Consider the following 288,358-nt stretch of genomic DNA (forward strand, 5'->3'; position numbering starts at 1 on the left):
CAGAGTCACATCAGGACCTGGCAGCTTCCAAGGTAGCTATGTGGATGGAGATGAGTTGGAGAGGAATGTGCCCAAAAGAAGGGAAGACAGAGGTCAGATGATGTCAATATTGATGTCCCATGTCAATATCTGAAATGGGAACCAGGAGTCTGGGCTGGAGTCACCCACCTGCTCGTCACCAGGGTCCCTTGCCCAGGACACAGTCAGCCCCGGGTGAATGGCACAACTCAACTGCCAGCACCCTCTGGTTCTAAAGAGAGAAGAGAAGCAGAAAACACATCTCAAGGGATCCCTGTTTTCTAGAAACATTTCTTTATTTAAAATTTAAAACCATATTACTTCATACAGCAAACTGTGCACTTTGATATATCACAGTGTCTTAAAAAGGAAAATAATCGGATTTGTTTGGAAATTTATTTACATCAGCCTAGAATGATTGGCAAGTAACACAGTTACTATGAAACCCAAATTATTACAAAATGTTTACAAAAAACTATATTCATAGAAATTCTGCGTGTCCACAAAGGGCATCCCCTGAATGGCCCAGAGACCAGTGTGTGGGAACCATGTTGAGTGGTATTGGGGGGGCGTCCAGGCACTCTGGTCTGGGTGGTGGGACAGTGGTCTCACACGGTGCTGTCTGGGGGCTCAGCTGAGGGGCTGGGAACCCAAGTCCCCATCGTGGGAGGCCCAGCCAGGAAGCTGGCCCAGGCAGAGGTGGGCTGGGGGCTTGGAGCACAGTGGCATGGGGGCCCCTGGAGCCTCTGATTCCTGTCCTGGAGTCAGGACAGATCCTTGCTCAAGGCGCTGGGTTCAGATGTGCTCTGGCCAGGGCCCCAGAGGCAGACCCAGAGTTAAGTGCAGACCAGTCTGATGCATGGGGCCGAAGCAGAGGGCAGGCTGCTGACCACACGCAAGCCCACTCCAGACCTTTTCTCTCCTGCATGCTCCAGAGATGCTCTGACCTGTGATGCAACAGGACCACTAGTTAAAGGATTGGAATGGGAAGAACAGACAGATCCGAGTGGGGCAGGGGTGGAGGTCTGCGGGTACTGCGGGGGTGGGAGGGGGGCGCAAGCTCCCTGCCAACTGCCCTGCAGGGGGAGGTGCAGCAGGGGAGAGAAGGCAGGCAGACGGCACTGGGCTGTGCTCGGACAGGAGTGCCTTCTTGGCTTCGCCTCTTTCACCCCATGTCACTGTTCTGCTCACATCTCTGGCTCCCCGGTAACTCCCTGACAGCTGACCTTGCGGTCAAATGGGGCTGGGGAGGTTGTCTGAGGTGGGACAAACTCTTGGCTGGAATTGCTGGGTCTATAGCTGCTGGAGGCCTCAGAGTTTTGATCTGTAAAACAGAGACACACTGTGGGGTGACTTGAGGTCTGTTCTAGAAGACAGGGGAGGGGGATAAGGTCAATACCTAAGGGCACAGGGACATCAGACTGGCACGCTGGCAATGCCCAGGGGGCCATTCTCTTTAAAAAGTGTTTTCCTTAGTTGTGAGCTGTGCCTTTGCATGTGGTTGAGAACGTGAGGCAGAGGCCTTTGCCACCTAGAATACTCCAGCCTTCTAGGGTATACCAGGCAGAGCCTGACACCTCCCTGGCAGCTGGGCAGGCAGGTATTGAGAGCTGGTCTAGGCAGTGGGCCCCTCTTTCCCAGCCCTTCAGCTCCCTGCTAACTGCCCTGGGACCAGAGCTGTCATATAGACTCAGGGGCCAAGTACTGGTGTGACGTTGCTCCCCAGACCCAGGTCCAGCTGTTCTGCCTCAGACCCTCTCAGATGCAGCCAAGGCCCCTGGGCCACTCCTGCCCATCCCCAGGAGGCACTAGCTGTACATGGGCCATCCGCCAGCCCCTCTTCCTCAGGGTCTGCAGCTCTGATGTACGCAGGCCCTTCCCTTCCCCCACGGGGCTCTCCGCAGCCCCTGCCCCAGGTGGCGTCCATCCCAGACTCTGCAGCTGCAGCCCCCATCTCTCACCTGGTCCCCACCCATACTGGCTGGGTTATGTACACTGTGTGCAGACGTGCGGGGAAGGGTGCGTATACACATGGGCTACGGGTCATATATACACTGTGCATATATATATACATACAGCATATATATATATATATATATATCTTTTTACATTCATATATATAATGTACAGAACATTAACCTTCTATCAAAAACAGTTTTGTGACTTTCATGTATGGCCTCAGCGCTGAACTTCTAACTCCAGGGTAAAGCCAGGACTGAAATGAAGGCTCGACTCAAACTGGCCTGGGGACAGAGGGCAGGGCCCTTCTACCGTGGCAAGCAGCTGGGCCCGCTCCAGATGTGTCCACCCAGGCTGGGGCTGTTCCAGATGTGTCTATTCCAGAGGCCCGTCTACAGAGCTGGGCTCACTTCCTGCGTCTGTCCATGGGGCCGGGCCCATCTCAGATGTTAAGTCCATATAGCTGTTTGTCCAGACCGCAAGGCCCTTCCCAGCTGGCTATCCACACAGGACCACGGACGTGGGCCAGAGTGGGTCCTATTTCCAGGTGTTTGCACAGAGAGCTGGGAAGGGCTCGGGGAGGGGTGGGCTTCACACTGAGTGATGAGGCAGCGGCGTCCAGCCCACACGCAGCAGGCCAGCAAGAAGATGGGGGGAGGGGGCTTCCCACCGTTCTGGGTGGGCGTGTGCCTGCGTCTGACTTCTGACTTCCTGGAGTTTAAGGAGGGGAGTGACTTCCAACCATTTGGAGCCTTCACCCCCCCCCCCCCCACCCCCGCCACCCTCCTCCATCCTGGCCCAGACCTGCCCTCCGCCGGTGCCCGGGGCCTTGCGGGGAGCCCGTGTGCTCAGCTCGCAGAGGCGCAGTCCTGGCTGCGGGGCGGTGGCTCCCACACTTCAGAGACTGAGTCAGCTCCTCAGCCAAGGGGGCCTTACCCCTCTTGAGAGACACTCGAAGCCACCTGAATGGTGACAAAGCTCCCAGGGTTTTCTTAACTGTCCATAGAAGAGAGACCAATACAGGTCAAGGGGAGAGAGATAAGGAGCCCTCATGGCCCCAGACCCTATGGTCTTAGCGGGGTGTGTGTGTCTTCACTGCTGCCCCTCAATGTGGCCAGTTTTTGATCAGGCTGAGGGGAGGCACTGGCATTTGGGGGTAGGGGATGGGGGTAGAAGGTAGGGGAGTCTTTTCTTCGGGGCCGGCATGCGGGGCCAGACAGGGACGGTCCAGCACCTGCTCGGGCCGGTCTCATCTCTGCTCCATCCAAACCAGTGTTGATGCCTCCGTCACTCCCAGCCACTGACCTCAGTGCCTCCGTGTGCTCCCCCGGCCCACGTGCACCTGCTGCGGCTCAGATCCTCGTCCGCGGGCAGGTGGGCCTGAACTTTAACTCCACATGACCCGCCTTGCTGGGAATAGCTCCCTGGCCCCCATCCCCAAGATGCAGTGGCACCTTCAGTACCCCGGGGAGAGAGAGAGCTCACATGTGGGCAGAAACAGCCTCCGCTGCACTCTGAACGCTGGGCTGGTCTCAGAGACAAACAGGTCATCAGGCAGAGCCTGGACATTATCCACACACACGGACATAAGGCTTGAATGCGAGGCGAGATCAGGCCGCGTGTCCTCCCGTCTCTGTGTAGGACTCGAGAAATCATGTCAGTCCCTTTAGGGGGATTTCCCAATTGAATTGTGCCTCTGATTTCCAGCATTCTCTCCTCCTTTGATGAAGCTCTTCCTACCCGCTCCACCTCCTTGTCGCCCTTCCCATCGCAGTCTATATATGTGCATAGCCTCAGAAGAAATGACACATCCATGGCATGTCACACACAAAAGCACACACACGTGTGTGTGATACGAACATGGATGTGGGCACGTGCTATGAAATTAGACCGGATAAAGAGAGTGGTTCATGTCTGTGGTTGGTGAGAAAAAATCGGCAAATACCTTCAACAGAATCTGGTTATCTGGCAATTGCCAAAAAAATGTCATTTTCCCTTCAAACGGGCCACTCTACCGAGAGCAAAGGAGTCACTGGCCGTGAGCCCCAGCAGTGTTTCGCCTCCGCTTGGCCAGTCTCCCCGTGCCCATGCCTATGCAATCTCGGCAAATCTTTGTGACAATGATCTCTCCACGAGAGAAGTGTTTGCAGACTCTGGTTCCCTGCCTTCCTGATTGTCCGTCTCTGCTCCTGCTGTGAGCTGGAACATATGCGTGCATTTGAAAACACATATGTGAGCCCACTCACACACACACAAACGCCAGTCCCATGTGGCTTCTCACATACAACATGCATTGCCCTGTGCTACGTGTCTGTCTGGTTCCACCCTCCACTGCACACACACATGCGCACGCACGCTCACACATGGACCCCTTGATGACATGGCTTCTCTGTTTAAACATATTTGGCAATGTTTGCAGGTGTTATTCTGTTCTCCACCCTCTGCCATTTGGTGCACAAACGCACACACACACAAGCGTACACAGTCGTTCACGCATGCACACATATGTATACTCACCAGAACCCCATTATGACATGGCTTCTCCTGTTTTTACATGTATGGGGTCCTGCTGCTGGTCCAGATATTTGTCTCCCTCACCCCCAGTTCACACACATGCACTCACACACTTCAGAACCCAAAGGACTCTCCTATTATTGCATGCCTGGACTCTGTTACCTGCCCTAGTTTGCCCTTCATGTCCAGCCCCCAAAGATGAGACAGACAAAGATACACATATATGCGCACGCACACACACAGACACACACACACTCCTACACCCAGGAGCTCACACACCATGGCTTTTCCTATCACGACGTGCGTTGGCTATGTGGTGTGTCCAGCCCTCTTCTCCCACCAGTGCACACAGCCTGTTGGAGCCACTGTGATTCTGGGAACCAGTCGGTTTGGCCCTGCAGCTCAGTTTGGAGGAGGGACGGTATTTATCACAGGAGTCCACTGTGCTCTCCTGCTTGGGGAGTCCTGAGGGGAGTCAGAGATTACCCTTCACCCCAGCTGAGAAGGTTCTTGAGACCTAAATGTAGCTCTTCCCTAACCAGGGTCCCCAAGCAGAAACAGAAGAGTGGTGGAGGGGTGTGGCTGGTATCTCCTGGGTCCCTGTCCAGAGTCTCCAGGCCCCTTTCCCTTGCTCAAAGCCTGCCCTCTGCCCTTGGCCATGGGCAGCCCTGCTGGCCCCATCGTGTTCTCTTTAAGGACACTTTGCTCCTAATCCCTCCATGTCTCATTCTTCTCCCAGAATCTTAGAGTCACAGACCTCTGGGGTATCGGTCACAGCTAGCTGGAACCCACAGATCACCTGGTCAACCCCTCACTGTACCTCATCTGCTACTACTTCTCTGCTGAATCTGCAAACCCCACAAGGTCCCAACTGCTCTGGACAACAGACCAGGGGCCATAACGGCCTTGTGTCTCTGTGTGGGGTCTTTGGTTCATTCTCCAGGAGGCAGCTTCTCCCTCCCCACCGTGGGGGCCTCTATCAGGGAGGCTATTTTGCTCCTGAACACTTTCTTTTCCTGGGGACCATCTTTAGGTTTGGCAAGTCCAGGAGGCCAGGTGCTCTTAAGGGCCCTTCTGGCTTTCCCCATCTACCCCAAAGTTAGCCTGTGCCATAGGACATGATCCTCTTTAGAGGAGGGGTGATGACGTTCACTTCAATCTAGGCTACTTTCCTCCTTCCACGATGACAGAGAAGGTCAAGGTCAACTGGCCAGGAATGGGGAGCTGCTGAAGAATAGATGGCAAACAGCTCAAGCTCCCTAATGCCACCAGGGTTTAGAAAACAGCTTGGTCACCAGCAAAGTAAAATCTGCAGGCTCGAGGGCCTGAGGGATTTCCACATGGAATCCACTGTTCCTCTGGGCTTCAAATACTGACTGAGTCTCTGGGCATCCTTTGCGAGAGATTCAGGGGGTCTTCTTTCCTCTGGCCGGAATGTGGGGAAGAATTTGCTCTGAGCACTCCTCCATTCCTAGAGACCTCCTAGAGGAGTAGGACCCATTGGGACATTGTCCAGAAGAATTCAAAATGGCGGTCTCTGTGTATCCTCCTCTCCCCCAGACTCCAAACTCCTCTTTTCCCCAATGGGGCTCTCTGCCTTCAACTTTGCCAAAACAGGGGCTGCCATGGGCGGTGTCAAGTCCAGGAGATCAGGACCACATAAGCAGCCCCTGGGGGATGAAGTCTTCCTTCTGCCCAGGCATGTGGGGTGGCCATCTCCATCTTCAGCTCCCATTGGCAGCCAAACTATAAGATCCTTAAGGTACCCAAGGTTTGTGTCTCTGGTCTCACAGTCAAGTTCCAGGAGGCCTGGGCTCATGGGGAAGGAATGGCAATATAAGAGCTGTTTCCCATTTTCTTTGGCCCCTGCAGGGCCATGGTAGAAACTTCTGACTGTAGAAGAGAGTCGAGGGGCAGGTGAGTTTGGCCTGAGAGAGGCATGTGCTTCCTTTGGCCTTGGCTGTCTTGGCTGGCAGCTTTAGAAACCCATAGAAGAAACAAGATGAGGGTGAAGCCCAAGCAGCTGGCCTGCGGGCCTGCTGGTTTCCTGGTAGGTAAGGGCAGAGGACTCCTGGCCCAATAGGCAGGCAGCAGCTCTGGTCCCCAAGCCCAGTATGGGGACTGGGGATGTTCCTTCCAGTCTCCTTTGCTTTCCTCCGCCCTGCCTGCAGGCCTGCGGTCCCCGCCCCACCTGTGCCTAGGGGAACACGGGGGCCAACGATGTGCTGCAGGTCATGCTGTCCTTGCCCGGAAGCCGGCGATCATTGAACGTGTGCATGTTGATGACGGCGTCAGTCTTGACCATCATGGGAGGCTGTGGCTTGTGCTTGACCCGACGCTGGCAGGTAAGGGAGAAGCGGATCTCGTCGGCCATGGTACTGCAGAAGGAACGCTGGGGTGGGGGTACAGGGTGGGAGGGCAAGGGGCACATGGGTGAGGCCCGACCCTGCAACTCCAGCCACCTCCTCCCCTTCCTCCCAGAGCCTGTGCTAAGCTACCGGCCCTCCCTCACACGTTTACCCCACCTGCCTCCTGCCCCCTGTAAGGTGATTATTTTGAGTAGCAGCCTACAAAACATCACGTCCTTGTTTGAGGTCTAAGGTGGTATCATCTTAGCCCCATTTTACTGATGAGCCAACTGTGGCTCTGATTGGCATGCACATTCATGTCTGAGGAATTTACCCGCCTGACTTTTCTCCACTAGCTTCTGAAGGCAGGAACCAGCCAGTTTCATCCCTATGAGCCCAGCCCCCAGCTTTAGGCCTGGCTCAGAGTCAGTGCTTAAGAAACATTTGAAGAATATATGGATAACCTTGCTGGAAGGGCTTCCAACTGAGGGGAGGGGTCACCGCGCTTCCACTCAGGGAAGTTCAGTACATATTTCTCAACTGGGAGGCAGGTCCCTGTAGGGCTGTTGGTGGCAGTGGCCTCTTCTGGCCTGGGTCCCTGTGGATATCCAAGAGGGACAGCTCAAGTGCAGCACTGCCCACAGGTATCTGATGACAGTGGCTCCTATGAGACCAGCTGCCAGAGGTTGTCCTGCAGCTTGTCGAGAAGGCAGTGGGGCTATCAATGCCTCAACTTGCCCAGGGAGGCCCGGGCGTCAGCACTCAGACAGTTTGTAGGTAGGCTGTGTGGTGAAGGGGAAGGGGGACATGGCTTTGAATTCTGTCCCTGCCTCTTACCAGCTGTGTGACCTTGCCAAGTGTCCCCTTGCTTCCCCACTAAATGCAGACATCATCCCTCCTCGCCTCCCTTTCTTCATTCTGTGACTATTTACTGAGACCCACTCTGTGCCAAGCACTGTTCCATGTGTTAGGCACACAGCAGTGAAAAAGACAGATAAGGTCCTAGCCCATGGTCTAGGAGCCCATGGTCTAATGATGGGACAGAAATACATAATAAACATGTGAACAAATAATTTCAGAGAGGGATAACTATTATTACGAGAATAAAGCAGTGAAATGGGATAGAGTGGGGTGGGGAGGGGGAATAGGTGGGGAAGACTACTTGAGCTTCAGCTGAATGACCAAAAGACGCTAAGAATATGGAGCTCTGGGGGAAGAGCATTTCAGGTAGATGGAACAGCATGTGCAAAGGCCCTGAGGCAGAAATGTGCTTGGTTAAGGACTAAAAATGTGGCCAGTGTGTATGGAGCAGAGTAAGTGAGGGGGGAGGGTGGGAAAGAGGACGTTGGAGACGTGGGCAAGGACCAGATCTCATAGGCTTTTCGGTGGAATTTGGAGCTCATTCCAATTGTAATGTAATTCTAATGTAACCCAAAGAATTTGATTGTTATTTTTAGATGTATCATAATTTTTTAAACCATTCCCTATTATTGGACATTTAGGTTTTTTCACATTATAGTTAACACTTCAACAAACAACCTTGTCAATAAAATTGCACATGTCCTTGGCCACTTCCATTGGGTGCATTTCTAAAAGGAGAAATTGGTCAAAATGCGTGGCCACTTTTAAAGACTCTGGCCATACTGCAAAGTTACCTTCCAGAAACTTACCCTCTTGGACTCCCCCCAGCAATATGGGAACATGTCCCTTTTCTTATACCCATGTGAACTTGAACACCCAGAATTATCTTTGCCCCCTCCTCTTTGCTAACTCAAGCTTCCTGATTATAAAGGACTCCATTTAATTTTGGATGGATGTGTAAGTGCACCGTATACATATGACTTAACTGCAATCTCCTTCCACAGTTGCCCTGAATCCCTTTGAACTTCGCTGTGAGAGGAGCTTCCCCGCAGCCCAGTAGCCCTCAACTCAAGCTGCACATTTGAATCACCCTGTACACTTTCTTAAGAAGCCAATTCCAGGCTCTACCACAGGCCAATTAAAACACAGTCTCTGGGATTGAGGCCAGGGTATTAGCACTTAAAACACTTTCTCCCTGTGATTCCAATTTGCTACTGGGACCCAGAACCACTACCTAACCACACTTGATGAATTAATCAGACAGGTTGAACCTAGCAAGCTTGGGCCGGCCCTCCTAACTCTTTTTTTTTTTTTGGTTAAACTTTTGATTATGGAAATTTCCAAATATATGCAGAAGTGGAGAGAAGAGTATAATGAACCCCTACGTAAGCATCACGAAGCTTCCGCAACTACCCTGGAGGGGTTTATGGGAGGGAATGACATGGTTTGAATTAAGTTTTAAGCAGGGCACTGGGTGCTGTATGGAGAGCTGCTGGTCGAGAGGAAAAGTGGAGGCAGGAAGGCCAGACTGGAGGCTGGTGCATGGTCCAGCTGGAGAGGATGGGTGTGGCCTAGTGTGGAGCTACAGTGAGGGGAAAACATGCTCGGAGTCAGTGCAGAGGTGGGGCTGGCAGGGCTTCCTGGTGGACCGGATTCAGAGTGGGCTACGGTGGGGATGGGGTCAGACACCACCTTGCAGCTGGCACGTAGGGGGTTTGAAACCAGTGCAGACCCCATTCCGTCTCCTTCCCCTCCCCGCGCAGGCCCCAGCTCCTGGGGGCTTACCTGCTCTCGCTCTGCTGTCTTGCGGAGTTTGTATACAAACTCGCCCACAGCCACCAGCACAGACAGGACCAGCCCGGCGGCCAGGACGATGAAGATGCCCCCAATCTTCTGGATGCCCAGGGCGCTGGCCTCTTTGTTTTCCTCTTCGGGACACCCGCTGCCCCGCCACCACTTCTCCTTCATGATGTGCAGCTTGTCCTCCTCCTGCAGCTGCAGGATGGCAATGGTGATCTTGTCCCGGTATGGGGAGCCTGAGTGGGGGAGAGAGGAACCTGGCTGTCAGCAGCCTTTAGTCCACCTGTGCGCCCCTGTCAGTACCCTGGTGTGTGCCAGACACCATCGCTGGGCCTCTCAGTATGCTCATCCAAAGGGGGACCCTAGTGCCAGGAGGCCCCTCTTGAAATCCACCTATGGTGTCTGGGTGGAAGGGTCCCGATTTGGGGTGGAGAGTCTTGCCTATGAATCCCTGTCTCCATAGGCCTGCAGCGCATCTGGGCGGCATCAGCAGGGGTGAGGTCAGGGAGAGGAGGCATGACCTCTGAATTGACCCCCCACCTTTTTGCCTGCCCAGGTCTCCTCTGCTCAGGCCAAGGCTGACCTCGCAAGGCTTGTGGCTCTACCTTTTTGTTTCTGGGCTGAGGATATGCTGCCTTTTAAGGCTCAGTGGGGTGACGTGGGAGAAGGAGCAGGAGGCCATGTGTGCGCATGAGCGGATGTGGTGGTTTCGCTCAGCCTTTGTCACCCGCCACCCTCCCGCCTGCAGCCCCGTGCTCACCCATGGGCGTGCCAATGCCGTAGCCCTTGGAGTCGATGAGGCCCCCGATCTGGGTGAGGTTGCAGTTCCTCTGGGTGACGTACTCGATGGTGGTGGACTCCATGAGCAGCGCATAGTCGGCCGTCAGCGTCCGCTGGATGCCCTCCTCATTGTTCTTCACCAGTGCCGAGGGCTTGCTGCTCATGAAGGCCCACATCTTCTCGAAAGTGGAGATCTTGGATTTCTGGGCCGCGGGGAGGGATGAGGGGCGGTGATGCACACACAGTTACTGAGCCCACAGGGATCAAGCCCAGCTCACCCCTTAGCAGGGCCCGGGCCACTGAACTCTGTGCACAGTCCTCAGAGCGAGGGGGGGCCACCCATTGCTCAGATGTGGAAACTGAGGGCCTGGGAGGATAGGTCCCCAAACACACAGCTGCTGAGTCATAAAGCTGAGAGTCAAGCCAACCTACCCGAAAACCCTTGGCTCTTTGCCATGGCACAAGTGTTTTTCAGGCTGTTCTTTTCAAAATTAATTTTCTCTCTCTAAGATTTATTAAACAATTAAACATGTGCAGGTCCTGTTCTAAGTGCTTTGCCTGTAGTAACTCACTGATTCTTCCCAGCAATCATAGGGAGCAGGTACTGTCATTAGCCCCATTTTACAGATGAGAAAATTGAGTTTAGCTGTGCCTCAATTTGCCTAATTTACTCAGACACAAAGTGGCAAAACCAGGCTTCTAACCCAGGCCATCTGGCTCCAGAGTCCATGCTCCTAACCATAGAGCTGCACTGCCTCGCAGAAACCACTGTGAGGGTGGGGGGAGGGGCAGGGGCTGATGAGGGCAAAGCTCGGTGGATTCTGGGCCCCCCACTCCCACTGCAAGCAGGTCGCTCTATGTACCATGCTCCAGGGGAAGATTTGTCTGAGGCAAGTGTTCCTGTCTGTTCTCCTTCAAAACAGTAAAAGAGAAGCAGGGTGAGAATTGCAGAGAGGGGAGGAGAGTGGGGGCAGTCAGAGCAGGTGGTCCACAGGCCCCCTCAGCCTCTTGTTCCAGAGCGCCCTGGGCAGGATGCTGCTCCAAGAATACGGAACCAGCATCCCTAAGATCAGGCCTGGTGGGTGGGCTGCTGTGCTTGCCCCACCTGGCTGGGGAGACTCAGAGAGGGCCTGGGGCCGGGAGAGGGGGCCAAAGTTCCATGTTTCTTGCTGCCTGAGGAGACTGGGCAGACCGGGGTGCATGCACTCATGAGATTTCTTGGGAACTTAGTGCCTGCTGGCAGCAGGGATCAGCCTTGCCTCCGCTGATCCCAGGGGAGCAGGCGCCTCTGCAGGCCTCCTTGTCCCTGGCTGTTTCCAAGTCTGGCTGTGCCTGTTTGTGATGTCAGCCTGTCTGACTGGCACCCGGCCCAGCTCCAGTGTGCGTGATGGCATGGGTGTGCTCACGCAGGCTGGCGCGGGGCTGCGGGCGGGGGGAGAAGCTGTGACTGCCAGGAGTGGCGGCGGGGAGGGGGCTGGGAGGAACGTGCACCTTCTACTCTCCAGGTGTTTCCTAGCTCTAAGGGCTGTCCCCTCCAAGACTGGCTCCTGGAGACCCAAGCACGCCTGGGGGAGGAGGGAGCCCCGGAGCAGCAGGCAGCACCCCACTCGAGATTCCACCTGAGCCCCGAATCTCTTGAGTGCCAGGGATGCCTCCTTTGGGCACGGGGCCTGAGGGCGCCTTCATAGACGAGCAGCCACTCCCCTCCTGCAAATTCATCTGCCCTGAAGCTGAAGGCCTGGAAGGGCTCAGATGCCCAGAGCCCTCAGTGGGTTCCATCGGAGCAGCAAGCTGGCTGCCGCCCGCTCCTGCCGTCCTCAGCCTGTCCCACTATCAGCTATTCCTGCTCCCCAGCTACTCCATCCTCCCATGGCTCCCAGATGCTCCCCCCCCCCCCCACTTAGCTACTCTTGCCCTTAAGAACATTCCTGATGTCCAGCTCTTCTGACTCTCCAGACATTTCTTATTTTTCTAGATAATTTCTGATATCCAGACTGCCTTCTCCAGCTTCTCCCTTGGGTCCATTCTCACTCTGCTACTTTTCCCGCCCTGATTCTCTACAGTCGGAAGCTTTGAACTGGCTCCAATGATCCCCATCCCTGGGATTCATGCCCTGGTGTGATCCCTTACCCTTGAGTGTGGGCTGGGCTCAGTGACCTGCTTTTAACCCCTGCCCCCAGGAGTGATGGGATGTCATGCCTGAGATTAGGTTACAAGAGACCGTGACTTCTGTCTTGCTTCTGTTCTCTCTGGCTCCTCTGGCTTGCTGCTCTGATGGAAGCTGGCTGCCATGCTGTGAGCTGCCCCATAGAGAGGCCCACATAGCAAGGAACAGAGGGCAGCCTCCAGCCGACAGTCAGTGGAGGCGGACACCTTCTGCCCAATAGCCCAGGGGGAACTGAATACTGCCAACCACCATGTGAGTGAGCTTAGAAGCGGAGCCTGTAGATGACCACAGTGTTAGCCAGCACCCTGATCCCAGCCTGTGAGAGGCCCTGCACAGAGGACCCAGCTATGCCAAGCTGATTCCTGACCCACAGACTGTGAGGTCATAATGTTGTTGTTTTAAGACACTAAGTTTGGGGTAATTTGTTATGCAGCTATAGGTAACTGATACACTCTCTTACACACATATTGACGCAAGCTACTTTTATTCCCAAGATCGTTGCTTTTTCAGATAATCAGTTCCAACTCTTCTTCTAACCAGGTTATCCAAGTCCAATCATCACTGCTTGGCAGGGACACATGGCCTCTGCTGTCTTGGTTATTGTAACTAAATACTATTCTCCAATCAGTGATTTCAGCACCTCAGCTCCTTTTCCATCCCAGTCTCTCCTGCTTTCCAAATTCTCCTTTTTCTACTGGAGGTGGGAATTAGGAGTGTATGAGGCCATCAGGGCTCCTTTTACATCTCCTAATGCATGCATGCATGCATCCGTCCATCTATCCAGTCATCTATCTACCTATCCATCCACCCACCCATCCTCTCATTCATCATGTTCATGTTCTCACCCATTCACTCACACACTATCTACACACTAATTCATTCAACTAACTATCCAACTATCCATCCAGCCTTTTACTTATCCATCCATCCATCCATCCATCCTTACACCTCACCCATCTCACCCACTCATTCTCCGACACAACCAGCCAACAGTAACTTGAAAATGAACCACACAGGGAGCCCTGGCCCGCTCCTTCTGTCTCAGAAGAGGATGAGAACTTCTCCTCTTTCTGCAAACGCCTCCCTGCATCCTCTCCCCAACACCCCGTTCCTCCTATACATAGGCCTGCCTGACATCAAAATAATACGCTCTTCCCAGTAACACCCCATCATAAATGGAGATAGAAATTTCCATTGGAGGCTGGCGAGGGAGAGGCTGGTATTGAAGCCGATGGGCTTTGAGGAGAGACACGTGAAAGCTTGAAGCAGGTGAAGGAATGGAATGGGGAAGATGGGTAAAGAAGACACCAGAGAGCTTGGGTCAGTTAAGATGAGAAGTGAAGATAAGGCAGGAAGCTGGCTGTGATGCTGATTTCAAGAGGTTCTGCTCTCCCAGCTCTAGTGTCAACTAATTCATTACCTTCATCACCTTTAGACAGATGGGTCTGAAATCTTCTTCCCTAGAAAGGCCACCCCCTGTGTTTGTCTCATATCTTGGGATCCCCATTTTCAACAAAACCCACTGATGGTTTCTGATTCCCCTTAGGTCCTGTCCTTGAGTGATTCTGTGATTCTGAGAACATCCCTGAAAAGCTTCCCTGTGGCACCTCTGAGGCAGGGAGGGATACAGCCAGGGACCCTCCTGGAATCTCAGTCCCCTCTCCTATCTTCCTGGGCCTGGTCACAAGATGCCTGAGTTCCGTCACTGGCCTGAGTTAGTTACCACCCCAGGGAATGGAGTCTCACATACCTACGGTTCCAATGCCATCCTCCCTGTCCCAGCTCCAGTGGGAACCTTAATAAGCGTTGCTTCAGGGCCAGTCACTCAAATCAATTAATGGAATTGTTTGGAGCAGCCGATACAGGGCGACATGCCAGGACGGAGAGGATTTTTTTATCAGTGAATTTGGCAAGAAAGTAAGTTTCAGACTCACGACTTTCAATTCTAGCCTCCTCAAAGAAGTAAATTGATTTTCTCCAACTGAAGATATTTAATCTTGAGAATTTAACATTTCTGTACAAGAAAATGTATATAGGTATATATATATATGTATAAAAATATATATCAATTCCAAAGAGAGCTGAATCTCAGGGAATGTGTGTGGGGAGGCAATGTGATTCCATGTGAGACCTTGGGTATTTTCCATACTGGAAAAGAGACCTTTTTCCAGATTAACTGGCTTTCTTATCCCTGGATGTGGAGTCTTTGGCCTTATCGGATCCACGTACCAGAGCAGTTAATCATGTCTCTTGGGTTATTTTCATGGGGACCAGGAGGCTCCCTGAATCCCCTGCCTCTGCCCACCTCGCCAGGGCAGACTTGCTGATCCTCTGGCCCAGCAGCTGCCTCTGCTGTCTGCACGTGCCCCTGAGGCTTGCCTGTGCGGGGGCTGCAGGCTGGCCCCTGAAGGGAGAGTTAGGAGGTGAGGGCTGCAGGCTGACCCTGGCAGGGGGGAGTCAGGAGGCGAGGGCTACAGGCTGGCCCTGCAGGGGAGAGTGAGGAGGTGAGAGCTGCAGGCTGGGGATGGAGGTGGTGGGAGGGGTTGGCCCCACTGCATGGACTCTGGTGTCACACCTAGCTGGGTTCAAATGCCAGCTCCTCCTGTGACCACAGGCAAGTGATGTCACGTCTCTGAGCCTCACTTTCCACATGTGTAAAATGGGAATCAGCTTAGCACAGAGCCAGGGTCCTAGGAAGTGCTTGCTAAGTGGCTAGCGTCATTCTCTGTCTTTAAGCCTCCTTTATTCTCTTTAAGGTTCAGTTTTCTCATCTAGAAATTGGGGATAATAATTTCTAGAGTGCAGAGTTTCTATAGAAACTAAATGACATAATACTCAGTGGCAGAAAATTCCAGTGCTGAGACGGGCCAGGCAGAGAACGGTAAATAAGTAAAGACCGCTGAGTGGAGTTCTGATAAGCTGGAGAGGGCCGTCGCCTCTTGGCACCTGACAGTCTCTCTTCAGGAGAGCCAGCTCAGCGATGCTCCTCCATCTTTCACATTCTCGAGAAGCTGGATATGTGAATTTTTTAAATGCAAAAATCTCCCCATTTTAAAATGCTGGCCACTAATTACAAATATATAAGAAATGTGCGTCCCCTAAAATCCTATCTGTGGGCTGAACAGGGCTGTGTATCACCAAGAATAAACAATAAAAATAGTTAACATTTATTGTATGCATACTCTGTGTCAGGTATGGTTCTAAGTTTTTTATATAAATTATCCCATTTAATCATCTCAATAATCACCTCTACAAGGGGGGGTTGTACTATTATTATACCCATTTCATAGGTGAAAAAACTGAGGCACAGAGAGGTCATCAGTAACTGACTCGTTTTCAATAACTTCCCATCATCCCCGGGCCTCCCCTGCCCCTTCTGCTGCCTTTCTGCCTGCCTGTTCTGGGTCTCTTCTATTCTGAGGACCTCTGGGCTCCCCCTGAAGTGTTTAGCTCTGTGCAGAGGTAGACAGCCATCCTGTGATAGAGGCACCAATGTCCTCCACAAAGCCCCCAGGCCCAATCTGGAGGGACCTGGAAGAAGAGAGGTTCTCCAGGTGTCCACTGGCTGGAGCTTCTCCATGGGACTCCAGTTAAACCCTTGCCTCAGGAGGGGACTACACGGCAAAAGGAGAAAAGGGGCCAGCCGGCTTGCCCATCTTCTGGGTCAGCCAAAGAGAGGGGCATCCAGAGGAGAAAGCGTTTGCCTTAAATGTACTGTGTGCCTAGCACTGGCCTAATCACTGTATATACAGTAGCTCATTGAATCTCCTTGCTAATTGCTGCATGGTGGGAATCAGTATCCATGTCACCCAGGTGAGCAAATTGAGGCTCAGAGAAGTGAAGTGACTTATCCAAGGTCACCCAGCACAGACAACAGCCAAGACCCAAGTCCTGGTCTGTCTGACTCTGAGACTGATGTGACTTGACTGCGCCAGGCTGCACCACAATGAATTCTGCCTGGTCACTGCATTTCTGTCCTCCTATCCTGCTTCTGCTTGAAAGCAGGGCTAAGGCTGTATCAGAGAGGCCAGCAGACATGTCAGGAGAAACTGGGAGCTGAGCTTGAGAGCACCTCCTGAGCCTTCCAGCCCAGGGAAGAGTCTGCTGAGCAGCTGGAAGGTAGGGAGATGGACTGAATGGCCCCTCCAGGCACCTTCCAGGCTCAGTTGCTAGGATGGGGCAAAGCTGTGCAAGGGGTGGGGCTTGCCGGTGCCAGGGACCTGGGGAGCCTGGAACTCTTGGTCCCCAGCTCTATCTCTTTCCTAAGCGGCTGTCGCTCACACACAGTCCCTCCCACATGTGATGTGTCTCTCCCACCGCAACACCAAAGAGGGCTAAATCCTTGGAGAAGCTGTCTTCTGACATCCTCTGCCTTCAAAGCTGCCCAGCCCTCCCCACCAAGAACACGCTTTGCCAACGTCCTCCTTTACATTTTGCCTACATATTTTTACAGCCAAACAACACTTTCAGAGGCCTCCTTTTTCTTCTCCTAATTAATTTTTATCTTCCAAGACGGAGGGAGGACAACACAGGAGACGTTGTTTGTGATGTTTGCTGCTCCCTGACAACTCTTCAAATGAAATTTCCTTTGGAATGATGGGCTGCCACTAGCCACGCGTCTCCCCGGATACAGGGTGCGGGGGGGGGGGGGCGAGGGATCTGGAGCCCCCCTGAGAGACCAGCGTCTCGCTTCCTGCTGTTGTCATCTTTGGATGGGAATGGGCTCTCTCCCTCGAGTGCCACTCTCAGCCAGGGGGGCTTTTTAAGACAGTTTGCAGCTTAACCAGGAAACATGCTAACTGCAGAAATGAAGTTCATTTGCCCTGTGCTCTGGAACCTTCAGGGGTGCTATCTGCTGGGTTCCTGTCCTCAGCATGGTCTCCTGTATTTGCTTTACTTGGCCTCTGCTATCTTTTAATTCCATCCTTTAATTCAACAACGGCATCCACTCAACGTGAATTATTTAAGCAACTACGATGTGCCAGGATGGTTCTAGGCTGGGGATACGGCTTCACTCTTCCCCAAGGAACTCCTGGGCTGTGGCTGGCTCCTTAGAGAAACAATATGGACACGGGGACAAAGAGCACAGGCATTAGAGCCAGACTACTTGGATTCGAATCCCAGCGCTGCATTTCACCAGCTGTGTGACGTTAGGCAAGAAGTATGAACTCAGGTGACTTTCTGAGCCTTCCTTTCATCATATGTTAAATGGAGGTGATAATAATAGTCTCAACCTTCTAGGGACGTTATGAGGATGATAGGAGTGAATACAGGTAAAGTACTTGGAACGTTGCCTGGCACACAGTAAGTGCTCAATAAATGTTACTATTATTTTGACTTTGCCAATGTCTCCTAGACATCCAATGGCAACCTCTGGAGCTGATTCCTGTTCAACCCTAGTGCCAGTCTTGCCATATACACTCACGGGCGGGAGAGAGGACCACCCCTCCAGGAGAAGACCCTGGAGCGGCTGCGGGAGAGGGCAGCGTGTGTGCAGACAAAGTATCTGACCGTACATCCGGCTCCATTGATCCTTGAGCTGCTGTTTGATCACCTGCAACTCACCCAGCCCCTCGGGACCTCTGTTTCTCTAGGTTAAACTCAGGTTTCCTTCCAGCTCTAACTTGAAAGTGACCATAAGGAGGCTACCCCCAGGCCCAGTGCAGGGGTGGGGGAGGGGACGGGCTTGGGGAGGGAGGTATGACTGAGGAGGGCGGGCTGGGGGTGGGGCAGGGAGGAAGTAAGTTTGTCTAGCAACCTTCTGGGAGGGTCTCTTCTTCTAGCTCATCATCCGAGGTGGGGTTAATGCATCCACACTCAGGTTCCTCTCTGCCTACATTACAGTCCCACCGCTGCTGCTGATGGGAGGGAGCCTAGGCAACAGGGCTTTCGTTTGAATTAAAGCAGGAGACAAGGTGGCCAGAGAGCAAGCGGAATTCATCGGTGATCAGGAGGGCAAGGAAGGGGAGTTGGTTCTGCAGGGGGATGTGGAGTTGCTGTTTCTGGCCAAAGGCCCTTGTGAGCCTGGGCCCTTAAGCCCCAGCATCCCAGCTGGGTGGCAGCATCTGTGTCCCTCCCCTGCCCTCCTCACTGCACCATTCGCAGGGAAGGTGGGTGAGGGTGGAACGGGCTGCGGGAGGTGCTGCTTGATGCCGAGGACAGCAGCTCGGTGGGGAGCAGGGACCGGGCTCTTGGAAGCCAATCTGAGCATCTTAGCATGGAGGGAGGCAAGGGCATCCAATCAGTGGCAATGAGCCTGCACTGGGCTTATTTATGCTGCTTCCCTTTGATCGGGAGCCCTGCTTAGAGACGGGCTCATCTGTAATGCATGAGGGATGCTCTGGCACAGTCAAAGGGCTGGGCCGTAGCCTGCGGATAGGCGGGAGCAGGCGCACGCGCGCACACACACACACGCGCGCACACACACACGCGCGCACACACACACACGCCCATCCCCCCACTCACACTTATCTAAGCACACCTGTTGGGACATTTAAGCAGACAGACACGCGTGCACTCTCCACCTACATATCCATGTAGACACTGGCACACACCTGTAAACAATCATAGGCACATATCCGCATGCCCAGATCACAGAGACACATGCACACATATGCTGGTCAGTACATATATGCAGACACTCATGTCCAAGCATAAAGACACACAAGCACCCAGACAGGCTGACTCTTGTGCATGGGCACACGTGTGCACACATGCATACGCGAATGTGCATTCACACGTTATATACCGCTACACGCGCACGTGAAGGCATTCACATACTCACATACTTGCTCACCCTCATGAATACATACACTGGGTCCCAGAGAGCCCCTAGTGTGCTTATGACAATGCTTTACCTTCCCCACACTCTAAATACCCGGTGGTGACCTTGTAGGAAGACTGAGTTTGCCAGAAGCAATATCCCAGAGGGGAGTCTGTTTCCTCTCCCTGTGCTCTTCACTAAGCAGCTGCTTCTACCGGTACGAAGAGGCACAGGGGAGGCCAGGGCCTGGGGGAGTGCTACTGGGGCTCCATGCCCAGGAGGCAGAAGGCTTTCCCACCCAACCCCTTCTTTCTGTCCTTACTCAGGCCCCACTAGAGGCTCAATCTATCACTCAGAGACTTAGCCTGGAAGGAGGCAAGGGCTGGGCGATGGGGAACCAGGGCCCGGAGGAAAGCAAAACACCCCGGGCTTTCAGACTGATTGACGGCAATTGACTACTAAACAAATACATGAATGAATGGACCCATAGCCACAGAATTCCCAGATCCTGACCATTTCTGAGAAATCATGAGAGTAGTGGTCCCCAAAGGGTGGTCCCTGGTCCAGCAGTCTCAGCCTCACCCGGGAACTCATTAGAAATGCACATTCTCAGGCCCCCCAGGACCTACTGAATCAGTAACTTCAGGGGTGGGGCCCAGCAATCTGGGGGCTCCCCAAGCCCTCCAGGTGATTTGGACACACACTCAAGTCTGAGAACCATGGCTCAGAACATGCGCTTTGGAGAAAGGCAGACCTGGGCCAGCCTTGGACTCCTTTAGCTGTGAGTCCTTGGACAACCCGCTTAATGCACCAAGCCTTAGTTTCCACACATGTAAAGTGGAAATAATTGCAGTCTCTACTTCACGGGATTTGTCACGAAGATTAAATGAGACCAAGCATGGAGCACCTGGCCCACTGTGAGCTCTCAGTGGTGGTCGCTATAGTTATTATTACTTTAATTTCCAGAAGAACATTTACAGCTATCGGTGATCAGGGTCACTCAGTTTCCTAAACCCTCAGCTACTCTAGTAGAAGGTGAAAAAACATTAAGGAACTAAGCTAACGCTTTACAAAACAGGAGGGTGCAGCAAAGTCATGGCCAGATCCCCATGAGAGCAGTAACCCGAGCAGCTGACAGGGGCTTTACATGGACACCAGCATTCCACGAGTGTAATAGGCTAAGGAATGCTTGTAAATGCTGGTTCAAGTTTTAAGCCTCCTTCCTTCCCTGGAGAATGTTCTCCCTGCTGCTCTCTCACTGGTGGAGAGCTCACCCCAAGCCCAGGCCAGCCTCTTGGGAGTGGAGGCTGCTGAAACGCAAAGCCAAGGGCAGGGAGCCCACTGGCCCCAGGGCCTGTTTGTGTGCCTGGGCCATGCTTCTCCTTTGCCCTTTTCCAGCCTCTTCTCTCCACCTGTCCTCCTCTGATGATTTAAGGAAACACAGCATATTCATGCTGCTTGTCCCAGGTATGGAAACTTCTAGGATTTGTGCTGGGACCAATCCAGATGGCCACATCACTACAGCTCCCCAAAGTCAACTGGTCCCACACAGGCATGGGCGGAGCCCTGGGGATTTCTGGTCCTTTGGCTCTGTGTGGTTAGGGAAGGAGAGTGAAGGGAGGGAGAAGGTCTCACCTTGAAGAAGGTCATGGTGGCCCCGTCCTTGACAGCCCCATACTCGATTTTGGTTTGCTTGGCCAGGTCATCGGCAGAGTCGATGGGCGATTCCATGCGCTCCACGGTCAGAAAGGCAGCCAGGTTGGCCGTATAGGAGGAGATGATGATCAGTGTGAAGAACCACCAGATGCCACCAATGATGCGCGTGGACAGGGCTTTGGGCATCAGTTCAGACCCTGGGAGGAGGGAGGAGGAGACCGGTGGTCCCTGACAATGCTCAGACCAGGGTTGCTCTGGTCCTCTGGGGCATGAACTCCACTGACAATCTAGGAACAGCTGAGATCGCTTCCCTAGACCAGTGGTTCTCAAAGTGTAGTTCCTGGACCATCAGCATCACCTGGGAACTTGTTAGAAATGCACATTCTCAGGCCCCACCCCAGGACCTAATGAATCAGTAACTTAGTGGTGGGGCCCAGGAATCTGGGCTTTGATAAGCCCTCCAGGTGATCCTGATGCAGGCTAAAATTTAAGAACCACTGCTCGAGAAAAACACACACATGCACAACATTTCACAGGCTTGTCAGACCCTCTGATGCCTATCTGTGAACCACCTGTGTGGTCCCAGGGTCTGAACACCTGGAAGTCTTGAGTGACTCCTGCCCTTAGCCCTTAGTTCTCTGCGTGATCATGTGCCAGACAATTTCCCTCTCTGGGACTCTGTAAAACACCGTCCTTCCTCTGTCCCAGCCTCACGCAAATACCACAATGCTGCTGTAATGATATAATTTGAGGAGGAACTGTGTTGGAAATACAAGTGGTATACAAATATAAGATTGCTATAGGATGCTTTGCAGGAGAAGAATCAACATTTTTTGAAGCTCTTTGCCGAAATAGATCACTCCTCCTCCCCGACCTTGGGTGTGAAGCACAATTTAGCTGAAACCTTCTAACTGAAGTAATTAACTAGGTGGCTTTCAAGAGATTTAAATAGCAAGTGACTCCTGAACTTTCCAGAATATTTGGACCTGCCGTCTGAAAAGCGTCTGCTTTGATATGGATGAATTTTTTTCTCAAAGAAATCACTCAAGGGAGAGTTTTTCAAATACATAACTATTTTTCTCCCTCCTAATCAAAACCTTGTGGGGAATACATCAGGGGCCAGTGCTTTGAATAGCAGCAGGAGGTGAAAGGGAAGCTATTACCGCATTGAGGGGCCTCCAGGTCCTTCCCAACTGTCACTGAGCAAAGATGATGAATGAAGAAGCAAGGTGAGGCTTTAGGACACTCATTAATGGTGGGGATAGAAAGAGGCACTTCCCTCTAAAGCTGCCTGTCACTTCCCAGCTGCTGGAGACCACGCCCCCGCCTCCACCCCCCAGCTTCATCTGCCTGGCCCTCCCTCAAGAAAGGGGGCTAGAGTTGCCCCCAAAGGGAGAATGACTTATTTTAGTTGTTTGCTTGGTGAGCTCTGCCAGGCTCTGTTGGGCCCCTGACCTGGCCTCTGTTGTGGCTGGGAGTTCGCTCAGGTCAGGGTCCTTCATTCAAGTGCCCAGCACAGGGCTTCGCATGTAGTGGGGACTCAGGAGACACTGAGATAACATCAGTCATTCATTCCTCTGGCATTTGCTGGTATATATCTACTGAGGACCAGGGTTTGTGCTGGGCCTTGAGGATACACACAGATGAGTGAGGGACAGAGACATGCTTTGCCCCTTGGATCTCCTTCCCTCCCTGGCGTGTTTGTTGCCCACTGTCCCTCCGTGGGACCCTAACTCAGGCAGAGGTAATGAGCAGAGGCAATGAGCACTTGGCTCCTGGCCATCAGGGCTTGGGGATGGGGTTCTTCTGGGGGTCTTTCCTGGCTGGGTTTCCCTCCCCCTGTGCTTGCCCTCCAGCCCCTGGTGTTTCTGCACTATGCTCCTTGCAGGTGCTCTGCTTTCTGAGATAATTGAGCAAGTGCAAATCTTTCCAAAAGGTGGGCTACCAGCCGGGAGTAGGTGCAGTATCCCAACCCTCAGTCAAGAGGATGTAAGAAAAAATGGCGTCCTTCTGTGTTTACCAGCTCTGATGCACTGAGGCTAATGTCCCCACCTCAGACACGCCCTTTTCAACTACTAGGCTCCCCAGAGTCCAGTTCCCGCTACATTCTGAAGTTTTCATAGTCCATCTCTGTCCTCCACCCCCATGGCCACTACCCTGGCTCAGGTATCATCATCTCATTCTTGCAATGGCCTCCCACCCAGCCTCCCTGCCTCCAGTCTCCCCTCGTCCTCAGCCCAACTTTGCTCAGCCAGATTCTGCGGTGGTGAGGCCATCGGTGGGGTTGGCCCCAGCAGACAAGATGCTGTATGTCCATCGCAGCTGGAGCAGGAGGGGCTGGGGATGAACCCTGCATGCCATGGGTGGGCGTGGCTTATATGCTTCAGCCTCAGACCGTGAGCCGGTCCGGCCGCAGTAGTGGTGGAGCTTGGGGGCCTGGGAAAGGGCACACACCTGAGCATCCAGGTGTCGCCAACCTTCTGAGGGCCTGGCAGGTCTGAGGCTGCCCTGGAGGGTGGGGCTGGCTCTGCTGACTCTGGAGAGGAGGCTGCCTGGGGAGGGCACACATACCTTGCTGCATCAAGGACCCCATTCCAAACCAGAAGCTGTTGAGCAGAGTGAAGTTATTTTCTACCACCTCGGAGCCAGGGTTGCAGGGGTGAGCATCATACCACTCATAAGGGCTGAACCTGCAGCAGAAAGAGGGGGGCAATGAGGCGAGGCTACGGGGAGACGGGAGGGAAGGAGTGTCGAAGCCACACAAGCCGGCGGTTTAGCAATCAGTGATATGCCGACAACTTTAGCATCAATTCCCTCATTGTTCTCCTGGGAAGGCAGGGAATGGGAAACCAGGGCCATTTTGCTTCTCTTTCTTTATTGTTAGTGCCCTTTTCTGGTGATAAAAGTAATTCAGCAGTATCTCTTAAAATTAAAAGTGCACATGCCCTTCAACCTAGCAATTCTGCAACTCATTATCCATCCTAGAAAAAACACTCCCTCAGGAGCACAAAGAGAAGTGTGCGAGGGTGTTTATCAAACCATTGTTTGTAATAGCGAAAAACTGGAAACAACCTAAATGTCCTTCAATAGAGGAATGATTAAATAAACTACGCCACAATCATACTTTGAAATATCACGCAGCTGTTAGAAGAGATGTACCAACAGAGAAAGATCTTCAACACATATTGTTTGGTTTTTTAAAAAAAGTGATAAAAATAAGAACAATATGATCACATTTATATAAATAGATTCCTGAAGACATAGTTGCATACCTATTTATGTACATTTGTATATAAATGCATATAGAGTCTGGAAGGATCCATATCTAAAAAAATATCACTGTTTACCTCAGGGGGGGTTGTTAGAATGGCAGAAGAAATTTCATGGAAGCCTGTTGCTTTGTATGTATTACATGAATTTTGAAAAATGAGAACAGGCTTTTGAATTACTTGTATACTTTAAAAAACCTTAAAATGGAAAAATAGTAAACTACACTCTTCATAAAATAGTCAAACAGTACAGAATACAATGAGAAAGCGAAAGTACACCATGATCCCACCCCCTGGGAAAAACAATGTGTTATATATTTTTTTCAGATTTTTCTCTCTGAATATGCAAATACATGCATGACAGGAAAAAATGTTATTGAAAACTCCCCACTGCCTTCTAAGGAAGAGAAGTCCCGACAACTGGAGGGATCTTTGTTTACTGTGTGAATTCCAGTTGAGGAAATGTAAGCTGGAGGAAGCTGGAACACTCTGGAGAGATTGAGAGCAAGTCCCCACCAGGCTGGAGTGGCCGCAGTGACTGGGGTGACTGGAGTGGCTGGTGTGGGGTCAGATGCTGAGATGAGGGACCCGGAAGGAGAGACGTGTCTGATAGAATTTTGTTTTGTTTTTTAAAGTGTGATGAGCTTTAAGTGTGATGTTGTGACTTTCCATCCCCTTTCTAAAAGCTTTAGTAAATTAAACATTGATCACCAATGCTCACACGAGAAGAATTTCGTTTTCGCAAAGCAGGAAGATTCTCCAGATAGGAAATTGCAAAGTGAGGCTTCAAACCAAGATGGGGATTTTCAAAGTGAATGACCATGAACTGGTTAGAGGCTCTAAAAATCCACAAGGAAGAGACAGAGGATGAAGAGAGTAGAGAGTAGAGAGACTGTTGTGAGAAGGGTGTTAGAGAAAGCCTTTGGAGAGCTGTGTTCAGGGGCCCCTGCATTGAAGTCTAGGGAGAGCAGCTTCCACAGGGCTGCTGCGGGAGCTCGGGGGTGGCTCTGGAAGGAGCGGATGTGGTGGACACCACCTGGGAAGTCTGGAGGGCAGGGGTCGGGCTGATGCGTGCTTCTTAGGTGAGGCAGGAGGGTGAGTCCTTGCTGCACGGCACTGGCCTGCAGGCCCAGACATGGCCAGGGCTAAGGACGTTTCCCTGGACCAGATGGGCCCATGGAGAAGAGAGATCCAGCCCAGATCCACCTTGACTCCTATCCGAGAAGGGTGATGGGACTCCAACAGGGAGAAGCCATGCGGCAGGGGCTGCTAGAGGACCAGGAGATGAGCGGGGGAGTGGGCCGACCAAGGAGGCACTGCCAAAGGGGGCCTACATGGGGGCGAGGGGAGAAGTCTGATCTGTGAATGAGGGTAGAAATGTTGAGGACTATACTGGACTCAGCCTTCTAACTTTTGAGTTGAAACAGTGTGTTTGTGCTTTAGAGAGAGACCTAGGGTTTCTGAGCTCTGGAAGCAAGCCAAAAGTGACAGGTCCTGGCAGAGCTTTCACTGGGGCAAAGAAATTCACCTCTGAACGCACAGAAATGTGGGTGAGAGACAAAGTAAAGATGATTTCTGATGAGCTCTCATGAGCCCTGCTTTTTTAATGTACACACACGTATACAAAGTATATATATGTTATATGTGATAATCTTTTAACACAAAAAAAAATCATATCATATATCATAATACTGTCTTAGATCTTGGCTTTTCACTTAATAAGTCACCAGCCTCTTTCCAGATCAGTCCTTCCTGATCCCCTTTATTCTCTATAACTAATTAGTAGGTTTTTTTTTTAATACATTTTTTAAATTGAAGTATAGTTAATTTACAATGTTGTGTTAGTTTCAGGTGTATAGCATAGTGATTCAATTCCATATATATTCTTTTTCAGATTCTTTTCTATTATAAGTTATGACAAGCTACTGAGTACAGTTCCCTGTACTATGCAGTAGGTCCTTGTTGTTCACCTATTTTATATACAGTCATGTGTGTGTGTTAACCCAAAACTCCTAATTTATCTCTCCCCCCCACCTCCCCACCATCCCCTTTGGTAACCCTAAGTTTGTTTTCTATGTCTGTGAGTCTATTTATGTTTTGTAAATAAGGTCATTTGTATCATTTTTTTAGTCAATAGGTGTTTTTAACCATTCCTCTTTGATGGCACATAGGTTGGCCCATTTTCCACTGTGGTACACTCTGCTGAAACAAACATCCTTGGTCACACATCCGTGGGTACCTAGGCCAAAGGGCAGCCTTGTCTAGGGCTTTGCTGAGAAGGCTTTCTAGATTTGGGGGAACTGTAAAGTGGGGCTCAGTGGTGACTTTCAACAGGATAAATTCCCAGAGGTGGAATTGCTTACCATGATAAAAATAACTGGTCTCGAATGGGCCTCTTGGTTAGCAAGTACTGTTATAGACCTGGATCCTCACTACCCCTCGAGAGGCCGACAATGCAGCAGGCGCCCACTCTACAGGTGGGGAGGTGGCTTGGAGCAGTCTAGGTGACTGCAATCTTGTGGTCAGTGGGTGGAAAGGCCCAGATTCGAACTCCAAGGCCACAGGAGGGAAGAGGAGTGGGATGGGCACTGGAAGGTGCCACCAAAGTGAATGATGGATCTCGGATTTATGGCTTGTGGCTACAACGGGTTCTCTCAGTCTTGGAAGTAAGTTGGAGCTGGTAGAGGCTGACCTGGAGATACTCTGTGTCCCCTCAGGGGAGAAGGCTAAACTCCGACCCCTGGGTAGAAGGGTAGACAGAGCACTGACTGGCCGGGACCATCTCTTCCCTGGGACTCTCATCTGTGCTGGATTTGGCCGGAATGTGACTCCTGGGGGCTGGACTGGCGGCTCGCCCTCGGTCCTGCCTCTGGGGTCAGAGAAAGGCCTTGGTCAATGCCTGGACCCCTGATGCTAGACAGGCACAGGCCAGGCCAGTTTTTAGGATGGACAGCCCTGTGCCCTGCTGGAGCTGCCCGGAGGGGGCCTGGACACCTGCCCACCCTTCGCAGACCCCATCTCTTGGGCAGCTGTGTCCAGCTCTCCGGCAGCCAGCATGGAGTGGTCCAAAGGACACAGGCCACATGGAGGGGAGGGGACAGAGGGCCACATCCACACTACAGACATGCTGTGCTCGACCTCAACAGTATTGTAAAAAATCAAATTAGTGGCTACTTATAAAAGCCATGAGGCTTCACATGAAAATCTGAACCTCTCTCTAAAATCATGAACCCCGCAGCACTGGTCTGTATTCCTGTTTAGCACAGTCTGCTGGAGCTGAGTGGTAGTCACCCTTTTCTCCACGTGTGTGCTCAGGTTTGCCTCAGTCCCCACTACTCCCTGCCACCTACCACCCAGCCTGCTTCACTCCCTCATGCTTCCTGTGTGTGCCACCCCTGATTTAAAGTCGAGCAAGTCTTGGTTTGAAGCCTAACACTGCGAGGAAAGGCTTCCTGACTTTGGGCAAAGACTTAACCCTTGTGAGCCTCAGTTTCTGCTTCTATAGAGTGGAGATAATTGTACCGACCTCACAGGACTGCTGTAAGGATTTGACAGGATGGGTGTGAATTGTGTTGTCATAGTGTTGCACTCTGTGACAATTGTCCCACAGTGCTATTCATGGCTCTGTGGCCAAGACCCTTGTCCCTCTCCTCTCTCTCCGACATCCTGTGCCATTCCAGCAGCTCCAGAAATCCCATCTCTTCCAGAAAGTCTTCCCAGCCTAACCTTGGGAGGGGGGCTCCTACCTGCCTGGCCAGGAGGTAGGGGGTGGGAAGGAGGTTTGGCTGCCAGCAGCTGATGAAAGGCCAGGAATTAGAGGGGGATGGGAGGCACATCAAATGAGCAAAGCTGATGCTGGAAAAGCTCCAGCTGTTTTCAAGGGGGTGGGGAGCCAAGAGGCCGACTGGAGCTGCTAAAATTACGGTGAGAGCTCTGGAGAATGGCTCCTGGCTTTCAAAGGCTTGTTAGACCATTAGAGACAAGAGGCATAATGAAGGTCTCTCTGTGGCAGGCTGGGCTGCCGGCTGGGTGAGCAGGCAGGCAGCACCAGGCCTGCCGGCAGCAAAGAGCTTCGGAGGCAGGACAATTTCCTCTCTCACATCCTTCCCTTTGGTCTGTCTCTGTGTGGGAGGAGGGAATGAAAAGAAGCAGGGTTGGGGGAAGGCTTTCAAAGAAGACTCAGGAGAGAAAAAGGCCGAAACAGCAAGTCCTTGGATCTCAAACTGCTTCTCCGGAGAAGTCTTGCTTCACACCTTGTTAGAATTTAGAGAAAAAAGAACCAGGGCAGGGGCAGGGGCTGGGGCTGGAGCCTGGAGGCAGGAGGCAGAGGGCCCAGGGCCCAGGAGCCACCAACTTGGGGCGGGAACAGAACACGGATGTCCAGGTGGCCAGAGATGTGGGTTGCGGATAAAACACTTGGTGACCTGAGTTCACTTGCCGGATGTGTCCCTTATTGCTAGGATGGACTTGGCGAGTTCTGAGCCTTTCTGAGTCCAGATGTCTCCCCTTCATGGGAGGCTGTGAGAATTAAATAAGATAATTGGCTGTAAAGGACAGAGCATGGTGCTTGGCACACAGACGGCGCTCAGTAAACACTGAGCTAAACCTGTTTCCTAGTGTCCTCTCCCTACCACCCACCAGTAAGGATGTGCTGTGTCTACTTCATGTGAACAACTAAATATGCAAGCGTATTGCTAGTACATATTAGAGGCAGGTATGTGCGTGTGCCAAGTTTCTGCACGTGTGCATGCGTGTGAGTTTATGTGGCATTGTTCCCCCTGCTGCTGTGGACCGGATGGACACAGTCTGTTTGCCAAGTTTCAAGCTACCTGCTGGGCCGCCCAATGCGCCTGGGTCTGCTGTACTGGGTGCCTGGCCCAGGTGGTGCAGCCTCGGGCAGTGACTTAACCTCTCCTGCTCATAGGACCTGGGATACAACTGCTGTCTCTCAGAGTCATGGAATGATCCCTGAGGAATATGAAAGGATCTGAGCCTCACGGAGGGAGGTAGGAGCAGGTACGGCAGTGGCCTGAACCTGGGCCTTCTGTGCCAATTGCTGAGGATGGGGGGGACCTGCCAGGCTCCCTGAGCCTCTTACCCTGGGCCAGACCTCTGGTCAAGGCATTGCCCTTACCTGGCGATGACAAAGAGGACACAGCTGACACCCAGGTAGGCGAGGAGCACGTACATCCAGATGTCTGGGGACAGGGGGTTGAGGAAGGAGAAGACACTGGGGTTGGTGCCATTGGGCTTGCGATACAGGATGCTCACACCGAGGGTCATGAAGGGCTTGGAGAAGTCGATGGCCTTCTCACGCACGTGGGTGATGGTCAGGGGGGCCACAGCCAGATCTGCCTTCTGCAATGAGAGACAGACAGACTATGAGCAAAGCCTAAGACTAGCAGGGGACAGAACACCCCTTCTGGAAGGGAGGAGAGATGAGGGAGTGAAGTGGACTCTGTTGCCTGAGCCCTGGATCACTTCATCGCTCTTTAGTGTCAATATTTACTAACCCTCCTTCTGGGCCAGGCCATGCCCAGGGTGCTGGGAGACAGTAATGAATTAGACCTCAACCCTGTCCTCCAGGAGCTCACGGCCTTGAGGAAGAGGACAGTGGTATCACCATGCAGAGAATGGAACCCTATTGCAGCTGTAACCCATGTGGTCCATTCTCAAAATGGTGCCTTTCAAATATAGTTCAGCAATCTTCAAACATTTAAAAATAGCTGGTGTTCTTTCTTTGTGACTATCAAAGGTCGTGAAGAGGACACAGAATCCACAGCAACCCTTATTTATATCTGTTTTCCTCTCCTATCTACTTCTTGCACGCTTCACCCCATTTTGGATACTCTATATATCCTCAAAGCCCCAAAAACCAGTTGGGCAAAAATAATACTCTCTTTGGAGGGAAAGGGAGGGGAAGAAACTAAACAGGCAAATTCAGAGCCCTCTTTAATAGGAGAGGGGAGGGAAGAGAACAGAGCAGAGGAGGAAGGGAAGGGACCGGGGAAGGCTAGGGATGTCCATAAGTTGATCAATCGTAGCCCATCACAATTTTAACAAGGGGAATAATTAAAGGTCTGTATCTCTGGTGTGAGCTTTTTCTGACTAAAAATCTACAATCTCTCATTCCCATCTTTGCAGGCTTTCCTCACTGCTCTCCTCTGGCACAAGGCCCCACTAAACTGCTTCCTGTTTACCACATTCCCTTCCTGACCTCCATGTTTTGCACACACTGTGCCCTGTTGAGAATGTCTCTTCCTGTTATCTAACTCTCACCACCTTCCATATTCCTTTGCATATGCTATGTCTTCCAAGAAGCCCTCCCTGATATCCTCCAATTCTAAACTCCCATGAAGCTTGCGCTGTCCCACGGTAAGGTCCTAACCTGCTCAGTTGAAATGGCAGTACGTGCAGCCATGTGTCTTTTGGTCATATCTGCCTATTTACCTGTGAGTTGCTAAGCGCAGCTGGGACTGTGGCTGATTCACTGCTTTGTTTCTCTACTCCCAAGCCCCATCTCAGCCTTTGCAATATTTGTTAACTAATAATGTGTTCCTCTGAGAGGCTGTGCCTTGGGCTCTTGTGGATATTTACATACCAGAATGTGAACCAAGTTATCACTTCCCTTCCTTGGGTGGGGCAGGACAGAAAGGGAGGCTGAGTCCTAAAGACCAGCACTAAGGACCCTTTTGCTAAGGGCGGCAGCTGCTTCTGAGAACCCCCTTCCAAACAATAGTCTCTAGGCAATCATCCACTGACTTGGTCCAGCTTAATTAATTAATTGAGTATTTAAACAATTAATTGTTTTGTGAGCTTCACTAGGCACTAGGGATACGCAGCTGAGCCAAACAGACATGGTTTCTGCCCTCCTGGGGCTTATAGTCTAGTAGGGCAGACAGACGTTAATCAAATTATTTTCTAAGTGGTAGCTGTTAACAGGTCTCTGACTTCACCAATCCTAGAACAGGAACCAGCAACCAAGTTGAAATGAAACTTCAAGATGGGGAGGACTGGTATGGGTAGAACCCCAGCTCCTAAATGACTCTGCAGGTGCTCCAGGCTGGGGGGCACTGGCACTGGCTGGGGGGCACTGCTCCAGGCTGGGGGGGGCACTGGCACATAACCCTGATGTTACTCACCCCAATGTTTCTCCTTCTAATGTCAGCCCCCCACGGCTGATTATTGACACTAGGAGCCCAAGGATTCAGTGAATCTTAGAACCAGGGGAAGTCAGGGAGGAGGGGCCTATTACAAGGGATGCTTCATACTGGGACTTTCCTTTTGTAAGCTTCTGAATGTGTGAGTTGGAACTTGCCTAGCTTTGAAGGCAGAGGAAGAAGAAATAGGCAGCTGCTGCCACCCTAGCTCCCTGGAGCCCTCTCATTTCAGGGTGTGCACAAAGGAAAGCAACAAAAGGAGAGAGAACTGTCAGGGAAGGTGCAGAGGGACTAATGTGTATTTGCTTAAGACCTACTGTGCACCGGTTGGGGGTATACGGGTGAGCAAGAGACCCAGTTCTGCTCTCATGGAGCTTCTGGTGAAGGGAGCCCCTGTTGGAGGCTGTGGATAGGACTCCAATTGGAGTGGGAGCTGGGGTGGGACATTCTGGAAGGTCCCTTTCAGTCCTGAAGTTCTAAGATCGTCTATAATGTTGGCATGACATCATTCTAGAACTTGGCCTCCCCTAGCCCTGCCCCTTCAAAGCACATCGCTTTGGGAGGCTCTGTTCTGACTCCAGAGTCATCATCACTGTTCAGAATGCATTTGGAACTGGTCACTGGGAATGGCTTCTGGGGCTTGGAGTGGATTCTTGGGAAGAACCTCAAAGTCAATGGTGGCAAATCTTCCTTCGGCTTTTGATGGCAGGTTGGATGACAGTGTTAGTAACTGAGGGGTCAGTGTGTTTGCAGCCAAAGCTTTTCCCACCAGGAGTGTTCCAGGAGCGGCGAGGAAGCCAACCACAGGGCCAGAGGCCTTCTTTCTTCCCCCAGATGGTTTCAGAACCTTCAGAATCTCCCCACCAGCCTTTCTGTTCTCAGGTTCTAATGGTGTTGGAAGGCACCTGTGCCTACAGCAGCAAGACAACTGGTCAACCTGACCTTCTTCACAGGAAGTTTTGATGTGTGTTCTCCCTTGGGCTTCAGGAAGGCTGGAGTTCTCCACTTTGGTTTTGGTTTAGGCAGGAAATACTACATTTCACCGTTGATTACGATTTCCCTGAAAAAGGCATTATTTTGTCCAACTTCCCTTGAAAGAGCTGAACAGATGTCAAGCCTTTGCTGTTTCAGTTCATTACTCAGAATGAAAGGCCCAATCTTGGCAGGCTCTTCCCACTTGTGCAAGTTTTCTTTGAGGATGATTCATAAAATCATAGGCTGTCAGAGCTGGACAAGAGACCTTTAGCAACATCTATTCCAACCCGTATTACTTATGGAGGGAAACTGAAGCTCACAGAAGGTCCAAGGTCTTTGCTCTCATATTTACAGTAATCATGTCCTTGAACAAACCAAACCTCTGACTTGGGCAACACATTCATTGGTCTTATGAGTGATTTGTTAGCCCCTTCTCCCTCACTGAAGACCTTTCCATACCTTTATAAAAAAAAACAAACCTCTGGACCAGGTAGGACAGCTCTTCCAGGACGCTACTTCATCCCTATAAGCAGCTTTCCACTTACCAAGAATCTGTCAGGACCCGCCTGGCTCCAGCTGTCCTACTCTCCTCCGTGCTTTCATGAGGTCAATTGGCACCATTTGCTTTACCACGTCTCCACAACCAGAAGTGAAGGCAAGAATGACTTAACTAGCTACAGCTCCACATTTCTGCCCTTAGTATCCAGGCACTTTGGCTGCTGGTCAGATGCTAGCCTCATACCCCAGAGTGAAACCTGGCAAGCCTCAGCTTGCTACCTGTGTCGGATGGCCCAGTTGGCACCTGCCTACTTGGATTCCCAAGTATGGTCTCCACCAGATTCCCCATCTATGTGCTCTGCCTCTTGGTTGGGGATCTCCCAGGGCATCTGCTTGCTGACTGTGACCTGCTATAGTTAAAACTACCATCTTTTCACAGATGCTTCTTATACGCCAAGCATTGCTAAGTGTACTACCTATATTACCTTATGCGACCCTCCCAGTAGCCCCATGAGGCACTAAACGTGATCACCGCATTCCAGGTGAGGGTACTATGGCTCATCAGGCTAGGAGGTTTGGTCAAGCTGGTGAGTGGCCAGTGGCATTCGTGGTACAGTGATGAGCGTAGCCACCTTCCAAGCTGGTGAGTGGCTGAGCCAGTACTTGGACCCAGTTCACTGTGACCTCAAACCCTGATGTTTTACCACTCTACCATACCAGCCATGTGCAGTGTGGGATGCACTGGGCACCCCCTCCCCAAATATGTTCAAGTCCTAACCCTGGGTACCTGTGAACGTGACCTTATTTGGAAATAGGCTCCCCCGCTCACTGCCACCTAAAACAGTATTTTATTATTTCCACTGGGACTAAACAATCTTGGAGAAATTCCTGGGTAGCGTTAACTGGGGCTGTGCCTAGGGAGGACACACTTTCTCTGTCTTCAGTGGGCGTGTCCACTTCCGCATAGATCTGTTTCTCCCTGACTCCCACTGAGTGCTCCTAAATCCATCAGTGTGCAAATACCCTCTCCTGAGTGTGCAGCCTTGGGGAAGGCTCCTGGCATGAACCTGTTTTTCATTCAGACTCTCTGCGTCGCTGTAGTTCCCTCATATGTCCCCTAGCAACACTCCCCAAGTGGTTTAAAATTCCCCTAATACTACTGCATACCTATCAGAAGAGCCAAAAGAAAACAATATTGATAATACCAAGTGGCGGTAAGGATGCAAAGGCAACTGGGTGCCTCATAGGTTGTGGGTGGATATGTAAAATGGTGCAGCCCCTCACGTTACTGGTTATTATAAGAGCATAGAACTCAGGAAGAGCTAGATGAAGAAGATACATAGGGAAAGTTATGCGGGAAAGGGTGCGGAGCTTCCATGCTTTCTCTCTTTCTCTGGGCGTGCCACTCTCCCCACATCTCCATGTGTCCATCAACCCAGAAGCTCTGGAAATTAGGTTTTTGTGGAAGTCATCAAGTTAAGATGAAGTCATACTGAATTAGGGTGAGCTCCAAATCCAATGACTAGTGTCCTTATAAGAAGAAGAGAGGACACACGGATACACACAGAGAAGGCCACGTGATGGGAGGCAGAGACTGAAGTGATGCCGCTTCGAGCCAAGGATGCCAAGGATTGCCAGCCACACTAGAAGCTAGGAAGAGAGGCCTGGAACAGATGCTCCCTCCAAAGGGACCAACTCTGTGGACACCTTGACTTCTGATTTCTGGCTTCCAGAACCGAGAGAGAATAAATTTCTGTGTTTTTAAGCCCCCTAGTTTGTGGTCATTTGTTGTGGCAGCCCTAGGACACTCACACACGTGCCACCTAGGCCACTAGGCAGGATGCATGCAGCTCCCTGCACCTCCCACTGCCAGCCCTGCCCCTGCACCTGTCCTATTCTGATAGGCAGGCTTTATGGTTGGGCCCACCCTGCCCTGCCTGAGCCCACGCTGCATTCCCAAAGACCTGAACTTGACTCTGGCTTCTGACCATGACTGCCTGGGTCTCCCCAGCATACACTTCACATCACCTGGTTAGGCTTGGGAGCCCTATGGTTGCAAGAACATGCTGATTCGCCCCAACTTCTCTCCAGGTCCTTGTACTTCTACTGCCAAAGCCACCCAAGAAAACTAGTCTCACTCTTGCCACATAGGCAGGACTTGTCCCCAGGGCTCTGTCTGCTGCCCTGGGGATGGGGCCACCTCTGCGGTCCATCTGTTTCCTCCACCCCAAGCCTGCCCCGCTCCATCTGGGACTCTGTCCTGCCCCCCAGGTGAGCTCCTAGCATGCCTTGCTTTGAAGTGCCCTGTTCTAGGCTGGGAGAGCGGACTTGGGCAGAGCCTTTCCTGGCCTTGTAAACAGGGGTTGGGTCCAATGCATATAGGCCAGAACCAAGGTCTGTTCCCTGGCTGGGAGGAAGGTGGGACACAGTGAGGTAATGGTGGTGTCTTAGAGGCCAGATCTTCCCGTCACATCTGCCAGCTTACCTGGAGGCTGGGAGACCAGAGTGCACAGTCTCAAGGCCATGGCTGATGTTGGGCGACATCTTTCCAAGTCTATGTCCTCCTTCATCTGTCCCTCATGTACCATTTTCTGTTACCCGCCAGGGAGTCAGAAATGACCCAGACCCCTTGCCTGGATTTCTCTGAACGCTGATGGCCAGGAGGACAGGGAAGGCATTTCCAGAGCTATTCCCACCTCTCACAAGTCTCTAGGACCTTCCTCCAGGGGTTCCTGGGATGGATTAGCGGCAACTCCCCACTGGTTTGTGATGCGCAGGGCCTCTCAGCTCAGGCGCCCGTCTGCCAGCCAGGCAAGCTCTTTCGCCTGGCCACACTCCTCTTGCGGAATAGTTACATCTATTCATACATTCATAGATTACTGCCTGCCTGTTTCCTCCACTAGAACGTAAGATCCTGAGGCTCAGGGAAGGGATCCTGACCATTTAGTTCACACTGTATCCACAGTGCCTAGCCTGGGGCTTAACTGAACAAATTGAATGAACAAGTGAATCACTTAATCAGTGGGAGCATTGCTGGATCCACCCTCTGAGGTTTAGAAGGGGTCACCCAGCGAGCCCTCCTTCAGGGCCTGGTGCACTGCAATTCTTTTGGGGGGTACCCTGGGTCACAGGTGGTGTCCACTGATGTCCCACCAGCCGGCCAGCGCCACAATTAACAATCAGCACTGTAGCCACCGATAACCTCGGAACAGCCCGTATGTATCTAAAGACATGGGACAGGTGCTAGAAAATTCCTAAGCGCTGACCGAGGGGTCGTGTACCCGTGCTTCACACATAGGCTTCCTGAGCTGATGGATGCCTGTCAGTGAGACATGAAGCCCGTGCCCTTCCCAGGCCTGGGAGAAGGGCCGGCTCCTGGTCCCCACAGGGCTGTCTTTCCGGATGGCTCAGCTGGCGCTGCCCGCTTCATGGCACACTACGGGGGATGCATCACACCTCCATTCGCCTCTCTGTAAGATCCCCCCTTCCCCACTCCCTGCCTATCCACAAGGCTGGCATCCACCCAGGGTCTGCCCCGGCACGGTCCTACCAGCCCTGCAGGACCCCCGACGAGGGCGGAGACTTCAGCAACCTCGGCGACCCCACCCAGGTCGGTACCCCCATCTAAGCCCTGGATATCTCTTCCTCATTCTTCAAGTCTCAGCTCCAGAGTCACCTCTGCAGGGAAACCTGAGTCATTTCCCTGTTTTATACTCCCAAAGTCCCCTGTACATATTCCTTCTCGCAGCACCGATCAAAATTTTGATGAAATTTAACTTGGTTGATTCATTGCTTGTGCCCAGAGGGGCAGGAACCACGTTGACCTTGGTTGCTCCTATATCTCCAGTCACCACCACGGGTCTGGCCTGTCATTTGTGCTTGGCTCACCCCTCTCGCACACCAGGTCAGACCCTCTGGCCATGACCAACCTCATGCAGGCACAAGCTGCCAGCATCTCACCTCCTGCCCACCTGGACACCTCTTGACCTTTCTTTCCTGTCTCTCCTGCCCCGCTTCCCCCATAACTTCCGGTGGACACTGCTGCAGGGCCCTGATTGGCTCCCATACCTGCCCTGCCAAACCCAGAAATGCATGAAAGTCAGGTGCCAGTGGATAAACCTGTTCCCCCGTTTCCCCTCACCCCGAGAGGTGGCCCTGAGACACACTTTGTCAGGCTTTTCTGGGGTGCAGACTTGGATTAGTAGCACTCAGTGGTGACCAGCTCAATGCTGCGTCCTCGTGTTGGCTTTCCCTCCCCTCTGCTCCACTTCCGGGCCCCGACTCTCCCCGGCATCACACCCCCTAACCCACTCAGGAGTAGCGTCTGAGCCTCCTCAGCCTCCGCCCTCCAGAAGCCCAGGCTGAGATAGGGTTCCATAAAGCTTTGTGGAAAGAATGAAGGAATGATCCTCAGCGGGAGGGCCAGCTTGTTCCCGTTGCTTCCTCCACCCTTGGTTTCCCTCCAATAATCCCCTCACCCCTGCAGCTCTGTTGCTGCCTTGCTCCTTGTCCTTTCTTGCACTGGTTATCTGGACCCTGACCTCCTCCCAGGCCCTTTCCAGGTCTTTCCCAGGTTAATCTCTGCTTGCTGGGTCCTGGCAGCTGACAGCCCTGCAGTGAATCTCAGTGTAGCCCAAGTCCTTCCTGCATCCCTCACCTGCTTACTTGGTCGTCTTCAGGTAGATCCTAAGCTTCCCCAGAGCTCCTCAGTCATTGCTCTGGGCAACCTGGCTGCCCTGACAAGTGGCTACCTTTTCAGTCCATCTGCTTCCCTGCCCTCACCTACCCTGTCCCATCCAGGCTTCTGACCTGCCCCAGGTGAGCTCCCAGCATGCCTTGCTTCAAAGTGCACTGGCCAGCCTGAAGGAGGTGGCTTGGCAGAGCCTTTCCTGGCCACCCAAACAGGGATTTGGGGCCCCTCCTAAGACCGACGCATGCTGGCCAGAACTAAGATCTGGTTCTTGGTTGGAAGGCAGGGGACACAGTGCGTGATGGGGTCGGTCACGGCCTTGTCACCAGACTCTCTGCTCGCACACCTTGTGTGGGAAGCCCAGTAGTCATGACCCCACAGCCGTGTCTCTGGGGATGGTGTGCAAGTCCACGTGCTCATTCATACATCCTTCATTCATCAGCGCCTGCTCTGCGCGCCCAGCCCCACGCCAGGTGCGGGCAGCGCCAGCGCGGTCCAAAGGCACTGTCTGTCTGGAAGAAGAGTCAGGAGGGGAAGTGGGTCCTTGGAGCTGTGCCACCTTCTCTGCTCTGCTCTCAGTGTTACACGGCGACAGAGGGGGACACCTGGGCAGTGCTACTTCTTTCACAGGGGCAGGGAAGACACGCCAGGGCTACCCATGACCACTCCTTGTCTCAGCCATCTTGGTCCAGACGCCTCCATGAGACAGGGAAACCACCTTACGTGCTCTAGTGAGATGTAACAACTTCGAGATGAAAGAACCAATGGCTTAAGTGAGAGGGCAGCATGGACATATACACACTACCAAACGTAAACTAGATAGCTAGTGGGAAGCAGCCGCATAGCACAGGGAGATCAGCTCTGTGCTTTGTGTCCACCTAGAGGGGTGGGAAAGGGAGGGTGGGAGGGAGACGCGAGAGGGAGGAGATATGGGGATATATGTGTACGTATAGCTGATTCACTTTGTTATACGGCAGAAACTAACACACCATTGTAAAGCAATTATACGCCAAAAAAGATGTTAAAAACAAATTAAAAAAAAAAAAAAAAGAATGAACGGCTTCCTGTGGCCCGGAGGGCATTCACGCATCCCCTGGAGGCCAGGCCCCTGTTCCCTCTCCTCCCCGTCTCTGTTCAAAGGCCTGGGAGAGCAGCCGGGACAGGACTCCTCGGCCTCCGAAAAGAAAGCTTGCAAGAGGCCAGGCCAGGGGTGTTCAAGGAGCCCGTGTGGGGCCTGACCCTGTACCCCCAGGACATCACACTCGTGCCAACTCGTGGATGCTGTTCCATCCTCGTCTCCCTCCGCCTCCCACCTGCTGCTTGAGACCCTGTGTCCATGCCTTCCCAGCAGCCTCTCCTCCTTTGGCCTCCATCACCCATGCTCCCTGGCCCTCCTCCCTCCTCTCTGGCCTTGCGGGCTCGGGCATCTTGTTGAGGCCTCCTTTTCATCCCCTCCTCACACTTCCATGCCATTCAGGGTCCCACCCCACGTCCTCCTCTCTTCTCTCCCCAGCAATCCCCGCCTCTGTTTCTGTCTGTGTCCCAAGGTTCCCCCGAGGCTGTGTTCGTGACTCCAAACCTCCACCTCCAGCCCTGCCACCTCCTCTGAGTGCCCAGCCATACGGCAGCCGCCTCCTGAGACCCCAATCCCAACATGATGTCTGAACCTCTACCAAATCCTGTGGGGATGACCTCACCACCGCCCCAGCCATCCAAGCTAGAATTTCACAACTCGTCCTTGATTCCTCCCTCCCTTCGCCTTGCCTCCTTCACGCCGCCAATCATCAACCTCATCAATTCTACCTTCATGTCTCCATCCTATGGCATCTACTTTCCTCCTTTCTGACCACAACCCTCGGAGGCCACCATGCTCTCCTCCACCCAGGTCCCAATGTTGGCCTCCAGACTGGCTCCAGTTTAGCCTGGCAGCACAAGTCCCAATTTGATGTCACCCCCTTGCTCTACATCTTTCAGCTGTGCCTTGTAGCTCACAGGATTAAAACCAAATTCCTCACTTTAGCACCCAAGGCTTTTCAAGGCTTGTCTCTTGCCCCCTTCTCCAGCAGCAGTGTGCCCTCTTGGCTTCAGGCTTTCCATACTTAGGGCTCTGTCTCCATAATCCCTAGCAGAATCCCAGGCACGTGGTGCCAGAACAGAAGCTCTTGATGGTAGGTGTCAGGAAAGGCCCCCAGTGTAGAAAGGGGGTGATGCCTTGGGTGTGCCTCAATCCCCCGTGAGTCTGATCAATATGAGCCAGTTCCCTGAGGCTCCGATTTGGATTCAGAGGGGCAAGGACTAGATCCCAGGTCACTGTGGCCCACCTGGGTGACCACGTCCGAGGAGCCAACTCTCCTACTGCCATCATGGCCACCCATGTACATACTTTAGACGGGAGGAAATGGTGAGGAGCAGGATAGCTCCCGTGTGCTGAGCATTTTGTGCTGTAGCTCATTAAATCTTCCCAAGAACCCTAGGCAGAAGGCTTTTTAAATTATTCCCATTTCCTAGAGGCGGAAATAGAGGCCAGAGAGGATGAATAGCTTTCCAAATTATTCCCATTTCCTAGAGGTGGAAATAGAGGCCAGAGAGGATGAATAGCTTTCCAAATTATTCCCATTTCCTAGAGGTGGAAATAGAGGCCAGAGAGGTTGAATAGCTTTCCCACTGTCAGCTAAAATGTGCTAGACCTTGAATTTGAACCAATCTCTATTGAATTCTAAAGTCATTAAAATACAAGGGAGTAATTTAAGGCATGGACAAGAGTAGGAGACTTTCAGGGGAGGGAGAGTGAGAGAGAGCAGGCAGTAAAGATGGAGAGAGTGACGATCTGGGAGAGAGATGGGGTGATGGATGGAGAAATCACTGCTCTGTCCAATCACCTTTTTTGCTCCCATCATTGGAGGCAACTTCGGGGAAGGCAAGTATGTGAGCAGGAGAGGGACACACCCTCTAGGTACCCTATCTTCCCCCATAACCCTGGCTCCTTGGAAGGCCTGTGGCATGGGACAGAGAAGAGCAGAGTGTCAGGGAAGGACTTAAGTCCTGTTGGTCAGAGGCTCCATCCAGGGCCTCCAAATGGGCCTCGGGGAGCAGATTCTTGCAAAGGTGGGCATTCATCATTTTTACATCTACGTTCAGATCCCTAATAAGGAAGTAATAATATTGCCAAGCTTTTACCACGCTTTCTATGAGCTAGTGAGAAGACTAATTATCTGACGACACTAATAAATGGTTATGATGTTATTAAAAATGGCACCAAGCTAGGATTAATAGGCTCATCAATTGTAGGGAATCGGGTTTAACAAGGTACCCGCATGTGCCGTCAGGGGCCATGGTCTTGATGGATACTGGGTTGCATGGAGGCCATGGATGAGACCCCCTCTTTTCTCCAGCTGAGGGTCAGCTTAGGAAGGTCTGGCTGCTGCTGGATTTTCTAATCCACCCCCTTGCAAATGGCTCTGCAGAGCTCTCGGGCTCCTGGGGATGCTGTGGGTGACAAGACTGGCACCAGCCTCGTTCACTTCTGCACGTGGCCTCCACAGTCCATGGGATCCCCTCTTCCTCCCCAGCCCAGCTCACCTCTGCAAGCGACAGGCTCAGAACCTACCCGGAGCCCCATGCTCCAGAGCCCCACTCATGAAGCTCGGAGGGAGGGGGGAGCTGATAAATGGAGATGCCTGTGGGGCTTGCTGACTAATTTCCATAATAATTACAGTTATTACCAATAATGGTGACAACCCCACTCCCTCCCATTTAGACTGAATTCCGCCATCTAGGAGCTGTTTCCCCACCAGTTGTCGCCTCTGACAACAAGCGGGGAAGAACACGGGGCAGGTGTCATTATTCTCACTGTTGAGTTAGGAAATGAGCTCAGGGAGAAAAAGGGACTTTCTGAAGCCCCCTCCCCAGCCTCAAAGGAATAGATGTAATGATAAAAATAAAAACAATAGAAGCAAGTACTGACACGGTGCTAACTATGTAGTACACATATGTGAACTTAGTCCTCACAACAGCCTGTGGGGGAGGGGGCTATTATTATCATTCCCATTTTACAGCTGAGGAAACTGAGGCACAGAGAGGTTAAGAAACTTGTCCAGGAGCACACAGCTAGTAAGTGGGAGAGTGGGAATCAAACCCAGCCCAAGTTCATGCTCTTTACCATTAGCCTCCGCCGCCAGCCTTCCCTGGGAGACCCACTTCCTAGGGCCAAGGAAATGACTCCACCAGTGAGGCTCTGCTTGAGCCTTCTTGCTCTGAGCTCCAGCCTCCTTCCCTTCCCAGCTCCCCTCTGACAGGCACAGGAGGGCTAACACAAGAAGGCCCTGATGCTGCCTGCCTGCGCTTGGAGAGGCGAAGTGATAATAATCCTTTTGGCTGAGGCTTTTCAGGTTGCAAAGACTTACTATATGAACCTTCCCTGCCCTGGGTCCTGGGGTCAGATGGCTTTCTGCAGAGGTCAGAGCCCAAGGCTTCAGAAGCGGAGAGCCTCCAAAGATTCTTTGAGTCCCAGCTCCACTGCTTACTAGCTGGGAGCCTTCACCTCTCTCTGCCTCAGCTTCCTTGTCTGTTAAATGGGTGGTAATAACAGTACCTACCTCGCTGGGTTGTTGTAAGGATAAACGAGAGAAGGAATATGAGGGGTCTCGTGGTACAGATCCATTGCATTCATTAACAGATATTTGATAGAAAATGCTTCTGGAAAGTTGAAGGCCCTGAGCTGGAAGGCAGGCAATGTTTAGTCTGTGCTGGGTGAGCCTGTACCAATGGCTCCTTTGTCTCCATCTCTCCTTCCCCCAGGGCCGCTGTCTGCCAGGACGCCCCACCCTGATGTGCACAGAGGACTTGGCCAAGCCTCCTGGGAGGTCCTTGGTCCCTTGTGCTCCCACCTCACTTACGTGGTCAATGAGCTCCTTGATCATGCCATTCCACTGGCCCTTGTCGTCCTGTGCCCCATATTTCCCATCCTCCACCAGCCGGATCTCGTAGGAGAAGCCCAGGATGTGGGCCAGTTCCTTGAGCAGGTCGATGCAGTAGCCCTCAAACCGGTCATTCCCGAACAGGGTCCTGTCGGACTTCCGGAACATGACAAAGGGCTCCTCCTGCGGGGACAGATGGGAGAGGGGCAGACAAAGGCTGAGTGGGTGGGGCGGGTCCAGCTGGGGCCAGAGAGCTTGGGCCAGGTCCTCTGCAAGGGTGTTCTAAGCCATCTTTAGGGGGGGGCTCAGAAGAATGGCCTGCTAAGTCAGGAGAGGGAAAGCATACTTCCTGAGAGCCAACTTTGTGCCTCGCAGATGGCCACCTACTGACGTGCACACAGCACTTAGTAGGTCCTTATTGATTTGATCGTCCAGTGATCACAGAGCTAGAAACTAGTGGAACTGGGATTTGAACTCAAGACTGTGATTCTGAATCCCATGCTCTCTCTGCTGCACCGTCAACACAGGCCAGTGGTCCCCAAAGTGTGGTCCCCAGACCAGCAGCAACACCCGGGAACTTGTCAGAAATGTACATTCTCGGGCCCCACCCAGACATACTGAACCAGAAACTCTGGGGGGGGTGGGCTGGCAATGTGTGCTATAAGAAGCCCTCCAGGGGATTCTGATGTCTGCTCCAGCGTGAGCACACTGCTGCAGAAGGCCCTTCATCGTTTCTTCCCTGACTGCTCCCCAGCTCCTGTCTAACAGATGAGATCTCCCTGCTCCCTGACACCTTTCTCTCTTTCCAAGGATCTAGTCCCCAGCATTAGGATCTGCCAGTGAGTGATTCCTGATAACTATGATAGTTTGCATTTGTATGTGGACGTGCCAGGCGCCAGCAAATCAGCAGACGAGATGGTGCCTGTGGGGGTCCAGTGCAGAGCCCAGCAGAGCAGGAGGGCTCAGTGGACAGGATGTGGCTCAAGTCGGTGTGGTCCCAGAGCAGGAGCTCTTAACCACCTCACTGTGCCAGAGGCCCTGAGTCACATGGTGCCTCTCCCTAGTGGACAGGGGGTCCTCAGAAGGTGGCCTGTGGGTCCAGAGCACAGGTGACAGCGGTCTCACATCAGGTTCCCTCCCTCCCAGGTGATAGGGAGCCAGTGAAGGGCTTTGAAAGGGCATGACTGTCTGATTTCTCATTTAGAAATAAACCCCTGGCAACCCTGTGAAGAATAACTTGGAGTAGAGGCAGGAGAACCTTGGAAAGAAGCTACTGACCTCATCCAGTATGAGATACACAGAGTAAGGAACGGAGGAAGATGGGTTGAACTCGCAGCAAACTCATCATTTACTGAGTTCCTACTGTGCACCAGGCATTGATTTAAACTCTTTTTCACAGAGTGAAAAAGGCTCATAAGCTTTCAAGATAGGTGACATTACTGTATGCTAACACATATATATGGAATCTAAAAAAAAAACAAAAGTTATGGTTATGAAGAACCTAGGGGCAGGACAGGAATAAAGATGCAGACGTAGAGAATGGACTTGAGGACACGGGGAGGGGGAAGGGTAAGCTGGGACGAAGTGAGAGAGTGGCATGGACATATATACACTACCAAATGTGAAACAGATAGCTAGTGGGAAGCAGCCGTATAGCACAGGGAGATCAGCTCGGTGCTTTGTGACCACCTAAAGGGGTGGGATAGGGAGGGTGGGAGGGAGACATGGGGATATATGTAAATGTATAGCTGATTCACTATGTTATAAAGCAGAAACTAACACATCATTGTAAAGCAATTATACTCCAATAAAGATGTTAAAAAAAAAAAGGTGACATTATACCCATTTGATAGATGAGAGAACTGAGGCTCAGAGAAGGTCAGTGAGTTGCCCAAGGTCACACGAAAGTTGAGTTACAGTCTGATGGAGTTCAGGTCCAGTCCTTCCTGCCTGTAGCTCCTTGGCCTCTTTCTGGACCTTAACCTTCCCCCAAGCCACCTCGGCACCCCCTCGTGAAGGGATGCCTCAAGCCTTCAGCTGATGGGTGACAACCATGAGCTGGCAGAATCCGCCTGTGGGGGGAAGCTCGTGTCCACATGCCCGTAAGGAGAGCTCACACCTCATCTGGAGGCGCATCATCATTCTCTCAAGTGCTGCGGCCATTCCTTTGACACTGTGGGCCCCTGAGCAGTGAAGGGCCCTCACCAGGGGTCCTTAGGCACAGAAACCCACCGGCAGCCTCTTGCCAGGCTCCTGCTGTGGAGGGTGGGCTAGATTCTCTGGCCCTGGTTCCCTGGCAACGCTACCTCTCAAAATCCCATCCCATGACTGATTCATTCCAGGTTTTCAACAGTCCTTTGGGATGCTGCAGAGAAAGGGCAAGGGAGTGTCTGAATCCCCAAGGGGTTCTGAGAAAACCACCTCTCAGTCTAATTGGGTGAAAAGCTGGGTCCTTTGGCTAGACTCCATGCTAAATCTCAGTGCCTCCCATCCCCGACTCCAACCAAGAAGCTCACAAGTTTGGAGAAAAGAGTTGAGGAGGTGCCAGGGAAGGGGCGGAGACTACATGGAGGGAAGGGAACTTAGGCTATTGTGGACCCTGCCTTTGTGCAAATTAATCTCTGGGATGGTGCTGCCCTGAACCATGGCAAAGGGCCTGGTGAGAGGGTCTGGGTGAGGTTTCAATCCCATCTTAACTGTTAGGTCAGATGCTCTTGTGCAGTGAACGAGCTGTACCACGGCACCTGGTAGCCCTGATGTTAGCTCAAGGAAAGAATTAAAGAGAAGGTACGGGCTTCCCTTGTGGCACAGTGGTTGAGAATCTGCCTGCTAACGCAGGGGACACGGATTCGAGCCCTGGTCTGGGAAGATCCCACATGCCGCGGAGCAACTAGGCCCGTGAACCACAACTACTGAGCCTGTGCGTCTGGAGCCTGTGCTCCACAAGAAAAGAGGCCACAATAGTGAGAGGCCCGCGCACTGCGATGAAGAGTGGCCCCCACTTGCCGCAACTAGAGAAAGCCCTCGCACAGAAATGAAGACCCAACACAGCCAAAAATAAATAAATTAAAATAAATTAAAAGAAAAATCACAGTTTGAGTACTTTTTTTTAAAAAAAAAAAAAAGAGAGAGAAGGTACCTTCTTTGCCAGGGGAATCACCAACCACATATAGATTCCTATGCAAAATCGACCTCCTTCTGTAAAATGAAGATAATAATAAAATCTACCTTATAGGATTGTTTTTAGGATATGTGGGTCAATCTGTGAAAAGCACTTAGTGCCTGGCAAATGTAAACTGTAATATTATTATTATTATATTATTAATATCATTATCATCTTTCTGTGCACGGGGTGGTCTGTTATTGCAGTGACCTCTCTAGCCTAGAGACCATGCCCAATGTCACCAAAGGTTAAAAATCATAGCTAGCAGCGGAAAGCTATTTCAGGAAAGGTCCCTGAGATAGCTCACTTCCTGACCCTCTCTCCAAGACCCTCCCAGGCCCTATCCTCTAAAATTAGCACTTCATTTGTGAAGCCACCCCAGCCCCAGAATCTATACATCTTCATATAAATATGCTGCCTTTGGAGCAGCTGTAAAATGCCATTAATTTCAGGAAGTGCTTTGCGGATGGCATACATATTTAACAGCCAAAGCCCAGAGCATTAAAATGGTGCTCGCCTTAGTAATGTGTCTCTAGACCTGCAACATTTCCTAGGGGGTAATTCTGAACTCCGCCAACTACTTATTCATGGACTATTTCACAATTTATTACTGGAAATGTCCAGACAGCCAATTCACAAGCTCTCTCGGCTGCTAATCGATTGCTCAGTGAAGGTGCCCTCAATTTCATAACTTCGCGCTCTCCTATTGCTCTGGGAGAACAGCCATAGGAATGGGGGTAATATTTCTCTGCAACAAGTCGCAGGAAACAAGGGTCCAGAAAAATAACCTTTTCCTACTTTTCATTGCTAGGGCTCTTAGTCTTGTGTCTTAGTCTAGTTTCACCAGCATGAGAGCCGAGTGACAGGACCTGTGGAATTGGAAGAGGGTGTCTTGGGGGGGGGGGGGAAAGCCAAGGATTAGCTACCTAAGAGCTCTGTTCCCAAGCCCCTTCTGGCTTAGGCCATCTCAACACACACCTGCACACGCATGCGCTGTGTATGCACACAATGCCACTGGCACCAATACACCGCATTCTTGGATGTTCTGACCTGCTCAGACACAGAAGCCAAGGACCCTGGCCCCCAGGCCTCGGCTTCTGCCAGTTAGAACCAGGACAGAGCATTAGGAGTCCGGTCCTCCCAGCAGGTGGAGCCTAGAGTGGCTCCTAGTCTGGGATGGGTCTCCCAGCCCACATCCTGGTCTCCCCAGCTTCCCCTCTCCTGTGCCAGGTGTGCAGGTCCGGCTTGCCTGGCAGTTGCGCCTAAATGGGTTACAATGCGCACATGGCACAAACACACCCAACGGTGCATGTCCAGACACCTGTGTGTAGCCAATCCCATACCTGCATAGGTACCCACACGCGTGCCGACACCGCTGCTCACTTCAGCAGACCCAAGAACCCTGAACCTTCCAAAGCAGGGCCCCCCAGGAGTGAGTTGAGTGTGTTTTCTTGGTGTGTGAGCAGAGCTTTGGGCAGATGAATTTTTCATGAGCTCATGGAAGAGCAGAAGCTGGGGCCTGGCGGGGAGAGGGTGGGGAGGGCAGGCTTCCAGCCTCTTGCTGCTGCTGCTGTTTCAGCCTCTGAGGGGTCAGAGAGGGCGAGGTCCGGGCTCTGTCCATCTGTCTGTCCAGGGTAATGCGACCTTAGCACCTAACCCCGGGATTCAGGATGGAGGAGGAGAGAGGGGGCTTTGGGGGCAGCCCCCATATCTCCCTGTGTTCTCTACCACATCGAGATTCCAGGGACCAGAAGAGGAGGAGATACTCCCTCATCAGGGTCTCAGGTCCAGCCCTGTTCTCCAGGGCAAAGCTGGTTGGGCTTCCCTGGTGGCGCAGTGGTTGAGAGTCTGCCTGCCAGTGCAGGGGACACGGGTTCGAGCCCTGGTCTGGGAGGATCCCACATGCCGCGGAGCAACTAGGCCCGTGAGCCACAATTACTGAGCCTGCGCGTCTGGAGCTTGTGCTCCGCAACAAGAGAGGCCACGATAGTGAGAGGCCCGCGCACCGCGATGAAGAGTGGCCCCCACTTGCCGCAACTAGAGAAGGCCCTCGCACAGAAACGAAGACCCAACACAGCCATAAAAAAATAAATAATTAAATAATTAAAAAACCAAAAACAAAAACAAAGCTGGTGGATGTTCTTGCACCCAGGCTTGGTACCTGCCTGTCACTCAAAGCACTGTTGCCCTGACAACACACTTCCAGAGAGGCAGGGGCCAGTGCTCTCCGTGGGAGGTGCTGGCTCTGCTTTCAGGCTGCCAAGCTTGGGGTTGGGTTTTCAGCCAGAGCGTCTGGGCTGGGCCGGGCTGGACACTCCCCACAACTGGTGCTGCTGTCCCCAAAAGCCCAAGCTGAGAGCACTGTACCCCGATCAACCCCGCCCAGGGCTCTGGGACATGCAGACCATGCTGAGACTTTCAGGAGACTCCGAGGACATTTTCAGCTGGACACAGAGTTTCTTGGAGACCAGTGTAAAGGCAGTGTGTCACATCCTCTGTCCCCGCTCTGCCTCCGGAAAAGACTGGGCTTCTCTCAGGGAAGAAGTAGACCCGACCTTCCATGATCTCTGGACAGTGGGGCTGGAGAAAGCTGGATCATGGGTCACTCCCAGACCATGCGAGTATCTGACACTGCATAATGGGGTTAGGATGTTGGGACATCTGCTTCAAGTGGGTCAGCAGCCATGTCAGAGGTCAAGGCAAAGGAGTCCAGAGGTAGGGGATTATCACAATGTCAGGACCAAGGGCTCAGACCTTGAGGTGGTGGTTGGGACGTGGAGATTTATGTATCAGCAGGAGATTAGAGCTATGAGGGGCTCAGGAGGTCACAAACCCTAGTGCTTGCAGGGACCAGTCAGGAAGCACCTGTATAAGAAGCAGCCAAGAGTAAGCAGTATGGAATGGTGGGGTCTGTGGTGAGCCAGGGAACGCCCACCAGGCCTTAAAGACATTCAAATCCAAGCTCAGCGTTTATAATGCACCCTGACAGAGATAAGCTCTGTGACCATGGTTAGGGGTCAGTCTTCAGCGAAGTTCAGGGCCCCCCTGGTTGTGGATGGAAGCAGAGGTTTTCTCTAGCACTCTCATTCTGCTTATTTAAAACCCGAGCTTACTGGGGACTGGATTTATAATCAATAATAACAACAGCAGCCATTACTTAGATAGCACACACTCTGTGCCATTTATTTTTATTAATCATTCATCCTCCCAACTCCATGAAGTAAGGACAATTATTATCACCTCTCTTTCGCAGATGGGGAACAGGGACACCAAATGACTAAGCAGTTTTCCAGGGTCGTACAGCTAGTGAACAGTAAAGCCAGGACTCAGACCCAAAGGTTTGAGTCTCTTAACCATCACAGTCTGGCCCCTGTGTCCTGGTCACACTTGCATGTGTCGCCAAGAGCTGCTGGGCTCATGTTTGCCCGGATGAAGGGCAGGGGGACCGATGGAGCTGCATCCAGGATGCCAGCCAAGGGGGCTTCTCTCCTTCCTTGGGGTGCTGAGAGCCAGATGGACGATGTGGGCGGGACCCTCAGTGAGCAACTGAGTGCAGCAGGTCGGGACCTTTGCAAGAAGTTTCCAGTATTGCCCAAGAAACTGTGAGAAGAGCACAGGATATCTGCGGGATTCTACCTCTGCAGGTGTAGATAAATCCCCTGCGGCTTTGCAGAAGGGTCTTATGCCCTTGAAACCAGGCTGCTGTCACTTTAATAAAATTTAACCCTGTGGTCACTGAAGGTGTGTGTATTTTGCATCCTTTTGGTATATTATCTTTAGCTCCCCTCTTACCGTTAGAGTATTGTTTTGTGGCTGAATCAATTCAGCTCATTTAATCATCTCTCCTAATCTCTCTGAGCACATCCGTTTTACCTTTTCTTAATCTTGTCTTCTGAAAAGTGTTTTATTTATATCTCGCATTTTATGCAGCTCTGCTTTTAATCTTTTACCACCGTTTTATTATTTTATTTTTACCCTTTTATATTTTAGCTTTGTCACACTTTTATCCTTTTGCTTTCTGACATTTTGGTTTTACATTTTTCACCTTCTCTAGCCAGAGCTGTTAATTATTTATTTTATTTTTTTGTCTCTCTTGGTAGCTTTCCTTTTAATCTCATTCCTTATTTTCATTTTTCTCTTTATTATTCTCCTTTTAACCTTTATTTTGTTCTCTTTCAACTTTCCTTTTATCTTTTCTATTTTTATCCACATTAATATTCCTTTCATTGCTCATCACACTTCATTCTAATCCCTTTGCTCTTTTCATGTCTTTTTATTTTTAATCTTTATTTTTTGCTTTATTCTTTTTCATTTATTTTTTATTATATGTTATAGGTGTACAATACAGTGATTCACAATTTTTAAAGGTTATACTCCATTTATAGTTATTATAAAATATTGGCTATATCCCCCATGTCCTATACTATATCCTTATTGCTTATTTTATTTTTCATCTTTACATGTTTTGTTTTTACAATTTTTTCCCCTGTTCCTGATGAGATCTTTTGACCTACTGGTTTTATAGCTTGACATTTATATTTGTTTAGTTAACAGAATGTCAATCAGGCAGGCAGGATGTATGGTTTTGGGGAAGATGCCAGTGAGGGTCTCACTCCCGAAAGGTGGGTGTGGGGAGGTGTCTCCCCAGCCATCTCCTTCTGGCTCTGTCAGCAGCATGTTCAGAATTGCTAGGTCTCCATCAGCTTTAATGTGGATCTTCTTAATAGTCATAAGCTTGGAGACTGGGGATGACAGCCATAGGCTACAGTTGCTCCCTGGAAGCTGATGGTGCCCCTGGAGTCTGCTGACCACTGGATTCTTGGGAGGGTGGGGTTTAGCTATTACATCCCTTCTTCCTCCATGGTGTCCGCCACCCAGCCACTGAGCATATACCTGGCACTAGAGGGAGGGCATAGGACAGTCCAGCAGGGCCTGGCCAAACCAGGTTGAGCTCCCTTTTTTGGTATAGAGTGACCTCAGCACATGGTCCTGACAATCATATTTGCTTCATTATAAGGAGAAGCTGACCAGGGTCAAAATTGTCCTCGAAGGGCCTTTGGTCAGAATCCACCGGGCTGTGACCGGGCTGCGTCCCCACTACATGGCCCAGCTTGGGCCCCAAGAGCAGTGCTACATCTCTGAGAGGGTGAGTCCTGAGCCTCCGGACACCCTGGGGCCTTCCAGGCGGGGCTGGTGCACGTGGAGTGGGCACAGCGCTGGCCAAAGGAGGCCAGCAGCCTGGGTGTCCTTTTGATAACCCTGAGTTTCAAGACTCACAGAGCCTGGGAGACCCCAAAAGCCATTCCTTGGGTTGAAATGGTCAAAAGAAGGAAGCACTATTCAGTCCTGGGCAGTGGAGGGAGGGTGGCAGGGAGAATGGTCATCGCCGTGGCCAAGAGCACTGAGGACAGGACACTGTGGGCGGTGGCACGTGCGTGGGCTCCCAGCACCCTCCAGGCTGGGGGGACCAGTGGGAAGGGCCTTTTCCCTGGGAACTGGGGTGGAAGAGGCGGACCCCAAGTCCTGGTGCAGAAGGCAGGTTACCCCTCCTTCCTTCTACCCATCACAGCTCCTATCAGGCATCAGGGGCTCGGGGACTGGGTGGGAGTGAGATGCAAACACACAGGCCTCTGCAGCAGGGCTGGCCACGCAGGTCCCAGACAGGCAGGAGGGCTGGCCTGCTCTGCCTTTGGGAAGAGGCCGCTCACAGTCACCTCCTGGGGTCTCTGGCCTGTGGCCACGAGCAGCGTTGCTGTCTCCCAACTGCTCTCTGGGGGCTTTCTGAGGGACCCTCAATGTTTCCACCTTCCTCCCCCATCTTCCAGCCTCCCAGCAGCCTCATAAGAGATGCCTGGCCTATGCTGGGTGGGGTGATGGAAGGGTCTTTCCAGCCCTGACGGCCAGCCCGCCCCCAGCTCACAGCCCCTCCTGCAGGGCTGCAGCTCTTACCAGCACAGTGGTGACGATGAGGGACCTGTTTGTCAGAGAGTCGGTGACATTAGGGCCTCGGCCTTTGGCAACCTCTGTGATGTTGAGCCCCTCGGCAGGACTCCACACCCCAACCTGGATGGACAGACAGATGGAGAACAGGAGGCTGAGTCTGTGGTCTCTCCATCCTTTCTCCACGCCAGCAAGCTCCTCGTCTCCTTCCCATCCTTCATGAGTATCGTCACCGCTAATGTGTTTCGAGCCAACATTTCTGGCAACCCTGCTGCCTCCCTCCTTCCCAGAGGAAGCCCCCAAGGTGTTCAGTCTCCTGAATTCTGCCACCTCCCCATTTGCTAGCAAACCCGTCACAGCTGGAAGGGAAAATGCAGAGGGAGAAAATGAACATAAAGACGGTCCAGGGAGCACAGCGGAAGCCAGCCTGGGGTGGAGAAGACGCCATGAGGAAGTCAGCTAGGGTTAGGGCCAGGTCCTGCCCTGGGACAGGGTCACCCTGAGCGTGGGGGGCCTCCCGCCTCCTGGGGAAGACCTGGGCACCCAGCTGCTCACTGGGTCTCAGCGTGTGACAGCTCTGGGGCCAGATGCCCTCCAAAGCCCAGGACAGGGCCTGGAGTGAGGGAGATGTTTCCTAGGCATCTGTGGAAGGACAACGAGATGTGTCACGTGCAGGAAGGCAGGCGTAGCAGGACGCTGGTCTTTGCAGCTATTTTGGGGCAGAATAGAGTGGAAAACCCTCACTGGGGGCACTGGATGCCACTCGGTTAGAAGGCAGTTTGCTTTGTGGTTTTACACGTAACTAAAGGTGGCAGACACTCTGGCCGAGGTGGCATAATCTCTGTCCCCATGGTGCCCTTGTGGATACGAGGCCTGGGGCTGGAGGGAAGCAAGGGAAGATCAAGTTTACAAATCGTTCTAAAGCCCTGGGCCTCTTGAAGATCCTTTGGGACCCAACTCTGCCCAGCTCTGCGTCCATCGCAGTTCCTCTCTCTCAAGGAAGGTTCTGGCCTGCCCATTCTGTCCTTGTCCCAGTTGGGGTGGGGTACTCAGGAAACTTAATCAATTAAACAGGGAGGCCGAATGCAAACATCCCATTAAGAGAGCTATGCAAAGCAGATAGCAGAGAGACGTGTAATTATGCTTGCGTAATTCTGCCTTAATCCCTCCAAAGCCACCGGCTGGAGCTGGCTGGATCAGTTATGACCCGGCTTAGCAAACAGAAGTGATGAGAGAGAAGTGATGAGAGGCAGAGCAGCTGTGTCTGGGGGCTCTGTACCCTCTCCGGGCAGCATCTCTGTCTATGCAGACCCCGCCCCCAGAGCCAAGAGGAGAGCAGACAAGCAGACAGCGTCAAAGAGGCTCTTCTCTCAAGGGGGCTGAGCTCAGAGCCCAGCCCAGCACGAGGGATCCTAGCGGCGGGCCTGGGTGCAGGAGGCGCTCAACAGACAGCTGGCTGGCGGCCAAGTGACCAGCGGGAGCCCTCAGCCCAGCAAGGATCTACTGAGCTCCAACTGCAGGACCTGCTGGACGGCAGGTGCCGTGGGGTTGCGAGAAGAGTTAAGACTGAGGAGGACCCAGTCCTCAGAGGCTCTCTGCCCTCAATCTGGTCACCTGTGTCTAGGTATAGTAAAGAGTTTTTCTCGAGTACTAGCTGTGGTTGACTTATGTGGTTGCCGGAGGGCTGGTGGGAGCTGCAGGTAGGCTCGGATGGCAAGAGTGCTCTGATGGGCAATTACTGATGCCTGCCACAGGCGCAGGAGTGGGAGGTGGTGGCACACCTGCCATCTAATTGCCATCCTTCGAATTTTAGGCTATCCCCAGAGATGGCGAGCGGAGAGAGCAAGACTGAGACAGCGACTTGAGTGACAACTATTGCAGTAGTCCTGCCAGAGGAGGAAGGGAGCTCCCTGGCACTGCAGGAGTTTAAATAGGAGCTGGCAGAGTGCTCGATAAGCTATAGTTTGAATAGGGTTGGACCAACGGGCCGCGATCATCTTAGCAGCAGAGGGCACAGCGCCTGTCCTTAGGGGACTGATGCTGCATGTGGCTGAAAGAGTTGCAGAAGAGTGGTTGCCCTGGCCACCCGGCCCCAGCACAGTGGCCCCATGTGTCCGTGGGAAACTCAGGATTGAATGAAGTCACCTCGGCCACAAAGTGCAACACAGGCAGAGCCAGGTCCATGCCTGTGGGGATGAGCCAAGGAAACAGGCTACTCCTGCAACTGGGGAGCTCGCAAGGGCAAAGGCCTGGAGGTGCAGGAGGGAGTGGGGATGACTGGGCCGTGGGGAATGTTTGTGGGTGGGGCAGTGGAGACTAGGCCTGGAGAGGCAACCGGGGCATTTCCTGGAGAGCCTTCAAGGCCCGGTGAGGGACTGATACTGAATGCCTTGGCACTGGGGCGCCATGCTCAGTCCCAGGGCAGGATAGAGCTTCATCTGTGTGTACACTCAGGATGGCTGGAGGGCCCGGGAGTGGAGGCGGGAAGCCAGGTTGGGGTGTTAAAATAATCCAAGGAAGAGGCCCGGACCAGAGAGGGCAGAGGAGGAGAGGAGAGGAATCAAGGGTTCCTGAAGGATCACAGGCATCAGGGGTGGCCACTTCACTTCTGGCTTCTTTGCATTTTAGACACCCCCCTCTCCCAGGGTTGGAGAGGTGCCCTGGTGGCTCCCAGAGACCAGCCTGCTGTGCGAGAGGGTGTGGCTGACCCCCTAGCTCCGAGGTCCCAGGGGATGCTGAGAATCAGGGGCTAATGTGAAATTCCCTTCTCAGGCCAGCAACCTGACTTTGTCAGAATATGCTGAAGGTTCCCAGGGATCAGAATCGGCCCCATTACAAACATTTCTATGGTAGCCAGATGGGAGGCCCAGCCCCGTGGGCTTGCTTTCCGCGTTGAAATTCCCCGGAATCGCAGAGGCCTTAGAAGCATACAGTGGGGAGTTCAGAATGCATATGCTTCAACCTCTCTCCAAGGGTAAGAATCACCTCCAGTCTCCCAGACAAGCAATCGCTTTGTTCCATCTTTGCTTAAATGCCTCCAGTGACAGTGAGCTCATTACTCCCCATGCAGGCATCCCCTGGTCATTAGAAAGTTTCTCTTACCTAAGGACACGTCTGTCCCTCTGCCCCATGACAGCCCTGCAGGGACTTAGTCTGTCTGCCCCTTGAGCCTCTCATCTCCTTTCCAGGGTAAGCATCTCTGATGGCCCTTGCTCACAGGGTGATGGTTTGGGTATCTGCCATGGACAGGCCACTGGGTTCTGCACCCCTCCAGTCTGAGAAGGCCTTCATGTTCTCTGATGGGCCAAGGCACCGGCCACACTGGGTCATGTTGAGTCCCAAGGGGGCAGATGGACTGGGTCTTGCCCCCTCGCTCTGGGTCTCTGCCTGGGGTCTATCGTAGGGGATTTAAAGAGCCTCTGCTTGTTGGCCTGCCCTCCCACTCCTGAGCCCACACACCTTCTCTAGGCCATCTTCCTTCAGGCTGATGATGTCCAGATCGAAATCCGTCCGTAAGCCACTGGTTTTGTTGAAAACAATCCTTCCCGTTAATCCTTCCCATTGAGCCTGCCGGAGGGGAGAGGGCAGAGCAGCAATTCCTCGGGCTCATAAATCATCATTCGGTACAACTGTACAATGCTTCATTTTAATTACTCTTTGCACTGATACTGTTCCCCCAAGACCATGATTAATTAATAATCACCTCCATCATTGCTAGGGCTGTGGTACGAGCCAGCGATTTCCATAAATTCTATTATGCTCTTCAGCCAGCTTTACACTTGCACCTTCTCATGTACAACATCGATCATAGATGCGCTCAGATGAGCCCCCACCTTGAAGCCACGAGAAGGGGGAGTCCATGTTGGGTCCCCAGAGATGGGCAAGGAGGCAGGCAGGCAGGCTGTGGCAGGTGAGACCTGCTGAGGGGCAGAAAGCCAAGGGGCCAAGCCAGCTCTGGCTGTAGGACCAGACACTTGGAGTAGTCCCCAGAGAGCCGGGGGTGACAGAGAAGGTCTCCCACCCCTGCCCCTGCTCCACCCATGTCCTGGTTAAGAACTGTGGTCAGAATACAGGGTCCAACCCCAGTTGGACCTGGGATTTCATTTCACCTCGCTGCCTCAGTTTCCTCATCTGTAAAATGGAACTAATAATATTACCCATCTTACCAAAATGCCATGAGGGCGAAATGAGTTAAGTCCCTTGAAAATGGAGAACAGTGCCTGGTACAACCCGAGACCTGAATAAATGGTAGCTTTTGCTACTTTTTCTTGCCTTTAGCATCATTAACACAGAGAGAGGCAGGCAGAGGTTCAGAGAAGGTACAGGACCCAAACTAAGAAGGGCTCCATCTTCTAAAGCAGGGGTTGGCAAACTATGGCTCGCAGCCCAAATGGGCCCATTGCCTGTTTTTGTAAACAGTTTATGAGATCACAGTCACGCCCATGGGTTTACCTATTGTCTTTGACGGCTTTTGAGCTGCAACTTTGCAGCTGAATAGTTGCAGTAGAGACTGGTCTGCAAAGTCCAAAATATTTACTACCCGACCCTTTTTATAGAAAAAGCTTGCCCCTTCTAGATAACACCTTGCCTGCAGGCCCAGAGCGTTAGTGATACAAGGTGCTTCACACTGCTCGCCTCATGAAGCCTCCACAGCAGCCTAGGCATGTGGGCCCAGTGGGTTCCTCACCCCACTGGGGTCATGACCCTTGCAGATTCTGAAGAAGGCTCCGGAGCCTCTCCGTGGCTGAAGGTTCCCCTTGCACTCACAATATGACACACAAGTTCATGGGTTCCCAGATCCCTGGAGGCCTATCTATAGATTCCACATTAAAACCCACGGGAATCTCCGAGCACTCGAGCAGCTGTCCGGCACTGTATAAGGGTGTAGACAGGCATGTGTTATATTAGCTCAGGTGGAGGGGCACGCCTAGGAGGGTTCCGGGAGGCTGGAAATCAAAAGGGGATGGAGTGAGTGCTTTGCACAAGGCATCCAACCTCTCTGAGCTTCAGGAAGAGGAAAATGACCTATTTCATGGGCGGTAACAAAGGTGCATAAAGGGCTTACCACAGTGCCTGGCATGCACAACCCCGGCTATTATTTTTCCTTAGTCGCTTCCTTCCATAGGGCTTCCTTGGATTAGGGCTGGCCCTTGGCGGGAGGGGGAGGGATGGTCACCTGGGCCATGGCCCGAGGCCTCAGGAGAAACCCTATCACAGAAGGCTCATCCGTGATTAGCTTCCCTGCATGAGCTCATCCACTTCGCATCACTGTCCTGCCAGGTAGGGGTCATGATTGCCCCCATTTTACAGTCATGGCCACTGAGGCTCGAAGAGGGACTGAGCTCTGTGGGTCCCAAGTAATGGTGGTGCCGGGCAGATTTCCACTGTGCTCAGTGGAGCTGAAGAGCTGGGGTCATCGTGCCCAGGTTGAGTGGGGAGAGTTTATGAAGCCCAGGGAGCTGGAGATTGGGGTTGGGGATGGAGATTTAAAGATGCATCTGACTCAGAGAGCAGATTGGTGGTTACCAGTGGGGAAGGGGGTTGGGGGATGGGCATACAGGGCGGAGGGGTCAACTGTATGGCGATGGATGGTAACTAGACCTTCAGCGGTGATCGCTTTGTAATGTATACAGATGTGGAACTATAATGTTGTACACCTGAAACTTACATAATGTTATACATTATTTTACTTCAATTAAAAAAATGCATCGGTGACGGTGAAGGCCGCTGTTTATGACTTCACAGGGAGGCTCAGCTTCCTTGAGGCTGGCTCCCCAGCCCCTCTGCCTTCCCCCTCCTCTGCCTGGGACCCCTCCCCCCTCGGGCTACCTCTCAGCCCCCAGGGAAATCACAGCAGTTGCCTTCAAACCTGCACTGGAGGGAAGCCTTCCTCCCTGTCAGCTACAGAGGAATTAAATGTCAGCAGGTGCGTGGCCTGTCTGTGGGCGGCCGGGCAGGGGCAGGGCCGGGGCAGGGAGCCGCTGGCAGCTCCTCCCCGTGACATTTCCCAGCCCTCCCGCCCCTTCCAGCTGCCACGCAGGACTTGCTAAATGAAAGATGCTTCACACGCTCTGAACTCCGGCCTGGTATTTTCCAGCTCCTCTCGGAAATGCCAAGTCTTTAAAATGATTTACTGTCACGCAGGCAGATGGGGAGACAGGCAACTTGGGAATGGTCTGAGGGAAGACGGTGTACTGGGCTCAGGCAGGGTACCTGGGTCCCGGGGGTGGCCAGCTGTAGGGCCATGAGGGAGCCCCGCAGCTGCTCTGGGCCTCGGTCTCCACTTCCCTAAAATGGAGTGGAGACGAGGTTGTTTCTGAAAGGACTCTGTAAAGAAGAGTGAGTGGTGAGGGCTGTTCACTGGGCCGGGGCCAGGAAACAGGAGGGCCAGGTATGCCAGTGTGGGCCGGTCGGTCCCGGTGCGGAGAGGGGGTGGAGGAGGCTCCCCTTTCTGTGGTGTGACAGTGACTCATCTGCTCCCTTTAGGGCTTCAGGACTGAGCCTCGAGCACTGCGGGGGGCGACGGTGAATGGGTGGAGGACGTCCCTGAAGCTCTGGGGCCTGGAGATCCTCTTTAGCTGGAAACCCACCAGGGAGCAAGAAGCCAGAGTGACGACAGTCGTGATGATAGAAATAATAGTAAGAGCAGCCAATCATCTTGGCACTTGCTCTGTGCCAGGCACTGTCCTAAGTGCTTCACACACCACAACTCACTCACACCTACAACAAACCTGGTATTATCTCCATTGTGCAGGAGGACCTGCAGCACAGAGAGGTTCAGTAGCTTGCCTAAGGCCACACAGCTAAAAAGTGGTTAAGCTTCAAAGACACTTACGTCTGGCTCCTAAGGGTCCTAGGGTTGTGGCCTCCGTCATTGAGAAACCCTTGCCAGCCTCTAGCTACTGGGTTGGAGCCTGCCGAGGAAGGAGGCTCGGGGGTCTGGAAATCAGGCTTTCGAGTTCCCAGAGAACAAGCTGATGATTGCCCAGGCCAGCCAGGCCTTGCTCAGGGCATCGGACAATCGGACTTCCTCTGCAGTTCTGAGGGGTAAGATGAGAAGGGACCCTCATGGTCCTCTTCTACCAGAACATCTGATACTGGAGCCCCTTCTAAGGGTGAGGGGACTGGTGCCAAGGACATAACTGCTCCCTCATGATGACGACTAGCTGCTGTTTGCCAGGTGAGGCAACTGACACTCGGGAATGTCCAGGAATTTATCTAAAGCCACACAGCTGGGAAGAGGCAGAGAAAAGCCCAAAGGCAGTGCATCAGACTCTAAAGCTGTATGCCTTTTAGTGTCATTATCAAACACTGGAGGTGTCACTGGCCTCGTCCCAAGCTGTCATGGTGAACTGGGACCTCCGGAGAAGCTGCCCTGTCTGCTGAGTGGTGGGTTTCTTTGCTATTTACCCTCACTGTGTTGCCTTCCTTTGCATATGGGATTACATTCATTAATGGGATGACTTGATGGACGTCTCCCTAGGCGGTGAGCTCTGTCCGTGCAGGGGCCCGTCTGTTTTAGCCCCGTTGGATCCCTAGCGCATGGCTCAGTGCCGGCCACCCAGCAGACCCGCACAAATAGGTAGTGAATAAATGAATGAACTCTCAAAGCAGCCTGCTTCCTTCCTGGTCCATCGTGATGGCTACAAAGAGATGGTCTATATGGAGCCCGCCTAGAGGGCTTCCCCTAACTGCCCTTGTTGTTGCCCTGGACAGGTCACTTCCTCTGACCCAGAGTAACCCTGCCTAGATCTCGTCCCCCTGAGCCTTCCTCACCTACCATTACTGGGACTTGACTCTGCCTAGCCTTGGGCTACATGCTTCGCACATAGTTTTTCACACTGTTTTTTCAACAATGCTTTGCGGCGGGAACTCTTACTATACCCATTTTACAGTTGAGGAAACTGAGGATCAAAGAGCTAATCATCTCACCCAAAGTCACGCAGCTTGTTATGATGGAGACAAGGTACAAGCCCAGGCCTGAGCATCCCCATCTGTAAAATGCTAACGATAAACTCTGCCATCCATAAGGACAACAGTGATGGAGAGTCTGAAACTAAACTTTGGCACTGTGTATTTCCATGGTCATCCTCTCAGCAGCAGGACAGGTTCTGCTCTCTGGTTGCTTTGAATCAGCTCCATGGATGGGACTTCTTCATGGTTGCCAAGGTGTCAGGAGAGCCGGGTCCCAGTAGGGACCCTGGTTGGGAAGTTGGCCGATGGGTCCAAGAAGAAGAGTTAGTGGGGGGGCTGATTATTATTTACTGAGCCCCCTCGCCCTCAGGACTAAGCACTGTCCACATGGTGCCTCATTTCGTCTTCACAGCATCCCCATGAGGCAACCAAGGCTCAGCAAGTTTCCCTAGATCGCCTGAGGTCACACAGCTGGAGGCAAAGACCCTCATCTGTTGTACTTTAAAGCCCAGGCTTTGTCCTGCTGATAATGCCGACCACCCACCGAACACGTACTATGTGCCAAAGACTCAGGCCCTCAGTCATCCTCTTAGATTGGTCCCTATTGAGCCCATTTTCACCCGAGGCAACAGGCTCAGAGATGTGCGGCAACTGGCCCAAGTTCACGTGGATTGGAAGTCAGTGCTGTCTGACTCCCTAACTTGGGCCCTTGACTGCTCTGCGGCCCCCAGGAGATGGCCCTGGTGCCGTCCTGGTGAGTTGGGGGGCACTCACCTCCTTGATGAAGTTCATGAAGCGGCCGCCAAAGCGCCACGCCTTGTGCCGATGGCACTGCAGGGAGTTCACGGTCATCTGGGGTGCCCGCTGGTAGCACACGGACACGATGTGGACGGCGTCGTACAGTAAGGCCGCGTCAGTCTGGAGGGGAGGCCCAGGGTTGCCTGAGAGTGGCTCGGGCCCGAGAGTCTGCAGCCCACCCTGCCCTGTCTCCCTTCCCCTCCCCCACCAGAGGCAAGGGGGTTCTGGTGAGGGCAAGGCCCTGAGACCCTGGAGGTGACCGTGTCCCTGCTCCAAATGAGAAGCCAAGCTCAGCTTGTCTCTGCAGCTCTGCAGACACCGGACTCCCTCCCTCTGCAGCTCAGATCTTCTCTGCCAGGCCCCGCCACCCCGTGCCGTTGTCCCTGCTATTGCCTGCCCCTACGCCCACCTTCAGCTTTCCGGCCTCCCCAGCCTCCTGCCAGCCACAGCTGAAAGTCCCCCGTGCCCAGCACCCCCTAGTCCTTATTCCTACTCTCTGTAACCATCTGGCTCCGTGCCTGCACTCCCACAGTTGGGGTGGGACTCTGTCTGATCCCTTTGTGTCCCTGGCCCCTGGCCTAAGGTCTGGCAGATACAGGGCAGGTCTTAAGAAGGAAAGTGGTGGGAGGGAAAAAGAAATAGGGAAGAAGGAGAGAAGGAAGGGAGGAGGAGAGGGAGGAAGGGAGGAAGGAAGGAAGGAAAGAAGGAAGGAAGGATAGAAGGAAGGGAGGAAGGAAGGAAGAAGGGAGGAAGGAAGGAAAAGAAATGGAAGGAGGGAGGGAGGAATGGAGGGACGGAGGAAGGAATGATGGGAAGGAGGGAGGGAGGGGAGCCCCCAGGTCTGGCCCTCCCGGCTGCAGTACCATCATCACTCCATCCAACAGGCCGGACTCTGCCCGGGGAGCCGCCTGCAGCCGCTCCATGGACCACTTCTCCACGATGGCCGAGACATGGGGGTTGTCCACGTTGAGGATCCGGAATCCCGTCAGGTTCACCCCTGAGTAGCGGTAGGGCTCCAGGTCTAACGCATAAAGATCCTTGGCAGAGAGAGTTTCAGTAAACAAAGGTGTGGTCTGGCTGTGAGTTCCAGCCTCACCTCCCACACTCCCTACTGGGGCCCCAGAGCAGCCGCAGCTCCCTGCAGGGCCCTGTGGAGGTGAGGCTCAGCAGCGAGGATGGAGCACCCGTGGGAGCACCGCACTTGGAGTCCACTTGACCCTGGAGGAGTCCAGCCAGCCTGCCTGGTGGCTGATCCCACTTACTCTGCTGGACCTCAGACACACTGCTCAGCCTGTTTCTTCTTCTACAGAATGGGGATCATGCCTCCTCTTGAGGCCCCAGTGAAGCAGTAGACATCAAATGCCCAGCCCGGAATAGCAAAGGAGCTTGATAATGGTCATGACCGTCATCCTCTGACGGGGGAGGTCCGCTTTGGGAAGACAAAGGGCATTGGGTCTGGGCATCTCCAAGTCACCCAGAGGGAGGCTGAAGGGAGGATTTTATCGCCCCAAAGAGGGTATTTTAAAACAGTCTCTTCTGAAAACAAACTTAGGGTTACCAAAGGGAAAGGTGAAAGAGGGATAAATTAGGAGTTTGGGATTAACAGATACACACTACTATATATAAAACAGATAAACAACAAGGACCTACTGTATAGCACAGGGAACTATATTCAACATCTTGTAATAACCTACAATGGAAAAGAATCTGAAAAAGAATAGATATATAGATACATATGCATAACTGAATCACTTTGCTGTATACCTATACAACACTGTAAATCAACTACACTTCGATAAAAGAATTAAATTAAAATAGTCTCTTCTGCCTGAGACTGAAGGAGTATAGCGGTCCTCTTCTCTACCCTTGCCCCACATCATCAGCCAGGCCCCCTCACCCCGTGCCTCCTAGGAGCAGTCAGCCTGTCTGTCTGTGGGCCAGGTCACGTCCGGTCTGGTGCAATGGCCTAAAAGCCAGGAAGACAGGCCTTAATGCACGGGGGCAGCCCAGCTTCAGCCCCTCCTGCCAGCTTTAGCTCTGGGGCACGGTGAGCTGGTGAGGGCAGGGGGCAAAGGGGAAGAGGGGGGTTGGCTGCAGAGGGCGGAGCCAGGTGCTAGGCTGAGAAGAGCTGGCACAAGGTGGGGGCTGGTGTGAGGCGCAGAGCAGAGCTCTGTCCTGTTAAGAAAAACTACCCAAACTTGGAGATAAGGCAGACGGATAGCAGCGCGTCCTTTCAATGTCACACAGAAGCATTGCTTACCAGGACCTCCTGGGACTGTGTAATTCTCCGGGAGAATGCACCCGGGTTTGACTTCACTTTCGGCTACTGGTTAAAGGTCCAAATTCTGAGCTAATACGTAGATTTTTGCCCATATAAAAGATAATCCCCAAGGTGGTGCTTTTATCGCCCTGTAGGATATTAATCCATTTTTGTGTCTAACTTAGCCATCTTATTTTATGTTCCCTCTACACCAAATACCTATAAATACTCAATCCTTCAAATGTTCTTTGAGCCAGCGTTGTCATCCTACTGGTTCCTTTGTTCATGACTTGAATACATCTTTCACACGTGTTCATTCTATATTTGCATAAGAGTCGTGTTACTTTTTGAAACGTGTTATGTCGACAATCTAGATGGGCCTCATCCCACTAGTGGGGAAAGTGAGTCTTAAGGTCTGAGCTCCTCCTCATCCATTGTCTGTTCTTTTCCACACTCTCCTCTCATCCAGCTGCCTTCCATTCTGGCCCCCCCCTGCCCGTCCTCTTTCCCGGGTCCCTCAACTCAGTCACTCCCTCCCATGCTGGGACAGAGTGGCCGGGGACGGTGTACTTGCCTCTCCATGGCTGCAGCCGTCAGGACTAACATCTGGCCCCATCACAGACCCAGCTTCAGTTAAATCAATGATGGCTCATGGAAAGATAATGAGGGATAAAACCTGGAGCCCACAGAGCAGCTCCTTCACACCGTGCTGGCTTCCTCTGGTCTCTGAGATGTTCCTAATTCATGCTGAAATCCTCCTGTTCCTCCTGTACCTCCAACTGGCCGCCGTCTGGAATACACTGTGTTGGTTTCCTCTTTAAGGGTTTAGGGATTAGGGGAGAGGCTGGGAGCAGATTTGAGCCCAAGCAAGAAAGTCTAGTCTCAGCTTTGCCCAAACAAATAGGGCCCTGATTCAAAGCCGGGATTTGGGATGGGGGAGGGGCTGGGCGGGAGTAGATGGAGGAGGTCTCCATGGAATTGACCAGAGGGTGTCTCTGCGGCCCCAGTCTCAGTGAGGAGTGGAGGGTGGGCTGTGTGCTCAGCCCCACGCGTGGAGTGTATCATCTGATCTTCACAATCCCCTCTAAAGTAGGTATTTAATAGTATTCCCTTTTTAGAGAGGAGGAAACAGGGCCAGAGGGGTGAGGTGACTTGCCTAAGGTCATAGAGCTCATGAAGGCAGCGCAGAAACTGTACCCAGGTCCATCTCAGTGGTGTGTTGGAGCTGGCTTGAAGTGGCTTGTAAGAGCTAAATGTCAACACTTCTTCTTGACTCTGCGCTCAGTGACGTTCATTGGTAGCTTGATATTGGCCATGGTGGGAGTATTTACACCATGAAAACTGGCAAGCACTACATATCTGGGTTTTCCCCCTTTTTGGACAGCTGGCTGTACACATTTACTAGTACACCGTGTCTGTCCTATTTAAAAATCCCCGTGCTTTATGTCCCCAGTGGTTGTCAAGCACAAGATATGCACCAGAATGGTTTTTGGAGCATTTTTTGGAAAGTATGGGCCATAGAGAATGTGGGCTGGGGCCTCAATCTGTGTTTTGAGAAGCCGCTAATCTAAGCTATTACTCCTAACTGGGAAACGCACAGAGAGGGGTCTGGGCTTAGACGGGGATACCTCTTGAATCAGAGGGAGAGGGGAGAAACACATTGGAAGGAGGCCTCTCTTCCCACAGCTCCTTCCTGAGAACAGCTCACTGGGCAGCCCCAGGTGATGGTTATGAGCACAGACCATGAGGCCAGGCCATCTACTCTCCTTTCCTCAGTTGCCTCATCTGAAAAACGGGCATGATAATAGTACCTGTCATATAGGGTTGTCATGAGGAAGAAACGGGTTAATAGACGTACTTAGAACGTGTCTGGTGCATGGTAAACACCACGGAAGTGCTGACAAACTTTCATATTCTGCCTTCTCTGGCAGCAGCTTGTGACAGCTATTGGACTCAGCCCCCAGGGACATGACTGGGTTATTCGAAGAGAGGAGCAGACATGAGTTGCATCCTCCTGACTTACCTCTCTTGGCAATACAAAAACAATCGCAAGGAGCTAACATTTATTGAGTACCTATAAACCTCAGAACAGTTTCTGTGTGTCTTAGGTGTATTAACTCGCTTAATTCACATTTTTACCTTACAAGAAGGGTGTTATTATCACCCATTTTAGAGGAAGGAACTGAGTCACAGAGAGGTTAGGTCTTTTGCTCAAGGTTACACAGCTGGGGAGCAATGGCGTCAAACCCAGGCCACCAGCTCCTGAGCGCTCCCTCTGTCCTATGACCAGCCCTTGGTTCCCACCCCAGGATATTTCAGTGACCCACCACACAGCATTCAGAGGGGTCTTTCTGAAGAATAAACCCAACCGTGTCACTCCCCTGCTTGGCATATTTCAATGGCTCCTTCTTGCCTTTTCAGAATAAAGCACACATTCCTTAGTATAGTTTGCAAGGCTCTCCACCCCTCTGGCCTCACTTTTCTTCCCACCCCCCTCTCATTTTTTGCCCCAGGAACACCAAACTGCTTTGGTTCCCCTTCTGCATTCCTCGCTGGCCCCTGCCCCCATCATGCAGCTTCTCTAAGCCAGTGTCTTTGTGTGTGCTCTATCCCTGGGCTGGAATGCCTGTCTTCTCAATCCTCCTTGGGTGGGCTCACTCTGAGATTCAGCTTGTCACCTCTTCTGGGAAGCCTCCCCTGACTACTACTCTACACCCACACACAATAGGGTGGGTCAAGGGCACTTCTGCTCTTATCTTGGGACCTCTTTGCTTTCACCCCACTGATAACAACTGTCCATGTCTACATCTGTCTCCCCTAGGAGGCCCTGGGCTCCCATCACCCAAAGTGGAAAGAAGGGTAGCTCTCTAGGGTACCTAAACAGCACTGGGAAGAGCCTGGAATGGAGAGGCTAGTGTTTTACAACCTCCTCTCGGGGGGAGCTTTCTATGGGGCTACAAGTTAGGAGCGGTTTGGCAAATTGCCTGAGGTGGAAGATGAGCCCCTCAAGGGTACTGCTTTAGAGACAAGAGAGCTTCCCTAAACTGCCATTGAAGGAGGTGGGTCTGGGGAGCTGGAGGGATTTTGCTTTGTAGGGCGGTGAATGCAAGTTTGGGGCCAGAGCTGAACTGCTGGGGCCACAGAAGAGAAGCTGAGCTCTGCCTCCAGGGGGCGCCCTCCTCCCTCTACCTCTGCACAGGGCTCAGCCTCTTCTCCAATTCAGTGTTGACCTGATACCTAAGGCCTGAAAGATGCCCAACATGAGCCTGCCTAGAGCCTCCGTGACTCAGCTCACTTCCCTGAGGACTAAAGACCAGCCGGACTCAGTGAGAAGGGCAGCATCTCTGGCTTCGGTGGGGGCTCGGGTGCTGGCGTCATCAGCCCTTCCGGTTTCCAGATGCAGCACTGAGGTGGCTGACACTCACACAGTGGCTGTGGCCAATCGCAGCCTGGGAGGGGGCACGATGGGGTGTCACTGCTGGAGTCACCTTCATCCCTGTCACCCTGAGCCTGCACTCAGCTGCAAAGTGTTGTAGGGCTTGTGGCACTGAGTACCACCATCCCTGTGACATGAGGGCAGTGATAATGCGGAGCTGGAAAAGAGGCCTCTTTGTCCGGCTCCAATTTTTTGTCCAAACTGCCCTGGGCTGAGACCCCATGTGCTGTACACAGTGAACTGTGCACAACCTTGCTGCTTGGCAAAAAGTTGCTGTTCTCCATGCCAAATGTTGACACGTTGAATTCAGTATCAACGAGGGACCTTTTAGAAACATTCAGCATAACATAATAGACTAATTCATTAGCACCCCATGGGTCTGACTCGGTAGAAGCTGAAGCTCGGAAAACATCGCCTTAAGGAATGACAGATGAAAATATCTTTCCCATGATATAACTGTTATTGCCGGGAAGCGGCATTAATTGTGATTGCTTATCTATTAATTTATTATAATTCTTTTTTCACCTCCAGGCTTTTACCTACACATGACATGTACCAGGGGCTCAGCTGGGGCTGATTAACGCGGGGTTATCTGGGAATGGCTCAAAGCTGGCTGGAACAGATAATGGCAGCTGGGGTAATTAAAATGTCTTCTGCATGGGAGAAGCAAGTTTGGAGAATTTTTTAGACATGAAGAATTGGTGACGTGGGTTCCCTAAAGGGAAGGAGATAAATGCCAAATGCCACTGCCCTCCCACATACAGCCACGATTGACCAATGGGCACAAAGTGGCACAATCATGAGGTAGACCCCCAAGCCAACGGGGCTGGAAGGAGGAGCTTGGAGCTGGAGCCGGAAGCAGGACATGGGGACCCAGGTGACATAGCTGATGCCCTGGCATATGGGGAGCTGCTGGGAGATACCCTGGTACCTGCTGCAGCCCAACCCTCCAACACACACACATATTCCACTGCAGAACTATTTGTATTGCAGGGACTGTGCCTCTCTGGAAGGATCGGCTCTTCCTGACCCTCCGAGAGGCATGGGGAGGAAGGGCAGTGGGCTGAAACAGAAGTCAGGAGCCAAGGCTTTTATCACAGATCTGCTGTGAGACTCTAGGCAGTTCACTCAACCTCTCTGGTCCCAGGTTTCCCCATCAATTAATGGGGAGCACAACTGCCCTGTGAAGAGGAAAATCAGCGATGTGGAGAAAGGGCTTTGGAACCTGTGAAGTGTGGGTGCCGCTGAGATTTGTGGAGGCTTTGTTCCCTGCGTTAGTGTCAGTCACGTGATGCCCGGACCATCACAGCCTGTGGAATCTGAGCCGGCGCCAGTCAGAGGAAGCCAGGCGACACTGCATGCGGCTCTCGGCACAAGCTTCAGCAGAGGGCTTTGGAGCTGGGTAGGTCCCGGCTGGTCAAAATCCTTCCTCTTCTCCTTTTTTACTGAGTGACCTCTTTGAGCCTCAGTTTCTACTTTTCTGTAAAACTGGGAAAGTCATACCTCTCTTGGAGAGTTGTTCAGAATTTTGGATGAGATGGGGTATATTGAGCACATAAAATATATAAGCAGGAAGTATTTAATTAATCAATTTAACTCTTACATAGTACTAAATAACACTTTCCTTAGTGCTTTACTGATGTCAACATACTTGCTTAGTGCTCAGCATAACAGTCCTATGAGATGGTACTGTTCTTGTGGCCATTTTACAGATGGGGAATGAGGCACAGGGACACGAAGTAACTTGCCCAAGGAAGTGGAAGAATCTCGATTCTAAATCAGGCGGATTGGCACCAGAGTCGGTGGACGTCACTGTTGCTATGATGAGGATGTTAATTTCACTGATTACTTTCTACTTTGTATTATATTCATTCATTCATTCAGTCAGGCATTAATGAGCACCTACTGTATTCCAGGTGCTATTTGGGCACTGGAGATATAGTGGTAAACTGGGCACCATTCTTGATCCTTATGTGCACAAAGGAAGCCTACCAGCTGGTGAGCTTTGTGTTGGATCCATCTCTAGACACCCCCTCTCACTCAAGTGCCTAGCTTGGTACCTGGGACCTTGCGAGCATATGTATATGCCTGCAGGATAAGTGAGTATATGAATGACTGAATTAAGGAAATGTAAAAGTAAGGAAAACAGGGACTTCCCTGGTGGTTCAGTGGTTGAGACTCTGTGCTTCCACTGCAAGCGGTACAGGTTCGATCCCTGATTGGCAACTGAGATCCCACTTGCTGCGCGGTGTGGCAAAAAAAAAAAAAAAAAAAAAAAACCATAAAAAAGTAGGGAAAACAGACACTCTCTTGGGCTAGGATACTGCCCCAGGGTGCAAGGATACTGTCCTGCCCCTCCTTCCAAGAAGTCCAACCCTGACCCCACGCTGGCACTGGCATTAATGTGGAGAGCCACTGGCATCACTGGGGTGGTGCCTTCTCCAGAGTCTTGTCTCGAAGGTCAGGTCGGGCCTCAGCTCCCTGAGGGGACACCCCCTCTGGCCTTGGAATGAGGGCATGAGCCAGGCAGAGATGCTTTTAATTGACTGTCTGGAGCTAGGACTGGAAGCAAAGCACAAAGAGGCCTTAACCACAGGCCCCGTGTGGACACAGTGGAGGAGGGGTCCGTACTCAGGGTGGGTGAATGAGATCTGTGGATTTTGTTCCTGCCGCTTCTGAAGGGATCTCCCAGTGCCCCAGCCCTTCTGCTTGGTGGCCATGACTTAGATTCTGTGAGCCCACTGTACTCTGTCCCCCACTGCCAGACCTCGGCTGACCAGCCAAGGAGTGGTCACCTCCCAAGGGGGGTTGCTACAATCTGGCTGATGACTCAGCCCCTATCCTGGGGACATTTGAAAATGTGTGGATGGCATTTATTTATTTGTCACCAAGCCTGGAAATCAGTGAGCAGGGACAGGGATTCTAGACATTCTAGAGTGGGCAGGACGTTCCGGAAGGATTAAATGTCCAGCCTCAAATGCCTATATGGTGCCATGTTGCGAAGCACTGGCTCGTGCTTGGTCAGTCCGAAATTTGACCCGGGGCAGGTGGGTAACACTCAGAGAAAGAGGTGGTGAGAAGTAGCAGAGGCAGAATGGATGGTCGGTTGGGGTGTGATGATCCCAGGGCAGCTGTGATGAGCTGAAGTTTCCAGGGAACAGAGGCGGCAAGGAAGGAGCTGAGGCCGAGAGCAGGGGGAGGGAGCAATGGGCAGAGAGAGGGAAACGGAAGAGCCAGGCTGAGTCTCAGGGCAGAGGGTTGGAACCATAATTCTCGGGATGTCCAGGGTTGCTGTGGATCCAGAACCACTCTCCACATCTGCTCTTGTGGCCTGGTGGTTCATTCTTGAGTCTCTAGTGACTTGAGGTTACCTGAGTGAGCTCTGCTCCTTGAAACCAAAAGAGGCCAAATGAAGGATCTGAAGCCCAGAGGCATCACAAATTATTCCCATTTTAGAGGCAAGGAAACTGAGGCCCAGGGAAGCTAAGCAATCTGCCCATGTGCACAGTCCCTGGTGCTAAAGGGACTCTCATCCTTATCTATGCCTCCGAGGCCTGCTCTCCTGTCACTGCGCTGGAAAGTAATGTGGAGGGGGGATGGGCACGGTCTGCAGGGGGACCACAGCTGTCCCGGGAGGTCTGCCTGCTCCTCGCTTGTATATTCCTACATGGACTCCAGGGCTTTGTTACAGCAGCTCAAAGCAGTGAGGACTCAGGGAGGCAAGCCAGCAGGATGGAAGTGTGGGAAGAATGTGCTGAGCTGGCACAGGGCTGGTGGGGACCTCTAAGGGCCCAGAGGTTGGACTCAGCACCCTAGGAGCCCAGGGCTGCCACGCCTGGAGACAGAGCCTCGGGCGCCTGGAATGTGCCCCACCCCACCTTCCCAGCCTTGCTCCTGTGCCCTGCTCCTAGCTCCATACGGAGGTGGAATATTGGGGATCTGATGACCTCATCCTCCAGCCTCCAATGACTTTTCCAGGGGAGAAGCTAGCTTGGGTGGATAGAAATCCAGAAGGGACCAGGGCAGAAGGTACCTGGTCTCAGTCACCAGCTTCCAGCATCCCTTTCTCCCACCAAGGCTCCTGGCAGGTCCCCAGGTCTGGGCTCTGGATCAGAAGAGTGGGCAGGGTGGCCCCTGAGCTCTGCCATGGGCACAGGGTGGGCGGTGGAGAGAGGGTAACAAGCAGTTGTATGCTGGGAAATGCTTAATAACCAGCTCTCAGGGGATGGAGAGGAGGAACCTCTTATTTGTAGCATTTGCCAACTTCTGTGATGTGAATACTCCCACCTTGGCCAATCTCAAGCTACCTGCATGATGTCACTGACTGAACGTGGAGCCAGGAAGAGGTGAACACAGCTGGCTCTGGCAATCAACCAGAGTGAGACTTGAAGAGCTAACCTGCCTCCTGGCCTTTGCTTATGCTGTTCCTTCTATGTGGAATGCCCTTCCTCTCTCTCCTTGGTGTACTCCTACTGATTCTTCAAGGTCCAGTTCAAACATCTTCTTTCCTGTAAAGACTGCCTGAAATTCCCCACCTTCCACCAGCTCTGTGGCACCCAGCGTCTCCTTCTGCTGTGCCCCATGGCCATCTGATGTGATGGCTTGTGATGGCACAAGCTGGCCGAATGAGTTACACATAGAGATGCAGACTGGGCAGGATGGGAGCTCCTTGAGGGCAGGCCTCAGTGCCAGTCGTCTTGAGATACTCAGTTGAATACAGGTGCTGGGTAAGGAGTGTTAGCTGGGTGCTGGATGAACGAAGGAACACAGCTAGAGGCTTGCAAGACTGCAGTGGCGAGTCTGACGCAGATTTCAGGAGCTTGTTTCAGCCACAGGATGTTTAGTGATGTTGTCACTTGCCCCAGATCTGGGCTGGGTAAAAGAGTCCACCCGGGACCCCAGTGACATCCAGGGCATCTGGCTCCAAGGCAGGGTGGCTGGGGATTGGTGGCCCTTTGGCACAGGGATCTCTTTATTCTGCTGATCTCAGACCACAACTAATTATCCTAATGGGTTTAAATGGCCCTAAATGTTCTCAAGGTTTGGACAGAACCCATCTGGAGCCCGCAGGTGCGCTGGCCCCGGCTGATAGTGAGTGGGCAGACCTGAGCGTGGATGCCACAGGAATCCAAAGTGGCAACTCCCATTGCTGCGTGAGGCCTGAGGCCTGGGACCTGTGTGAGGGCGTGTGGGCTGGGGCCAAGGGTCATCATCATAACAACAGCCCTTCACAAGAGCAGGCACTGCTCTCAGCGCTTTAGTTCATGAACTCATTCAGTTCTCACAGCAATCCTAGGAGGTAGGAGCCATGATCATGCCCATTTTGCAGAGGGAGAAACTGAGGGAGGTTAAATGATTTCTGCGAGGTCTCACAGCCAGCAAGCAGAGGGGCTTGTGTTCACACTGGCAGGTTCTAGAGTCCCTGTCTTTAGTCACAACAAGATGTCACTTCTCAAAGTGGGCAGGCCACAAAGACAAGTTTGTGCCCTTGCCTGTGGCCACACCTACAGCCTTAGGAAGCAAGTCCAGCCTGAACCTCCTCTAGCTGCAGCAACTGTCTCCCCCTGGCTGACCTTGTTCTGAGGGAGCCCCACCCCGACCCATGCCAGGACTCGGAGGTACGTTACCAGGGTGGTGAAGATGAAGTGGTAGTACTCGGTCATCATGCCCATGGCCATGGCCTGCGGGAGAGCAAAGTGTCAGCACCCTGCAGGGAACACCCGAGAAGCCCCTCCCCCTCTCCACCCTGGCAGGGGGGGATGGGGGGTGGGGAGGGAGCGGGGAGAGAGCGGAGAGGACCCGGGGCAGCACAGGCTGGCGGTGGGTTGGGAGCGGCTGGCCGCTTGGAGTGGGACATCCTCTGAGACCACCTCCCGACGGAAAATGACTGGCTGGCAGACAGCAGTGGATTTCACACTGGAGCGTGCAGCAAAATCACGGGTGACACATTAAAATGCAGAATCTTAGGCCACACTCTCCAAAGATTCCAAATTCTGCAGGGCCAGGTTTGCCTTTTTAGTAAGCATCTCTGGGCCTGCCACACTTGGAGAAATGCTGATGGAATCCGCCCAACATCGCCTCCTCAAGTGCCCTGACTCTCCTCAGCTGAACTCACTGTCATGGCTCCAGAAAGACGTCTGTGGGAGCCCGGCCCCCACCAGCCCAGCCAGGCCCGACGAGGAGGGTCTGTCCTCAGTCTGAGCCTCCCCCGGAAGGGCTGACACATCCCTGCTTCTTGGGTCCTGGTTGGCCACACAGCGGGCCACATGGCTGCTGTGAATTATTATTCTATACCATCATGAAATCTATTGTATTTTATTAGAAGCCTATAATCTATAATACTAATGACCATAATGCATTTTCTACAGAGTTCTTCAGAATGCGGGCCCACAAAGCGCTCCAGGAGGAAATGTCACTGGGTCAAGTACACTTGGAAAATGCCTCACGTTCCCTCCCGGTTTTGGAGGTTCACAACCCGCATTCGCAGGTGAAAGGCTCAAGAAGTCCTCAGTACGCAGACGTGCTCACCTTGGTTTAGTTCAGTGTCAGGCTGAGCACAGAATCTTCATTTTCAATTCTAGAAGTTTTCATGTCAGCAAACTGGGGAGTGAATTCGGACTTTCGGGCTGGATGACCTCAGGCCCATTACTTTCCCCCGGAGCCTCAGTCTCCCCATCTGAAACCGAGCACGATAATCGCCCCCACTTCCCAGGGTGGCGGTAAATGAGGGGCAGTGTGTGTACCCGGCACCGAGTAACTGCTCCGCGAACCCAGGCTGGGATTGTCTTTATGACTCAGTTGCACATGCCTGGAAGAGGAGGGAGGCACTGGGCGCCGCTGGCCGGGACACTGAGGGTTAAGGGATTTCTGGGGAGCATGTACTTCTTCCACGCTGAGTGTAAAGCTGTGCCGCACCCATGCTGACTGTGCCCTGGGCACTGGGATAAACTCTTTCCTCGCCTCATCTCACTGAATCCTCCAGAACCAGGGGAGGGAGGGATCATTCACTCCATCTACAGAGCAGGGGATGACTCCGGGGCCACTTGCTGTGGGGTATATAGCACCCATGGGCATAAGCAGGATTCAAGCTCTCAAATGAGTTTTTAGCCCCCGTGTGAAGGGTCCTGGGGTGGGACTTCCTCTGGGGGAAGACAGAGGCTGCCGTTCAGCTTGGACACCCCTTGCAGGGTGTGTGGGGCAGGCCTTGGACACATTCATGGCCAGCTCAGCACCTCTCCCCCTGCATCCCTGTGACCCTTCCCTGCCACCAGCATCTCCCGGGGTCATGTGTCAAGGCCCCACAGAATGCCTCCTCCAATCACCAGGTTCGCTTTCTGGGACCACATAATTGCCTTTTACACAAAGCACTGGTTCGAATCAGAGTGGTTTTGTTTTCAGCCGTGGCACCCTCGGAGGGCGGCTGTGAGCGATTTCGCTGTTTGTTTCTTAGGGGGCTGGCAGAGCTCGCCATGGTTCCCAGCACGCCACCCTGGGCTGTGTCGGGAACGGAGGCGCGGCCAAGGACCGAGAGCCATTCTCCTCCCCCTCAGTTGCTGCAGAGCTGAGCAGACGTTGCACAGAGCCTCGATAAACCTCCCAGTGGTAGGAGAGTGACACCGAGTGCCACGGGCTGCAGGGAATCAGTGGCTGGAAGAGGAACTCTGGGGGCTGTTCCCCGAGACCCCCAGGCCTCTCCGTGCTTCCCGCAGTGTTCTATTCCCTGTCCGCAGCCCGCGCCTCCCGCCTGCCCCGAGGTGGCGTGGAAACTAGCATTTACTCAGCACCCTCCGTGCGCCAGGCCTGGCTGGGGCAGCTCATCTATCGTCTCATCCCATCCTCACACCAACTCAGCCTGTCGAGACCACTGTGTCCAATTTGCTGCTGGTGAAACTGAGGCTCACAGAGGCAAAGTGACCACCCAAGGTCATACAGCCGGAAAGAGGCAGACTAGAGGTCGAACCTGGATCTGGCTGACATCATGCCTGTGTCTGGGAAATGCGGGGGAGAGTGGGAGAAGTGGCAGGCAGATCCCAACAATCCCTCCCGCTGGCCAGGGCTCACGCACCTGCTTGAGGATCTGGGCGGCCATGGTGTGGCTGCAGTCGAAGATAATGCGAAATTCCCGGCCTCGCTTCATCTCCTTGAGCAGCGGGCGCGAGTCATCAGAGTCAAGGGGGAGCTGGCGGATCTTCAGGCGGATGTTATACCTTGATGGGGCCATGATGAGCTCCTGCAGTCGGATGAGCCCTGAGAGGTCCCGGGGCACAAGAGACACATGTGAGCCCACGTATACCTAGCTGCAGGTATCCACAGACTCGTGTGGCCACAGGTCTACAGACACACATGGACACTGACATGCGGCCCACGGAGATAAGTTCATGGACTCAGCCACGCATGTGCAGACACAGGCACTAGCACACTGGGGCACAGACACGTGCACCCAGCTGTGCACGCTGGCACATGCCCACAGGGATGTGTGCACATAACAAACACATGCTTATCATGCACAGACAGGACATACACTTGGGTTGATAAACACATGTGTACACAGGTAGGTAAAGGTGTGTACACACCTGTACATTCAAAAGCAGGCACGGACAGGTAGCGAATCCCCACTGAGTCCACCCACCTGCCCCTCTCTAACTCAGTCGGTGCAGAGACTTATGGAGCCTGAACCAGAGGCCCCCCACTCCTCCTCCCCCTGCCCCCTGCCCCCTGCAACACTGTGAAGCATGGGACATAATCTTCCTAAACAGTCCCAGCAGCCTGCTTCCAGGATGCGGCCCAAGTGGCGGCTCCAGGCTCAGCTGTACCAATGGTTGGACCAGGTAAGGCCGGGTGGTATTTGTGCCCGGCCTCCACCCCCAAGGGCAGGCTGCCCCCGTACACCTTAACCATTCTTCCGGGCTTAGTGCAACCGCCTCCTCCATGACGACTACCTCTATTGCTCTGCCCAGACAAGGTCTCCCCACCCCACTCCCATCCTGCCCCTCTCCCCCGAAACTCAGTGGCCTTGTCCTTCAGCACCAGCCTCCTCTGGCCTCATCTTACTCTCCTGGTCCTGTCACAGACCCTCAACATCAGGGACTGGGTCTCCACATGCCCTAGCATGGGGCCTGGCACTTTGGTTGTGCTCAACACAAATTTCCAGAACTGGATTGACTACTGTCTTTTTTTCTCCCCATGCTGAAATATCCTCCACCTTGGCATTTTGCAAAACCACTTAATCTGGGGACTTCCAGGGAAAACTGAATGTCACTTCTTGGAGACAAATGGCTCGCTTAGGTCTAATTAAGTCCATTTCCATCCTTAGTACAAGGTCCATTCTTGCTGACTCCTCTCTGCTTAGCCTGGAAGCAAGTTTGCTTGCCGTTCTCTCTCGCCCTACCCACTGCAGGAAGAGCGGAGGAAGCACAGGCCCAGGGTCCCAAGCAGGCCGTCCCCTCCCACCTGCTGGGCTCCCCGCCCATACTCAGGGCTCGGTGTCTGCATCCTGGCTGCGTCGTCCACTCAGCCATGCTCCATTTCCCCTCTAACAGCACTCTGGTTTTCCTTTAGGGAACAACTCCTACCCCATGCTCAGTCCATGTGACTCAAGAGTCCCCACTCCAGGGACACAGAATCTGTCCCCACTCCAGGGACACAGAATCTGGCCCCAGCCTGGTCAATCAGCACACACATTGCTCTAGGCAAAGGTATGGGCTTAGAGACGGATGTGTGACACCAGCTGGTCCTATCAGATGATTCCCAGGAATTGTGCCAGAGCAAATGGTAAGAGACAACCCTCTTTCCATTTAACTCCAAATGGGGAGGAAGCAAGTCTGGGGTCACCACTTAGAACCTGAAAAGGATTCCCACAGGGCAGAAGTCAGGAAACACAAAAAGAAAATAAGCCCTAAAGATACTCATTTGCACCTCTAAAGCTAAAATTACTCCTGAACTTTCCAGTAAATGAAACCAACAAAATCCTCCCCCTACCCTCGCCTTTTTTTTTTTTTTTTTTTTTGCTTAAGCTAGTTTGCGATGGACTAAAGTTCGCAATCAGCTGTCGCAGTGCCCCCTATCTGGACAGAGTCCTCACACACAGACAACCCACTTCCTGAGCCTTCCAACAAAAAGTCTGGATTTCCAAAGCCATTTCTGGTACATACACCTGGGTCTGTCCAGCCTCTCATTCCCACTCCTGAGGGCTGGACATCTGGAAAGCAATCCGACTGGTATCCATCACTCCACTCTGCTGGGGAGGACAGAGATATTTCTCTGGGACCTAAGCCTCCCAGAGAGCTCCCAAACAAGCTTCGCCATGGCTGTGGGCATCAGGAACCCCCAGCCCCCTGGGAGGTCTCAGATCCAGGTGTGTGGGCTGGGAGAGGGCTCTGGAGCCCTAGAGTGGTCTGGACCAAACAGGGGTCCCAGTGCTTTCTAATACCAGACTTGATGGGGGCAGGAAGAGGATATCAGGTGACCTTACAGAGGAAGGAGGGGTCACAAGCGCCCCCCAAACACACACACACACCCATCCTTACCCTCCCTCCTCAACTAATCCCAGAAGTTCTTACTTTGGCTGAATGATGCTGCCCACTCACACCTGTTACCTTGCGAGGCCCTGAGTGCACGCTTTGCTCCCACTCGCTCAGTTTTCAGACCCAGGCACAGCATCAGTAGGCACATGGGCTTTGGGGACCCAGGACATGAGGACAGGGACAGTCTGGATGCTAGAGCAGAGGCCACCAGAGCTTTCTTGTCAGCCAAGTTCATTGCCCTGTGTAATACACAGTGACCCACATTCTCCAGCAGCAAATGTCAGACCTCCTTCCCATCGGTGTATTCCCAAAGGAGACCAGAGGCTCGTCTTGGCCCACCCCAGCAGAGGACTAGGCTCTTTGTTCGCCTGAGATGAGTTCTCCTTCCTGGCTGCTTCCCTAATCAATCTCTCTCAAAATATCTGCAGTGAATCATGGTTGTGGAAGTCATGCTTTTCACTTACAAAGCACTTCTGCATTCATTACCCTATTTAAACATCTCCCTGTCCTAGAAGGCATACAGAGTAGGGGCTTTTGTTCCAATGTTACAGATAAAGAAACTGAGGCCCAAAGAGGTTAAGTGAGCCTCCCAAGATTTTGCAGCATGCCAGCAATGGGATCAAAATTCAAGACCAATTCTTTTTGGCTCTTAGGCTGGGCCCTTTTTCGTTACCTCAGCATTTTCTGAGCCCCTCCCTTTCACTCTTGATATAAATCTGTCTTTGTGCACGGGTTAGGTTAGGAAGGTGGCTATGTGGCAAAGCTCATAGGGCAAACACTGCTGGTCCCTGAAATAATCACTCTTGGTATTCTATAACTGATGAATTGGCATCCTGAAATCATGGGCCAAACTAATGACCAAAGTTGTTTGTATCCTTATTATCACTGGGTTTTCCTGGGCACACAAAAATCGTATTATAAACTCTCCAACTACAAGCCCTACAATCTGTGTTTTGCTTCCTGCCCCATATGGGATGTCTGCACCTAACAAATTCCACCTATAGTGATGTGTAATTAATAAAGGATCTTGCCCATGATTTCCCCTTGCTCCTGCCTCCTGACCAACCCTCCATGTGGCCCTGGGTGCCATGGTGTGCCCCCTTCTTCTAGGGAACTGTAAGTAACAACTCTTCTTTCTATGCCATTGGCCTTTTCATATCATCACTTGGTCGTATCTACCCTTTAGATCCCAGGTACATTTTAAAACAGTTCTCCCTGCAGTGCATTGCAGTGATGACCCCAATTCTTCACCCCTCTCTACATCCCCATCCTTTGCCATGTAATTTTGCAGTGCCCTCCAGCTGCGGGGGCAGGTGACTTGCTCTACCCACGACATTGGGCTCAACCACGTGAACTGTTTTGGCCAATGGTGTATTAGCAGGCATGACATAAGCAAACACTTGAAATGGAATTGCACACTGGGTTTGTTCTTTTCACCTCTGCCATCGTCATGACAACACGCCTGGGCTAGCCTGCTGGAGGATTGAGAGCCCAGCTACCCCACCATCTCAGCCAAGGCCAGTCTAGATCAGCCAGCTGTCAGCCGACCCCCGAGCAGGTAAGTGATCCAGCTGAGACCAGAACAACTGCCTGGCCAATCTCAGTCAGTCACTGACCCCACAGGCTTGTAAGCTAAATAAATGCTTATTATTTTAAGTCACTAAGTTTTGGGGTGATTTGTTACACAGAATTATTATAGAGATAGATAACTAACGTACCCTTTTCAAGCATACTAAGAGAACCATGATTTTGTTTGGGTGGCAACATGCCAGCCCCGAGACGTGACTCGGGATGGGTGAAAGCCAATCAGTGGCAGTCCCATTTCTATCTGAATGTGTTTAGGGTGGTAGGCGCAGACTCAGTGAGCTGTATAGTGTGGTCTGTTGGAAGGTTATGAGACAGATTTTCCTCCCTGATAAGAGGCACGAATCACATTAAGAGCAATCCTTTTGGCTTCTACCTCTTTCCTTACCACTTCCTGGGGTATCATCATGTGAGGATGTGATGCTTGGAGCTGCAGCAACTTTATTGTGACTATGAGGGGGAAAGTCAAGAGAACTGCAGTGATACTACCCAGCACCTTGACTCTGCTGAACTGCTAAACCAGCCCTGGAAAGGCCCATCTCCAGACTTCTTGTCAGTGAGATAACTAAGCGGCTACTGCTCCAGTCAATCTGAGTTGGGTTGTCTGTTACTCACAGACAAAACATCTTAATGGAAACAACCCCCAAAGCAAACATAGTCAAAGTCGGCTATAAAGTGCTTCCCATTCCATGGGTTTGATGACCCACAAGCTGTCCTGTCCCCTTGAAATATCCTGATTCTGGGAGCATACTTCTTACTACTCACTATTCTTCATCAAAGTTATATTATTGTTTGACTGAATCCAACCCTGAATCCCTAGTACTAAGTTCTTTTTGACCAAACCAGCTCTATCACTGACTCCCCCAAGTTTTAAAATATTTGTTGAATTGAATTGAATTGAATATCAAGTTGAATCAAACTATAATTAAATACTACAGGAAAGAGTGTGTTGGGCACTGGAAAGCATGAAGAAATGAAGATGTTATTCCATCTTCTTTTGAGAAGTCAATAGGGGAGTGAGTGCCCACCCAGAGGTCACTGGTCATCAGAGCTAAGAATCAAGTGATGTGTACATACAGTCAGAGCTAGACATCCTTGGGGAGAGGAGGCTCCAGGCCTCAGCATCCGCTCTGACCAGTCTCACTGGCATCCACCTTCATGCCACAGCATCTTTTCCTCTGCAAAGCCTCTCCCGCTGCCCCCATCCAGCCTGGAGGCACCAGTACTGCTGGGCCGTGGTTTATGCCAGTGTCTGTTCTGACTACTCTGTGCGCGTGACACTCCTACAAATTTTCAATATTACCTGCTCACATCCGATTCTTTTCTTCCATTCTGGCCCCAAGTTCTCTTCCAAGCAGCCCCTTTGTTCCTGCCTGGACCAACATGGCCCCCTCTGCCTCAGTCTTCCTGCTCCAGGTTCTCCCTCCAACCCTCTGTACATTGCTGTCAGTGCCACCTTCTAAAACTCTGTTTTTATTATTCTGTTTCTTTGCTCAACCAACACTCAGTGGTCCCTGGCTGCTTACAAGGTAAAGCCTGAATGCTGAAGCTAGACAGCACAGACCTTGCCCACAGCCTTATACATGCTGTTTATCTGACCTTTTCCTCCTACCCTCCACACTGGGATCCTTTTCCCTGCCAGACTGTCCTCTTGAGGAGACCGCCAGGCACAGTCGCACCTCCTCATCTTGCTCGCACTCTTCCCCCTCCTGTAATGCCTTCGTGACTCCTCTCCTTGTCCATCCATCCTCAAGGCCAGGCTCATGTCGCTCCTCCTCTGGCAGATCAGCCCAGACTAGCCAAGGCCGTGGAGCTTCCTCTCCCCAGGTGCCTCTAGCTCTGACTGTATGTACACGTCACTTGGTTCTTAGCTCTGATGGCCTAGAAAGACCAGTGAGCTCTGGATGTGCACTCACCCCACTTCAATATGACTAACTTCTCTAAAGAAGATGGAATAGCCACTTCTTTATTTCTTCTTCCTTACCAGTGCCCAACGCATCCTTTCCTGCCATATTGAATTATAGTTTATTTCCATTTTATTTTCAGTTCAATTCAATTCGATTCAACCAAACATTTAAATGTCTGCATTGTACCAGGTGCTGTGCTAAACCCCAGAGGTACCAAAGACCCATGGTCTGGAAGGAGAAACAGGCTCAAAGATAGACAATCATTCACAGTGGTATGTTAAGACAGGCAAAACTACAGGGCTGCAGCAACACCGCCATGACTTGGAGCTGGGCAGGAGTGGTTCTCAATAACTGGGGGCACTGAGCAGGGCTCGGGGTCTCTGCCGTCCAGTATCTACTGTCCGGTGCTTTGGGTGTAGCAGGAACTCAAGACGTGCTTGTCGAATCCTGAGTTAACTAAAAACTAAATCTCTGATCGTCTTTTCTGAGGGATTCTCTCCCCACTGTCCCGACTCCCCATTAGGAGGTAATCAAGAGCTGACACGGAATCACAGGCAGCTGAGCGCTGGAGGGCTCTCTCCAAGCGGGCTGCTGTAGCTCTTGACTTGTCATGTGGGAAGAGCAGGGCCAGACGGGTTAAGTGACTTGCCAAGGTCACTCTCTTAAGAGGCAGGGCTAAGAAATGTCTTGGGACTTGAGTCTTTGGAAAGAAAGAGGAGGAGAGGGAACAGCTCTGTGCTGCCCAGCTAGTAAGCGCAGAGCCTGCGCGCACCACGTACTGTTTGGTCTGAGTCCAGAGTCTGAGCTCGTAGCCAGCGCGGAGTTGGATGCGTTTGCTGCAGAGGAGAATGTGTGAATGGAGGGTGCAGGTAGGTGTGGGCGTGGCTGTGCAGGCGTGAGTGCAGATTGGAGCATGCTGCTGGGGTGGAGGCGGGAGTGTAGGGCAGGTGTGAAGTGGGCTGGGCTGGGTGAGTGTGGCTGGCGTGTACCGGGCTGCGGGTGAGTGCAGGGCGAGCATCAGTGTGACTAGATGAGGCTTGGGTGTAAGTGTGGACTTTCTTCCCAGGGGCAGCTGAGTTGAGCGAGCAGCCAAGAGCCCGATCCTGGGGCTCTGCCGCCCTCATCTCCTGCCCTTGGCCCAGCCAGGCGTGGCTACCCACCTGTGCTGTCGTCATAGACCATGGTGGCCGACCGCCACTTGAGGTACTGGACCAGGTCGAGGATGGCATGGCTGAGAGAGGCGTAGTCCGGGTACAGGTTCACATAGAAGGTGTCTTTGTTGTCCGGTGGGTGGTGCTTCCAGCGCAGCTGGATGTGGGGCACCTCCAGTGCGTTGCAGATGGATTGCACGGCATTGGTGCAGGAGCCCTGGGATGGCCCAAAGATCGCCACCACCCCCAGTGCCAGCTGGTCACAGGCTGCAACAGAAAGAGGGAGGGAAGGCTGGTACAGGGGTCAGTGCTGTCTCATCAGGCATCTGGGCATTGGGGGCATGGGGAGCAGTCCTCTTGAAAACCCCTCTGAGGTGGGCGACTGATGAGCCCTCTGAATCTCAGTTTCCTCATCTGGAAACTGGGGTTGTAATAGACCACACCTTAGAGAATCATAGGGAAGTTGAATGAGATAATGAGTATACACTGTTGGTGGGAATATAAGTTGGTGCAGCCACTATGGAGAACAGTATGGAGGTTCCTTAAAAAGCTAAAAATAGACCTACCATATAATCCATCAATCCCACTCCTGGGCATATGTCCAGAGAACACTCTAATTCGAAAAGATACATACACCCTATTGTTCATTACAGCACTATTTACAATAGTCAAAACATGGACACAACCTGAATGTCCATCGACAGATGAATGGATAAAGAAGATGTGGCATACACACACACACACACACACACACACACACACACACACACAAGATGGAATATTACTCAGCCATAAAAAATGAAATAATGCCATTTGGAGCAACATGGATGGACCTAGAGATTATCATACTAAGTGAAATAAGCTAGACAGAGAAAGATGAATATCATATGATATCGCTTATATGTGAAATCTAAAAAAATGATACAAACGAACTTATTTACAAAACAGAAATAGACTCACAGACATCGAAAACAAACTTATGGTTGCCAAAGGGGAAAGAGGGGGACGGATAAGTTAGGAGTTTGGGATTAACAGATATACCCTACTATATATAAAATAGATAACCAACAAGGACCTACTGCATAGCACAGGGAACTATACTCAATAGTTTATACGTATGTGTATATATATGTGTGTGAATGTGTGTATAACAGAATCACTTTGCTCTACACCTGAATCTAACACAACTATAACTTCAATTCAAAAAAAAAAGACACAGCATAGCACTCGTGAAATAGAAATGACGATTACTTTTATGTTACCATCTCTGTGATTAGCATCACCAGCTCTGTACCTGGTCCTGTTCTCGGGGGGAAATTGAGAAACATATAGGAATGAAACACCTACCTGCTGGTGACTCTTAAACCTCCAGCCCCACCCGTTCCCTAGCATCCAACTTGTACATCTCACCTCTCACTCACCATCACTATTTGGATGCCTAAGTTGCATCTCAGACCTAACGTGTTCAACACGTCACCCCCTCTCCTCCTCCCAGCCTCCCCCATCCCAGTAAACGGCAGCTCCACTGTCCCAGTGCCTTATGCCCCAAACCCTGGTTTTGTCTTGACTCCTTTCCTATCATATCCCACATCCCAGCCCATCAGCAACTCCTGCTGCCTCTCCTTCAAAGCATACCAGAATCTGACCACTTCTCTCCACTCCCACCCCCGTCCAAGCCACCATCACCTTTTGCTTGCCTTACTGCAGAAGCCTCCTCACCAGTTCTGGCTTCCTCTGTAATCCTCCTGCCATCTTACCTTTCACAACCTAGGGTGGATGACATCACTCCTTTGCTCCAAGGGCTCCTGCTTCACTCAGTCTTGCAGCCAAAGTCCTTACAGTGGTTAATGAGGCCCTACTTGTTGCAGCTCTTCCCCACCCTGTCCCCGTCACCACTACCACTTTCTGGCTTCCTCTCACATCCTTCTCTCCCTTCCTCACATCACTCAAGCCCCACTGGCTTCCACGATGTTCCTCAAACATGCTTAGCACACTCATGCCTCAGGGCCTTTGCACGTGCTGTCCCCTTTGGCTGGAATGCTCTTCCCTCAGATATCCACATGACTCCTTCCTTCCCTTCCTCCAGGTCTCTGCATCTTTGTGTCTTATTAGAAACACATCACTACCCAACCTGCAATAGCAATCCCTGTCCAGCCACACTCCCGAAAACCCACACCTGCTTTGTTTCTTTATCTATTAAATGACCACTGAAGTCTTGTTCATTTGTTGACTTTCTCCTCCCACTAGAATGTGGTAAGCTCCAGAGAGGCAAGGGCTTGACCTGTGTTGTTTACTGCTGTTTCAACAGTGCTTAAATCTGGTCTGAGTAGGTGCTGAGTGAATGGATGCTGAATCCCTGCCTTCAAACAGCTCACATTCCTGGGGGAGGCCCAAGGACTCAGGCAGGTCAGACGGCAGATGCTCCTGGGAAGGGCAAGCATCAGTGGGCACAGCAGAGCACGAAATGAGCAGAAACGAGGGCAGCTGGGCCTCAAAGCGGGGCATAGGCTTACAGGGATTGTGTCTAAAAGATCCATAAAGTGGGACCTCTCAGGGGCAGTCACGGGCTCCCCAGGAGGCACTGCCTTTTCTCTGGCAACTGTCTCTAGTTTTCCTTTGGGCTCCACTGCCTTTCCCACTTCCAATCCCGGGGGCGTAGTGCGAGGGACCCAGACCCCAGCCGACTGCTCACTCACTGCCCCCAGCCCACAGACTTTGGTTTGGAGGATGGTCATGTGACCAGTTGGAGCCAACGGGATGGCAGAAGACCTCCCACTGAAAAGGGGGAACTTCCTGCTATAACTGGACCTGGGAGGAGGTAAGATGTAGAGGTGGAGTAGCCCCCTGTGCTCACAGAAAAATCACAGTGCTTGTCTGTGAACGGAGTCAGTGTGGAGGACAGAAGAGCTAAGAGAGAGAAAGAAATGTGAGCCCCATGATCAAGTGGAACCCTGGACTTTGGTTACATGGACCAATACCTTCTCTTTTTGCTTAAGCAAGTTAGGATTTGGCTTTCTGTCACTTGCAACCATCAATGGCACATCAGCACACCCACCAGCCTGTGGCCATGGGAATGACATTATGTGCACACATATGAACATATGATGCGTGTAGGAGGAGGCAAAACATGGATACACAGTGGATTCAGACACATCCTTGCTGCCTCAAGAGCCTCTGGGAATGACCTACTGGGCTCAGGCTCACCCCTAAGATTTGCAAGGCCCAGGGCCAAAGAACAAAGAGAGGCCCACATACCAAGTGGCTAAATATTTAAATGTTGTTAAGTCAAGCTAACAAACTGTTATATAAAACATGTGCTTTTCTCCTACCTTGGCAAATATGCCTTCCTAACAACCTGGAAAGTCAGGTGAGAACGGAGACTTCTCCTCCTCAGTGATGTGGGGAGAGAAGGCACCAGCCTCTACACTGCCCCCTCCTTTGACCACTGGTTCCACCCTGAACCATAAAGGGCCTTGAACTTTCCATGTGGACACCCCACTTCTTATGTCCAAGCTCTGTCCACACTCCTTGCAAACAGCTGTCTCTTGGTCACCCCTACATAGGGCCTAGGAGTGTGACCATGGGAGTGTGGTTCTCCCTCCAGAGGACAGGCCAGGGCAGAGGCTCGTGCAGGCCTAGAGATGGGCACAGAGCCAAGTGGGCAGGAAATGCAGGGTTCTAGATACTTGGAGCAAAGACTAGAAGGGCAGGGCACAGGCTCCTGGTGGGCAAGTCCCCTTGGTCTGACTGGCCCCTTGTACTCAGAGGAGACATCAACCAGGGGAGGGTAAGGGCAGCCCCTCCAAAGCACAGGCCCTGGGAAAGAGCCCCTCTTGCCTGGGCTAAGGGATCCAAAGATACGGGGTGGTTTGAATTGGTCACAATGTATGGTCTTCAGGGTATTTTTCCTCTCCACTGACATCCACCCCTCCTCCCTTACTGCCTCCTAGGAATAGGAGATATTGTATAACGTAGTTATTTCTCCTGAAATTTGTACTTCCCCCAAGAACATCAGAGAATGCCACTTATGGTCTGGGTGAAAGAGCACTCCGGGGGGTAGGCTAGTTATTGCCAGAAGTCTGCTGGAAGCACCTGGAACACGGGACAGCACAGCCATGTGTGGAAGGTAGCAGTCCCAGCACAGAGGGCATCTCCTGGGTGACCAGGATTCCTCATGGCCCATGCCAAGTGCAAGACAGGACACACAATAGGGCACATGGTGCCTTCCTGGTACTCCTACAGTGGTGGGACTGGAGATCAAGTCTGGGAAGCACTGTTTCGTCCCTGCTATTGTCACCCTAGAGTGAATAAACCTCGGGCAGCACTCTGTGTGACTGTGTGTGACATAAACCCTAGAGATAATAAATGCTTCAAAAATTGGAACTCTATGTTTGTTGGTAAATGGTCCAATTTGGGGACAGTTCTCCTTTTCAGGGCCCGTGCCCCAAGGAGGCCATGCCCTGACCTATACTCTCACTGCCCATTCATGCTGTTCTTCTGCTCTCTGGGTTTACTGAATGTCTCTCTGACCACTCGTCCCCTTATGAGCAGGTGCTCGCTGAGCATTTTGTAGCCATAGAGACTGGACACCAATATGGAAGAGATGATGATAGTGAGGGACAACCATCCAGGCCTGGTCACTTCCTCTTGCCCAAACCTGAAGATGTAGGCACGCTGTGAAATCTGTAGGTTTCTCTCATGCTCTACCTCCTCTTTCTGTTTTGGACCTCCTAGCGGTCCTCTGATGTCCCTGGTTTCCAGTCTACTATCTACTGCCTCTACTCTTTTTCTTTTCCTTCTAGGACCTTCTGATTGATGACTTGGTTGAATAACTTTTGTGTCTCATTCCCTCCTGCTACCCTCTCCAAGAACCTGTCTTTTGGATTTCCTACTTTGATCCATACCCTGAAGCAGGCAGGCAAATGCTGCCCTGCCACCTCCATCCTCACCCAGCCCAGCTGCTTAGGTCATGGCCGCTGCCCAGGCCCAAGGTCTGGGGATCCTGTTTGACCGAGGCAGGGGAGAGTGGACCCACCAAAAATTATGATGATGCAGAGGATTGTAAGAGGAATCTTGAAGGAAGTGATTTTGATTTTGACGTCGATTGTGATGATGATGATAAAGGTAACTGTAATGATAGCTGTGATAGTCGTGATGGTGAAGACCATATTCTGAGGCTGTTGATGATCATGGTGATGGCACTGATGAGGGTGGAAAGGTGACGACGTTATAACAATGGTGGGATGGTGATGAGGAGACTGATGATGATAAATATGTCAATGTCACGACAGTAATGGTGATGATGCCGGTAGGAATGATGATGGTGATGTAAGTGCTGATGAGAAGGAGGTGACAATGATGTTGATGGTGATGACAGTAAGGGTGGTGATGATGTCGGTGGTGATGAGAGGTGATGATGAAGATGCTGATGCCATGACAGTGATGGTGATGTTGGCAAGGATGTGAATGGGGTTGATTACAATTTTGATGGTATTGATAAGATCGGTCACGATGATGTTAATGCCATGACTGTGACAGGGATGAGGGAAGCAGGAATGGTGGTGATGATGCTGGTACTGATGAGATTGGTGATGATGAAGAGGCTGCTGTCACTGCAGTGATTCTGATGACGATAGGAGGGGTGATGACGCTGGTGCTGATGTGAAGAGTGGAGGTGATACCATGGCTGACAGTGATAACAGTAACTGTGGTGATACTGCATTGGTTTTGATAGTGGCGACGACAGTGTGATATGATCCTGATGACCACAATGGGTTTCATTCTCCCAGAGATGCAATGATTAGATCTTACTGCTGGGTGGCAGGAGGCGTCAGTCCTGCCCTTCACCTATGTCTTCTCCACGGCCTCTCTCCACATCCCTTTTCCTGTCCCTTCCATGTTCCTTCCACCCTCTGAGGAGCGTCCAGCCTGGAAGGACACTGCTGCCCCAAAGGGACCAGGGTAGGGTTATAGCAGCAGCAGCCGCAGCAGCTTTATCTCCAGATGTTTCCAGGGCAGCAGCCAACTCTTGTTCTGGCAGCCCTGAGCACACACAGCGGTAATTACATTATTTGTGGCTTCAGTTTTGAATCCATTTTCTGATCATTTTATAGTAACTCAGTTGTTCACAGTCATTGCAGGAGTCCACAGCCTGAATGCAGCTCCCCCCCCCACCCACTTTGCATGGCAATTGTAGTTATAGCAAAAATTATCCCGATCAATGTGTGTCTTAAAAGGAATTGAGCAGCCCAGAGAATAAGTGAAGGCAGAGGAGCCTGAGGAGGGCTGGGTCGATTCCAGGCCCACTCCGGTCAGGCTTGGAAGAAAACACAGACGTTCTCTGGGTTATTGGCTCAGGCACTGCCTGGAAGTCACTGATCTTTTAATTTTCCACAAAACATTTAAAACTAAAGACAATAAGTGAAAGTCCCTGTTAATGGGGAAAGGCCTCCTGGGCCTCATGTGGAGGAAAGGACTCATTCAACCAGAGCTGGCAGGGCAGGTGGTGCCAGGCTCCGTGCCTCTGCATCCCCTCAACCCACATGGCCCGAGGTGGCTGGACCCAGCCGTGATGAGAACCTCTGCCTAGGGAAAATGAATTATCATTGGGTTAATTAGAATGAGGCCCAAGTTCACCCCTCTGGAAGAGTCCTAATGATACTCCCGAGGAATACATTTTTAAAAACCAAAGATCAAAAGAAAAAATAAAGATCACAGAACATGGGGTTCCCCAAGGGATGGAGGGTCCCCAGTGGGGAGCATGATCCAACAGCAGAAATGCCTCCAGGGTCAGATAGGGGTGCTTCTAACCACAGCAGGGGTCTGTCTTAGGTATATTATCAAAAGGACATTAAGGGAGAGTGACAGTAGAGAGAAGCTACTTACATTTTTTTATTGAGATATAATGCAATTCAGTAAAGTGCATTAATTTTAAGCACAGACTTTTATGAATTTTTACATATAACTGAACTCATGTAACTACTACTTAGATCAAAACATAGAACACTTCCAACACTTAAGAAGGTTCCGTCTTCCCTTTTCCAGTTCATATCCCTCTTCCAGAGGCGACCACTGTTCATTCACTCAACAATATGTCTGTGAGCCTCATCTGTGATGGTGTGCGTAGCAAGAGCTGGTTCTGTTTTTATTGCTGATTCAATTCCATTGTATAACTGTACCCTCCACCTATCTATTCTTCTGTTGATGGACCTTTCATTTATTTCCAGCTTTTGGCTATTATCAAGAAAGTGGCTAGGAACAACCTTCCAGACGTACATTTCGCTTTAGTAGATACTTCCAAACAGTTCTCCTGAGAAATTGAACCAGTTTTCACTTCCACCAGCATTGTGTAGAGAAAATAAACCTCACCTCCTACCTCCCACCCGACCCAGAAAATCAATTTGAGATAGATCATAGAGTTAACTATGAAAGATAAAACAATAGAGCTTCCAGAAGAGAACACAGGAGAATATCTTTATGACCTTAGGATAGACAAAAACAGAACACAAAAGGCATTAGCCATAATGGAAAATATTGATAAATTGGACTCCTTTAAATGAAAAACTTTGCTCCTCAAAAGATACTACCAAGAGAGTGAAAAGGCAAGCTCATCTGTAACAGATATATGCAATACGTATATCCAGCAAAGGACACGTACCCAGAATATATAAAAGACTCATACAAATCAATACAAAAATGACAAGCAACTCAATTTTCAAAAGTGGTTGAAAGCCTCCAAAAGGCACTCCCAGAAAGGGTAGCTCCAAATGATCTATTAGCATCTGAAAAGATGCTCAATATCTCTGGTCATCAGGGAAATAACAAAATAAAACCACAGTGAGACATCCGCCACATAAACCACCGAAAATAAAACGGATTTTACCACGGATGTGGAGCAACTACTACTGTCTTGCATTACTGGGGGGAGTGCCAACTGGTACAGCAACTTTGGAAAACTGTGAGGCTGAACATATGCACATTGGATGACCTCACATTTCTACTCCTAGGTATCCAACGAAAAACGTGTCTTTTGTGCGCCAAAAGACATCGATGAGAATGTTCATAGCAGAACTACTCTGTGGCCTTAAATGGAAACAACTCAAATGCTCAACAGTAAATTTGATTTTTAAAAACTGTGGTCTATTCATATAATGGAACACTACACAACAATGAAGAACAAGAGACTACTGTTACGTCCAACCACATAGATGAATCTCACCGATCTACTGTAGGGTGAAAGAAGCAAGACTCACAAAAGTACACATTGGTATTCTATTCATGTAAAGTTCAAAAACAGGCAAAACTGGTGTATGACACCAGCAGTCAGAACCATGATTCTACAGAACGGTAGTGAGCAGGCAAAGGGATGTGCAATCTAGTGGAAGAGATGGACGATAATCACACAATTATACCCACACACCCACACCCACACCCACACCACCAGCGGTCAGGGATGTGAAAAAAAAGGTCCAGAGTGTTATAAGATGGAAGCAGGGAGACCTGACCTTGTCCAGGAACTTGTGGAGGGCTCCCCCGAGGACCAGAAGGCTGAGAGGGGAAGGGGGAGTTCTTTAGACAAAGAGGTGGGATGGGGAAAGGGAATTATAAGCAGAGGGAACAGCATGTGCAAAAGCCCTGAGGTGGGAGGAAGCATGGCACCTGAGGACGGCAGGGGTGGCTAGAACCCAGAGACTGAGGGAGCCCGTGGCACAGATGTGGCTGGAGGGTCACGTCAGTGCTGGACTAGGTAGGCCCTCCAACGAACAAGGCACGTGACCTGCTGTAGGATGGGGAGAGGATGGGGTGGGGCTGTGGCTTTGGTCACTTGGACCCATCTGGCTGGACTTCCAGAGCTGAGTGTTTCTGTCTCGGGTCTACTCACCCGCCGCCAGGCAACTCCACATAGTGTGGGACTGAGCCCCTGCTGGAGGAAGTGCCACAGCAGGCTCTGAGGCTCTGTCTCGGGCTCACTGCCGGGCAAGGTCCCTGTGCTGAGTGGCATGTGCGCCACTCAAGAGTCATCTATTCCTTTAGTGAATTTTAGACAAAAGGGACAGAAGACACAACCCAGCCCTTAGCGGGGTGGTGTCCATGCGGGCCTCTCTGTTCCGTCTCCGGGCATTTGTTCTGTGTCTTGACCTTTTCACTGAGCAGTTTTGATTGAGGTCAGTCATTTTCTAGCTGGACAAGGCTGGGCAGAGGGTGCCGGTGTGGACTCTCAGCGGGGAGATGGAGACCTGACCCCACAGTGATGGCCGCAGTGCATGCTGGGAAAGAGCCAGGAGGATGTGGGCAGGGAGGAGCGCACGTCAGCACGGGCAGAGGAGGGATGGAGTGATGCGCGAAGGACCACTCTACAAGGCTAGCAGGGTGGGGTGCCTCTAGCTTGTGTGCAGGTTGGCCCTGAGGCAGTGGCCTCTAAAATGTCAGTGACAGCTGTGTTCCATGCCAGGAAACCCCCGACCTTCTGCACACAAGGCAAGGAGAAGCAGGGCGGGCGAGACAGGGACCCGCAGTGGGAAAGCGCCTGAAGGTGTGAGGCCCCTGACCTGATGGCTCAGGGAGTGGCGAGCAAGGCAGCCAATGTAATAAGAACAAGTCCAATGGTACTTCACATGTGCCAGGCACTGTCCTACGCACTTCACAGAAGTGTGCCGATTTTGTAGACGAAAAAAAGCTGAGGCACTAGGTGTTTTGTGCAAGGTCACACAACTAATATCAGAATGGACAGAGTGCAGTTCCAGGATGTCTGGCTCCAAGCCCATGCTACTCTGCCTTTCTATACTGAGGTGTTGACCCGCAATGGGGTTTTGGAAGACAGAGATGGCAGCAGGCAGCACCTTGGCAGGTCTGTACCTGAGAGCCCAGGAGACCTTGATTAGCCACTGGGAACCCGTTAGAAAGACCAAGGGGATCTTGTGGATGGACCTGTCTCCCCAAGATGCATGGATAATGCTGTCAGCTCAGCTGACAAGGATTCTGGGTAATGATGCTCAGCCTCCCAGGCCCCATTCTCCCACTACTCATTCATTGATTCATTCAATGGTCATTTCATTGAACACTTAATATATACCAGTCTTTTAGGTGCCAGGGCTATATCAGTTAAGAAGAAGGAGCCTTCCTCTCAGCTGTGTTGGAGAGGAGGAGAAAGACATTAAATACACACAATTATTTAATTACAAATTGTGATAAGGGGCTTGAAGAAGAGAAGCAAGGGGCTATGATAGCATACGATAGGAAGGATGACCCTGGGAATGAGATTCCTTAGGTCTGAGGGTTTTTTTTAACAGAGTTCCATGGAACTCTAGGGTTCTATGGAAGTTATTTCCAGAGTTATCTAAGACTTTAAGTTAAATTCCAATTACACATATATATGAATGATATTTTTAAAGACAGCAACAAAAGAGCATACTGGTATACTCAAATGTGCTATATGCCACACTGGAACCTGCTAGCTCATTCAGGTATTGACAAGTTACCTTGTTTTTTTAGTGAGGATCTTAGAATAATCTTCAGTCCTTTCTGTGCAGTCATTGGAGTTTATTGTAAACGTGCCACTGATGCGAAAGAACACAGCCCAATATTTTATTTTTGATTTCTTAAAATTCGGGTATGGGGAAAACTATTTGATTGGATTTACTACAATTATTTTTGTGAATTATGGTTTTCTTGTTATTATGCAGCCAAAAAAAAAAAAATATGGAAACGTACTGAATGCTGAGGCCAATGTCAGACTTCAAGTATCATCCACAGCTGGGGTCAAATTGTTGTACCCAGAGCAGCAGCTGTTTTTGTTTTTAGTAAGTCTTTTTATGGCAAGTAAGTGTTGCATATTTGAACTTCTACATAATCTGTTTTATATATATTTTAAATACTGATATACTGGGCAGGATTTCAATGGAAGAAAAACTAAGTTTAGAAGTGCTGGCTTTGGTTCAGAGGCTTTGGAGACCTGGGCTGGCCTCCTTACCCATCTCAGGACCCCACCCCTCATACCCCACCCCTTCCCAAGGCCCCTTCATTCCCTCATGGCCTTTGCTTGTGGCCTGGAAACTCCTGATGGACAAACTGCTGCTCCTGAGAGATGACACGACCTAAGCGGAACTGCGCCAGAGGCTGGTCCTGAAACCAGGCAGAAAGGGCTCTAGGCCCCAAACCCAACCAGAGCTTTGGCACATTTTAAGGACCTTGGACAGCAAACGCAGCCTTACCCCTCCCAAGGCCAGAAAGAGAGCAGTGGGGGCGGCCCACTCACCCTTCTTGGTGGCCTCGAAGCTGTCGTGGAAGTGAATCCTCTGGATGTCGTAGGTCAAGGTTGTGTTGGGCAGCAGTGTCCTGTTCCTGTTGATGATGTTGGCAGAAAATCGAAAGGCATGCTCCTCGGCGTTCATGATCTGGGCGTTGGGGCCGTCTGCATACTCAAAGATTCCTCCTGCGAGAGATGGGTAAAATAGTGTGTGCTGGGGAAGGAGGAGGGCTGCCAAGAAAGACGCTTGGTTCAGAAGGTTTTATGGGCAAGATTCTTCCCCCAAATGTTCAATAATATGCCAGATTATCCCCATATGTAGAAATTGTGTTGGAGCATAAGAAATATGAAAACCTCCCAGTTCATTTCACTCAGCTAGCAAATTCCTAATAACAGAGACTGAAAAACAGAGCCCGACAAACAGAGCCCAAATAAAATGACCAACTTATGAATATTGCTATGAAAATTCTCAATACAGTGCTGGCAAGTAGAATCTACCAGAATATTATTACAAGGATAACATGCCATGACCACAGAGTTGTATTCTAGGGGTATAAGGGTGGTTCAATATAAAGACATCTATGAATATCATTCCATCACATCAACAGTTCAAAGGGAAAAAGATATGATCAACTCACAAAATGCAGGAAGGCATTTGATAAAATTTGGTGGGAATGTAAATTGATACAGCCACTATGGAGAACAGTATGGAGGTTCCTTAATAAACTAAAAATAGAACTACCATGTGACCCAGCAATCCCACTACTGGGCATATACCCTGAGAAAACCATAATTCAAAAAGAGTCATGTACCACAATGTTCATTGCAGCACTATTTACAATAGCCAGGACATGGAAGCAACCTAAGTGTCCATCAACAGATGAATGGATAAAGATGTGGCACATATATACAATGGAATATCACTCAGCCATAAAAAGAAATGAAACTGAGTTATTTGTAGTGAGGTGGATGGACCTAGAGTCTGTCATACAGAGTGAAGTAAGTCAGAAAGAGAAAAACAAATACAGTATGCTAACACATATATATGGAATCTAAAAAAAAGGTTCTGAAGAACCTAGGGGCAGGACAGGAATACAGACACAGACGTAGAGAATGGACTTGAGGACACGGGGAGGGGGAAGGGTAAGCTGGGATGAAGTGAGAGAGTGGCACTGACATATATACACTACCAAATGTAAAATAGATAGCTAGTGGGAAGCAGCCGCATAGCACATGGAGATGAGCTTGGGGCTTTGTGACCACCTAGAGGGGTGGGATAGGGAGGGTGGGAGGGAGATGCAAGAATGAGGGGATATGGGGATATATGTGTACGTATAGTTGATTCACTTTGCTATACAGCAGAAACTAACACAACAGTGTAAAGCAATTATACTCCAATAAAGATGTTAAAAAAAAGAGAATGCTTAATAATCTAGCTCTAGAAGAGATACTTCCTTGAAGCATCTTCAGCTCAAATTGGCCTTTAACATCACTACTGGTGAAACACTAGAGGCATACTCATTAAAGGAAAAAAAAAGAGGAGGTGTGTAGAGTCACACCACACCATTAACCAATGAAATAAGAAGGAAAAAGAATTTAGAGGCACATCCCTTGGAAAGAAAAAAATTCTTATTTGCCAATGATATAAAGGTCTTCCTAAAAGCTCTTAAAATAATCCCTAAACGTGAAAACTAGTAAGAACTAGTAGGAGACTCAAGTTCAATGACCAGTTAGCACAAATTAAGTGCTTCTTTAAATCAGCAACAACCAGTAAAAAGTTAATGGCAAAAGGATTTCCTTTACAATATCAACAAAATAGTAAATAACTAATCATGAACCAACTCTAATATTAAAAATGACAAAAACACCTTAAGTGAGAGACATAAAAATAGATTTAAACGAGGAGGCATGTCATGTTCCTGGGTAGGTAGGGTCAAGGATAGAGGTGTCAGTTTTTCTCCAAATTACTTTTTCAGCTTAATGTAATTCCAGTGAGAATCATAGAAGAATATATATGTGTGTGTATATATATATATATATTTTTTTTTAACTTGACAAAATGACTCTAAAATACATCTGGAAGATTAAACAGGAGACAGCCTAAAAAGAGATGAGAGATAACTTGCACTGCCAGATTTAAAATATATCATAAAGCCAAAATAATTAAAACCATGTCCTAATGGTATATGAGAACAGTTAGGCCAATGGAACGAGATAAAAGCCCACAGAAAAAGATTCAAGTCGAGATAAGTATTTAAGACATGATAAAGATGGCTATTTCCAATCAGAAGGTAGAAGATGAATTATTCATTAATTGTGCTGAGACAATTATTCAATTATTTGGGAGAAATTTAAGTTAGATTCCAATCTTAAGCTATATATCAAAAAAAAAAAAAAAAAGTTCCAGATGGAGCAAAGATTAAATAGCAAGAAAGTAAGGGAAGGAAGGGGGCAAATAACTCTACAAAACTACCTAAAAAGACAATATAGGTGAATATTATACAACATTGAGGTGGAGGAGGCCTTCCTAGGCATTCCAATAAAGTCAGAAACAATAGGAGAAAGATTTATGACTTCACAGAAATAATATAAAATGTGTAGATTTCAAAATTTCCATAAACAGAATTAAATAGCAAACAACAAACTTGGAAATAATATAGGTAACATATATAGCAGTATAAAGGTTGATGTTCTTATTTTATAAAAAGCACTTAAAACACTTAAAAAAGACAAATGCTCCAATAGAAAAATGTGCAAAGGGCAAGGATGGGCATTTCACAAAAGAAAAAAATAATAATACAAAGGAGCTATTAACACATATGAAGAAATGTGCATCCACTCTAATAGTCAAATAAACTCAATTTAAACCAATAGTGAAATACCATTTTTGCCTGTCCCAGCTTTGCTGAGGGTGTTTGGAAACAAACATTTGCTTAACTGTTGGTAGAAGTGGGAACCGGTACACCCTCCTTCCTTGATGGCCATTAGAAATGTATCAAAAGCCTTAAAAATGCTCACACCTTGAGCTCATATCTTTGGTTTCTAGGAATTGATTCCAACGATGGGCACACAGATCATGTGTGAGGAGGCGGATCTAGAGATGCTCAACACCAGAGAAACAGTAAATAAATGGCAATTTGTCATATATTCCCATATAATAGCAAACATTTAATGATTGGGAAGTATCCATGATATATTTTTAAGTGAAAAACAAAAGTCGTAAAGCAGGAGATGCAGTGTGACCCCCACGTTAGAAAAGGAAGAATAGAAGGAAGATGAGGAGGGATTCATATCATTGACAAAAGAAGAGGAGCCATTTCAAAACAACACAAGTGAACAGTCCTATGTAATAGATTTCTTATTTTGTTCTTTCTGCTTATTTTCCCAAAATAAACCTCTATTCTTAAAAGAAAATCAACTTCATTGTGGTATTATTTACATGAAGAAATTTCACAAAATTCACCGTTTTAAGTGTACAATGATTTTTAGTAAATTTACTAAATTGTGTGACCATCACCACAATCCAGCTATTGAACATTTCCATCACCCCAGTAAGATCCCTGGTGCCCACTTACAGTCAATCATTGTTTTCACCCCCTACCCTCCGGCCTCAGGCAACCACTAATTTACTTTCTGTTTCTAGAGATTTGTCTTTTCCAGGCACTTCATTTAAATGGAATCATGCAATGTGTGGTCTTCTGCATCTGGCTTCTTTCACTGAGCATAATGCTTCTGAGGCTCATCTACGTTGTAGCACGTATCAGTACATCATTTCTTTTTATTGTTAAATAGCATTACTTTCTATGGATGTACCACATTTTATTTACCCGTTCACCACCAGTTGATGAGTATCCGGGTTGTTCAATTGTTTTAAATTTTTTAAAAAAAACAGTGAATATTTTAAAAAGTAAACAAATAAATCTGCTGCTCTCCCACCCCCGTGGGTATTCCAGCAGGCTTACAGTTTGTAACACATAGTGTGCATGCATGTGAGTCTGTGTGGGGATGCAGAAACATGCTGAGCACATCCGTAAAACAAGACGAGAAGACTGCATCCCCAAATGTTAAGAGGGTGTCTCTCTGAGTGGGAGGATTACGGGTGACTTGAATTTCCTTCTTTGTGCTTTTTCTGTATTTTCAAAAAGTTCTGCAGGGAACATGTGTTATATTTCTAATCAGAAAAGCCATCATGTGATTGTGTGTATGTGTTTAAAGGAAAATAAATGATCAAAATACCATATGATCCAGTAATTCCATTTCTATGGATACAAATTTAGAAAAAGTTAGAGTAACATAAACATTTATGTATAAGGATATTCTTAAAATAGTATCTTGAAATAATATTGAAAAAAATAGAAACAACTTGATGTTCAAAAGCAGATTACTCAATATATTAAAACCTATCCATATGGCAGAACAACTTGTAGGTATTAACAGTCAGGGTATTGGATGGCAGGATATGGTGTCTGGGATTTGCTTCAAAATAATATGGGAGGGGTGGATGTGAAGGGAATGCAGATAGGGCAGGAAAGGCCATGGGTCGCTGATTGCTGGGGCCAGGTGGTGGGTACACAGGGATTCATTATACCGTTCTCCCTAAGTATATATGACAGACGTCCTCCATAATAAAATAGTCTTTAAAAACATAGTATATAAGGCAAAAATAACAAATTGTGGTCATGCAGTCAGAGAAAATTATTTGCAGATGCTTATAACCATTCTCTTAAAAACTCAAGAGAATCATATCAAAACCTAGTAGAAAGTAAACAGAAAGCTCATCAAGGGACCAGCATATAAAACATATATAGAAAAATGTATAGCCTTCCTATAAATCAGCAATAAACAGTGAGGAATTACAAGGGAAAAAAGAGACCCTATTCACAAAAGCAACAACAAAAAAATAAAATACTTTACAATAAATGTGCTATTCCTATATCAAGAAAACTACAAAACTTTACTGGGGGACATAAAAGAAGACTTGAATAAATGGAGAGACATAACTTTCTCCTGGAAGGGAAGGCTCAATATTGTAAAGATGTCAGCTCTCCTCAAATTAATTTACAAATTTAATGCAATTCCAATTAAAATCAAAAAGGACATACCAGAAGAGCGTACACCAAAATGTTAACAAAGGTTCTTTCTATAAAGTAAAAAGATAATGGACTGCTTTTGCTTAGTGCTTTTCCCCCCAAATGTTCTGCACGGAGCTTTGGTAATAAGGAAAAAAGCTTTTAAAAAACGCTCTTAAAACATACTTAATGATACAGGAAATGCTCATCCTGCCCGCCCCCAAAGGCAACAAAATAATATTACAGTATGAAACCTATTTATCAAATAAAAAGCACATAACTATATTTATAGACAAAAGACTGGAAGGATCTATACCATGGTACCAGTGAGTTTCTCTGGGAAGAAGAGGTTTATGGATACTTTTAATCTTGCTCTTTGTAGTTTCTTGATTTTTCCAAATTATTTACAATGAATAAGTATTATTTTTAATATTTTAAAATGTAAACATCAAAAAAAAATTCTTCCAAGAAAGGCTGGGGAGAAATCTAGTCATTACAGAGCCCCATCCCAAATGAGGGTCAAAGGTCACGGGACAATGGGCCATTTCCTAGGGCTTCACACATCCTTGCTTGCCTCTCAGACCTTGGCAGGTGGGGAGGAGAGGAGAGAGGGGGGTCTCAAGCCACTGAGACCCAAGCCCAGAGGATACACAATTCAGTCCCATGAATACCCACTGGTCTCTGCCCACTTGTCACTGGGTGCTGGGATGAGAGAAGTCAGTCCTGGGCCTCTGCTCTCAAGGAGGACTCAGCTGACAATAAACAGATGACCATAGATGACCGTAACCAGCATGTGCGGCAATCAGCTGTTCCCAACTCAGGTTCCAGAGACAGTCAGGCCTCAGTCCAAACCCTGGTTCTACCCACTGGAGGAAGTTACTCTCTCTGAGACTCAGTTTCTCCATCTACAAAGTGGGGTACACACTTCCAAGGGTTGTTTGTTGCGAGGAAGAAAGAAAACAATGTAGCTAAATGCATGGGACATGGTGAGGACTTAGTAAAGGGCAGTTACTAAAGTAGAAGTGAAACAATGCTATTTAGAAAAACAAAACGAATTCTGAGCTTCTACATTCTAGGGCAGGGGTTGACAAACATTTTCTGTAAAGGAGCAGATAGTAAATATTTTTGGCTTTGTGGGCCAGAAGGTCTAATGGACTCTTCCATTGTAGCATGAAAGCAGTATATGTAAACAATGGATGTGGCTATGTTTCAATAAAGTTTTATTTACAAAAACAGGCGGTGAGCTGGATTTGGCCAGTGGGCTGTAGTCTGTGCCCTCTTCCAGGGGAAGGGCAGCCTTTATCTCAGAGGGAAAAGCACCTTAGGGCCTGGATGGAGAAGATAAGACGATGATAGTACTGAATTGCTGTGCAAAAGAAACAAAGATGGGATGTTGAATTTTTGTGTGGGGAGGATTGGAGAGAAGGACCCAAGAGAAAGGGAATAGACAGGAAATGGGCCCAAAAAGAGAGAAAGAAGAGGACAATATATCCCAGGACCAAAGGCGGGTGAGGCCACGGCAGGAAGGGCCACGTTAACACAGTGATGTCTGGTTCTTAGTGCCCAGTTAGCCTGATGTGTGTGTGTGCTGTCATCTCCTTCCTTACAGGAGCCCCATCATTTAGTAAAGTTGGTCACAGAAAACTGACCCCAGCTTGTGCTCTTTGGGGACAGTGAAGGAAGGTGGGCAGAGTCCAGCACAGGGCGAATCAGGGTAGAAAGAGGACAAGGGGTGCAGGAGGTGGGATGAGAGGGGATGGAAAATTCAGCAGAGAAGGAAGTTGGAACAAGAGGTGATTAGGAGAAACCAGAAGCCCTGGGGCAGCTCAGAGATGCTGCTGGAGAGAGGCTGTTCCCCCATCTCTATCCCCCAAACACAGGCAAGGATGGGTCATTTTACTTGAACATTAAGGGCAAGATGATCCCCCAAATTTGAATGTATTGGGACACCCAGGCAGCAAATATTTAGATACAGTGCAGAGGTTCAGAGAGTGGGTTCTGGAGGTAGCAGACCTGGGTTTGAGTCTTGGTTCCATTCACAGGCTGCCCTTCTCTCTAGAGAACTATTCTCACTTCTTCCCGGGGGGCAGTGTGTAGCCAATGACTGAATGATACTGGGGCTCAAAAGGGTGGTCCCCTTGCCTCAGGGTGGATATAACTCTGTGGTGCAGGTATGCTCCACAGCCCCTCCCAACAGCCCCACCTTGCATTGGACGAAGACCAGATCTTACCCAAGGCTGCATCTTGGTCCATCCCTGTCCCCTTCCCTATCCTGCTTTGCTCACTCCCCAACAGGGTTTTCCTAAAGAGCGCTCTTTCCTGTTATCGACCCCAGGTATCTGAATCCTTGACTCAGGCTCTGCATCTGGGGGACCTGACCTAAGATAGAGGTGACGTTGCTTCAGGGAGAGTATCAACCACACTTATCTTTCAGTTCTTTTGGAGGAAGGGAAGGGTGGCACCGAACCTCATCCACTGAAAAACCTTTGAGGGTTCTTCTACCCTCTCCCTTCTGGGTCCTCTTGCCCCCTTTCTCTTTTTTGCAGGGGGCTCTATAGATCAGGGAGCTTTGGAAGCTCAGTGTCTGATGGGCTGGGGTTCTAATTCAGGCTCCGCCCCATGGAAGAAAGGCTGCTTTGGGTCTTGGCTTCTGGAAAGAGCACTCCGCCCCGCTTCAGAGCAGCTCCCCCATTCAGCTGGCTCCTCTCTATTCTCTCCCTTCCCATACATTCCTCATGATCATTATTTAAAGAGGCTAATAAGTAGGTTGGCACCGTTGATTAATGCATAATCTTAATCATGATTGCATAGCGTAATTGGCATTAATTTGAAGAGCTAGTTCATTATGAAAATAATTGTCACTGCTTTCTGCTTTAATAAAATGGAGCAGAGACACCAGGGCTGCTGAGGAAATAGGATGGTGTGTGTGTGTGTGTGTGTGCGCACATGCTGTGTGATGGGTCCCAGAAGACGTTAGCAGGGGTGGAGCACAGGTGCAGTTGGATCATTTCCTTGCAACAAAATCTTGAGTGTAAGCCCAATGGGTAAAACAAATAACAATAATAATAATAACAATAACACAACTGATTATGTGCTGGGGATGATGCTGAATGCTTTCCACCTGCTTCATTTATTACAAGAACCTCTACAGCCCCATTAGACAGAAATGATTATTGCCCCATTTTACACAAGAAAAAACGGAGGCCCAGGGAGGTTAAAGAGGTTGTGAAAACTACTATGTGGTAAATTCTCTTCTGCAACCAAAGCCAGCTTGTTAGTGCCAACTGTTAACTTTTCAGGAGTTGTGAAAGTGAGTTACTAAACCACTGGCAGCTTGAAAGCAGCCACAACGAGAATGTTTACACCACAGAAATAAGCAGGTGCTGCAAATGAGGGCTTTTTTTTTTTTTTTTCCCCTGGAGAGCGTGATTACCAGCACACCTCTGCCCAAGCCCATTTCCATCATCTGGACTCTTAAAGACTGGATGCCACAGTTCCTGAGAAGGCTCTGTAGCCCCCAGGGCTCCACCAGGCGCAGCATGAAAACCACCGCTCAGAACTAACCTCATCTACAGACAGCGAAACGCAAGGCCGGGGGTGGAGGAGGAGCGCTCGAACTAGCTGTGCCAACCGGAACCGATTTCCTTCTTGCTCCTTCTACAGTGACATGTTGTCATATGTTTCGAGAAACATTCTGACTGCCCTAAGCATAAACACCCTTATTTTTTTTTTTTTAATTTACTTATTTATTTATTTTTGGCTGTGTTGGGTCTTCATTTCTGCGCGAGGGCTTTCTCTAGTTGTGGTGAGCGGGGGCCACTCTTCATCGCGATGCGCGGGCCTCTCACTATCGTGGCCTCTCTTGTTGGGAGCACAGGCTCCAGACGCGCAGGCTCAGCAGTTGTGGCTCACGGGCCCAGTTGCTCCGCGGCATGTGGGATCTTCCCAGACCAGGGCTCGAACCCGTGTCCGCTGCATTGGCAGGCAGACTCTCAACCACTGCACCACCAGGGAAGCCCCAACACCCTTATTTTTAAGAGTGCTTCTTCTGTCTCTGGAAATGTGCCCAAACGGTGGCATTGCCCTGCCTCCCAGGTGACCTACGGTGGCCTGTGACCTCAAATACGTGGTGCTGTCCTGCCACGTCTCATCATGAAGAGCAAGGAGGCACCGCCCACAGCCCCTGCTGCCCCAACACACACTCCCTCTGGACAAGTGGCCCTAGAGCCCCTCCAGCGCACAGGTCCCAGGGCAGATGCAAGCAGAAGACTGAGTCCGCTGATCAAGCCCATGACCTCATGACTGTCTAGGGCTGGTCTGGAGTCTTGAGATGTTCCTTTCTCCTGAACAACTTTGTGCTCTTGAATTTGGCCCTTGCGAAGGCAGCCCAGCCAGCCCAGCCCCGACTGCGGTGAGCCTGGCAGACTCCGGCCGAGCCTGCAACATGCCGCCACCTGTCTGTCTGGCAGCCGAGTCCCAGGAGACATTCACGTTCCCAGCACCAGGCCCAGGCACCGTCAGTCCTCTGGGGCCTAAGTCTGTTCTTTCTTTTCCAGTCTGCTTTGGTCTTTTTCTGAAGTTTCCAAGGTGTCGTAGAGATTGAGACGCTAATCAGTGAGATTGTTGCCAACAGCCTCTTCCCGGGCCGCCTCCCTGTCTGTTCTGATCAGGGCTCTCTCTTCTCCCTGCCGGGGCCCCTGCGGCTCTCTGTAGCCCGTGGGTTGGAAGAACCAGGCTCTGCTTTCAACTGCACCTTAGCCAGCTCTTCAGGGCCCCGGCAGTGCCTGGGGACTTGCTTCTGGGCCTCTCTGTGCCCTGATCTCAGCAGAAAGAGGAGATGGGGGGACACACTGGCTGACTTCCCCCACTGGGCAGAATAGGTGGTTTACAGAAGGTAAGCAGTGCCCAGTGGAAAAGTGCCAAGGATAGGCTTTCTGAGGTCCTGGGCAAGGGAGAGGAGACAAGGAGTCTGTGTGTCTCCTCTCCTCTGGGTTCGTTGATTCGTTCGTTCATTCATTCATTCCCCAAGCAGTTTATAGGCTACAACCATGAACAAGGAACCAGGCTGAACACTAGATGAGTCAGAGAGAGATTAGGCATACTCCCAGGCCTTCAGGAGGTCAGAGCTCGGAGGAGGAAATGAGAGAAGGGGCACACATAAAATCGCTATGGGTAAAAACTCTCCACGTGATCAGAATGTCTGGAAAGCTGGGGAGACTCGGAGAAGAGGGAGCCATGGATATCTCCGTGGATAAGGCAGCATCTGCCCTGCTCAGAGCTGAGCTGTGGAAGGAACGTGGCACCGGCGAGGGAGAGAATGGCCGTGGGTAGGTTCTTGAGGATGGGGACTTGGGCTAGGGCAGGGCCAGTGGGGAGGGAGTGAAGCAGGGTCCAGGCAGGAGGGGAGCTGCTGGGTTTGCTTCTCTAGGACTGATCTGTGATGAGATGAAGGAGGGAGGTGGGGGCCTGCTGGAGGGAGCATCAAAGAAGACCCTGGAGTCTGGACCAGAATGGGAGTGCAGTCAAGCCTGTGGACTCCACAGTCAGGCTGCCTGAATTTGAACTGACCCCGCCATTTCCCAGCTGTGCAAACTTGGGCAAGTCCCTTCCCTGCCCTGTGCCTCTGTTTGGTCATCTGAAAACAGGCATATTAGTAGCACTTACAACATAGCTCTATTTTGAGGCTTAAATGGCATAAATCGTCTAAGGCACATTGTAAGCCCTCATAAGGGCAAGAAGTTACAATTTTGTGGTGACAGGGAAGCTGGGGGGCTTTAAATTAAATGGGGGTATCCAGAGAAAGAACAGATCTGAGGAGAGGATTGCAATCCCGGGGGGCCCCAGGGGAGGGCTCCTGATGGAGTCCCGGGGCCTGGTGGCAGTTGTTTTAATTGATCTGATGATATGCAGAGCTTTGTCTGTACAACTCAGGGACGCGCAAGTCAAATATTGCAGAATCCACCATGTCGGGAGGATGGCTGGAGCCTCCCGTGCTGCCCAGAGACCCTGATGACCGATGGGCTGTCATCAGGTGGAAGGGCAGGAGCCAGGGCTGCTGGGAAGGGGGCTGCTGCGCAGGGGCCCAGGGGCAGTGGGCGCCCTTGCCGGAGGGGCCAAAGGAAAGAAGATCCTGAATCCCGAGTCCCTGGTGGGGCTGTCCCACCTCCTTGATGGGCAGAGCCGTCACACAGCCCACCCCCATGCACACCTGCCCACAGCAGAAAGGCCAGCCATAGGCCTGGCATTCGAGGCCCTTCCCGGGCCAGCCTGACCTCCTCCACGCAGGACATCGTCCACTCACACTGCACGTGTCACCCTCCCCTTCGTGCCTCTGTGCTTTCGAGTGTGTTCCCCTCTGCCTGGATCGCCTTTCCTTCTGTTTCCTCCTTCCAAAGCTGGCTTCCATATTTCTCTTCTGAGCCTTGTGTAGCAAACGCTGTCCTTGTGTCCTCCTCCCCCCCCCCACCACCGCCAGGGGCCACCTGCAGACATGTCCTCTGCCCCCCTTGGAATTCGCTGGCGATGGTGCAGCCGTGGCGAGCGAGGGAGAGAACACAAGAGCCAGGGAGCTGAGCTCAGCAGAGCCTCAGCTGAGGAGGCAGGGAGCAGGCAGATGAACCCCGGCTTCCTCGCCCCTCAAAGGTGCAATTCCGAGGCAAGATCTACCCAGTTTTTCATAGGGCCCCAGCGGGGCTGAGCCCCAGTTGCCCACAGCACAAGCCACCTGCGGACGCACCTTCACTGGCTTTCCTCCTTCCCCATCTCACTTTCCTGCTCCATCGCCATACTTCCTGGAATCATCTCCCAGATAAACCACTCGCACCCTAACTTGTTGAAGGATATGCTTTGGGGAGCTCCCAACTAAGACGCCTTCCCTGAGCTCCAAATTCATCCTCTGTACCCACCCTCACCTGTGTTACGTGTCATGTCCCCCACTCCCTCCCTGTTAGGCTGTGGGCATCTGGAGGGTGGAGACACACCTTAGTGGTCCTGGCATCTCTTTCCCGCTCCAGTGTCTAACACTGTCTAGCACAGAGAGGATGTTGAGACACGTTTATTAAATAAATACGTCCATAAGTACATGAGTGTGTGCCTGTATACACACACACACACACACACACACACACACACACACTACTTGTTTTAAAAGCTAATTCCTGTTCAGGACTTTGATACTTAAATGACAAAGCAAAAAGCACACAAATATCCTCCAGACCACCTGCCATGAAGATGCCCAGCAGGGCGGATACCCAGGTCCTGCAGTTTTCAAGCTCCTCCGTCTCCCCATCTCTGGCCATGATCGGCTCTTACTAGAGGAGGAAGCTGAGGCTGGGGTGCCCTCAGTAGGCAACCTTCCAGGCCCCTGCCCCTTGCAGGGGTAGATAGGGTGCCATGTGCCTGGTGACATGGCTGGATGGCTGTAAAGAAAGGACCTGATTCTGGCTGGGGGTGGACCCTCCAAGCAGCCCTAACAAAAGCTCCTCTCCAAACCCGGGGCCCCGCTCCACAGTGGTGTCAGCACCTGGAAGATAGCCCTCCCTCAGCACCAGCCTGCCTGCCCACAGCCCTGCCCTGAGGAGGCCAGGAGGCCAGTCTAAGGCCACTGGGATGCGGTGTGGGCAGAAGCAAGGGGCAGGGGCAGGGGCAGGGGGAGTAGAACCTGGGAAATTAGCGGAGGAACGAGCCAGCCTGTTCTGCATTATTAATCCCATCCTCATCTGTTTTAAATATCAATTGCCATGCAGGTTAAATACTTATTCAGATGCCTTTTAGCTTAAAAGCAAGCTAATTGATCTCTGGAGATCCTGAATGAACAGTGAAGAAAGTGCACTAATTATAGAATCAACCTCCATTTCTCTGTTTTGTTTCTTCTCTGACAATGCTGCTGGAATGACAGAAGGGGGTCTGGTGGAGCAAAACACGTGCTGTTTTGATTAGGCTGCAACACAAAGTTGACCTGCAGGCCCCGCCCCCCACCCCCTCCCCCATGGCTCCTGACTCTGGGATGAGTTCTCCCAGGTGGGCCTCCTGGGCACACTTCTCCCAGGTGGGAGCTCTTAAAGACAGGACTTCAATGGGCTTCCCTGGTGGCGCAGTGGTTGAGAATCTGCCTACCAGTGTGGGGGACACGGGTTCGAGCCCTGGTCTGGGAAGATCCCACATGCCGCGGAGCAACTGGGCCCGTGAGCCACAACTACTGAGCCTGCGCGTCTGGAGCCTGTGCCCTGCAACAAGAGAGGCCGCGACAGTGAGAGGCCCACGCACTGCGATGTGAAGAGTGGCCCCCCGCTCGCCGCAACTAGAGAAAGCCCTCGCACAGAAACGAAGACCCAACACAGCCAAAAATAATAAATAAATAAATAAATAGAAATTAGAGCACTGAATGTAAGATGAGAAAAGTTTAAAAAAAAAAAAAAAAAGACAGGACTTCAAGATGCTGAAAATATCAGTATGGTTGTCTGCTCTCGGCCCACCCATCCTGCAGGCCTGTCCCCCCATTAAAGAAAAAACCAACACAAATGCAGCCCAAATCTCTCGAAGTCCATTTTCTGCTCACATACGCTGACCTCCTCTGGGGTCTCAGCTTGTGATTTTGCACTGGCCTCCTGGAATTAGGCAGTACAGCCCAGCTGACCTTGGCACCCCTCTGGTCCCTCCCATAGCTCCCTATTCACTAGGGACGCCCATGCTGCAGCCCCGTGGTGCCTGGACCACTCCAGTTGAGGGAGCCGGGGTTCCTCAGCCAGGAGTAGTAGATTCCTCTCTCCTGCTCCGGAGACGTGTCCTGTCGCTTTCTCTTCTCTCCCTGTCCAGGTTCCGACTCCATCTACTAAGCTGCCTTGGGTAGAACAGAGAATGGGCACCTCTGTCTTGACTGGAGGGAAAACTGTGTCATTGCTGTTTCAGCAATGCTGGGAAACTACCGTCGACGTGTAGGGAGGGTGAAGTCTTCCATATGTTTGGGAAAGTAGAAGTTAAACAAGATTGAGGACTTGGCTGGTGGCACAGTGGTTAAGAATCTGCCTGCCAATGCAGGGGACACGGGTTCAAGCCCTGGTCTGGGAAGATCCCACATGCCGCAGAGCAACGAAGCCCGTGTGCCACAACTACCAAGCCTGCGCTCTAGAGCCCGCGAGCCACAACTACTGAGCCCACGTGCTGCAACTACTGAGCCCACATGCCACAACTACTGAAGCCCGTGCGCCTAGATCCCGGGCTCCGCAACAAGAGAAGCCACCACAATGAGAAGCCCACACACCGCAACGAAAAGTAGCTCCTGCTCGCTGCAACTAGAGAAAGCCTACGTGCAGCAACGAAGACCCAACACAGCCAAAAATTAATAAAACAAACAAACAAACAAAAAAAAACCGTCCACAAGATTGAGCAGGTTCCTTTCCTGCAGAAGTTCTCTGGGCATTTGCTGTGCTCACGCGCAGCCTCTGAGAGGTGGGGAGCATAGGCAACATTCCCCAAACTTACTTGACAACCATGGAAACCTCTTTTGGCAGAGCATCTCTCTGAAAACACGCTTTGGGAATTGCTGCCCCACAGTGATTTGGGCAAAAGTTTCTTTTCCCCTTCTGAGGAATGAGCTATTTGAGGTTCAGGGCTAAAGCCTTCACATCTCAGTCTGCCCCACATAACCTGGTCCCCAGCCCTGAGCACCAGAGACACACAAAGAAAGAATGGAGAAAGTATAACAAAGTATGATGGTGAAAGTATTTGATCTACTTACCGCCAGGGGGTCCATGTGACGGGTTTTGTTTTTACTGGATTGATTCTGGGACACAAGTTACAGGTTGTTTTAACGCAGCTTAGAGGCGTGATTACTCTGCTAGGCTCTCATTAGCACGTGTCTATGTGTGTGTGTGTGTGTGTGTGTGTGTGTGTGTGTGTGCACCTGGGCAGGTGTGGGCACTCAACTCACAGGGGCGGGGGCACAGCAGGGAGGGAAGCATGGGAAGCCGATTCACCAGCCCCATACTTTGTGCCTCTCTCCCCAAGGCACTGGGTTGAAATAAGAGATTCTGACTTAATTATGATCATTAGCCAATGAGACTGCTTGCATCTTCACAAGCTCTCAGCTCCTACAAAGGAATTCCAAGTGACCTTGTCCCCCCACAGACACCACTGATAGAGCTGTTCATCTACTCAGCCCTTCCTTCGTTCTCCAAACACTCAGGAAGCACCTCCCATGTGTCACGCACCAGGCACACATCAGATAAACAATAGGGGAGACACTTACCCCTGAAATACCCTGCTTATTTTCCAAAGCTCTTAATGTAGGTTGAAATGATCTCAAATATCTGTTACCTAGTTTATAGTCTGCCTCGTCCCCCACCCTTACCACTATAATATAAGCTGTTTGAGCATAAAGAACTTGTTCATTATTTTCTCTCCAGTGCCTAGAACAATGCCTGGCACATAGTAGGCACTTAATAAGTATTTCTCGAGTATAAAGGAATATGTATGGGACGTACAAGTTTAAGCAAGCATGAAATGGCTAAACAACAAAACTTCAGGGAGGTAACACATGGATGGTGGCTTTTATGCCTTGACGTGATAAGAGGGGACACCACAAAAAGTAAGAATATAATTTGGGGCTTTTAAGTGGTGGGGGAGATTCCCTATAGGAAGCCTTGAGATCAGAAAGCTGAACACTTCTTACCGAAAGCCAGAAAGACTCATAATCCCCTCTGGTCACAGCCACTCAGAAAAGCCCAAGTTTATAACAGGCAGGACAGCAGGTGCATTCCCAGGACTGGAGCAAAATTGCACTCTCTTTTATTTTACTGGTTTATAATATTATATAAGTTTCACGTGTACAATATTATATTTCGACTTCTGTATACACTACAGCGTGCTCACCACCAAAAGTTTAGTTTCCATCCATAACCATACAGTTGACCCTCTTCACCCGTGTTGCCCACCCTCCTTCCTCTCTGGTAACTGCTACTCCGTTCTCTGTATCTATGTGTTTGTTCTTGTTTGGTTTGGCTTGTTCATTTTATTTTATTCTACATTTGAGTGAAACCATACAGTGTTTGTCTTTCTCTGTCTGACTTACCTCACTTACATTAATACCCTCAAGGTCCACCCGTGTTGTTAACAAATGGCAAGATTTCACCTTTTTATTTTTATGGCTGAGTGGTATACCATTCTATATACAGTTGACCCTTGAACAACATGAGTTTGGACTGCAGGAGTCCACTTACATGCAGATTTTTTTTCAATAGTAGATATCATAGTACTACATGGTCCACAGTTTGTTGACTCAGCAGATGTGGAATGGCAGATACAGAGGACCCACCTATATGGAGAGTCGACTATAAGTTATACTTGGATTTTCGACTGTGCCCCTAATCCCTGCTTTGTTCAAGGGTCAACCGCATATACCACATCTTCTGTATCCATTCATCTGTTGATGGGCACTTAGGTTGTTTCCACATCTTGGCTATTGTAAAAAAACACGGTGGTGAATACTGGAGTGCATGTATCTTCCAAATTAGTGCTTTTTTAAATTCTTCAGTTAAATACCCAGAGGTGGAATTGCTGGATCATATGGTAATTCTATTCTTAATATTTTGAGGACCCTCCATACTGTTTTCCATAGTGGCTCTACCAGTTTTCATTCTCACGAACAACGCACAAGTGTTCCCTTTCTCCACAGCCTGCCTCTCCAACACTTATTTCTTGCCTTTTTGATAACAGCCATTCTAACAGGCATGTGGTGATATCTAATTGTTTCAATTCACATTTCCCTAGTGATTAGTGATGTTGAACATCTTTTCATGTTGGCAAAAATTGGCAAATCTGCCAATTTTTCAATCAAGTTGTTTGGGTTTTTTTTTGTTGAGTTATTTACATATTTTGGATATTAATCTCTTATTGGATATATGATTTGCAAATATCTTTTCCCATTAGGTAGGTGTCTTTTTGTTCTGTGCAGAGCTTTTTAGTTTGATATAGCCCCATGTGTTTATTTTTGCTTTTGTTTCCCTTGCTCGAGGAAACATATCCAGAAATATTGCTAAGACTGATTCAAAGGGCGTACTGTCTATGTTCTTTCTAGGAGTTTTATGGTTTCAGGTCTCACATTCAAGTCTTTGATCCATTTTGATTTACTAGCAGAAAGAAAAATTAAGAAAACAATCCCATTTACAATTGCAACTACAAAAAAATAAAATATCTAGGAATAAATTTAACCAAGGAAGTTAAATTTATTAACCTGTACACTGAAAACTATAAGCCATTGTTGAATAAAATTGAAGAAACACCAAGAAATGGAAAGATATTTCAGGCTCATGAACTGAAAGAATTAGCATTGTTAAAATATCCATATTACCTAAAGCAATATATAGACTGAATGCAATCCCTATCAAAATCTCAATGACATTTTTAACAAAAATAGAACAAAAATTCTAAAATTTATATGGAAACACAAAAGGCCAAATAGCCAGAGCGATTCTGAGAAAAAAGAACAAAGCTGAAGGTATCACACTCCCTGATTTCAAATTATATTACAAAGTTATATTAATTAAAATAGCATGGTATTGGCTGGAAAACAGACACGTAGATCAATGGAACAGAACTGAAATCCCAGAATTAAACCCACACATATATGGACAATTAATTTATGACAAAGAAGCAAAGAACATACAATGGAGAAAGGATAGTCTCTTCAATAAATGGTGTTGGACATTTTCTTTCATTTTATCGAAGTAGATTTGATTTACAATGTTTCAGGTATATAACAAAGTGATTCAGTTTTATTTATTTATATATATATATATATATATATATATATATATATATATATATATATATATTCTTTTCAGATTCTTTCCATTATAGGTTATTACAAATCTTGAATATAGTTCCCTTTACTATACTGTAGGTCCTGGTTATTTATCTATTTTATACATAGTGGTGTGTGTCTGTTAATCCCAAGCTCCTAATTTATCCCACCCCCACCTTTCCCCTTTGGTAACAATGCTTATTTTCTATGTCTGTGAGTCTGTTTCTGTGTTGTAAATAAGTTCATTTGTATCATATTTTTGATTCCACATATAAGTGATATCATATGAAAACAAATAAATGGTGTTAGAAAAACTGGACAGCCACATGCAAAAGAATAAAACTAGGCCACTATTTCACATCATACGCAAAGTCACAATCTTAAAATCTGCATAGGCTGTCAGCAGCCATGGCAAAAAGAAGTAGCTTGTATTTTTAAAATACTGGTTTAGTAAACAACCTAAACTTACACATAAAGGAAATAAAAAATGAGCAAACAAAACCCAAAGTTAATAGAAGAAATAATAAAGATCATAGCAGAAACAAATGAAATAGAGACTACAAAAATGATAGAAAAGATCAGTGAAAATAAGAGCTGGTTCTTTGAAAAGATAAATACAATTGATAAACCTTTAGCCAGACTCATCAAGGAAAAAAGAGAGAGTGCCCAAATAATTAAAATCAGAATGAAAGAGAAGTCAAAACAGAAATAGAATCATATGAGATTACTACAAACAATTATATGCCAATAAAATGGACAACCTAGAAGAAATGGATAAATTCCTGAAAATGTATAATCTCCCAATACTGAATCAGGAAGAAATACAAAATATGAACAGACCAACTACCAGTAATGATCTTGAATAAGTAATTTTAAAACTCCCTATAAACAAAAGTCCAGGACCAGACAGCTTCACAGGTTAATTCTACCAAACATTTAAAGAAGAGTTAACACTGATTCCTCTCAAATTATTCCAAAAAATTGAAGAAGAAGGAATGCTTCCAAACTCATTCTATAGGGCCAGCATCACCCTGATATGAAAACCAGAAAAAGAAACCACAAAAAAAAGAGAAAATTACTGGCCAATATCACTGATGAACATAGATGCAAAAATCCTCAATAAAACATTAGCAAATCAAATTCAACAATACATTAAAAGGATCATATACCATGATCAAGTGGGATTTATCCCAGGAATGCAAGGATGCTTCAATATCACCACAAATCAGTAAATGTGTTACACCATATTAACAAATGGAAGAATAAAAATCACATGATCATCTCAATAGATGTAGAAAAACCTTTTGACACAATTCAACATCCACTTATGATAAAAACTCTCAACAAAGTGGGTATAGAGGGAACACACCTCAACATAATAAAGGCCATATCCAACAAACGTACAGACAATATCATACTCAATGGTGAAAAGCTGAAAACATTTCCTCTAAGATCAGGAAGAAGACAAGGGTGCCCACTCTTACCACTTTTATTCAACATAGTATTGGAAGTCTTAGTCACAGAAATCAGACAAGAAAAAGAAAAAAGGAATTCAGATTGGAAAGGAAGAAGTGAAACTATCACTGTTTGCAGATGACACAACACTATATATAAAAAATCATAAAGATGCTACTAAAAAAACTATTAGAACTAAAAAATGAATTCAGTTAAGTTGCAGAATATAAAATTAATATACAGAAATCTGTTGCATTTCTAAGAACTAACAACAAAGTATCAGAAAGAGAAATTAAGAAAATAATCCCACTTACAATTGCATAAAAAAGAATAAAATACCTGGGGGTAAAACTAACTAAGGAGGCAAAAGGCCTGTAAAGGAGGTTAACTATAAAGCGCTGATGAAAGAAACTGAAGATGACACAAACAGATGGAAAGATATACTGTTCTCATGGAATGGAAGAGTTAATATTGTTAAAATAATCATACTAACCAAGGCAATTTACATTTTAAATGTAATTCCTATCAAAATACCAATGGCATTTTTTCACAGAATTATAATAAATAACTCAAAGATTTGTATGGAAACACAAAAGACCTGAATAGCCGAAACAACATGGAGAAAGAAGAACAAAGCTGGAGGTATCACGCTCCCTGGTTTCAAACTATACTACAAAGCTACAGTAATCAAAACAGTACGGTACTGACAAAAAAACAGACATATAGATCATTGGAACAGAATAGAGAGCCCAGAAATAAACCAAAAATTATATGGTCAATTAATCTACAACAAAGGATGCAAGAATATACAATATGGGGAAAGACAGCCTCTTCAATAAATGGTGCTGGGAAAACCAGACAGCCACCTGCAAAAGAATAAAACTGGACTACTTTCTCAGACCATGTACAAAAATAAACTCAAAATGGATTAAAGACTTGAATGTAAGACCTGAAACCATAAAACTCTTAGAAGAAAACATAGGCAGTACACTCTTTGACATTGGTCTTAGGAATACTTTTCTGGATATGTGTCCTCAGGCAAAGGAAACAAAAGCAAAAATAAACAAATGGGACTACACCAAACTAAAAAGCCTTTGCACAGTGTAGGAAACAATCAACAAAACGAAAACACAGCCTACTGAATGGGAGAAGATATTTGCAGGATTAATATCCACAATATACAAAGAACTCATACAACTCAACACCAAACAAACAACTGATTAAAAAATGGGCCAACAGGCACATAAGAAGTTCAATATCACTTATCATCAAGGGAAATGCAAATCAGAACCTCAGTGAGATACCACTTCACACTTGTCAGAATGGCTGTTATCAAAAAGACAACAAATAAGTGTGGCAAGAATGTGGAGAAAAGGGAACCCTGTGCACTGTTGGTGGGAATGTAAATTGGTGCAGCCACTGTGGAAAACAGTATGGAAGTTCCTCAAAAAATAAAAAATATTAACTATCATATTGTCCAGCAATTCCACTTCTGGGTATTTTTCCAAAGAAAACAAAAGCACTAATTCAAAAAGATATATGCACCCCCAATGTTCACTGTAGCATTATTCACAATAGCCAAGATATAGAAGCAATCTAAGTGTCCACTGATAGGTGAATGGATAAAGAAGTTGTGGTGTGTGTGTGTGTGTGTGTGTGTGTGTGTGTGTATACACACACACACACATATATATACACATATATATAATGGAATATTAGTCAGCCATAAAAAAGAATGAAGTCTTGCCCTTTGTGACAACATGGATAGACCTAGAGGGTATTATGCTAAGCAAAATAAGTCAGACAGAGAAAAAGAAATACTGGATGATTTCACTTATATGTGGAATCTAAAAAACAAATCAAATGAACAAACAGAACAAAAGAGAAACAGAGTCATAGACACAGAACAAATAGGTGGTTGCCAGAGGGGAGAGGGAGGGGTGGGGAGATGAGTGAAATAGGTGAAGGAAATTAAGAGGTACAAACTTCCAGTTACAAAAGTCACGGGGATGAAATGTACAGCATGGGAAATATAGTCAGTAATTCTGTAATATTTTTATTATGGTGACAAATGGTAGCTAGAGTTATCATGGTGATCATTTTGTAATGTATAGAAATATCGAATCACTATGTTGTGCATCAGCAACCAACCTAACTGTAGGTCCATTATACTTCAAAAATAAACAAACTTGTAGAAAAAGAGATCAGTTGCAGATGACATTGATACTCTATGTAGAGAACCCTAAAGACTCCACACAAAAACTATTAGAACTAACAAATGAATTCAGCAAGGCAGCAGGATACAAGATTAACATACAGAAATCTGTTGCATTTTTTTACACTAATAATGAAATATTAGAAAGAGAAAGTAAAAAAAAAAAAAAAAAAGCCATTTAAAATTGGGTCCAAAAAAATACCTAGGAACAAACTTAACCAAAGAGGTTTCTAGATTATACACTGAAAACTATGAAACACTGATAAAGGAAATTGAAGATGATTCAAAGGAATAGAAAGATATCCCATGCTCTTGGATTAGAAGAATTAATACCGTTTAAATGGTCAAACTACCCAAAGCAATCTACAGACTTAATCTGATCCCTATCAAAATACTCACGACATTGTCCACAGAACTAGAACAAATAATACTAGAATTTAGATGGAACCACAAATGACCCAGAATTGCCAAAGCAATCCTGGGTAAAAAGAACAAAGCTGGAGGCATAACCCTCCCAGACTTCAGACAATACTACAAAGCTACAGTAATCAAAACAGCATGGTATTGGCACAAAAACAAAACTACAGATCAATGGAACAGAATAAAGAGCCCATAAATAAACCCACACAGCTATGGTCAATTAATCTACAGCAAAGGAGAAAAGGATATGCAATGAAGAAAAGGCAATCTCTTCAACAAGTGGTGTTGGGAAAGCTGGAAAGCTACCTGTAAATCAATAAAATAAGAACACTCCCTCACACCAAATACAAAAATAAACGCAGAATGGTTTAAAGCCTAAATATAAGACATAACACCATAAAAATCCTAAAAGAGAACATAGGCAAAAAAATTCTCTGACATAAATCGTAGCAATATTTTCTTAGATCAGTCTCCCAAGGCAAAAGAAATAAAAGAAAAATGAACAAATGGGACCTAATCAAACTTAAAAGCCTTTGCATGGCGAAAGAAACCATCATCAAAATGAAAAGGCAACCTATGGAATGGGAGAAAATATTTGCAAATGATGCTACCAACAAGGGGTTAATATCTAAAATATACTAACAGCTCATAAAACTCAATATAAAAAAAACAAACAGACCAATCAAAAGATGGGCAGAAGACCTAAATAGACATTTCTCAAAAGAAGGCATACAGATGACCGACAGACACATGAAAGATGCTCAACTTTGCTAATTATTAGAGAAGTGCACATCAAAACCACAATGAAGTATCACCTCACACCCGTCAGAATGGCTATCATCAAAAAGTCTACAAATAATAAATGCTGGAGAAAAGGGAACCCTCCTACACTGTTGGTGGGAATGTAGATTGGTGCAGCCACTATGGAAAACAGTATGGAGCTTCTTTAAAAAATAAACTACCATGTGATCCAGCAATCCCACTACTGGGCATATACCCTGAGAAAACCATAATTTAAAAAGAGTCATGTACCACAATGCTCATTGCAGCACTATTTACAATAGCCAGGACATGGAAGCAACCTAAGTGTCCGTCAACAGATGAATGGATAAAGAAGATGTGGCACATATATACAATGGAATATTACTCAGCCATAAAAAGAAACGAAATTGAGTTATTTGTAGTGAGGTGGATGGACCTAGAGTCTGTCATACAGAGTGAAGTAAGTCAGAAAGAGAAAAACAAATACAGTATGCTCACACATATATGGAATCTAAAAAAAAAAAGGTTCTGAAGAACCTAGGGGCAGGACAGGAATACAGACACAGACGTAGAGAATGGACTTGAGGACACGGGGAGGGGGAAGGGTAAACTGGGATGAAGTGAGAGAGTGGCTCTGACATATATACACTACCAAATGTAAAACAGATAGCTAGTGGGAAGCAGCCGCATAGCACAGGGAGATCAGCTTGGGGCTTTGTGACCACCTAGAGGGGTGGGATAGGGAGGGTGGGAGGGAGACGCAAGACTGAGGGGATATGGGGATATATGTGTACGTATAGCTGATTCACTTTGTTATACAGCAGAAACAACACAACACTGTAAAGCAATTATACTCCAATAAAGATTTTTAAAAAAATAAAATAATAAAATAAAATGAGGATAACGATAAAAAAAAAGATACCTTATATGATTTAAAAAAAGAAAAGATACATCTCTCAGGGGTGGTGGGATGAATTGGGAGATTGGAATTGACATATATACACTAATATGTATAAAATAGATTAATAAGAACCTGCTGTGTAAAATAAATAGATAAATAAAATTCAACAACAACAATAAAAGATACATACATCTCAATGTTCATAGCAGCACTATTTACAATAGCCAAGACACGGAAGCAACCCAAGTGCCCAGCAGACGATTAGTTTAAGAAGATGTGGTATATTTACACAATGGAATATCACTCAGCCATATGAAGAATGAAATATTGCCATTAGTAGCAACATAGATGGACCTAGAGAATATCATACTAAGTGATGTAAGTCAGACAGAGAAAAACAAAACAGAAATAGACTCACAGACGGAAAACAAACTTATGGTTCCCAAAGGGGAGAGGGAGTGGGGGAGGGATAAATTACGAGTACGGGATTAACAGATACAAACCACTATACATAAAATAGATAAGCAACAAGGATTTACTGTCTAGCACAGGGAACAATATTCAGTATCTTGTAATAACCTATAATGGAAAATAATCTGAAAAAATAACTGGATCACTGTGCTGTACACCTGAAACCAACACAATATTGTAGACTAGCTATACTTCAATTTAAAAAGAAAGAAAGAAAGAAAAAGAGATCAGATACATGGTTACCAAGGGTGGGGGTGGGGTGGGTGGAGGAGGTAGAATTGGATGAAGGTACAAACTTCCAGTTATAAGATAAATAAGTAGTAGGGATGTAATGTACAACATGATAAATATAATTAACGCTGCTGTATGATATCTATGAAAGTTCTTAAGAGAGTAAATCGTGAGTTCTCATCACAAGGAGAACTCTGTACTTTGAACAAACACAAAGACAGAATTTTCTGCATAACCATCCGGTGTGAATTAGCAGGGGAACCAAAAGCAGTGCAGAAGTCATAATAACAGTAACAAGAATCACTAATACCTACTGAGTCTGTGTTCTAAGCCTTCTCTACTCATTAGCTCATTTAATTCTCACAACAACTCGATGAGGGGGATTCTACTATTATCCTCATTTTTTCAGAGGAGGAAATGGAAGCTCAGAGAAGTTAGTGATTTGTCCAAAATTGCACAGCTTCTGCAGATCCAGGAGTCATGCTCTGCTTTGGTTTTCCAAAGAAGACATACTAACACATACTAAGATTGTAAATAGCGTACTGGTAATGAGCATCTAGCCCAGACAAGAAGGGATCTCCTTCCTAAGCCTCATCTGGGAAAGGATCTCACCTGGTCGTTAACACCAGCGCCCAGAGAGTCCTCAGATCTGTAGGTTATTCATAAATTAGTGTTGCTAGATTTATGTTTACCCATTTAGTCCATGGTGTGTAGTTTTCTTTCTATGTATGGGTTCAGTCATTTCCAACTAATTCTTCTATTGCCTTAGAAGGTTATAATTAACAACAACAAAAACCTTTCGGTTTCTCCAAGTAGAGGGAATTAGGCCACGAGAATAAAACAGGTGAAATCTTGTTTTCCACAAAAACAGACTAAGTCAATGTCCCCTTCCAGAATGGGCCTGTTCATGCCTGGGTGGGCTGCCTGTCACCCTCGCCCAGGAGAGGGGTGTTCTGCACCATTCCTACCTCCATGTGGCCTTTGATGAGACGTTGGCAGCGTCCAGGCTGTGGATAAGGAACGGGCTTTTGTCTGGGTAAGAATCTCTGTCTTCTGATCTACCTTCAAGTCCTCCATGATATCTACAACCCAACATTTCTGAAATCAAATACAGCATCTTCTCCCCAAACCTACTTTTTACCTGGGCTTCCCGTCTCAGGGAAGGGCACCAACGCCCTTCAGTGGTCCAGGCTGGAAAACTTGGTACCATCTTCACCTCCCAGCCCCATCTCCTGCATCACTCTTTGCCCCCCAGATGACTCTGCGATCTGTCTTTCCCATCTTTATCGTCACCCTCCAGCCCATGCCCTGCACTGTGGCACCAGCCCCTTCATGCTTTCATCCCTCCGCCCTCTCTTTTACCAGTCCGCCCTCCATGCATCAGCCCCAGGGACTCCCAAAGCTCAAATTCATTGGTGCCAGTACTCAGCCTCACAGCCTACCTGACTTCCTCCTGCCTTATAGGATCCTTATAGAGGATCAGGCCCCAGTTTTCTTTCTGGTTTTCAACGTCTTCATAAATCTGGCCTGCATCGACCTTTCTGACTTATCTCCCATTGAACCTCTCTGTGTACATGTCTCCCCATCAGTTCCTCAACTACTCCATTAACTGCCACATTTTTATGCCTTTGCTCATGACATTATGTTCCTTATTAATGGTGACGAAGTATTTGATACCTTCTCACGCATTAATTAGGTACTCTGCCAAATGCTATATGAGCATCATCTTGTTTAATCTTTACAATATCCCTAAATATTATATTCTCACTATATTATGTATGAGGAAACTGAAGTTTAGATAGAGTATAGTAACTTCTCCTCCATTCACACCTGGATCCCAGGTGTGTCCAGGTATGTCCTCCCCATACACTATAGTGATTGGCTCAATCTTTGGTTTGATATTTATCTGTCACTGTTTCCATGTCGGTCCCCCAACTAGACTGCAGGGCCTTCAAGGGATGTGTCACCCTGTGCCCAGCACAGTGCCCAGAAACTGAGCAGGTGAGAATAAAACCCACATCTTGGGCCCTGTGTGTCTGAACACTTAGAGCAGCCTTTTTCTAATTCGTGCATTAACTCAACAAGTATTCATTGAATACCTACTCTGTGTTACAGGACTGTTTCCAGAATTGGGGAGATAGTGTTGATTTAAGCAAACAAACTCCCTGCCTCTTAGGTGCCAACCTTCTTGTTATAAAAGCTATGAAAGGAACAAACAGACGAGATGATAGCGAGTGTCTATGGGGGACTGTTTTTTTATCACTCTCCCAAGGGAAGTTCAATGCAACAAACATTCATTGGTACCTTCTCAGTGCAGGGGAATAGAAAATTGGATGAGAGTTGCTCACAGATTGAAGGGGGAAAAAGTCAAAGAAATAATTAACAATAAGGGCGATGACTGTCCTGTTGTGATTAATGTAAAGTGTTTTATGGAATGAAAATGGCCAGGAGAAATCCCAGAAGGCTTCTTAGAGGAGGTGATATTTAAGCAAGGCCCTGAAGAGTGAGTAGAAGCTGATCAAGCAGCATAGTAAAAGTGCTGAATGAGCAGAGGAACAGCAGGAGTGAAGCGTGAAAGAGCCTAGTGATTTCAGCAAGCAGGCAGGGGCCAGGTGTGGTCATGGCCCCACCTGCCAGGCCATCTCATCTCAGGTATCAGTTTTCTCAGTCCCTGACTCAGAAAGACTTGTTGCCTCTAGGAACTGTGGCTCTGCTCACAGCCAACACACTGTGACTGCATCTCCATAGCATCTCCCAGCAGGCGCTGGGGCTGCCAGTGAGGCTGGCAGTGGAGGACTGGAGAGTCCTGTGGGAAAGCACAGTGCCCAGGGCCTCCCAGGCCCCGCCTACTGCTGGCAAGCATCCTCATCTTCAGAAGAGAGGCACGTGGTGCAGGGGAAAGGATGGAACACCCCTCCTAGCTGGACAGCCAGCTTCATCCTGGCTGTCAGCAGAAGCACGCAGGCTGCAGCTGTGGATAGCTAGTGGATGCTGCTTGGCTCCCAGTCCTCAGAAGCAAGGCTTATGCCCCACCCCCGACTCAGCCCTGCCACAGACTAAGGACTGAGGACCACGGCTGAGCACGGCTGGGAGGGAATTCAGGAGCCGCAGCATACTGGCCCCTGAAGCTCATCTGTGCTGATTGTGTGTCTGGCTCTGGGAGCTCATCTTGCCCTGCCTGGCTCGCTTGTCTAATGCCTCATTTCTGCAGAAGCACCACAGCATAGTGGTCTGGAGTCAGACTGCTTTGGGGCAGTTCACGTCCAGGTTCAGCCACCAACCAGCCGTTACTCACCCCCTCTGAATGTCAGTTTTCACATCTGTGAAATGGGAATTTCACCTCCCAGTGCTGCTGGGTGGGTTAGAGGAGATGATGCACCTAAAGGTCTTGGTCCAGTGCTGGGCACAGAGTGGATGCTCCTCTGATTCTCCCCCTCCCCCCACCCCCGCTGCTCTCTGTCTGCAGCTTGGGATAAGGGTGACTCCTGAATCTACAATTCCAGCCCCACCTCTTGCCCAGGCCTGATCCCCAGGAGCCACCATCTGCTGTTGGGGTAGATTTTGGGTCCCCCAGCCCCGTGGGTCTGTCTATCTAGCACCTGCCCCTTCTCCCCACTTCAGGTGGGTCCTGGCCTCTCCCATCCACCTGAAGTTAGCTGGGTCAAGTCTCCCGCAGGCACCAGCTCTGTGTTTCTGTCCAGTTCTCCTCCGAGGAGGCTGGGTCCAGGCTGGCTCCCAGGGCCTCCCCGCCCCTCTGAGAAGGAGCCACGGCTGCGCTAATGCCATTCCCCATACCCATGCCTGGGTTTTGCTCCAGCCAAGGCACTCACTCTGCTTGCCTGGTAATGGTTGGGGGAGTGAGCTGATGGGCAAAAAAGAGGCTCCATTTCTCTCTGGGACCAATTTGTGAGTTTTTGAAGGCAGCCCTCGCTCTCCGTTTCTGCCTCATCTCTGCCTGCCTGCTGCTCCCCTTCATTCTACTGGCTATTAGGATTCTGAAGGAGGCCAGAGAGGTGGGAATCACCCTCTACCAGCCAGCCAGGAGGGAAAGCAAATGCCCATCCGGAGGTGGGAGGTGGGCAGTGGGGAGCAGCCTCCAGGGCACTGGGAGGGCCAGAGAGAGGGTGAGTCCTGTAGGTGGACACTTATGCAGAACACCCACTTTGGTGCCCTTTTCTCTTGAAAAGAGGCAATGATGCCTAGTGGTTAGGAGCACAGCCTGGAGTTCCATGAGGCAGGGTTTGAGGTCCAGCTCTGCCCCTGCTAGCTGATAACAGGACAGTGGAGAGGTCAGCCAACACCAACTCGTCCACCATCTACAGGCTGCATGACCTCAGACAAGCTTGTTGAGCTCCGTGTGTCTCAAAGGCCTTGACTATAGATTTGCAGAGTGATCTTGCTAGTATTTGAGTTTAGTCAAACACGATTTAAGTATTATTAGGATCGTCTGTGTGACCCTGTAACATTGCTTAACCTCTCTGAACTATATCTCGACTCACAGAGTTTGGGAGGATTGAGTGAGATGCTGCACATATAGCCCTCAGCAGAGAACTCTTGATAAACTGCAGTGAGTGTTGTTTTTATGACCATATTTCATTGATTCCAAATCACACTTCTTTTGTCAACATTTTAACATCCCTGAAATGGAGATGGGTCTTGCAATAGATGATAAGAAAGCACTCTGTCATACTTTAACTGGTGGCATTTTTTTCTTTCTTAGGGAAGTACATCAAATTATGTATCTTACAGTCAGTGGTGTTTCAGCATTTATGAAATCAAAGCAGACCAAGGCAAGAAGGAGAGTTCTCACTGAGGACCTGGTCCTGCTGTATCTTGAGGGTATCCCACATGCCCTGACCCCCGCCCCTGGTTCCCTGGAACGAGTCCTGGTCACCTGGCATCCAGTGACTCCCTCCCGACCCACCCTTCTCCTGCCCCTCCATGACATCTGACTGCTCTTTCCTCTGGGAGTGAGCTCGATGTCCTTCCACAGGAACGTTTGGAGTCCTTATTCAGAGAGGCAACTGCTCTGCTTTTATGTTGCTCATGAGGGCCCTGAAGAGGTGAGGGTGGGTGAGAGCTGGATGGCCCTTGATCCTCTGTGGAGCAGAGGATCAAGGGCCACCCAGTGGGTGTGCACTGGGATCCCGTCCTCACTGTGCCACTAGGTGGGGGCACAGTTTCTTTGCCACTCTCCAGTGACACAGACCTGAGCTAAGTGTCAGTCCCAGAGGGGAAGGTTCTGAAGTGGGATAGCTCTGGCTGCTCCATGGTTTCTATGGAAGGAGTACAAAGCTGAGAATCCCAGGAAAGGCGAGATCTAAGGGAGGTCAGGTCGTGGTTTCTGTCCTATGGCTGGCACCCGCGACCTCCTCACCCAACGCAGCACCCCCAAGCCTCTGAAAGTTCTGCTGCTGCCTCAACTGCTTCAACCCCCTCCCTGGGGTCCCCCTCCCTGAATTTCCCATGATCCAGAAACTAAACAGTTAATGCCTGGCCCCAAAGGGGGTTTTGACTCGCTGCTGCCCCTCCCCTCCCAGGCTGGTAGTTACTTATACAGAATATCACACCTGACTCCCTCAACGTAATTCCGACTTTCAGCTTCTTTGGGATCAGTGCCGACTATTTGGGGCCATGAGCTTATTTAGCCTCAAGGAAGGAAACCTTCTTATCTGGGGCACACACTCTGTGCCTGGCCCTGTGCCTGGACTTCACACAGACTTTCTCACTGAGTCCTTCCCACAAATCAAGAGGTGGAGGAGGAAACAGGCTTGGAGTGCGGCTGCTCGCCCAGGGAGAGGCTAGGATGCACTCAGAGCACGGATCTGTCTGCCGGCATCTCTTGGCTCACATGGCCCCCTCCACTCCTTAACCTTAAGCAGGGATCCAATCTCTCCTGCAACCCAGAATCCGCCCACAAAGCATGATCAAAGGCGAGGAGGTCGTGTCTGTCTGGAGCCCAGGGTAAAGGCAGGCCGTGCTGCCAGCTGCAGCCTGGGGCCCATGCCGAGCAGGGAGCTGCACCCTCAGCTCTCACCCTTGGTCTGCAAAGCCATTAGATATGCAGAATCTCATCTTGTTCCCGGGCAGCGGAGGGCTCTGAGTCACAGGAGGTGACATTGCTCTCCAACAGGTAAGTTGTTCAACAGATGGGCAGTTGAGTGGCAAAGAAATACATTATTAATGCTTCTGGTTAAATTAACTGATTAAAACCACCCCAGGTAAAAATGTACGTATCAGTGCTTAGCCCATAGCTAATGAGGAATTAATGGAATACGGCTGCGTCTTTGTAATAAAACACAGACAGGGGCTGTCTGGAAAGGCTCTCTCTCTTCAGCAACAGCAGCAGGGTGTAGGGGTGGGAGGCCTGACTCATCTGTTAAAGGGACCTCAACTGCTTGGCATGGGGCAAGGTGGGGAAGAGAAACCTAAGGGGGCTTCGTTGGGCCTTGCTGGAGACCTGAGAAATCTGGAGTCTTTGACCCTGATTTTCTGGACCCTTGGAGGGGGCTCGAGGCAGAAGCAGTGGGCCAGTCATGAGGTGGGGTGGTGCTGGGGGTTGGGGGGAGGGGGCACTGTGCAGGAAGCAGGATCATAGGTGTGGCTCCGGCTCTGCCCTTGCAGACTTTACACAAGCCAACTTCCTGGCAGGGCCTCAGTTTTCTCATCTGTAAACTGGGGAAGAGAATGAAACAATCCTCAACACTCTTCTCCCAATTCTTGCTTCTCCCACATCATAGGCTTCTAGGATAAATGTCAGTGTTTACCTTGTCCTTACTCTTAGCAGATAACCTAGTGGGAACTGAGCACCATCCGGAGTGTATCCAGACACCCCCTTGCCCTTGCGTGACTTTTGGGAAACCCCTGGTGCGACACACAAGCTCAAAAGGGCGCTCATGTGTCTATGTTGTTGGTTACATGCACATGTCTGTACCTACATGTACACATATATGCACTGGCTGACCCATACAGGCATGCATCTGCATCCAGAGACCCACACATACAAGCAAGCCTGCACACACACAGACACACACACATACTCAGAGCTCCCATATGAATGCACACACAGCTGCATAAAAGGTGAAGCCCTGTCCTGGTCGTGCACGGGCAGGAGGGTATCAGGCACATTTCAGAGACAGCATTGGGGTGAGGCGCAGGGAGGGCGCTGTTGGGGCAGAGGATCAAGGGCCACTTTTCTCATCAACGAAATAGAAACCTTGCTAGGGTTTCAGGAGCTCCCAGAGGCTGTGACCCAGTTTAGACAAGAGTGAGGTTTTGCATAAATTAACAAGTAATCACATCCTTACTAGGGCTTCCCTTGATCCAGCGACCTGGAGCAGCTGGACTCCCACAACCCCAGTCCTGGCTGCAGCTGGACTAAAAGCAGGGGTTGATACTTTACCGCTCTGCACTTACCCACAACATGGGCCAGGAGCTCTCCAAGGTGCTGATTGGCTGAGGGCAGGGAGAGATTGTCCGCTAGCCTGACAGCTTCAGGCAGGGTGGGGAGTGGCAGGGGTGTGGGTTGAGTACTGAGCCCCACTGTCCCATCTCACATACTTCTGGCTGTAGGTGCCATGCTGCGGGAGCGAGAAGGAGGCGCCAGCCAGGAGCCGCCTAATGACTCCCAGCCTGCGAGGAGGCCCTAGAGGGGGTCAGCGCTAGCATCGCAGTATCATTAGCTGTTTACCCTAAGAAAGTTCACACTTCCGGAGGCTGCGCTCGAGCTGTCAGAAACATGGCACGCAGTGCTGGAAGCTCTGCCAACTGCGCTCCCCAGGGCCCAGCAAAACAAATACTTAGCAGGCGCCTGGTTCTCAAGCACACGTGCACACACCTACTCTCACGGGGCACAGCATGCCAACACACAGATACAAACATCCACGCAGACTTACTCCCCAGACACACACAGGGACCCAGAGGCACACATACCGTCAATACACAAACAGATGCACACGCAAACCCACGTGCCCTATATACTGAGCGCTTACTGTGTGCATTATTTCCAAACGATTAATATGCATCATCTAGTCCAACTCTCCCGACAACTCTCCCATTTTTCACATGATAAAATTGAGGCTCCGGGGCTTCCCTGGTGGCGCAGTGGTTGAGAGTCTGCCTGCCGATGCAGGGGACACGGGTTCGGGCCCTGGTCTGGGAGGATCCCACATGCCACGGAGCAACTGGGCCCGTGAGCCACAACTACTGAGCCTGCACGTCTGGAGCCTGTGCTCCGCAACAAGAGAGGCCATGATGGTGAGAGGCCCGCGCACCGCGATGAAGAGTGGTCCCCACTTGCCACACCTAGAGAAAGCCCTCGCACAGAAACGAAGACCCAGCACAGCCATAAATAAATAAATAAATAAATAAATAAAAGAACGTGAATTTCTAAAAAAAAAAAAAAATTGAGGCTCCAATAGGCTGACTCCACAGCTAGGGTCCTTACCATTCACTACACTGTCACACACCTGCCCACCCACATATGTACACATGTACACTCAGACGCACACACTGACATGGACAAACAAGCACATAGAGATAAACCCGGACTTGCACACATGCTCATTCACAGAAACATACTTGCACACAGACACACACACACACACACACATGCACGGCACAAGCACTTCCCTCCCAGCCCATGTACCCTCTGCCTCAGCGCCCCCAGGGCCCTGGACACACTGCCCCAGGGAGCCAGTCCATGCCCTGTGAGCACTTTCCCTGAAACCTTCCCAGGTTCTGGTCAGGCTACCTGGCTGATGTCGACAATAGTACTGGCAGCCAGTGGGAGAGAGCCGGCTTTGATGGCGAACAAGTCCAGATGGTGGCGGTAAGCCCCAGATGTTGTATGGAAACAAACAAGCCTGCTGAGATCGGGAGCTCAGCTTCAGCCAGGCCCTGCCAAGTGGCCCTCCCAGAGGCCGGGGCTCTGCTGAGGGTGCAGCCAGCGTGGCCCCCACCACAAGTCAAGCCTGGCACAAGAGCCTGGCAACAGAGGGGGAGGGCTCAGCACTGGTGCCCAGACTTCTCCAGAGCCCTGGTCAGCTCAGCAAAAGGCTACTTGGGTCCTAGCAGCCCAGGGGACAGAGCGGGTTTCACTGCTGGTGTGGTAGGAGTCTGGCTAGGGAACCCTAAGCATCCCCCACATCTCAGCCCCCACTGGTCTTGCCCACTTGGGCACCTGGCCTGACCCACTGCCTCCAGGCCTCTCTGAGCGCCCTCCCTTGGGAATCTTCACTCACTGACTCACCAGATCTCTAGTCATTGATTTCCAAGGTCACCATTTGCTGGTTCTCAAGGTCACTAAAGATTGATGCTTTAGACCAACTTCTCAGTAATTTTCAAGGTCATTGCTCACTGGCTCCCAAGGTCACTGCATGATGATTTAGGTAGTCACTGGAAAGAGATCCTTAAGACCATTTCTGGCTGACCCCTGAGATCACAGTGATTCCTAGGGCCAGTGCCAAGCATTCCGGGGGTCGCACTTCTGCTTGAGGAAGGCCTGTCTCTGTCCTCTGCCTTGGCCCTTTGGGATCCTGACAGAAAGGCAAGCCCTGAGCAGTCAAACTTCCTGACTAGATGGTTAGTACCAAAGAGCAGGGGTGGGGGAGGGGTGGAATGTGCTTCAGGTGAACTTGGTAATTTACATACAAGTTACAACACACTTGAGGCTCCTCCCTTCTTCCCTCTCTCTCCTTCTTCTCTCCTGCCACCTCCCCCGCTTTTTCAGCAGGACCTCCCAGGCCTGTTGAAAAGGAATCCACTATTGTCTCTGAGCCAAGGCCAGTCCCCGCTCCCAACCTCTTAAGTTCCCCAAGTTCTTATATTCAATCTCATTTCTTGCTCTCAAGAAAAGATCTTATTAACCCACCCTCTGACCAGGTAAGTAACTGAGTCTGCATGGGGAATTTGCCTGGAGAGTTAATAAGGCAAAGAAGTGAACCTCTAAGAGTAGAATTTCAGACACAGAGCGACAAGGAGAGGCTCCTTCCTAGAGCTGAGCAGAGACATCTCCCTTCCCCAGGTACTGCCTGAATTGCGAAGCAAGGAAAACATACACAAATAAAGTGTCATGTCCTGACATTTGATAATTTAAGCCAAACGTCGAAGAGCATCTGCTTAATTACACACGGAGCTGTGTGTGAACATGAAGCGACAGGCTCCAGGGGAGGTGAAGACCCCCGTTCGAGAGCGCTAACACGCAGCCACGCAGCCCAGGATGTGCAGACAGAGAGAGCTGTCTTTTGAGGTTAAAGCCCACGTTTCATTTCTGACGCAACCCAATCCTTCTATCTACCTCCCAAAACTGGGGCCGGAAGTGGAAAAAGATGCATTGAATAGCAAATGCAATCCAACAAATATTATGACTTGCTCTTCATCACGAGGCCTAAATATTTAACAGTTCGACTTTATGGGGTTTTCATTTTGTTTTATTTTCTTTTTTGCCAGACGCGATGAATTTAGCACTAACAGGGCCCATGCCGTGGAACTGCCAGGATCCTAGTTTGCACAATGAACAAAGTGAATTTCATTCAGGTATCTGTGACCTCAGTCCACGTGGGCCACGTTGCCTTATCTCAGCTCTGCCCAGCTGGCTTTCTATAAAAAAATAAAAGTGAGAAAGAGGGAGAGAAGGGGAAAAAGGAAGGCAAGAACCGAGAGGGTCGTAAAGCCTCCGCTGGCCAATTCATTTCTGTTTAATCCATCTGCACGCTGCAGAAAGCCCCTTTGTGGTGATGAGACCAAAGGTCGGTAATAGATTTCAACAGGTTCCGAGAGGCTGTTGACTGCTTGCAGTCGAGTGGGAGAGTGTGAGGCTCCCCGAGAGGCAGGGGGAGAGAGATAATTGGAGACTCGGAGCCCTAGTTTGCCCTCTGGTTCCTGATTTCACAGATTTAAGAAAAAGAGACTGTCTAGAATTCCGCCTGCAGAATTGTGTGTGAGAGGGAAAGAGAGAAGAGGTGGAGGCGTCCGGCCTCGCCTGGATCCCCCCAGAGCTGCTGGCACATGGCCACTTCTTCTGCTCAAAGAGAGTGGGCTGGGAGGGAGGTTAAGGAGCCTCGGAGCCAGGCCTGCTGGTTGGGACCTGCCTCTGGGGAGCTGGGAGGGCCTTGGAGTCATCTGGAGGCTCCTTCAGAGCTGTCTTGATGGAGAGGCCACCCACTCAGGGCGCTGGAAAGGGCTGGGGGAGGCAGATACTGAAGTGAATTTACCAGCTGTTCTCTGCAAAACCCCTCTGAGTACGCACTGCAGCTGCAACAAGACAAGGGACTCCTACAGCCACGGTTCAGTCCCCAGCTCCCTCCACCCCAGGGATGCAGGCCCCAGGGACCGAAGGGGTTTCCACGCCATCACTCGAACATTTCACTGTGGCTGCCCAGGTGAACAAAGGAGGGTATTACCTGTTATGCTGGATATGTCTGAACAAAAGTGGCCGTGCCATGGGGTGGTGGGAGCAATGATGTCACCCCCTGCCGTGCAAAACCACTGGCTGCCAACACAGGGCTTAGAACAGGATTCTGCTCACGAGTGGGTAAGGACCGCCACGTGGGACGTCATTTTGATGGCAGGCTGAGCCAGGCCTGGGGGTGGAGGGCCAGCTGGCCACACCCTTCCTTGTAACCCTCCCTGGCTTCCCATCTCCCAGGGTATCTAGCTTAGACTTCAGCCTGGCAAAAAAAAAAAGGCCCCAACCCTACCTCTTTATTCATCCTCTTATACTCTCTGCTTTGGTCATAGCAGGCCCCTCACTGTTCCCAGTTATGCAGCAGGAAAATGCTCTTGATGGAGGTAAGGTCATGATATTCTCAAGGAAGGAGAGAATAGGGGCACCTTAATCAGCTTGGGGGCACAGCTGCCAGAGAACAATTCCTGGAGGAGATGTGGCACCTTTGTTGAACTCTGCAGAAAGGACAACAAACATAATGAGAACAGCTCGTGTTTATTCAACACTTACTATGTGCCAGGCACATAATCAGCGCTTTACCTCTGTTATTTCACTGAATCCTAAAACCTTCCCTGTGGGATAGATACCATGATCATTAGTGCCAACTTACGGATGAGAGAACTGAATCAGAGAGGTGAAGAAACTTGCCCCAGGTCACACAGCTTGTAAGGGACAGAACTCGGCTTCAGAATCAGGCATTATGACATCTGAGCCCTCATCATAACCACTCTGCTGAACCCCACTGGACTGTGTGCCTTTGAAGATAGGGACTATATGATTCATTTCTGTACTCCTGGTACCCAGCACGGGTTCCTGCAGAGATGAGGCATCTGGGAATGTGGTTGAGTGGATGGATGAATGAATGTAGATGTATTTTGAACCCAAACAGACCTGGGGGTCAAAAGGATGAAAGATTACAGTGCATTAGTAAAAATCATACCTCGTACTTGTCCTAGAACAGTAGCTCCCAAAACATATGACATGGGGCATGAATTCCTTGAAACGTTAGGCACAAAAGGGTGTCCATAGTCATGTGAGCTTAGAGAACTCTGGGTTAAACAAAACTAAACAGGCTTCTTTATTTCAGGGCTTCTTAAGTTCTTTTGGTTGGTGAGCATCTCCTGGGACCAGAGCCCCAGCAAACAAAATTTGGGAAGCACCACCTTTGAGTCACCATTTTTGGAATATAAGGAATGGTGGGTGTATTAGTCATTGACTGCCATGTAACAAATTATCTCAAAGCGTGACAACTTAATACAACAATAAATACTATCACACACCTTTTCTATAAGTCAGGAATTCAGAAGCAACTTAGTTGGATGACTCTGGCTAGGGGTCTTGCATGAGTTGTAGTCAGGATGAGTCCAGGCTGCAGTTATCTGAAAGCTTGACTGGGGCTTAGGATCCACTTCCAAGATGGTGCACTCACATGGTCGGCAAGTTGGTGCTAGCTGCTGGCAGGAGGCCTCAGCTCTTCACCATATGGACCCTTCATAGAGTTGCTCAAGTGTCCTCACGACATGGCTTCCCAAGAATAAGTGATGCAAGAAAGCAAGGTGGAAGTGGCAATGTCTTTTATGACCTAGCACTAGGTTATAGATAAACTATTGAGCCCACCACGTTTTAGTGGTCACACAGGGCAACCTTGATACAACGTGGGAAAGGAATACATAAGAGTATGAATACCAGGAGGCAAGGATCACTCTGGGACCTTCTCGGAGGCTGGCTATCCAGATGGCCTTCTGGTGTAAGCTTCTGGAACTTGGTGATAAGTGTGTGTCTCCTCTCTTTAGGCCTGCAGGTACACACAGACTTCTATTTTGAACTATCACAGCCATACCCAGTGACTACTTGGTTTCTACACTGTTCTCTTTAGCTGCCTCTCTTGACCTCCTAAAACTCTTGACCTTATGGAATCATAAATCCTAAGTGTCAGAGCTGGAAGCCATCTGGTCCAAACTCTTATTTCAGATTTCCTCAGATGGGGAAGCTGAGGCCAATAAAAGCATAGAAATTGTCCAGGGTCACAGAAAAGGTTAGTGACAAGCCATGACTTGCAGTTTTTGTGTTCCTTCTCCATCACACGTGCCTGACAAGATGTGAATGTAAATCCACTGGCCTGAAATTCCAGGGGTACATCACATCCCTGCCCAAAGCCTTGAACTTTCTGCAGACCTGACTACACTGGGTCAAGGGTATGGTGGGCTCTAGGCCAGGGATGGTGGAAGTAGAGTTCTTACTTAGTGGAGTGGAAGTGGGGTATGAGAGAAATATTATGGGATGGGCTCCTGGTAGCTGGGATGGGCTCCTGGTAGCCCGATTCATATTTGTCTCACTTCTCTGATTGACTGCCATTACCATCCTAGGGAACAATAGGAACTAGGAGCTTTCTCCTCAAAAGCTGAATTTGAGACCCACTCTCCTCTCCAAACATGAGCTCAGCCACCTGTACAGCAGTAGAACCAGTTGCCCCTGTAGGTGGGAGAGCTGTGTACACCCTAGATGCCTGCTGACCCTGTATCTCTGGCATAGCTTGAATTTGTACAGCACACTCCCAGGGACTATGTCCTTCTAGATACAGAGGTTGCCTTTCTGGTCACTGTCACAAGCGGCTGGTGGAGCCAGTTTTATTTAGCAGGGTCTCCTCTGCACTCAGCCGTTGGGACTCAAAGTATCTGTCACAGGTTTCCATAAGCATGTTCTTTCTCTATAAAGTAAATCTGTCAAATTATTATAGTAAACCCAAGATGACAATAACATCAAGATAAGCAGGGGAATTCAATAAGGAGCAAGACTGAATAGAAATAGAAACACCTCCCTTGCCCATACTGCTGAAATAAGCTCCTTATCAGCCCCAGTCTCCCCTAAAGAGAGGCATGAGTGGGTCCTCATCATTCTGTAGCCCTCAGCTTAAACCTCACCCTCCTCAAAGAGCCTTCTCTGATCACATTTTAAAGGTTTCATCACCTTATTATTCCTCATTCTGAATCCTGTTTGTTTCCTTCATAGCACTTAATACATTCTGTACTTATCCATGTTTGTTTGCTTGTTTATTGTCTATCTCCCTTATAAGATGGCAAGTTTCATGAGGATGTGGACAATCACTGTTTGATTCCCCACTCTGTCCTCAGTGCCCAGCACAATGCGGGCACTCTATAAATGATTGTTCTTGCCTTGGTAGAAGAGGGTTTTCCTTTGCCATATGCCCGAGAGTGGAGACATCTGGAAGAGAGTCCATCTTCCTAATCTGGCATCAGAACCAAATGAGAGCTTCTCCAACCCACTCCCACAGAGAGGCGTGCACGTCCCCTTCTGTCTGGGTTTCAGATGCTGTGTCTCTGGCATCTGGCAAGGAGCGCTGCCTGTTCTTCAGATGGCTGGCTGGGCTGACTTGCTGACCCCACTCTTGTCAGCCCCCATTTCTCAGGAGTGGACTGTCCATTTCTTCTTCCTCCTGTCTGGTTCTGGTTGGATCTTTGAGAGGCTTTGCCTCAACCCTTTTGCCAGCCTACTTCTCACTCTCCATCCTGTCCAGCCCCCTAAGACAAGAGCCATCTTGGACCTCAACGCTTGCTAGGACAGCCTGGATTCATCGCTCTCTCCCCTTCCTGGGTGACCCCATTTTATGCCTGGGGCTTCTTTGGGAGCCAGCATCCCACATAACTATTGGCCTCTCAGCTTGTTCCTCCTTCCCTTTCCAAGGCAAAGATGAAGGACCCTTGGACTTGAATTCTGATGCTGGCAATTTCCTGATGATTGACCTTAACTCTAATTGACTGATGTTAGTTTCTACATAATCTAATTCTCATTTTAATTTTTATCATGCTATAGATCTCCCAGGCATAGAAAGCCAACCCAGGGTTTTGGTTTGCGCCCAATCTCTAGAAACTCAGTGAATGCCACTCCCAAGCAAGTGATGCCTACAGTCTGCTCTGGCCCTTGGGACTTAGATGTGGCACAGTTCCCTCTTCCACCAGAGAGGGGCATTCAGGAGACACCTGAGCACTTCCAAGGCCTTCCTTGCCTTTCTTTGCCCATGGCTACCACAGACACTTGGAGTTCTGCATACTTTCCCTTCTGGGCTCTGAAGTCGGAGGATATGGAGGTAATATTCTCCAACAGATGCTCAGCCACTATGATGACCACTTCACAGCCAGTGGTACCTCCTCCACTAAGAAGCTTCCTGGCTAAAATAAGATCCACACTCTTTTCCAAACTGTCACTTCACATCCATCCACTCCCCTTCCTAAACGAACTCTACCATTTCCTTTTATTTTGAAGAAGAGTAGAGAGGCAGTCACACCTGGTCACTCTCCCAGGTGCATCTATAGTCAGCTCTTGCCTGTCAACACCCCGAGGCCAGGTACCACGTCTGTTTGCTCACTGTTGCACCTTTAGCCCAGCACCTGGCACATACATCTATTTTGAATGAATGTCCTGGGATAATGGAGGGGAAAAGGTCACGGAGAACCTCAAATCACTGTTAACACTAAAACCCAAAACATGCCAGAGGACACATTTGATGTCAGCTGATTCTGTTACAATCACATCCAGTATGTAGAAACACATTTACCATTCATTCTGCAGTCTGTTACACTGTCTGTTTCTATCTGAGCTATCTTTTCTGTGTGAGGATTGAGAACAAAGCTTACACTAACATGGTCTGTCACCGAGCAGGCTGAGCTCTTTGCTTTCTAAACAGTCTGGCAGCCTGCCTGGGCCAAGGCGACAAAGCCCAGCAGCTTCGGGGTCTTGGTTTAGTGAGCCGCCCCTACCCCCCAACCTATGCCATCCCCCACCTCCTTGCCAGGTGACCCCACTTGGCTCAAGGTGTCAGACCTCAGTCCACGCATGTCACAGAGAGTCACTCATGGAGTCCTCACTGCTCTACTTCCATCCATGTGCTGCCCAAATGAATTGCTGACGGAGGGGAAAGTTACCACGTTGCCAAGGGCACAGTGTGGACCTCAATGTTAAGTATGTGGTTCCACACAGTTGGCATCTTCTGAAAGAAGGATGTTGTTACTGATTGGTAATCAATTTGACTTTTTTTCACATCTGCCCCCTGACCCATTATTTTCCTTATTATTATGTGTTTTCCATGGTTTACCTGCAAGCCAGTTAATCTACCCACAGATAACTGAGTGACTCTCTCCTAATCAAAGGTAGACTATCTCCAGTTGCTTTGGTTGGCTTAAAGCAGCAGAAGTCCTTCATGTATCTTACACACTTTTCTCCAATATTACTTCCAAGTTCAGGGGCAGCAGAGTACAGTAGAAGGGGCACAAGGCTGACAGTCAGAACTCACTAGCTATGCCTTCTCCTTCATTTCCTTGATCTCCTAGATCAGGTATGGGGGAGGAGAGACTCCCTGCCCCTCTCCTCATGCTTCTGCTTCTTCCCAGAGGAAGGAGGAACTTCCCCGGGAGCTTCTTGCCCTCCTCTGCCCCCTCCTTATGCCCCCCGTGGGATGAGGATGGTCAATCTGAGTATTTGGAGTCCACTGGGCCACATTTCCAAGTGGACAGGATATGTGCTTTAGAGGTCAAGACCTGAGGAGTAGGGACACTGGGGCTGCCCTCCAGCTCTGTTCCGGTGTTTCTGTCTGTGAGTGGGTGGGTGGGGACAGGTCTCCCATGAGGGCCTGGCCGCACTGGGTGAATGTGAAATGAGGGGGAAGTCTCACTCACTCAACAGATATTTCCTGAGCCCCTACCATGTGCCAGGCAAAGTCCTGGTCCTCACGGAGCTTTCTATGGGAGGAGAAGAAAATAAACAAGCAAATACAGTTGACCCTTGAACAACAGGGGTTGAACTCTGCGGGACCACCCATACATGGATTTTTTTCCAATAAAAACATGTCGTACGACACGGCCTGCAGCTGATTGAATCCCTGGATGTGGGACCGCAGATACAAAGATCTGACCACGGGACTTGAGCATACTTTGATTTTGGTATCTGCAGCAGGTGCTGGAACCAATCCCCCAAGGACACCGAGGGACGACTGTATATGTGTGTTGGATGACATGAACTGCTATAGAGAAAAATAAAGCAGTCAATGGGGGATGAAAATGATGAGGGGTAGGGTTCGTGGGCAGGGCTATTTTCTATAGAGATCAGGAGAGCCTTCATCAACAAAGGTGCCCTTTTAGCAAAGATCTAGTACATGGTGAACCCATGCTGGCTCCAACTAATCACTGCTCACTTTCCTAAGGTCTCACAACTTACATCTTTTAAAGAATTGAACCTGAGATTTTTTCTATGATCGTCATCCAATGCCTTGGAATTTATGGACTCCATCTTTGCCACCTCCTGTGTTCTAACCCTTTCCTAGTGACTTCCTCAGTCTCACAGTCTCACCAGGACTTAATTTGTATCTTATGTGCCTCAGGCTGGAATTCAGCCAGGACAATCAAGTTGTTCTAGTCTGGACAAGCAAGGCGTGTTCTTACATTTTCTTCACCCATCTCAGGCTTTAGCTCTCTCCCATCAAGGCTAGCTTTCCTCTGTTCAGTCTGAAGATGGTTATCTTTGACAAAGAAGAATTGAGAAGTTCCTCCTTGCATTATTTATCTCCCCCAGTAGCCAAAATACAGGAATCTGGAATCTGTAGTTTTCTTCCTCTTTTTTTTGTTTCACTCAAGTTTCCAGGGGAGCACATTTAGGAAGTGAAAACAAGAAAAGTACATTGCAACAGTGTTTCCCTTCTAAATTTGCAGAAAGTAATCTGAGGGAGTCGAGATGGGGGTGGTGAGTCTTCCAGTGTGCCATCAATTTGCGGTTAATTGGTTTAGAATTCATTAACCGCATTTTCCTGCCTGCCTCTGCCTGTCTATGGAACGGTGCTTGAGTTTTCCGATTCTCTGAGTTGCCAAACTAATAATTCACCTACTTTATTTCCTGACTCACAGTTAGTTTGTTTTAGTCTAAATAATGCATATTCAGCTTCATTAGCATATATTTGGATCATTTCCCACTCAAATGTATTCAATCCCATCAATTTACCATTAGCGGGATCATTCAGGAGGGAAGTTTCCATAACTTTCATGCTTGTTCAGTCATTCTCTTTATCTTTACTGGGAGTCAGGGCAGGGCAGGGCAGGGGAGAGATGATAGGGGAGGGGAGGAGGAGAGGAGATGGTTTTTCCCATTATCCCAGATGCAGAGGACCCCATACCTACATGGGATGAGTGTGATCCAAACGTGGTTGGGAGTTCTGGATGCTAATGCTTGTACCAGGAGATTAAAAAGGCCAGAAATGTGTGCAGTCTATGGTAACCCTGAAGGGTTTTTTCCTCTACCCAACCAATTCTCTGATTCTCCAATACTAACTGGGTGTCCAACAATTCAATGCAATTCTGACACTAACTACCCAGAGTTAGTGCAGACCCCATGGGTTAAGGGTTCCCACAAGACTGTCCCCACTTCAGACGACAGTTGCAAGTCCTGGGCTACCTGTACTTCTAACACACTCGCTATACATCAGGGGTTCCAATGATCCCCTGACGTATAGAACAGCTACAGAACTCAGGAATACACTTTACTTACCGTCACTGGTTTATTATAAAGGATACAACTCAGGAATAGCTAAATGGAAGAGATGCATAGGGCAAGATATGGTGGAGGGGCAAGGAGCTTCCAAGCCCTCTCCAGGTGTGCCACTCTCCCAGCACCTCCTTGTATTCACCAACCCGGAATTTCTTTAGACCTCATCATTCAGAGGTTTAATGAAGGTTTCATTATGTAGGCATGGTTGATTAAAGCATTGGCCATTGGTGACTGAACTCAATCTCTAGCCCCTCTCCCTTCCCAGGAGGCTGGTGGGACAGAAACTTCCAAGCTTCTAATCAAGGTTTGGTCTTTCTGGCAACCACCCCTCATCCTAAGCTACCAAGGGGCCCACCAAGAATCACCTCGTTAGAACAAAAGACGCTCCTATCACCCTTACCACTCTGGAAATTCCAAGATGTTTTAGAAGCTCTGTGTCAGGAACTGGGGACAAAGACCACATATCTTTCTTATTATACCACAGGGACATTCTAACTGGGTATATGGGTACCCAGGATTAGATATCCAGGGGCTCCCAACATTCAAGTTGAGATCGGTAATGAGTTTCAATAGAGAAACACGATATTCTTTCATTCTGTCAATATTTATCGACCCCCCTACTACATGCCAGGCACCATGTTAGGCACTGGGTATACAGTGGTGAGAAAGCATCCATGAAGCCATGAAAGTGTCATGGAACTTACAATATAGTAGTGGGATGTCATCAAACAAATACACCTACGTGTATGTAATTCAATACAAATCCATCTATTAGATACTCTCTTGCTCCCTTTACACCTTTTGTTTGGCTGGTGGGCAGTGCGGAGGAGGAAGGGATTTAAGAACCAAGAGAAGATCAAATTACTCCAACTACAGTAGGAAATCAAGACCTGAAAGGGAAGGTACCAAATACAGAGAAGAAAAGGAGGCGCAGGCACCAGGACGGGGAGCCAGGAGAGTGGCTCACAGGTGAGGCTGAATCAGCATGGCACTGGGGGAGATCTGTTACCTTTGCAGCATTCATATATGATTACAGTTTGTTGTAAATTCTCTGAAGGAAAAGAACAAGGAGTGGGAGGTGGGAGGTGGTTTATCTGAAGACGTGACATTTGAGCTGAGACATAAGAGTTAGCCGAGTTGGATGGCTGGAAGAGCCATCAGAGGGAACAGCATTTTGAAATCTCTGAGACGGGAAGAGCCTGGCTTGTTTAGGAACTGACACAGAGTCATTGTGGCTAGGGCTGGAAAAACAACGGGGTTAGGATCAGGAAGAAGGTGAGATTCAGAAAGGTTTTCAGGTGACCAGGAAAAGAGAGTGAGATCATGGGCGTTGGCAAGCAGTAGAGCAGAGGCTCTGAGTCAGGGTGGGTAGAGAGGCCTCTTGGACATCTGTCTGGGTTGTGTCCCAGGAAAGGAAGGCTCTCCCAAACCCAGGGCATCCCCAGGGAGGGGAGTGGAGGAAAAGTTGTACAGGCTGGATACAAACTCCTGCTCAGGAAGCCCAGGGTGAAAGAGCTTTGCTTCCTCGCCACACTGTGTGCTTATAAGAGGTGCACAGGCCTGGAGGGTGGGGAAGAGCCAGAATCTACAGACTGGGTGATGGGGCTGAAGGGGCCTTGGGTTTGGGGGTGCCTGGGACTCCTGACCAAGGAAGGGTACAAGCACATGAATCGAACAGGAGAGGAGGTACTGCTTAACAAGTCAGGAGCTGCACCAGTGTCCCAGACACCCCCATTCCTTCCTCTTTCTGTATTTTCCCTGGAAGTGTTGTATTGGAAAATATAACTTAAGCTAAGAGACCTAAGATGGGCTTTCTGTTTCTCCCCCAACTTGTCACCAAATGAGGGGCATGTCACAAAGCCAGAGGGATGGCGCTGGGAATCAGGATGGAAGAATCTTGGCAAGCAGGAACAATGGATCAGCTCTACAAGATGAGCTCTCCCAGGAGTACACTAAAACCCATCCTTGGACCACAGCGCAGGATGGGGAGACGTAGCTTAGTGACACCCCCTTCAGTGATCAACCAGCCCAGGGTGAATCGGCTTCCAAGAAAGCTACAGAGATCAGCAGGGAATCTAGGAGGAGGAGGAGGGTGAGATCTTGCTTCACTCTGAATGCATGGATGGAATTAGACTCAGTTTTGAGGTCCAAAACTAGATGCTGGAAGACAGAGATATTATCAGGCCTTGTGTGCTGTTCCTCATCATGGGATGACTATCTCAGACCTCCCAGATAAATAAACTCAGCCTGAGTTTATTGCGATTCAGTGAAAGAGAAATCTCAGTTGAGAAAAATGACCCCAGAGTCATGCCCTGCCCCTTCACATCCTTATATGATTAGAGTGGGGGATGGAAGTGGGGAGCAGAGACGGTTAAGGCCCAGTTCCTGCCTTGTGGAATCGACAATCCAGCTGAGGAGACGAGGCAGACTCCAAGAAAAGAAGGAAGAGAAATAGAGAGGAAGAAAGGGAGGGAGGGATGGAGGGAGGGAAAAACTAGCTCTTAAATACAGCCTTTCCAACTGCGATCGCTTTAGGTTTATAATGAACAGTCAAGTTCCACATCTTCTCATAACAATCCAAGGGCCACTACAGCCATGAACCAACCCAGCTGGAGGGCAATGCACTTTGTAGTCAGTCTGGAAGGCCCTCAGATAAATGCTAGTCGGGTTGCACTGAGTGCTCTCTGCTGAACACCTCGCCCTCCGCTAACCATATCTGCCCGCGTGCCTTCCGAGCGCATACACGTTCTTTTATTAATAAATAATAAATAAGTACCCCCTTGAGGATATTCTGGGTGCCTTACCCTATGTCACGTGTTGGATAAACCAACAAACAAGACCTAGTCTGTGCCCTTCAGGCACTCATGGACCAGCAGGAGAGAAAAACACGCACAATTTCAAGACAGTCTGTAACCACTGGCAAGGCGGCAGAGAGACTGAGGGCACAGGCTGTGTCTGGTGGGCAGGGCACAGGCAGAGGGTGGCCGCTCTAAAGTAGAAACGGACGGGCACCGCCTCCTGGGTCCACTGCCGCTGGCTCTCACCCAGCCCAGGCCAAGGGAGAGGATGGGGAGACCCACTGGCCCCACTCTGAGCCAGACGAGGGGATACAGACCTGACTTCCTTTCCCAGAAAGGGCACGGGGTGTTTCTGCTCAAGGCAGGCCCCCGGAGCCCAGAGTTGAATCACTGACCACGGAGCAGGGGTTCGCCTTGATTAAACAGTGAAGCCTCGCCTTGCTGCTGCCAGGGAAGGAATCGATGGTGTCAGTCAGGAAGTCCATGGTGCCTGCATTTCCGTTCACTGGAGAAATGTTTTCAGCCTGGACTGACTCTCCAAGTTCTTCCTGCTGAGAAGGCAGGAGATGAAACGCCTCTCACGTGTCAGTCATAAACTGGCGTGGTTTTGCCCGGCTCACCCCATCCCCCCGGCAGCAAAGCCTGCATCATCCCCGTACTCCGCCATCTCCTTCGGCGGCAGAGTCCCCGCCTCCCACTCCTGGCCTGCATTCCCAAGGCGGACACTTATCCTCCTACCTGAGCCGACTCCCTGACCACAGTCAGTGGCTGTGGGGTCCGTGGCTGACCCGAGGTGAGCCACCTGAGTCCTTTCCTGGGGTCTTTCTAACAGGAGATGGGAGAGAAAAGACATTTTATTTCTACATAAGACTATAACCAGGGAAAGCCTGGAGTTCCCGAAGGCTGTGATTTGGGCCTCACGGAGAAGCCAGCTAGACAGAGTGAAGCTGACTCACAGGGAAAAGCAGGACACGTGAGCCAGAGCAAAATGGGGAGAGAGAGTGTGAGAGAGAGACAGAGACAGAGACAGAGAGAGACAGAGACAGAGGGAGAGAGAGGGAGAGACAAAGAGGGAGACACAGAGAGAGGGAGAGACAGAGACAGAGGGACACAGAGACAGATGGGGAGAGACAGAGACAGAGAGAGACAGAGACAGAGGGAGACACAGAGACAGAGGGAGACAGAAACAGAGAGAGACAAAGAGAGAGGGAGAGACAGACAGAGACAGAGGGACACAGAGACAGAGGGAGAGAGGGGGAAAGACAGAGACAGAGAGAGACAGAGAGAGAGGGAGAGACAGAGACAGAGGGAGACAAAGAGAGAGGGAGAGACAGAGACAGTGAGAGACAGAGACACAGGGACACAGAGACAGAGGGAGAGGGGGAGAGACAGAGACAGAGAGAGACAGAGACAAAGGGAGAGAGAGGGAGAGACAGAGACAGGGAGAGACAGTGAGAGACAGAGAGAGACAGAGAGACAGAGACAGAGGGAGACAGAAACAGAGAGAGGCAAAGAGAGAGGGAGAGACAGAGACAGAGATAGAGGGAGACAGAGACAGAGAAAGACAGAGAGGGAGAGACAGAGAGAGACAGAGAGAGACAGAGGGAGAGAGAGAGAGGCAGAGGGTGAGAGAGAGGGACTGACTTGCCCCTGGCTCTGGCTGTCCCTAAAGCTAGGCCACCCAGCCCTGCCCCCCTGGATTTCGCTGTATGAGCCAATAAATACCTCTACTGACATGTCAGCCACTTGATATGAGGTTTCCACCACTTGTAATCAAGGCCTAACGTCCCTCTAACACACGGCGCGTAGAAGTGGAACACGGAAAGCTGATGGTGTACCCACAGAGGGAGCTGGTGGGAGAGGCCCAGTCCCCGAGGGATAATACAACCCGAGTGGGGATGCCACAGTGAGAACAGCAGCCTTTCTCCTGGCAGGTTGCTGCAAAGGAAGAAACTCTCCCAAACAGAACAACAGAGAAAGACCCTGCACTTGGATTGCTGCGTTTGCAAGCGGAGGACCAACCCCTTCTGCAAACAGTAAGAGGGCCATGCTGACACAAGGCTGCACATCCCAGCGCAGAGCGGTGGGACCTGGACCACACGGAGAACAAAGAGAATCCTCATTCGGTGGTGGGGGGGGGGCGCGGGGGATGACTCGCGTAGAGGAGCAATTCAGATGGTACAATGCAGATCTCAGGCAGGGGTTCTCACCAAGCCCTCCAGGAAGAAGAAAAGAAGAAGTGGGAAGGAGTATTAGAAGCCCACCAGGGTGAGCTACAGCTGCTGTTCATAATGCTTTTTAAGTTAACTGGTAGAAAATGATAAATAGTATTTAGTCATTGTCAATAATCCTGTTGTCATTTTCACAAAGTTTTAAGTCAGGGACCCCTCTGCTCCATCCCCCCCACAAACCTGCCTTAATAATTGCAACCCAGATTCTGTATCCAGAATGTTACGAATTGGGGGTGGAGGAATTCCATGCGAGTCAGAGAGGGGGACAAGGAAACAGCAGCAGAGAGCAGGAAGGAGCTCCCAGAAGACAACTGGTCTACCACCTGCCTTTGCCAAAGCTGCCCTGGACTACCCTGACATAATCATCTTCCTGAACCTGAAAATGTGCAGATGAGACCCCTCACAGTCTCCTCAAGTCTGCCTCCCACTTGTTGAGTGTCTACTCATTCTAGGAGTTGGGTACACGTCAGTGAATAAGACAGACAAGGCCTCTGTCCTCAGATTTACACGGCAGGTGGGGACACAAACAAGTAAACAAATAAAGGAACAAGACAATTACAGGATGTAATCAATATACGATACCTGGACATTCAGCATCTCATGGAGAGGAGATGGAGGCTCAGAGAGGGTAAATGACTTGCTCTAAGCAGCAGCCCCAGGAGATGGAACCCAACCCCTGACTGCTCTACCCCAGCTGCTTCTCCACCTCCAGTCTGTGGCCCTGGTAGCCCCCAAAGATGTCCTGTGGCTCTATCCAGAAATATACAATGCTCTTTTTGGCAGCTCCTGGGAGGATGCCCTTTTGGCCTAAGTCCCCATCACACCTGGTACCTGGTTAGGGTAATCATATGTCTGCTTCACCAGGGACAGTTCTAGTTTACACTTGTTGTCCTAGAGTAATTAATAGAACCCATTTCCACTTGCAAAATTGTCCAGGTTTAGACAATAAATTATATGCCCCCCATCCGTAAAGTACTTAGGTACTCTGTATCCCTGGAGCATCTTGATGCCAGAATGAATGTTTCACATCTTCTCCAGATGTTGGGCAGCACGAGGAATCCTACCACATTCTGCCCCAGAAAACCTTGGGACGCACCTCCCTGATCACTGCTCAGCCCTTGAGGGGCCTGGCAGAGGGGAAGGCATCTCTTCAGATGGCCCTCCCTGCCTGATCCCACTTCTATCCCCTGGTGGCTTTGCCTTGGCCATTAACTCCCACCCCCTGCCAAGGATTTCTCCTGAAGATGGGGCTCACGTTCACTGCACTAGAAGCTTCTGGAGAGAACCAGCCATGCCCTGGGCACAAGTGAGAATCAACCAGTGTCTGCTGACTTGGAGAGGAAACACAACACCCTTAGGTGAAATACGTCTCAAAGAGGAGCCCAGGGTTCCCAATTTGTCGTGAACACACATGCAATTTAAATACCCCTTCCTCCTGAGAAAACTTACTGATGTTTGCCCTGTATGTGGGGCCCCTGACCTTACAGAGCCCTTGATCTCCTGTGTTTTGCCCCCATGATTGTCTGGCTTCGTGGCCCTCAGCCTCCTGGACTAGAATCCCTGACCTGTCCCAGAACGACAGATGTGGGGTAGGTAGGGGTCTCCTGAAATAGAATGATTTCAGCTCAGTGTGCCCACCGGGATCAGACCTCCGGGACCAGGCACCCGACAACCTGGGAGGCAGGCCCTGAGCCAGGGAACGGCTGTGCCTGCCTTTGCACGCCCACTGCATGCCACCAGCAGCCCTCCCCCCAACCCAGCCGGCACAGCTGGGCAGCAGCAGGCAGGCTCTTCATGCAAATTAAATAAAACAACCTTTTTATCTGTTGGCTGATTCCCTCTTTTGAAGAAATCAACTACAAATTCATTTTTCAGGAGAAGCAATTATGATGATGGATGGAATGTCAGGGAGAGGGAATCAAACAGCAACCTAGAGCCCCAGGCCAGGGGGCAGACAGCTTCATGGGCCGGGAGAGTCGGGACAGGCCCTTTCAGCTCCCATTTTGCTGGCTCTCTCTGCCCCCTCCCTCTCAGTTTTGCGGGGTAGGGATGCTGCATAAAGGGCCCCTCCCACCATAGCTAACCGTTCACTGTGGCTCTATAGGAAGAGATCAGAAAAGGCACTATAAGAAAGGCACTATACATAGCTGTATTCAATAAATCCGGAGCACTTACTGTACCAGGCACTTTCTAGGCATTACCTGGTTTAATCTTCACGATGGCTCTGCAAGATAGAGATTATTTTACCCCTTCCATAGAGGGAGAAACTGAGGTGCATTCAATGACTTGCTCAAGATCATGCAGCTTAAAGGGGAGAAGAATTAGGACCCAACCTTCATTCCACTGCAATATGAGTCCTTCCAAGACAGTGAGGTTTAGGTCCAAGCCCTAGAGATCAGTTAGCCCATTGCCTTCCCACCCCACCCGTCTCTAGTTTGCAGATGGGGAGATGGAGGCTAGCTCCAGGCCACGGGGCCAATCATTGGAGGAATCCACACATGTATTCGACTTGTACTTTAGGTCCAAGTTCACAGTCAAAGGCTTCAGCTGCCCTAGCCTATGAGTTGAAAGATCTGGAGAGCAGAAAAATCCCATGGACTTAACCCAGGACACGAGTGGGAGCCCAGCTCCATTGTACTACCCATGGTGACAGCAGCCTTCTGTGCTGGAGAGGGACACTGGAGCTGCCACACAGAGGGACTCACAGGAGCCCCTGGCACCCAGGGAAGGAGCGAGCTGGTGGCACTATCTGCCAGCCTGTCAGTCCTGGGGAAATCCTTCACAGCAATGGGTCTGGTCTTCTACTTCAAAGGCTCCTCTGGTAAAGACCTGCTAATTGTTCAAAACACGTCTTCAGTGAAGTGTGAATTCTCTCCAAACCTTCTGTGAATTCCAGGAGAGCTCAGGCTGGAAGGAGCCTGGGAGGCTGTCCCTTTCCTGGAGCTGGAGGGGAACTGGGGTGTCAGGGACCAAACCCCACCCCCATCGTTCCACCTCCCAGGGACTCTTGGGCACTGTCATCGCAGGAGAGTTGAGGTGACACCCTGGGAGCTGTTGACCCTGGGGAGGCGGGGACTGAACCCCGAGGGCGCAGTGTGTTGAGGGTTTGGGGCTCATTGCACTCTCTACCCACCTTCAGGTGATTATAGGTCCCCCGACTATTGAAAGTAACAGCTAACACGTCCACTCTACCCACCTTCAGGTGACAATAGGTCCCCCAGCTATTGAAAATAACAGCTAACACGTCCACGAAGGGTACTAGGTGGTAGGTAGTAACCTAAGTGCTGTATATAGTCTACATCCCTACTCATTCGAATCCTCACTGCAACCCATGAAATGGGGACTGCTCTTTTGTCCCTTTTTACAGAGAAGGACACTGAGGCACAGAGAGTTTAAGTAACTTGTCCAAGGTCATCCCTTAGCAGAGGAGATGCGACCAGACCCTAGGCAGCCAATCTGTGCTCAGGGTCCAGGAGACGGGGTGGAGGAGAGCATAACTCGTAGAAGGAAGTGGCTGTAACTCATCCTCCCTCCCCAGCGCGGGGGATCCTGCTCAGCCGTCAGGCAAGGCAGGGAAACCGAGGACCAGTCGGAGCTAGAAAACAAAGGCACTGGAGTCACACAGATCTGGGAACAAATATTTACCAGCCAGGTGACCATGGGAAGTAATTAGCCTTTGTCTGACTTCATTTCCTCGTCTATAAAATGGAAATTACAATACCTACCAGCAAGGTTATTTTCAGGAACTAAGATAATCAGGCACTGGCATGACCCTTAGAGTGAGTGTCTCCTTAAATTTTGTGCCTGAGGCATGTCATTAGTCTCTCCCTAGTCTGGCCCTGGAGGTAAATTACATGTTAAAAATCTGGACCAGAAAATTCCTGGCAAGAGTAGACAATGAGTGAGCAAGTGAATAAAAGAAAATGAAGGAATAGTGGCTGAATGAATGATACTCAGCTACCGTCCATTCATTCTTGGTCTACTGCTACGCCCCCCTGCAGGACAGCAGTCAAGGAGTCTAGGAGGAGGAGGCATGCGCCCTGCCTCAGAGGAGCTTACAGTCTAGTAGGGAGCCCTGCAAAGCCAGGGATGCTGTCTTTGCCTTGTGCCACCCATAGGGGGGCTGGGCTTGTTCAGGCATTGGCCCCACCCTGTTTGAGGGACCTGCAGGTACCTGCCAGGCTTGACTCCCAGACAGAGACCTCAGCCTGGCCTACAGATGCAGCAGTTCTGGGGGAGGCGAGAGCTCTGCTCCTCAGCCTCTCCTCGTCAGGCTGTAAGCCAGCTCAGGACCCGCATCTCATACAGGGCATCGGAAGACTCCACAGAACTGAGTCCCGGGGCTTACGACCCACCCCCTTCCACTTGGGATGTACACAGCTGGCCCAGACCGGGAGCTCTTCAAAGGGCTGCAGCCCTGATGTATAAATCTCACTCCCCATCCCCCAGGAGGAGGGCCTGGAATAACCACAGGAGGAAATAAAGGAGAGAAGTAACAAGAGCAACTGTCCCAGGGCTAGCGCTGCTAGTAAACAGAACAGCTGGGAGGTACTGTGAATTCCAAACCTCCGAGAATGTCGTTCCCTGGAAATCGATATGAGAGATTGCAAAGGGGCATGTTTGCTGGAAGGCCCTTCAGGTAGAAAGGGTTGCAGGTTTCCCATTGGCTTCTGTAGTCCCCAACTATAGGGGTCTGGGGTGATGGGGCAGGAAATTGAGGGTTGCAGGGTATCAGAGCAGGGGGAGGGATGGAAGGCGGGGAAAGAAAAGAGGAAGGCAGAGGAGGAGGGCGACGAGGAGAGGCTGCAGAGAGCCTGCTCCCAGGGCTGAGGCCACAGAACACACGGGAAGAGGAACAGAGCCTTGGAGACATCAGGGTAATGGTTCCTGTGACCTTGCATTTCTGGCAGGAAGCACATGGACCCTCATGCTCCACTTCAGCCCCCTTCCTCCTGTCCTCTCCCCATGACCTCCACAAGCTTCTAAATCAGTCTCCTCATCTGCGAAATGGGTCCACAACAGCCCCGACCTCTCAAGGCTGCTCTAATTTTCAGTGAGGTAATGTCTGCAGAGAGCTCAGCCCACTTGGCAGAGGATGTAGGAAGCGCCTAATAATGGGTGGCTGGTACCATCTTTGCATTATGGCCATTAGCAGTGACTGAGCTGACCTCAGTGTCCTCTCCAATCAGAAGGGCAGGCTGCTGAGCAGAGGTCCAAGACAATGGGACAGTGAGGTCACTCCAGCCACTCCAGCCTCTGGGCAGCAGGTGTGCCCAGATGGTCCCGCTCCCTGGCCGCTGGCCACACTGGTCATTAAGCAAATGGCCTGCAATGGCCAATGATCAGTGGAGCACGACGGCGGGTGCCTCTCCCAGGCCGGCCTCATCAAAGGCCAGTGCTGAGCTAATTTAAAGATCTAAGTGGAACACATTTCTCCTGATGCGGCAGTTTCAATCGGCTTGTATTGTCTCCAAGTAAACACTGGGGTCACAGCAATCAGTTTTCCGGACAACGCATCTGTTTAGGGGAAAAGGGGCAGAGGAGTGGAGGGAAGCTGTGGGGAGCGGGATGAGACTGGGCAGCTAGAGGGGGGCCTGAGTCAGTGTTGAGGACCAGGTCTGGGCGGGGATGGGCTCCCAGGGCTCAGGGTCTCCACTGCGGATGGAAACATCCAAGTGTCCATCACCGACTTTCAGAGCTGGCAGGGACTTGTGACATGATTAAGACTCATCCTACAATATCATTTAAACTGATCCTTCATACAACAGATAGGAGGACACTGGGGACCCAAGAGTGAGTGCTGATAGTTTAAAGTTGTCCATCAAGTCAGAGGCAGGGCCTGGGCCTCCTGACCCAGGTATTGATCCATAACCAATATTCCCCAGCATGCTACAGCTTTCAAGGTGCTTCTGGTGTTTATAATCTCATTTAATCAGTACACTGGCCCTGAAACGATGGAATTACGAGTCTTACTTCAGAGATGAGGAAACAAAAGTTCAGAGAGGTTAGATGACTTGCCCAAGGTCACACAGCTGATGCGTGGTAGCACCGGGTGTTCTGCTCTTACCACCCCATGCTAGATGGGGATGCTTCTCTCATTCCTCTGGGTTCCCATGGGCAAAGCCTTGTTGTGCCTCAAAGACCCTCACCTTCTAGGGTACCCTGGTTTCTCCAGGGTGACAAATTCCTGGTCCCCAGAAGTTCCAGTCTGGTGGTAAAGGTAAAGAGTCAGAGATTCTTGGGCCTGTGGTCAGTGGAGAGCACAGGTGCCAGAAGTTCCACCATTAAAGCTGCGGCCCAGGGCCCAGCCCAGCCCAGGCCAGGCCAGAAATGAGCTCTGCACCCAGAGCCTCGGTGGAAGCCCTGAGGACTGGGGCATAGGGCTGCCCCCCCGAGAGAACAGAGGGGACACCTGTCCTTTGCCTGCAGGGACACGGGTCCCGGGGGCACCACAGTGCAGGCTGAGGTCCTGGCCTTGGGGCCACCCAGAGTGTGCAGCTCCAGCTGGCAGCACAGGGTCTGCAGTGTCTGCTGGGCCTTGTGCAGGGAGACTGAGGATCTGGTATCTACTGGGAGCTGAAGAAAGGCCACCCTGAGTGGCTACTGGGCAGCCTGTCTGGAGTGGATATTTTGGACACTTGGGTGTGCCCAGCATCAGGAGTGACTTGGGCAGATGGGCCTGATTCCAAATCACACATAGCTCCCTGAAGGTGGCTCTGGTACCTGAAGGATCCATCTAGGTGAACAGCCTCACATTCGGTGAATAAATAAAATAACAAGAGCAACAGCCACACTCACTGAACTCGGATCTTGTGCCGGACCCTGCGCTTGCACATGCATCTTCTCATTTTACAGCTGAGGGATCCGTGGTTCAGAGATATTAACTCAATCAACGTCGTGCTGCTTGTCAACAGCGGAGCTGGGATTCAAACCCTATTCTGTCCGACACAAACACCAGGGCACTTAACTACTTCTGATGTGGTCCTCGCCCCATCAGGCTGCCAGGGGCCCCACGAAGACCTTGACAATTTGATTTTTAATATTCCTCCAAGAAGGTTGGCTCAGAAGGGGTTTGAAGGACAGAGGAGAAGAAAAAAGGGACACCGTAAGATGAAAGAAGAGGATGCAGGGTACTCAGGACCTGGATTGTGGAGTTTCTAGGCTGTAGGGGAGGTGCTGGAGGAGGAGGAGAGGGAGGAGGAGGAGGAGGAAGAGGAGGAGGAAGAGAGGGAGGAGGAGGAAGAGGGGGAGGAGGAGAGGGAGGAGGAGAGGGAGGAGGAGGAAGAGGAGGAGAGGGAGGAGGAGAGGGAGGAGGAGGAGAGGGAGGAGGAGAAAAAGCAAGGATGGGGAAGGAGAGGACAGCAGCTCAGGAAGGGGAGGAGGAGGAAACAGCAGTTTCAGAGGGACCGACCATCTGTTCCCCCAGCCCACTCCGCGGCCTGGTGTTTCCGTTTCTCATCTCGGCCCCAGTTCACTCTGACAGCCTTTCTGTTTTTCCCCCTTCCCTCGACCTCACACAACCAATTCCACCATTAAAGACCTACGGCATCTGGCCCTCTCCTCCCCCCTCCCCCCACCAGGCCCATCATCTCCCACCTGGACCACTGCCACCCACCCCCTGCCCCGGCCTCAGCCTCCAGTTCTGCGGGTTCTCCTTCCTAAGGCTCTGACCACGTCCTTCCTCTGCTCAAAGGCCTTCAAAGGCTGGCCGCCGCCTACAGAATCAAGTCCAAATTCCTTACCCTGGTGTTCACGGCCCTCCTAAATCTGTCCCCCTCCCCGCACCCCCTCCCCTCCATCTGCCAGGTTGTCCCCCCTGTTAACCTCATGCTCTGTCCCTCACTGGATTCAGGTTCCAGCTCAAATGTCATCATATCACATCATGGCAAACCTTGCAAAAGAGCTCACCCCCTCCCATCTTCCATCCCCTTTCCCTCCTGTATGTTTCCTCAAACACGATCAACAGCTGACATCTAATACACTGGATTTTCTATCCCTGCCCCCACGAAAGCAGGGATGGTTTTATTCTGAGCCGTGTCATCAGGGCTCAGAGCAGTGCCAGCCTATCACAGGCACTTGACACTTATTGAATGAATGAATGGCCACCCTGCCACCCCACAGTTTGTACTCTTTGCTACAGCGACCAGTGACACTTCACAGCCATCCTATCTGGCCTAACCCACTCTCTATCACTTGCCTTTTCTCTTTAGATAAAATGGGAAACTTGACCCATCTCCAGTACCTCCTCCTCCCCCTTCTTACACCCAACTCAGTCCGCCTTGTGATGGGGGTTTGTACAGGGCTAGTACCTCGTCATTCGGCTGTAGGCTCCTTAAATAAGAATGAAAGGTCTAGGGCTTCCCTGGTGGCGCAGTGGTTGAGAATCTGCCTGCCAATGCAGGGGACACAGGTTCGAGCCCTGGTCTGGGAAGATCTCACATGCCGCGGAGCAACTGGGCCCGTGAGCCACAACTACTGAGCCTGCGCGTCTGGAACCTGTGCTCCGCAACAAGAGAGGCCGCGATAGTGAGAGGCCCGCGCACCGCGATGAAGAGTGGCCCCCGTTTCCGCAACTGGAGAAAGCCCTCGCACAGAAACGAAGACCCAACACAGCCAAAAATAAATAAATGAATTAATTTAAAAAAAAAAAAAAAGAATGAAAGGTCTGTGTCTTACCTACCCTGCTCCCCTCACAGTACCAGGTACCAAATTGGGCACATACTAGGGACTCTATTTCTTGAGCATAGCAGAGAGGATGAAAACTTGATTCAGCAGACATTTGTCTGAAACTTACCCACTCCCAGCCAAACTCTGGGTTGGCCGAGGCCCTACGATGTGTCCAATGCCATGCTGGATGAATTTCTACTGCGGGCCAGGCCCTGCCCTGGGAGAGGCCCTATGCTGTGCCAGGCTCCGTGCTGAGAAAGCATCTACTGTGTGCCAACATGAGTTGGCCGAAACCCTACTCTGTATAGATCTTGTCTGGATGAGCTCCTATGATGGAGGGATGGGGGATGGGCAACTGTGTGCCTGGCTTCATGCTGAGAGCGCACCTACTATGTGCTAGTCCTGAACCAGGCAGTGGGGCAGCAAGAAAAGTACAAGTCACGACCTGCCTTCAAGTGCCTCACAATCAGCCTGGGATGAGCAGAAAATGGGAGAGGAAGGGGAAGAAGGAAAGCACAGGGGAGATCAATAATAACTATTTATTCTGGCAAATTATGAGCGCATGTAGGGCCATCTGTGCACACAGCTCCGTGCCCGCTCGTCACCACTGAGGCCCAGCGCAGGAGCCCAGCTCGGCTCTGGGGAGCATCTGGGCTTTCCATCAACTTGTCATTGCCTGGGGGAAGGGGCGCCCGGCCTCCATACCTCCAGCCCACTGCCCACCAGGCGGACAGGCAGGGGCGACTCTAAAAATACCACTGAGATTGGGCACGGGTGCAGTGGGCGTGCTCCTGCCTGAGCTGAGCTGGCCGCTCCTTGAGCTGGAGGGCGCTCAGGGATCAGCACGCAGAGGGCAGCTCCTGGGGACTCCCTGGGGAGGATGGGTCAAGGGCACTGCTGGCTGCCTCAGACTGCCTGGGAAGGAAAGTACCACGTGGCCTGTGGGGAGGCTGAAACAGGTTCAAGGATGGATTCACCCAAGGGGTAAGGCTGGCACCCAGGGAAAGGCCCGTTCTGGATGAGCAGCCAGCAGCATGGAGCAGACCCCAGACTCGGCCTGGTTCCACTGGAGAGCAGGAGACAGACCTGGGCCCAAACCCCAGTCAGAGACCTGATTCCTCCCTCAAATTAGTCCTGACCCTGAGCCCAGACTGAACCTTGACTGTCACCCCAGTCTGACCTCTGACCCCGGCTATTACACTGAACCCCAATTTTCCTGGTGGCCTCGAGCCCCTTGACTGAAGCTCCCAGAGGACCCCTGTCTCCTCGACTCTGAAACAGACGGGTGGTAAGAACCCTCTCTGAGAAAGGTGAGCCTGTGGCCCCTCTGGGCTCTGAATCCTAACAGCCTGGAAAGAAAGTGAAAGGACACATATTCAATAATAAAATAATAAGAACAATAATAACAGCTAGTCCTTATTGAGCATGTACCATATTAAGTGCTTTGCATATATTAATCCCTTTATGCCTTATAACAACCCCATTTTGCAGACAAGAAACAGTGGCACAGAGTGGTTAAACAACTTTCCCAAAGTCACACAGCTGGTAAGTATCAGCGTCAGGATTTGAATCCAGTCCATCTGTATGTGCCCATCATACTGGAGTTGCTCTAAACGTGTGCCAGCTCCCGCTTCAGTACGTGTACACACACACACACACACACACACACACACACACATCTCATTTTGTTTCTCAGAACAATGCTCTGAAATGATTTTTATTACCCATTCCTAGAGGTGTAGAAACTGGAATTCTGAAAGGAGAGCTGGCTGGCCAAAGACAGCACAGCTGAGACTCGATCAACTTGGCATTCAAACTCAGACTTTTAAATATACTCATTCCAGCTTCCAAAATACACATCCACTGAATAATATGAAGAAAAAAAGTAACACCACTTATAATTGCACCATCCAGAAAAATCACTGTCTGTACTGTGGTGCAGGTCTTTCCAGTCTTTTCTCCATTTATAAAATAATATTTTTCCATTAAATAAGATATTTTTCTATAAAAAATGTGGGTGCTCTGTAATTCCCTTGCCAAATCCCAACAGTTGGGCAGTCAGGTTGTGGCCAGTGTTTCCGCCCATCTTCCTGCACTCCGAATGGATCAGACTTCCAGAAGCAAAGCTAGAAGAGACTCAGCAATGTGCTTCTGGGCTGGGCTGTGCCAGGCAGGCTGTACGGCTGGCGAGCTGTGCAGAGCAGGGGCACGCGTGATGGAGACGGTGGCCCAGCTGGTACCCATCAGCCCGCTGCACAATTTGCTCTGGGAAAGGCAAGAGCCTTCACGACATTGTCTGTTTATCCTCAGGGACTGTCTGAATGAAAATGTGATGTTTCCCTCACTGCAGAACTGAACTAGGGCTTTGGGGGTCCCAGCCTGCAGAAGCTGATGTCATGAATGATCATGTGCTCGCACCTACCAATTACACACTTATCCCCCTGGGATGCTGGAGCCTGTCATGCTATCATGAGCAGGGCAGGTGAGGCCTGAGGTGCAGGCTGGGGTCAGAGGTTTTCCTAAATGTTAGCCAAGGCAGGACAGAGGATATGGACTCAGCCCCAAAGGGAAAGTGTCCCAGAGCAGAGCCCAGGAGAGGAAAGGTCTGGAGCATGCAACTGGGGGGAGGTGACTTTGTGGAGGGAGCCAGCTGGGCCGGGAGGCCAAGCTGCTCCGGGTCACCCGGCACTCCTGTGGCAGAAGCCGCGAGGCTGGACACGGAGCCCTCTGAAGGTCTGTGCATGTGAGCAGCGGCAGGGACTGGTGACTCCGAGCTCCACAGCATGCTCTGAAGCGGGGGGCCAGCACAGCCCTGCACTCAGGGTGAGGAAGAGTGGACCGTGGTCCCAGGCACATGCAAGGAAGGGACAGCAGGAGCCCGGGGGTCCTCCGGCCAGCAGCAAGGACACAGGGAGGAAGGGACAGCAGACACCCTGGGGTCTTTACTTCTCCTTCCTTTTCCTTTGTCTTCCTCCCACTGCACACCGGGGGGGTTGGCCATGTGACTGCTGGGGGCCAAGCGGCCGGAGCCCAAGGTCCCTTCTCCACAGCAGCCTGGCTTCTGCCCTACTTACATCGGCACCGCCAAGGCCAGTCTCGCGCAGATTAACGAGGCCACGGCTGACGCCCTGCGCCAGGGGACTGGCCTTGTTTCTAGGTGAGCAGGTACTTGAGCCTCAATTAACTTTGACTACCCTTCGTGCTCTCCCCCTAGGGCAGGGCAGGAGGAGAGGAAAGGGAGGAGGCCAAGAGGGGAGGAAGAGGAGGAAGGAGTGGGATGGAAAGGGGGAGGGAGAAGGGGAGGAGGGGAGGAGGGGCGTGAGGAAAAGGAGGAGGGAGTAGAAACAGGGAAGCAGGAGGGAGGGAGGGAGGAGAGGGCAGTGGGGGGCAGGAGGCAGGGCGCAGAAGGGCAGGAAGTGAAAGGCTGCCCCAGGGTTCTCCCACTCCACCAAACAGCCCCTCCCTCCAGGACCTTTGAAAGGGGAGGAGCGAAGGAAAATGAATGTCCTGCCAATCAGCCACTTCGGCCCATGCACTGGCAGAGAGGACCAACCACCCGGCTTTAGAGATGTGGAAGCAATTCGGGGAAGAAAGTAACTTTCCCAAAGTCATGGGTGGGGCGAGTGGTAGATGAGTGCAGCCCAGGCCTCCTGACTCCCCATCTGGTGCCTCTTCTGCTGCCCAATATGCACCACGCAGTGACAAAAGTCTACTCATCCCTCAAAACTCCACTCAAAGCGTGCATCCTCCAGCAAGTCTCTGCATGGGCCCCACGACCTCCTCCAGTCCTTCCCAGTGACCATCCTCTGGGTCATATCCCCTGCCAGCCTGAGACATCTCCCAGACAGCACCTCTGATGATTCACCTCTGTGCCCCAGTTCCCGGCACAGAGCAGGCACTGAATGAATGAGTGAATAAATGAATGAATGAACGAATGGAATTAGGCTTTCGGATGAGACAAATCTGGGTTTGAATCCCCACTCCACCTCTCATGAGTTCTGGACAACTGGTGAGTTTCTCAGCCTCTCCGAACCTCAGTTTTCCCATCTCTAAAATGGATCCCTTGCAGAGTTGAAAAATAAGTTACATAACACAATCCCTCATTCATTCATCTATGCACCCATTGAGCACCTACTGTGTGCCAAGCAAGCTCTGTGATAGGCTCTGGGTAAGCAGTGGTCCGTATCCTCATGGAGTTTGTGGTTTGGTGGGGCAAACAGACAATTAAAATGTATGCGAATGAATGAAATTCAATTGCATAAGTGCTTGGAAAGAACAAGCCAAGGTGAGATGACAGAGAGTGGTGGGAGGGGTCTAATTCACGTGTGGTGGTCAGGGAAAGCCTCCCCGAGGAGGGAACATTTAGAGCCAAGATCTGAAGGATGAGAAGGGGCCCAGCCATGTGACGAGGGAAAGCTCTCCAGGTAGAGAAACAGCATGTACAACTGTACAAGGCAGGTGACAAGGAGCATCAGTGCCACCATCCAGGTGTCCACACTGTCCTCTGAAGGGCTCTGCAGGCTGACCCAGGACTGCTTGGAGGAGGAGGGAGAAAAGAAAGAGGAGGAAGAGATGGTCCTCACTCCACTCGTCCTTCCTTCCACTCACCCATTCGTCAGAGCATGTCTGCCAAGCTCCCAGTCTACAGACTGCAAACCTCCCTGCTGGCATTAGGCAAACCCTGACACAGCCCTGGCCTCATAGCCCTCAGTCGGAGGAGGTGTTGGAAGCCAGTGAAATAAATAATCCCCAATAAGCATCTTACTCTGGCTTTGGCAAGTGCTAAGCGGTGCTCAGTGTGATGAGAGCAGGTGACAGGAGGACCTGGCCTGGCACAAGTTGGGAAGAAGGAGAGGAAGGTCAGAGGAGGCCTCCCTGAGGACGCGATGCTGAGCTGAGATCTGCAGGATGAAGAGAAATGAATGGGCTGAAGGGGCTGGTGGGCCAAGCACAGGGCTTGGGTCTTATCCTAAGAGTGATGGGGAGTCATTGATGGCTTTAAGCAGGGGGTCTCCATGATGGAATCTAGACACCACGTGTGGAAGAGACAGACGGGTGGGGCCAGAGCAGATGCAGGAGAGCTGCGGAGGTGCTGATCACAGTGGCCCAGGGCAGGCAGTGGCAGAGAGGACGGAGAGGAGAAAACTGACCTGGGCACCCTTAAAAGGCAAAACCTACAAGACAGTGTGGGGCAGGGTGGGGGAAGGGGAGACGGGCAGGAAGGAGTCAGCAGTGAAACTGTGGCTTCCCAGCCTGTGGAACTGGACACCTGAAGATGCCATTCGCCGGGGGTTGGGTACCTCTGGGGTCTCCACATGGAGACGTGCAGCGAGATGCGGGAGACTAGGGTCTTGGAGCTCAGAAGAGATACTCGTAAGGGCTTTGTTAGCTCAACAACAATCAACGTGTGGCCCTCGAAGAGCTCCCTGGAGGGAAGTACAAAGAGGGACCCTGAGAGTCAATAGCTCGAATAAGGAAAACTGCAGGAAAGCACAGCCAGAGGCAGCGCCCCCCAGGACGGCGCTGAGGACACCCGGGAGCCACAGCTGGGCCCCTCTGTGCCCAGGGTGCTGCCTCTGCAGTCAGACTGCCCTTGGCCTCCCTCCTCTGTGCTGGCTGCTGGGCGCAGCCCTCGCGCAGGAAACCTGTCCCAGGAGGAAAGGGCTCTCCCAGGAGCACGACGTCTGACGCTGCCGTGAAGGCACAAGGAGGGTGAAGGGCGTATCGGAAGAGAATTCCCCGAAACGGGGCTGTGGAAGGAATCGTCGAAGACAGAGGGGGCTCCTCCAGGCCGAGAGGGAGGGCGGGCACTCCTGCTGGGAGGCCCTGGCCCTGGCAGAGCGCTCCTGTCTCTCCGGCACGCCTTACATCCCAGGTCTGGGATCCTGCCACCGCACTAGCCCGAGAGGCCCGGGAACACAGGGCCGTGCTTGCTCCTGCCTGCATCTCACAGGGCCCAGCACACATCCGAGAATCTGCTGGAGAAAGGTTCGTGGATGCCCTTCAGGGGAGGAAGCCACACCAAAGGCAGAGGCCCGAGAGCTCATCCGAGGGGCAGCGACACGGAAGCCTGGAACAGACCTCGCCTGGAAGGCAGGTGGTCTTTAATGAGGAAGCAGCGGGGAGCCACGAGAGGATTTTGAGGGGGGGTTCCAAGATGTTTGGGGGTGGGGAGAGGGGCTGAGGCTGGAGGGAGGAAAACAGGGAGGAGGACACGTCTGTTCCCAAAGACAGGTCCCCAAGGTTTAACCTGATTAGTGTAAGGAGGCTGGGGAAAGAGTGTACACATACACAGATCCACACACACACGTGATCCACTTGCGTACACAGGTGAACACACACATGCACATACATATCACAGATAAAACGAGGCAGACACGCAGGGACACACAAGTTCAGGTCACACAAAGGCACTTTAACACACAAGTGTAGAATGGACAATGGCCTGCAGGTGTGCACAGAGGGACACACTCCTACATGTATCTGAATGTGCACACACACAAACTCACACACACACACACACGGACTCGGGCCCATGGAAGCACTGGGCAAAGCCCTATTCCTTCAAGAGCAGGCAAGAGCCCAAGCTGACTCTGCATTGGATGGTGGTGTTTCAGGCAGTGTAGACAGAGGCTTCACCCACGTGGGCCCCCAGCCCTGGGCAGCCCTCAACAGCCCTCAGCAGAGTGAGGGGGTTGCCCAGAATGGGCCTTGAGCTCACGGATTCACTGAGGCTCCGGTGAACATGTCAACCCGCCAGCCAGCTGCTTCCCCTCCCAAAATAGCGGCCGTAGTTAAGTGACAGCTTGCCTGGCCAATGGCAGGGCCTGCCCGGGCTGGCCTCAACCTGCCAGCGGGATGGGAAGGGGCAGGCATGGGATGTCAGGGCCGGGCCTGACCAGTCACTGCCCTGACTGTGCTTCCCCAAGCCCCCTCACCCCAAGAAGCATGCATCACACGTGTACACATGGGCAAGCATTCAAACACATGGACAGACACAGAGAGGCTGACAGAGGCGTGAATACACGCGTGGCCCCAACACATAGAGAAACACAAGTACTGAGTCATCACAGACCCTCATGTCACGCAAACACAGTGGCAGAGGCACATGGCACACACTCACAACAGACACACCCCAGATGGCACACACATACACATGCACACACCACACACATTGCCCGGATACACGGAAACTCAGGGCACATGCACACAACCACGCACAAACATTTTAGGACAAACACAGACTTACACACAGCAGTCTCACAGAGCACACACGCGCATGCTCAAACATACCGAGATATACCCAGAGCACACAAAAAACACACACACTGAAGCACACGTATATGTGGACGCAATAGCAGAAGACTCAAAACACCCTGGTACATGCTGTATAGACATGGATACATCAAACACACAAGGCATTTAGGACCAGAGACACACACGTGCAAACACTGTGCACACGCACACACACACAACCACAGAGTGTTTATGGGCCTTCTGCATGAGGGTCCCCTCATTGCCAGGGTCTGGCGTTCCTGCTGGTCACCCCTGAGGGGTTGATATGGCCAAGGCCTCCACAGCAAAGGCCTGGTGTCTGGATGGGATTCTCAGGACTGGTGGTGACAGTGCCCAGACACAGAGTCTGGGTGCCACCTCCTCTCCCAGGCCGCCAGCCTCCCTCAGCAGCCAGTGGGACATGTGGAGGGCCTCTGGGCAGGGGTCCTGGAGTCCTGCTCATCCGTCTCAGCCCTCAACCTGGGCAGCAGAGCCTGAGGAGCTCTGATACCCACCTTTCGAACACCATCCTCTTCCCTTTCCAGATAAGCCAGCGTTGGGCTGAGCCAGGGCAGCAGAGGGGGAGGAAGCCCTGGAAGAAGAGGGCTGGAGGTGGGGACCTGCGAGAGTGGTGGGCTCTGGCAGCCACCTTGCCTGGATACCGGCCGCCCTGCTGCATGAGCACAAGCGCAAGAGAGGAAAGTTACCTGGGAAGATGAAATGAGTCAGTGCAGCATCTCACCAACGGCCCCATGTAAATGACGCAAAGCCTCGATAGCAAAACCGTCACCATCTACCAGGACGGCGGCATTCCAACTGCACATCAGAGAGAGAACTGCCCCACCAACTCCTTCCACTCCGGTACGTGGCTGACGGGCTTCCGTCTTTGGGAAAAGGGCTGCCAGGGTCACGTCCACCACCCCTCTCTTGGCCAGGGCACTGCATTGCCAATCCTTACACAGTCTTGGAAGATTCCTAAAATGAGCCTGACTCGGAGCCCCAGCATCCTTGTGAAGGGACAGGGAGCACAGAGCAAAAGCCCCTGCAAGTGCTCCTGTCACTCCGAGGTAGGCGGGGAACCTATGAGACAGGACCAGCTGTGAGCTGACAATTGAGGGTAACGGGCTATGAGCACATGAGGGCTCGCTGGTCCAGTCTCTCTTCTTTGGCATATTTTGAAATTTTCTGAAATAAAAGAGTGTGTTTGTCTGTTCGTTTTTAAGCTCTGGATCCCCTCTCTTAGAGATAACACTCATCCATCACTAAGTCACGGCATCACGCAGTCATTCAACCCATCACTTTCTTGGAGGCCCTGCCCTGAGAGCGCTCACTGTTCAGTGGATTCATCTGCATCACTCTGGGTGAGGCTGAGCCCCCATGCGGGTACGAGAAGCAAGACCCCGCCACCTGCTACAACTGGAGTGGGTCACAGCCGGAGGCCTCAGGCTGGTCTGCAGCGACCAACAGGAAGACGCCTGGGGAGTGAGGGGACGGGGCAGCATTCCAGCCAGAGGGGTAAGCATGGGTTGGCCCTTTGGAACCCGGATGCTGCTTGGCGGGCTGAGAAGAGGGAGGGGGTGCAGCGGGCAGGGGGTGGGCTGGTACAGGGGAGGCTAGGCTTAAAGGTGACTTGCTGGACAGGTCTTTTATAAGAGCCAAATGCCAGGACAGGGCAGAGGGCAGGATGTGTGTGCTGGGGGTGAGGGAAGCTTGCTGGTGGCAGAGGGGAGGGTGGTGGGGACCACCACGCTTTGAGCAGCATCCCTCCACTGCCTCCTTTACATTCCTGGGAGGCAGGGAGCGTGATACCCACGTGACAGTGTAGAAACTGAGGCTCTGACAAACAAGCCCCTGAGTAAGGCTGCTCGGGGGCCTGCACTCTTACTAAGAGAGAGAGAAGGAGACATTTACGCTGCAGGGAGCAGGGCAGAGAGTGGTGGAGGCTCCGAGAAGCTCCTGAGAGCCTACACGCTTCATGAGGCAGGCACCCTCTGTAACTCCAGGGCTTAACACAGAGCACCTGCTAGATGCTCGATAAGTACCATCGAGTGAATGAATGTGAGAGGCAGGTGAGGGGACCGGAGGCCCCTGGAGAAGGAGGGGGACCCTGAGGGCAAGAATGCGGGATGTGAAGGGGGCCTGGATGGCTGAGCAGTGGCCTCTGGGGCTCTGGCTCCACTCCTGGGTGAAGCCCACGCTCCCCTGGCCCACTTCAGAATCTCAAAAAAGCAGGAGCAGGCAAGGTGGCCCAGCAGGCAACATCCAGCCCCTGGGCTTGCCCCTTCAGCCCTTCCAGGACTCCCGCTTCTAAGCCTGGATCCTCAGGAATCAGTCTCTTCACACCCTGGAGGCTCCTGGGACACAGAACTGCCCCTCTGGCCCTGCTGCCTGGCATACCAGCCCCGTTTCCCCACGCAGTCATGACCGACTGCGCCCAGGGAGTGAACACGCCAAGGCCCCTTCTAGTCAAGGACCGGCTGGGGTGGAGGAGGGGGTCCAAGGCCCCAGAGAAGAAAGGGTGCTTATTTGGTCTGTATCAGGGAACCACCATGCGCATGTCAGTACTATCACAGCTTTGGGGCCGGTCACCCCAGCGTGGGAGCCAGATGCACAGAGATGACCTGCCCTCAGCTCTCATCATATCCTAGGGACAGCGGCTCTGATTATCCTCTCCACGTCCTGCTGGTTTCTGCAGGCATCTCATGCGGCATGTGCCTGTACAGAGGTGAGCCCTGTACAATGCATGTGCACACCTGCGCACTCATCCACACCCTCATCCAGCCATCTGCCCCCGAGCATCTACCACCCCTCCCTCAACAGGCCTGCCTGGCTCGAGCCCTGAGCGGGGGGTCAAGGGGCGTGCAGAGGCAAGCAGGAAAGGGGCCTCAGCCTGAATTCCAAAGTCTGAAACAGCCCATCGCAAATTACCTTTGTTCTGACAGACTGATTAGCATAATTATCCCATCAGAGGGGAAAAAAAAAAACAAAACCAGGAGAGGAGAGGACAGCGGCAGACAGAGGGACAGCCGGGGGCAGACAGAGGGACAGCAACGGGCTCCTCAAGAGGCGGCATCTTCGAGGAAGCAGCCACCCAAAAGAGGGCGCGGGGATGCTGGCCCCAGGCAGAGCCCTGGGGGGCGCCCCTCCCTTCCCCACTCCCACTCACGACACCAGGCCCAGTGTGGGATTCAGGCATCCTGTCTGTAAACTGGGAGGGCTGGACAAAGTGAGGTCAAGCTCCTGCCGGTTCCAACACTAATGCCTTGAAATGGCAGAGCTGGGATGTGCTAGACAAAACCATTTTGCTGAAGGATGCCAAGACCCTTGCATCAAGGTTGTCCTGCTGTAATTCAAGTCATATCTCCTCATTCCCCCAGCCTCTCTCATGAAGAGCTCAGAATGGGCCCCTTCCCTGCACCAGGCACTGTGCTAGGCACGGGGGACTCTGAGGGACCAGAAAAGCCAACTGTCCTTGCTCTTGGGGAGCTCCCAGCCTGATGGGGGAGGACAGAGAAATCCAGCCAGGTGATTTCAATACCTGAGTATAGGTGCCCTGGGAATGCAGATGAAGGACACCAGATCCGGGTTGTCGGGGAAGACACGAAAGGTAGGGAGACCTAAGGAAGGACTCGGGGAGGGGCTGGGGCTGGCCAGGTGGTAGTGGGAGCATCGGCCCGGCCCTGACAACTCCAGACCTCCTGGTGGATGGCTCTTCTCCCTAACTGTCCAGTACCTGCCTCTGAGCAAGTTCACAGGTATGTATTAGCTGTTTGGCCACAACTAGATAGAAAAATCCTTGCGAGTGGGCACTCTCCCATTTCTCTTCTATCTCCCACAGCCCTGGGCACACAGTGGGCTCCATAAATCCTCACTGAATGGAAGCTCTGTCCATGCTCAGAAAAGGGCGTCAGGTGGAGGGTCCTAGGGTCAGGTCTCGGCCTTTTCTGCTCCCAAGGATTCACAGTCTCCCCCAGGTACCTGCTCCAGGAGGTCAACTCCAGCCCGGAACCCATTTTTAGGAAGGAATCGAAGGGATGTTTCTGGCTTCTGGGGGAAGGGGCAGGGAAGAAGAAAGAGAGCCGAGCAGCCCAGCAGGTCTAGGAGAAGACCTGGGAGACCTGAGCAGAGCCGGGCACGTCTGCGGTGCAGGCTGATCAACACTGAGGGGAGCAGGTCGGGGGTTGGAGAGGGAGTTCGTGCAGAGGGGCAGGTTGGGGGAAGGAAGGATGGAATCCAAAAAATTAGAGAAAGAGACAGAGAGAGAAAAAGAATGAGCCAGACAACTGATGAGTGAGAGAGACACACGCAGAAACAGAGAGGCTAAGACACCGAGAGACAGCAGTGAAAAGAAGATCAGAGAGAGATGGAGAGGCAGAGAGGGGGATAAAACCAGACATAGAAAGACTGTACAAAGGGAGAAGAAAGGAAGGGAGGAAAGAGAAAAAGCTAGAGAGGCAGATAAACAACCAACAGTTATCTGGGGTGGGTGGAGGTGAGGGGAAGCAATTGGCAAGGACAGGAAGGGAAAGAGACAGAAGAAGTCAGGGTCAGGGAGGAGAAAGATGCAGGAAGGGGAGAGAGGAGGAGGGTCTCGATCCAGGCCAGGCCAAGCCTGGGGTCAGCGCGCCAGGCAGGGGGGCCGCATGCCCAGTGTCCTCTGCTCCATCTGTCTGTCCACAGGAGATGTCTGCAGTCTTCCACTCCATCAGGCTGGCAGGTCTCCCTCGCGCCTCCTGCCCGCTTGGCTCCTTAAGTATGTCTGGGGGAGGCGGGCAGTGGAGGAAACAGCTTCAGGAATAAACAATCCTCCTGCTCAGCCTCCTGAGACCAGGACACTCAGGACGCCAGGGTGAACATGAAAGTCACACCCGTCACGCTTCCCGATGGTTTCCTGCCTGCCCGGAAGGAGGGCTTGGGAGTTCCATGAATAACCACAATGTCGAGGAACGCTTTCTGTGTGGCAGGCCCCATTTTAAGCTCCTTCCACGCATTATCTCAGTGAGCCCTCACAACCACTCTCTGAGCTGTGCATCGGTACTCACTCTCTTTGAACATCTGAGGCTCAGAGAGGTTCAGGAGCTCGCCCAAAGTAGCACAGCTGGGAAGTGGTGGAGCCAGGATTTGAACCTCTGCTTTTAATTTCTATTTCTTGGGATGTATAAAGAGGAGTGGGAGGGTGCTATCCTCTGTGGGAGCTCCTCACCTACCAAGGTGGGTCAGGCTGCTCTACCTCAGCCCTCTGGACAGCCCTGAAGTCCTTCTCTAGACAGTATTCCCCACCCCCTGATTTTGCCCAGAGAGGTACCGGCTGAAGGTTCAGGATTTGTCAGAGCTCTGGTGACCTCCCTGTGGAGGGTGTCCACGAGCTCTGGCCCGGCAGCCTCGGCTAGCACGGCTGATGAGGATCCCAAGGACAGGAAGTCAGACCCCAGGCTCCATGTGACCAGGGATGCCCTCGACACAGTTAACCCTCTCCCTCTTCTTATACACAGAGCCTCCTTAGACAAGTTCAGGTCACTTAAAACCAAAAGCCCCACATCTCTGCCCTTCTGATACAACCAGCACGGATGAGGGTTCTCCGTGTGCCAGGCCCTGACCTAGATGCTTTCTCATGCTGTATCTTTTATAGTCTTCACAGTAACCCTGCAACGGAAAGCTCCTGATGCCCATTTGATGGATGGGAAAACTGAGGCTCAGGGAGGTGACCTGGCCAAGAGAGTAGCACAGCCTGGATCCAAGATTATTCATGTCCTTTCCACTCTCCTCCCGGCAACTATCCCACATGATGTGATCAGAGCAGCCATAACCAACAGCCTCAAATTCAAACCTCAAGTGTCACTTTGAAAAGTGGAGTCTGGAAGGCGTCTGACAAAAATCATGTGCTGGAGCCCATAAGGAAGGTCCCACAGCAACCAGGGGCTACCATCACAGCCCAGTTTCCTAGGGAAGGTTTTGAAATGCTGCTAATTCTCTCAATAATCAGACAAAGGCTTGTTGATCCTGTTAAGGTTCATCACGCAGAAGAGCTGCACAAGTGACAGCTAAATGCAAGGGGCCTTGCACTATGGAGTGGAAGACGTGCAGCACTTGAGAAAGGAGGCTCAGTTCTCATCCCAGAGCTGCCCTTACTCAGAGTATGACCTTGGGCAAGTCACTTAACCATCCTAGGCTTCTATTTCTTCATCTGTCAAAGGAAACAGTTGAATTATGTGGTCCCCAAGGTCCCCTGAAGGCTGAATCTTTTAGGAGGCCGTGATTCGTGATTCAATTAAAGTTTACTAGGCTGCCTATCAGCAAATTTAATGACTCTTCAAAGTTGACCAAGGCAGGCAAAAAGATTATAAATGTAATTTCATTGAAATGGGAAAAGATGAGAAAAAGCCAGCAAATAGCATCTTAACACAGAGGCCACGCTTACCAGAACACAGTGAGTCACTGCCTTGGCGTGGGGGATAAGTAGGAATGAAATTGGATTATCTGCAGCTCACGTGAGCTTGTCTTTCCAGAGCCTTGGAGAGGATTGGCTGTAGCTGGGGGCCAGATGAGATCCTTGGGGTTAATTTGAAATAAAGCCGAGGGCGGGGGTGGGGGTGGTGGTGGGAGGGGAGGAGGTCCCAGGAAAATGTGGATTAAGCCTGCCTAAAAGAGGAATTTATGACAACCACAGTCAATTCTTCTCCATTTGACCCTAAGGTCTCCAGACCAGCTGGGATATGGCTTTGAAAGACTCTGAGATGGTTTATACTGAGTCCCAGTGGGAATTTTGGTCCCAGGGAGGTTAAAGGTCCTCTATGGAACCTCAATTCCCTAAGAAACACTGCAAAGAGGTCAACTTAAGCAAAAATACTATTTGTTTGCCAATTTACAAGCACTTACACATGATTTACAGCCCAGCCTGCCTCTTGCACAAGCAGCTCTGTAATTTACAAGACCATAAAGTCGGGGGCTCCCAAGCTCCCGCCACCATAAATCTGGCCCGGATGGTGACTCGGGACGAAAATGATTAATCTGCCTTTCCAGGGATGAGCCTTCACACTGCTATATTAGCCGGGGAAGCAACGTGCTGAAACGGCACTTCTCAGCCACACCCGAAACATGAGTTTTGCTCTGAAGAGAAATATGGTCCATGATCCCAAGAAATGCTGGGCCAGTCAGAGGCACCAGCCAAGGGTGCAGGTCCAGCCGGCTGTGCATCGATGCACCCTATCTTTTGTCCTTAGGGGTCACCTCTGACTTCATAAGATATATTATATTTGGTCTCTGCCCCCAGCTCCTGCTAATATTTGATCTTTGACCCCAGTTCCTGACACAGAGTTCCTAACATCCTTGTAGTTTCCGCAGTGATGGGGGTGAGAGGAGCATCTTACACAGAGCTCCTAAATCCTTTGGAATTTCCTGGGTGATACAAATGTCTTTTGTTCTAACGAGGTGACTTTTGGTGGGCTCCTGGTCACCAGAAAGACCAAGCCATGATCAGAAGCTTGGAGCTTTCAGCCTCAACCTCTATCCTTCAGGGAGGGGAAAGATGCTAGAGACTGAGTAATAATTGATTGTGTCTATGTGATGAAGCCTCCATAAAAATCCCTAGAGTGTGGGGTTCACAGAACTTGCAGGTTGGTGAACACATCCATGTGCCGGGAGGGTGGTACACCCCAAATCCATGGGGACAGAAGCTCTTGTCCTATGTACCTCTGGCTGTTCATCTATACCCTTTCTCATATCCTTTAATTTATAATAAACTGGTAAACATAAGTAGGTGTTTCTTTGAGTTCTGTGAACTGTTAGAGCTAACTATCAAACCTGAGGAAGGGGTTGTGGGAACCCCTAATTTATAACCAAGTCGAACAGAAGTGTGGGTAACCTGGGGACCTGCTACTTGTGATTGGCATCTGAAGTGGGGGCGGTCTTTTGGGATTGAGCACCTTAACCTGTGAGATCTGATGCCAACTCCAAGAAGATAAGGTGAGAATTGAGTTAAACTGTAGGATACCCAGTCGGTGTCTGCAGAGAAGTGGGGAATTGCTTGGTGTAGGAGGAAAAAAGAGTTTGGTGTCAGAAGTGTGAAGTACTGAGGATAGAAGACAGAGGAAAACCAGTGCATGTTCCTTTCATCACCCCAATCCCTTCTCCACAGGCCCAGTGTGCATGAGTTGAGGCAGCTTGTGGCCGATTTGGGATGTCTCAAGTAAGGAATGGGACCAGACAGGGTACCAGACAAGTGCCAGAGAGACAGGCTTTGGCCTGGACTGAGCCTATAGAGTTTACCAAGCAACTGGGGCCTTGGGAGGTTCAGCAGAACAGGCCGGCTTGGGCTGAGTCGGTCTGGACAGGGCCTCTTTGCCAAGATATAGATGGCGGCTGGAGGGTCAGCACCATGGATAGCTCCTAACAAGGCTCTGCTTGGCCAAGGCTGGGAAGGACCACAGCCTTTTGACTTCCACAGTTCAGGTTAACCCCACTTGGGGAGAGCAGATGAGAAAAATCGCTAGCTGAAAAGGTCAGGATGGGGAAGGCAGGTCCTAATCTTTTTGAAGAGGTTAGTCCTCACCCATGCAAGAGCCCTCTCTTCCTTCCTCAAGAAGCTAGGTATCTCTGGACAGGCATGGATCACTCTGGATACCATTGATCCCTCATGGATTCAGTGGCAAATTCTTTACCAGCATCCTCCTTATCAGAACTTTCTTCCAGGGTAGAGTTCACCCCACCACGCTCCCGCCCATTCCAGCACTCTCACCTTCAGGATTCTGACCTTCAGGGAAAGAAAGAACAATAGATCCAGGCGTTGTGAGTCTCTCATTCATTCATTTAACATATATATATATATATTAAGACCCACTGTTTGCCAGACAACCGTGCTTGTTTCTTGGAACACAACTGTAAAAAACAAATGTATGGAATCCTTCTTAATAGGTGAGAAGGACAAATAAGTTCATGAGAATTATCATTAATATCTGTGGAATTCTTACTAAGTATCAAGTCTTGTGTTGAGCCCCTCTAGAGACAGCATCTCATTTAATCTTTTAAGAAACGCTATGAAGTAGATGACATTATTATCTGGTCACACAGCTAGCAAGAGGAAGAGCTAGGATAGAACCCAGGCATCCTGACTCCAGGGCCTGTTCTCCTAACCACTAGAAAATGACAGTATAGTTTGACCTGTGTTGTGATAAAGAGTAGAAGAGGTCTGTGGGTGTATAGGAGAGCTCTTCTGGTCCTCAATTCTCTTTCCTAGCCCCTGGTATTCCCTTCCCCACTGAGAACTGAGAAACCAGAGGCCATGTGCTCGGGCCTGGGTCCCTTCTACTGGGCACCACAAAGCCCTGAGAAGTGCGCCTGACTCTGTTGTTTTCATCCAGCCTGTCCTGGCTTTCTGCTCCCACCTCCATGTCCAGCAGGAGTTGACTGCTCGCCACTTAGGGGTCACTCCATATATACATCTCTGGACCTTTGAAAGACCTGACATTGGACCTAAGGGAGCAGAGACTCCTGGGTCATCTGTGGCTAGCTGAGAAAAGCCAACACCAGGATGCAGAGCCACAGTCTATGGTCTGGGAAGGTGGGAGGTGACAGGACAGGAGGTAAAGAGGTAGCAGGAGGGAAAACCAAGAAGGAAATCCAGCAGGACAGACACAGAGTGGTGTGGGCAAGGGAAGGAGTCTTTAGGTAGTGTCCTTAGAAGGTATATGATGTGAGGTAAAAGACAGGAGTGCAAAGAAGATGCACTTAGGTGCCAGATAGGCCTGGGTTAGAACCCAACTTTGCCACTTATAGGGAGGTTACTTCAACTCTTGAAGGCTCAGTTTCCTCATCTGTATAATGGAGCTAATAATAGGAAAAATATAGCCTTGTTGTGAGAATTAATTGAGATAATGGATCTATGATCCACAGTAACCACTCAATCAGGGATAGTAATTATGTTGAGTAACTATGGGCTTGTCAAGTATATGTCATTCATACATGTGAGCCTGTTCTTAAAGACCTGGCTCCCAGGCACCTGGGAACGGAGGCCCAGATTCAGCTCCAGGCTCTTTGTCTCATTGAAAGCAGCGTGCAGGCGTTCTGTGATGGCAGCAGACCCCTCAGTGCCCCACCCCACCCCCATCTATATCTGTCTCTTGCAGGTAGGAACTTCCACCATGGGCCACGGGACCACTATTATTCACTTCCCCACAGTTTCACCTGTTGGTATGTCTTTGTTTCTCTGTGTCTCTTCATTTTGTCTCCCTCTGGTCATGCTGTCTCTCTAGCATTATTTTTCTCCCTCTCTGTCTCTTTCTGTCTCTGCCCCCCCTCTATCATTACCACTGTCCTGCAGGGAAAGGTAACTGGTGGCCCTTGAGATTGACACATGTTTCCATAAGGCAAGTCAGAAGCTCTTTGTTAAGGGGGTTAAGTATCCTTCCCCCAGATACTGAGACTCCCCCAAGAGCAAGGAACATTTTAACCTGTTTCCAATCAAGATTTGGGCAGCTCAGATGCTGTCTTCACCTGCCTTTTCAAAGGCCCCTGACTTATGAATCCAGCCACCCCCCCTTATATACACACAGACACACCCCCAGTCCACCAACACTGGGACACAGTCGCAGTAGCTACATCCCCCTCCCAGCCTGGAGCCCCTACCTCCCCATCTCCCAGACACAGCCCCACACGGGGCCAGTCTGGCCCTCATGGAGCCCTTGCCAGGACATTCAGGCCAGTAACTTGGTAGCAGCATGGCCTCCAGTTCCCAACTGCGGGTGTCTCCAGAACAGCTGTGCCTGTCAGGACAGCACTGACCCTCCACCCCGGACGCACCCTCGACTGTGGTTTGACTGTCGACAATTTGAACAAACAGAATGACTCATCCTGGAGACAAAACCAAGGCAGAGAGCCTTTCCAACCCTCTCTCAAGGGAAGCAAGCTAATTAAGTGGCCTCATCAGAGTGCCCACTGCGGATCTGCCCCCACTCTCCCCTCCCTCTGCTCCCCGCGAGGAGACCAGATTAACGGAATCGACTGCAAATGCCGTCCTCTCTTCCCCCAAGTTACCCCGGCTTCCAAGACAAAGAAACCTTTCCAGAAAACCATCCTCCAGCTCGTCTCCTCAATCAGCCCTGCAGGCTCCCTTGCCGAAAGCCTCCTTGGGGCTGAGCAGATCCCTGCCAGGGAGAAGGGGAAGGAATGGATTCAACTCAGGGAGGTCACCCGGGGCTACATCTGGTCATCCTCACTCTACGTGTCCCTTGTGAGGTCAGTGGCAGAGGTTAACAAAGGAGAGTGGGACCCGTTTCTGAGTTGGGTTTTGTGCTATCAGGGCTTTTTTGGAACAGAGTTTACAGAGTTTGGATCCTGAAAATTAACCTTCTCACACACAATCAACTAACATATTCATTCAGTCATTCAACATGTGTTGGCACCAACCATGTGCCAGGCCTGTGCCTAGGCCTTGGAGGTGCAGAAATGAAAACTCTAACAATGGAATTAGTACTAGGGTAGAGCTAGTGCCCTGTGAGCCTATGGTGGGGAAAGAGTCATTATTTTCAAAGGGTATCAGAAAGGGCTTCAAATCCAAGGGAACATTGGCATAGGTACTAGAAGGATGAGTAGGAATTCATCAAGGGGAGACATAGAGCCCATAGAGTTCAGTAAAGTCCTGGCTTCAGGCTGCAACACAAGTCTTCTCAAATGCATCTGGGTATGGCATACCCAGACATCACAGCACTCTCTGTGGAATGCTGTGAAAATGTGGATGGATAGAACTCTATTGTGTAAGCTAAGAACAATCCAGCCAACAGAAATTATGATCGTGTTAAAACAGTATGAAGTACTGTTAAGAAATCCCATCTTGGCAGGGAGAAGATACATAACACAAGTCTTCTCACCAATGACAGTGTGAAGGGTAAGGTCAACAGGCTGGCAGGGATGCTTGGTGTCAGGTGTGCTATCTGAAAACTGAACAGTCACTGGTCATGTCATCTGCTACTGCCTCCTGGGGACCAGGTTAGCAGGCACCAAGCGTTTAATAAAAATGCATTAGGGTTGGGGTGATTGAGAAAATCTTATCAACTGACTGTACAGTTCCCGTGATTTGGGAAAAGATCACTCTATGGTTAGAGCAGTGGAGGTTTCTCTGCTCCTGAAACCGCTAATCTGACCTAGGAGGCTGTTCCCATGGCATCCATGGGTGTTGAGTGGGGTCACCTCACCATGCCAGGCCTGGCTGCCCTCAGGAAAATCCTCAAATACTTAAGTCTGGTATTTGAGGCCCCCATACTCTGACCCAGACTACATTTCCAGCCTTCTCTTTCACAATACTCTCTAACCAAGCTGGGTTGTTCTACTCACCATTCACCCTACATGCTCTACTGTTTGGATCACCATTGTAAGTTCAATTCCTGACATATACATTGTACTCAATAAATATCTTGTAGAATGAGTAAATGGGTGAGTGGCTGGATTAATGGTTGGATGGGTCCTACCACCATGCCATTTGCTTTGCCTGGAACACCCTAACCAAATCCAGCTCATCCTTGAATACTTGACTCATAAGACTTCTCCCAGGACCCCTCCCTCCCAAGCCCACTCCAACGCACGGTGATTACTTGTTCCTCTTAATTCCTGGCAATGGATCTGCTGTGCTCACTGGGAAATGAATCATGCCTTAATTCTGCAAACTACCCTGCAAAAATCTCTTAATTCCTCTTGGTTTTGCAATTCATTTTTCACATCTGTTCTTCAAGTAGCCTACAACTACCACAAGAAGAAAGACCATGTGTTTTGTTCCAAGACAGTCCTAGATCATTGGCCAAGTCCCAGCAGGAACTCACTAGGTGAACGTGATCGTAACAAGCCCCCACTGGGGAGCCACGCCAAGCCGTGAGAAGCTACTAGCCAAGCAAAGCATAACTGGTCTAATCTCAGCTCTGCTGCTGTGTGACCATGGCTGGCCACTTCTCTCTGGACCTCCAGGACACGCTTGGTCTGGCTATTCTGCAGCCCCTCCTTTGGAAAACCCTCTATCCCTTATGGTTCTGGTGGGGCTGTCAATCATGGTGCTCCCTCTCCCAGCCACAGGGATGGGCAAGCGTTCAAGCTGGCCAATCAGCATAGTCATTCTCATGGCCACAGAGATCAACTCTAGGATGGACACACGACCAAGTCCAGGCCCATCGGAGGCTTTATGCTAGAGCTAGCAGGGGAAATATCTTTCCCACACCAATGGAAGAAAGCCTGTGCTAGAGAAGAGAATGAGGCCACATCTAGGCCTTACAGAAGCAAAGTCAAGGGATGGCATGAGCTGATCTTCTAGGTCTAGCTACGTCTGAAGCCAGTCTATTCCTCAATTGTCCAATTCAGAGAGCCTGCCAATTCCCCTTTTATTTAAGCTACTTTGAGCTGGGCTTCCAAAATCAAGAGACACCAACGTCTAAGTTGTCCCTCTGTACCATGAAGGGGATGGGAGATGAGCAAATTGCTGTGCTCTCAGAAGGGGCTGGGGAAAAATTTCTGCTTGGACATCAGAAGCCTCTTAGAGGTTCCTGGAGGCTCCTAGACCATTTGTGCTATCTTGCTCTAATCCCAGGCAGGCTCTTGAGTGGTCTCTCATGGCTCTTGCTCTGACCTTCTGTGTTTGAAGACCTCCAGATGAATAACAGGGTGAAGGAGACCACTGCCTGGCATCCTCTCTCCAGCAGAGCCATGAACACCCATGTGCCCCCAGATGACACCCTCCTTTCCTCCTGCTCATCTTGCAGCCACATTATGCAAATAGAGCCGGTAGTCACAGAGCCCTGAGACACCCATTTGAAGGGAGCAGGAGAACGTCTCCAGCTTACCTCTCTGCAAAGTACGTCTGCAGCAGAACCACTCCCCAGGACCAGCCACCATCTGTTGTTAGAAATCCCCTTTGCTAATTATTAAACTTCTCTGAACGGAAATGAATCACACAGCCAGGCAGAATGGGGCTTGAGGAGGCGCTGGCGATTTACTTGGTGGCTGTAATCATCCCAGCCGGGCCACACGTGGCGGCTCCTGATCCGTCTTTGGCGTGGGCTCTGCCATGTGCTCAGCGTCCCAATGAGGCTGTTATTTCTGAAGGGGAATCCACAGGGCCTGGGAGCCCTGGAAATTGCCTGTCAGGACCTCCCTGGGGCTGGTGCTGCCTTAAAGCCCCCCCAAGGACTCCACTCTTTCTAGGTCCAAAGAGTGGGAGTGGACAGATCCTGTTGGAATGGCCCAGCTCTTCCTGGTTTCAGCACCTTCATCTGGGAAACCTCGCCCTATATGAAATGAAATCCCCACTACTCCCAAAGCACCCTCCACTTTTGCCCTTTTATAATACTCATCACACCTGTAAATGCTTATTTCCTTGTCTGGTTCCCCACTGGCCTATAGGTCATGCGAGATCAGTGGCTCATCTTTCCTGTTCCTCTCTGTATCCCAGCACATAGGATGTGGAAAGTACTCAACAAATACATGCTCAATTAAACAGAATTGAATCAGAAGTTATCAGGAAGTCCTCCTGGAAGGGGAGAGACTACCTGGGGTTGGTCTTTAGGGCACCTGTGACCCTTCATATTGTACACAACTTATTATATGAATGTGCATTTTTCTGGGGAAAGGGTCCGTAACTTCCATCAGATTCTAAAAGGATTTGTGATCCCTCAAGGAGTGCGAAGTTCCTGGCTCCGGGGGGGAAAAGCCAGTGGGCCCCACTCAAATTGTCCCCCAGAATTTGAGTGGGGGGATTGAGAATTGGGATTTGGGGAATGTGAAATCAACTGTATTTCAAGGGTACACTGTGGTCGAGGGGATGGTAGGGTGCTGATCCCATCCCCTCCCCACGGTTCCTGGATCTCTCAGTTCTTCACTCCTTCCCAGGGCTCTGAGTCACCACATGGGTCTGAGTCCCAGCAGCCTTTCACCTCCTTCCCTCCATACCAGCCCAGTCCCAAAGCACCAGGACACTCAAGTGACCTCCTCTGTGAGCTACACCCCAGGGGTCAGGGAGGGCTGATCGACCCCCTCCCCAGTTACTCACACTTCCAAGCTACATGCTTCCTGCCAGAAGGGCCCCTGGCCACAGGACGGAAGAGAGTCATTCCTCTGTCAGTCCTGACCTCAGCTGAGCATACCCAGAACAGGCTCCCTCAGACAATCAAGCTCATACATAAGAGTCCAAATGGGTGCGACCAGCAGCAATTGCGGGTCATTCTCAGTTTGGTCTGTCCCTCCAAAGGCTGGCTGACAGTCGCCTCCTTTCCCCTCAAGAAGCCAGTTTACATGATCCCTCTGGTGTCAGAATCGGGGAGATATGGATTAAAATCTCACCTAGGCCATTTGCCAGCTCTGTGCGAATTACTTCTTTGTGAAGCTTCCATTTCCTTAGCTTTAAAATAGGGTTAATAATCTTTACCTCACTGAGTCCTTATAAAGTAACAAATGAAATCATGCCCACCTCTCCCAAACCAGGTTCCACTGTTTTAAAGCTTTGATACCCTTATGTCTCCCTCTTGGAGACGCATAAGATTCATTATTATACTAGAGGTTCTGAAAAGTTCTACAAAAAAGAAATCTGTTTCACTCTGCTTAACCCAGGGCTGGACCATGAAACCCAGCCATCTGTGCACAGCTGGCTGAGAAGTTTGGAGCTCAGGGCCTGGCAGGCAATACACACTATTAGCAGGCTCTCTCTTCCCCAAACACTTCTCCTTTGAAGAGCCAGATATGCAGAAAATGTAGAAGATTCAGGTAACAGAGCCATCCTCCAGCCTCCTCATGAGGCTTTCTGTGACAGCTCTGCCGGCGCTTTTAGTGGGGGAGGCTGGAGAGACCAAGGGCCCAAGGCACTGCTTCCTGGGACGAGCTGGCTGATTCTGTAAAGGCCGCCTTGCCCTGCTGAAGGGGGAGGGTGAATCCTGCCAGATTTAAATGCTTCCTAATTCTCCTGAGGATTTCTCTTCTGACAGCCAAGACCCACCCACCCATTAGCAGGATTCTGTGGCCAGTGCTGTGAGAAGAGAGAATCAGTGAAAGGAAAACAAGCCAATAAAGAGTCCACCCACTGCCAGAGCCCCCAGGGCCCTTGGAGCCAAGTCGAGGGCGGGGCTTGCAGGGCTGGGACCTCCCCTGCATGGTCACAGGGACCCAATGGGGCTGCTCTCCTAAGCTCCCAGGCCACTCTCTACAGATCCCACCCCTCTCCCCCACAAGCCCCCCCCCATTGTGTCCACTGATTAAGGCAGTGTTCCCTACTACAGCATAAACGAATGCATTATGTCTTTGTTATGCTAATGTCACAACAAGACGCAATTTAAATAGCACTTCCAGAAAAATTAAGTATGTTCATTGACACAGTGAAATGTTTTCACCCTCGATGTAACCTTCACAGACTCTGTACAAAATCCATCAGTCAGTGAGCTATTCATTTGCGAATGCTTAGCAATTATTATGCTAATGCATCACAATGCATTACAGCAAATTCTCTGTAAGTGGCAGGAAGTGCAGCTGCACACACCGCACCCAGATTAAGGGCATCAATCAGTATATAGAGTCACCACTGCAACTTGAGACTGACCACATTTCGAGTCCTGCCTTCGAGGAGTGGATCTCCCAGGCTCAGGGACTAAACTGGAAAGCATATATTAACACATTCTTAGAGGTCTGCCAGCATGGAGGTATATCAGTTAGCTATTGCTGTGTAACAAACTACTGCAAAACTCAGCAGCTTAAACCAATAAGCATTTGCTACTGCTTAGGAGTCTGCAGAGCAACTGAATGGCTCTACTGACATGGGCCAGGCTAGGCAGGACTCACTAGTGTGTCAGTGGTCTACAGGGGCTAGCTGGTTTAGGATGACCTCATTTAATGACTAGCAGTTGACTATCAAATGGGGCAATGGGGGTGACTTGGCCACCCATCTCTCATCACCCAGTAGGCATCCAGGCTTGTTCATATGGCAGTAGCTGGATTCAGAGAGAGAGAGAGAGAGAGAGAGACAGTAAAAGCAGGCAAGGAGTCTTGAAGTCAGGCTTAGAACTGGCACAACGTCCCTTCTGCAAATTCTATTGGCTGAAATAGATATCACCTCTTGATGGGAGATGCTGCAGTCGTATTGCATACATCATGGATACAGGGAGGAATGAAAACTTATAGCCATTTGCCATCAACCTACTACTGGAGATGCTGAACTATACATATTTGAAGACCAAGAGAGGCTGGCATTGGCCATGCTCAGATGTCACTTCATAATGTTGGAGCCCGCTGGGTGGGTCAGGGACAAATGAATTGCTATTGGTTATGATGACCTCTATAAACTGAGCTGTGTCTCTAAGTGTGGTATCCAGCCGCAGTCTAATAGGCCAGTCGCTGAGACAGAAGGGGGTCCAGATGCACCAGCCCTCAGTACAACACGTGCTCTGATGGTGGGGTTGGCCTGCAAGGAACCATTCAAACTCCCTTGTTGAAACCAATGGCATAGGCTCATAGGTCAGAGTTAGGTCTTACCTATAGCTGGAGATCATGTCCAGTTCTGGCCCACCTAGAGCTCAAAGGCCTGGGTTTGGTCTCCCAGCACAACCAACTGAGCAGTCAGATCTAGAAGGCCTGGCATAGCAATGCTTTAGGTCCAGAATAAGCAGGTTATGTGCCTGCCTATGTGCACCCTCTCCAAGGGGAGTTGCCCCATTCATAGCCATTGCTGCCTTGGAGCCATGCTTTGGATCACATCCTCCTTAGACACAGCTGATCAGACAAAAGGGCAGGCACTTGACCCAAAGACAAACCATCTATGACCTGGCTCATAAAGAAGAGTTGATCCCATCAGATTTCTTCTCCTGGGCACCGGAACTAAGAAACAGAAAAGATTTGCTGGTCAGTGGCAGGAGCTACAGCTGAAAGATGATGAGATCAGGCCAGAGAGGAAACCAAGTGATGGGACAGAGAAGCCATGGAGTGCAGAGGGTGGAGGTGGAGGGAGAACAGGGGGTCTCGCACTTCACAGGCCTGAAACCACATTGCCCCTGAGATGGGGTGGGGGTAGGAGGGGGGGGGCACTGAGATAGGGAGAGGCTGCTCTCCAGGGTCCCCAGGATTTCGAAGGCTTTCCAGTTACGGTTCCAATCCACGAGCTTCTTGACAGTGACTCCTCCTAAGTGGGCTTTTCTTCCTTGCCACTTGAAAAACCTGACCACAGCGCTCCACAAACTCATGAGTCCCAGCGTGCCTGGGTCTCCTCATGTCCTTCTCAGTTTCGTAGTAAATCTCCCTTTGAAAGAATCCAACTTTGTTGTAGCAGAACCCACAGGACCAAACCATGGACCCCCAACCTGTTCTCCATGCAGTAGTCAGAGGGACATTTAAAAAAATTCAGCTCTGGCCATAGCCCTGCTTAAAACCCTTGGACACTTCCCATTGTTCTTCAGATAAACCGCAAATCCTCCTGAGGCTTACAGAGCTCCACTTGGTCTGACCTCTGGCCAGCCCTCCAGCCCACCTCCTGCCACACTCTCCTCCCTTGCTAGCTGGGCTCCATTCGGGCATGAATGTGCCCTGCTTCTTTTCACTCAGGGTCTTTGCCCCTGCTGCTCCTTCTGCCTGGGGCAGTCTCCCTCCTCCTGGGGTGCCATTTGCCCCCCTGGCTACTGGGATCAGTTTGTGTGGTTTGGACGCTAGACCTGCCTGGACATCCTCAAGGACGAGCCCTTCCCACGCACCCTCAGGGACTGGCCTCACCACAGCCGCAGGTGCTAATAACAGGCACCAGGGGAGCTCCAGGCTCCACCCACCTGGAGTCAGCCCCGCCCACCCCAGTCCTGGAATGATCTGGCTTCCCTCAGTGGGACTGGCTCTTCTCTCCCCCATCCTCCACTCCCAGGAAGAGAGTATAGAACATAGCAAAGGATACGAACACTAAGTTTAGGGTCCATAGCAGCAGGAAATGATATGAAAGATCGTCTTGCTCTTTTATTTATAGGTGAGGAAACGAAAGCTCCCAGCATCCGTCCATCCTCCTCCCCATTTCTGTCCCATTGGCTTGGCCCTAAGAACAATGAGCTGTATCCAAAGATAATGACCACAGCTGCAATCTACTGAGGTGCTGAACATACACCAGGCACAGTGCTCAGTATCTGACACAGGTGATTTTATTTCATTCTTACAATACATTAACCAGATGAAGAATCTGGGGCTCAGGGAGGCTTTAAGCGTCCCTCACTCGCTAAGTGGGGGTGGGATTTAAAACCAGGCAGTCTTGCTCGAGAACTAATGCCTGCTCCGCTAACCTGAGCTGCCTCAGCTAACTCAGGCTAATGTGGGGCTTCTCCATGGAAGCAAGTGGCTGGGTTACGTGAAGAAAGATGGGGCCAGCAGGTGCTCACCTGCCTTCACCACGAGCTCTGAGCTGGGTCTCCAGGTGGGGGAGTGGGTCAGGCATCAACACGCCCCCTTAGTTGGTTGCCTAGTGACCAGGGAGGTGGGATGGCCAGGCAGCCCGCCAGGATCAGAGGTGACAAAAGAAAAGGTAAAGGGAACTATCACTGGAGCTCCATTTAGACGATGCTCTCAGACTCCTTATCACCACAGTGAGGTGGGGATGACTGTTTCCCTTTCACGGTTGAGAAAACTAAGTCTAGGAGACTCACACAGCTCATAAGTGGCCAAACCAGGGAGCAGAGCCAGGCCTGTCTGGCCGGCCTCTGCTTGTCATCTGCTCCATTTTACTTCCCAGAAGCCAGCCTGGTCATTCCTCCAGGAGGGATGGGGATGAGGGGTGACTCATGCCTCTTCTTTATTACTCCTATTTATTCTTTCTAGGAGGGTATACAAGCTGCCTATGGCATCCATGCAATAAATGTTTTCGAGCACCTACTATATACCAGGCACTGTTCCTGCCAGTGGGGATACGACATTGAAAAGAGTCCATCCTGGAGCCTAGAGTCTCATTGAGGGGGTCAGACAATAAACCAATGAATGAGGTTGTAACGTCAAGTAGCAAATGACACCAGCCCAGGTCAGCCCAGGTGCGAGGGAGCCGCGTGTCTGAGTCTCTCCGGGCTGTGCCTGCAAAGGAATGTGATGCGGCAAGCGCACCTGGAGGAGGCACTGCAGGTGGGAAGGAGTCCTCCCCAAGGTCCTTGACCTGCTGCCAAGTCCTCCCCAAGCCCCCAGCTCCTGAATCCCACTCTTGCTGTCCCTCCCTCAGCCAGCTCAGCCAGCACAAGTGAGGATGCCCTAGAAGGCACGTTTCCCGCAGACTCTCAGGGCAACATCCCAGTTTGTCGGGCTGAAGTGGGTGGGGCAGGTGGAGTGAGTAGGTGTGCTGGTGAGCGGCAGCTCCCCAGGAGAGGACCCCAGTCATCGGGTGCCCAGACAGGCTGGCCAGAAGCGCCACCATGCGCTGTGGCTATGGCTGTCCAGGGCTGGGGGCTCACGTACAGCTACTAATTCTACAGCTGCCAGGGGAGGTGGCCTGGCTCAGCCCACCACCGGAGAGGACGGGTGGGGAGGACACGGAGTCCTTGAGAAAGGCCACTTGGTCCGCAGTTGGCCCCTGAAGGCCTCGGGTGCTTGCTACTCAAAGCGTGGTACTCGGACCAGACCTTGGGGAGCTTGTTAGAAATGCAGAGTCTCAGGCTCCACCCCCAGGCCCCCAGAATCAGATCTGCAGGAGAATGATCCTTCTGTTCAAGTTGGAGAAGCACTGCCTTAGGACGGTTTCCAGTGGGTCCGCAGGGAGGGAGTCAAGCCGCTTAAGGGAGGGTCCTGGCAAGTCACTGGCAGGGAGGATGGAAGAGGCAGCCCAGGGGCTGGAGCATCTTTAAGCAGTGGAGGAAAGTGAGGGGGTCAGACATGGAGCTCTGAGGCTGAGAGAGGAAGAGAGGGAGGGAGGCGAGCAGGAAGTGGGGGAGGAGGACGAAGGAGGAGGAAGGAGGAGCAGCCACTGCCAGGCAGGCGAGCTGAAGGATGTTGGCCAACAAGTAGGGCAAGGAGCCGACTACAGCTCTCGGAGCACCGTTGACAACTCCCCAGAGCCCCATCATCTCCATGGACAATTAAAATCCGGCTGTCTCGAGTGAGCCCTGGCAGCCCTGGGCCCACCTGCTGCTGCAGCAGCGGCTCTAGCTCCAGCCCTCTCTCTCCTTGTCTCTCTCTCTCTCTTTCTCTCTCTCTCTCTCACACACACACACACACACACACACACACACACACACACACACACGCCTGCTCTCTCCCAGTCCCAGTCGGTGTGCACCTGCAGCTAAGTGCACCGAGCAGCAGATATTTTCTTGCCCACATAGACACCGAGGGCTGCCAGGGCTCTGGGAACGGCCGTCTCTCTGGGCCCGATGCACACACAAACACATGCACACACACAGCCTTCTCTGCAGCTACGTCATACTTGCTCTGTCCCACACACGAGAGTCACGCAAACACACATGCTGGCATGTGTGGACCCACATCCCCACACCTGCTCGGTCACATACACTCTCCCACGTGCGCACTTCTACTCACACCCCCATGTGAGTAGTACCCGTGGTACATGCATGTACACCCCTTCCAGCACCCGGGGTGGGGTGGGGGGAATAATAATTCCAGGGAACACTCACCGAGAGCTTCCTATGTGCCAGGCACTGTCTTAAGTGCTTTCCATGGCTTTACTCCTCACTGCCACCCTAGGAGGTAGGAGCCATGATCATTTTCATTTCACACGTATGGAGGCACACAGAGGTCAAGGCACTGGCTCAGGTCAGAAGCTAAAAAGCAGCAGAGCTGGGCCTCAAATCGGAGCTCTTGACCAGGACTCTATACGGCTCCATCCCATGATGCTCATGGCAAGAAACATTCAAAGCGGAGGCCCTCCTTGACCCCCCAGTTTAAATTAGTTCCTCTGACATATGGTCTTGGGGTACCCTGGGCTTTCCTTGAAGTTGATGATCACAGTTAATGATACATTTCTGGGACTGCCTAACTTTCACTCATTCATTCTACGAGTGCTGATGGAGCATCTCCCAGGTCCCGGGCACTGTTCTGGGTGCTGAGGCCTGTTCCAGCCTGTCTCTCCCACTGTTGTCCACTCCGTGGGGCTGGGGGTTCCTTCCACACTGCCCCCGGGGTACCTGTGGCACAGAGCAGGCCCTCAGGAAGAGTCCAAACTGAATTAATGGACGCGTGAAGTCTGTCGACAGCAGTGCAACCACCCAGTCTCCCGCTGCACACACCTGCCTTGGGTCCCAAGCCTCTCACGCTCCCAGTGTCACACAGCCTTCACACCCACACGCCATCACACGTGCTCACACACACACACACACACACTCTCCCAAGCACCCTCTCATTCCATATTCGCACCCATGCACACTCACACCACCCACTCCCACACTGGTGGGGACGGGGTGTGAATCCAGGAGCTTCGCCAGGAGACACAGAAAAGGGGAAAGTTGTAGCTCAGCGCACCTGGTCCCAAGAAGTGACCCTCCCAGGGAGCCAGAGATCCTGCCCCCAAGTCTCTAAATGGCTACTCCCTGTTTGCCCAAACTCTGGGACCTTAGGGGCTCTGGGGTCAGTGTGGGGAACGAGGTGCTTTCAGGGTGGGAAGGGTGAGTGTGGAGATGAAAGAGAGGGGGCGTTGGCAGCCAGGAGGGAAGGGAGAAGGAGGCAGTGACTGAGTGTTGGGGGCCTGGCCTGGGGTGAGGACAAAACCCCCTCCCTTCCAGGGCCCCCTCTAGCCCGGCTCAAGGGACAGCACCTCCATGCCAGAATCATCCGGCTATGCGGGCGGCGAGGGCGCGGGGCCCAGGCCAGCGGGGCTGCAGTGAACACTGAGAGCAGGCCCAGGATGAATCAGGGTGATCCAGGCCTCAGGGGCATTCCAGGCAGAGCCTGGTGCATGCAGAATGGGTGGAGGAGGGGGTGCGGGACCAGGCTGGACAGGAGGCGGGGACACGGCTGAAGTCGGGCAGGGACCAGCGGGATGGTTACCGGCTCCAGGAAGTGAGGGCAGGAGCAGAAAGAACTTGCCGGGCACTGACACGCAGAGCGCCCCCAAACAGGGTCACCCCCATGCTGGATGTTCAGGATGCGGGGGACAGGGGTAACTTCTAGCCCTGGAGAGCAGGAGGCAGGCCAGAGGGCTCAGAGAGAAGCCTGGGATCAACAAGGAGGGAATGGGGAAGAGACAGAGGGTCAGGGTGGCAGCAGGTAGAGCCTGTCTTTCGAGCTCTGGGAGGAGAAGGAGGAGGCGGAGGGGTTGGGGTGCTGCCCTTGCTCTGCCCATCCCCCTCCTCAGGCTCCAAGGCAGGCCAGCGTGTCCCTGTCTGTCCCTAATAAAGCTGCCCGAAGTCCTGAAAACCTGGTGCTACCCTGCAGCTAGGGCTCCTGGTGCACCCTCCCTACCAGCCACAGCCCATCATGTCTACCTGCCTCCCCAGGGGCGGCCCTCACTCTGGGACTCGGACCTTAGAGCACAGCCTTCATGGAGCTCGCCTTGATGTCTGTGGTGGGGCAGCAAGAGTACGCAGGGTGAGTTTCATACCCCAACGCATGATGCCCTGCACAGAAAGGTGTGAGCAGACTGGGCGTGCACATGGGCACACACGCCTCTGACCCTCTCTGGCCTCCTTTGTCACTGCTGGGCAGAAGGTGTGGGTGTTGCCCATTCCCAGGGTGGCCGGGATGAGTCTCAGGTGTGGCAACGGGACGACCTTTCCCACTGCAGCATCTCAGGGCAGAGGAAAGGCTTTGGGGCATCAGCCTTCCTCCCACACAACAGCACCTGCTAAATGGCAGACAGCGGCTTTGCAGAGGCTGCACCCCAAGCCCCCAGCTGCCGTCATCAGACCTCAAAGACACTCCTGCTTCCTGCCCTCTATGCTGTTGTTGGCCTCTGCCACCCCCCGGACCTCCTGCCACAGAGTTGGGGTTGTATGTGGGCTTCTTCTCCCCGCCTTGGGCATGTCACACTTGGGGCCCTTCTCTGTCTGATCTCCCCCAAAGTGGGACCTGCAGTGGAGGGTCCCACGGGGAGGGGAACTCAGCCCCTCCCAGCTGATTTCCCTCCCCGTTCCTCGCTGTGGTGTCTTTGTAAAGCTGTGGGAGCAGGGATAGTGGAGGATGCTGGCTCCAGGAGAAGGTTGGGAAGGAAGTTTCCCTGGACCGCAGCTCCCACCCCAGCTATCCCTAACCCAGCCCAAGAGGAAGGGACCTCACTCTCCAGCTTTGAGGAGCTGACACCACGCCTCCGGGACCCAGACTCACTATCTCCTCTTTTCTGAGCTTCCAGGGACGATCCTAAGGAGTCAACTGCTTAAGAATACAGAGTCACTGGAAAAAGTGGATGTTTACTGGTTCCGAAGCTCGAACACAGAATACCACGCTACGTCAGCCTCCACTCAACAATCCGTCCATCCATCCATCCACCCACTCACCCACTAGCCCATTCTTCCCTCCTCCACATCAGTCCTTCCATCCATCCACCTCTCAGTCCGTCCATCCATCCATCCATCCATCCATCCATCCATCCATCCATCCATCTACCCACCCGTCTACTTATCCCTCCATTAATTCAGGTCATGCTCCCTGAGCTATGGCTGTGCCAGACCCTGGGCTCTGTGGACAAAGAGGATGAATCAACACAGCCCCTGCCCTCGATGGGCTCCCAGTCTGGTCAAGGACCAGATGTGGAGACAGATACATGACAAGACAACGTGATAAGTGCAATTACCAAGCTACGAACAAAGAGCTGTGCAAACACATTGGCCAAAGCCTGGAGGGGCTGGGGAAGGCTTGGCCCAGGAGGTGACATTCAGCTGAGTCTTGAAGAATGAATGACGGGCTCCCAGCCGGAGATGAGGGAGAGAGCTCAACCTGACATCTCTCAGGTGTCCTGTGACAGTTTTAGCTCCCCAACTAATAACTTCAGGGTTCAAACTAAATCCTCCCCAGCCACTGAGCTCAAACTTGATGCAGTCATTTTAGACCTTGAACTAAGAATCGGAGCCTCACAGAAAATAATCACCAGCCCCTCCCAAGGACATGATCTTCCCCTAGAAATCCCAGCACATGCATTTAGGGGGCTATGCCGTAGCTCTGACTAGCTGAGCAGACCCTTTGCCTCTCACAGAAATCCTGATCAAAGCTGAACCGTCAAGAGCAGAGCCCCAAGCAGTGGACATGCCATGTCCAAAGTCAAAGTCAAGCCAGGGAGTTGAGGCACAGTTTGAGGGGCACCACTCCAAGCCCAGCCGGTGGGCAGTGCTGTGATTCAATTGCACTTCTCCCTAGTAGAGTTTCACCTAGACCTGAGACAGGGATTTGCATTCAAGTAGTTTATTTGGGACACGATACCAATAAACACTGATGAAGAAAGGGGATGTGAGGCAGGGAAGGGAAGGAAACCCAGAAATGGAGTGTTGCTGAGTACATTACAGCCAAGGACCACTTGGGCTCAATCTCGCTGGGTCATTCTGTGAGACGGTGCAGACAATGCCCCAGAATGATCCCTCCAGAGGAGCTAGGAATCTGGGGTACTTATCCTCCAATTTCTACCCACCATTGGCTGAGGGCTGCTCCTGGGGCATCAGCACCCCAGCTCTTTGGCCTGGGGAAGGAGTCTCGGGTACTTACAGCAAAATCTTGCCAGCATGACTGGAATGTTGTGTGCCAAGGGGACAGGGGCACAGCACTAACAGCTTCTGCTGCAGTGCCCAAGCCAGGACCACCTCTGATCGCGGCAGAAGGAGACGGGCTATCTTCTATGAGGGAAGTGTTAAATTTCAGACGCTCGAAAGAAATCTAAGTAATTGGGAAGCTTCAACTCCGAACAGTGATCAGTGACAACTCAAACAGATAGATGACATCCAGATGACAAGTGCCTGCCTAATAGGACTCAGGTAGGGTACAAAAGGTACCAGGACAGAGGTTCCAAAGAGCTTTAATGCAAATAAAAACCCGTGCCTGGGCACCATCCTCCTGGCCCCGGGGCATCACTGCGTAGTCCGTGGCAGGGATGGTGGCAGCGCAGTGCTGTGGGTGGCAGATTTGCCTCCCACCTACGGGGCAGCAGGAAGCGGTCGGGTTGGTTTGGCAGTAACAAGCACCAGAAAGCTTTGCTAAGCACCCAAGTCCACGCAGAGACCCTGATGGCAGGGCGAGAAGAAGCTGTGACTGTCAGCCAGATGGGCAACGATCAGAGCCCCTTCCGTGGGAGGACTCGCAATGGACCCAGAGCTCCCGTTAAGTGCGGAGTAACTTTACTCCTGAATGTTACAAAATGAAACTCCACAAAGTGCCGAGTCACAGAAAACGCCAAGATTCTTCACACATGGAATAATGAGGCAATAAAACTCAACTATAAAGTTAAATAATTTACCATAAATATCTAAAGCTCTCAAATTATTCTCTACATTAACTGCCTATGTTTAAAATGATCTTTGCATTCACTATGTCACAGATGGCAAAAGCAGACAAGAGAGTCCTTGACAACTCTAACTGCAATTAGCCCTTCCCAGCTGCGGTGATTTAAAGGCCTTTTCAGTTACGCTGAATGAAACACCCGTGCTTTATAAATAAAGGCTTCACCAGGGCTGACAATGAAGTATTTGAAACGTACAGCCCCGAGCTGGTGGAGAGGGGGTGGCGGGAGCGTACAGTCACTACATCCTAAAGCCGAAGCCCTACACACCCCTCGCCCCATCTCCCCCTCCCCAGCCTCCTGCTCACTTGATGCTCAAACACACTCCGCCTCCCCCCCCCCCACCGAGCGAAGCTCCCCGTCTCCTTCAACACATGCCCCACCCTCCAACCCTCCCCCCACAAACACCCCCCCCCACTCCCTCCCCACTCCCGCATCCTTGGTCCATCTTCCTACACCAGCACATGCACCCACGCCCTCTCCCCTCACACAGGCATACAGGGGTGAACACCCCTGCACATCTATGCGCACACACACCCCCATCCCTTCTCCCCTCTGCACGTGCGCGCATACGCACACGTGCACACACACACACACAGCTGAGGACATCGTGTATCTCCAAGAAAGGTGCCCAGGACACGAACAATTTCTCAGTGTGTAAAGGCCAAATGAGGTCAACTGTCCCAGGTGGGAGACCAGAGTGCCAGTGTTTGTGGCCGGGCCCAGGCGCCCTTGCTCACCGCTCTGGCTGGCAGGGGAGCAGGGCTCTCTGTGCTGGGGAGGAGTTGCCCTTCAACAGCGCACGAACACCTTGGAGACAGGAGGTAGGAGGCAGCTGCGGCAGTGTGCAAAGGAGGTCAAGGTTACCCTCTGATTGCCCCAGAGCGCTCCTCCCAGGAGCCTGGCTGGTTAATTGCTTGGAGTCTGGTGTGACAGAGGGAGCTGTCCGCAAAATGGCCCTTTGAATCACATGCTCTAATCTCTGGGATCCTTCTGGGGAGACCAAGCTCGGTCCCTCACTGCTTCCCAGCCCAGCCTTGCCCACCACACAGTGGACACAGGCCAGGTCCCCAGCCCAGAAAAGCTTGGTTGCCCCTCATGCTCACCCACTTTGGGGTCCACAGGGTCCTCTTCCTGGAGGTCCTGCTGGAGCCAGAGCTTGTCCCAACCTCGGCCTCAGCCTGAAGCAGTCCTAACTCACAGCCTCACCCACCTGGTACCCACAGCGGGGCAAACACATCCCCCTTTGCTGAGCAATTACTTCATCCCAGGCACCATGCCAAGCCTCTTCCAGACTTTATCCCCTTTGAGCCTCACTGGCATTCCACAAAGTAAAGACTATTATTCTCATCCTCAATTTTCAGATGGGAGAACTAACACAGGGAGGTCAAGGAACTCGTCTAAGACCTTACACCAGGGGGGTAGGCATTCAAACTCCAGCAGCGCAGCTTCGGAGCACACAGCCTTCGCCACTACACCGTAATGGGGCTCTCCCAGCTTGCCCTCCAGGTCCCTGTCCTGACCGCAGCCCTCAGACCAGCCAGGCTGAGCCCTGAGCCCCTGCCCAGGCCTCCCAGCTGCCCACCTCAGGCTTGGGGTCCTGTTTCTGAAATAGAAGCCGGCCCCGACAGTCATGACGCCCCATCTGCCTGGGCACCGCCTGTCCTCACTCCATCTTGCTGTGTCTGCTGGGCTAGACTTCCCCTGCACAGCCACATCCACACCATCTGGGTCCCCCATCACAAGATTCCTGCTTCATTTTCCAGCATTGCGGGGACCAGCAATGTCCCCCCATCCCTGAGGACTGGGAGAATTCGGGTGGAGCTGGCTCTGGACAGCCTCTGAGGCTGTTGGGAGGACCGGCCAGAAGTTCTAGAGACGCGTTTGGACTGCTGGAGGGCTCCACCCAGACCAGTTCCCATTAATTTGCTGTTTTTAATATTTGAGTTCCAGGGAGCTGCCTGGGCTGGTGCCCAACTTACAAAGGAGGAAAACAAAACTCATTTCCTCTAATAGCAAATGAAGGCAGCTACAGGATCTTGAGATCCGTTAGAGGAACGGATGACACCATTCCCTTGTAAGCATGGGTGTAAGCATGGAGGCATCACAAGGGACTGGTTTGAGGTCTGGAGCAAATAGCCATCAGATTTCCTGATGGGCAGCTACAAACCGCTGAGCCCAGGGCCCTGGAGGCTGGTGGTAGCCAGAGTTCCTGGGAGTGGGGAGAGTGGCCCCTGGGGGGCCACTGGGACCAGATAAGAAGGAGAATTGCTTAGCTGCAAATGCAAGTCCAGGCTCTGCTGGGGCCATGTGCCTCCCGGAAAAGGGCAGTGATTTTGCCTCCATAGCCATGTGCCTGTGGAAACTGGGTCTTGGGTCCCCACCCACCTGTCTATCCCTCTGCTCCCCAGCTGCCCCCTCCTTGGCTGTGGGGGGCTGGGGTGGGGTGGGGCTGTAGATTACCCTGAGCTGCCTCAGGGAAGCACATGGGCTTCAGAGTCAGCACTACCATGTCCTTGTTGTGTGACCGTAGGCTAGTCACTTCACCTCTCTGAGCCTGTCTTATAACTAGGAATAAAAGCCCTCACTTCACCTGGAGGATTCAATGAGCTCACGCAGGTGAGGCACCTAGCACAGTGCTGGTACATCACAGGTGCTTCATAAACGTCAGTTCTTTTACTTCTTCTCCCACTTCTCCCGGACTCCCCTTCACAGGAGTCCTAGACCATCACAGGTCAGAGCCCGAAGGGGCCACAGAAACCATCTTCTTTAACTCCTGAGCTTTACAGCCCCAGGGAGAGGCAGTGAGCAGCCCCAAGCACACAGTAGGGCAGTGACAGAGGCCAGACTCAAACCTAGTCCTGTCCCTTCCCGTGGCACCACGGCTGCCCCCATCAGCTCACCTGCACAAGAGGCTGCTTTACGAGCTTCCCGGCAACAGCTGTCATTTTACAGAGGAAAAACCAGGCTGGGGAGGGGAAGGGGTGTGGGCCACACCACCAGCAAGGGAAGAGGCGGGGATTTGAATCTAGGTCTCTGGGGATCTAAAAAGTGCTCTTCCCGGGAATCTGCCTTTCCCCAGCTGAACGCTAAGATCCTTGAAGGCTGCGGCCTCAGGTTGTTTGCCCCTTCTAAATTCAGCCCTTGGCCAGCCCCGGAAAAAGTGACAGTAACAGCGAAGGTTCTCAGCCAGGTGGTGGGGAGGACCTGGGACGGGCGTATAAGTCTCTGTCCAGAGGAACTCGTATCCGGTTGTGGGCTGAGAGGTACACCTGGTGGGAGAGGCTTGGCTTGGGGCCCCATGCTGGGGAGAGCTGGTGCCGGCCAGGGCTCAGCTGCTCCCCGCGGAGGTGGTGCGTGGTCTGGTGGGGAGGGCAGACAGGGCTGCGATGGGGCCTGGGAGTCCGGGCAGGCCAACGTCTGGCAGGAAGATGGGGGGCTGACAGGGACGGCTCTCCAAAGAAAGCTTACTCCTGCTCTGCAACAGAGCTGGCATCTTCCCCACTGTTTGCTTCTCCTCGTGGCCAAGTTCACCAAACACCTGTAATGAGTGGACCCTGGGGCCCGGAGGGGAACAGATGCCGTCTTCTGCCCTTTGCAGAGTTTGGGGAAGAAAGGGAGGCTGACTTCGAGGAAGGAAGGTCACCCAGGTGAGAGAGGTCATATAAGGCAGGATGATCAAGGGAGACAGATGGTGTTGAGTAAGGCAGGATCCCAGGGTGGCTGGGGTGGGAGAGGGAGGCATGGGTGGGCTGGCAGGGGGCCTTGAACACCCACCTCAGGAAGCTGGACCTTAACCTGAGAGCAATAGGGAGTCATAGAAGGAATGGTAGCAGAAGAGGGCCATGATCAAATATTCATGTTAGAAAAGTCCAATTCTGGTGGCTGAATAACAGAGGGTGGATCGGGCAGACCTCCTAGGAAATAGTGGGTCCTGGTGGAAGACGAAGCTGACCACGACTGAGGCAGCAGTGATGGGGAAGGCCAGGGGTGGACGAGTGCCCAAGACGTGGGGAGGCAGAGACCAATCAGATGAGGAGGGTGAGGGAGCACGTGTTCCTACCCAGGACTTGGCGGATGGGGGTACTGTTAAGCACCACCATGAATAGTAGTCAAAACAGCTCAAGTTTCTGGAGCTCTGACTATGTGCCAGGCCCTGTTGTCAGCACTTTATGTGCATTAGCGCAGTTGATCCTAGCAGCAACTCTAGGAAGTGGGCACACCATCTTTATCCCCATTTTACGGATGAGAATGCTGAGGCACAAAGGGCTAAGCTGCTTCCCAAGGCCAAAGGAAATGGTGAGCTAGGATTGGAACCTAGTCTGACCCTGAGGCCTGAGCTCATGCCACCTTACTGCCCTGCAGCCCTGGGGTCAGATAAGAAGGTCAGTGCTGGACATGGCAAGTCCAAGGTGATCCAGGACATGTGGGTGGGCTAACAGGGAGAAAACATGGGCCTGAATCTCAGGGGGAATGGAAGTTCTGGAGGCATCAGCACGACGTGGTAGATGAAGCCTTGGGGGTGGGGTCATGGAGGCGACATCCAGTGGATCAGCTGCAGAGAAAGAGCTGGGGAGAGTGATGGAGCGTGGCAAACCTAGGGTGCCATCTGCACATGTGCCGTGGGAGAGCGCGGGGTGGGGGTTGGTGCGAGGAGCGCTGGGCCTGTGGTCAGGAAGCCGGATTTGATGAGTCTCCGTGCTGCCTCTTGCTGGATGTACATCCTTGAACCAATATCTTAACTCTGAGCATGGGAGCCCATTCTCTATCAAGTGGGGATGTTAATAATACTCTGTGCAGAGGGTATTTGGGAGGATAAAATGTGACAGAACTTTCAAAAGCCTTTTGTTAACAGGAAATCTGATGGCTATTTGTAAGTACCCTCACAGTAATGGTTATGTGATGTGAGCCTGGGCAAGCTCTGCATAGATGACACCTGGAAGATGGGGAGGGGGTGTGGTTGATGCTGAGACACGCCGCCCAATCCCATTTAGGAAGAAAGGTTATTCCCCTTTACCCCCGCTGCCCAGAACGGCCCTCAGCCAGCAGCCCCCTGCAGGGACTGCCTCAGCCAAGGTCGTGCCTCCTTCCAGGGGTGCCCCATATAGAACCACTGATCAGCACAGGGGTATACCAGCCAGGCACCCTCATCCCGGTGCAGTTCAGCTCAGAAGGGCCATCCCAGCTCCAGAGCTTCTTATGGGATTTGCAGAGGCCCCGTGTCCCACTGCGTTGCGGCAACATTTCTCTCTGCCAAACCCTGCTTCCCCTCCCTCCCTTCACAGGTGTGGGTCCCGAGAGTAGTCCCTAATAAACACCCGGCCAGAAGATCACCAAGCCCACGTGTCACCCAGACCATCGGTGGACAGTGCTGGCCATTATCTGGTTCTCCCTCCAAGGGAGCTGCATCGACCTCCCTGATGGACCCACACACCATCCACACCAATGCGTGATCCACACCAATCAGGGTTATCCCCTTGTCTTAGCTCTGTGACCTAAGACAAGTTAATTCACCTCTCTGAGCCTTGGTCTCCTTCTTCATCAAATGGGCATAGGAGCCCCCACTTCACACAAGTGTTGTATTAAACTAGGAAACACTTCTTACGATCTTCACGCGCTGCCTGGTTATGTAACACAGGCTCAGACCTTTTGACCAGTAAGTCTTCCCATTCACAATTTCTCCAATAATTATACAAAGGTCTAGGCTTCAAGTTACTTTAAGCTGAGCAACCTTAAGCAAGTTACTTAATCTCTCTGTTCCTCAGTTTTATTATCTACAAAAATGGCACCAGTCCCATAGGGTTATTATAATATCGAGTAGTTAATCCACAGAACACTTGGGGAATAGCATTTTACCTGAAGTAGGTTTTCAGTAGTTGTTGGCTGTTGTCTTCAGAACTCTTTTATCAGTTGGTCCCAAGAGCTAAATGCAGTACTATTGGCTACAGTCTCTCCCAGGCAGAGCAGTGGGGTACTATCACCTCCCAATTTAGATCTTTTCCTTCTAATCATGCTGCCCAGAATTTTTGGAGAATGATTCTTTTCAGCCACTAGTTGCCACACCACACCGAGCAACATTCTAAGATTCCTGGGGGGAAAACCCACCCCTAAAACTCTTTCACACATACTTTCATAGCATGTCTTTGCTTTTTGACTCTTGCCAGATTCCGAATCTGTGCGTTAGGCACCACCTTCATCTCTGTGACAGTTAACCTTCTTCGTTTTGGTTCAGTCTGGGGAAAGCCCTTCACAAACAGAAGAGCAGTGAGAGCTTGCAAATAAGACAGAGAGACACTGCCGGTGACCTCCGCAGAGTGGTGGGGATGGAGTAGGAGCTGCTGGAGACTGGCCTGGGCAGATGTCCACCAGGGGGGAGGGAGCGGTTTCATGAACACCACAGAGCCATCAAGATCCTTAGAAATGTTGCTGCTGTCCTCCAACGTAATTGCAATTTCCCACAATTTCACATTACATGTGAAATTAATAAGCATACTTATACCAGCCACACCAGCAATAATAACAATTATCACTATTGTTCACGGTGGTCATGTTCCATCCACCACATCTGTCGAAAGGGCAGCCCTGGGGCACCTCTCTTTTGTATCCTGTGACCGTCCAACCCTCCTCCCTTTGGGCGTCAAATGATTGACTAAGGCTGGCAGCCCATCCACAGGTTGGCCAAAGCCCACGAGAGTGGCCTCAGGTGAAAAGCTGATGGTCCCACCAGATCCCTTCTCGTGGGAATCTGAACGAGGCCAGGCTGAGCACGAAGTGGTGGGCAGCGGAAGCTGAAAGGTCACGAGGTTAGGGAGGAGGATGGAGAGGTCATGACAGACCACACGCAAGTGACAGGCACAGGGGGCAGGAACAACGTGCGAGCACAGGCGCCAAGGCAGAGAATAGGGTGAGGGGGCAATAGGCAGGAAAGCAGGGAGGAAACCGGGGAACCTGAGTCCAGTCTGTGGGGCGCTCCTCTGGCTGAGGTCCCCAGGGACATCCCGGACCCCAAGTACTCTTCAGCCTCTGCTGTGCTGGAGTCCTGGTTCTTTCACTGTTACTGGGTCCCACACACACGTCCCCTGGCAATAAACCCTCGTTACCTGAGATCACCAGAGGGAGTCCGCTTCTAGCAACCCATATCCTGTGCCTATGAGCCGAGGGCGGAGCCCTGTGGCGCTCCAGCAGAGACCCCTTTCCGTGTGGACAGAACACCATCAGTGCGCAGTTACTAACCCACCTTGACGTCTGCTCTTCTCCATCTTGTCGACAAGGAGAGCTTGAGAAGCTTCTCCAAGCACCTTGCCGAATTCAGGCATAGGTATCCCCCTGGTCTAAAGTTGGCTGACCCCTCCAAGAAAGTTTCATCTGGTAGAACTTGGCCTCACACCTGATATAGCATGTGACATGTGACAGGTCTTCAAGAAAACCCGGTTTTCGTTTATGGTGAACCCGTGTTCACCAACCTCAGCTTCAAGCAAGCTCCCTGATCGGTAGTTTCTGGAAACCACTCTCCCTTTTGAAATCTGCCCGTGCCCAGTCTCCCAGGACTCTCCCATCCTCTGTGCTCCAGAAGTCACTGGCAGTGGTTCAGTCATCTCAGTGGCAAGTTCTCCCAGTGTCCAGGCAGGGGTGGGGGGGCTTCGGTAAAGCCCACCCTGGGGCTGTTTCTCTCCCTGAGGCCTGGGCTGCCCCTTCAGGCTGACGATGCTTCCCCTCAACAGTAAAAGCAAAACAGGAGTGAAGTGTCACCTCTGTGTCCCTCGTCACCCAGCAACGTGAAACACTTCTCTCATTCTCAATAGAAATTGAAAAGACTTTTTACTCTCCTCTGGCCTGCCTTCTGATCCCTTCTTCCTCCACTCCACAGCCCATTCAGGGGCTAGTACTGCATGTCTCTTAAAGGGAAGGGCAATCCTATGTATTGGACATGAGCTACACACCCATCACTGTGGACACAGCGCATGCAGGAATTCTTCAAGTCTCACAACCTCCTTTCCAAGAAAAGAGAAGTTGATAACTGATCCAAGGCTGCACAGCAAGGAAGAGAGTGGCCAAACCAGACCTTGAACCCTAGTCTGTTGAACTTGAATCCTGCCTCCAGCACTGACCACCTGTATGACTTCGGGCAAGTGTCATAATCTGCTTCAGTTTCCTCATCTGCAAAAAAACAAGGTGACCAACATTTCCTAACTCATGGGCTGCTATGAGGATTATTCCTGCCATTATAAGAAGGATGTTTAGCACCGTATCTGGCACTCAGTAAATAACAGCCATTTGTATGATGTACGGTTATTTTCTCTAGGCATAGTCTATGTACTGCCGTAAAGTCTCAGCATTCGAATCTGGGGAATGATGGGCTCCAGGAATCACACCCCTTCTGATGTGCCTTCTTGATTAACCTCCCTTCTTTCCATCCTTGGAACACGACCCCTATAAATCCAATCTCTCCAGAGAGCTCCCTATGCAATCAGGCAGGTTTCCTTAGGAATCACCCGACACCTTTCTATTTCCTGGGGTCAATTTGCAACTATACCTTCGGAAACAGAAGCCTGCAATTTTCCCAGATTTCTGAGCTCTGTCTCAGGCCACAGAACGCTGCTCATGATATGTCCTCTGAGCCTTAATACATCACTTGCTAAAGCTTGGGCTGCATCCTCCTCTGACATCACACACAGAGCTGGACCCCTCCGTACCCCTTCATCAGCCACCTTCTTGTTGATCAGAATTAAGTCCCAGGTGGCTCCTCCGGTCATGTTCTCTTTGTTCTGGGAGCTGGAACTGTCACCAGGCAAGTCAAGAACTCATTGGAGGCTATGTGCAGGTCCAAGGATACACCTAGCTGCTGTCTGGAGGTCTGGTTCCCCTGTCACCACCATCTCTGCCTCTGCATCAGCCTGCGGTCACCACCAGGAAAGCAGCTCCACTTCCTCCATTACCAGGCCAAAGCCAAAGAGAGGGGAACCCCAAGTATCCAAGTCCTCCCTTTCTGGGATCTTGTGGAAAAGGCCTCTGATAGCAGAATGGGGAGAGGCAGGTCTGGTTTGGATCCTGGCTCTCCATTTGCTTACCTGGTCACCATGGGCAAGTCTCTCTGAGCCTCAGTTTCTTCACCCACAAAAAGAAGCTAATCCCACCAAACTCACCAGGTTGCAGGATAAAATGAGCTGATGCTCGTAGGGCACATGACTTAATGCTAACAACTCACTAGTCCAGGGCAGGTGCTTCAGAGACCACTTGGTGAGATGAGCAATGGGCAGGCCTTCCCCATCATCCTGCTTTGCTCGGACTGAATCTCCCAGCGTGTGGGATTTTCGGTGCTAAAACTGGAAAAGTTCCTGGCAACCTGGGACAAGTTGGTCACCCTCCCTTGAGGATCTACCTGGAGGACGAGGCTACTCAAAGGGACCTGGTTCCATTTGGTCCTAAGCTGAGGAGTGAGTGGGACGAGAAGGGAAGACCAAGAAGATGGGGAGCAAAGAAGGTTCTTCAGGCAGAGATGTGCGTCAAGGCAGGGACCCTCCCCTTAGCTTCCCCACTGGGTGTCAGGGCATCCCCGCCCCTGGAGGGGAACAGAGGCGTCTCTGTCGCCTGTAGCTCCCCATTCAGTTAGAACTCAGTTGGGGGTAGGAGGCGAGACTTCGCTTCCAAGGGGGCTGCCCCACTGTGTCCTGGCTTCTGAGTACATGGTGGTGGGCGGTGCCTCCCTCTGAGACAGTGGTTCTCAACAGGGGGTTGTTTGGCCTCCCTCCCTGGGGTGGGGGACATCTGGCAATGCCTGGAGACATTTTTGGTTGTCCCAACTTGGGGGGAGGGTGCTTTTGGGGGTCCAGTGGGCAGAGGCTGAGGACCCCTGCTCTGGGGGAGCCAGAAGAAGCTAATTCTGGATGGGGACCTGGGAACCAAGGGTTCAAGGAGCGCCCCCCCCCCCCCCCCCGCAAGATGTGTCTCCAAACTGAGCTGTCTGTGCCCCACCCCACCCCCCAGGCAGGAAACTGGATACTCTCACCTCCACCAAGTCAAAACCGGGAGCAGCAAATGCCAAGGGCAGACCCAGCAAAGTGGCGGGTGGGTGGGGAAGGGACAGGCACTTCTGGCGTGAGGCTGGCAAGGAGAGAGCTTTATGGCTTGTTCTGTTCCGCGTTTTAATTAAGCGTCTCAAATAAGGATTTAATTGGGCTGTAACAAGCCAGGCTATTGTATGCGAGAGAAACACCTGGGGATTATTAGAAAACATTTTTAAGGCAGTAAAGCCGCAGCAAACACTTGCAGTTGTTAAATCAGGAATTGTAATTCCCGAGCTCAACGCCACACTGTACAGGGAGGGAGAGCCAGCGCCCCCTACCCAGCACTGGCCCGGAGGGCAAGCTGTAACCACACCGGGAGCGGTGAAGGAGCCCGGGGCAGAGGGACTCAGTCCAAAGCCCTTGCCAGCTCCTGCCTCTCAGGCTGCTTCTGGGGAAAATAAAGAGTGGCCAGGCCCAGCCTGGGAGGGGCCAGGATGACCAAACCCAGCCCGAGCGGTGCCATGAGGGTCAGGCCCAGCGTGGGTCCTAAGAAAGATCAGGAATGACCAGACCTAACCTGGGTGGGGTCAAAGTGGACAAGCCTGAGTCCTGGAAAGGACAAGACCAAATCCAGGCTAGAAGGAGCCAGGGGTGGCCACGCCCAGCCTGGGAGGAGCTTGGGGTGACTGGCCCCTTTTTATTGGCCATCTCTCCCCCAGCTAGAATTGAAGCTCTATTAATGCAGGGACCAGGATCTGTTTTGCTCCCTGGTGTAAATTCAGAGCATAGAATGCCTGACACACAGTAGACACAGCTGAATGAATGAGTGGGGGGGGGGCAGTGGGGTCTGGGCCCATCTTATAAGGGCCAAAGCTGGCCATGCCACTCCCTCAAGCCCAAGTTTCTGATTGGAGGGCACCAGTAAAACAAGCAGTCAATAACCTGATCTAGATTTGGGGATGGGAGGCCCGGGCCAAAATGTTGCCTCCTGCTGGGAAAGTGGCCTAAAACTCCACCATTAGGGGCCCTTTTCTACCAAGTTCAAACAGGAACCCTTCCCTGACCATGTCCTACTGCTGGTCTCCCTGGCACCCCATCTCACTTTTGTTAGGGCCTGACCACAGGGCCCTGTAACTTAACACAGACTCCCCAGTAAGACTGTGGCCTCCCCAGGAACCAGCCACATGTCTAAGGTACTCTGCATCTCCAGCATCGGCCAGGGCCTACACGCAGAAGACACTTAGTAAGGATCTGTGAGGGTTATTCATGGATGAACTGGTGACTGACGGGCGAGTACCAGGAGCATCTTCTTCATCTCAGCTGTCATTTATTGGACTCCCCACCATATGCCAAGTGCTGTCCGTAGCGCTTCACTTGCACCGTCTCACCCAGCCCTCCCGATGGCTTTGTGATGTGGCATTATCAACTCCATTTTACAGAAGAGGAGCTTGAAGCTCAGAGAAGCCCCCTTTACCCACCTCTGTTACTCCTCCCACAGATCCCTAACATCCTAGTGTTGAAGGGAGCCCTTCTCCCAGCCTGTGAATGGCAGTCAGAATTTCAGTTCCAGGCAGTAAGGGAAGCAAGGCAAGTCTTTGGGTCCCCAGAACCACTGAAGGGCCCTTCCCAGTGGCTCAAGCCCAAGGGGCTTCTGAGGCTCCTGCTACGTCCTTGGACATCCACCTGCAGGGTCTACCGTTCCCATCACACCCCCTCTAACCCTGACCTGCTCAATTCTGCTGAACTTCAGATGTAAGGGGGGGTATGTATTAGGAGTGGGAATGAAGGAACAGGGATGAGCGTCCCACAGACACTAGACCTGGGAGGGCAGCTCAGGTGACCTGCTGGGACGTGGGAATCAGAGTGGAAGGCTCAGGTGGCCAAGACTGGGGGCTTGAATGCATAAGGGTGGGGGGAGTTGAGTCAGTTACGCACGTCAGGACAACCCAGGAATCAGAACACACGGTTCGGGGACAGAGGTGCACGGCCTGGGGAAGCGGCCCAGGTGCACCGAGGTGGGAGAGGCAGCTACAGGGGCCGATGGAGGAGCACATCATCTCTCCAGACCAGGGCCGGACGTTGCTTTCTCAGGAGGAAGGAAACTGCAAGTCAGGCGCAGGTGTGGGGAGCCAGGTGAGCACCAGGGCAGGTAGAGAGCTCAGCATCAGCATCTGACCTTCAGGGTTGCCTTCTGAAAAGGTCCTTTCTGGGAAGCACCCTGAGGCTCTAAGTCTAAGTCTATCTCCCCGGTCTCAACCAAAGAGGCTGCAGCAGCTGGAAAGGGGTCTTAAGGAATGGTCACCTAATCCGCCCCACCCAGCCCAGACTTTTCAGCTCCCCCCCCCAGCAGCAAGGGCTCATCACAGTGCAGCCAGGTCCTCTGGCTGGGCCTCGGGGCAGCACACTCAGTCCACTCGCCACAAAAGGCATCTGCAGGGCAGGGACCAATTGCCGTCCTTCGAATGTGGGTGACACATCCCAGCTTCAAAGTGCTGTTTCAGGACTTGTTCAAACATCCTTCTCACTGAGGCCCTGGGGACCGGACCACGATTTCACATCACCTCTCCTCCCCCCTCCTATTCCTCATCCCTGCTTACTTGTCTCCTAAAAACTTAGTATTATCAAGCACCCTCTACATTTTCCTTTAACTATGACGCCTGTGGTTAGCGCCCCAGTAGAATGCAGGCTCTCTGAGGGTAAGGATTGTTGCTGTCTTACACTCTGCTCACTCCCCAGCGCTTGCTGGAACAGTGCCTGGCACACAGTAGGCTCTCAAGAAATACCTGTTGAATGAATGTCCTTCAGAAATCCATCATCTCATTGGATCTTTTGGCCCTCCTATCATTAAGGTTGACAAGACAGGTATTATTTTTATTACTTCACCCACATATATGAGTGAATAATAATTACAGTACTAACAGCCAACTTTATTGAGCACTTCCTATGTGCCAGGTCCTGTGATAAATGTTTCACACCCATAAATCTGATCAATTCAATCTTCACAACAACCCTAGGAGGTAAGTGCTATTAACCCAATTTGACAGATGGGGAAAATGGAGTTCAGAGAAGTAAGGTAACTTGCACAAGGTCACACAGCCATGTGCCAGGCACCACGCCAAGTGATTTATGTGGATCCGATCATTTAATGCATATATCTGTCTTGCAAGGCAATAATTCTATTTTATGTAAAAGGAAACTGAGGCCCAGAGAGACGCAATGACTTGACAAAGGTCACCCAGGCAGCAAGGTGCAGAGCCCCGATGCAACCCCACATCTGTCTGAGTCCAAACTCAGCCTCCTTCCCGCTATGGCCACCTGGGCAGGGAGCTTCCCATCAGAAGTGAGCACTCAAAGGGACCTGAAATCAGAGTGGAAGAGAAGGTGAGTCTTGAAAACAGTGGCCTAGATCCCAATTCCTTTCTTGGGTCAAAATGCCTGTGGGGAGTCTTCCATCTCTGAAATCCACATGTAACAAACATCCACTGGTAATACATACCAAAGCATTGCACTGGGCCCTGATTTGACTTAATCCTCAGCGGTACCCGGCTGCAGAGGTTAGGGAGTAAAATGCATAAGTAGCATCCTACTTCAATTTCTGTCAATAACTATCCAAGGATATTCCTGGGATCACCCACCAGTAATTTTCATTCATACTTTACAGAATTGAAATGCCTTTGGATGCTGTGAATGGATGTCCCACGTCCCCCACCCGTGCTGCCCATCGTACTCAGAAAGATGAGCTCCCATGAGCCAATGGCTTCATTTTATTGTCACAGACCAGGAGTGGCTGAGATAGACAAGTCGTCCTTCATCTGCCTATTGTCAGAAAGAACTGTCTGAGATCAATTGTTCTAAAGCAAAAATCAATTGTGTTTGGCAGTTGTCCTCTTAAATTTAACGAGTTTATATTCAATAAGTCTACACAGCAGGGAGCTTAACTTAGTTACTTGGGGGATGTTCCGCACCTGATCCCCAGGCAGGAAGCCGAGAGCTCTACCCCTGGCCCTCCTCGGCAACACTGGGGAATTTCTCTCCGCTCCTGGAGGGCCCTGTGCTGGTTGATAAGAAAACCTTCCAGACCAGAATCATCACACCAGGAATAGAACTGTCCATCTGTTCCTTTGTAGGAACAGTCACAGGACTGGCTTTGAAGAAAAAACCCAGGGCCCTTCTCCACCTTGAAGTGAGAAGAGAAGTTTCAGTAGGGTCTTCAATTCCCTCAAAAGAAGGCTTTGAGGGAATTTGCATTTCCCTGGGGACGGAACCCTAGACAAAGAGTTGAATGCTGGTAATTTATTTGGAGGTGATCTAAGGATACCTGGGAGGTGGGGAGGAAAGGGAGCCAGGGAAAGGAAGGCAGGTGATAAATGGGTGCATCACTAAGCAAATTGCCACTGTAGGCAGGTGGTGCTCAATCTGGCCACTGCCCGCTGCTGGGGACCTCTGGGAGGTAGTGTGGAACCTGCCGCAGTTATCCCAACTGACGCGAGAGGAAGCTGGGATCCTGGTGGATCCATCCTTGTCCTCGCCTCTATAGGAGGAGCTGCAGGTATTCTCAGCGAGCAGCCTGGGCTTGCAGAGGAATCTAAAGGGATATACGCTCAGCTAAGGAGTGCTCAAGACAACCCACTGGGGAGAAGAGGAAATTATTAACTCCCACTTATGTTGATTTGCATCTCATCCTTTTTAATTACCTATTTTCATGTATGATTTATTACTTACATAGCAGACTGACCTGGGTGTACCTGTAGACAATCTATAGAGGATAAATCACATTTATTGGGATACATACTAAATTTTGTTACTAATGGGTGATCATTATCGATCAAAGAAGCCTGGCGATCACTGCTCGAACTTAAATGGGAGCTGACTCCATCCAACTAAACACCTGGATGTCAGGTCTTGCCAGAGATGGTCGCCTCAGCTGTCTGTTGCCCAACACTAATCCAAAGTCTGATGGAGAAAAATGGCATTTTGGAGAACAGGCAGAAGAGTAGGCTGGCCACTGATGTCTCCAGTTATTCTCCGATTTATCCTTGATCAAGCTGTGCACTCGGACCTCACGCCTAGGCTCCTGGCTCGGTTTTGTCATTATGTGTTCTGTTATTACGCCTTCAGCTGACAGGAAAAACAGACAGAATACCAGACACATCTTAGGGAATCTGCTACTACCATTTGTTAGAAGGATGCTGTCTTTCTCAGCATCTTCCTCATAAAGCCCCAGATGAAAAAGTTATTTTCAAATGACTGGTTAATAAAAGCTTAATTTTTGTCCCAGAGATACTAGGGTGATTTTTTTTCACAAAGGTAAAAGTATATAACTAGTAGTATTTCTCTTTTCCCTTTGGCCACCAGGGAGTGCAGAGTCAAATGTTCGGGCCAATTACAGCAACTGTAATGGACGTCATGACTTAAACATAGCATTCTCTTTTTCCTCCTAGGAAACGTTATATTTCTAATTTATATCTTTTCTTCATCCTGAATTCTTTGAACGATAAGTTGACTATCTTATTAGGTAATTCTTGTAAACAACTTCAAATTACTTTCGTGGAATGAGATGAAGTAGTTACTGATTTATCGATTAAAAATTAAGCCCTGCCAATGATGGTCCAAACAGCACTTCTGGACACAAAGAAGAAACATCAAAGATGCCCTCCTGAGTCAGTGCCATGATATTTCAGCCACTGAGTCTGCCTTGGACTTGAGAAAGAGAAAGGTCCTTTGCTCCACCTCCACGACATCAGCCTCAAAAGGTGAAGGTGCTTGAGATTCAGGGTCTGGAGTGGGGCAGGGTCTGGGGTCTGGGGTCCGGCCCAGAGGCTCCGAGCCTCCACACCTCCCTGACCCTCGCCCAAGTGGAATCACCGCTCCTTTTGTTTTCATTTGTCCCCTGAATCAACTCCTGGCCTTTCTGAGCAACTGACTATAAACCCACATCTCTCTCCAAACTCCTCTGAACCACTTCTTTGAACTTATCCTAAAACTTGTCCTTTCCGGTCCCAGGCCAGACCCCTTCAGTGGGTACTAGAGAGCCAGGATGCCCTCCTTCTCTGGTCCCTCTGTCTGTACAAATTCTGAATCCAGCCCCAACAGCTGCCACCCTTCTGGACTGACGAGGCCATCTCTAGGCATTCTTTCAGCCCCGCCCCCTCGCCCCACTGGCTCCCCAGGTGGGCAGAGGAGGGGAGAGGAGGCAGGGAGTTGGGAGTGGCTCCTGCTGCCTGTCAGGAAGCCCAAAGCCAACCTGAGGGAGGGTTGAAGGGAGGAAGGTGGAATTCATGAAGCAGCACTTGGCCAGCCTCTGGCTTCAGCACCCCTCAGACACACGCAGGCCGCAGGCACACACACAACACACAGACACATGCACACACACATGCACACATCCAACACACATACACATATACACACACATGTACACACGCACACACACACACCAGAAAATACCAAGGAAGCGTGACCAGTGGAAGCTGCTCTCCAAAAAAACCACACATCAGAGGGAGGAGGAGAATGGGACAGGGCACAAAGTCACACGCTCCCGGGTCTAATCCCCGCTCCACAGCCCACCCTCCAAGGGGGCTTGGACAAGCCTGGCACCTTCTCTGAGCCTCGATTTCCTTATCTTTAAAGCAGAGATAAGGATCCCAGCCTATCTCACAGAGGGTGGATCAAATTGAGAACACTGCCCAAAAGGGCTTTGGAAAGGATAAGGAATCACACAAAGAAGTAGAGGATTGTTCCTGCAGCTGTTCCCTCTGAGAGCTAAGTGACCCCAGAAGAACCAGGGAGAAAGTGAGCTTCAAGATGTGGGGCAGGGCGGGGCCTGGAGTCCCCACCTCCCTGCCCTTTGCCCAGATGGAATCACCACTCCCTTTGTTCTCATTTGTCCTCCTGAATCAACAGGCTTGAGTCTTCAGGGAAGGGGTCTCCAGGGGTCATCAGGAGGTCATCTGGTCCCTCCCCAGGCTCCATGCCTGGTGTCCCTTTGTTGTCACTTAACTGTGTGTGTGTGTCTGTATGTGCATATCTCTGTGTAGGTGTGCATATGCATGCACGTGTGTGTCTGTGTGTGTGTGCACGTGTGTCCTCTAAAGCTTTCCAATGGGGGAGATTTCACGTGTGACTTAGCATGGTGACCACAATGGGGACAGTCATGATCTGTAGTGGCTGAAGCCCCCATTTACAAAACACCTACTGTGTGTAACCAGTGCAGCCTCATATCCCTCCCCCCGAGACCCCTGGATTCCTCCCATAGGTGCAGGCCCTTCAGATCTCTGGGCCCCACCCCAGTTGAGACAGAAAGGACTTAAGCAGTCAACCCCGTACCATGGAGAGTGGGCCCACCATCAAGAGCCCCCTTGGCCAGCCTGGAGCCTCAGCCTTGTTCCCTGGGTGTAGCAAGGGATCCTGCTTGTTTTCTGGGCTTGAGTGCTGGTCTCAGTCACCCGCCTAATAGCCTCTTCCCTCTAAGCACAGTTAATCCTATGACAGAACCCCCAATCCTGGCCCAATTCTGTCTGCTGCTTTGGACCTCCGAAGCTTACCTGCACCTGGGATTCCCCCTCTGGGCTCTGTCACTTTCTGGCCATTCCACTGCCCCATGTTGTACCTCACTGGTGGCCCTGTTTGCCTGGGTCCCTACCTGACCTTGGCTGCCATCCCCTCTGGACATCACGCTCTGCCCTGAAAGGACCAGGCCCCATTCCCTACCTGTGGCTGCATCTCCGTCCCCAGGAGGGGTGGCTCTGCCCTCCTGGACAGTCCGAGTCCCATCCTAGCGGACCAATCTGCCCTCCCACATCCACGAAAAGCCACAGAGGGACTCTCCAAGGTACAAGCAGACCTCATTTTATTGTGCTTCGATTTATTGCGCTTCGCAGACACTGCATTTGTTTTACAAATTGCAGGTTTGTGGCAACCCTGTGTCGAGCAAGTCTATCGGCATCATTTTCCAACAGCATCTGCTTACTTTGTGTTTCTGTGTCACTTTTCAGTAATTCTCACAACATACCGAACTTTTTCATCATTACTGTATTTGTCATGGTGATCTGTAATCAGTGATCTTTGATGTAACTACTGCAAAAAGATTACGACTCGCTGAAGGCTAAGATGATGGTTAGCATTTTTTAGCAATAAACTATTTTTTAATTAAGGTACATACGTAGTTTTTTCAGACATAATGCGATTGCACACTTAATAGACTACAGTATAGTGTAAACATGACTTTTATATGCACCGGAGAACCAAAAAATCTGTGTGACTCGCTTTATTGTGATACTGGCTGTGTTGCAGTGGTCTGGAACCCAACCCACAATATCCCCGAGGTCTGCCTGTGTTGGGAGGCTAGGGGGTAGAGGCGCGCTCCCCTGTCCTAGACCTCAGGGTGCGCAGCCAAGTGTAAGAGCAGGTGCGGCCTCTGGAAAGCCAGATAACAAGGCAGGCATTGGGTATCTGACAACAAAGGTGCCAAGTTAACAAGAGGGATCACTGGGGCTGGGCCACCAGGGAGGTACACAGAGGAAGCAGGATCTGATCTGGGCCTTAAGGGGTAGAACACAGATGGGCAAAGAGGCTGGGAGTGCTGGCCAGGCAGCAAATGGCTGTCAGAGCAAAAACCTGAGGGTGGGAAACTGTAAATCACTGCGTCGTTCATTCATTGGTTTAGTCATTGACTCATTCATTCATTCATTCATTCATTCAGCAAATATTCACTGAGCACCTACAACGTTCTCGACACTCTCCATGGCACTGGGCATATTTTGGTAAATAAAGAGACAAAGGACCCATCCCCATGGAGCTCTCTCTCAAGGGGGTTACGGCTGCAGATGAGGATGAAAAGGTAGGTGGAGGCCAGATCATGGAAGGCTTTGAATGCCAGGCTGAGGAGGTTGGGCTTTATCTTGCAGGCAATGGGGAGCCCTTGAGGGTTTCTGAGTGAGGGTAATGTGACATGCAAAGACAGATGAAAGACTGAGAATCACTGACAAGAAAGATGGGAGCGGATGCAACAGAGGAGGGCGTGGATGTGAGTCAGTGGGGAGCGAGATAGGGAAACAGGAGGCCTGAGGCTGGTGGGAAGAGCCTCCTCTCATGGACCGCTGTCTGTTTCCTCGGGGCCTGTGGCCCTCTAGCCTGCGTCTAAACACACAGCTGTCAGAGCCAAGTATGAATTCCAGAACTTGCAGGGCAAACTCCAGCTGCGTTCACTGGGGCAGGGCTTCTCCCGCTGGCCTCCGGGCCTCAGCCCTCTCAGGCTCCCAGCAACCTTAATAATGCAGTGGGGGAGGAACTCAAAGGCCTGGCAAGGCCTAAATATAGCCAGCCAGGCCACGTGTAGAAACGCTCCCGTGAATTTACTTAAGAGCAGAGGTTGGCATGTTCCACTGGGGACTGCACTTTGTTTCCAGATCAAGCCAGCCAGCCTGAGCCTGATGGTCCCTCGGAGCTTTCTTTAAACACAGAGAAAACATTAAATGGTTTTCTGCAAAAGCCTCGGCATGAGAGGAGACAGCTAATGGGAGGTTGGAGTCAAAGGCTTTTCCTGGTCAATGTTCCGCAGGACTCAGGTGAACTTATTTGCTAAGAATCTAAATCCCTCTGGACCAAGGGCCGGCTTCATGCCAACCAGGCATGTGCGTTCTATCAGAGCCCCGTTCCCTGTCACTGGCGGGACTGTAGGCGGAGGGAGGCAGGGCAGTCAAGACCAGGCCTGAGATGAACCGTCCGCAGCCGCAGAACAAATGCCAGAAGGGCAGTGGCTTTGCTGTGCTGAGCGCCTTAGGAGGTGGGGACAAGCCTGTCTCCATTTCACAGGAGAGAACACTGAGGCCTGGGAGGGCCTAAGGAACTTGCCCAAGGTCATGTAGCGAGCCAGGTGCAGCCAGGAGTTGAACTCTGGGCTACCTGTCCCCAGAGCACTTCTTAGGACCAAGACTCTGTTCCACAGCCCCGAACCACCAGCACTTTGGCCCTGCAAGCCCATCTCTTCGCTGAGATGCCCCCCAGGCAGGAGAGAGGTCCCTGCCTCAGCCCAACGGTGTGCCCACTCCCCACCCCAGCCTGCCAGCTGCCCTGAGTTCTGCCTTTCAGAGTATCCTGTCCATTAGAGAGCCTCCTCCTCCTTGCTGAGTCTCACACACAGAGGCCAAACTCAGAGTCACCTCGACTCAGCAAACAAGCATGGGAGGCCCCACCATGCACATGGCTCTGAGATGCTATGTGCAGGCACCATGTGAACACTCTTTCATGTCATAACCCATTTAGGTCTCCCAACGAGGGAGGTACTGTCATCACACCCATTTTGCAGATGAGGAAACTGAGGCCTAGAATAGATAGACAACTTACCCAAGATCACGCAACCAGTAAATGACAGAGCTGAGAGTCAAACCAGACAGCCTGGCACCAGACTCTGTGTCTCTAACCACGGAGCTCAGGTGCCAGGGAGAGGCTGAGGAGGGAGGAGTTGCTCCTACCCGGGGGACCTTGGAAAACCTCCTGGAGGAGGTGGGAGCTGACCTTGATGGATGTTGGCAAGGGTATCCCAGGCAGAGAGGACCAAGTGAACAAACGGCTGAGTGTGTGCTGGCATTTGGGAGCCATCGGGTCTGGCTGGGGACAAGCGTACAAATCTTGTGGGGAAGCTGCACAGGGAGGACACGAGAACAGCTCCACGCTATGTTCCTACTGTGCGCCAGGCCCTGGGCTAAGCACTTTCCAGGCATTTTCTAAACACCATCAACCACACGTGGTTGGTCCAATGATTATTTCTTCACTTCACAGTTGAAGAGTGGCAATCCTGCAAAAGAGGTGAAGTGACTTGTCCAAGGAGACCCAGGTAGGGGGCTGAGCATGGTAGGAGCCAGGCAAGGCTTCTGAGGAAGGTAGTGATGGGACACAGCCCTCATCCAGCCTTCACTTGTGGCAAACCAAGCAGGAAGCCAAAGGAAGGTGGGAGTGGACCTGTGACAGGAGGACCCTGGGACCTGGGAGCCATTCAGCTCGCACCGGGGGCTCAGCTGCTCTTAGAGCCCTGGGTCCCTGGTGGGCCAGGAGCCCCAGAAGTGGGAGCCATCACCATAAAGGTTAATGTGCGCAGTGCAAGCTTGCCCAAGACTAACACACCGTATCTCACCTCCACTTCTCATTCCATCCTCTGACCACTATGCTCCTCTCCTCCCTGCACCCAGAGCGCCCTGGGTGGGGAGGGCTTTGCCTTCTACTATCAAGGGGACTTCTGGAGTCTCATGGGGATAACAGAGGACAGAGTAGAGAAAAAGAGCAGCCTTGGGGGTCAGAAAGCTTTAAGGGCAACTCCTGGTTCCACCCTTGGGGAGCTGGGGGGCCCTGGGCAGGTTTCTTCATCTGTCTGAGCCTCAGTGGCCTCATCTGTACAATGGGGGTGAGAAGCCCTACTCCATGGGGTCTGTGTGGGGACTGAAATGGCTGTAAGGGCACCCAGGATGGTGCCAGAGCACAAGGCAGATGATGATTAAACAAACACCATGTGAGCATAGTGGCGGTCATTGCAAAGTTCTCTCAACTTTTCTGTACATTTCAAATGTTTCATAATTAAATGTTGGGGAAAATAAATACCATATTTTCTTCCCCGGATGCTGCAAACCCAGCATCAAACTCAAACAAAGCAACCCACCTAGATGCATCTTTCTGGCTATTCCACATGGGGAAAGACACAGGGTTTGGGGCAGGTGATGGTGAGAGCCTGGGGATGGCGCAGGGCTCTGCGCTCTTACTGTGTCCCCCACCCGACCCCTGGGTGAGGGACGGCCCAGCTACCAGGTTTGATCCGAGCTCCACCGCCTCCAAAAGAGCCTGGTCAGAAAACTCAACCTGCTGATTTCTGAGAAATGTCAGGGAGATGAATCGTGGCCCATACCTTGCCCCCGAGTCAGGTGAGAATTAAGTCATTATCATAGAATTAGAACAATGAGATAATTCCAGCCCATCTCTCTGATTCTTTATTTGGTAAAAAGGAAGAGGCAGCTGTGTTATAGTTAAGACCAGGCTCTGAAGTCAGATTGCCTGGGTCCAAATCCAATCTCTACCATTTATTCACAGTGTGACCTTGGGCAAGCTATGTGGCCCTCTGAGCCTCAGTTTCCTCATCTGTAAAGTGGAGATGTAATAATTATAATAATAACATCAACCTCAAATTGTTGTTGTGAGAATTACAGTCGACTCTTGAACAATATGGGTTTGAACTTCATTGGTCCACTTATATGCGGATTTTTTTCAATAAATATAGTGCCTGTATTTTCCTTCTATAGATCTTTAAATTAAATGTGGGGGAATATTTGTGTTTGATTAGAGATCACAATATGTGGAATCAAAAGAAATAGGGTTGGAGTTCTGATTCTATCCAGACTGTTTCTGCATCCTGCCCTGGGGTGAGTCATGTATCAGTTCCTTTGTTTTTAAGACAGAGAGAGCAGTATGAAGATTTTCAACTGTGTGAGGGCCGGTGCCCTTAACCCTCACATTATTCAAGGGTCAACCGTAATTAGTTAATGCATGTAAAATGCTTGACATAATGGTGAGCACTCAAATATGTTATTTTATTTATTATTTTTAATAGACCTTATTTTTTACAGAAGTTTTGGGTTCACAGAAAAAATGAGCAGAAAGTATAGAGATTCCCATATATGCCCTACCCCCACACATACACAGCCTCTCCCATTATCAACATTCCCCACCAGAGTGGCACATTTGTTATAATCAATGAATCTACACTGACACATCATTATCACCCAGAGCCTAGAGTTTACACTAGGGTTCACTCTTGGTGTTGTACATTCTATGGGTTTTGACAAATGTACAATGACATGTATCCGCCATTGTTGTATCATACAGAAGAGTTTCACCGCCCTAAAAATCCCCTGTACTCCACCTATTCATGCCCCCCTCGCCCCAGCTATTTTATTTTCATTTGATTAAGGAAAAAAATGTCCACATACTTCATTTCATATTGCCTGAGTGGAAATGGGCTGAGGATAATGGTGTGATGGGGGACTTGAGAATTTTAACTCAAGAAAGAGGGGAAACTGAGGGAACTGAGGCCAGGGCAGGCTCAGTGACTCCCAGAGGGAGGGAGGTCGAGGCTGGGCCACAGCCTGGGTTCCCTTACCCCCCCATCCCAGATTCTCATGGAGTCTGGCTCTGGCAGCCTCTCCAGGCACAAGCCCCGGGGGGGTTCCCAGAGCTAAGTCTGCATACAAATCATCTCGGAGGACTTTTTTTTCATTTTTTCCTTTTCATTAAAAAAAAGAATCCATTGAACTGGGGCTGAAACAGCAGTATGTGTCTATGACTGGAGGGGTGTGTGTGTGTGCGCGCGGGTGTGTGTGTGTGTGTGTGGTCCATTTGTGCATAGCCCATGTTACCAGAGTTGGGGGAAGTGTCAGGTTCTTGGAGAAGGAGATTTTAATTAGGTTAGAGTTGCCTCCAAAAAATACTAAAATTAAATATGAATCCATAACGCATGGCTTCATAGCTAATGGTATGCAAATGGGGCTGGGCCGGGCCAGGCTGAATCAGGAACTTGGGTGATCGCAATAATTGGGAAAAATGTCCCCTGGCCTGCAGCCACAGTCCTGAAGATGCTGATGGGAGGGGGCAGGGGCCAGGGTATGGGGGGAGGCAGAGCTTGGATAATGTCTCAATAATAAAGAGGAGGCAGATACTGGGACTGCTGAGCAGGGCAGGCAGCTTGCTGAGAGCAGCACACGTGCTTGCTGAGAGCTCACCTACACCTGGGAAGAGGGGAGAAGCCGCGTGAGAGGCCAGCTCTGCTGCATACCAGCTGCTTTGCAGGTGGTTGGGTTTCCCTGCAGCGGGGCCTTTGCAAAGGGGGTGGGTGTAGTACAGGGGAGAAGGCCCCTCTGCATATCCATGGATGTGAGTTTGGGTCTTGCCTCTCTCACCAGCCAGCTGTGTGACCTGGACGAGGCACCCAAAGAGAGCTGGACCTCTCTTTGCTCAACTTCAAATTAGGAAAGACGAACTCTACCCTTTCCATCTCCCAGAGCTGTCTGAGGGTCAAAACAAGCTGTACATACATTTAGAGCTCTACATATGGATATTTATTCTTTTTATTTTAGTGCTTATTCTTGAGAAGGATAAATAAGAGGTAACATCTACGGATGTAGAAGCATCCATAGATGCTTTCGGAGCGCCAGGCATCTGAGCCCACTCGACCCTTTCTACAGGCTGGGGAAACTGAAGCACAGAAAGTACGACTGATGGGAAGTCGTGGATACAGGATTCAAACCCAGTGAGTCTGAGAGTTCTTAAAGACACTCCTGGAATGAAGGGGGCAATATTCATAATCCCCCAGGACAGCCCAACAACCCGAGGACACGTGGTTACTGGCTGTGATGGATGCAGGAAGCATCCAGGAGTCACTGACCCAACTGTCCGTGTGCTCTCAGGCAGGTCACTGCACCTTTCTGGGCATCAGTTTTCCCATCTGCATCATGTTTATTCTGCTGGTCCAGGCATCTTCTAGGTGCTTTCCAACTCCAGACCGCTATGATTGCATCAGGCGGTCCAGCACTATAGAAAGATGTCTGAGGCTGGAGTCAGATCAGCTGTTTTTTTGTTTGTTTGTTTGTTTTATAAATCTATTTATTTATTTATTTTTGGCTGCATTGGGTCTTCGTTGCTGCACGCGGGCTTTCTCTAGTTGCGTTGCTGTGCGTGGGATTCTCATTGCGGTGGCTTCTCCTGTTGTGGAGCAGCGGCTCCAGGCGTGCGGGCTCAGTAGTTGTGGCTCACGGGCTCAGTTGCTCCATGGCATGTGGGATCTTCCCGGACCAGGGCTCGAACCCGTGTCCCCCTGCATTGGCATGTGGATTCTTAACCACTGCGCCACCAGGGAAACCAGCTCTGTTTAACTGTCTGTTCTGAAATCCTGAGTGATCTGCTTGACCTCCGCTTTCTCACCTGTAACATGGGGAGGCAGACAGTTCCTGCCTCACCGCACTGCTGTGAAGATAGTACACTGAGCAATATGTATCAGACACTGTTCTAAACACTTTGCACAAATTAGCTCATTTAATCCTCACCAGCTAAAAGCAGCCAACACTCATGTGGTGCTCATATGTGCAAAGCACGTGGGGCTTAGCCACAGTAATTCCAATTATTCTACAACCCTGTGAGGTAAACACTGCTTCATCCCCATTTTACAGATGGAGAAACTGAAGCACAAAGAAGTTCAAAACTTGCACCCAAGGTCAAGAGCCAGGAGGTGAGCCCAGGCAGCGAGGTCCCAGGGTCTGGGCTCATAACCAACGTGGCTCCCCTGCTTCATCCAAGGCCCGTGTCCTAGCCCAGCACCGGCCTTTTCTAAGCATGCCACGCAGGCTATTGTTATGTCGAAGGGGGTGAAAAGTTAACTTCAAACCCCTGCCTTTTGGTAAGGATTCAATAAGATTACACATGCAAAGCTCCCAGCACAGAGCAGGGTCTCAAAAAATGTCACATGAATAAATGAAGGAGGGAAGTTAAGGGAAGACCGTGGGCCTGTTGTGGCTCCCGGTCCTTCCCAGCAGGGAGGCTGGTGCCGTGACTGGCTGTCACTCCCCCAGCGGGGCAGCTAATGATGAGGGGATGCCAGCAGCAGTGGCGGCTGTGGGTCCACAGTGCCCCTGAAAGTAAAACCCTTCTGTGAGGCGGGGGTAGATGGGTCAACCCCCGCCATGGAGCCCCCACGCCCTGGGCCAGAAGAATCCCGGCCAGCGAGCCCAGAAATCTCCAGACCCCGTCCAGGCAGCGTTGGCCAGGGCAATGGCCCCTGGGAGTGGCACACCGGCACCAAGGTTTTTGAGATGTGAAAAGTGTAAAGTCCTTCCTTTGTGTGGGAATGAGTGCCAGGGGGGCACTGCCTGTTGAGTTTTCATCAAAGTAATTTACTGATCAATACAGCTAACATGGCTAGTTCAGTGGTTTTGTAAAAAATAACCATGTGTTAGATGCAAAGAGCACTTTGCTGGATTGCGGCGAGCAGGGCCGGGCAGAGCCGCCTGTGCTTTATGGCCTTCTGGGAACTGGGCCCTGGCAGTTACATCTCTGTGGCTTTATCTTCATGACACCAAAACATTGGGACGGAGAGGAAAAAGATGGGCCAATCTTCCAGATGTTTTGTCTACCTGGCAGCAAATATCAAGATGTTTCTGGGCAAGGTCACAACAATGAACCTGAAACATTCGTGGCTCGGAAAAAGGTGATGGGTTAAGAAACACCAGCCCAGGGTCAGGTCAAAGGCCAGAAGGAAGGGGCTTCCCTGGTGGCGCAGTGGTTGAGAATCTGCCTGCCAATGCAGGGGACACGGGTTCGAGTCCTGGTCTGGGAGGATCCCACATGCTGCGGAGCGACTAGGCCCATGAGCCACAATTGCTGAGCCTGCACGTCTGGAGCCTGTGCTCCGCAACAAGAGAGGCCGCGAGAGTGAGAGGCCCGCGCATCGCGATGAAGAGTGGCCCCCACTTGCCGCAACTGGAGAAAGCCCTCGCACAGAAACGAAGACCCAACTCAGCCATAAATTAATTAATTAATTAATTAATTTAAAAAAAAAAAAGGCCAGAAGAAAATGGAGCTGTGCATTTACTAAGCACCTATTGTTTGCCAGGCCCTGAGCTAAGTGCTTTAACACTTACTATGTTTCTCTGTATTTTCAGATGAGAAAAATGAGGCTGGTATTGTGTTCCCAAGGTCACAGAGCAACTAAAGGGTGAAGGAATGATTCACGTTCAGATCTGACTTCAGGACTTGCCCGATCCAGCCCTTACTGGTATGACTTTGAACGCGTGACCTGGCCTCACTGAACCTCAGTTTCTTCATGTGCATATGGGGAAGCCTCAGTTCTGCCCTGCCTGCCGAGTGCACAACTGAGAGTGTTAAACAAGACACAGAGGTGAACGCACTTGGCAAACAGAAGAGAATTCTACTACTGCAGTCGATGGTCTCTCTTCCCAGAATCCCCCAAAGCTCCTAGCCTGGGCCCGGACACTAACACATGTTGAATAATTCATCAATGGCGTGAACCATCAATGGATGGCCTGGTGTCCCATCCTCGAAACGTCTGGGTGATGGGTGTGTACCCTTCCCTCCAGATGTGTGGGCCACACCTAGCTACGAACTCTGCCACAGGCTTCATGGACAGAGCCAATCAGAATCCTTGCCGCTTAACTCCCCACCTGCCCCAAGAATGATCTGGCACCTTTAGGCTTCCGTGGGTTCACTTACCTGGATGCTAGGGATTTGCCAGGAGACATAAATCTCTGGAAGAGAAGCCCCTCTCCTGCAGAGAGCCCTGCTCCCCAGTGATGCAATAGGGCTCCTCCACCACTGGTTCAAGCACATGCTTGGGACAGGCTTTGCTGAGGTCCCTTGCTGGGAGGGGACGTCATTCACCAAAAGCAGCTCCAAGGAAGGATGCAGGGAAGGGAGAATGAGGCTGAGCTCTGAAGCCTCAAAGGGCCAGAGGAACCAATGGTCTGCGGTAGGCGTGAAATGCGGGGTGAGGCTGGTCAGCCCTTGGATGACCCTGAGCAGGGCTTTGGAAACCCACCTCCCCCACCTCATCTTATGCCACGCCCCACCCCTTGCTCACCAAGCCTCAGCCACGTGGGCCTGCTCTCTGTTCTTTGACCACCCCACACTCTTTCCCACCTCAAGGGCCTCACACATGCTGTTCCGTCTGTCTGGAATGCTCCCCCTTCTTCACCTGGTGGATTCTTCCCATTCTCCAAGCCTCAGCCTAAATGCCACCTCCTCAGAGAGGACTTCCCTGATCCAAACCAGAGTGCCTTCTCCACCATCCTCATGCACAGCCTTTGCTGCAATTCACAACTATGTGTTTACTTGTTTGCTTACTTGTGACCCTAAGTAGAGCAGACAAGATCCCATGAAGAAGGGAATCTCGTCTCTTTGGCCATCACCCTAGACCCAGCACCTAGTCCACCTGGCACATAGTAGGTGCTCAACCAGCATTTATTGAAGGAAGAAGAGACATGAGGAGGGAGGGAGGAGGGGAAAGAAGCCAGGCAAGATGAAATGCAGACCAACAGGGATGGGTGTGTCCACCTACAGAGTTCTTTTTCTGGCAGATTCCCAGACATCTCTTCACATGGATCCCATTTAGATGATCTGGTTCCTCCAGGAAAACTGCCTCAGGTAACTCACTGAACCCCACCCTGTGCCAGGCTGGTACAACCTTAAGCATTTTACATATGGCACTCACCCGCCAATAGGAGATAGACCACACCTTCTCACGTCTTTGCTGAGAAGCCCGAGATGGGCAGGGGGGCCAGACACACTCGCGGGGATCAGAATGAAGTGATCGCTGGTGGGTGTCTGGGACATTTGAACCTGCCATTTGGATGGTGAGGATATTTTGACCCCACCAGGGAGCTTGGTCATCCCAGTACCAGAATCCATTTAGTCTCCCTTTCTTCCCATTTGTCTCTCTCTCTCTCCTCTTTGTTTCTCTCTATCTCCTTGTCTCTGAGTGTCTCTGTCTCAATCACTGGCTTCCTCTTTCTGACTCACTCTTTATCTTTCAATAAGAATTCAGCCAGGACTCCCCTGGTGCCGCAGTGGTTAAGAATCCACCTGCTAATGCAGGGGACACGGGTTCGATCCCTGGTCCAGGAAGATCCCACATGCCGCAGAGCAACTAAGCCTGTGCACCGCAACTACTGAGCCTGCGCTCTAGAGCCCGTGAGCCGCAACTACTGAGCCCATGTGCCACAACTACTGAAGCCCGTGCACTCTAGGGCCCATGTGCAACTACTGAGCCCGCCATGTTACAACTACTGAAGCCCGTGCACCTAGAGCCCATGCTCTGCAACAAGAGAAGCCACCGCAATGAGAAACCCATGCACTGCAATGAAGAGCAGCCCCCATTCGCCGCAACTAGAGAAAGCCCGCACACAGCAATGAAGACACAGCACAGCCAAAAATGAAAAAAAAAAGAATTCAGCCACATTGACTCATTCAGGGATTAAAACAGTGGGGTCAAAACAGAGTCTAAACATCCTGTTCCCATCTTAGCATCAAGGGATCCTGAAGCCCAAGAAACTCCTACCCACATTCTCTTAGGACTCTGGATTCAGAAATCTGGAAAAAATTACCGTTAAAAACAAAAAGGTATTGAAGTATAGTTGATTTACAATGTTGTGTTAATTTCTTCTGTACAGCAAAGTGATTCAGTTATACATATATATACATACTTTTTCATATTCTTTTCCATTATGGCTTGTCACAGGATATCAAATAGAGTTCCCTGTGCTCTACAGTAGGACCTTGTTTTTTATCCATCCCACATATAATAGTTTACATCTGCTAATCCCAAACTCCCATTCATTCCCTCCCCTGCCTCCCCTCCCCCTTGACAACCACAAGTCTGTTCTCTGTATCTGTATGGAAAAAGTTACTATTAAACAATAATGCAGGTTTTCTCTAAGTATATAGAGACACCCCAGGATGAGACAGCTAAGGGCCAGGGCTCGGTGCCTGACCTCCTGGTTGGAATCCAGGCTCTGCCGCCTACTGGCTTCGTGATCTCAGGCAAGTCCTTTCTTCACTCTGAGCCACAATTTCTTCATCTGCAAAATGGGGCATTGGGAGGATTAAAGAATGAATACAGGGGCTTCCCTGGTGGCGCAGTGGTTGAGAGTCTGCCTGCCAATGCAGGGGACACGGGTTCGAGCCCTGGTCTGGGAGGATCCCACATGCCGCGGAGCAACTGGGCCCGTGAGCCACAATTACTGAGCCTGCGTGTCTGGAGCCTGTGCTCCGCAACAAGAGAGGCCGCGATAGTGAGAGGCCTGTGCACCGCGATGAAGAGTGGCCCCCACTTGCCGCAACTAGAGAAAGCCCTCGCACAGAAACGAAGACCCAACACAGCCATAAATAAATAAATAAAATTAAAAAAAAAAAAAGAAAATGCTCCCTATTAAAAAAAAAAAAAAAAAGAATGAACACAGAGAAGGGCTCTCTGGCATAGTGAGTGCCCAATAAATACTGGCTATAGTGTTTTCCTGGCTTTAGTCTACTAGTTCTCTTTTTGTTTGTTTGTTTTTAGTGCGGGCCTGTCCCCTGGTTTGGGGCAATGGGCAAAGGTAGTACTGTCCACCCTGAGTAGGACAGAGAGGAAAAGCCCTATCTCTCTGCAGGTCATGGGCTAAAGCAGAGACCCCAAGGGACAGACAGAGCCTGTAGGCCTCTGAGAGGCCCCCGCCTGCACTATCCTCCTGCAAACCCAGCAAGGGGACCTCAGCCTCACGCTGGTCTGTGATGGAGCCGCCTCAAGCAAGCCCAGGAAGCATGGAGCCTGAGGGTGGTGGTATGTTTCATGGTCCTCTTTTGGTTGTAAGCATCAGGAAGTGAGACACCAGATCCGCTGACCCATGGGCAGGGCTGATGACCCCAGCATGACCTACTTGGGGCTGGGAAGAAAGAAGGCCATGCAGACAGACCTTTACAGAAGCTGAGCCCCCAACCTGAGCTCCAGGTCCACTGCAATTTCCAGGACGTCGAGTCTTTCAGTTCCTACAGTGGGCAGGACTGAGCTTGCCCCAGGGAAGTGGCCTCTGGCACCCTCCCAGGTGGTATCAGGACTAAGTCCCTCCTCATCCCTGCTGCAACATCCAACACCATCAACCAAGGATACCTTCCCTGGAAAGGGACCTGCTTCCAGGCCCAGGAAGGCTGGATGTCTAGAATCTCAAACTAGAAGTGTGTTTGAGTCTCAGGGTCCCGGAGTCTGGATTTGGGGGGACAATCCATATACCCAAAGCACATCGCAGCAGTCAGAAGGCAAAGCCAGCCCCAAATACCAGGAAAGTAAGCACCCCCATTTAGTCCAGAACTTAATCCACTTGTACAGAAAGCTGGAGGTTCTGCAAAGAAAACATCTCCCAAATGAATCTGAAGCTTCCCGTTGTCACCTGGCGCCAGGGGGCTGACGGAATAATGAGATCTCAGGATCTGGGTGAGGGGAGTTTACAGACACTATTCTAACTCTCCCTCTGACAGCCACTCCTGACAACGTCCACAGAGGACTCCCAGACAGCCCACACTCTTACTGTAGGTGCCCCCCGCCCAAGGCCTGGCCAGGACGAGGGTGACCAGCACCCCATCCCTGCCTGGGTTGGGGGCACGTCCTCTCCCCTCCATCCCCATTCTCCCACAACCCCCACCAAGCAGAAGTGGCAGCTTCGCAGAGTCTCCTACTTTGCATCCCACCTCAGAGCCTGGAAGAGGGTGGGAAACGGCATATGTCTGTGTGGCCTATCATCCAGGCCCAATTAGTTGCTGGGACTGTGTCGGAGTGATGGGCCTGTGGCCACTGCGAGCGCCGCACGGAGCGAACAAGGACAGAGGTTGTTAAAATCCTCCGGCAGAGCTCTGATGCCCGCACCATGTCCTGGCGCCTCAAAGACATCGTAAAGTGAAGGAACCACAGCAGATTTCCCTCTTGGCCCGGGTTAACTTAACTCTGGGTGATGCTACCCTAGAGATACACAGCTCCAGCTCGTGGAGCCAGGTGTCAAAGGAAGGAAGGAAGAAGCAGGAGCATCCTAAACGTGTCACTGTGCGCAAGGGGTGGAGGTTTCCCACCTGGTTCCATCCCATCTGTGACTCTGGAATTCAATTAGATTTGTTGGGCACTTATTAATTGCTTACCGTGGGCATTGCTTGGGGCAGCTGCTGGGAATACACAGGGAATGGAGCTGGAGCCAGGCAGACGGGTGTTCAAATCCCAGTGGCGACACTGTCACTTACTGAAGGGGTGCCCTCATCCCACTACGGCTGAGATCCCTTCCCTGGAAAATGGGGAAAAGTACACCCACCTTAGGGCTATCGTGAGGGTTAAAAAGAGATGGGAGGAAAAAAAAGAAAAAAGAGACAGCAAAGGGTTCAATGAACAATAGCTGCTTTTAGCATGATAAATAAGAATGAAATAAGGTCCTTGTCTTTGAGAAGCTCCTGGTCCAGGGGACACAGTGCCTGCAGGAGCCAAAAGGAAACATAAAGGGAAGTAGGGCTGGTGAGAGAGAAACATTCGAAATAAACGGCCCTCTTTGTCTTCTGTTTACTCCTGATAATAAACACACAGGTACACAAAACATTTTACTTTTTCTTCTTAACTCTACTGCCAAGAAAAAGGGCACCATGCACGACAGTCAATGGCCCTGGCACAGGGGAGGCACCCTAAGGAGAGGTGGCGGCTGTGACGTGTGAGGAAAAGAACCTGGAAATCCACCAACCTGGATTTTGCATAAAACATCCCCACTTTTGAATGCTGGCTAACTCACTTAAAAAACTAATGGAACTTGCAATTAAATTGATGGACAGTGAGGGCAGAGCCTAGAAACAGCGTTCAGAAAGAGAATTCCTTGAATTCCAGGCCACAGAGTTTGTCTTCAAGAGTGTAAACTATCAGAAGGTGTTGTAGTTTTAATAACAAGATTTGAAAAAAGTCTGAGGCAAATACAAGAGGTCTACAAGCCTCAACATTATAAGCCTTGGGGTCATGAGGGAGAAGAGTGGGGGAGTAGGTATTTCTGCACCGATAAAGGGGGCTACAGCAAGGCTCCGGGGAGGCTTAGGGACGGTTGTAACCCACTGCCTGGGGGCATCAGAGGAGGCTTTCTGGAAGAGGTGAGACGTACAATAGCACATGAAGTATGAAAGAAAAAGAGAAAGAAAAAACTCAGCAAGAGGCCAAAGAAGGGAGAGCACAGATGGGGAGCACAGAATAGAAGCACGGGAGTCAGAAACAGCCCTACCTGCCTTGAGTTGGTAATGGTTCTGCAGGTGAAGCGGTTTCTGTCTGGTCGGGTGACGAGAGGGGTCGGCCAGTGGCTGGGGACGGGGCGGAGCCAACCACAGTGTGAAGACCTGAAGGATGGGGGTCTTGTAATCCACCCTCACTGCCCAAAGAGGGGGTACTGAAGGTTGTCCTTGTATTACTTGCAGCTGCCAGGAAAGGGCACCCAGGGGGGCCAGAGAATCCAGGTGCCCTGGCTAGAGGAATGGGGGATGGACTACGTGCACGAGAAAGGGGAGGGACTGGGCTAAGAAAGTCCTGGGCTAGAGGAATGGGAGCCAGAGATCCTCAGGGACTGAGAGGGTGGGTAGAGCCTTGTCCCAAGCTGGTTTCCCTACCCAGCCCACTCACCCCATTTTCTGCCCAAATCTGTATAGATTCAATAAATACTCCTGAGCACCTACTATGAACTGGGCACTCTGACAGGTCTCTATGTCCATTATTTAAAAATGTCTATTTATTTATTTATTTCTGGCTGTGTTGGGTCTTCGTTTCTGTGCGAGGGCTTTCTCTAGTTGCGGCAAGCGGGGGCCACTCTTCATCGCGGTGCGCGGGCCTCTCACTGTCGCGGCCTCTCTTGTTGCGGAGCACAGGCTCCAGACGCGCAGGCTCAGTAATTGTGGCTCACGGACCTAGTTGCTCCGCGGCATGTGGGATCTTCCCAGACCAGGGCTCGAACCCGCGTCCCCTGCGTTGGCAGGCAGATTCTCAACCACTGCGCCACCAGGGAAGCCCTCTATGTCCATTATTTAAAATAACCTCAGCAATCATGACGATGACGACGATGTGACGATGACATCGGCCACCATCTGCGGAATGCTTCCTCTGTGTACATCACCCCAGGTTCTGCTTCCTCATCTACAAGGTGAGGATAAAGTCTTTACCTCTTACATTTGCTGCCTTAAGCGACTGAATGCCTGGAAGACGTTTAGCACAGTGTCTGGCACATTGTAAGCGTTCGAGGGGAGGGATCGCTATGATTATTTTCATGAACATAGTAACAATTCGTCAGCACAGAGTGCTGCAAGCAGAGCCCAGCCAGATCTGCGCGGGGCTGCCACTCCCACCCCTGCTGCCACAGTCCTAGGTATCAGTGACCCCCGCACCTGTCCTGCAGGCTGAGGTCTCCCTCCTCCCACCACATCTGCCAAGGAGAAGGAGGGCAGCTCCACCCTCAGTGGGAGGAGGGGTTTCAGCTCAGCCACAGGGAAGCTCCTGGCCCCCTGGAGGCTTCTAAGGGAAAAGCCAAGACCAGACGGAGCCCATTTCTCGAGTCTCCCTGGCAGGCTGTCAGAGAGACCAAAGACTCCCTGAAGGCCCGGCCTGGCAGAGGCTACGAGGGGAGCAGCAACCACTACCCCCCCGAGGAGTGCTCGCTGCCTCCGGGAGACGCAACACGCCTAGGGTTTTCTGGTCAAACCAGGGAACCATGAAATGGGGCTGGAGGCCCAGCTGAGCTTGCAGACCGCGGATGTGGCATCCATCGATGGAGGACTCCGGAAACAGATGCGTGGCCCGGGAGGGTGGCTCATGCCCCTCGTGGCCTGGGGCAAAGGGGATGCCCAGGCTTCTGGGGAAAGCCCTGGACCAGGAAACGGGACATCTGTTCTTTAACCAACCCTCCATGCTACATCGTCCTGTCCTTTCTTACCTAGACTATTTAAACAGCTTCCTGCTGCCTGTCCGCCTGCCCCCAGCCTCCAAACTTACACCTGCAGTCACATCACACAGCCACTAGGATGACTTTTCAAAGCTACAATCTGCTTTTGTTGCTCCCCTTCATAAAGTCCTCAATGGCTCCCCAGTGCCCTGGGGCTAAAGTTCAGCCTCCTTACCTTGGGTTATCCAGTCTTCCATACCCCCACGACTCAGGCCTTATTTTTTTAACAGACCCTCTGTTTGTTCCACTCACATCAGACTTGCTTGAGTTTTTTAAACACTAGTTTTTGTTTTTGTTTTTTTTTAAATTTTATTTATTTATTTATGGCTGTGTTGGGTCTTCGTTTCTGTGCGAGGGCTTTCTCTAGTAGTGGCAAGCGGGGGCCACTCTTCATCGCGGTGCGCGGGCCTCTCACTATCGCGGCCTCTCTTGTTGCGGAGCACAGGCTCCAGACGCGCAGGCTCAGCAATTGTGGCTCACGGGGCTAGTCGCTCCGCGGCATGTGGGATCTTCCCAAACCAGGACTTGAACCCGTGTCCCCTGCATTGGCAGGCAGATTCTCAACCACTGCGCCACCAGGGAAGCCCTAAACACTAGTTTTAAACATATGAAATTGCTGATATTTGACCATGTTCGACCTCCAAAGCTCATAGAGTTTCAACTTAACACAACTGTCTGTGCCCTGGGCGTTTGTACATGCGGTTCCCTCTGCCTAGAACATACCTCTCACGCCTCCCCACCGCCATCACCTAACCACCGCTTTCCTTCCCTCAGGTCTCAGCACAAATGTCACTTCCTTGGGGCAGCCTGCACTTCCCTCTGCAACATGCTTTGAGCTCGTAATGACTCTTTTTTTTTTTTAATTTTATGTATTTATTTTTTATATAGCAAGTTCTTATTAGTTATCTATTTTATACATGTTACTGTACATATGTCAATCCCAATCTCCCAGTTCATCCCACCACCACCCCCTCCCCACTTCCCCCCCTTGGTGTCCATACGTTTGTTCTCTACATCTGTGTCTACTTCTGCCTTGCAAATCGGTTCATCTGTACCATTTTTCCAGATTCCACATATATGTGTTAATATACGGTATTTGTTTTTCTCTTTCTGACTTACTTCACTCTCTGTATGAGAGTCTCTAGGTCCATCCACGTCTCTACAAATGACCCAATTTCATTCCTTTTCATGGCTGACTAATATTCCATTGTATATATGTACCACATCTTCTTTATCCATTTGTCTGTCGATGGGCATTTAGGTTGCTTCCATGACCTGGCAATTGTAAATAGTGTTTCAATGAACATTGGGGTGCATGTGTCTTTTTGAAGTATGGTTTTCTCTGGGTATATGCCCAGTAGTGGGATTGCTGGGTCATATGATAATTCTATTCTTAGTTTTTTAAGGAACCTCCCTACTGTTTTCCATAGTGGCTGTATCAATTTACATTCCCACCAACAGTGCAAGAGGGTTCCCTTTTCTCCACACCCTCACCAGCATTTGTTGTCTGTAGATTTTCTAATGATGCCCATTCTAACTGGTGCGAGGTGATACCTTCGTAATGACTCTCTGATGTCTGTCTTTCGCTAGATTGCAAGCTCCATGAGGCCAGGATCATGCCTGTCTTGCTCACCCTGCAGTCCTGGCAGCTCACAGAGGGCTGGCATACAGCATGTGCCCAGAAAAGGCTCACTGCACATGTGAGAATGACCAACTGCACGTGTGAACCAGAGGACAAAACTCTACCTCGACCAGCTGTGTGACCTCGGACCATCCATCTCCCTCAGACATCAGTTTCTACATCTGCAAAAGATGGTCACCATCCCTACATCAGAGAGACGTGCAAGTTAAGTGACACCGGGCATGCCAGTGTATTTGGCATTATACTGCTCATAAATGTTGATGGGCCCTCCCTGGAGCTGGCTGCAGCCACCAGGTTCCTTTCTGACCCAAAGGTACTGCCAAAGGATGAACTGCTGTAGAAGACATGCAGGGAAGGGTCTGACTTTAAGAATATTCTTTGCAACAACCATGCTGAGCTCAGCCTTAATGGAGTTTATGTAACCCAGAGCAGGCACAGTCCTGGTTTTTTAGGGAACTCAGAAAGCCCAAATTTTTGTAGCATCTCTAACTGCACAGTTGAGGATGCCTAGAATTTCATATAGTGAAAGGAATTCGGAGCCCCTCTGAAACATCCCAGGCCAATCTGTTCTTGAACATCTCCCATAGCAAGAAGTTCACTACGCCCAAGGTATCTCAAGTAATCTTCAAAGATCACTGACTACAAGACAGCTGGTGTTGAACCAAATTCTGCCTTCTTGGACCATAACCCAACTGGCCCCAATTCTCTCCCGGGACCTATAGGATCAGGTTTGCCCCCTCTTCTATGCTGCAGTCCTCAAAGATTGAGAGATGAGATAACCCCTCCTGACTTCACGTCTCCAACCTCTGGTCTTTGAGCATCCTCTCTGACACTCAGTCTCCATACCTGTATGATGGGAACAGCACACACTACACCTTACTCCTCTTTGGGTGGGGCTAAGACTGATGAGGAGAAAGAATTAGCATCTTTGCTCAAAGAGTGAGGCTGCAGGAGCTCCACCCCCTCCTTACTACACGCCTCAGATCCAGATCTGGGATCACATTAGCTCCCGGAAAAAGCTGCCTTCTGCTGGGTGACTCAGGCTCAAAGGCTGTCCACTCCCCCCAGCCTCTGGGAGAAATTGATGCCTCCACTGATAGATCACGCCCATGGATTAGGTAGATAAAGAAATTGATTATCCCATAAATCATTGTCTCCATGAAAAAACAATCCCAATTTTTTAAAAAAGAAAATATTGTAAATCTGTCCAAACCCATGTGAGTGAAAGTGCAGCCATTTCATTAATTGTCTGAGAGCTTCTTTGCTACAGTCCCAGGAAAAAAAAGCCCCGAAGCTACTAGCTCCCAATGATCTTACTCTGTAGATGTTTCCTCCCAAATCCCATGAATGGCCAATGTCACATCATGGATGAGATGGCTTTACACAGCAGCAGGAAGACTCTGAATTGGCCAGAAAGAAGAACTTTCTCACCGAGGAGACAGAATCGTATCCTTTGGAGACATGAAAAATTGGATACTAACCCCTGTTAACCTTTTCCTTCCTACTCACACATGTACCCACGCTATCTAGTAAAGTTAAGTCAGTTCTACCAAGAGACCGAGAACTGGCCAAAATGAACCTTGGGTGGGGCTTGAGGATGGGGTTTGACAGCTGAAGGGTGAAAAAACTCTCAGAACAATATAAATGATGAAACAATTTAGGAGCAAGGGCAAGAACAAGGGCAGGAGCGAAGGGTGAAAGGGAAGAGATGTGGCTTCCCAGCTGGCTGTACTGTGTGATTTTTACCTTGTCTCTTTTCTTCTCTGAGCCTCAGTACTCTCCCCAGAACACAGGAGAACAAGGAAGATCTAAGTGCAGGGCTCTAGCCTGCACTATATGAACCTAACTGTTCAAGGAACCATGGCTATCACTTAAGGTCACCTATTTGGACCTACCATGAGGACATTCAGATGCCACCAGGTCCAGAGATGCTGAGCCATGCCCCCAGACCCCCGCAATCCCCTGCCCCGTGTACTCTGCAGTACACAGAGCGGGCGATCCAGAAATGTTTGGTGAATCAATGAGTCAGCCCAGAGACCATGTGAAAAAGACAGGAAATAAACACTAAATTACAAGCAGCATAAAAATAGCCACATTTCCAAAGCAGATTTTTCTGATTCTGAGAATCCAAGCAGGAGCAGCAAAAACCCCAATCCCCTCTCACTAAGATGTCTCAATCCAGGGTCCCCGGAGTAGCCTTACTCTGTACATACCACAGCCCACGTCCTTCCTGCCCAATCCAGATCTTTCTATCTGCAGTATGACTTCAAGGTGCCGTCTTGCCTCCTAAATCCTGGGAGCCCATTTACCTAAGCCTCTCTCCTTGTTCAGAGGCCAATGCCAATTCATCAGACTCTATCTTTCTAATGCTCTCAGCCTCCTATGCCCTTGGCTTCGAGTCCAGGTGTTTCAGCCACTCTCAGTACCCCAATGATGGACAAAACTCCCCCTTTCTCTGAGGTATGCTGAGGTGACTCACGGCGTGACTTTCCTGGCTGGGAGAGACCTTTGTCAACACACAGCCCGATCACAAGGCTTCTCAGACACATCCAGGTGGTGGAGCACCTGCTTCTGCTGGGGTTCTTTGGGGAATGCCACAAAGCTGTGACACATTTAATTCCCATCACCTGAACGAGGAGTAATTTTATTTACTAGCAGAAAATATGGCTCTATTATAGGTATGCACGGCTCCACGATTCAGGAAATAATAACACACAAAATACTTTTAAGAAGTCACATTTAGCGGGATAAAAATACATAACATAAACCTACTTACCAAATGCAATGTGAAAGATGGTGCTGACAAGCTGAGCAAAGATGCTTGGTATCAGGTGTGATATTTGACGATGGAATGTTCCCTCATTTTGTCGTCTGCTACTGCTCCCTAGCAGACAAGCCATACAAGGCACCAAAGGTTTAAGAACAATTATGTGGGAGAAAAAAAAAAAAAGGAGAAAATTCTATCCATTCACTCCATTTTCTTTTACTGTGAGCTACTCGATTTGAAGGACCACAAATAATAGTTCTTACTAGCCTACTGTGTACCTGTTCAACACCTCAGTCTGGTTTACGAACAGCAAAGTCCTAGAGGAATAGCATTTGGAAAAAGAATGCCTGTTGAGCAAAACCTTACAATAACCACATCGCCTCTACTGTAGGAATCAGCATGCAGGTGGCGCCCACTCACTACCCCAGGGCCCGGCTGCTCTCCGTGGTGCTGAACGCAGAGGTTGGGGTGGACCTTAATTTCCCTGCCACTCCCAGGACTACACAGGGTGTTATCATTATCTACGAGCTTTTATAAACACATATGAATGTGATTTGTATTTCTCCCTCAATGTGAAATAGAGGTTTTGTAGGTCTGTCTTGCCACACTGAAAAATCTAGTCTCTTAAGACTGCAAATTTAAAGCTTCAAATGTGTGCAGATTTGTGTGTGTGTAATAGGAAAGTGGATGCGATTTTCTTAATAGACTGGGGGTGGATCAGGGACCCATGTTTTCATCTGATTTTTCCATGGCTCACCAAGGGATGTGGCACAAGTCACTTCCCCTTTTCATTCCTCAGTCTCCCAACCCGTGAGAGAAAAGAGTGGGGCAGGTACTGTACTCCTGTAGTTCTGACATTCAGAGTGCCTCCGCTTGTGTTCTGGTTCTTCCACGGACTCAGAGACTGGCAAACAGGATGAGCTTGCCTGGCCTCCTCCAGCACAGGAAGATATTCTGGATCCAGAGGAAGAGACAAGGCTCAGCTTCTCTTGTAAGAAGCCAGGGATTCAATCTCTCTGCTCAACTCTCCCCCAGCCCTCAGTCCCCATGGACCAGCCATAATTAAACCTGAGAGTTCACCCATATTTTATTTACTGATTCGATGTTACGAGACAAGTAAAATAGACGGCTGTCACCTCTACTAAACTGGGCAGGAAAAATGGCCATGTAGGCAACAGGCTCTTTCTGCCCATAATATGTCACCTGTTTCCTTGGGGAGGGAAGCAAGAAAGGGGAGGTCCTAGTCTCAGGGGAGAGCCCAGTCCTGTCATGTTCAGGAGGGGAAGCTCGGCGCTCCCCTGCAAACCTGTCCCACCCTCACTCTCAGCTACACAAATTCTGCAGACAGGTCAGCCCAGTCAGCCGGGAATCGGGACCATCACTTAAGCCCTCAGTTTCCCCACTGATCCAAAGTAAAGTCACTGTAGTCACTCATCAGGCTTGGGATAAAGAATGGCTCTTGAGCCCCACTTTGGGAAGCTTGTGCCTGAGAAGCAACCCTTCCACTGGTGGTCTCTTACAAGTACACAAACACACACACACGCACACGTTCACACTCGCTAAACCCACTGTGGATGGCGTTTATGCTCCCAGGGTTAAATGGCCCAGGCTGACTGTCTATACAGCCTGACTCTCCAGGTTAACTGTCAACACCTCACTTGACACAAACCTGTCATGTAAACCTGTTGTCTACACATCCTGGCAGGACCCAGTGATGTGGCGTAAACAGGAAAAGGAGAAGCCTGACCTATGGCTGGTGGTAGCACAAGTGGCACAGCTACAGTTCTGCCTGGAAGCTAACTGAGTGACCCGTCTGTTGAGGACGGAACCGCAGAAGTTCTCTTCCGTGGTTCAGTTCCCAGAGGGAGCAGCAGAGATGCTGAGGGGCAAATGGGAAGGAGAGAGGGGAGAGGTCAGAAAAGACAGGAGGATCATGGTCTTTTCTTTTGCCTCTTCTTGAAGTCGACAGCTTGTGCCTCTCTCGAGAAGAGAATCATCATGATATGAACCAGACAATGGATACAAAGACGAGTTCTAGGCCTGAGAAAGAAAGGCCCACTCCCCTAAACACTCCAGCTCTGCCCAGTAGACCTCACGGGAGAGGTCTTGGCATAGAAGGTGCTGAACTGATGGACAGCATTAGGACACTGATTTCACAGAAGAATCTAAGAATGTCTTTCATGAAATCCTTGTTGACAACATGGAAAAAGTGTTGAGCTGAATGAGAAGGTTGTTAGGTGGACTTATATTCAAATGACTGTATGTATCAAGGCATTCATTGATTTAACAGATAGTTATTAATCACCTACTGTGTGCCACACACGATGCTAAATGCATTGGGAAAGTGGTGAATAAGCCAGCTGCGGTCCACGCTTGTCTCTAAGATTCTCTAAGAGAGCTTCTCTCTAAGGTAACCAAGAAGTACAATTCAGTAAGCTCTATGACAATGGAAGTTCAGGGTGCTGTGGTGACTCACAGAAGGAGGTGGGAGTCAAGAAAGGCTTCCTGGAGGAAAATACATGTTTGCTGAGACCTGAAGGATAACTAGAAGTCAGCCAGAAAGAACAGCAAGAGCAGAGGCCAAGTGTGAGGGAAGGCACAATGCTTTCTGGGGACTTGGATGCTTGGTACAGAGGAGCAGAGAGTGTGTGTGAGGCAAGGAGGGACAGTGCATGAGTCTGGAGATGCCAACCACGGCAGGTCATAAAGGGCTTGAAAGCACGAGGAACCCAGTGGGATTTCAAAGCTGGTTAAAGTGTAGGGTAGTGGATCTAAGACCACTGAATAAAGCCAACAGACTCTGACATTGGTCATTTCCTGCCTAATGTGTTGATGGCAGGGATGGCTGAAGTGAGGGAAGGCATGCTCATCCCAGGCTCAGATGGCACGAAGCATGCCAGGCAACTGAAAGGAAGCCACAAAAGCTCCACTGTCCAGATCTGTGGTTCCCAACCTCAACCATACTGCAGGCCAACAACCACTCACTTCTCTATCACAGACCCCTGGAGCAGGCCAAGGAGGAAGAAGAGGGTGAAATCCATGCCCACCTCCCAAGGATGGAGAGATGGGAACAGGCTTTGGTGGTCCAGAAACAAAGAGCAAGAAAAACTGCCTCAAGGTTCAATGATAGGATTTACCAGGGATAAATGACAGGTCTTGCCTTCAGGCTCAGAAGATCAACGGCCAAAGAGAGGATGAGAGAAGTGATAGATCGGCAGCGGTGCCTGTGTAAAAGACCTTGCGATCTCGTGAGACCACCAGCCCAGTATAAATCAACAGAGTGAAACAGCTGCAGAAAAGCCTGAGATAATCTGGGGGTGTATAAGTAGACACCAATGCTGGGATGTGAGGAGAGGATGAGTTTACTGTTTTTAATACATAAGCAGGACTGTGGTTAGCTCTGGACACCATGCTGAAAGAATTGGTTATCTTTAGTCCGGAGAAATGCCTTTACATTTCTGTAGGGTTGCACTGTGGGACAGGGTGCAAATCCAAACCAGAATCAGGGGGCGGGGTAAGCATAATAGTAAGAGCAATGGATAACATTTATTGAGTGCTTACCATGGCTGTAGTCTAAACATATTATGTGCATTAACTCATTTAATCCTTACAAAAACCCCGTAAGGCAGGTATTATTATTATTACTAGAGAGTAAATAATTTGCCCAAGATCACACAGGTGGAAAATGATGGAGGCAGCCCTCAAACTCAGGCTGTTGGATTCCAGAACCTGTGAGCTTATCCACAATGTTAGATTGCTAAAATGTATTCAGAACTTCCTTTGGGCCAGTCATGTTAATTCTCACAATGATCCCATGAGTCAAATCTCTTACTATCCCCATTTTACAGGTGAGGAAATCTAGGCTTAGAGAAGTTAGGAGACTTACCCAAAGTGACACAGCCTGGAAGGAAGGAATGAGAGCTCAAACTCAAGACAGATGGATTTCAGAACCTATACTCTCAATTGCCTTCCCCAGAACTGCAGGAAAATCAATTTTAGGGGAAATTTTGCAACAAAGATTGGAGTGGGCCCGTACATTTGCAATAAAGAACAAAGCACGGTTGAAAAGTGGTGAGTTTCCTGTTACAGGTGGTATTCAATCAGAGACTAGATATCCACCTATGTGGGGCAGGGGAGGTCCTCCAGTGACTTAGAACAGTGGTACTTAAAGTGTAGTCCTCAGACGATCAGCCTCAGCATTATCTGGGAACCTATTAAAATGAAAATTCTCAGGCCTCACCCAGACCCACTGAATCAGAAGCTCTGGGGGTGGGACCCAGCAGTCTGTATTTTACTGAGCACTCCAGGTGATTCTGATGCATGTTAATGTTGGAGAAGCAGAGGCCTAGACTGACCCCTGGGGTTCTTTTCAGCGTGGATACTGTGAGTCTTCACCACAGACAGGAAATGTGATGCCTGGAGCCCTGGGAAGGCCTTGGCTCCCAGCTCCTGCTTTTCCGCCCAATTGGGCAGGCTTTTTGGAATAGCATATTTCAGTTCTGCAAAGCAGATGCAGGAAGGCTTTGCAGAAGTCTCTCTCATTCCTATATTTAAAGAGCTCATCCCTGCAGTGGTTCTGAGAACTCGATAAACCCCCTTCCATCGCAGCCTGTCTGCATCAGTCCCTTTAATAGCACAAGACTTAACTGTCTCCTATGGATTGGAACCCTCTTCACACAAACTGGAATCTTAGCTCCATCTCCCTCCTCTTTTTCCCTCTGCCTTCCTTAACCACCATTCAGCATAGCACCAAAGGATTTGAAGTGGAAGCTGCCACTCCCCCCGCTGGATATCACTCCACCTCATTATCTCCGATCTGTTAAGATCACCATGGGGACTCTCTCCTCCCCCGCTTTTGTGGCCTCATTACCTGGTGTCTCCCAGCTGAGTCTATCCCCTGGGGCCCAGCCTCCAGCTGCAGACCCTCTCTGCACTGGCTTGCTCTGGAAGCAAGCTTGGACTCCACATCCAAGAGGACTGGTCAGGACTCCCTGGACCAGTCCCTCAAGAGTATCCCATAACCAGGGTCTTCCCAGCTCTGCATACATGCAAAACACATTTCAGTGAAAACACTGCAAAGGTAGGGAAGGACCAACACCCCATGGGCTTCAGGTGTGTGATGAATAACAGGCCAGGAGGAGTCTGGGAGCTTCTGGACATACAGAAGCATCCTCAGAAGAGCACCCCTCTCGCTCCCTAGCATGGCAGGTAACTGTCACAGGCTGCCGGAGACACCCATTCCACTGCTGGGCATACGGGTGTGTGAGAAATGGGCATATACCATGTACTGAGCTGCATGGGGTACTGATCACAAGGTTAGCACAAGGCAGAGGGTATATAAGAAGCAGATAGCCTCCGAGCTCAGAGTCTGATGGCAGAGACACAGCCTCCACTGTTGGGGAATCCTTTTTCTCCTAACATTTATTATCAGGCACTGTGCAAAGAGCTTTAGATACTTTATCTCCTTTAATCCTCACAACAACCCTGTGAAGACCCTATAAGGTTCAACCATATGAAATTTGTATAGGTCAGATATGGTTTGACCTATAAACCATAGCTGAATATGGTTTAACCCAATATTAATATTTCTTCCTTGTGGATGAGGAAATGGAGGCTCAGAGGTGAAGTGACTTGCCCAAGGTCACACAGCTAGCACGTGAGACTCCCACTCAAACTCAGATCCACCACATTTCATCAAACCCGAGACATACCATCATGTTTTAAGGTGCCAAGAAAGAAAAAATCCTGCAAGTAAACTCGAACTTGACATGTCAGACACAGACTGATTGTCAGACACAGACTGATTTCGGAGATGTGAAAATGTGGGGCAAAGAGTCAATCTTAGAATCAATGAAATATATTTTTTGACTCCAAAAACTTCTTTACTAGAGAAAGCCCTGGACATACGCACAAGTATAGCTACAGCCAAGGCCAGCGAGCATTAGTGAACAAAGTACAAAGGTCAGAGGAAGCAAGGAGAGGAACGTGGGAACCCGAGCTTTGTGGGGAGGGGAGAGCCTGGCTGGCGCTGAGGTAGTGTGGACCCTGCCGGTAATTCCGAAGGAAATAAACCAAGGTAAGGTGGGGGCCAAGTGCTCAGGGGCCCAGCAGCTATAAAATGTGGCTGAAGGGAAACAAAAGCAAAATCAGAATGACCTGTTGTCCTCAAACCTAGTGCCCTTGCCCTCAATCCAGTCTTCTCCCCTCTCTCAATCACACTCAATTGGGATTTGGTGTCTGGAGCACAGAGAGAAGCCGAAGAAAACAGGGACTTCAGAACAAACACAGGTGCTAATAGGTACAGGCCAGTGAGGCACCTGGGGCACAAAATTTAAGGAGGTGCTCACTGTCACGTTCAGTCATGCAAGAGCAGGGTCATCACTTGACAGCATCCTTAAATCCTGCTCCCCGGCCGCCTCCCTCACCTCACCCCAGTCCCACCCTGTGCTGGTGTCAGACTCCTCTCCTCCAAAAAAAAACAAGAAGAAATGCTGATATTTGAACAGCATTTAAGCTTTTTTGAAATGACATCCCATCTATTTGACTCCATGAGGCAGGAAGTCTCATCCCCATTTTACAGATGGGGAAACTGAGGCCCTGGAAAATAACATGACCCCTCCAATCGTGCTTGTTCCGAATCTGTCACTTCTGTGGGCACTCTGAGCTGTGCAGTTTCCCCACTTCGAGAACAGGTCAGTCTCTGTAGCCACCATAACCCAGTCTCCCTGTGTCCCCTGGAAGAAGGAACAAGGTGTAGGAGAAGGGTAGGCGTGGGTTTTCCTCTGCTCTTGCAGAGGTGGCATGGGGAACAGGGGACTGGGCAGCTCCTGCACCCAGGTCCCCACATCCAACCCACAGAGTCTGTGGGATGGCAACACATATTCCTGGGCCCAGTGTCAGAGGACCTTACCCTCCTATTGTCCACCAGTCTCAATTCACAGCAATGCAGGCTCTATTTAGAAGGTTGGAATGTGCCTCTTGCTTAAAAATAAAATGACCATAAAACCTATTAGCCTGGAAAGGATGTTGGAGGGGAGATGGGACTGGGAAGGAAGGGAGGACAGGAACTAATTTGCTGACCACCTTCTCTGGCCAGGCCACTAGCTGAAGAGGATGGAGGGAGACACAGACACAGGGCCCTGGGATTTCCTCAAGGCTCTGATGATGTCTTTGAGGACAGCCTGGCGGCTGCCAGGGTGACATGTAGGCTGGAGTTTCCAGAGTAGAGGGCTTCCTGTGGGTGGACTGACCACAACCAAGGGAGAGTCCAACCTTTATTTCGGGCTCAGATTAAAGTGTCAGGCAGAGTCCAGACACCCGGACAAGGTGGGGTGCAGTCAATGTACGGATGTGCGTTGCACACGCGGGAGGGGTGGGAAAGATCATCCATCCCTTTCCTCTACAGGAAGCATATCTGCCACTTGGTCCATCAGCAAGGACAGTCTGACGCTGAAAACCGGCACTGGTAGGGTTAAATGTTGCAAAGCCCATACAGCCCAGGCCTCTGAGGCCCCACTCAGCACCCAAAACCATGGGGGGGATGGGGCGTTGCACTCAGCGCCTATGAAAATCAGTGCTTCCCATCTTCCGACTACACAGACAGTTAAAGGCACAGGATCTGGGGTCAGGCTGGCAGGAATTCTTATCCTGCATCCACCACTCACTGGCCACGTGATCCTGGGCAAGTGACCTCACCAAGCTTAGTTTCCTCGTCTGCAAAATGAGGATAATGTCTGCAGGGTGTTTGTGAAGGCTAAACCAGATGGTGAGAAAAAAAAAAAATGCAGCAGCTACATGTCTCGAGCACTTACTAGCCACATTACCAGTCACTGTTTGAAAAGCGCAGTCGCTGGCAGCTAGTAAGTGCTCAATAAACCAGGGCCATTGCATTGCGGTTGTGTGTTGTTCTCCTATTTGGATTTCGCTCCAGACCCAGGTGGGGTCCCAGGCAGGAGACGCACGGCCACCTCAGCACAGGCACACTGCCCCCTGGCGCTGCTGCTGGGGAATCAGCGCCTGCGAGAAGAGCTATTCCAGCCAACAAGTCCAAGGCCTGTCTGCACCAGGCCCGCCCCTGGCCCACCTGTCCATCCAAAGCTCCTCGGGAGGACAAGCCAGGGCCTGCTGGGGGCAGGCCCCAGAGGAAGGGCCCTGCTGCTGGAGTTTCAGTCCTCTCTGCTGCCAGGCAGGGCCTGGGGAGCCCAGGGCTCCTCTCTGCTGCTGCCCAGCCGAGGGGGAACATCAGCTCTCTTGGTTCCCTCTGGAGGGTCCTGAGCAAGCAAGGCAGGGCGCAGGCGGAAGCAGCAGGAGGCAGAGGCCGGGGCAGCTGGCAGCCTGGACCAAGCCTGGCCTCAGCGGATCAGAAACCGTCCCAGCGGTGGAGAACAACTAGGTCTTCCCCTAAAAGAGCGCCCCAAGCAGCCCTGAGCCTCCTCTGCATATGACCTTGCACGCCCCCACCCCCGAGGACGGGGCTGTTCTTGTACCCATAGGGCATCTGTGTCTCCCCCTCCCCACGGAGGCGGCTCTGTTTCCTGGGGCAGGGACACGGGGCCTGTGGGAACGTGGGGACTCACCTAGCTGTGAAACCTACAATGGCACTGACAGGGAGGCTCACAGGCCCCACGAAGGGTCCTAAAAGCAGCCAAGCAGCCTTGCGTTTTGAAGGGTGGGACGAAGAGCTGCTCCTCAGAGCCCTTTGGACAGAGCACAGTGGGCTGGACCTCTGAAGTCAGCTGTCATGCCGGCAGCAGGGGGATGCGAGTGACCTTGGAAGGGCCTGGTCGGGACACTGTGCTGGCTCACCCCGCATCCACCACCTCGAAAAACCCCAGATCATCCTGACGTCAAAAGACTGTTTAGCGCAGTGCAAGGCAGGCATCAAGAAGAAATTAAACTCCAGCTCGAGAAGGAGGGAAGCCCGGGCTGACAGGAGCAGCTGGGCTAGAAAGTGGAGGCAGAAATTCCTGAAGTTAATGCTTTCTAAGGCCCCTCGGGCCACTCCCAGGCCTTGTCTGAAGCTATATGCTTCCGGGGGGGCGGAAAACCCTATTGATCTTCATTCAGCGCCTGTCTGCTCAACACGGCGGGATGTTTCAGCGCATCACCAGTCACTGTGAAAAATTTCTCATTGTTTTACGCACAGCAGCTCCCAAACTCAGGAGACGAACGTTCAGGACCATTTGGATGAACTGATCGCAGGAGATGCAGACAGGGCTGACTTGGGAACTCTGGGGGAGGGCACCTCACGCCCCTGGGACAGACTGCAGTACCCGCTACCCCGCGCCACCCCCCTCCTCCACCCCCGCCCCCAGCCCAGGCTCAGAGCCTTGAAACTCTTTTGCTCTGTCTGTAGATGCTCAAAGGGTCCGGTGCTGAGCTAGCCTGTCCCTCCCGCCTCCCACCTCTCCACACACACCTGCTTTATGTCTCTGCAGTTGTTTGGCCCTGAACCTCGCCCCCCTCCGGCTGGCTAGAGATCACCATTGTCCACTCGAGCTCCCCAGCTACCGCCCCCACTGTCTGGTTCCCTTTTCAAATTCCAGGCTGGCCCTCTATCCTACAGTATGTATGTAACACGGGGGACCATCTAGCCGTGAAACCTACTATGGCACTGACAGTCCCCAGCAGCCTGCACTAAAGGGAACTTTGAAACCACAGAATATCCCCAGCCATCACGGCCAACTCAATAGTTTACAGATGGGAAAACTGAGGCCCCAGGTTGGTGGGAGAGTGTGATTTGACCAAGATGGCTCAGGAAATTGGTGGAAGGCAGAGCAGAAAACCCAGGCCTCCTGGATCCCAGCCCAGGGCTCCTCCACTTCAGCTTCTAGGTCACGTAACCAGGAAATCCAGGTCCCCACATGAGGCCACTAAAGCACTGAGAAGACCCATGCATTAAGCTGCTTTCTGTGAGTTAAGACTAGGATCCATCTGAACAATAATAACGATGATAATAATAATAATAAAATGCTGAACAATATGCCTTGAAAACCTTCAATAAGCAACACTTGATAACCACATGCAGAATACATCTTCCACATATTCATATAAAATAATCAATGATCATTTTTTTCCTGCAGACTACAATCCAATTACTCTCTCTCCCTCGCTCTCTTCCTTACTCTCCTTTGTTACTTGCAAACCATCCAAGCAATCAATGCCTTGACCTCTCCCTCTGATAGACACAATTACAAAAAGACAGAGCAATGCAATTCATCTATTCAAGACGGATTGTTTGAACACTCTGTCACACTGCTGAGCTATCCATCTCCTTGTCTAAGAGGAAATTTCAGCCCCCAAAAAAAGGCACAAAGAGAGGGAGCGGGTACGCTGCTCCCCAGCCCACAGAGCCCCTTGCACACCTGCAGGAAACCCCTCTCCCAGGCTGGTGCTAGGCTACGCCTGCCTGCTGGAGAAGGATTCGGCTGTCAGCGCAGCCAGCTCAGGCACCAGTATTGGGAACCAGAAGCACCCAGCACACACTGGAGCCCAATTTCCAAGGCCTCAATTCCTGCGGTCCTAGCCAGAGCCCTGAGATCCCAGGGGTGGGGAGAGAGAGAAAAAGGGAGATGGCATCAGGCCCAGCCAAGATGCTGTGTTTGGGTTTCAGCATGAGATTCTCTCTGTGTGTGTCTCTCTCTGTACCACGTCCACTGTAGCCCCTGGCTCCAGCTGAGACTCCAGCCTGTGCTCAGAAGGAAAGAAGTTCAGCTCCCCAGGAAGCTCCAGAGAAGCCCAGGGGCCTCAGAGCCTTCCCATCCTCCATCCAAGCTGGCACAGCTCCAGCAGTCACGTTCGGCATCGGCACAACACCCCAGTCCTCAGGCTGGGAATCAAATGGGGCAGGGCTCTTGGATATAAATGGCTTGGGCCAACACGCTAATTAATCCTGGGGCTTAATACGAGGAAGATTAGAAGAGAGGAGGGCTTTGCCATCCTTAATTGCATTATTACATGGTGAACCCAAGAAAGGGCGGGCAGGCTTCGGGCTTCCCCTCAGGGCAGTGAGGAGTCCCCCAGTGCAAGTCAATTTCACAGTAAGAGGGAGCAGGTGAGGATACATCATCCTGCCCCTCCTCAGCTCAGCCTTCCAGGGCTTCCCTCACCTGCTCCTTCTCTTCCTGGGCCCCCAAAGACTGCCACCCCTGACGCTGGGCTAGGAGCATGCCCATCCCACCCCTGTGGAGGAAGGACCACGGAAGAGGGACCTGCAATGCATGGGCTGGGTGCATAGCACCTTTTGGGTCCCCCTCTTTTCTCCCAAGGGCACCCTACCATGCAGGCCCACAAAAAAAAAGAGGGAAAGAAGCAGGGAATAAAGGAAGAACTAGCCCACTACTAAGGGGCTGCCTGCTCCTGGAATGGTGACCAAACTGGGCGCTGGGGCAGGCAAAGGTGCAGAGATAGAAGAGATATTTTTGTCTTGCCAGGAGCAGACTGGGCTGCAAAGGGTTAAGCCTGGTCTCGAGGGCTGTCCCCAGAGTCGGGTGCCTGGATTCCTTTGCCTCCAATGTCTGCCTGCCAGGGTCCTGGGCATAAACAGAAAGACCCCGGAGTGGGCAGAGCTGAGGACTGTGCTCTAGCCTCGTCCAGATGTCCAGTTCAAGAGGATCTGGAATCCAGGAGAGAGACAGGTTTCTGACTGCCTCCTAGGAAATCCTCAAGTACGGAAACCAAGCTCGACATTGGTTCCCTACACCCCCTCACGGTACTGGCAGCCCAGAGTCCGTGCCTAGATTAGAGCCACTGGGGAGGACGGTGGCCCTGGCTCAGCAGAGCTCTGGCCTCCTTGTGCCAGATGCTGGTGGTGGCGCCTCACGAACCCAGGCGGCCCAGGTCTCCGGCCTGGTGGCGGGCGCAGGGCCTGCGTGGCGGAGGCTCCCGCGTGGCCAGGCCAGGCCCAGCCCTGGCGGTCTCGGGCCTGGGACACTCGGAGGCATCCCGCACAGCCCGGAGCGCTGCCTACAGGATGCCTCAACAAAGTTAAAGGCCCGAGTAAGAGACTCTGGCGAGAAGAGACGCGGGGACGCCAGAGCCCCAGAACGCCGCACGCAGCTCCGCCGGCCGCCGCCAGCTGCGGAGGGATTTCGGCTAACTTTAAAATCCACTCGCATTGCTCTTCCTGGCTGCGCTGGGCGGGCTCCGTCGTTCCCTTCCGCCTGCCTGCGCTGCCCCAGGCGGAGGAGAGGCCTCGGCCGCGACGGATGGCTGGAGCGACCGGCGGGGGCCGCCCCTCCCCTGCCCCGCGCCACGGGGCTGGCTGAACGGGGGCCACCGAGGCCGAGGGCAGCCACCGGGAGAGGAGACCAGCCGCCCTTGTCATGCGAAGCCGGATCCTGCGTCCCCGCCGCGGCCGCTCGAGCCCTGCCCCAGGTGGGGGCGAGGGGCCCTCGGGGAACGAAGAAGGAAGAGAAGTTGGCGCCTTCCCCAGGGTTCCCGCTTCGCGGAGAAGCCGGGTCCCAGAACTCGGTCTGCGGCCGGTCCTGCTGGCAGTGGCCGGGAAATGCTCCCGCGACTCGGGCTGGGACCGGAACGCTTCGCTACACTCCGCCAGCTCTGGCCTCCCAAGAGTGCACCAAGGGCCCCTCGCCCGCCGCACCCCGGCTGCCTCCTCTCCAATAAGTAAGGCCCATGACCCCGGCTTTGGAACTTTGTCCTCACCGGGACGAGCTCCTGGTGGTCACCCGGCCCCGGCAGCGCGGAGAGAGGGTGGGAAATCTCTTGGGATCGCGTACCGTGGCCCCCCGTTCCCGCCCCCGCCCGGGCGCACGGAGACCCCTGGCTCCGGGGAGCCCTTACCGATCCGGATGACGTGGGGCATCCCGCGCGAGTCCGGGATCCAGAAGGCGCACACGAGGAGCCCGGCCCAGTATTCCCAAACCAGACTCCGGAGGCGCCGCCAGGGAGCGGTCATCGTTGGGCGCCGCCGAGCGTGCCCGGGGCGCGGCCGTGGCGGGCTCCCTGGGGCGGCAGCTCTAGGCGCGGGCGCGCAGCAGCCCCCGAGGCGCCGCCTGGCCCAGCAGCCCGGCTCCCGAGCGCCGCTGCGAGTGGGGGGCGCCCCGCGGCGCCGCGCACATCTTACTGGGGGGCCGCCCCGCCGGCGCCCGCCCAGCCCGGCTGCCGCCCACTGGCCCCCCGCGAGCGAGACTCCTGGGTTCCGCCCGGGCTCCTTTCGGACTCGGCTGCGGCTTGCGTCGGCTCGGCTCGCGCGCGGGCTCCCACCTGCCCCGGCTGCCGGGCGCTGGCGGGCGGGCTGCACGCGTCTCCGGCCGCTCCTCCTCCAGCCGCCGCGGATGCTATCGCCCGGGCTCGCACAAAGCCCCGGAGTGGAGTTGCACGCGCGCACACTCTCCCTCCCCGCCCCCTCCCCCGCGCCCTGCCTCCCGCCTCCCGCGCCGCCCGCCGCCCGCGCTTCCTCCGCGCACTCCCCCGCGCACACACACTTCACACTCACACCCGCCGAGGCGTACACCCGCGAGCTCACACCTGGGCGGGGAAGGGTACCCGGGACCCGGTTTGGGGAGACGGCCGGAGAATGAGAACTCTCCTCGCTTCCCAGACGTCCGCATCCGCCCTGCCGCCCCCAGTCCCTTCGACTGCGAGGGCATGGAGCCTGGGAGCCGGGCGTGGAGCACGAGAGCTGGCACCGCGAGCTGGGAGACGGCGGCAGCCTAGCGGCCTGACCAGCTGGAAGAGACGCGCCCGCAGGGAGCGGACAGACCTGGAGCCTGCCGTCTGCGGAGTCTCGCCTTCCAGCTCTCACGCAGCCGTCGCTGGCTGGACGGCGGCCGCCGGAGACTGACTCAGGAACCGGTTTCCCTCCCTAAACCCATCCCTCGTGGAAGCAGAGTTAGAGTTGGGGCTGGGACTCGGGGGAGACGGAATTCAAAGCGGATTGTCCACGCTGGGCTAGGGGAGCTGCAGGAGCTGGTAGGGGTTGGAGAGCCCAGGCCAGACCCTCCGCTGTGGAAAGCAGGACTGGACCATGCACCACCAACTACAGGGGCTTGGGAGGAAGATGGCTAAATCCTTAGATACAGAGGGGCAGCTGAGATGCACGCTGGTACTTCCCGTCCCTCTTCTTCAACTCTGCAGGAAGGGCTGGCCCCCTCCTCCATTTCTCCTGAGAAAGAATAAAGAGGAACTAATTTTCCGTGGGGTGGAGCAGGACCCGTGGGGGAGCAAAATAGAAAGGGTTAAAAAAAAAAACTTGTTTATTAGCAATAATAATTTTTTTTTTCAAGTGGCGCTGGGTGTTGAGGGAAGGGAAGGGCTGTGGAGCGAGTCTGGAGCAGGAGGCGTCGAAATACGCAGTTAGGCGAGTTTAATGACCTTTTTGACAGAGACAAAGTGGTGCCGATAAGGTAGATAAATAAACGGATCTGTCACCGGGCAGCGGCTAGGCTGTGTGTGAATTTATTTTTCTCATTTAAATAATTTGATCTATTCCATCATTCCAATCTCTCCCATTTGCCAGCTGTCTGGTAAAAGCATGGCCCCCAACATCTGAAAAGCAAATCTTTAATTTTCTTACAAATAGACTATGAGTCGGCCTCTATGTGGCCTGTTCATTTCCCGGTCTTTTCATTCCCTCCCTATCCAGGCATAGGAGACTATGGCATTGTGTGGGGAGGTGAATATTGCAGCATGGCCAATCCTGCCGATTGCGGGGGGACTCCCTCCCACCTGAAATGGAGGCGACTGTGGCTGTGGAAGGAGCAAGAGGGGAGATTCCCAAGGATCTCCTCTCAAAAAGGGAAAGAGGTGTGCTGCTCTCGAGGGCACCCCCAAAGATCTGCCAGCAAATGGAGGTTACCATTTTTTTTTTGCCAGACTTTGGGCCTTCCTCATCCTCAAGCAGGAGTGGTTGGTTTCCCAAACAGCCACTGAAAAATGTTGCCCAGGGGACCAGAGGGAAGGACGTGCAGACCAGAGCCAGAGAAGCAGCAGCTGCCACCTCTTGATAGAGAGTAACGGGCCCCAGTGGGCACCGGCAAGGAGGAAGTGCAGGAGGAGGGAGCAGAAGCGCCCCCCTCCCCCAGGATAAAGCTGAAGGAGCCTCTTCGTTCAAGAGTAGACACCCCATCCCCATCACTTATCAGCTTCCACAGCTGGTTTAGTTGCTCCAAGGAACCAAAAAGTCCAGGCTGTTCACTAAGGAAGAAAATTCCAGTGTTCTGATAGGGAAATGGAAAGGGAATTGGCAGGATCTGAACTCAAGGCAAAGGTTGCAAGGCTAAAAAGCCCTCACCAGCAATGCCCAAGGATGGTTAGGGGCTGGGTAAGGGGGGGAGAGCCTGGATGCTAGGTCTGTGTTGGTTATCCTGCAGGCAGCCTCTTGCCATGAGAGGGGCAGGGTGCAGGGAACAAGTGGCCTGGCGGGGAAACTGAAGAGCAGAGGGGTAGACGTGTGACTCCAGGGGATGGGCAGATCTGCACCCTAGACCAGAACCTGGGAAAGGCCAGTGGGAGAGAGGGATGAAGGGTGGGGAGCAAGAGGAGGAAGGGCAGCAGCCTCCAAAAATGCCAAGAAAGAGAGTGGCGCTGGAGAAGTGAATGGAGGAAGGCAGAGGAGCAATCTGAGGGTCCCAGGGCGTGAGAGTCACCCTGTGACAGGTGGCCCTGTCACCTGCAGCCCCCTCAGCACCCCCAGGGAAACAGCATCGGCGGGCCCTTGCTCCTGCTGCATCCCACGGTGGGCGGGAGTTAGACAGCCTTGCGGAGGGAGGCTTTCCTCTGCTGCCACGTTGGCTGCGATGGGAAAAGCCTCCAGCTGCAGAGGCAGTGGGGCTCGGTCCGCAGGCCTGGCCGCCCAGCTGGAACCGTGGGGTCAAAGGGAAGCCGGCTTCCCCCAGCCGAGGACAGGGCCTTATTCTGGACCTAGCTGCAAGTCATTTTGTAACACAGAGGTCTCCCCAAGCTGACAGCAGCCAGCTCCCTCCCAGTCAGGGGAGGATGGGAGGCATTACGACAAAAACATTGGAAATGATAATAATGACCACTAGTACTTACTACGTGTTTTCTGTGTTCCAGATGATGTACCACTCAGCACACCTTATATGCATCACTTCATCTAACCACCTCACAACCCTCTGTGATAGGATCTGGGTGATTTTTGCATTTTACAGTTGAAGACTCCGAGCCTCAGAGAGGTTGAGAGGTCCAAAGTCACACAGCTAGTGTGTGACCCTTCTCCCCCTCCCTCTCCCTCCCTCCCTTCCTTCCTTCCTTCCACCTTCCTCCTCACTCCTTCCTTCCTCCCTCTAATTTTATTGGTCATCACTTACAGGCTCTGTGAGTGGGGAGCCAGGGTCCCCGTGCGAGCCTATCTGCATCCTAAGCTTGCAGGCCTGACCCTTGTCCTATCCCACCTGGGCTAAGCAGGGGACAGGCTCTAGCAGAAGATCCTCATCACCTCTGCTGGAGACCCACTGGGGCTTCTGGCTGCTTGTAGAAATGCTAAGGGTGGAATAGGATTTGTGTCCTTTACTAGAACAAACTGGGGAACTCCGTTGTCCCCAGCTCGTGAGGAGGAGCCCGCAGACCTCTCTCCCCGCCGCCGTCGTGCACCTCTCCGGGCTGCCTTGCCACCAGCAGGCAGCAGGGCTGGCACGATCTCAAGCTGCATCTCTGGGGATTGGGAGCCACCAATCCCGGCTTCTCGAATTGTTGGTAAACAAGTCTACCCACCCGCCAGGCCTCCGCTCCTCACTCCCCCTCGAGGCAGTCGGAGCCGGATTTATGAGGCCTCCCAACCTCATTCAGACTAATGAAGCTTTTCATTCCAAAATAAAAGGGGCCACTGTCTGAAAGGACAAGTTCTCTCACATTTCATTAACATCCCCCAAAACGGCTGAGCTGACCCAAGTCACTGCCAGCAAGACTCCTGTCTCCCACCGGCTCACAGGTGGGGATGGGAGAGGAAGAAACCCTAGGCTGCTGGCCCCCTCCCAGCCCCTCCCGAAGCTCCTCCCCTGCTTCTGCCGGCTGGGAGGGGGCTCCCAGTGATGGCCAAGCCGGCTCATTTGGAAGAGTCCCCTGTGTGTGTGTTTTGTTTAGACTGATCCACTCCATCTTTCAATCCCCTCACAATCATGGTGAGTGATGAGACCCTGGGCTCGAGTTACCGAGATTCATGATCTCTGCTTCCCCAGGAAACCACCGAACACAGGCATATGGTTGCTGAGTGCAGATTCCTAGGACTTGAGTGCCCTCTGCTGAAGCCTGCCTACCTTCATCTCCCTTCAGACTGCCCGGCGGGCAGGCTGCTGGCGGGGGCTGGACGCTGAAGCCGGGGCTCTCGCCACTCCCCTAAGTGGCAGCGATGCAGCAGCTCAGTGCCAGTGCGCCCTCAGAGGGCCCTGCTGAGAATGGGGGAAGAAACTACCGCGCCCCCATCTCACGCTGGAGGGCAGCCGGGACAAGAAGCTGCCAGCCCTCGCCTGATCTTTGTCACCTGCCTGAGCAAGAGGGAGGGGCGGGAGAGGCCTTCCTCATACCCACTCTTTGCTTAACAGCACCCTCTCCTCAGCAAAGTTCATCCATGCCAACCACAAGAGCTGAGCCTTGGCCCTTCTCAGGACACTGGGACCTGCCTCTTCACCCAGGGACGGGGACCCTTTCATCATCCTGGGGCCTTTGTCCCTCCTCCCTGTCCCAAGAAGGAAGAAGCACAGCAGTGGCCGGCTGCCACCTGAGCAAGCCCTGTGACGGTTGCATCACCTTAAATTTTTGTCAACAGTCAAGCAAGTTCATTCCCACTGAAGTCAATTACTGTGTTTATTGTCAGCTTAACCCGCTGTTGCGAGTTATTTCTCAGCAGTGAGGGGGACAGGTAGACAAGCCACCAGAGATCTGTTATTTTCTTGACATCTGCGTTTCAATAGTTTGGGTGCAGTTCTGGTGGAGAAGTAAATGCTAAGGCAATCCTGTTTGTATCTATACATAATGGAACAGTCTCCAATGGTTCGGAAGCCCAGGGGGTTCTGCTGCTGCAGGGAGAGGGGAGGAGGAGAGAACTGCCCGTGAAACCATCACCTCCCGGGTCCGGTCCGTGGGCCCCAGTACCAAGGGTGGGGGTGAGAGTCACTTGCTCACTCACTGGAGTCATTCAGTCATTTCCTGATTAATTTATTCATGGGATCCCTCGGTCATTCACTAGACATACCTGCAGCCACACTAATTCATTCATTTGTTCATAGGGTCATGCACTCAGTCATTCACTCTTTATTGATTCATTTACTCAGTCCCTTACCCATTCCTTCTCTCATCCATTCATTCAGTCATTCCTAATTCATTCAACCACCTAATGACTCTTTCACTCATTCATCCATCTATTCAATCTTTTGCTTAATTATTTGCTCACCTATTCCCTCACTCATTTGCTCATTCATCCCTCACTCATTCATTCACTCACACTTACCCACTCACTTATTCACTTATTCATTCATTCATTTAGTCATCTACCCTTCCATCAGTCACTCACCCAGTCATGTACTCAGCCCTTTGCTCAATCACCCACTCACTCAAAGACTCACACATTCATCCACTCACTCACTCACTCACTCATTAACTCTGCCATTCATGCGCTGCCTCCCCACCCAGACTGGACAGACACTGCCTGCTTCTCTCGCCCTCAGCCTTCAGCCTGAGCATCAGATACCATCCAACCTCATGGCACAGCCCAGGGCACCCCAGCACTGCACTGAGCTCCCCAGTCAGTCACCCAGGCTTCATGGCCCCTTCAGAGCACCCAGCTCTCATATCATCTGCTTTATCATGAAATTCAGCAACCTTCAGGATTCAGCTGACCTACCTGACCCTGGAGATGGTCTGGGCATTTGACTTGCTAGCAAAGACCAAGGCCCAGAAAGCCCCAGAGCCAGGGTCTAATGATGGATGTCATATTAGAGGTGCCCCATGATACTACCACACCGAGCCAGAAGCCACACTGGCTTCCAGTCACATGATCTCTTTGTCCTTGAAACAACCAAAAGATGAAGAAATGGGCTTAGAGGAACCAAATAACTTGCCCACAGAGAACTAGCTAGGGTTGGGGGTGGGGCAGAAGCAGGGATGTACTTGGCTCAGAGTGATGGGGTGGGGGGATAGATGAGCAATTGAATGATGGGATACTAAGTGAATGCATGAATGAATAGGTGAGAGAAAACAGATGAATGAACAAGTGAATGAATGAATGAATGAACGAATGACCCGTGCCCAACAAATAAGCGGCAAAACTGAGCTTCTGACTCAAGTTTCTGACTCCAAGTCCAGTGCTCTCTCAGCTGCTTGACACCCTGCTCCCACACCCTGACTTTATAGGGTGTAGTAAGAGGCAGGGGTTAGAGGGGGAGGTGGGACAAAAGTAGAGCATAAGTCGGGCAATGGTAGATTTTTCTGGAGAAGTACCTCCTTTGGAGGCTGTGGCAAGCAGTTCTGTCTGCACCTGTCCCCCCGCGGGCAGGAAGCTGCCATCATCCCTCCTCAGAGAGCGAGAGACAGAGTGAAATGCGAAAATCCAATCACTGAGCGGTAAGAAAATAAACAAGTGAACTTCTCCAAGTTTGCCAGACTTCCCTGCCCGAGGCCAGCTTAATTAAAGTTGATGTAGAATTTTAAAGTGGGAAAATAATTAGGGCAAGTGGTAGAAAAGAGAAAGGAAAGAAAGCATTGTTTTGTTTTGTGTTTTGCTCGCTCTTAATTATGCCACAGACTGTCTCTCCCGTGGATACCATCCCAAGTCCGCCCTCCGCCAAGATTCCAGCAGGTTGTACGCTGTGTGAGCGGCGCGGGCACACCTGTGCCTCTCTGGCACGCAGGTATGGCGCTTCTCTGCCCGCAAGACAGGCGAGGCGGCAGGCAGCCAGGCTGGGAGTGGAGAGGACCACGTGCCCTCGACACTCAGGTGGAGGGCCCGTGGGGAGATGGGGACAGCAGGCTGTTGGGAAGAGAGGCTGCCTCCCTGCCCCAGGGCCAGAGGGCACTGGGTCCCTGACTCACTATGACATCAGACCTGGGCTCTGATTGGGACAGTCTCAGCCCCCACCTCATGACACAGTGGATCCCCGGTGATATAGCCCCTATCCTGCCTGGATCTAGGAAGAGATTTTCCTCCAGCAACTGTCAAATGTGGAAGGAAGTACTGGTGTTTGTGCCCAGAACGGGGCTGGGGGTGGCCAAAATTCCAGCTGCAGCAGGTGCTAGAAATCCAGCTCATCCCACACCCAAGCATTCAAATGTGCTTTGCTTTCTTGCTGCTCTTCCTTCTGGTGCCTTGTCCACAGCAGTGAGGGCACAGAGAGGGTGAGCACCAGCCTCTGGGAGCTGGTCAGAGGCAGCCTGGAGCGAGGAAAGCTACAGATTCCTCTGGGGGAAGGAGAAGGGGCAGATTCCTCAAGATTTCATTGAACAGGGTTGGGCAGGCGTGCATGAGAGCACACATGTCCCTGGTGCTTTACACACAAACACTCGAGTACAGGAAGATGCCTATGCTACTACACACACACACACACACACACACACACACTCACACACAGAGCTACGAGCATCCACGTAGGACTAACGAAAGTGGGAACTCTGGATGCTACTACACACACACACACACACACACACTCACACACACTCACACACAGAGCTACGAGCATCCACGTAGGACTAACGAAAGTGGGAACTCTGGAGCCAGGCAGCTGGCTTCACATCTACCCTGTCTCTTACCTAATTTTCTGTGCCTCTGTTTCCTATCTGTTACATGAGGATAATAATAGTATCTGCCCTGCAGGGTTGTTGTGAGGATTAAATGAGTTAATACATGTAATGTGCTTAAAATTGTGCCCAGCACATGGTCAGGGCGTGTTGTACTTAGTGATTAGCTCTCTCTGCTTCATGGACGTGTCGGGCTCCTGAGTCAACCCTGGGGAAAAAAATCTCTTTCCTGCAAGCCTGCAGTACAAGTGCATACTCCTTACTCCAGGCCCTCCAGGGTTCACTGAATGTGTGTGAATGGGGTGGGGAGGAGCTCAGAGGAGTGATGCATGTCAAGCCACCCCTCTACTCCCCTCCTGCACACACCCACATGATGAGGACTGCACCCACAGAAGCTGTGGAGTTGCTGAGTGTGTGTGTGGGGGGTGGTGGGGGGGTCTCTTTGTTAATGCAGTGGGCAGGCTGGCTGCCAGGGGGGAAGGGAAGCCTAGGGCTTGAACCCCAAACCTGCTATCAGGTTTGGAAAATTCTCCAGGCTCCCTCCTCCCCATCGAGCCCCCACCCCTACCCACTTGGGCTTCCTCCTGGTCCTGTCCTTGGTGATGTGCCTGACCCCTCTCTGCATCTCAGCCCAGGATCTTCTCATCCCCAAGGGCACTTCCCAGCCTCTAGCCTGAGACTTAGTTCAGGAGATTCCATTTAGAAAGAGAACACGCCCTTCCCACCCCACCAGAGCAGGAAGACTTCAGAAACCTCAGGGAGGTCCCGAGACTCAGAGGCCTAGTTTCCTAGCTGCAAATGCTGTTGTGTCTCCCAGAGGACAGAGGGAAGGCAGCTGCGGATGGCAGCAGGGAAAGGAGGCTTGGGTGGGAGCCCTGGACTGGGGATGGAGGAGGCCAGGCTGCAGGAGCCAGACCCAGCTCTGTGTTATCTCTGAGGCAGCAGGAAGACAGAGAGTTGGGGAAGCAGGTTCTGCCAATCAGTTAATCCCAGGCTCCCCTCTTCCACCTGGGTTGCGTTGGGTTGAATAAACAGGACAGGTGCCAGTGGCCACAGCCTCATTTCTCTGATTTGGCTTCATTTCATTCTATTGACTCAGCTGGCTGAGTCCCTTTGCTTTCAAGCATGTGTGTACGTCCCTTCCAAGCACCAGGATGTCAGAGACACTTAGAGAAACCCAAAGCTCTGAATGGCTTGAGGACAGATGAGAACCAGGGGATGGGGACAGAGAACAAAATTCTGATTCCTGTTCTTCAGGGATACGGGGGACTCTGACATGGCCCTCTGGCTCTCCCTGCCAAGTGCAGGAGGTTCCCTACACATCAGGTCAGAGGACTGGGGCCTTGGATGGTGGCCTTAGTGCCTGGGGAAGAGAGAAGCATGACAGCAGCTAGGATGGGGCCCTGGGTGGCTGTTTACACAACTCTCCTGGGTGCCCCTGAGAGAGCAAATGTGTGGGATGTGCCCCAGGGGGTCAGGAGCCCTTAGCTAGAAGATTATCATCTTCCTGATTCTTGCTCGTGTGACCAGAGACCAGGAAAGAAGGGCAGGGGTACGGACAAGAATTCCACAGCCCATGGTGGGGAGTTGAGGGTCGGGCCTGCATCTGCACACATACCATTGAGCAAAATATAGAAACAGTTTTCCAGATAATTCAAGGGAAAGCACTTTACACCAATCACACTTCAAGCTAGTTGCAAATATCTGCACAGCTGTTTCCCTCATCCATCTTTTTGTTCTTTTGCAACAATCGTTACTGGAGACCCACTGTCACGGGGAGACAAGAAGGGCTGAGGTGACATGGGAGGGTCGCAGGGTCACAGGTGGAGTCTGTGGGGATAAACGGTGGAGGTCAAGGGGCACAGGTAGTGACGAGGAGATGCAAGTAGGGAGTGTGGGGTGACAGAAAAGGACAAAAGGAATACGTGGAGAATTTGAGGGGACATGTGAGAACTTGAGAATCCACAGCGGGGACAAAGGGACAAACTAGGGTTGTCCAAAGAAGGAGCTCTTGGGGCCCACAGGTAGGAGCTGTGGTGACCCAGGGAAGAGCAGAGGGGACAAAGCTGGGGGCTTGGGAGGAGGACCTCCCCCTCTAAGCAGCTCCCAGCCTTGAAGAGGAGAAGAAGCACAGATGAAGGCTGTCAGGAGGAGAAGAGGTGGGAAGGAGGAGGGGGAGGGGGAGGAGATGAAGAAATATCTTAGCAGGAGTAGCTTCTGAGCCACTAGGAGTGGAAGACCAAGCTTAGCATCTGCTTCTGAGAAGATGTTTGCAAAGCCAGATACCTGGGGTCCCACTTAGGTTCTGAAGCGCCATCCACACCCCACACAGAAAGGAAGCCCGGGGCGGTGCATGCACAGGGCACCTACTGTGTGCTAGGTGACCACGTAGTCTGTGCCCCCCTGTCTACATGCCTTTGAGGAGCTCTCAGGACTCCTGGAGAGCCAGGCCTGGAAACAGCGCACTCTACGGATGGGGCCAAGTGCTGTAATAGCAGGTGGGTGGAGCCGGCGCCGTGGGAGCCCCAAGGAGGGAGAGCCCTCAGCGAAATCCAATGGCTTCCTTGATAAAGATGAGAGAGCAGTTTAAGCCCAGCGAAGCAGCCTCAAATCCAGGTGAGCACTGCACAAGCTGCTGCAGGATTTATCCTCATCGCTGTCCTTCTTTCTGCTCACCTCATGCACCAGCCCTGCGGAGTCAGGCTCTGAGCTCCCCGCCCCAGCCTGCCCCGACCTCCAAGGCTGACCTGTCTTACAGAATCACCTGGGGGATTTTTTTTTTTAATGGCTTTATTGAGATTCATTTACATACCGTAAAGTTCATCTGTTTTAAGTGTACAATTTGATGATTTGTAGTAAATTCACCGAGTTGTACAGCCATCGCCACGATCCAGTTTTAGAATATTTTCATCATCCCAAAAATATTCCTCCCGATCTGGGGGACTTTGACTCAGTGATTCTGGGGCAGACCTGTGAATATGTATTTGAACAAGTTTCCTGGGGCATTCTGGGACTGTGGTGGTGTTTGGGGACCTACCAAGTCTAAACCATTGTTGGAGGGATCTTTCCAAAGTGCAACATGCAGAAAGGAAGCTGATCTTCTGCTCAAACCCTCCCCATGGCTCAGGGAGAAGTGTGTCAGGTGGAGGGGTGATAAGAAGTCAGTAGTAATCAGACACATTTATTGGTTCTTGCTACGTGCCCGGCACCACTCTGGGCACTTTACAGGTTTTCACTCTTTTAATCCACACAACTGCCCTATAAGGTAGGTACCATTATTCATTGTGCTCTGCCGTTGAGGAAACTGAGTGAGACACAGCTAGGAAGTGGTGGAGCCAGGTTTTGAATCCAGACCACCTTCTCCAGTTCTCTTAACCACTAGACCACATCACACTTCATGTGCTGTGCGCTATTTTCCTCTCTTCTGTTACCTCCATGGCTCCCTTCCCCTCCCCCACTTGCCTCACCCCTCTCCTCTTCAGCCCAAACAGGCCATCTCCTCTTTCATGCCTTTGAGTCTTTGCACAAGCTTTCCTAACACCTAGATTTTCCTGTGACCTTTTCTCCATTGGGAATTCCTAGCTAGGCTTCAAAACCCAACTTCCATGTCAGCTCCTTTGTGAGCCTTTCTAGAACTCCCCCAGACAGAGTTAACTGTTCCCATTCCTGTGTTTTTCCTGCACTTTGCACACATCTCTATTAAGGAGTAGTTCTCTTCATGCTGCATTTCATGCTGTGTCCCAATCTGTCTCCCCAACTTGACTATGAACTTCTCTAGATTGGGGGGGGGGGTGCGTGGTAAGTGCTTTATCTCCACCCCCCCCTACAGTGCCTGGTATATATAATAGGCCTGTTAATCAGCAATGGTTCAGCTAGGATGGGGAGGGTGGGGGGCTGGGGTACTGCCCTCCCATCTCATTTTAGCCCCCAGCCCCAAAGGGTCCTCTCCCAGGGTATCGGTCCCTCCTCTCACTGGGTCACAGCTGCCACTTTTAAAACTGCAAAGGACAACAGGTCTCAAACTGCAGGCAATGTTGTTTATTCTCCTCTACATCCTGGACACTACCAAACGGCCCGTTACATAAACATTCAGTAAACACTTGTAGGAATGAGCCAGTGCCTGAGTGAGTGAGGCCCCATCCTCTGTGTTCCCTGACAAGGACTCTGTCTGGCTCACGTCCTCTTTCCACTTGAAGACGCCTGGATCTTTCCTAAATCCACTTATGCAAGAGGTTAATTCAAGTGCTTTCCAGCTTAGCAAGCAATAAACAACTTGGTGTTGCCGCAAGTTGTTCTGCGTGTCATATTTATGGATCGGAAGGGGGGCGGGGGCGGCGATCGTTATTAAGTTACCGGGAATGTTACTTGCCCTTCCTTAATTACTTTCTTCCCTTTAATTAGATGTTGGGGGGAGGGCTGTCCCAGGGAGGGGGACCGAAAGTCACTGCAGAGAAGAAAGGTGTTGGTGGCATCCTGCCATCTGATAGGACGGCAGGCATCGGCTGGAGTCAGGTGGAGGAGGAGGAAGGGGCCATTCCCTCTCTCGAGGCCCCTGTGAGAGGGGAATTCTGAGAGCTTTGTTCACTCCCTGCCGTCTCCGTGGTCCTTCTCTCCAGGAGCCCTGTTTTCCCACCCTATGCTTTCCCTCCCAGTTTCTCTCTTTCCACGTGCTGGGAGCTGATCCAGCCTCCTGCCTGCTGTACATGCCTCTCTCCTTCCTGAATCCTCTCAAAGGTCACAGGGTAAGCTACTGTCTGGGACACACAGCCCCTTTTGCAGTGGTGTAGCCTGGGGACCCTGGACACCTGTTCCCTTGGCCTGGCAGGCCAGAAGCTTGAGGACAGTGCCTTCTCCCCAGCAGGGGTCCATCTCTATGCGCCCATCCTCTCTGGAGCGTCCCTAAATCCCTTGCCTGGAGACATCCAAACCAAGTAATAACGTGTGCAGGCAGAGTGCTTGATTGACCCATTGATCTGCAGTGGTCCCCACTGACCCCATTGACCCCACTGATCAGCAGTGGTCCAGCCTGGTGACTCTGGGAGGCACTAACTACGATCCTTGGTGAGTGGCCGGCCTGTCGTGCACAGTGAGGAAGCAGTAGCAGCAAGCGTGTGATGTCCTCGAATCTTTCCCTGGCACCACTGCAATCTGAGTTGCAGCAGAGTTTCTGCAAACTGAGAGCATGAGCCGCTGCTTCCCAGGATGGACCAGAAGCCACAGGGGCAGCCAACACAGCTGCTCTGGCAGCATCAGGCATCTGACAGTGGGGAGGGTTCCTGCAGGACCCAGTTGATGGGTGCCCGGCGGGGCCCAGCATCCCTCACACAGGCTGCCTGCCGGTGCCAAGTCTCTTCCTCCTCTCCTCAGTGCCTGTGGGGAGACGCGCTCCAAACCCAGCCCATCTGCTGCATTTTCCCGAGACTCCCGAGATGATCCAATTCCGCACACCAGATGGGAAATAGCATGTACATTTTGGATGGTGATTAGTGTTTTTGTTTTTTTCCCCAAACCCTCACATTAATGGAGCTCCTTCCTGAAAGTAAATTGGAGAGACTTCAGTTTGATGGAGTCTCGTTGACCTCCACTTCCCTGCCCCCGACAAAAGCAAGCGTGAATTTCCCAGGGTCTGGGTGCAGCGGCCTCCCCGCACCTCAGCCCATCTGCCATGGCCAGGGCCTCACCCTCTGCAGAAAAAAGCTGCGCAGAGGACAGGTCTGCCGGGCTCTGCAGAGCCTGGTGATTTCCAGGGCAAATAATTCCAGGTGAGGGGTCCCTCAACGATGGAGGGACAGGGCCAGCCAGACATCCTTGTAAACATTATTACACACCCATGAGCTCTGACTGAGCAAGGGAGTTAGGATTTGACCACTGAATCTGGACTTTCCTCAAGTATTCTGACTTGAGGGGAAGTTCATATATGGTGCCAAATTCTTAAGGGCTAGAACTTGGGTCTTTCTATGCATTTGCACCCACACATGGTACGTAGCTGTATCAACAAATGCTTGCTTGCTGAATGAGTGAATGAATGAGAAAAATAAAAGTATTTCAGTGTATGCAGTTCTATGCAACACTCATTTTCCTTCATATTTGCAAATTTGCGCACACAAGCACATGCACACTACTTCTCCCCCCAAACCAAGGAACTTTAAGAAAATACATATTTTATATAATGCTATACATATCTATACAATATATAGAAAACATATATATATATATAACATATATATTACATAAAAGACACTTTGCAGTACTTTTACATGTTGTTTTGCTCCGTTTTCATCATACCTCTATGAAAACCATGTTGTGGCTCAGAGAGGTCGACTAGCATGGCCAGGGGCCCACAGGTAGCAAGCATCAGAGGGAAGAGTTGAGTTAAGGCATAGTTGGCTTCCAAGACATGGGAGCAACCTAAGTGTCCACTGACAGAGGAATGGATAAAGAAGATGTGGTACATGTATACAATGGAATACTACTCAGCCATACAAAAAGAATGAAATAATGCCATTTGCGGCAACAGGAAGGACCTAGAGATTATCGTACTAAGTAAGTCAGACAGAGAAAGGCAAATATCATATGATATCACATATCATATTATATGCGGAATCTAAGATAAATGATACAAACGTACTTATTTACAAAACAGAAACAGACTCACAGACATAGAAAACAAACTTATGGTTACCAAAGGGGAAGGGGGAGAAGGATAAATTAGGAGTCTGGAATTAACAGATACACACTACTATATATTAAACAGATAAACAACAAGGACCTACTGTATAGCACTGTATACTGTATAATATCTTCTAATAACCTATAATGGAAAAGAATCTGAAAATTCTTATATATATGTACATATATATGTATATAACTGGATCACTTTGCTATACACCTGAAACTAACATTATAAATCAGCATTTACTAACATTGTAAATCAACTATACTTCAATTAAAAAAAAAGAAAGAAAAGATACAGTTGGCTCCAAAGGCCACAGGAACCCAGTCACAGGTTTGCAATGGGAAGTGATATGATCTGGCTCATGCTTTTAAAAAGAACTCCGCTCCTCTGAATTGGGTGTATTAGGGCCAGAGAGCCTGGATGCGGGGACACCAGGTGAAGTCTGGTGAGTGGAACAGGTGTGTGGTGGTAAGGGCGTGGCCTAGGATGGTGGCGGTGAAATAGAGAAGGTCTTGTTTCACAGGAAGGAGCCGCCGGCCTCTGTAGTGTGAGATGGGAGAGATGAAGGAGGCTGGGAGGGCAGCGGTGCCCATCTCAGGCATAGTTAGGGCTGGAGGGAAACCTGGTTTGGGGAAAAGGGTGATAAGGGACAATTTGGGACCATTGGGTTCGAGATGCACACAGATTATCAATTGGAAATGAGCTTGGAAAAGAGGTCAGAGGTTGGAGATACAGATTTGGGAGTTTTATCCTCATGAGGGAAGAAAAGAAGCTATGAACAAGAGTGATATCCCCTACAGTGTGTAGACTCAAGAGAGAAGCCCAAGAGCAGTGCCCAGGAGGCCCTGCTACCCAGGAGGGGAAAGGAGTTGGGAGGAGGGTGGGCTGAGAATGCACACACACGTGCAAACATGTGTGTTGTACACGCACGTCAACATGCTCACATATGCAAATACGTATGCATATATTCAAATACATATATACATATATACACACACACACACACATGCACATACATCTTGAGAAATGTGCACTGACTTATATAAGCAGATGTGACCAGAGGAGGGTTGGGGCAGAATCTCTCACACAGGGATGAGAAGAATCTCGCTGGTAAAGTGGGGGAAGGAGGCTCTTGGCTCCTCTGCTCCTGGTACCTGAGCGGAAAAAGATGAGAGTGAGGGAGCTTCAACCAAACAGTGACTCCCAGCAAGCTCATCTTTCTCCGGGCTCTGCACGCATCTCTCCTGCGGTCCCCCTACCTCCACCACCCCGGGTCTGGGACGAAGGGCCCAGACCAGCTACGCCACAGGACTGCACCTCCTGGCACCTTGCTCTCTTGGAAGGCGCATGTCTCCGTGTACCTGTAGCTGGGACACTTCAGTGTGGAGGTGCAGACTGGCAAGCCGGGCACGCCTCCAACTCCACCGTACAGGTGGCTGTGGCTTTGCTCACACACAGGAGAGTGGAAGGAGAAGGCTGCTATTTGGAATGGAAATTCTGCGACCTCGGTCTGACCAGGTCAGCCTCGACCTGGTGGCTTCATCCATCCGTGCCCAGGCCTCCAAGACACAGGAAAGTCAGCCTCCCAGCTGCCCAGTCCCTCTTCTCAGAAGGCCCACTCATGCGTTCCCGATGGTCTCTGACGCAGGTGCAAACAAAGTTAATGTCCTTTGCTCTAGGCCCCAGAAAACTGACCTGGGAGATAGTTGACAGACAAAGGCAGTTAGAGGCAGGAAGGGTGGGGTGGCTTCAGTGTTTTCCGAGTGGGCAAGGGCCCTGGGGCTGAAGCGTCAGATGCCTCAGACCCCATCACTGGGTCTTTCCTCTGCCTTCAAGGCAATGAGTCAAGGAGGCCAAGATGAAAGTCCTCAGAAATGCATCACCTTGAGTCCTTTTTGGCATTGCCAAGTCTGGCTAGGGCGCTTCTTCCTCAATGTATCAGTTCCACTCTTTCTCACAAGGAAAAGAACATTTCTCAATATTGGAGTGGGGTTTTCCTAGAAAGAATATTCAGAACGCTCTCAGCTATCTCAGACAGGCTGAATCTCTGGTCTAGAATTTAACATGGACCAAGCGGCTTAAAAATCTCATTAAGTGTGTAAGTATGTACGTAACCTGCCAGTCTCATAACAATCCTGTGTAAGAAGTAGAAGAGGTATGAGTTTCTATTCTGCAGATGAGGAAACGGTGGGTCCGAGAAGGTCATGAGGTTAGTAAGTAACAGGGAACAGTAACTGGTCTGTGTTCTGGCTGAACTCTGGCAGATCTGGTTGGAATCCCAGCTTTGCCTCTTAGCTGTAGGATGTCAAGCAAGTTACTTGATCTCAGTTTCCTAATCTGTAGAATGGGACAATAATACCCACTTGAGCATTTGTTGTGAGAACTGGAGGATGTAAGGTGCGCCCTGCACATGGCACAGTGCCAGGAGGGTGGGAGCACGCAGCGAATCTTAGCTCTTAGCTGGGACTTGAATCCAGGTCTCTCGACTTCAGGTCTGTGCTCTCTTCCTCTATGACGCTCTAGCATTCTGTGATGTAGCAGCTCCCAAGCAGACCCCCGAGGATCTTTAGCTGGGTTTGGAAGTAGCTGTCCTGCCACCTTCACCCAGGCATAGGATCAGAACCCAGCCCACTGCGCCTGCATGTGTAGACATGGGTGCATGCGTGTGTGTGCCCAGCAGTCCAAGCTACTGTCATCTGAGTTCTGCACGTTCATTTCACTAATGGGAAATCACAGAGCGGCCGGGAAAGGGAGCTGCAAAGCCCACGGTGCCTTTCCATTAGAGTTAACGCCAGGCTTATGAATACCAGATGAATGCGCCCCTGCACAGACCAGACACTCAGGCGAAAGTGGGCCTGCGTTTCATCAGGAGAGCAATTCCTACCCGGGAGGCTGGGAAAAGGCCCCTTTCCGCTCAGCTCATCTCCACCCATCCCCTCCCCCTCGGGGTTCTCTTTGGGGTCGCTGATAGCCATCTGGGTCGTCTGGGAGACTGTTTGAACCCAGAATCCCGCAGGCACTTCATGTGGCTGTCTTTCTGGCGCCGCGTGCCTGTTCTCTCTCCCCTCCACCTCCTCCTCCCCACCAGTGCCTGCCTAATTACAGGGAGGGGCTGGGGCTTGCCCGCGAACCCAGGTCTGGCTTCTTAGCAGCCTGACTGTTCCAGTCCCACCTCTGCAGAAGCTCCAGTGCCTATACAGAAGCTGCGTCTCTGGGAGGCCCTGAATTGTGGGCTTCCAGCCAGGCTGGGTGGCCTGAACAGGGAGGGACCCTAGGCTGGGGAGGAGAGGGTAAGGAGAGACTGTGCGGCTGGCTCTGAAAGGCTGCCGTGATGCACGCCACCGAGAGCCGAGTCCTATCCTGGAAATAAAGAACATTTTTGGAACAGGAGGTGCTGGGGGTAGGAGGCTGGAAGAGAAGCTGCACGGCCCACAAACCTGCCAGTAGGACATCAAGCAGCAGGGCCCGAGCTCTTCTCACCCAGAGACCTTCTCTCTAAACACCTGGAAGAGCCTCTGCTGTCTCGCCATGTCTGCATATTTTTCTTCCTGGTCATTAAAATGCAAATAACCCCAAGAATGGAATCCAGTTAAGTCTCCGGTGCTTATAAAAGGATCACATCATTTCCTGAAAGCAGGATGGTTTGGGGCAAGGCAGACAAGAGCACAAGGTTGCCATCCAATGGGAAGAAGGGTAGGGGCCCGGGGAAGGGGCAGGGGGCATGTCCAGGACCCCGTGGTCCATCCTGTTCCTACTGTCAATGCCCTGAGCCAGGAAGAGACCTGGGTTCTGATTCAGAGGTGGGATGCCTCCCAGACACACACAGAACCTGTCCTCTGGGTATCAGGCTCCTCCCCCTCCTAACTTCCTTTGAACTCACACCTGTAAGGGGCTGGTTGTGTAAAAAGTCTACTTTCCCTCTTAACCTCTCCATGCATCCATCTAACCATCCATTCATCCATTCATATGTTCAGTAAATCAATATTGAGTACCTATGATGTGGCAGCTGTAAATACAAAGGTGAACTAAATCGGTTCATATGGCCCCTGGCCTCAGGGAGCGTGCAGTCTAGTGAGGAGGTTAGACATGAACAAATAATCACCTAAATAAAGTAGTCATTACAAAGAGTGAGAAGTGCGCTCTAAAGGAACGTCACTCAGTTCTCTGAGAACGATAACAGGGCTCTTGAATTGAATACAACACCTGGGTGGCCTGGCAGGGCCATGAGCAGGACTGTCACCTCCCTTTTCCTAAACAGTATGTTTCTAATCATGCAGCCCAGGGTTTTAGGAGCCATCCACTCCCTCTTACTCCCACTTCCCCTGGGAAGATGGCTGTGACACTGGCTGTGAATCAGAATGAAAATTGTTCCAGAGGAAGGACCTGGGACTGGAGCTAGGAGCTGGGGGATGAAGGGGCAGGATCAGCCAGGAGCTGGCTGACAGCAGCAGTGTGGGGGCTACGGCAATGCCAGCAAAGAGCCCAGATGAACATCAGATCAGGGGCTGGCATGGAGGTGGGGAGATGGCATCAGGAATTTGGAATTGGGGGGAAGCACTTGAGTGAAGGTGGCTGGCATTGGAGGAGAGGGAGGGGCAAATCCAGGATGAGAAACAGCTGCCTCCACTCCCCACCTCCCACCCCAGGCATCAGCAGTTCCTCCATAAGGGTCATGAGGATATGTTGCTGGGTGAACCAAAGGCTGGGGAGGGGAACGATGGCTTTCTTGGTGGTCCATCGCTTTCCCTGCTCTACATGGAGAGGTCCTGCCCTTCTTCCCCAGGGGTGAGGGGAAGTGAGGGCTGTTCATCTTATTCCACAGAAGGAGAAATTAAGGCTCAGAGAGATCTGTAAGCAAATGGTGGAGACAGGACAGGCTGGGCCTCCCACCACCCAGCGGAGGCATCAAGCATGAGGCAGCCATGGTTCCTGGTCTCAGGTAAGGCTGGGGAAGGATGGAGAGATGGCCCTGGCTGCCTGGCCTGCTGGGCCAGTGATACTCAGCATTCTTGACCCAACATGAAGCTTCTAGATGTGATGGAAGGAGGTGATCCACAGTGGCCAGGAGGTTTGGGGAAACACCTGTAGTCAGTGAGCCCTACTTTTCCAAGGGAAAGGAGAGAGCAAGGGAGGAGGATTCTCTGTGCTTGCCAAAGTTGTTTTTTCTTCCTGGTCCACCTTCAGCATCCAGCCACACCCATCCAGCCCAGTGTCAGCTACAGGAAATCTCTCCAGCAATTAACTAGCTGGGTTGAGCCAAGTAGAGTCTACACCACTAGAAATCATTGAGTTCAATTTCCCACCATATGTTTGGGGAAGTGCTGCCCAGAGAGGCAAAGAGGCTTAGCTAAGGTCACACAGCATATCCATTACAGAGTTGGGGCTGGGAAACTTGCATCATCTGGGTGTTTTGTTGCCTCCCCATCCCCTGCCGCCCTGCCAGAGTCCATCGTGAGCACTCTGATCTTTGTCATTGCTTTGCTGCCAAGGTCTTTGTCAGACTCTCCCTCAGCCCAGCCTAGTCCTGGGAGGCGTCCAGGAAATAATCAATAACATTTACTAGTAAAAAAGTATGAACAACCGTAATCACAATAAACGGCTACTATTTATTGAGCACCTACAATGTGCCAGGTCTTGGCTAAGTGCTTTACACACATCCTTTTAAGTAACACTTTCTTAAATGTGTCTGTGTGGTAGATCCTATTATATCCTCATTTTACAGACACAGCATAGAGAGATTATATGATTTATAGCTATTTCCTACTAATAGTTATCATTCATGATAATAGTGATACTGGTTTATGTTTATTAAGCATACTACAGGCTAAGCATATGGACTACTGCTTTACCTGGATCATCTTGTAATTCTTTTAGGTCGATACAATTACTATTCCCATGATGAGGAGGAAACTGCAGGTTGGAGAACTAAGGTTACTTTCCCGGATCACACAGTCTTCTAAGTAAGAAATTAAGGTTTATGTGATTCCAAAACCCTTGGCTTTGCATTCATATCCCAGGTTTCATAGTATCTGATCAATTTTCTAGAGAAAAGATGAAGAGCCTGCCTCAGTTTTTTGAAGTGGTCCACGACCCAAAAGGGGTTGAAGTCCCCTGTGCTCTGCCAACATGCATAGGGCTGCTCCCGTGGGTTCCTGTAGCCAAGTGGCCACATGCCAAGAATCTTGGAGGAATATTCCCCACAAGGGAATTGCCAAGCTCTATCCCACCTGTCTCTGGGGCACCTAACACCCAGGGGCAGCTACAGAGTTTTATCCACCCAACTTAGATATCTGTGTTGTGAAGACACTTGTCCCTCCACATTCTGGGTTATAGTAAGAGGCACTTTCATTTCTGAACTCCTGCAAGTCCTAACCTAGACTCTTGGCCCCTAAGACTGCCAATGCCAGGAAGACGTATGATTTAATCAATAGTAAGCTATGCCCTGGCTAACGAGTCTGAAAACTCGAGAAGCCACGCTTCTGCATCGGAGCATTCATAACTTCTCCATCCCAATGACTCAAGTGATCGGCAAATTCCGTTTTCTTCTGAGTGATCATTGGCGAGTGTGTCACAGGAGCCAGCACCTGGCCAACGCCACCCTCCTGGTAATAGCTCATGATTGCCTGAAAGTGCAGCTGACGGAGGGAGCGAGGCTGTACAAGACAACCGACTGTTCATAATTGTCGACCAAATTGCATCCACGGCATTGAGCTTAAAAAATGGACCAGAAGGAGCGTCTCTTATTGATCCCTTCAGGCTACAAACAAGATGCGACTGCTCCTCAGAACCAGAGACTGGGTCTGCATTGATTTTTATTCTTTTTTTTCCTTTGAATAACCTAAGGTGGAATTTAAGGGCTGATTTTTAACCTGAAATTTCTCAAGGCTTTGCTCTTCTGGAGGTGGTCGGGGAGGGGCTGTCAGAGAAGTCAACCGTTCTGAGATGTGCCCACACAAGGTGAGAAGTGGCTTCCTCACTGGATGGTGGCAAAGGCTGTCCACTCCCTCTGACTTTCACAGTGACCCCCACCCAACCTCTTGCATCTCCAGTTCCAGGACCTCTCTGCCATGTTGAAAATCCTCCCCAAACCCCAAACTCAAGGGACTCATGGGCCAATAAGTGGCCTGTCACACAGCTGGTGCTCAACTAATATCTTGTCATTGAATGTCCAATCAAAACTGAAAAGCTGTCGACCCTCCCAGTGTTTCCACATTTCCAGATGTTTGGTGATACAGAGACTAGGGCTTTGTCACATCGGGAAAAATGGTAACAGAGATACCTAACAATCACTCACATTTGAAGACTACGATTTTATTTTATTCTCTCAAGAGTCCTATAAAGTAGGAGCTATCATCTCCCCATTTTACAGTTGAGGAAACTGAGGTCCGGAGAGGTGAAGTCATGTGTCCAAGGCTGGAAAACACATTAATGGGACCCAAATTGGCAGGTATCTGACATCTGACCATTTTCCAGGCAGAAAGGCAGAGGAGCTCTCCGAAACAGGAAGGGTTGAGACCAAAGTTGAATAGCCTACTGTGTGCCCAGCATGTGCTGGCCACTCTCCCCTACTAGCCCACGCAGTTCTCACGGTCACCTTCTGAAGCAGCTGTTATTACTTCTGTGTTATCGATGGGGAAATGGCAGCTCAGAAAGGAGTTGTGGCTCAGTCGTGATCACACAGTCACTAAGTGGAAGAGCTGTGATTTGAACCCAGGCCAGTAAGTCCCCAAAGACCTGTGCTTTCCTCATTAGCAAGCAGCAGCAGCAGCAACTTCCAGAATTTAAAACAAAACAAAACCAAAAAAACACTGCAATGACTTCAAAAATCCATCTAATATGTAAGACTTACCATTTACAACCCACGGTCTGTCCCTTTTCTCACTGGGCAGGGATTTTTACTCCCGTTTTACAAGCAAGAAAACTGACGCACGCCGGAAAGTCAAAATTACTTTTCTGAGTTCTTTGCTAAGGCATTCCTCAGGACCATCCGATTCTGGGAAAGTTTTTCTACCAATAGAGAGCTGGATGGGAGATGAGAACTGGCAGACATTAACGATTGCCTGGGCTTCAGAACAGGGAGCAAGATGCCCTCTCGACAGATCTCCACTCGGCATCAGATGGAGGATGTCTTCCGAGACCTGGGGAAATGGCCTGGAGTTTGTTTCAGAAGTCTGGGCTCGGCCTTGGGCTAATGACCACGCAGCTTGGCAGGGCAACAGTGAGGATCGGGCAGAGCCCTCTTGGCAGCACTTGCTTAATGAAATGGCCAGCTGGGAGGTGAGCGGCCAGCCTGCCCTCTAGATCCATCTTTGCAGCTACTGAGGCCCTCTGCCCTCCCCCTGCTGGCTCGGCCCAGACAGCAGCTGTCTCTTTAATAAACATCTCAGCCATTATGCTCTAAAGAACAGAAACTGTGAGAAAAAGCCTGGAGCTTTTCAGCTTTTCCAGCAGTGCTAGGGGGACCTCCCAGGCTGCCTGCGGCACTGAGCCGTCCCCACAGGTGACAAAGTGCTCCAGAGGCATTCCTCCTGCCAGCTGGTCCTGCCAACAAAGGAAGTACTTCCTTAGGTCTGACCAAAATCTCTCCTGCTTTTCCTTAGTTTCTTTTTTTAAGTATAACATTTATTAATTAATAGTTCTTATTTGGTTTGGTTTGGTTTTTTTCCACCTGTTTTATTTGAAAACCACTTTCTTGATCTTCACAGATATGGACAGATGGGGATGCTTATTGTGCCTTATTTTTGATGGCCAAAACCTGGAAACAATCTAGATGTACCAATTACGAAGATTAGTTAAGAAAAACACAGAACATCTAAAGGGTCCGTTCTTAAACTTTAGCTTGCATCAGAATCACTGGAAAGCTTGTTAAAACACAGATTCTGGGGTTTCATCCACAGAATCTCTTATGTAGTAGGCCTGGGTTAGGGCCTGAGAACTTGCATTCCCAACAAGTTCCCAGATAATACTGGAACAAATTTTTGAGAACCACTGCTAGTCTAAACTGCAGCATACTATGTAGACATTAAAAATAACGTTGGAGAAGAATAGATATTGATTTGAGAAAATATACATGGTATGTTGCAAAGTGCAAAAGGTAAACTGCAAAACAATCTGGGTAATGCAGTCAGTGTATGTGTAAATCTAACTATAAATGCATGTCTATGTATAGAAAGGCAGACTACAAGGACATGACCCAAGCCGGAAGCTAACTGAGTGGTGATCTGGGTGCACTCAAGGTCAGACGGGCTTGGATTCCAGCTCTGCTTCTTCTCACTTCTCAAAGTTTGTGAATGACTTTCAACAAACTGTGTAGCTGCTCTAGGCTTCACTTTCCTCATCTGTGAAATGGGAATAATAGTACTACTTTAGAGGGTTGTTGTGAGGACAAAATAAGATCGAGTATGTAAAGGTCAAGGTCAATGGCTGTTACATATTATTATAGGAGCTCAAATTTATATTAATACTCTTAATACTATACATTAATACTATTAACAGTGAGTGTGGATTGTGGGTTTAGGTCAATTTTTTAATTTGTCTTTTTCTGTGTTTTACAAGTTTTCAGGTTAGGCGTATGTTACTTTTATAATTAAGAGAAAAACCAATAAATATTACATATATATTAATTACCTCCCGAATCCCCAGGTTCTTTTGTTCAGATTTTTTCAGACATAGGCAGCATTTTAAAAACAACCCCAAACCTTTGAAATTGAAAAACATAATTTTTAAAGGCAGATTAAACGTTTGGGATCTTTGAGAAGCCTAGATACTCTAAACCCCGTTTAGACCCTGAGGTCCACGGTCCTTTGATGCTAATCTCTGAGGCTCCCTGGAGGGCTCTGCCCATTGACTGCATTCCTCAGAGGAGGCCTCAGAATCTGGTGTCGGGTCACTGCATGAGGAATAAGGGTCTTCATTCTTTAATTCAAGCTCCAAAGCTGAGGTCGTTAGAGGGAGATACAAGGACACCTCCACTGTCCTCCTCCCTCATGGGAAACACCAGCCAACAGTCCAACCACTGGTGCCCACCTGCCTGCTTGGCAGGTGGGAGGAGAGATGGGAATTGAGGTCCTGGGACTGTGGTGGCAGAGCCTGGGGGACCCTGGCCGTGCCCTCCCTGGGATGCTGCCCCTGACTCCTGCTTTGCCTCTTACCAACCCTGGTCCTCCATGGACCCAAACCATCCTTCCCTAAGTCTCAGCTCTGCTGTGGGGCTCCCTGTCTGGGTGCCCTGTCCCAGCTTCACAATATTAATAACAGACTAATAATAGATTTCTAATATGTTTTCACTCACCACATGCCGATGCTCTGCTAAGGGCATCCCAGGCACTGTTTCATTCAATCTTCACAATACCCCACAAAGTTAAAATTATCTTGGAGGTGTGAACCCATGTGACCCACTCACAGGTCAGTACCATTTTCTCCATCACTGCCTCAACCATACATCATCTTGAGCCTGCTGTCCTTGGCAATGAACAAGTCTCCTGCTCTTTCTAGTCTCTGGCTTCAGACTCTCAACTCTGCTTCCCACCCAGACTCTGAAATCTCCATGAGGCCCCATGTGGTCTGTCCCCTGCCTTCCTTTCCAGATTCCTCTCCTACCAGGCTTTCATTAGCTGTCTCTGCTTTAGCCACACTGCTCTCTATTCCTCAAACTCACTCTGCTCCCTCTGCCACAGGGCCTTTGCACGTGCTGTTTCCTCTGCTTGGCATGCTCAGTTTCCCTTTTGTGCAGTTAACCCCAAGTCACCCTTCAGGTCTCAGTTCACACGTCATTTCCTCAAGGAGGGCTTTCCTGGTCTCCCAGCTTAGCTCAACCATCTCTGGTGGGGATATCACAGCACCGTATCCCTAGCCTCATAGCCTGTGCAGTTTTCATTATAAATACATTTACAGGTTCTTTGTTTCATGTTTTCCCAACTGACCTGTAAGTCCATGAGGGCAGACACCAGATCCGTTGCACTCATTGCCTGTTACCCACACCTAGTGTGGCGCCCAGCATGTAGAAGGTCTTCAGTTACATTTTCATAAATGAGTGAATGAATGAATGAGTGAATCGCCTCCGCTGAACTACCTCTAGGGCTGGCCCCATCCGAGGACCCAAGGCATCCTCCTTGCTCTGTGTTCTCTCTGTCCCACCATCTCCAGGCTCTGTCTTTGTATGGTCTCTTTGGGCTCTGCCTCTCTCTGCAGCTCTCTGTCTTGCTCTACTGAGGGTCCACCTTGTTAAATGCCCTCGGGGCAAGGTGACATAGCCAGTGTGGGCTGTGAGCAGGCAGGAGAAGATGACACTTTTCCAAACACTGCCTGACCCTGCTGAGTTCAAATACCCTCCACAAAAGAGAAACGATAACTGCTCAGAGCCCCAAAATCCCTCCAGGGCCCACGAAGACCCTCAGTGCCAATTCTCCTTGGGAGCTCGAGGTCTGATGGGGCTGTAGAGTTACAGGTGTGTGATCTCAGAGACCGCCCCCAGGGAGCTCTGAGCTAGGGAGACAGGTAATAGCTCTGAGATAATTATGGGGCATAAGGAAATCTCATGGCTCCCAGACTTGCCATGGATGGTCTTTTGACACTTTCCCAAATGATTTCATTGACCATGTGGCAAACGTCTTTGTGTCTGAAGAAACTGCAGGGCGTTGTGGGAAATGGAACAGTTGCTTGGCAGTGCATCAGGAAAATTTTGCTCCTTTCTTTAGTTTCATGTTGTGTGTGTGTGTGTGTGTGTTTTCTGATGAAAACTGCATGTGGTTTCTAGGTAAAAACATATCCACATGGGCTGGAGTGAGAACTTGTCAGTTGGGTCTTTGCAGAGAAATTTGACACTTATTTTTGATTGGGAAAGCCCAGCGACCCTGGGGAACAGCTCTGGACCGTGCTTTAGGAATTATGTCATTACCTGGGGTCAACACCCCATTGCCGTCCTTCTGTCGCAGCCTCAGAAATACAGGGCAAACCACAGACATGAGCCCCAGAGTAGTTGTAGATATTCTAGTGGCTACATTTTTAAAAGTAAAAAGAAACAGGTAAAATTGATTTTACCTCTATATTTTATTTAGCCCAATATATCAAAATATTATCATTTTAACATGTAATCAATATACAAATTATTAATGAGATATTCTACGTTCTGGTTTTTATGCGAAGTCTTTGGAATCTGCTCTGTGTTTTACACTTATAGCACGTGTCAACCTGGAACTGGTCACATTTCAAGTGCTCGGTAGCCACACATGGCTGGTGGCTGCCTTATCACACATTGTGGTCTCAGGCTTCAAGGGTCATGGAGCTTTGTTAATAATGAACTCCACCTCTGGGATTGGACAGAGGTACCTTGCTGGCACCTCAGTCTCAGACTTTTATTGGCTCCTCTAACTCCAACTGACTGCCAAATGCCATGGTGCCCAGGACTAAGCCCTGTGCCTCTTCCTCACTCCCCAGGGGATCGCATCCTGTTCCTTTAAAATCATAACTATAGGGACTTCCCTGGTGGCTCAGTGGTTAAGAATCTGCCTGCCAATGCAGGGGACATGGGTTCAAGCCCTGCTCCAGGAAGATCCCACATGCCGCAGAGCAACTAAGCCCGTGAGCCACAACTACTGAGCCTGCATGCCACAACTACTGAAGCCCACGTGCCTAGAGCCTGTGCTCCGCAACAAGAGAAACCACTGCAATGAGAAGCCCACACACTGCAACGAAGAGTAGCCCTCACTCACCACAACTAGAGAAAGCCCGTGTGCAGCAACGAAGACCCAACACAGCCAAAAAAAAAAAAAATCATAACTATATGCTGGCCATGCCCACATCTATGCTTCCAGCCCAGAATTCTGGCCTAGGACAGCCCACTGCCTGCTTAACAGCTCCCCTTAACAGCTCCCCTGGATGACCCACAGGCCTCCCAAGGCAAGCGTGTCTAATGCAGAACACCTGCTTTCCCAGGTCAGAGTCCGGTACCACCCTACCCAAGGTCACATAAAGGTCATCCTTGAGTCATCTCTTTATCTCATCCCCACTTCCAAACCTCCAGTGAACCTGTGGCCTCTCCTTGTAAAGTATATCTCAGGTCAGTTTCCCTTGCTTATTTCCACCCGACCACCCCGGGACCTAGCCACCATTCTCTCCTACACTCTGCATAGTTGCCAGCTGAAACGCTTGCAAGCCTTCTACATACAAAAGAATAATAATTCTAAAACCTAAACCCAAACACATCTCTCCTCTGCTTACAATCCTCCATGAGCTCAGAATAAATTCCAAAGTCCTTACATGGTACAGATGACAAAGCCACATGTTACCTCGCCTTCTCACTCTGCCTCATCTTCCACTATGCCTCTCACTTCCCTCCAGCCACACTGGGCCCTTTTCCATTCCTGAAACACTCCATGTTTGTCCCAGCCTCTGGCCTTTGCATTTGCTGTTTCCTCTGCTTGCCATGCTCTTCCTGTCTCCTTCCACAGCTGGCTCCTTCTCAGCCCTGACAGCTCGAGGCAAATGTTACTGCCTTCAGGGTCCTCTCTAACTATCCTTTCAAAGCTAGTCCCTCACCCCTTCCCCAGTCATGATCACATCACCCTATTTTATATCCTTCAAACAATCTAGGACTACCTGAAATTTTCTTGCTCATTTACTGGTTGACTGTATTTCTCTGTTTCCACTCACTGGAATGTAAGCTCCAGGAGGGCAGGGCCTTCTCTACGTTTTCAATGTCTGCCACTAACTGTTGAATGAATGAGCGGTTCTGCGTTTGAATTTCATCTGCACTGCTTAGTTATTGTGTAACCATGAGCAAGTAACTTAACCTCTCGGAGCCTCAGTTCCTTCATCTAGAAAATGGAGATAATGTTAGTAATAATAGCTGTATTAGTCAGCTTTGCTGCAATAACAACAACCCCCAAATCTCATGGCTTGTGCTAACAAACATTTATTTCTTGCTCTCATTACATGAAGGCTGCAGCTCACCTGCACTTGGCCAGACTTGCCTGGGCTTCACGTATCTTTTTGTCCCAAGTCCAGGGCTGAAGAAACAACCATTATCTAGACTCTGCTGTTCTCATGGTGGAAGCAGGATGAAGAGAGCAAGCAGAAGATGCTCTTCAAAGCTCTCCTGGGAACTAGAACACGGTCCCACCTGCCTATATTCCATTTGTCAAAGCAAGTCTCACGGCCAAGCCCAAAGTCAATGGGGAGAAGTTGTCTAATCCTCTTGCAAAGAAGAAGGAGTGGAGAGATGAGGACCATGATCCAGTCTATGACAAGAGCTAACATTTATATATTGCTCACTATGTGCCAGGCTCTATTCCAAGCACTGAGGTAGATACTTTTTTTGTTATTACACAGATGAGGAAACAGAGCCACACAGGTTAAATAGCACGGCCAAGGTCACAAGCCAGTAAGTATCTCATCAGCATCGTCCTGGTTCTATATCATTACCTGTTCTCTGGTTCATAGCGATTGTTGACCTTGGTGATTAATATGCTCAGCCTCAGTGAACATTCTCTCTGGTCTTCTCTGCTAGTATTCAGTAGTGATTCTTTCTAGGAAGTTCCCTTCTTCATTCCAAGAAAGATTTTTTCTGAACACTCCCACCCTGGCCTGGTCCATGTGATGTCAAACATTCACCAGGAGCTAGGACGGTAAAGGCACAGGAGCCGGCAGTGTCCTCTGGGTATATCCATGTACCTGCAGGTGTCCTTCCACACGGAGAGGTGATGTTCCCTTGGAGCCCAAAGGTGGCCTTTACCCACCGTGCTGCTAGGCGACCTTCAGCCACTCCTCGTCTGGCCTCAAAGGTTATATTTCCCATTGACCTGAAAACCTCACCCTCCTACAGGGAGACAAGACTCATACCTAGCAAGTGCCTCATGTTCAAACCCCCAGTTCTCCAAACAATCCAAAAGATAGGTACCCATTCACTCCACTTTACAGATGAGGAAACTGAGGCCTAGAGAAGTGAAGCAACTTACTCAAGGTCATAAGCCAAGAAATGACAAAGCCAGGAATCAAACCCAGATAGAAGGCTCAGGTTCCAAAGATGGCGCTCTTCCTGAAGATGGTGGAGCTTTTGCCATTGACAAGGAATAAACACAATCTCCCTTTCCCGGTGAGATCGTCCATGGAGACTCAATGTGCACAGTTTCATGTTTATTGGTCTCCCCTTCAGTGTCAGTGCACACGCTTTACCCTTGGGCACAGACGCAGAGATGAGATTGTTTATTCACTTGGTCTCTCATACATTCAGTCACTCATTCACTCACCCATTCACTTATTCACATGTTTACTATCTCACTCACTTGTCCATTCACTGATTGATTTATCCATGTATCCATTCATTCTGCAAATCCTGCCCAGATACGCTTCACCATCTGGATTGTGGTATAGAAATTCAAGTTTCCAGAGAGGGGGACCTGGGTCAAGTCCAAATAGAGGTGTTCCAGGTGTGCATTAGCATCCAAAGGGAGTGGAGAGGAGGCCTGAGAAGGGCAGGCACCATGGTGGAGGTAGAAGAGAGTGGTCCAGCCCCAAGCCATGGTGAATGAGGAAGGAGGTATGGTGGGAGGCAGGGCAGGGAACGCTCACTCCTGGATCTAGAGAATTTGGAGGACTGAAGCCCTGAGTACCCTTGGACCTTGGCACAGAGAATGAGATGGGTGTCCTCCTTTTGGGGTACTGAGGAAGCCAGAGGAGCTCGATGACCCACAGCCACTTCAGCCGTCAGCCATAGAGTGATGGAGAACTATTGTCTCCCCTGGCCCTGGCTGGCGGCATAGGGGCCCCTCATCACAGTCTGGTTGGCTTCTCTTAACCAGAATTTAATATAAGCAGCTAGAATGGGACTAGGATAGGGCAGGGGCTGAAAAGACCATGTCTGCATCAACCTCAAAGATCCAGATAAAAAGTCGTAAGAAAACAATGTTAACACATCAACCAGATCCATGTCTGCACCAAGCTCACCATCTATAGGTCTGGAGACACTTGTGTGGCACACCAAAACTTTCCCTTCCTGCCCAGATGTTGGGTGTCGCAGAGACCCAGACAGAGACAGAGAGCGAGGGTGGGGTGGGGAGAAGAGGAACAGAAGTGCGAGGGGAGGGAGGAAGGAGATGTTTGCCAAATGATTAAAAAATTAAAGGGATTTTTATGCAGAGAAAATATTTAGCTTGGCATTGTCTTCTCAACCAAACGTTGGCTTCCAAGAGAAAACACTGGTGCTGGCAGCAACCCTTTGTTAAATGGAAACAATTGTCGCCTTCCCAGCAGCCACAGAAAATGCCTTTGTTTGGGCTCATGGTGCCTGGGCCAAAAACAGCGTCTTCAGAAGTTGCCCCCAATTCTGAGAGGCTGCAGAAAGGAGGGGATACGCCAGAAGCCCACTGTCCCCATAGCACCTGCTAGTCTCACAGGTGATGCTGTGCAGAATGGCTGCCTCCCTCTGCAGGGTCCAGGGAGTGGGGGCTGAGAGGAGGCAGGTGAGAAGCAGGGAGGGAGGGAAGGGGGAGAGGGTGAGGAGAGAGGCAGACAGCCGCAGCTGCATGGAAAGTGCTTGAACACAGAGAGGATGTTGGAACAGCTCAGTGGAATCCTACAACAACGGCATCTTCAGGGTGGTGGTGGTGACCTCCCCGCTACTTGTCCCCAAACCTGGCTCCACCTGCGGGAGACTTTTGCTAGAGACAAGAGAGAGAACAGTCACAGCTGCGGTGCTTTGTCTTGCTGAATTCTCACCTGCAAACAAGGTGCTGGCAGAATCCTCATTTTTACAGGACAAAACTGAGGCTCGGAGAGGGTGAAATCACAAACCTTAGGGAACAAGTTTGGAAACCTGGGAACAGGAGGCCAAGCGCTTACCCATTAGGCAAAGAAGACCCATGCACTCAGAGTCTCCAGGGTGGAGCCTGAGGATCTGCCATTGCTGAATGTAACCAGTCCCTGACCCAGCACTGGGGACACTGCCGTCCTCCAACCATGCTTTGCGGAGCCTGGGGGTCGATGTCCCTGGGGATTCCACTCCTGCCGCCTCCCATCAGTTCCCACCAGAGCTCCAGTTCTCTGCGGTAGACCTCACAAGGGGGATGGGTCACCGTCTCTACAAGACCCCTCTGAAAATGTGCCCACGGTTATGGGACACATTTCTGCAGCTCCTCCTCTTTGGTGGTATGTAGGCATCTGTGTCAGACCAGCAAGCTGACACTCTTGTTCTTTGTGTATTCTTTCATTCATTCTTCATTTATTCATTCATTCAACATTGCCTGTGGGACAGGCTCTGTAGTGGGCACTGAGAAGCTGAGATGCCCAGGAAATGATCCCTGCTTTCTTTAAGCCTGTAGGTCCTGGGGGACGTGATCGATAAAGAACTGTTAAGTATTCTGGACCAGGGCTCTCCCCTCCCTCCCCACTTACCCCCTACCTGCCCACTGACCATCTGCTTGGACATCCCACAGTCATCTCGCCTTAAACATCCAAAATGGAACTCCTGCTCTTCCCCAGACCTATGCCACCCACAGGTTTGCCATCTAAGTGTATGACAACACCATCTTTCCAGGGGCTCAGGACAAAAACCCTGGCATCACCATTGACACTTTGCTCACACCCCAATCTGTCAGCAGCCCTGTCAGTTCTCCCTTCAAAGTGCACTCAGAATCTGACTACTTCTCACCACCTCCACTGCTACCAGCTTCATCCAGGTCACCACTGATTACTGCCCAGGTGTCAACTTAGTTTCCCTACCTGTCTGCCTTATCTCAGCCCTTACATCACCTCCTCCTCCTGTCCCCAGCTCCCCTCCTCCCAGGCACTCCCACCACAGGGCCTTTGCACTGGCTGTTCCCTCTGCGTGGAAGGCTCTTCCCCATGTCCTCATGGCTCACTCTCCTACCTCCAGATCTTTACTCCGATGTCATCTTCTCAACGAGGTCTTCCCTGGACTCTATCTAAAACCTCAGCCTGCCCCTTATCCTTACCCCTGATCTCCTCTCTCATCCAACAGCACTTAGCACCACCTGTATAACACACTACTTCTTTTCCACATTCATCATGTAATTGTCAGTCTCCCTGCCTGCCCTCCTCCCACCAAGAAGACAAGTACCACAAAGGCAAGGATGTTTGCTCCCTTTGTTCACTGCTGTGTTCTCAGGGTCTAGGACAGTGCCTGGCACACAGTAGGCCCTTAGTAAATATATTTGAATGAATGAATGAAAGGAAGAGAAGCCATTGACGTGGCTGGAGCAGGGACCAGGTGGGGTCGGGGAAATTCTATGATGTCTGAGCCTGCAGAAATCAGAACTGCAGAAATAAGTTCCCCTCCGCCCAGTCCATCACGGGTAGAAAGGTGCAGCAAGGGATGTCAGGAAGTTGCTAAGAGCATGAGGAGGGCAAGGACTGAAAGCAGACACAGAAACAGCCATTTCTCCCTTCGCTCTTGCTGAATGTCCAGCATCTCTCCCCTGTGCTGGGGTCACAGCAGCGAATCCGACAGAGCTGGCCCTTCATCTCAGGGGTCCCCTCTTTCCATGGCCTGGCTTCCTCAGCACCCCCTCCGGGCAGAGCTCAGAGAGATGCCTGGAGGAAGTGATGGAGTGATGATAGGAAGGAAGTGACAGTAGGAAAGGAGCAGGGTGGGACCTGGGGACATCCTGACAACACTGGCACTTCCAAAGGGGTTCCACACTTTTTTGTCCCTTAGAGCACAGAATCAAATTCGTCAGAAGCTTTTGTTCATGAAACATTGTTTAGTCATGACCCTCTTTTAATGATTTTTTTAAAGTTTTGGTTTAATAATCATAATGCAACAAACAACCATGAACCCACGACTCAAACCCCCAGATTAGAATTTACATCTACCTTTGTGCTTTTCCCTAATCCTGTGGTTCTGCCCCCTGCCCCTCCTTTAGATAATTACTACAATGAGTAATTTTTCCTTCCTTCCTTCCTTCCTTCCTTGCTTCCTTCCCTCCTTCCTTCTAACACATGATATACGCCTAAACAATTATCACTTAGTTTGTCTTCTTTTTGATCGTTATAAACAAGGTATCAAATGGTATGCAGTCTTCTGAGACTTGCTTTTTCACTGCACTTTCTGTGACCAGGATTTATCCAGGTTACTGCGTGTGGCTGCAGTTCATTCATTCTTCATTGCTCTATATCATTCTACAGTGCGAGTTTCACCACAGTTTATTTAGCCATTCTTCCAGCATTGGACATTTGGGTTGTTTCCAGATCTCAGTGTCTTTATGTTTACTTTTATGAGCACTGCTGCTCCGAGCCGCCGTGTATGCGTCTCCGGGGGCACAGGTGCAAGGGTTTCTGCGTATTCATACCTGGGAATGGAATTGCTGGGGCAAAGGGTATTTGAATTGCTCAGTTTTACAAGACAGTGTCAAATTGTTTTCCAGGGGAGTCGTGCCTATGTGTACTTCTAGCAATGTCGGAAGTCGCAAGCTCTTCCACACGTGGTATTGTTAGGCTGCTTGGTTTTTACCGATTGAATGGGTATAACTGGTATCACTTGGTGGTCTTTCCCCAGGTTTTTCACAGTTCCTCCCACCTTCACGGTTCTGCCACCAATCTGGGGTGGGGGCGGTCTGAGTTCGTTTTTCTAATACCTAAACAAGAACTGCTAAACTCAGCCCTCAATCCTTGATCACAGATGGGCCCAGGGCCCCCCAGCCCTACTGTGGGCTGCCTTGAAGAGCCCCTGCACTTCTGGCCCTTCAAGGCCTTTCTTCCTCTCTCCTCCCCTCCTCTCCTGGAACCATATGCAGAAGCCCCACCCCCCGTCACCTGCACACCCTTCTCAATCCACATAAACATTTTCAGGGAAATAGGCCAAAGCGCCTATTTCAGAGAGCGAGAGCGAGAGCGAGAGAGTCCATGCTCCTGCGTCATCTCCATGCCGTCTAAACAGCATCACTGGGGAAAGATCCACTGGTTTGGTTTTTGCCACTTCTCTTTTCCCGGTCTGCCCAGCCTTCCTCGGCGCCTCCTGTTCACTCACTTGCCAGGTCCCTGACCCCGGCCTCGCCAGGCCTGGCCGAGGCAGAGTGGAGCTCGGGACCCAGGCCGGGGCTGTGCTCAGCTGGGTCTAACGTGCCGGCCCTGCATCTCCACCAGCTTCTCAGGATGTTCCTGCCCCTGCCCAGGAGCTGACCTCCCTCCCGTCCCTCTGTCTGTGCACTGTGCCCGCCCCAGGCACTCTGGGGCAGCACAGCTGGAAGCACAGGCCTGGTGTCCTCACACCCCCGGCCCCCCCGCACCCCCTGTCTGGCGCTCTCTCTGGACACCGCCAGGGGCCCTTCAGATACGTGGCAGCCCTGCCTTTGGTCTCACCCTGTGCTCTTACTCCCCACCCCCGTCATCTCCTCTCGCCACCTCTGACACACATGTGGCCTCGCTCAGCTGGTCAGAGTGCGAAGGCCTCCATCACTGTCTGCAGAGGTAGCTGGCACCAGCCATGGGCACGGGCGCTCCTGCTGGCTTGGCACAGAAGGCTCATTAGTCAGGCTGCCACAGACATCTCCAAGTTCATTTCTTACCTCCACCTTTGGCTCCTCTCCCTGTCCCCACCTCCCTGTTGAGTCAAGGATTCTTTCTCTGAGCTCTCTTGATCAAGAGGAAAGGAGAGCACTTGAACTTGGGACTCCAAGTTCACTATTCAGGTCTCTCTCTTTGTGTAAACATTCCAACCTAACTGCTCTCCTGAACTCTCCCATGATTGCTGAGAACTGGCACATAGCAGGTGCCCAGTAAATATTTGTTGAATAAATGAAGCAGCTGTCTTCCTCCCCTTTCCTGGGAACGCGGCCCCTAAGGAGTTTCTCCTAAACTGCTGCGTGTGTGCTGCCCACTCCTTGAGACTTCCTCTCTGATCAACCAGCATCAGACCCGCCAGCCCATCACTCCCGTTTCCTGCCTCTCCCTTTCCTGAGCGTTCGCTCCCCAGCTCAGCCTGAGCTGCTGGGTCAGGGACGGCAGAGTGCTCAGTGCTTTTATTATTTATTTATTTATTTATTTATTTATTTTTGGCTGCGTTGGGTCTTCGTTGCTGCGCTCAGGCTTTCTCCAGTTGCGGCGAGCGGGGGCTACTCTTTGTTGGCGCGCGCGGGCTTCTCATTGCAGTGGCTTCTCTTGTTGTGGAGCACGGGCCCTAGGCAGGCGGGCTTCAGTAGTTGTGGCACTCGGGTTCAGTAGTTGTGGCTCACGGGCTTAGTTGCTCCGCGGCATGTGGGATCTTCCTGGACCAGGGCTCGAACCCGTGTCCCCTGCCTTGGCAGGCGGGTTCTTAACCACTGCGCCACCAGGGAAGCCCCTGTGCTCAGTGCTTGTGTGCGTGGCTTTGCTGTCGGGAGCCGGGCGGTGTGAGTCAGGATCAGCACGCGTAACCTGAGAGACGCATTTGCATCCCCTTCCCTGACGGGCCTTCCTCCTGCTCCATCACGCTGCCTCTAAGCCATGCGTAATTGCTCAGTCTAAGTTAATAGACATGCCGAATGGCTGAGGCTAGTGAAGGCTGCTCAGCCTCCCCAGGGGCAGGGTGATGGGCACGTTTGGAGCCTCCTGCACACTGTGTGGGCCCCAGGGGAAGGAGGCGGCAGGAGAGGGGCTGTAACGGAGGCCCCTGCATGGTTTAGAGTTGCCTCAACAAAGTCTCAGCTCACGATGGCCAGGGGACAGAAACGGACCCCGCCCTGTTGGGCTGTCCCTCCCCTGGATCTGCAGGTCCCCTGATGGGCCCCATTAGCTGCAGGCTCAGCTTGGTCAATCTTCCCTCCGGGTTTGGGGCACCGCAGTGCTTCTCCAAGTCCTCCTCCGCTCTGAGAATTAATCCAAGCCCTCCTACCTCCCCCGGCCACAGGGCTTCTTCAGACTGCAATTCCTATTATCGCCCTATGGATCTGGAGGTCGGGGCTGCTCCTAGATTCCTGGCAATTCGTGGAGACAGGGTCTCAGGACCACCTCCCCCCAACTTCCTCCTGGACCCTGGTTCCGCCAGGCATCCCTCTATGGGAACCGCAGGCTTCTCCCTCCTGGCATCGAGCACAGCCCCTTCCACTGGTTTCCTCCGAGCACCGCCAACAGGCCAGCATCGCCAACACGCATCCGACTTTCCTGGGGTTTGGGAGGTGGGCATGGAGAGGCTGATGTGTTGGTTGGCACAGTGCAGATTGGAAGTCTGCTGGGCCACGTGTCCCCAGAGAACCGGGCCCCCAGACCCTCCCTTGTTCACTCTACAATGGAGAGGGATGTCCAGACCCTCCCCGACTGGAAAAAGAAAGGCTCCAGGCCCCAGGGAGCTTTGGCAGGCCTCGGTGGCCAGCGGGACACTGGTGTAATCTCCAAAGAAAGGCGGAAGAAAATGGATCATGGAGCCCAACCCCCCTGGAGCTCGAGATCATCTGCATACAGGGCAGCAGACGCCCCTGCCAAAAAGACTTCCCATCAAGGATCTAAGACCCCAGTCTCCCTTCACTTGTCCTCCCCCTCCAGAATCCTTTCAAAGCTGTGCAAAAACGGAGGAGGCCACGGATTATGCCCCCAAATGTTCAGAGAATTGAATGAGGGATTAACTACTTAACGGCAATTGACTTTAATGATCCCGGGCTCAGGAATCACTGATCTTTCTGGCGCTCTGGAGCACATACTGTTTCCTTGCATGTATCCTGTGTGTGTGCGTGTGTGCGCATGTCACGTGCAGAGGGTGGGCGTGCGCATCTCGGCTCTGTGTGCATGCAAGCAAACGTGTGTGTGTGTGCACGCCCATCCGTGTGCGGTGTCCCTCGCTACATTCCCTGATCGTTTGTGCTTGTCTTTACCAAGGCCATCCTGATGCACGTGGCTCCGTGTGCCGCTGCATACCGTCTGTGTGTTTACACAGGTGCGTGTGTGCGTGCACTTGTCCACACAGGTACGTGGGCCTCAGAGTATGGTACATGCCCTGCCGACGTGTGTTTGATGCACATGCTCATCTGTGTGTAGGCTTCTCTGCATATACAGAACGTGCGGTCTACGTTCATATGAACATTGATGCCATCTTTGGATTTCTTAAATGTCCCAAGCTCTTTCCATCCTCAAGGCCTCTGCATGTGTGCTCCCATGCCTGAAACGCTTTCCCTGCTATTCGTCTCCTCATCCAACTCAAAGAACGTGTTCTCTGCTATTTTTTCTCACAATGTCCAATTATTCTCCTTCCATGAGCTGATTTCCATTTGTAATTGTATATTTATTTGTGTGTTAACGGTGTCTGTTCTTTGTCTCCATGAAGGTAGGGAATGTCTCTTTGTAACCCTCTTATCCTCTGTGCCTTGCATAGTGTTCCGTTTACAGTAGGTTTTCAACAAGAATTAAGTGACTGGATGAATCTGTGTGTGTGTGTGTGTGTGTGTTTGTGTTTGCCACGTACCTCTGAGTAGGGGAGCATGCCTTTCTGGATGCCCATGCTTATCTGTGTGCACGAGTCTGCATGCAAGTGTGTATACTAAGTACCTATACCCGTATGTATGTGTCTGACAGCGTGTATTAATAATGGCAGGCATTGTGTTTCTTCTGCTCATCCCTGCCCCAGCTGGGATCTCTCAGGTCCTGCACAGACTTCAGGAAAGGAAAGTTGGGGTACCCAGAATGGCCTGGGAATGGAACATTGTCCTGAAGGCAAGCAGAGGAACACCCCAAAGGACTGCCCTGGCCATGGCGACCCTCCTCGGGATGACTGCAGGTCTGGGGAGAAACCAGCTGCAGACCCCAGGGAAAGGACCGGGCACGGAAGTGATGGGCTGATGCCACTCGTATTTCCTCACAAATGCTTGTTCAGCATCATTACCGAGCCATCCTCTGGGCTGAGCCCTGAGCTGGGTGCTGGGGTGGAGTCTGGGTAAGGTGCTGCCAGGACCCATAACAAGAACTTTCCATCGTGGCAGCAATACTCAGTTTCCCAGGACTGGCTTAGCTGCCCTACCTGCCCCCACTGGACTCTTGAGTTCCACAGGGCAGAGAACAGGTCTGTCTCATCCACCGCTGCACACTCACTGCCTGGGGGTGCCTGATGAATATCAGTTAAATAACTGAATGAATAAAGAAATGCCCAGTCCCTCCCAGATATGTACAGGGAAAGAACAACTTCCGTTTTTCTACAGCCTTAAAGCTCTCAAGAACTGCAACATCCGTCTCCTGGGTGCTCTCCCTCCCCAACGAGAGGCCCCTTTGAGTCTCTCTCATCACTTATAAAAGTGGGGAGAGTATAAAAACAAAACAAAACTTAGGGGGAAATGTAGCTAATAGAACAACACACTGCAGCTATCGAATGCTATCAAAGTAAACACAGTCAGAAGGCAGTATAGGAACTAAGGTCTGCTGATAAGACCTATGTGGGGAAAACAGCTAACATGGTTTAAAGAAGCTGCTAATAGCCCAGCCCGAATGCCAGCAGAATCCTTTTAGCTAAAATGGCTATAGAAGCCCCCGCCCAGCCAGGGTCTGGTCTAAGGAAGGTGGAACCACATTGGGAGGCTGCCCAGGTCAATCTGCCGCTTGGAGCTGCTATTTCCTCCCCTGCAAAATGCAGACGAGAATCCACATGCTGATTATAAAGATGAAATAATAAGAGGCTGGCAGGCATTAGGGGCTCAGTCCGTGCAGTTTCTTCTTTCCTTACAGACAGACTCACTGCAAAAGAATTTCTGATGGGTGTTTTTGGGGTTGGGATTTAGCCGACCCAAGTTCATAATATTAACGAACACTTATTGATTCATTATGTGCCAGATGCTATGCTGGCACTTTATACATGACCTCGTGTAACTTACAGAACAAATCCATTATGATTCCCATTTAATAGATGAGGAAACCATGCCTTGGAGGGGTTAAGTAGCCTTAGCTCAAGGTCACACAAGCTAGTGAATGAAAGAAGCTAGTTTGGGGGATCTGTGGCAGAGCCTGAGTTTCTAACCTGTGTGCTTTACAATAAATTTACTTAGCAATGTCACTTCTCTGAGCCTCAAATTCCCATCCTGTAAAACTAAGTTAGATGAGACTGCGGGTTTTCAGAATTTTTTAGCACCTGAACCTTTTTATTCAAACAGAATCCCAATGTGTAAAATAAGTAAAAAGGGAGCTGCTCTGATAGACACATGGCAGAGCCTTGCCCCCAACTGTTTGTTGCCCCCTAAAGCAGACCCTGAGATACCTCTGGGACCCCAGGGAACAGACACTGAAAAATGCTGGAACAGTCCTTTTTGTTTACTTTTGCTTTTGCGGTGATTATTTCATAACATATAACAATATCGAATCACTATGCTGCCCACCTGAAACTAACATAATATTGTATGTCATGTATAACTTAATATAAAAAAAGGAAAGAAAAATCCTAGACTAGATGATTTCTATGGGCCCTGCTAGCTCAGACATTCTGGGATTCTATTCACTTAACGCGTGTCAGTTGATGGATGCTCTGGAAGGTGGGAAGATGAGGGAAGCTGGTTCTAGCAGCAGGAAGAGAGGAGGTAAAACCACCATCACCCTCCACGCCCATCTATAAAGTGGAAATCAACTTAAGCACTAAGATAACAAGAAAAATCTAGCCTGGAGAGCACTGAAAGGCCCCAGGGCAGATGGAAGCTCCAAGCTGAGGTGTGGCCTGAGTGGGGTGGGGGGCAGGAAGCCCAGCTCCCCTGAGTAAGGGGCTCACCAGCCCCTCTCAGATGTGCTTGGGAGTCCCTCGCCTGATTGGAGAGCCTTTGTTTGAAGTCCTGATTTATGTAGCTTCTCGCTGCAAACTATGGCATTATGTCGCCAGTGAAGATTCAAAATTGTAAAATAATTGTGGTGGTGAAATTATTCACAGATCCATCCAGACCCAGCACTTCGGGAAGGTGGTCAGATTTACACGGGGCACATGGTGAGCACATAATTCAGGCTAAACAGATAAGCTTGTTCTGCTCCTGACAGAAGCAGTTCCCCGGAGACTGCTGGGTAATGCCAGGCCAAATACACACCCTTCCCGGGGAAGGGAAGGCCCGTCACCACTGAGGGTGGCACACAGTGACAAGGGGCAGGTCATGCTTGAAATGAAGTGTCTCCATGGTACCTGGGCAAGCACAGGAAGCCGGGGCTGTGGCATCCTTGTCCTTAACTCAGGAGGCCACATGGGAAGTGATTGGGGTGCCCAGGAAGGCCCTGGGTTTGCATCTAGCTCTAAAGCCAGCCAGTGAATCAGCTGGCCAGCACATTCATCGAGCTATACTTGATAAAAAAAAACAAAAAACAAAAAACTGTATTTGGTCCATGAAGGAGGCAACAGTATCCTTCAAATGACAAAATGGGCTCTGCCCCTTTGGGGGGGGTTCATCCATTTGGATTGGATCAGGTGCAGGTGTCAGGTGTACCATGATGGTCTTGTCAATATCTTTCCCCCCAGTCTTTGCCTGAAAACCTTTTTTCTTTTCTTGCAAGTTTAAGTTGCTTTATATGGCACTTTACCAAGCAGACAGGTGTTTTTTTATATTCCCCACAATAGTATTTTCATTCTCACCAAATAAAGCTGGTCATGATAATAGCTAACATTTGTTGAGTGCTATGCTAAGAATTCTATAAACATTATTTTATTTTAACCCTCTAAAGCATTGCTTCTCAAACTTTAGCCTGAATCAGAATCATCTGAGGGACTTTCTAAGTCACAGAAACTTCTAGGTTTCTAAGTCAGAGAAAGCAGCTGGCTGCTATGCCCCAGCTCCAAAGTTTCTGATTCAGGAGGTTAGAGTGCAGACTGAGAATGTGCCTTTCTAACCAGTTCCCAGGTAATACTGATGCTGCTTGTCGGGGGACTACTCCTGGAGGCCACTGCTCTAAAGAAAGGTAGGTATGATGAAGCTTAAGAGGCACTTGTGTGTGCTTGTTCTGCAGCCAGATTGCCTGAGTTCAGATCCTGAATTCCTCCACTTCCTGGCTGTGTGACTTTGGGCATGTTGCTTAACCACTCTGTGCCTCAGCTTCTCCATCTGTAAAATGGGTATAACAACAGTAACTCCCTCATAAGGCTATTACGAAAAGCAAATCAATTTAACACACTCTCAGAAGAGTGCCTGGCACATGGGAAACACTTGATACACGTGAGCTAACACTATAATCGCCTGTGTTCATATGGGTAGTATGTAAATGGCAGCAAAATCTACCTCCTGTTGCACTAACCTTGAACTATGAACTAACTCATGGTGGGCCCACAACATCTCTTCTCTCCATCTCAGGGATGTCACCGTGACACTGTCTGGTGAAGCTGGAGCTGGTGACCTTTGGTAGAAAGTCTCCGTGAGTGCTGCAACCTCCAGAGGCAGCATGGGGGTGAGTCAGGAAATCCAGGCTTGCATTCTGATGCTGCTGTTAGCTGTGTGATGCCGGGAAAATCAGTTTTCCTCTCTGAGCCTGAGTTCTCTTACCTGGGAAAAATAGGGCCACCCTGGAGGTGAACCCTGATCATAAAAGGTTCCGAATGCTGGGGAATTAGCGCTTGGATCCAAATGTGAATGCTGCTCAGACTTGTCGGCTAAAGGACACCTACTAAAAGGGAGCATTGCTCAGAGCCAGGAACTTTCTCTGATATCCTATGTTTTAATCTTAAAAGTGCACACGTAATTTGTATTCTACTCCATAGTATTGCCATGTTTGTTTGCACATGAAGATAATAACATTTTCTTTCTGAATCTTCTAATGAAACAGGCATCCAGGAGACATGAATCATGATTGCCCAGGGCTTTGAATCCTCCCTGGTGCGTGTCTGAACACATCCGTGGTGGGCTCAGCTGTGGAGAAGGGACCAGTGCCCAGGTTCCTGGAGGAGCCGGCCAGGCAGTGTCCTCCCCAGGATGACTTTCTTGGAGGGCTGTTGCCGGAACCATGCTCACGGCTGCTCTGTCCCTTCCATGCAGGGGAGATGCCATCAGCCCCGCACTGTCTGAGGTTCCTGTTCACGGAGAGATTGTACATCAAGTGTTTTTCATTCAGAATTGGAAGCTTTAATATGTTTTACAGGAAGCCCTTTTATGTGCAAATAAAAAATGCACGATTGTAGCAGACAACATAAAGCAATGAGCACCTCGGAGCCGCTGTATGTTTAGAAAGAACGGATACACTTCCCCCGAGAATGACACGACCGCATCCTTTCCTGTTCGTTACAGAATCAGGCAGAGAGGGGCTCTTGGGTAAAAAAAGCAGAGCTTTTCACAACACTGTACACACATATGTGTGTTTATTGTGTGGGGGGGTGGGAACACAGAACTAACAACCCTCTCTGGCTCTACTAGTTTAATATTGATACCTTCCTTTCTTCTTTGTAGGAGAAGAGATGGACAGAAGCCAAGGGCAGTGGCCATGACCCTGGGGGTGATTAACTTGACATTTTAATTACTAGTCCTTCTCTGCAGACTCCAAAACCCTCACCATTTCTAGACTCAACAAAAGCCAGAGTTGATGAGACCTTGAAAGCTCATCCCCTCCCCCGATGAGCACAAGCGGGTGTCTCTCATGTTCTTAAGGAGAAAAGGTGGAATCCTTGCCCTTTCTCTAGGAAACCATTATGGGGGTGGGTCACGTCACCTCCTGTCCTGCTAATGAGATGTTAGGGAGAATCCTGGGGTGTACTTGTGAATCCAGGCGCTGCGCCTGGCCAGGCAGCTAGGAGGCATGGCCACAGCCAGGGGCTGTGCAGGGTTGGAGAGACTCTGTGCTTTTGTAGAAAGTGTGCGCCCCTCCTTCCACTGCCCAGTTAGCACAGCTTGGTGTAAGTAAAAGGCCAGGATGGACATTAGATTCCACAAAGTATAGACTAAACTTTTAGCCCTAACTTTGAACTTGCAGAGCAATACAGATTCAAGCCCAGAACAGGCATCGAATAGAGGGAAGAAGTAGGCCAGGTGGAGACTTCCTGGGCTCTAATCTTGGCTTTGCCACTCTCTACCATATGATCTTAGGCCAGTGGTTCTCAACTGGGGTGATTTTGCCTCTCAGGAGACCTTGACAATATCCACTGGAGACATTTTGGGTTGTCACCACTGAGGGAGTGGGAGGGGGGTGGCTATTGGCATCTAGTGAGAAGAGGCCAGGGATGCTGCAATACACAGAATAGATCCCACAAGAAGGAGTTATCAGGCCAAAATGTCAATAGTGACGAGGCTGAGAAACCCTGCCTTAGAGCACTATTTACAATAGCCAGGACATGGAAGCAACCTAAGTGTCCATCGACAGATGAATGGATAAAGAAGATGTGGCACATATATACAATGGAATATTACTCAGCCATAAAAAGAAACGAAATTGAGTTACTTGTAGTGAGGTGGATGGACCTAGAATCTGTCATACAGAGTGAAGTAAGTCAGAAAGAGAAAAACAAATACCGTATGCTAACACATGTACATGGAATCTAAAAAATAAAAAAAATTTTCTGAAGAACCTAGGGGCAGGACAGGAATAAAGACGCAGACATAGAGAATGGACTTGAGGACACGGGGAGGGGGAAGGGTAAGCTGGGATGAAATGAGAGAGTGGCATGGACATATATATACACTACCAAATGTAAAATAGATAGCTGGTGGGAAGCAGCCGCACAGCACGGGGAGATGAGCTTGGAGCTTTGTGACCACCTAGAGGGGTGGGATAGGGAGGATGGGAGGGAGACTCAAGAGGGAGGGGATATGGGGATATATGTATACGTATAGCTGATTCACTTTGTTATACAGCAGAAACTAACACAACATTGTAAAGCAATTTTACTCCAATAAAGATGTTAAAAAAAAAAAAGGAAATCCTGGCTTAGGCAAATTATTGAATGTTTCTGGTGCCTTAGTTTCCTCATCTCTAAAATGGGGATGTGAGCCCTCTTAACAGGGCTCTTGTGAGGATTAAATGATCCAGTTTATATAAAGTGCTTAAACAGTGCCTGGCACATAATAAGCACTACAAATGTGTGCTGTCAATGCAATGATTGCCACCCGGGACAGTAGAAGGAGCCAGGGCTAAGGGAGGGAACCCGGCAGAGTCTGTGCAAGAAAAGAAGTCCAAGGACAGAAACAAGGGGAGGGGTCAAAGGCAAGGTTGAATTCGGTGTCCTAAAGTTGAGAGTTCAGAGCTGGGGAGGCAAGATGGAGAGGAAGTGGGTTGAGGGAAAGGGGTCCAGCTTCCTCACGCCCCAGCTGGGATTTGAGGGTCTGCTTTACACAGGGTGGACAGCCAGAGAGCAGGTGAGTAGAGGGACCCACCACAGTCCACAGCTGCAGTGGCTCGTGGTCACTCTCCTCCTGCCCTGCCTGCCCCACGGCCACCCTCACCTGCCCCTTGAGAGCTGCCGTGGGCACAGAAAGGTCTTCACCCTCAGGCACTGGGCAAAAAATGAAGTTTGAAGCAGCCCAAGCTCTGAGTTCCAGGGGACACAAGAGTTGTATTGGGTCCTGGGAGGGTTGTGGCCCCCCAAATATAAGTCTGCCTGGAACTTCCGAATGTGACCTTATTCAGAATAAGGGTCTTTGCAGATGTAATTAAGGTAAGGATCTCAAGATGAGATCATCATCCTAGATGAGGGTGGGGCCTAAATCCAGTAACTTATAAGAGATGGAAAAGGAGAAGACACAGAGATGCAGGGAAGGGAAGGTCATGTGATGACAGAGGCAGAGATTGGAGGGATACAGCTGTAAACCAAGGCACACCAAGGATCACTGGCAGCACCCAGAGGGTGGGAGAAAAGCCTGGAACAGATTCTCCTTCAGAGCCTCCAGAAGGAACCGACCTTGCTGACACCTTGATTTTGGAGTTCTGGGCCCCAGAACTGTGGGAGAATGATTTTCTCTTGTTGTAAGTCACCAAGTTTGTGGTAATTTCCTACAGCAGCCCTACAGTTCCCCAGACAGAAAGGCCTCAAGGCCAAGAGGTACCATCAGACCCGGCAGCTGGGCGGGGAGCTCGGAGGTTGGGCCTGGCCCAGGGTCACTTTTCAGGGCCTGGGACAAAGCTTTCAGCATCTTGTCCTCAGATAACTGTCCCCTAATGGGACCTTTTCTTCCCCGAATCCCAGAGCTCTCCACACTTGGCAAGATTTGAGTCTCCAGAGCAGTCAACAAGGCCACTGGACGGTCAGGATAAGGCAGCATAAACAACCAAATGCGTGGGAAGAAAAGAAGAAAAGAGAAAAACCAAGCACAACCGAAGCTTTATTAATTGTCCGAGCTATTTAGCAGTAGGAATTGAAAAGAAAGTAGTTAGCTGTTGAAGGAAGAACTGGAAAACTCTGGTCTTTCATTAATCTCCCTGCCCTCCGTGTCAAATGCCCATTGTCACGGGGGGACACAAAGGCGGCCACAGTTTGCGGCAGAAACTTTAAGGGCCCAGTAAATGGGAACTCACAGACCCGGGAGAGAAGACGTCAATGTTGAAAGTGTTTTCTCCGCAGCCAGAGGTGCCCATTTCCAGTCCTTTTCAATCTGCACACTTTTCTTCAATGACTCCGGAGGGTAATTACAGTGCTGTTCACAAATGAAGTATGGAAAATACGAGAGAGAGGCGAGGCTGTCAATAGTCCTGCAGGAATGCGCGGTCTGTCTCCAGAAGATACAGAAAGCATCGATCCTCCTGCCTGGGAGACTTGGAGCGTGAACGGAAGGCGCCCCAGGGAGGCACCTGGTGTAAGAGATTTGTCGCCTGTCCCCCACTGCCCCACTCCCCAAGCAAGCCTTTGAAGACCCGAGGGCTTGCATTTTTTTGTGTCTTCCTTCCTTGGATGAATGATCCAAGGGTCCCAGACCCAGGCAGCAAAAGGAGCCCCGGTGCCCAAGAGCCTGCCTTTCCATCAGTGACTTAGAGATCACCAAAAGACACTTGCTTGCAGACACAGGTACATATGACACAGTTGCAGGAGACTTTGGAGGTGCTGCCAGGAAGGTGGGATCAAACAGATGTCCTTGGGCTGGATCAAGAGACAGAGATTTACAAGATGAAGGGACATAAGTATAAGCATGCAATTTTGCCCTCGGGTCCCGAACCCAACTGCTGGCTTATAGCGGTCCCACCATGTAACTCTAGGGCTATGAGCTAAGAGTAATCTCAGCATCAGTTAACTCTCTGCTGTGGGTACCAATGACAGCAGACATGTGTGAGCCCGTTCTTCAGGCCAGGTACCTTACCTGGTGTTTTACGGCAATGTCCCATTTGATCCTCATAATGGCCCTATGAGACACATAGTATTATTATCCCTAGTTGGCAGATGAGGCAACTAATGTTGAGGGCAGTTAAGTGACTTTTCCAAGACCTAAAGAGTGGGGGAAGCAGAATTTGAAATACAGACAAGCTGGCTGCAAAGCCCATTGCTCAGGCTGCTGCAAGCTGCAAAAAAAGGACTATTTAAACTTGGGCTGCTTCAGTGGAAGCATCTGCTCTGCCCCGCTCAGGCCACAACACATTGGGATGGATGTTCAGGCCTGGACACCATGCTTCCAGAAGAACACTGACAGTTGAGGACATGAAGGTAAAGGAACCAGCATACACAGTACTTCCTCTGACTGTCCCTAAGACCCTCACTCCCACTGTGTCTTGACCTTCTTGAGACCCCTACTCTCTGAACCCTCCTCGGTGCCCTGGTCCATCAGCTCCTCCCCAACATTGCTTCCTTTCCTGCCCATCAGAGACGCCACCGCCATCATATTGATCCCATTCTTGTCAAACTCTCAACCTCCTTGTCCTTTTTTCTCATCCCGTCCAGCAAAATGCCAAGTCTGGTTTAACCCAGCTGTTCTTTTCTTTTTCTTAGGGACTTGGGCTTCTGAAAAGAGCAAGATGGGAAAAAAATTATACTGTAGACTAGGACACGACCAGTTCACAGTCTCCATCCTGACCTGGACCCTCAGCTCCGCCACCAATGACCTTCCACACATCAGCTTTGTCTACTGTCTCCCCTACTGATGTTTTAACCCTCATCCCTTCTTGACAAACCCCCTCACCCCAGCGCTACACTCCTCACTGTCAGTGTATGGCCTTCACCTCCATGGGAGAGAAAAAGGCCAAATGGGGGCGGGGAGGCACTCTGTCAACTTATTGTCCCAGTTTTTTAACAACTTTATGATGTGTAATTTACATACCAGAAAATTCATCCAGTGAAGTGTACAATTCAACAATTTTTAGTGTATTGACAGAGTTGTGCAACTATCACCACATTCTAATCCTAGAACATTTCTATCACCTCAAAAAGAAATCCTGTGTCTATTCACAGCCACTCTCCATTCCTATCCCCAGCCCTAGGCAACCACCAATCTACTTTCTATCTCTATGGCTTTGTCTTGTTGGACATGTCATATAAATGCAGCCATACAATATGTAATCTTTTGTATCTGACTTCTTTCACTTAACATAATATTTTTGAGGTTTGCCCATGTTGTAGCATGCATCAGTAGGTGGTTTCTTTTTATTGCAAGATAGTGTTCCATTGTATGGCTATAACACATTTTGTGCAGCTAGTCACCAGTTGACGGAGGTTTGAGTTGTTTCCATTTTTTGGCTGTTATAAATAATGCTGCTGTGAATATTTGTATGCACATTTCTGTGACATATATTTTCATTTCTCTTGGGTAGATACCTAGGATATTACCCCAGTCTTACAAGCTAATCCGGATCCTTCCCTTGTTCCTCTTCAGCACCCACGACTGGGGTGTCTCTCTTACAATTACAGGAGAAACTATTCAGCTATACTCTGCATTGTCTCCTCCCCTGTTGCCTTGGGGGTCTTGCTCCATTAATTATCCCTTTACTCTCTCTTATCACCAGCATTCTCCTACATAAAATGGGGATAGTAGTAAGACCTGTCTCATAGTGTTTTTGTGAGGATTAAATGGGTTAATACACATTAAGGTGGACAGACTCTAGGGTGGCCTCATGATCCCCATCTCCTGCTGTTCAGCCTTCTGTGTAATCCTCTCTGATGGTGTGGACAGGACCTGTGATGTGCTTCTAACCAACAGAACATGGCAAAGATGATAGGATGTCACTCCCATGATTATGTAATATTATATAAAACTCCATCTTAGAAGACAAAAACAGAGATTCCCTCGCTGGCTTGATGAAGTTAGCAGCCACATTAGGAAATTCTGGGCATCCTCTAGGGACTGCTGGTGGCCTATAGCCACTGCAAGTGGCCTCCAGGACCTCAGAGAAGCCTCTAGCCAACAGCCAACAAGAAGCCAAGGCCCTCAGTTCTGCAACTACAAGGAAGTGGATTCTGCCAATAATCTGAGTGAGTTTAGAAGTGAATTCTGCCCCAGCTGAGCCTCCAGATGAGAATACAGCCCAGCTGACACTTTGATTGTAGGTGTCAGTCTACAGCTGACTCTATGAGACCCTAAGCAAGGGGACCAAACTAAGCTATGTCAGGACTCCTGACCCACAGAAACTGTGAGATAACAAATGTATGTTGTTTTAAGCTGCTAAATTTGTGGTAGTTTGTTACATAGCAATAGAAACTGAATACACACAGAGCTTAGAAGAGAGTCTGGCACAGCCTGTAAGTGTCACCAGCTTTTGCTCATGGTGATACCAGATCAACAACTTTCCCTTAGATTATAACAAAGCAAAGCCCATCTCAAAAAATCCATGGAAACAAGTGATCCTTCTTTATTTTCCACCCCTGAAAAATATCTTCCTAGAGTTTTCTGTATTCACTAGTTGCTTTTCTATTCACTCCCATTTTGCTGCAATTTAATTCCTCTGCTTCCTTTACTCCATTGAAGCTGTTCTCCTCAAGATCACCAATCATCTCCTAGTTACTAAATCTGATGAATGTTTTGAGTCCTTCCTGCACTTGACTTCTCTGTGGTCTTTGATGTTGGTGACTGAAGTGGCTCAAAGCTTTGTCCCCCAGAGACACTCACTGAATCTAAACCTCTTTTGGGAAGATCCAAGAGGGATGAGACTCTGACAGGCTGGCTCCTGGCAACTTTCATTATTCATTCATGTATTCATTCATTCATTCATACACTTGCACACTTCTGGGTCCTGCAGATCCAGCACTAAAACATTCAACAGTACAGGCACAGTCTCTACTCTCAGTGGAGATTATGTTCTACGCATAAGGGCACCGATTAAAATAAGTCAACAAATAGACAGTAAGATTTCAGAGAGTGGTAGGAATTATGAAGACAGTAAGACAGGGTGAAGTGATAGAGGATGCTACATTGAGGGGCTACATCAACTGGGTGGTCGGAGAAGGCTTCTCTAGGGAGGTGACATTTGAGCTGAGGTCTAAAATAAAATCAGGAGCCATGGGAAGACGTGGGAGAAGAGAATTCTAGGCCAGAGAAACGCCTAATGCAAAGGCTCTAAAGTGGGAAAAATCTTGGGGTGTCCAAGGAGCAGAAAGAAGGCCAGAGTGGCTGAATCAGAGATTAGGCCAGAGACACCAGCAGGGCAAGACCACACAGGACACTGTAGACTGTGGTGGGGAGTGTGAATTTAATTCCAAGTACAACAGTGAATGAATAGAGGTTTAAAGCAGAGGAGTCAATGATGTGGTTTTTGTTTTATAAGATCACTCTGGTTTCTACATGGAGAATAGATTGTAGGGAGGCAAGGGCCAAAGCAGGGAGATTAGTTGGCTGGCTACTGTGGTGGTGAAGGGGAGAAATCATGGTGGTTTTGACTAGAGTGGTATAGATCAGATTTCCCAGGAGACAGACTCTGAAATTCTGTGATTTGCATGCAGGTGATTCACTGAGGAATGCACTCAGGAACAGCACCTACGGGGGAGTGAGGCAAGCAGGATTGGGCAGAGGGAGAAATCAAACTGATGAAATTGCAGCAGAGCCCTCTGCCCACCCCAAGGGAAGCTGCAGAGCTGGGACAGGCCCTCAAGCTGTCCTGAACTGAGGCAAGAGGGCCAGGCTTTCACACCCTAGAATCAACCAGTCACTAGATCTGGGATCTGGGTAAGGGGAGGGGGCATAGCCTCAGGAAAGGGGGTTTTCTCTTCAGCTGAGAGGAATCCCTAGAGAAGGACTCAGCAGCTGGGAGAATGTATGCCTGGCCACACCACAGCATCTACTATAAGTGGTAGCCATAGAAATGTAGAGAATTGGACAGAGCCAGAATATAATTTCTAAGTAGAACCAGTGGAACTCATAGTTGGCCTGACTATAGGAGAGAAGAACACAGGAGGAATCACAGGTGACTCCCAAGTGTCTTGTTTGAGCACCGGGGTAAATGGTGGTTCTATTTCCTGAGATAGAGCATAGATTTTTGTGAGAAAATGAAGAGTTCAGTTTTGTCCATGTGACATCAGAGAGGCCTGATAGACATCTACAGGGCGTAGTCAACTATGCAGTGTGACAGGTGAGTCTGGGGCTCAGTGGAGGCCAAGGCTGAAGACACAGTTTGGGGAGCTATCAGATCTCCAACAAATATAGGATGAGAGGATGAGGAGCCTGCAAAAGTTGCTGAAGAGAGCACGTGAAGTGGGAGGGTGTCAAGGAGAGTGGGTGTCCTGGAAGCTCAGAGAGGAACTGTTTTAAGGAAGAGAGAGGAGTCATCACAGTGGAGAGCCAATGAGGAGCAAGCACTGGATTTGGTCAGACGTGGATCCCAGGTAATCTTGACAAGAGCAGTTTTGGTGGAGTCGTGGGAAAGGAAGCCCAGGTAGAAAATGTCAAGGGGAGGATCATAGGTGGAGAAGAGATTATAGTGACTGTAGACAATTATTTATTTGCAATGTCTTGCTGTTCAAAGAAGCAGGGAAGTGGGACAATACCTGGAGGGAGATGTCTGGTCAATGGTGGGGTTTTTAAGATGGCAGTCATTCTGGAACATGCACATCTGCAGATGAGGATGCAGGTGAAGATTAAGGGGGGGAATGGAAGGAGCAAAGTCCTTGAGAAGGCTAGCTGGGATGGAGTCATGGGAATAAATGGAGGATTTGGACATAAGCACAGGAGTCCTTCATCCACGTAACAGAAGGGAAGACTCTGAGTGTAGGTTTAGATACCAGATATCGGCAGGTCAGTAGATTTGGTAGGGGGAAGGTGAGGGAGTTTCATTTTGTCAGTGAAGTGCGAGGCCAGGTGAGGAGAAGAAAGGGTATATGGGGGATTTGATGAGCAGCTTGAGATAAATACCGAATTTCCAACTGGGAAAGGCTGGGCTCAGGGCCTGGCATCTTTTTTTTTTTTTTTTTTTTTTGTTTTTGTTTTTTTTAATTATTTATTTATTTATTTATTTGGCTGTGTTGGGTCTTCGTTTCTGTGCGAGGGCTTCCTCTAGCTGCGGCAAGCGGGGGCCACTCTTCATCGCGGTGCGCGGGCCTCTCACTATCGTGGCCTCTCTTGTTGCGGAGCACAGGCTCCAGACACGCACGTAGGCTTACTAGTTGTGGCTCACGGGCCTAGTTGCTCCGCGGCATGTGGGATCTTCCCAGACCAGGGCTCGAACCCGTGTCCCCTGCATTAGCAGGCAGATTCTCAACCACTGCGCCATCAGGGAAGCCCCAGGGCCTGGCATCTTAAGAGCAGATCTACAAGGAATCTGGAAGGCTGCTTGAGGAGTAGACTTGGAACAAAAGAAGCTGTTGAATGAAGGGACCAGAGGCCACCTCAGCCTTCTGCATCCATCCATCTTGCCCTTGAGGTGGTCTTGCCACAGACACAAGACAAAGTTGTATGGCCCTCTGTCTCTGTCCTTAGGGACAGAATTTTCTGAGACTGAAAGCCACTTTCCTCTCTTCTAGACAGCCCTGGGGTGGGCATGGCTCATCTTGGCTGTGGGGACTCTTCTGCTCTGTGACCAACTCCCTTATTATTTGAGATTTCCTAGACATACAATATAGGTTATAGTTCAGTGCTCCTGGTCCCAGAACTATTTTTCATTTTTAGATGACCCAGCACATCTCTGCTCTAGTTCATTGATTCAAATTGGCTCTCAGAGACTTACCTGTTTCCCTCATTTCTGAGTTCCCCTGTGCCACTCTTGTACAGAATAAGCCTCTCTCCCCACTTTGTAGCATTCTCCTTTCACCCAGTGTCCCTCTCTTCTCATCTCCACCTCCCTTTCAGAACATACCTTCTTGTCTCCTCCAAGGTCTTTCCTCCCCTCAGGCATTGGTATAGTTGGGGGTCTCACTTTCACGGCTCTTTTTCCTCTGAACTTGATACACTCATCCCTGGGTTCCCTTGGCTTCCACAGTGTTTGCTGATGAGCTGATGAATTCCCAATCATTATCTCCTGCCTACAGCCTTCTCCCGAGCTATAATGGACTGGTAGATCCATTATCTCCATTTAATGCCTTTCACAAGTCAAGGGTCACCTCCATGATGAAGCCCTTTCTGACTGCCCCCTCCCCCTTTAGAATTCTATTCCCTATGCAGATTTCAATCTCAGCATCTTGTAATACTAATCTTTATAATAGACTCTATTTTTAGAGCACTTTTGGGTTCACTGCTAAATTAAGTAGAAAGTACTGATAGTTTCCATATACCCACTGTCCCCACACATGCACGCCTCCCCTATATCAACCTCCCCCACTAGAATGGTGCATTTGTTACAATCGATGAACCTACATTGACAAATCATTATCACCCAAAGCCCATAGTTTACATTAGGATTCACTATTGGTGTTGTACATTCTAAAGGTTTTGACAAATGTATAATGACCTGCATCCACCATTATAATATCATACAGAATAGTTTCACTGCCTAAAAATCCTCTATGCTCCACCTATTCATTCCTCCCTCCCCCCTAACTCCTGGCAACCACTGATCTTGTTATTATCTCCATAGTTTTGCCTTCTCCAGAATGTCAAATCATTGGGATCATACAGTATGTAGCCTTTTCAGATTGGCTTCTTTCACTTTGTAGTATACATTTAAGGTTCCTCCATGTCTCTTCATGGCTCGATAGCTCACTTCTTTTTAGCACTGAGTAATACTCCATTGTATGGATGTACCACAGTTTATCCATTCATCTCCTGAAGGAAATCTTGCAATACAAATTTTTTACACTTGACAATTTACATATGTGTTTCCCTCTACCAGATAGAAAGCCCTTCAAGAACAAAGGTGACCAAGGTTTTACAGCCTTAACACCTAGCCGAGCGCATGGTACATAGTT

The 288,358-nt window shown here is 50.7% G+C and overlaps 1 protein-coding gene across 1 annotated transcript; it reads right to left on the bottom strand.

Annotated features, from left to right (window-relative positions):
* Positions 1-6,688: 6,688 nt before the first annotated feature.
* Positions 6,689-234,804, bottom strand: GRIK3 (glutamate ionotropic receptor kainate type subunit 3). The gene is made up of 16 exons (XM_059897061.1): positions 234,690-234,804; positions 92,305-92,481; positions 81,060-81,317; positions 73,951-74,132; positions 71,513-71,566; positions 61,053-61,226; positions 60,166-60,309; positions 54,937-55,044; positions 51,487-51,600; positions 42,354-42,557; positions 29,270-29,493; positions 23,438-23,556; positions 20,846-21,063; positions 10,261-10,483; positions 9,486-9,736; positions 6,689-6,883 (listed from the first exon to the last, which is right to left on the bottom strand). Exons 1-16 carry the CDS (start codon positions 234,802-234,804, stop codon positions 6,689-6,691), a joined length of 2,760 nt encoding a protein of 919 aa, XP_059753044.1.
* Between the last annotated feature and the right edge of the window lie 53,554 nt (positions 234,805-288,358).

The sequence above is a fragment of the Balaenoptera ricei genome, chromosome 1 (genome assembly GCF_028023285.1).
Source record: "Balaenoptera ricei isolate mBalRic1 chromosome 1, mBalRic1.hap2, whole genome shotgun sequence".
Classification (NCBI taxonomy): domain Eukaryota; kingdom Metazoa; phylum Chordata; class Mammalia; order Artiodactyla; family Balaenopteridae; genus Balaenoptera; species Balaenoptera ricei.

Excerpts from the sequence above, each read along its gene's own strand:
- GRIK3 (XM_059897061.1), bottom strand. The coding sequence starts at position 234,804 with ATGACCGCTCCCTGGCGGCGCCTCCGGAGTCTGGTTTGGGAATACTGG. Across the intron at positions 74,133-81,059 it reads GGTCTATGACGACAGCACAG|GGCTCATCCGACTGCAGGAG; the intron begins GTGGGTAGCCAC and ends GGGACCTCTCAG. Across the intron at positions 9,737-10,260 it reads CGGCATTGGCACGCCCATGG|GCTCCCCATACCGGGACAAG; the intron begins GTGAGCACGGGG and ends TCCCCCACTCAG.